Source organism: Limanda limanda, chromosome 6 (genome assembly GCF_963576545.1).
Source record: "Limanda limanda chromosome 6, fLimLim1.1, whole genome shotgun sequence".
Taxonomy (NCBI): Eukaryota; Metazoa; Chordata; class Actinopteri; order Pleuronectiformes; family Pleuronectidae; genus Limanda; species Limanda limanda.
In genome coordinates, this window is record NC_083641.1 from 10,212,134 (window position 1) to 10,449,427 (window position 237,294).

The window sequence follows — 237,294 nt, forward strand, 5'->3', positions numbered from 1 at the left end:
CATTATCTCCTGACTCTTAAGGGCAGTAAATGAACACATTTATGTTTCTACTTTGTGTTGTTCTTGTGGTTTCTTTACTCTAAAGTAAAAGTACTCGTTATTTTCTGTAAGCCTTTTAATTGTAAAAATGCAGTTTTCAGTTCATAACTAAACCTAATTCTGTCTTAGAAAACAGCACTGTGATCAATATTCTGCTGCTGCATTTAAAACTACTCTTTAATGTAAGTAAAAAACTTTACTGTTCTAGTTGTTTAGTACCTACTTGGGTACTTACCTCTGAAGTACAAGTATTCATTATTTTTCCATATGTTTATTTTATGTAAACCTGCAGTTTTCGGTTCATGTTGTCCTCTACATTAGCTAAAGCTGATGCTAACTAAGAAACCACAACTGCAGTATATCCTCCCTATCATGAACTTTGAAATGTCCTGAGTTAAAAACTGCACTTAAATAATCAACTGACTGTAATAAGTAGTGACGCGTTATTTTCATTTCTGATCCATTTCCAGTTTATATTGCAGTTGTCATCTACAGTAACTGCAATTTGATAGAACAGCTCTGTGATACATGCTCTTGTTTCTGTATTACAGAGTGTTGATCACTTATACGATTATTGTGGTGAATGTGGTTTGTGATGCTGTCACATTATACATAGGTGATCCTATTAAGTTGATGTTATGCTGATAATACACATATTAAAGTAAATCGTGTAAATGGTGCAGTGGTTCTTTAATAATTTATTTGTCTTTGACATTTGTATTTGCTGTGACAGTAAACATCTTGTTTGGTGTCGTAGCATTGATTTTTTTTCCAAGTAAAATGAACAAAATAAAAAAGTTAAAGATGAATGTGATAAAGTATCTGATGAAATATACCTTTTTGGAAGTAGTAGTATTAATATTAATATATTGTGAAATCTACATTATTATGTAATGAATATCTCATGACAGCCCTGGTAGTAGAGTTTTTTGGAACAAATGCTAAATAGTTAAATTAATTAAATAATCAAAATAGAATTGTCCAAAAGTAATAACTCAGGTATCTAATGCTATTTATTATTTACTGCCCCTATCTTTTAAAAAAAGTGATGATTGAGAACCCCGTGTTTGTAAATAAATAACACACTCTATAGATAATTTTAGACTAGATAAGGATAATAACACTCTGCTGCCGAATAAACAATCCCCCATCAGATTATTCGTATGAAAAGAGAAATAAATGTGACACTGTGGAAAATATCAGATACTAAATATTATTATAACTTTGTATCGGCCAGTATCAGAGAAGCCTTATTCTGAGAGAACAAATAATTATTTTCTTTAGCCCCATGTGTACCACCCAAAAAGAGAAATGTGAGAGATGTGACTCTCTGGCAATTCTCCCCATCGTGATGCCATAATATTTGAAGGGGAGTAGACACTGTTGGGGGTGATGGGATGAAGAGAATACTGAAGATCCGGATGTGATGTCGAGTGGACCTTGATGAGCTCTACCTAGGTGCTGGATGTGAAGTCTGGAGGAGGGTCACAGCAGTTCACACTGAAATGACAACTGGCAGCAGTTTGCCAAGATGGACTGCAATCACTTGAATGAATGAGTCTTACAAGCGCTTTTGGTATTTCAGGGTCAAACAGTGATGCAGCCAAATCCAATACAATTGAAGTACATAGCAAGTTCCTGCAGCAGTAAGTATCGAGATACTTGCAAGTCCTCACGATATGAGACCAGCAAGGAGAAGGATGACAGCAGACATTTAGGCTAAAAACATGGTGTAAATGACACTGTTTCAGGCTTTAGGACCTTTGGATGACAACACAGGAGCAGAGTGGAGGCAGTTTTATGTTAATATTCTGTTGTTTTTTTTACATTTGAAGTCGTGGTCACCAGTTTCTTCGTATAGTGGTGAGCAGATAATGAGTGAATTTACATTTTTCAGTGAACTATTCCTTTAACCTGTATTAGTTCCACCAGGAGGATAAGACTGGTGTTTTTTTTATTATTATTAACATTTTTGTTCACACATAGATAAAGAACAGATACAAACATCCTGACACACCACAGGTTAAAGTAAAATTAATACAGTTACTTGCTTGGAGTACACTGCATCAATCAGTACTTCATAACAGTGATTCATTGCTCTGCCTCTAGGGTTTATCTATTCTATTTATAATTGAAATAAAACAGAGCCTTAGATTAAAAGTCTCTTATTGATGAATTATTGTATACGTTTCCATGGCCCTTGTAAATCACTGTCTAGGTAATGAATAAGCATGGTGTGATGTAAGAGCTTGTTTACTTTTAGGGACGCGCTCAACCGACTCCTAATGATGTGGTTCCAAAATAAGAGCATTGTCTGTCACAGCCTGTGCATTCTAACTGTTAAATTACTGAGCCACGGCAGATATTAATCCAGACTGTTGGAAGTTATGGGACGATCAGCACATCACTGCCAGCCAGTAATACAGAAGGTAGCATTACATTCTTAAAACAGAGGACAATTGTTTTATTAACTATAGACCAATATGCATCAAATTAACAGCTTCCTGTTTCAACTGAGAATCTGTCTGAAATCAAGGACCCATTGTTAGAGAAATTAAAAAGAACTTTGATGAACATCATTACAATACTAAGTGAATGTATGCCATCAGAGAACAGAAAGTCAGGCAGGTGTAACAACTGTCACTGAGGGGGGTGGGCCTCAGTGAACGTGTTTGACCTTCAGTCCGGAGATGGATAATTTCTTCTTATGTGTACTTTCCACTAAAAGATATTTGAAAGATGCATCTTTGTGGTGTGGTCCATGCTAGTGAAAAAACTATACTATAATAAAAAACGATTGTAAGGATTATTATAAAGGCACTATGCCAATAATGCATATACTGTATTTATCACTAACATCTCATATTTATTAGGTTGGGATCCTGTCAAATGATACGAATCGCAAGGCAGCACAATGGAAATGAGGTGCTTGAATCTGTCTTTCACAGAGATTAGCAATACCATGACCTGCTCATTAACATGTTTGCTGTCTGGAAATAGCGACGTCTGCATAAAAGAGAAGAAACTAATGAAATATACATGAGTTGAGGTGGTGGCCTTTTGGGGGTTCCGGCAGAAATGTTGAATGTTTTCCACTGTGTGATATGTGAGCTAGTGTCTCGTCTGTGAGTTTTTCTTCTCAGAAATCTGCATATACTTCCTGCCACTGATGTGTCTCCCTTGCTGCTTTGACTCAGCATACATCGGTTTGACAGTGTTGCATCAGCAGCCCTCTGTCAGCACAGCCTGTTGGGTCTGAGTCATCCTTCCACTGCACCTCTGGCTACTTAAAACCCATTGAATGCCTGTGGGCACACTGAGCCTTTCGCAGCCAAGGTGCTCCACATCCCTCCAGTGGTTGTCCAGCCTCGCAGCTGACCCCACTGAGAGATGACTCACCATGTCAGTGCAGGAGAAAGTGTCCAACACAGACAGGGTTTCATCTCCTCAACACACTTGTTGTCATTTACACACCTTTTCCTCACAGCAGAGAAGCTATTCATCACTCTGTATGTGAAAGGCAAGTCATGTAGAGGCATTACTCATCACACTGAGGTTTGTCATCCAACTCAACATTAACACATGCGGTCTAGTCACATAATCAAGTAACTAAAAAGCTTATTTAGTTATGTATACAATATTTACTTCCACTGAACTTCACATTAGAGCACCACCATCTCTATTCACAAACCAACAATGCCTTGCTTTAGGTTTGAACCATATTTAATTTCTAAGAAACGGTTTCACGAACACTAAATGCTGCACTAGAGCACGAGCATTTCAGAAGAAAACAAACGCTTCATTAGTGACACATCCGGCCTCTTCCTGCCTCAAATCCCCTTCTGTTTATCTTGTTAGCAAAGTGTTAGCAAACCCCAGTGAAAGCAGCCTCTGAACACACAGAGAGACGTAGCCTACAACTGAAAAAGTTTATAATAAAAGCTGAAAACAAAAACAGCCACAATGATTACCCCTTGCCAGCCATGATATGCTCCATAACAATGTGAGCCAAAGCAAAACTGTGCTGTTGAAATGAAACAGTTACCAATATTATGCACGTTTTGCTCCCTTCAGTGAGTCACAGAGCAAACAGTCATGTATTATCATTTACCCATCAAGTTATTTATGCATTAAGGAGAAGAGAAGCATGTTTCAGGGCAAGCTGGAGTCCTTAAGCATCTTGTGGGGTTTCTCCCCCTTGAAAAGACCAATATTTTTCTCTGTCTGAACCATTCGAGCTGGAGAATGTGTTTTGCTTGTAGAAGTTCTGAAAAAAGGTTTCACCTGAACGCTTTATTGTGGGGAGGGTCATTGTCTTACAGGGAGAGACTCACATGCACTAACATCAACACGCTGCTGGACCGACAAACAAAACAAAGAACAGAGAAGCTTGGATCATAACGCACACAAAGGAGTGTGACTTTATTCTTTGCTCAGGATGCTGTTAGTCCAGAATATCTTCCCTTATAAAAGAAAGTTACCACTATATCATATATAAAAAACCTTTGACACCAACAAAGAACAACATTTGCTTCCAGTGAGATTAGATGCACAGTGCTTATAAAAATCATCTTATGCATAATATGATTTACATTTAATTTTATATAGAAACAATTCAATTAATTATAGCTGATAGTGGAACAGATACTAGATTTTAATAATGTCAGATCAAACGTTAAATACCATTCCGTGATAAAAGAAAATGTCAGCATCAGTCAACATTTTTACACTAAGCAAATACAAACCTTTATGGTGAGGCATTGTTGCCGTCTGCCTTGTTGGTAGTGGGACCAGTCAAATGAGTCAGAACAGGTTAAGACACTGCTAGATACCAAATGGCAGGTTTGAAATTACTTTGCAAAGCAAATTGGCTTTGCAAACTGCACATTGATTTTCCTAAAAAAAAGTTCCACAAAGTTCTTCCTTTGTCAATATAACGGCATTCAATATTTAATTCATGGCACAATTAAATAGCTATGTATTTATATTATTAGTAGTATTATTATTCGCTGTTATCACTTTTATTTGCATCATTAACAGTCTGACAGTAAACAACAGGTGCACAGCTGTTTCTGTTTTCCTCTATTTCTCCTGTCAAGTTTGATGGAAGCAGGTGGACCCAAAAAAAAAATGCAGAAACAAAAATATAACCAAGTGTTCTTTAATTAAGGTAAGGTTCTTACAAAAAGGGGCAACATCCAAAAACAGAAAAACACAGTGATCAAAATTACTCAAAAGCTCCAATGGGCTAAACAGATAAACAAGTAAAAAGACCAGAAATCACTAGAAATCACAAGAGAGGGATGATGGAGGAGAACTGACTGCAGGGTGGAGGGCGGCCATGTTGACATCAGGAAGCACAGGGTGTTATAGACAGAGGGGAGGCCATAGATTTATATATAAAGACTAGATGTCTCGTCCGCGTTGCCGGCCAACGGAGCCGGTCGCACCACATGGCCGCCATCTTGCCAGAGGTTGCTCGCTCACCCATAACATTGTGTTGGTAGTGGTAAATAAATATAACTTGCTCAATTTTCAACCGATTTTGCAACGGTCTGGTTTGTTATAAACGTCAGAGATGTAGTTATGACACTGCATAAATTATTAAATATTTTTAGAAAATAACATAATTATTCATAAGTATGCAGTGTCATATCTACATCTCTGACATTTATAACAACCCAGACCGTTTCAAAATCGGTTGAAAATTGAGCAATTGCTCAATTGCTCAATTGCTCGTCGGAAACGTCGCAGTAGCTCGGCGGCTACTGCAGCTTCGCTCGGCGGTAACGTCGCAGTCCCTGCAACAACAACAGCTCCCTGAGTCCATGGCCCAGAGAGTGCATCAAGAGGTCCAGCTGTACAGAAGTCTGCCCTCCATCCGCTCTACGAATAACGCCACCCTTTGGTGGTGGGACCAGAGACACACTTTACCCCTGCTGTCAGGTCTAGCTGAGTCCTATCTGTGTGTTCAGGCATCCTCCACCCCATCTGAGAGAGTGTTCTCCACGGCTGGAGACACAATTAGTCCTGAGAGATCCTGTATCCTTCCGGAGAAAGCAGACATGCTTATTTTTCTGCACAAGAATTGTTGATTTTGTTGATTACAATTGCTGGTGCAGACTTGATGGTATTTGCCACTGCTAGTTTAATTTTTGGCAGCTCAGTTTTCATATACCCTTTTTAAAAAAGGAAGGAGCATTGTAGTTTCTAGTAACATGTTTAAATTAAACAGAGTAAGTTTTATTTAAGTTATATAAGTTTTATTTTATCGTAATTTCTACAGAAGAATGTCAGGTTTATCTTTAGTTCAAGAGGAATACGTGAATGTTTTTGGTTATTTAAAAAATGTAAATGTTTATGTATACATACTGTATATGGTGTGCATCATTATAGAAAATTATATAAAAGAAAATTAATGTAAATAAACCTGTTTGTGCTCTTTTTTCCCCCCCTTGCCCAAAAAGAATAATAATAAGAGAATCGATAAGGAATCGAATCGATAAGCAGGAATCGATAAGGAATCGGAATCGTTAAAATCTTATCAATACTCATCCCTAGTTGTAAGCAAAGAATATAAGACCATTATTTTCTGTCTTTGAGGACAGGAAGCAGCAGAATAGTAACTGGGGCTTCAGGGGTTCACTGTCTCTTTGTGTCTTTCTCTCTGCTTAACCCCCCACCCGCAATGCTACTTATATATGGCTTAATTTCCTTTCTATTGTAGATTCTGTCACAGTGTCAGTCACACAGACTCCATCTAGCTGAAAGAGAGAAAGAGGAAACTGAGATTTAAAAAAAGACAGATAGACAGAATATACTTATTAAAATGTTTAGGAGAGTATTACTTTACTGCATCTGAGCTGATTTTGAAGATGATGTACAAATATGATGACGGCTCCAATAAAACGGCTTGAAGCTATTTCACAGACAGGGGTGTCTCAAAGAAGCTGCACTCTGAAATCAGGTGGTACATCAGTAAATGAAAAACCTTCTTTTTCACAGCATCGGCCTGAAAGCAGACGTTAACTTAGTGCACGGTTAAATTTCAGTTCATCATTCAATGCATATCAGTGAGATTAATGCTGAGACAATGAACTGAGTGGACACCCGATAAATTGAAGATGTTTAATTAGTGAGAAAACTCATGTGTGAAATATTTAGCAATTCAGGCTGCTCATGGCAGGAAACATTTCTGAACACAGTCTTAATGATCATCTACATACCATCATCATCTTTTGCAATCAGACATGGGTAAATCACCCTGTTGTGTAAAAACCAAATCCATTCACATGTGTTCATTTACCTGACACTGAATCACGAGCTGCTACTGAAGCAGTGGACCAGTTGGTTTGTTCATCCATGCAATAGATATTCATAATTGGCTCTGGAGGCCTCTCATCGGATCATATCTTCTTCTTCAGGAACAATGAAGACTTTGGTCACATGCAATTTACACTGTACATTGATGCTCCCCAGAGGATTTACCTGTCCAGTTTGCACCATCTAAGTTTTCATATTGTCCGTACCATTTACAAATTGTTAGTTTTATAATACAAGATACAGCTTAAACAGGTGCATCTTTAGATTTTCAACTGCTGAGCAGCATTGCTCTAACAATGGAAACATTACTAAGTCAGTCCACAACAAAAATATCCATGGAATGACGAGATGGAGCATTATCATTACTGAAAGTAGCCATCAGAATATGGTATACTGTTGGTATAAATGGATGAACATGCTCAATATCAAAACTTTCCCCACACCACAACCAGCAGCAGCCATCTAGACTGATACAAGGCAGGTTGGGTCCATGGATTCCTGCTGTTGGGACCAGATTATGATCCTAACAGATGCAAAACCATAAATTAATCATACATCAAAACCTGTCGTGTTCCATTTTTTGGTGACCTTTGAAGAATCTCATATTCCATCTATTCTTTATCTTTAAACAAACCAGACTTAACTCACTTTGTTATTTTTCAATATTTAAAACAAACCACAATTTATCCCAAACCTTAAAATGATTGTTCTTGAATGTTCATGTTGACTGTAAATGTTTAGTATCATTGTCATTTTTCATGGTGGGCATACTTCCTTTTTGGTTGGTAAAAGACATAATCCAAACGGCAATGTGTTTTCTGCAGAAAGATTTGTTGAATATGAATGCAATTTTCAAGAAATACAGCAGCATAATCTTGCAGTCAGACTGGTATAAACTTTCCAAGCACGTTTTTGCTGAGAACATGAATATTGTTTATTTTTTAAGCACCACTGCAGGTAAAGCTATGGACACACATAAGTCACAAATCAAAATACATCTGCATATTATGGAAAAACAGATTCTGCTGGAAGCTTGGGGATTGTTGTTGTGAGCTACTTCATGCAAGTCATACCAGCTTGACGTGCCAGCAAGTTACCACAGGTGACCCAAGAGTTAACTCTATTGAATGTTTGCCACATCTCTACTGTGGAACAGTTTATTCTCCACCAGAGAAGGATTTATATGGATTTGGATGGTGTGTCATGGCTTCCCCCAATTCAGGTTTTCGATTGATCGATGGGATCACACTAAAATAAAACACACCGTTAGCTCTGTCTGGCACTTTATTATTATGGAGGGTAGGGAATGCTTCATCCAGAGGAATCTGGAAAGGCTTTTGCCCAACATCAGAATTTCGGCACAAAAGTTTTCTTGTTCACTCCTTTTTCAGGCAGCCAGAAGTGTGAGTGTATTTTTACAGGATTCAGAACAAATAGCATATTGACAGATATATCCATCCCCTTCAGATCAGAATAGAGCAGCTTTACTGTTTGTGATGTGAAGTGGAGCTAGTCAGTTCTCTTGCCTCCTAACTGTAGCCTCACAATACGGCTCTTCTGCACCATGGGCTTATTCATCTTAATAAGCAATGGTGTCTTTGCTGCTTATATACGCAGTCAGGCTGAATGCATTTCCCTTCGGAACCAATGATAGATAGCCCCAGCAGCTCCTCGTGAAGTTACGGTGGCAGGGCAGGCCTCTCTGCCAGGATAGGGGAACCACATCTTATCTAATCATGGTTGTATTTCTGACCATTTGCCATTTAGGTATAAAAAGTAAATGCATTGTTATCAAGATAGTAAAACTTCACTTCCTGCTGTACGGCCCAGCCATGCTCCTGCTCAGTGAAGAGGGGTCGCCAAATGTCCCTCTCAATCTGCTCCACAGCCATGGGTGACCCGCACAGTTCAGACACTATTTGGTCATGTTCACATCGAGTGAAAATTGTCTCTGTGTTGCTGTTGTTTTTTTTGCTCATGAAATGCTGATATGCTGTTTGTGATCTGTGAGGCTAAATAATGGATGAAGGGGGAAGTTTATTTTTCTCACTGCAAGAAATAATTTGATATCATGTCATGTTTGAATGAGAAAATAGCACGTGCATCTTCCAACGAGAGCGCGGGCCATTTCTTACACCCAGCACAAAGCAACGTGTGTGTTTTTATTAGATCAATACAGTGCATTGGTCTTAGAGGTGTGGTCCGGATCTTTGTTGTTGTAGAGCTGTCTTTAGGAAGTGGGATGTGATTGTGCTTTTAAACAGTAAAAAGATAATGATATGCACATACATGGACAAGTGAACAACACACTTGCAATCTACTTGTTCCACACAGGGATAACGTGTTTCCTCTGCGGAGAAATTATCTATCTTAGTACATAGTAATTTGGCCTTTATAATAGAAATCCACCCAAGTGCAGGAGATGGCAAGTGCAGGAGATGGCAAGTTGCCTCCAAGACACACCTGTTGTGAACAGCACACTATGTTTGAGCCATGTGCCTGGTACAACCTTTTTTCCTCTGTGAAACTACCAAAAGTGGATTCTGACACCTTCTAAATATACTTACACCATGTGCTTTCGATCATATTCATAGATAATTGAAAGTGAGCCCAGGCCAGAGAAGGGCAAAGCCTCAATTCATGCTGCCCTGGTTTAATTCATTTTTACCGAAAAAATGAAAAAGGAACAAATGAGAAGACAGTGCCTCCATCCACAGGACCCAAGGGTCGCTGATTGGTTTAAACAGATGTAAAAGATGCAATGGGCTTCGGGGTCACCTGAGGCTGATTGTGGACCAACGTGTTTGACACCTCTCTCCACTTCCATCATCAAAACACCTGGAGAATTAGTGCTGAGAAGCATTGAGGCTGTTCTGGTGGGTCATGGTGACTCAGCACTTTACTTGTCTTGGGTGTAAGAAAAAACGTTGGTTGTGTGTAGTGTACAAGTGTGTTACATATCTTGTGTAGACAGAAGTACTGATTAAAAGAGGAGCTTTAATGGTCCATCAGACAATTGACACTGAAAACCATGGCAAGCCACACAGGTCTTCAGTGAGGCTTTAGTGCGCACTCCAAACAAAACAAAACTGTTGTTGAGGTCCACCATCAATATTTGATCTTTAGGAGTCGTGGTGAAGCACATTTAACAGCTTGCCAGATAGTTTTGTCAAAGTCAAGTATCTAGTAACACACCTCATAAAGGTTTGTTGTGTTATAAATATGCAATAGATCAAATTTGAATTGTTGGGCTTGCAGATACTTAGATGACACCACAGGAACAGTATGGAGACACTCTCAGTTGTTTTCTTACGTTACGTCTGAAGTGCGGGTCGCCGGTTATTTCAATTGAATGGGATTCGGGTGAAAAAAGTTGACCCCTAAGACTCCTAAAGTATTTTGTGTACACAAACATTTCACTCAGCCCTCCATTGGCAAAGTGGTGAGTAGATGAGTGAATTTTCATTTTTGCAGAGGTTTTTTAAATATGAGGTGTAAAAGTGGTCTTCATAATAACACAACCCACTCACATCCCTTTTTAAACATGAATTTCAAATCACTATGATCAGAATATCTTTTGTGGTTCATTCACTCAGTAAAGTCAAGCTGTCATAACTGTGACGGCTTGGCTGAGCCGCAGTTGGCAGAGAGGACAAAGAGACAAAGAACACCTCAACTGAGTGAATCACATTCAGCCCCCAGCTGAATTTATTGTGAAGGAAATTAATATTGACTGCTGCAGTTTCTCTCTGTATAATCTGAGAGGCTTCTGTGAGAATTACAGGGAAAGCAAAGACTGCACAACCCTGAAAAGAGAACCATGAAATTCAGGACTGACTTCCCTTCCATCCATAGAATCAACATTGATATCAAAAATACACTGGTATCCAGACCAGGGCAGCACAGTGCTGTGGTGGTGTGCACTGGTTTGTCGAGTTTTCTCCAGCTTCCTCCCACACTCGAGATATTCAGCTCTAGGTCTAGTACAGACATGGGCAAAGTACGGCCCGCGGGCCATATACGGCCCGTTGGGCTTTTTAATCCGGCCTGCCGAAATATTATTATTATTATTATTTGAAACCATCAATTTAGTAGCACTTAAATGGCACGTACTTATAGCACTTTGTAGTTTTGCTTTATTCAGGAAGAAATCATACTTTCTTGATTCTTGTTGTTCTGGGTTTGAACCCTCTGGGTTGAATGCACTTACTGTGTCGCATTGGATAAAAGAGTTAGCTAAATTAAATTTGCCCCGGAGTGTGGTGTATAGGGCTTGAAAAGGTACATGATCTCCCACTTTTTCCCTTTGCCCTGTGAGCCCTTCTGTAAAATGAGAGGATCAAGGAAACGAAAAGTGGACAATGAGTGCTGAGTGTTTAACACGGAGTCCACAACAAAATACTTTTTCACTGATGTACAATCGAAGGCTGTATGCCTGATATGCCGAGAAAGTCGCAGTTTTCATTGAGTACAACATCAGCCGTCACTTTGCTACGAAGCATGCTAACTATGCTAGCAAGCAGTCAACGCAAGAACGGGTGGCTGCAGCTCAGAGGTTGGCGACTAATTTACAGACTCAGCAAAAAAAAAATTCACAGACAAACTGCAATTAAAGAGTCATCTACCAAGGCATGTTTTTTGGGGGGCATTCGAAATAGCAAAGGCTAGCAAGCCTTTCTCTGAAGGCAGGTTTTTGTTAAATGGCCTTGCAAATAAGTGCTTTTCTACTTGGTAAAGGCCAAATCCTTTCATATAATGATTTTTCCATGTCATTTATATTAGTTCACAAAAACACTCCATCCATCTGTTCCTGGCCCGGCCCCTCTGTCAAATTTTAGAACCCAATGTGGCCCGCGAGTCAAAAAGTTTGCCCACCCCTGGTCTAGAATGTCGGGGGACACATGACACATGGAGCTTCTCTTTCCTCTTATCCCTCTTTATCACATTAGTGTCTGATCAATACAGATCATTGAATTGACTTCTTGCAGGGAGTCCTTGTGCTTTATAGTTTGCAGATCTATGGCCTCAGCTGCGGCCACATCATAGATCATGATGTTGGATCGTGAATCAGAGATCGCGTTGGTGGATTGTGATCGTGGTGGCAGCTGATCATTGTTCAGCAAATTGTTCAGATGTTGAACAATTTACTCACAACATTCAATAGATGAGTCAACACACGTTTACACTTGAAGATAAAACGGTTCCTGATTCCTGCTGTAAGTTAACAGGTGTTTTTTTTATCAATGACCTCGGAAAAGTGCAATCAATGGTGTTTACTATAGAACTCTGTGCAGTAGTTTAAGTTTTCCTAACTATGTTGTTTGTCAGCCTAAAGCTAACAAAGTCTTAACTGAAGCAGTGATGAATCACAACATTCATTGATTTTTCTGATTTGAAACTGTTTGTAAAAGCACTGACAAATGTTCCAATCATAAAATGTTTTTTGTAATTGACTTTCCAAACAACATCATCTTTCATTTCGTTTTGAGGACTTGTTCCAAACATTTAATTTAACAATGTTTGGAGGATTTGTCAACTTACAAAAGTTCTGCAATCAATCTTTTTTATAATACAGTATTAAATGTTGGTTTTGAAATGGATGTTGTGCCTAAAATAGCTTAGTATTACAATTATGCTTGAGGGTTTGCTGGGGTCTGTGCTGATGTGTTGTTCAGCTGCGGCTAAAGTTGAGCCAGTTTTTACTCAACTTGTTTCAGAGGAGTCTGGTGCACTGGCTCCCCTGCACTTTCAACACTGTGATCTCGATATAATGGATGAGAGTGTTTGTCTGAAAAGTAAAGAGAAAGTACAACTGTCAACTAAATGTAATGAAGAAAAAAAATGATATTTCCCTCTGAGTTTAGTGGGAGGATGTCTGTCTGACAGAGTAGCTGCTCGAGGCACATATGCTGCCTCCAGTTGTTGATGCCCATTTCCTGTTGAGTGGAACACCATTTGTTATTGACTTACTGCAGTGAGGTTAAGTAAACAAACACTGTTGTTGTTTTTTGATTCTCATGAACTTGGAAAATTAGTGTCTGAACTTTTACCCACCTCAGCAAGTCAGAAGACGCAGCCGGCAAACACTTAACAACCAGCTACGTTTCTTTTTATATTCTTGTTTGAGGATTCTTTTCGCCCACTCTACCCTGCAGATCGCTTCACAGAAATATTTCCTGCACCATGAAAATAAATGTTGTCGTTGACATGCTAACATGAAGATGCTAAGCAGGTATACACCAGGTTTTGAGCCAGTCAGTCAGATTGATATTGATATATTTCACATGATAAGAGAAAACTCTGACCTGATGGTGACACTAGAGAAAAATTCAGAGGATCAACAAAGATGGCAGTATTTATCACCTGGAGACGATCAATGTCTCTAGAAAATCACTGAAGTACCAGTTTCAAAATAGTTTAAATTCTCTGCTTGAAAAATAAAGGAAAATGAAGTGTGTACTGCAGAAGGTATAACAACTGGCCAACACATTTCCTAAAGCAAAATTGAATATATTGATTGATGAATAAATTAATATGTGAATATATGAATAAATTCATATATGAGTACATTCATAAATAAAACACTTCCATGCAAATATATAAAACTAAGCTAAAAACAATAAAGAAAGCATTACAACAATAACAAAAAACACATGTAAATAGAGGAAGTGAATAAATGCAGGTGTCAATGCACACACACAATCACACACACACACTTGCATATGGTTAACATGGATGTGTACAGACCAACAATGTGCTGTAGGCCAGATAGGCAAAGCTTATGAGGTTTATGAGGCACTGCAGAGCTTAGAAAAATTAGCGTTTAGTTGGCAGTGGCAGTGATTCAAAGCACAGACAGACAGTAGGAAGGAAACATGTTATAATGCACAATGTTAGCGCCTGTGGACAATTCAGGGAAAATCTATTGCGGCAACTGAAGTTTGGCAATTCTCCGCACTCTGACTCGACAACAATATGAAAAACACCTCAACAATCCACTAAGGTTGTATTTCACTGATTTTAAAAATCTGATTCCACATCAGTCACATGTATGTGTAGACTTTGATCATCATTAGCCATGTTAAGTTGATAGAACAACGCCTAAATACTAAGCTTTACTGGGAAATGTTTTCAGTGTCACAGGTGACATGAGACCTAAGGCCATGCTGCTAGCGCTGGAGGAATTGATGAAAATGTACATGATAGTTTAGTTGTCATGTCTTTTTCATAAGAGAGGCCTTGGTTCATACTTGGTTTTAACAAATGGTCCAATCACAAATCAAATGTTCTGAGTTTGTCAGTTCACACCTCGCCTTCCAATACGTCCGGATGTGTCTGTTCTTTTTTCTTTTTTGGGTGTATTTTGGCCATTATCAGAGAGAGAGATAGTGAAGAAGGGAGAGAGCGTGGGGGGATGACATGCAGCAAATGTTTCAGCGGGCCAGGAGTTCGATCAGAGACTTACTGCTCGTGTGAAATGTTACCACGTGGTTCATATCCTAAGCATTCTGCTCCCGGGTAACCCTCACCTCATTCAGCCAGTCTATGATAGATGGGTCTGTATGGATCAGTGTGTGTGTGTTTGTGTGTGTCTGTGTTTTTGTGCATGCGTGTGTGAGAGAGAGTGACAAAGGAAAAGAGAGCAATCGAATGCAATGTGTGCAGCTCTACAATGAAATAAGATTTAACTTTCGAAAAAGTAGAAAAAACCACAGACAATCAATATGTGGTGGACAATGCTGAGATAGTGGTGGTGGCACACTAATAAATCAACAAATGGGAAACACTGAGAAGTCAAAAGTAAAGTAAAAATACTTCAATATAAAACTATTGCAGGTAAGAGGACGTGTGGCATGCTTGGCCCCGGCGGTTAGGAGACATTTGATGGAAAATTTGGAACTGAATAATTTTCTGTATTAGCAGTGGAATCGTTATTCAATAAAACATTATTGTTGTGAGTTATTGTTTTATTCATTATTTGATTCATTGTCTATGTCAATTTCGAGTAGTAGTAGTTTTGCACTTATTGGTATTTGTATATTTAAGTTAAATATATTTTAAACAGTTAATACATTACATTTCAGCTTCTAGATTGTCTTAGCAATACAAATATCAATGGTCTTATCATCCACTGTCACTTTGTGCTTTTTAAAATACATCAAAGAATTATATTAACCTTATATATGCTGTTATAGGCTGTTAATAGTTTTTTCTTTGGGAAAGATTATCTTTACTCTTGTTGAGGGTTAAGGACAGAGGATGTCACATCATGTAAAAGCACTATGAAACAAATTATGATTTGTGAATATGGGCTATACGAATCAAATTGGATTGATTGAAAAAAGGTTCTGTTAGGTTTCATTTTAAAAGTTTTGCTGCTCACCTGAGATGGGACCATACGAGACACATGTTGATGTCAGGTCTTAACACGGCCTGAGACTTTGTCTGTCTATCACCTCAAGAGGTAGAGAAGCTGTCTCACCATCCCCCAAAAAAGACTATAATCTAAGAAGTGCTACACTATCCAAAGAATGACTTGGTTTTACTGGAATCAGAACGTCGAAATTCAGATTACAAAAATTCCTATAAGATTTATCAAGCAAATGATCCATAAAAAGGGTTTAACTACACCAGTGAGCAGTCTGAGCTTTTATCTACAAACATCTTCCTGAAGCAAAGGTATCCGTGTCCCCTCTCAGCGAGCCCACATCTCTCTGACAAGCGAAGAGCAGCCTTTAAACCAGGCAACAATAGGGCCACAGAGGGAGAATGAAGCAACTAATCCTCCAGCAATTCCTGTGCAGAGGAGAGCAGTTAAACAGAGCCATTAACACAGCAGGGGCCTAGTGTGGAGACTGCTCCTCAGGTCAGAGCAGTCTCTCTGCCATGGCCACTGGAGCCACACATTATCATTGCCACGTGACACTGGCCTCTGCCTGCTAACTCTCTCCCTGAACTGAATCAGTGGGGGGACGAGTTGTTCATTATTCATGAGGCTTCGGTTATTCATTAAATGTTCCTGAGCATACTCTTGTCCTGTTGGTATGGCCAGTCATCATGAATATTTACACGAGGTGCTTGATATTTAAAGAATGTATGACTCAGAATACATTGCCAGCAGTAAATGCCAGGTAAATAGCAACGGAGTAGCACTCGGGTCTTTGGGAGCGCTGCCTGTTTTTCCCTGACCTTTTTCTCAAACGAAGCTGCTGTCCTTGATTTTCTGCCTAACAATCTATTCAGGCAGCTGCATCACACAGAAAGCTGATTGTCAGCAAGAGTGACATGAACATATGACAAATATCTATAACTTCAAATCAATGCAGTGATATTTAAACATTACTGAGCAACTCACTCTGGTGGAAGAAATGAAAATGTTTGCATCAGCAGCAGTAATAGACACACACAGCACTCTGTCAACTAAGTCAATGCACTATCTGTAATAAACAAACAAGTTGTCTACAATAACGATTCCCAGGAGAAAAGGCACCAAAGTACAGAGCAGTTTTTAAAAAATCTCAAAACAATCTGTCCACACAAGAATTTTGGCTCTGTATAGGTTTTAATCCCTGTCTTTACTATCACAACTGAGAATACATAGCACGTGACCACTCATGTACACTGGGCATGTGCCTGCCGGTGTAAACAGGAAGGCATGCATGTCCTGCTGGAAATGGGAATTTTTGCAGATTGCTTGAATAATAGCTTGTATCCTATGTAAACAGTTGTATTGTTGTAAAATGCAGAATTTAACTGCACAACAACTGTTGACAAAGACAACAGGGTCAGTAACGCTTGTAATTTATTATTCTATTAATATTAGGTTCTACAATGGTAGCTAGGCTAGCAATGGTTGTATTCTTCAGGAACAGGGTTTACATGGGTCATGACTTTGGACTCTTAGATAAAGGCTTTTTGGTGTTTGTTGGACACCTTTTCTTTGTGACATTTTGCTTGTGTTTGGTTTACTGACTATTACCTGTGTTTCCTTGTGTTTGGTTTTGTGTTCAGTTGTTTTCCCCCTGAGTTCTGGCTTTGTCAGCTTCCCTCGTCTATATAAGTCTGTGTGCTTCCCTTTGTCTCTGTCAGTTCCTTGTTGTTCATTCGTCTTTCACACATCTTTACCTCGTGAGATTTTTTTGTTGTTCCTCGTATTCCTTCGGATCCTGCCACCTTCCTCCCTTTTGCAATCTTTTCTGGTTCCTGTTTTTTTTTTTTTTGCGATTTTTGGGACCTTGTTTTTTGTAAGTACCCTTTGTTTAATTAAATAAAACTTTTTAATAATTGACTCTGCTTCTGCATTGTTTTGGTCCACCCACACACCCCAACTTGAACAGACTTGATCGGAGCCTGACAAATCAGCAACGGCTACACCGGGACCTAAAAGACCCAATCAGCAAGCTGCTATGTCTATTCCATTGTTTGCCATCATCTCCGTTTCTGCCGTTCTATTCTTGAATGCAGCCCTGGAGTTTTCAAACTAAAATGTTGTCAACAGCGCTTCCAAACTCCACCACTGTAGCGCCTCAGAGGACACAACGCATATCTATAGCAGAGTTGACGCATTTATTAAACGACATTGAGTTTGTGGGGATGTAGCAAAAGTACAGCAAGTTTGTTAGGTCCACTTAGTTTAAATCCTATTAGATATTTTTCCAGATTTGTATCTAATACAGCCGGATAAATAAAATAAATACCACTCATAATGAATACAGTTGAACAAAATAATAAGATCATTAATTGTAACACCCTAAACTTTTATCAATAACATTTAGTTTAGCAATAATATGACTGACGTGATGAAACGGTTTAATGACAAATGAGTGAAATGTTTTGGATGAAGAAATATAGGCAACAAACAATATGACATCATTTTGTCATTTGTGCAAATGGGTTTACTCTCACAGCCACAATCAGTTAATGCAAACAAAACGCGCTGTTCTGTAAACGTACAATAACAATAAATCACAAATACAGAGAAAGTGATCAGTCACCATGACTGTTATGACAGTGAGATGACCAGCTGGTCCCGTCGCTGTGCGGGCGGAGAAGTGATTAAATTAGCACTGCTGTGTGAACAGCAGTCCATGTTTGTCAGGCTGCTGCAGAAATAAAGTCTCAGTCCTTCACACTGGGCATTATGTTGTGAAGCTGCTCAGATGTTGGATAGAATGCAGGCAGAAGGTGATCACAAGCAGCAGATGTCAACCTGAACAATGCGACACTCCCGCTCCCACGGTTTTTCACAGAAAATGGAGTGGGAGCACGCCTTTGTTGCCGAAACACAGCAGTGTGTTTGAGTGCTTTTTAAAATGTTGTTTGTACCACTAATCCTCAACTGGAGATATTGAATTAATTAGTACAGTTATTAGCAGGTTATAAAAGAGGCATATAATACACAAAAAATAGATTAATAACATATATACAAAACAAATGATTGGTTGAAAACATATTATGTTATTGTAGGAGTCGAGGGAATCATGTAAGCCCGAGATCTTCTAGCTTTTGCGTGCCTCGCGGCCAGCGTTTATTTGCACAAACAAATCAAAACACAGCGACATCCGGGTGCCACACAAACATCCGCTTTTAACCACCCCCAGTGCACTCGTTACCTTGGTAACCCCACAGTAAGTGTTCAACCCCCATTAGTGTAACGTCTTTGGTGAATTATGTGTTATCACCTGTCCCCTACATACGTCCCCTCAGAATTCACAAACAAAGTTAATACGTTGGGGCTCGAATCACCCGACCTGCACGGTTCCTTAAAACGTCAGGCGGGGATGTAGTCTGGGGCTTAACTGGAGGCACACTAAGGGCTGTGCGGTGGCCCGGGGGATGAGCAGGAGGGCGCCCCCGCCGTGGGGGCTTAGCTACCTCAGTAGGTTGAGTTAGATCCAAGTGGGCAGGTTTCAGCCGGTCCACAGATACATGTTCTGGTTTACCACCAATGTCCACGATAAACGTTTTAGGGCCGGCCTCAATGACCCTAAATGGACCATCATAGGGACGTTGAAAGGGCCCACGATGAGCATCCTGACGAATGAACACAAATCCCGCAGAATGAAGTTTGACAGGGATATGAGAATGAGGGATGTTGTGTTGCGATGTGGGAACTGGTGCGAAAACCTTGGCATTGTCCAGGAGCGTAGCTCGTTGTTGTGCTGCAGACCAAGAAACTGTAGTATCAGGGACAGAATCCCCAGGGACTCTCAACGGTTGGCCATAAACCAACTCGGCAGATGAAGCTTGTAGGTCTTCCTTAGGGGCGGTCCTAAGCCCCAACATGACCCATGGAAGCCTGTCGACCAAGTTACCGTCCTTGAGGCTGGCACGTAGAGCAGCTTTCATAGAACGGTGGAATCGCTCGCACAGCCCGTTAGCCTGTGGATGGTATGCCGTGGTGCGGTGAAGTTTAGTCCCCAGGTTCTCTGCCACCGAGTTCCAGAGTCCAGGTGTAAACTGCGGGCCCCGGTCAGACGAAATGTCAGATGGGACGCCGAACCGAGCAACCCAGGTGATGATAAATGCCCGAGCCACATCAGCCGCTGCTGTTGACACTAACGGCACAGCTTCCGGCCAACGTGTAGTTCTGTCAACCATGGTGAGAAGGTGTGTGAACCCCTGAGAGGTGGGCAGGGGCCCAACCAGGTCCAGGTTAACATGGTCAAACCTTCTTTCGGGCACTAAGAAATGTGCCAGGGGGGCCTTAGTGTGGCGGTGGACTTTAGAGCGTTGGCACACCACACATGTTTCAGCCCACTTCCGCACATCCTTTTTAAGTCCATGCAAGACAAATTTTGCTGCTACAAACTTCTGTGAAGGTCTTTTTCCTGGGTGTGACAGGCCATGGACAGCGTCGAAAACCTGTCGTCTCCAACCTGTGGGAACGACTGGTTGTGTCTGACCTGTGGAAACATCACATAGGAGAGTAGTGCCAGCAGCACCAAAAGCAACATCCTCTAACCTCAGTCCTGTCTCAGCCATCCTCAGTGCCTGAACATCTGGATCCGAAATTTGATCTGCTGCCATGCAATCATAGTCCACACCCAGCTGGACGGCTCCAGTGATCGCTCGGGAGAGGCAGTCAGCCACCGGGTTGTGCTTGCCTGCCACAAGTTGTATATCTGTTGTAAACTCTGATATGAAGGAAAGCTTGCGCTGCTGGCGAGCAGACCACGGCTCTGCCACTTTAACCATGGCAAATTCAAAGGCTTGTGGTCCACGTACGCTGTGAAACTTCGGCCCTCTAGCAGGAAACGAAAGTATCGGACGGCAAGATAGAGGCCTAGCAGCTCCCTATCGAATGTACTGTATATCCGCTTATTGGGGCGCAGTTGCCTGCTGAAAAAGGCGAGCGGCGGCCAGGCCCCCTTGACCCACTGCTCATGCACCGCTCCAACTGCATAGTCCGAAGCATCGCTCGTGATGGATATCGGTACATTGGGTGCGGGGTGTGCCAACATCGTCGCCTTAGCCAAAGCTGCCTTAGCATCCTCAAACGCTTTATGCCTTTCCTCCGTCCAAATCACTGCGTGCCTGGCCGCTTTACCCTTCAGGGCCTCATAAAGGGGTTGCATTAGCTGTGCTGCATGCAGAATAAAGCGGTGGTAAAAGTTCACCATGCCCAAAAACTCCTGCAGAGACTTCACTGAGAGTGGGCGTGGGAAATTCGCCACAGCTTCCACCTTTGAAGGGAGAGGAACTGCACCGTCCTTAGTAATGCGTTGTCCCAGGAAGTCGATAGTCCTCAGCCCAAACTGACACTTGGCTGGGTTTATAATCAGGCCATGTTGACAGAGTCGCTCAAACAGTGTCAAAAGGTGAGACGTGTGAGTATATCATCCAGATAAACAAATAAAAAAGGAAGGTCCCTCAGTACTGTATCCATCAGTCGCTGGAAAGTCTGAGCTGCATTTTTAAGACCGAACGGCATCCGAAGGAATTCGAAGAGGCCAAATGGTGTGATAACCGCTGTCTTGGCTACATCCAGTGGGTGCACCGGCACCTGGTGATAGCCACGGACTAAGTCCACCTTGGAAAATATGACTTTATCCGCCAAACGGGCAGAAAAGTCCTGGATGTGCGGGACAGGATAACGATCGGGTGTTGTTGAGTCATTAGCCGGCGGTAATCGCCGCACAGGCGCCAGCCACCACCTTTCTTTGCCACAATTTGCAGTGGCGAAGACCAAGGGCTACTGGAACGACGAATAATCCCCAGGCGCTCCATGTTCTCAAACTCAGCTTTAGCAATAACCAGCTTTACCGGGTCTAGGCGCCGGCTACGGGCATGAACGGGCGGGCCTGCTGTAGACATATGATGTTCCACGCCATGTTTGGTGCTGTTGGATGAGAACGTGGGCTTTGTTAAGCTTGGAAACTGTATCAGGAGGCGGTGGAACTCATCCGTGGCTGGTATAATGCTGGACAGCCCCACAAAGTCTGATACTCCGATTGAGCAGATATAAGAACTAAAAGTCACTGCATCAATTAAGCGGTGGCCCTTGATATCTACTAACAGCCCATAAGCGCACAGGAAATCTGCCCCTAGCAGGGGAACAGTAACTTTGCTGTTATAAAGTCCCAGCTGAACTGTTGGTCCCCAAAACACAGCTCCACGTACCTTATCCCATAGGTGCGGATCGGGGTGCCGTTGGCAGGTTGCAGCGGGGGGCCGTGCCTGTCGCTCAGCATTAGTCGGCAGCTGCTGCAGGAAAAGCTCCTTGAACAGAAGCTCCGGCTTGTGGTTTCCCAGGAGAGACAGCATCTTGTCCATTAACTCCAAAGCTCTGAGTCACCGAGGCCGGTAAGTGACAGCAGTCGGCGGGCGCGCTCGGAGTCGGAGAGCTCGAAAGCCGTCAACAGGTGATCCTTCAGCGCACCATATTTATCGTGCTCTGGAGGATGTAGTGGTATCAGCTGTAATGTCTCTCAGGGCGAACTGCGCCTCCGTCTGAGCAAACCAGGCCGCCGGTTGCGATTCCCAAAACTCCGGGAGCTTAAGTCTGACTGCGTTTATCGCCATGTCCGTCTCTGGATACGTACAGAGTAGTCAGGGTCACCAATGTAGGAGTCGAGGGAATCATGTAAGCCTGAGATCTTCTAGCTTTTGCGTGCCTCGCGGCCAGCGTTTATTTGCACAAACAAATCAAAACACAGCAACATCCGGGTGCCACACAAACATCCGCTTTTAACCACCCCAGTGCATTCGTTACCTTGGTAACCCCACAGTAAGTGTACAACCCCCATTAGTGTAACGTCTTTGGTGAATTATGTGTTATCACCTGTCCCCTACATTATGATCATTTTGGGACAAATATGGATGTGGGCTTGCGGATACTTGGATGACAACATATGAGCAGAATGTAGGCATGTTATGTTTTTTTCTGTTGTTTTATTACGTCTGAAGCCTTGTTCACCAGTTACTTTGATTTGGCTGTTACAAAGTTTACCCTGAGACTCCAGAAGTGTTTTGTAGACTCGAACACTTCACTCACCCCTCCATCCATCGGCTTAGTGGTGAGTAGATACTGAGTGAGTTTTAATTCTAGGTTAACTATCCCTATAACTTTGATCAGAACTATAATTGCATAGAAGCAGAGCTTCATATTTTTACCCCACTTTCATTAGAATAGCATTAGGAAGAGATCTTTTCATGGCCAGTATGGTCAAAAGAAACAATGGCAGCACCAGTTACCACTTATGCAGTGTTGTATATAAAATGCACTGATGTGGTGTGAGTACTGTCTCTGAGAAGGCCTCTTCCTGCAGGAGCCAGATGGGAGAATCAGCTTATCTGGTCTGGCTGTAGCCAGCCCATCTATATCACCTCTTGCTTCGGCATTTATTTTCCCGGTATTCTGAAGTATATACCTACATTTCTTTTCTTTAAATTTCTTGAAATAAACTTGTCATGGAGTTATTTCCCATGCACTTCATCTAGTATTGCAAATTAGAACACCAATCAGCTATATAGCTAGTATTGTATGTCCTGGGTGTGAAGCTGTTTATAATCCTGTCAGCAAGTGTCAAAAATACCTGCCAATCAAGGCTTAAATCAACACATATGAAAGTGCTGTGTTACAAAAATACAGTATTCTAACTGGAACGGCACTCAGTGGAGTGTATACCTGAGCCAAGGCTAACGCCCAATCTCGCAATGTTAATTCCTGGATCTGTACCAAAATTTAATGAGTTCTTTCCTCATCCATGCTGCATCCTTCCACCAAGTTTTGTGATAATCCATCCAGTAGATTTTGCATAATCCTGATGATTTACAAATTCAAATAACCTCCAATGCTTTGTGAATCACTGGTCAATGGTGCAGGTTCCCTGAATTAATCTTAGGCTATGCAAAACCTAATCAGTGTTACCTGGTGAATAAATTAGGTTCAGAGACTAAGAAATCACTCACCTCAAAGTTCTTGTGATATTTTATTAGCTTTGGCACTTTAATATTGAGATATACTTAATTGGAATTTGATCTAAATTGTGTGATACGCAAGTGTCTAATCAACAAAAAAAAATTCAAAAGAAATCTTGCAGATTACAATTGAAAATCCTCCCCACACCACAAAGATCAGCCTGAGCATGTGTCCTTGTTTAATATTCAAGTTGTCAAAGTCACTCTATCACAGGGACATGAGGACATTTTACGCTACAGAAATATCCTTTTTTTCTCACTGCTTCCAGGATCCCTGATGTCAGGGACAGTGGCAGTGGAAATGCCCTGACGCTGCATTTTCTCCCCTGCTGCACAGCAGAGGGGTGTTTTTGAAATGGAGAGGCACAGTGTTCAGTACATTACACTCACAGCTGAGGGACGTGGGGTGCTGGGGCCTCAGCGGCACGCCCACACCATGTGCCCAGAGAGAATTAACCTTCACTACCAGCAGATGGTGATTTCAGTGTCCCAGATCATAAACAGCTAAAACGATGTCTCATTCTGTCTTTTATGTGGAACTGTGGATAGTCTAACGTCAGACTTGTTTCTGCAAAAGAGATTTTTAATATAAATCAACAAAAGTGTCCAACATTACAGTTTTTACGGGTTTTTCTTTCTCAGGGACGACAGATCAAAGGCACAAGATCAATTTTGCAAACATAGTCTTATGAAAAGTCTCAGTTAAGACATAATGTTCAGAAATAGTGTTATTTGCAAATAGATTGTTATTTAACCTGTTTTGGGCAGAATATGTGCAAAACCACCAAAGACTGGAGGACCTATGTTTTCTCCATTGAAAAAACTGAGTGATGTCCATAGTGAGATTATGTTGGAATATCAACATCCCTTTAATACGTTAGCTGAATGTTAAGCATATATATTTGGACCATGATATAAAAAAAGCAGTCAGTTCACAACTGCTACACTCAAAACTTAAGTTCTCGATTCATTAATTATTTAGGGATCTTTCATTTGCTTCTTTCAATCCTCTAATGGCTCTTGAGTTGTATAATAAATTTGTATTTTGACTACTTTGAAGTTTAGGGCAGATATCAGCGCACTATTAGTGCAGTCCAACATCTCGACAATGGCTTTATTCTGCCTGATTAGCCCATAGGGTGAGTCAAATCAAATCAGTGCCCACAATACTCTCAACCTTATAATTTTTGATGTATTTTGTAGAATGAAATATCAGCTATCTTTTTCACAAAGGGAACATATCAAATACCATGCTTGTGTTTTGTTCGACCTCAGGTAAGGGTATCTGATAAAACCTTTCTTGAGGAGTTTCACTGTTACTTACTGCCATCATAATTCCACCCCTGCCATGTTTAGTACAATATAAGACAGGCCTCAACCAGCTGATGTGAAATATACATGTACATGTATGCATAGTATCCATTTGCTGCACAGAAAAAATTAGACCAATCTATCTAATTCAGAAGAACACATTAAACATAGTATTAAGTAATATTGAGTTTAATTTGTTCAGTAGCTCCAGCAGGTTTGAGCCACAGCTGCCCTAAAATGCTAATTATTTTCATTTATATATCTCTTATAGTATCTTGAATTTCCTTAATATATCTTGACAAAGATCTAATTGAAAATTGAAAAGATGCTTTACAAATAATATCACGGTTCGACTCTACCATCTTTCTCTGTGTTCTCCTTTGTTCTTCATTCCTTGTTGGCTGTTTGTGCCCCAAAACGTGTTGATCTTCACACTGAGGTGGAATAACTGGAAAACAGTGGCTCTCTGAAAGTATTTAAAACATAAGCGAATCTAAACCACTATGTCATCTTTTGGAAAGTGGTTAGCAGATAGAGGCATATGCAGTTTCAACTTAATGCACTGAAACATGCAACATTACTGATATTTGCATGGAGATAATGTTGGGTGGTATAATGTCGCAGGATGGAGACTGTGGGGAGGTTCACACTTTGTGTGTGTGCGACACGGTGGCCCAGCGGGGTGTTTGACCATCTGACCCTCTGCAGGTCTGTCCTGCCTCACCATCCATCTGCTCAGCCTGCTGTCGAGAACAGAGGCCATTACCCACACGGTATGTAGTCTACCCGCCATCCATCTAACATAACATACTGCAGGTGTGGTTACAACCTCTTTCATCAAAGGCAGCTATAATGTGCGGTCAGGTGGTTGAGAAGCAGTGAGCTGCACATGCTGTATCTAGGACCTTTTGCCCCATTAGGGTCATTTAGAGTTCATCTTGTAGACCTGTGCTTATTTATTCATTTATGTATTCATATGGTCCCCAGTCAGTAATATACACATTTTTTCCAATCCCTCCAATGATAAATGGGACATACTATTTACATACACTTTACATGCAGCTATTTGTTTTGAATAATATCAGTGGACTGAAGAATGTGACTGTTAGAGGGGTCACTCCTTTTGGCAGCTTCATAGTTTCTCTATCTGGCCCACAACTCTACTGTCTTGGTCCACTCTCACTCTCACTGCTCTTCTGGCCTGGGTCTTGGCTGCAGCAGCAACCCAGCAAAAGAGCCGAAAAAAACAACCCCCACTGTGCAACACCTGTTCAGCACTTAACCCTGTTAGCAATAAGGGGGTGAAAGTAGCAGGTAAACAGTCAGATATTTTCCACAAGTTACATATATTTTATCAGTTATATTTATGTTTAAAATATTGTATACAACCTTTAGAATTATTTGGTGGTTTCTGTCCCATTGTTTGACTAAAAACACATCAATGATAACCAATGATAGCTATGCTCCTGATGTGTTTCTAAGGAGAGAATCAGGCCTAAAATAAGTCTTATTCATATATGGTCCATTACATGTAAACCAATCTATGTCCTTCTCTCAAGGTTAAAACAGAACTTAAAAAGGGTCTACATTTGAAATATGCTCATATTTATTCAGCAGGTCACTCAAGCAGGAGCTCCTTACTGCCACAGAGTACTTTGCATGCTTCTGCCTTCTTTTAAAGTGAATACAATTAATGTTGGGAATTCAGGAGAGGCAATAAAGTCCATGAATGGAGGGGGCAGCATGTTAGAATGTGAAGGAAGGTCATTAGTCATCCACCAACAGCAATATTCTTATAGAGCTTGTTCTCAATTGCTCCTGTTTATTCAGCCTGATGATCCCCACGGCCCTTTTTTCTGCTGTGATCTCAGCAGCCACCTGATAATCTCCATTAGTGCCTCAACCTTTAGGAATGCTAACATTTTAGGTATTAAAACAACAACATGGCTATTTTGGTGTTGGCCAGAGATGATTTAGCCCTCATTTCATTACTTCACAGTTAAGGAGCATGCAATCTTCCGAGCTTTATAAAAGTAGCCCAGTTGCAGCTGTTGATGACTAGTTTGACTTCAATGACTTGATTAACTTGATTTGATTTCAAATTGATTTGATTTCAAATTGATTTGATGTCAAATTTTGGCCACAAACATTCACAAACCTCCCACTTGGTTTGCACCATGTCAGGTTCAGCTTGTCCAGAAAAGGTAACCTTGGATTTGTCCACTGTAAATATGCTCATAAAATCATCCCTGTCCATAGGCACCGATATTATTTAATCAATTATCATTCACACTAAAATAACAGGACAACTATAACATCAAGACTTACATGCAAATAAATGAAAGTATTACCTCTTGCAGACGTACCAAGCAGGTGGTCAGGTCAGGTTGTTGATCTGGAAGAGATGCTGCCTTACCTCTGTGTTCTTCTGTTGAAGAGGTCAATGGGGATGAGCAATCGCCGCGCTGATCGATTGCAAATGAGAACTCTTCAGACTGAGGCTCCAGCTGTCCTCAGAATTAGAGGAGAAAGAAAAAATCAATGAATGAATGCTTTGAATCTTTCAACACGCATGAGAGAAAAACTCCTGTGCCTGGAAATAATCTGTTTTGGTCAAATTAAAAGACAAGAACATTTTGTTTAACATGTATGCAGAGTGCATATAGTAAAAAAAAACTCTTGAAATGTAAATTATCTCGTGATGCACTAGAATACATTTTTTAAGAGAATGGGTATTTTTTGCAGCAAACAATTAAATTTGTCAAATAAAGCACAGGAAATTGTTCTAATATGTGTTGCTTTGTTTCAAGTGGCACAGTAAACCATAACAGTGAATCAGCATGCAACATACCACGACCCTGAAACTGACGCAGTAGAACAGAATTCAGACATTTTTTTTTTATTATTATTATACTTGTGCAAAGCCTGTTCTCAACCTGCCTGTTTGGAATGGATTGTTCTTTTGACTTGTGTCGATGCTCTGGAGCTACTTCAGAATGGTTCCTAGTCGTTAGTGAGTCCTCCTCAAAAAGTTCTTCAATATACTGTAACTTTTATTGTTTGTGTGGTGGACGTTGTGTGCAGAGCTTTTTATAAACAGTCTTTGGTGCAGAGTAAAGTTTACTTTGTGTTCATCCTACCTGGATTATCTACTATGAAGATTTTATTGTCAGTGTTTTTCATAAAATGAAAATTACATTTAATTTATTACTTTTCATGTATGTGGTTTATATTTAAATTTGAATGAATGACTGGTATTTTTTCATACATTGCATGTCAATGCAGAGGTTTGTGAACTGAAACCATAGTCAGACCTAAATTCAGACCCAAAACCTGACAATCCAATCAGCTGTACATAATCTTTACAGAAAATGTTAGCATGCTAACAGGCTAATCTTTGATGTTAATCATGGTAAACATTGTATACTTGTGTTTGCATTAAGCTAAAAGTAATGCTGTGCTTAGTAATAGCCATACAGCTCTTATTATACACTGTGCTTATTGGTTATACTGGCACATTACTAATATTATGATTATTATTATTACCTCTGATAATTCATGGCTCTTACTGGGAAAAAAAGTGGCATATTATGATTGGAAAAATAATCAAATTCACAGATCACACGGATGTAAACTGGAATGTCAAAGTGATCAGAGGATTCAATACACATAATCTAAGGATGTATCCACTTAATTTTGAAGGCTACACAAACTCAATGTGAATAAAAAGTTGAACATATACATCAATCAGTTTGTTAACATGATTTTTTTTAATTCATTTTTAACTTAATGAGGACAAAGGTCATAAAAACAACTGTGTGTTTCACTTGCACTGACCCTATGGACTTTGTGGCTATTCAACGTTATGTAAGTGAGTAAAAGTTTAACTATGGAGAGAGGACAACAACAGCACTGCTGGAATAGACTTTTATACAACAGCTGTGCAATTTATAAGAGCTACTCATAAAACAGTTTCTTCTTGTTTTCTGTTGGGAACACTCACTCAGTCCTTGTCACACACACAACTAGAACCTTGGGGCTGCTTTAAACAAAGAACGTAAAATATTGATGATTTGTTTTCCCTCTCAGTTGTCGACACTTAAATAAAATACCAACTGATACAAAAAGCTTTTCAGCTCTTGCTCTCCCCTCCTTTCAGCTTGAGACTGGCTTGTTCTGCTCCATCTCCTTAGTCTTGTTAGTTTAGGAAAATTTGCTAAAAATGCTGTATAATATTTAACTGATAATATTAACATTTTGATAAATATTTCTTCATCATTGACAACATATTAAACATAAATATCTTCTCCTGCTTATTCTTCCATATATTATTATTATTGTCAATAATAATAATACACATGTCAATTTATTTGATACACTAGCTATATATAGTTAAAGTTTCCGTTTTATAACTTTATACCAATAAATGTTTTTAAGGGACTGTATGTAGACTTTTGCTATTGCTACATTAGCTGTCGTGTCCAGTCTTTCCTAGAGAAGTATAGAGCTGCTCAGAAAGCAATAAATTATAATCTCTCCCTTTTCAAACACAGTGGCTAAAGCACCAGTGCCCGTCACCACCAAGAAACCACATTCAGCACTAGAGAAAACTGACATAAAGCACCCGTAACTTCAAATAGATTATTTGATTCTTCCTTTTTAGATTTACTACATTTATATTTGATGACAGACTAAAACACACTCAAGTCAATTCCACTGCTTAAGAACTATAGTCTGACTTATATACAGCCCAGTCAACAAGAGGAACATGTGCAGAGGTTGAATTAATAAATAGTGAAATTCAACTTTAGTTTAATTTTGTAAAATTTTGAAAAGGGTTATTATGTGCCCTGTTCATAAGCTGTCAGGCACTGGTTTGATGTCATGCTCTCACAGACTCCATTCTCCTCTCAGCCTGACTCCCATCCACACCTGAACAATGTCCCAGTCCTTATCATGACCTCAGTTTCCCCTCAAACACACTGGATAAACCTGCTGGTGAGGCCCACAAACTGCGCCCCTGGCAGGCCACACTCAGGGCACAATATTCCATATTTGTTCAGTTCCTCCTCCATTCAGAAATGGGAGGGGACAGTCGGAGCAGGACAGGGGGACGTGTGTGTGTTTGTGAGTGTGTAGTCAGAGCTAAAGAAAGACCAAGATGTCGACCACAGCTGAGTATGACTGCATAGTGATCGGGGCCGGGGTCCAGGGCTCGTTCACGGCCTATCAACTGGCTCAACACAACCAGAGGACTCTTCTGCTGGAGCAGGTGTGTCTCTCACTAAACTTCCTACTGTCACGTTTCTTAGGATGCACCAGTCAGTGTCAGTGAATGCAGATGGACATTGGCGGCTGTTCAGACAGTGCATGTGGCATTAGTTTGTGATGAGAAAGTATCATGATTCAAACATTCATTTGTCACCGAATATTAATAATAATTTTTTTTTTTTTTTTAACATTTTATTATTGTAGCTCCTTTAACACATTCCCTAAGTCAAAAACTGGAAAAAGCTAATAAAAGCAAATAAGTAGAAACATAAAATATTCTATTATATAATAATAACTATTAAGTTGACCACTTTTCCTTCCAGGGAAAGTCTCTCCCACCCTCGACCTGACTATTACCTTTGAACACTCGTGTTCGTGCTCCAGGCCCCGGTCAACTCAGGCCAAGACTATGTAACTCCCTCCTGGCACGTTGAAACTTTACACTCCAGCACGTTCATTCATCTGCCAATCAGCTTGTTGCTCCCTCACTGCGAGCTGAAAAAAATCACGACTGTTTGCTGTCCTGGATCCTAAATGGTGGAATGAGCTCCCCAATGACATCAGGACAGCAGAAAGTCTACACATCTTCCACCGCAAACTAAAAACACATCTCTTCCCACTATACCTTGAATTAAAGTTAAAAACTAACAATTTAGTAGCACTTAAATGGCACTTACTGATAGCACTATGTAGTTTGGCTTTCTTGAAGAAATGTTACTTTTCTTGATTCTTGTTGTTCTGGGTTTGTACCCTCATGGTTGAATGCACTTATTGTGAGTCACTTTGGATAAAAGCATCAGCTAAATTAAATGTTATGTAAACTAGTGCTGTCAGTTTAACGCGTTATTAACGGTGTTAACGCAAACCCATTTTAACGCCGTCAATTTTTTTAACGCGAGATTAACGCAGAGCTGCAGCTTCAGTATCTGTGTTCCCCTCCAGTCTGACCTGCTCTCGCTTTTTGTTTTAATATTTCGCCAACTAAAATATATATTTTTAGACACGGAACTTCTTTGTGGTTTAGTAACTTTTATTATCCTCTATACAAACATGTGCACTTCTCTCTCTTACGCCGTCACTCACACACATCAACAACACTTCACTTCCTCATTGAGCCCCGATCCCCAAACAACCCCATCCTATTGGTCCAAACAGTCACATGTCCCACCCCGACCTCTTCACTGACCCTCAGGATATCAGAACGCTCCTTCAACACAGTGTTTTACTGAACATACGTCCAAACCGAACATAAACATAAACCCAGTCCGTTACACTATTAGGCTGCAGCTATATGTTTTTATTTATTTCAAAATAGGGTACTTCTTATTTCATACATTTTCCACAATTATGGGGAGGACTCAAATAGCCCTACAAAGTTCTGTGTTTAATTTATTTCAAAGTAGGCCGACACTTGCCTGTGTATTTTGTTTGTTTGTTATTTCGTTGCTTGTCTGTTTGAGTAGCTGGCTGAAAGCAAAGCAGTAGTATGCTTACCTTTTATTGGTAACCTAACTGTTACGGTTGTTTCTGAAATAAGAAGCCTGACTGCTATGTTCACAGCAAACTTGAAAAAAATAAATATATTAAGCCATGGTTTAACTGCACTATAGACTGAGTCCTTGTTTACCTGAAATGTGCACTTTATAATTTATTTTGTACCGCCCTGTTTGGCAATGTTGTTTTTCAATTAAATAAAACATTTGCATAAAGCAAGCCAATCCACTTTTCCATGTTGATAAGAGCATTAAAACGAAAGTACAATTATGGAAAAAAAATAAATGAAGGTACATTTAGAATAGATAAAAATTTGCGATTAATTGCAAGTTAACTATGACATAAATGCGATTAATCGCGATTAAATATTTTAATCGTTTGACAGCACTAATGTAAACCAATAATTACTATTATTATTAACATTATTATTATTATTATTATTATTACTTTAAATGTTAGTGGAACTCATTTATTGTAAAGCAACACTTCTGCAAAACTGTTTTTGAATTAAAAAAAATTAGAAATGACTACAGAGTCGCCAAAGATGCTGTCCACCCAGTATTAGGACCATTTAACATCATTTAAAAATTAAATGAAGCAGAGAAGAGTCCTATAATTACTTGTGTGTGTGTGTGTGTGTGTTAGAGAGAGCTATCTTGGAAAATATTTTTGTTCACCTTGACCTTTGACCAGTCAGCACCAAAACTGTATCATCTGCAGTAAAATGCTAGTTTGAGTGAAAATCCATCCAATGCTTTTTTGCGTACACACACACATAATAATATACATTGTTATTCTATTACATATGCCATAAACAACATATTTTTGGCCATTGGTGTCTTTCCCAAATTAAAGTTGCTTGTTTCGACGTTGCGTTCATCTTCTCCAGTTCGTGCTGCCCCACACCAGAGGGAGCTCCCATGGCCAGACCCGCATCATCCGCAAGGCCTACGATCAGGACTTCTACACCCACATGATGGAGGAGTGCTACGAGCTGTGGGCTCAGCTGGAGCGGGAGGCAGGCGTCAAACTGTACAGGTAAGCAGTCAGCAGAAACACAAGACACAAAAACCCATTAAATAGAACATAACAAAAGCTTCGGCGGAACGCGGAGATTTGTCACATTCAAGGTGCTATGTAAGCACAAGAGCTGCAACTCAATCCACGGGAGCCGTAAATGCACGACTTTCTCATTACCTCCAGCGTCACTGAATTACCCCTTGACAGCTCCCATGCCTCTGAATGTAGGGCAGGGGCTTTTTCATCTCACTGCACCTCTGGTTCTCATTCGGGGAGCAGGGAGGTGTTTGTGTGTTTACAAAGATGACAGTGGCATCAAACTGTGGCCATGCTTCCAGCAGCAATGTAAGTTCCCTGGTCTTATTACCTCTGAGCAGCCGTATGTGTTCTCAGCGCCAGCTAAATAACATGGACTCATTATTCATGGCTCAGGGTAACTGTCCATGATACTAAGTCATGCCCACATTATGCTCCCTAGAAAAACAGTGCACCTCCCTGTCCCCCTGCACCCATCCACCGCTCATGACTGATGGGTCCACATCTTAAAAGCCACCTGTGCCCTTGGGCTGGCAAAAAAAAAAATGTCTGCATCACAATGAGAAATGTCTGGGCTGGTGTGAGTAATGCCTCCCACTTCTATTGCTGCCTCTGGGACAGATGGAGCCATCGAAACAGCCCCAGAGTGCAGCTAAAATCTACCCAGCAGCCATTTTTATCATCTCCACATACGTGACAACCTCTGGTGACAGCCAATCCTCTGCTTTAATAGGCCAGACTCATTGAGGAATAATATTTACAATCCCACACATGCCTGCCTTGCTTTTGCTCCCTCTGTCACACACTCTCAAATACACACAAGCACAAAGGCACGAGACACGGTCGTAAAATACACTAATGGATGGCTGAAGCCTTTAGTCTGGCGTGTCTGTGCCTTATGGCTACAGACAGATGTCGGAGCAGCCCTCAGGAAACACTGCTGGCAAAGCTCAAGTCGGTCATCTATCAAGCATTACTGAATTAGACCCTTTGTTTCACAACCTCTTAGTCTGAGAGATGCTGTGATCTGCTGTTTTACTGTTCACCGGACATTTGATGTGCAGTCAAATGCCACCATGAGGATTATTATAAAGGTTAATTCCCTTAATTACAACTGGGCTCTTAGTTATGCATCATATAAGGGCCATTGTAGGTTAAATAAAAATGCACACCACAGTGGGGTGAGAAGAAGGAAGATAGTTGAATGTCCTGAGATTATTAATTCGTAAAGCTGAGAGAAAAAACTCTTCCATTCAAATTACAAACTTGTCAAAGGGCTAAACTTTTATTTCCTCATTCCTGAGTCTGATAGCAAAGTAAACTTGTATATGATCAACCACTATAATGATATATATTTTTTTAATATATACATTTGTGACATTAGCCCCTTTATCTTGCAACTTTTTTTAGTTTATAATATCAGAGAATATCAAAGTAATTTCTCATAAATGAATGACTTTTATGTCAAAAAAGCTGTCGCAGTATGACTCCCTTCCCCGGGCTCAATAGTAAATGCTAAAGAGATGTCAGGCTAAGACACACAAGCGCTCACAGGAGAATTAGATGTCAACAACGTAGGTTTTCCATTGAAACCCAACAACACAAACAAAACAGACCAACATGTCTGCAGCCACGTAGCTTTTAGCTTTCAGTCTGAACACCCAGTAACTTCCAGGTTAGTGAAAGTCATGGAAGAGAAAAGTAAGTACTTTTAAGTTTACATCAGTTTCTGTGTTATACGTTGCAGACTGACTTTCTGTGTCTGGCCTGCGGTACTTACTGATTTTGCTTAATGACTGAGGTTAACAGTTATTACCCAATCTTCTTAATAACATCATTCAAAACATCGTCATTCTTCAGCCCCACTACCAGTGTTGAGCCATTTATAAACTCTTGCAGATGCACTAGCGTCATCAAATCAGCATCTTCCCAGGTGCCTTCACTTTCAGGCTTCCTTTTCTTTTTCCCCGGGGGCTTTTTCTGTGCAGGTGAAAGGCTGCGTAAAGCCATTAGCCTTCATGAAAGGCAGTCGTGAAGAGAAGCATTGTAGAATCCAACAGAGAGAGTGGACATAGCTTAACCATCTTTGCTTCCAGTTGACCAAGGGAGTACATAGGAGGGTTGACCTAACTGACAGGATAACTAAAGTGACAGTAAAGCATATGTCCTTCATACACTGAGACCTGAACATATTATATAATATAATAACTCTTTCTCTGAACATTCCGCTGGTGTGTCGGAGCAGAAGGCTTTTGTTTGTTTGTGTTGTATTGCACCAGCACCTCACTGTCCTTTGTCTCATTTAATATGATTTCCCAAGGATCTATAGGAAGGCAGAGGGGGGTTTGTGAGGCAGAACCTTGGTGTCGACATCCTTGAGTCAATCCGCCCAGCTCCATGAAGGCAATACTAACCCACAGCTCTATTCAAGACTCTGCTTCATTTTGATTCCATTTTCAGTGTGAACATGAAACAGACAAAGGATGAATAACCAGAAAACTAATTTGCGTCTCTGTGCTGAAATATGTTAAACTCAAGGTTCCTTATTAGCCTTTAAAAGAGCTTTCTACTTGATAATGGCAGATGACTGATGAATGTTCTTAATCAGGTTTTATCCAGTGTCACCACCTGACCTTTTACAAGACATATACTTAAAATTCCATTAAAGCTATATGTATAAAATGATATATCAGTAATTACATGATGACACATGAGCTTTTTATTGTACTCTGAATATGAGATATGGTTGAAAACTCCGAAAGAGCTAGCAAGTGACCTTTGAGTTGTAAATAATTGTCAAGTATACTGTTGACAAAGTCAGAATGAAGCCAATACCTTTCTTCAAATCATTACCAAACTCGCCCCCCCCCCCCAGGCTGAACATGTGCCCTGGATACATCTTTCACAAGCTTTGTCCTCATCTACACTGATTTTTAGACAAACAGGACTCCTGGTGATGGGACCAGAGAGCAGTGTGAATTACCAGCAATATAAGAGCACCCTGCAGAAAAACAAGGTTCCTATGGTGACCCTGACCCCTGACAACTTCAGCCAGCACATCCCCCAAATCCACCTGGCTGAGGGAGATGGAGCGGTGGTGGACGTCACTGCTGGAGTTCTCTTCGCTGACCGTGCACTCAGAACTGTTCAGGTACAGCACTGATGTCGTTGATATAGCATTGGGTGGGTCAGCTCCAGCAGCTGGTGCCATGAGTATAGGCTTGATGTTTAATGGGGGGGACAGACACTGAAATGCTCCATGTTTCATATCTCTATCATGTTTTAGGTGTATTTCAATCAAACATACAAGGATGTTGGTTTCTGGGTTTGCGGCAGAAAGCCTGTGTTTCTCCTATCATGATAAACCTGAACTGAACTGTAGATTTTCCATTTTTTTTCCTAATAGCAAAATAATCCCTTTCAGAGCATGTGGAAGTAATGAAAGATAAAAAGACGCAAAACATTTTCTGATTTCATGTACCAGCACGACATAGAAACTTGGAACTTAGAAACTTAGAAACTTGGCTGAGAAATACCCAGACGTGGATAATTGTTTATATTTCATGCCCATTACTTGAATCTAATAATAGCTCATACCGGGAGTATCTTCAGCAATACATTCACATTACTGTATCCTGTCAGCACTGACTGAAAAAGCACTGGAGGAGAACAGAGTTATCTGTGGCTGCCAGGTCAAGCACAAAACACTTCTTTGTTGTTTCAGCGAGGTGCCACATTCAATCGACTGGACAGATGCTCCTGTGCCTTTTTTGTGCAGCAGCTGTCAATTATAAATTAAAGCTTGTTGTGATAGACATGTATAAGATTAGTAGATCGTTGCTTTGTGCTCTTTCATGCCATGGCTTGTTAATCACCCCTTGCCTTTAATATTATGTCTTAATGAAAGTCACAATTGATCTGCCTTGTTCCATTATCTCAGGGTTTCTTAATGTCTCCTGTCCGTCTGTTTTCATGGCTCCAGAAGGGACACAGTCAGTGGTCGGAGGCATTATGATTTTGGGTTGCCTGTGCATCAGTACATCCTGTTGCTATGAACATGAAATCTCAAAACTGGGTTGGGTGAATTTTATAAAAATTTGGAACAAATATTCACTTGGACTCGAGGATGAGATGATTCGATTTTGGTAGTTGAAAGTCAAGGTCACTAGGGTCTCACAAAATATGTTTACGTTTTACTTGACTATGAAATCTTCAGATCAGCTTGAGGGAATCCTTCCACATTTGGCACAAACATGCACTTGGACAACAAGAGGAACTTATTGAATGTCAGTGGTTAAATGTAAATGTCGTGGTGACCTTATATGAATCTGGAAAAAAATATATATGTAAAGGGACCCTGCACTGGTTAATGGAGGCATACAACCGTAGTGTGTATTTCTGGGAAAACACTGCACCATTGACTACAGACCACAGTTTGTCAGTCAGTGGTGCAGTATCACTTCAGGGTCAATGTGTAGCATCTGAGTTTAGCTTGTTAGCATGCTAACATTTACATCTCATTGCCAAGTCATGTCGTTTTGGTCAATCGTTGTCATTACCGTGTAATGGACCAATGGAAATGTTGTCCTGGAGATGGCGCTAGATAAAGGGCCAAGTGAGAGAATTTAAGATTTTTTTTTTACTTTTAATCTGACTTCAATTATTTGAACACTGCATTGTCACATGTCACAATCTTATTTTCTATTCATCATTGCTGTCTCCAATAACAAAACAGGGTAAAACAGCATCTTGTACAAGTTGTTTTCATCTGCCCAAGACAAATACGCACAAGCATGTTTTACTCATATCACTGATATTATCTGACAGTCAATTGATGTTTGTTGTTCTTGTTTGTAGCTGTCAGCGTGTAAAAGTGCTTATTGCAGTTTTAACAATGAAATGTCTCACTCTGGAGCAGATTACAGTACATTGTGATTGTAAAAATATAATTGGACCTACAAAAAAAACTGTTGGCAGGGTAATTTGCACTTCTAAGAATAAACATTTTTAACTTTAGGAAAAAGTGCCATTGTAAACAAGTTTAGACAAAATTATTCCACCTACTGTCGTTCTTCTATGATTTTAGGATGCAATTGTATTGGGAAATAGACACAGTATACTGAACATATATTCCTCTTGTTATGTTGTGTAAATGTACAACTCAGTCGGAAGTCATATTGGTTTAACATTGTTTTTTAGTATTTGAACAAATGCATCCAGCGAGCACTTTATTAGGTACACAGTTGTAATACATGGTAGTTCCCCTCTTTGCCTTAGTTCTTCATGTCGTTGATTCCACAAGATGTTGTAAAATATTCTCTGAGATTCGGCTCCATGTTGACATGACTGCATCACATCATCACTGCAGAGTGGTCAGATGCAAATTGAGGCAGCCAAGCTCCTGTTATACCACATCACAAAGGGTTTTAATTTTCTTCTGCCAACAAGGTGTTTCCATCCAGATATCTGCTGCTCACTGGAAGTTTCTTTTAGTTTTTGATTCCATTTTGAGGAAAAAAACTAGAGGCTGTTTGGTGTTGGATGTTTGACATGAACCGTAACCCAGGCTTTTGACCTTTATCTGTAAGATTTACAGTCCTGCCCATGATCATGAGATTAAAAAAAAGGGGATTTGAGTAGTGTGGAGTATCGAATCTCTATTGGCACAGCATTCAAGAGGGTGGGGGTGGCCACTCTAGATCTGTCTCCAAAGGTTCACAGTCTGGTGTTTGGGATCGGGTAATCATTTACTCTGATACATTTTTAGGTGTCTATTTATTTTGTCCTAAATTATTATATTTTAATTTTGTAATTTAATTCTTTAGAAAATAGTGTGATTATGAATTGATTATGCATCCATCAATACCAGTGTATTTGAAGGATTTAATAACAAATAGGTTACTAATGTATAGCATTGGAGCATTTTCATGCTCACATCACAACACATGTTCTGTCCGTGTCTTTTCCCAGGGGCAGTTTCAGAAGTTGGGAGGGATCATAAGAGATAAAGAGAAGGTAACAGACATCGAGCCTGGGCCTGTTGTCACCGTGTCAACCACTGCTGGTGTTTATCGAGCCAAGAGTGTGGCGATCACCGCTGGACCCTGGTCTAATAGACTGCTGGCCCACACTGGCTTACAGCTGCCACTAGAGGTACTCACATTCTTCAAGTGTTTAATATGCAACACTTTAAACACAATACATATGAACTGATACCCAGAACTAGGTTTTATATCTACATCTTTATAATACAGTCTAATTTTACAACATCTACAAAATGTGGGTTTTCAAGTGGACGCATGATCCATAACTCCACCTAAATAGTTAATTATTATATTAAACCTACATGTTCTGGTCAAATGCCATTTTTATCCTAAGTAGCTTGGGAGTGACACAAGCTGTATACTGCTACAACAGCAAAGGAAAACTATCCCAGATTCATCAGCAACAGCTTCCCTCTCTGCTAATTGCTAAAAAGGTTTTATTCCAATTCTTCATTTGTTATTAAGCATAGACAAACAGGATGAGCATGATGCATAAAACTGCAAACACAAAGACAGAAGGGAGTATATACAGTCTGCACTCTTTTAACCTTACCGTCATATCTAGTTCAAGGCAGGACCGGAAACAATAATTCAGGTTGAGAATTTGACTCCATCCCAGGTGACACTGTTCATATTAGCCACCAAATGACTTATTTCGTTAGCCAGCCATATCTGTGGATGTTACATTTACCAGACTAGTAATAAATTCAGTCACCATGTTTATCTTGGAGGAAAAATGTTCTGATTACAACATACCAAGATGCAGCACTGGCCAACAAGCAGTTTATAATCTGAACACTGACTTTCCAAGTTTCAATATACGGTTTGCTCAGTAGGGATAAGCCAATCATAGAACATTCTCATGTCCAAGGTGAGATGCACAAACAATTAGCCAGATTCTTTAAAAAGATAATCAAAATCATTGGAATTCTGGGTTCAGAGCAGCTAGACACCTGAAGCTTTCAGCATTTACTTTTATATTTACCACGAAAACAAATCTGACGATGTTTAGTATGGACATCTGGCTTTATAAAGGTAAAAGGCACTTCCCCAAGTGACAATGGCACTAATGACATTATCGAAGCTCACACACCAGCTTGACAAGTTTTGCACGAGTCAACACGAAACCCTCAACTGAGGATCCTCTCATGCATTGACAAAAAACAATGTGCAGGTAATCACGAATCCAAACGTATTAAGCTCTTATTCTGTATGTGCAATATGAAATCTCCTATGCATCAATAAACTTACAAAAAACTAATTATAAAAAAAAGTTATTATTATTATAAATGTCCATTAATGTTTGGGAGTAAAGTCAGAACATTTGGATTCAGCCACAGTCAGCAAGGCAATTTTTATCCATCTTGCAGTTTGCCACATATTCTGAGAAGAGAAAGTGATGGGAAAACAAGCAGACAGCTGTTAGAGTGGAGAGCCGGAGCTGATATTGGAATTGCATTATTCAGGCTCGCAGCAAGCTGGGGGGGTCTGGGGAATGCCGTGCCTGAGTGAACTGGTAGAAAAGCGCAGGCTGCGAGTTCATTGGCTCGCCAGAGTGTTACTGTCAGAATTTGTATGGTCCCTGGGAATGAGTGCACGGCCGACTAGTTCATTACACTGAAAGCTCCTGAACAATGTGTCCTTATTATTGCCACCTTCAGATGGACGTCATTTGTATAACCATGCTTACATTTCATTAAAAGCTAATTCCCACCTTACTGCCGCAGAGCTGCTTTTGTAATCACACCTTTTATTGGTGAGAAAACAAGAAACCGATGAGGCGGATGCAGTGTAGGCGGTGATTTGCATGATTGTATTTAAAGGTTTAACCAGTGTGGAGTTTTAGTGCCGTTACCAAACTGCTTATTTTGTCCCATTATATATTCATTCATGGTTAACTAGTCAAGTGTTGATTAGTTTGTACAACAAGTGATTAATGACTCTGGGGGATGCTCATGCTGTATATATCCCAATCAGTTAGTATAATAATACCATTTACTAATTATAAACTTCAACCCTATGATGATGAATGATTGCTAATCCAAATAAATAGTCTCTTATTGTTCATGCAATAAATTACGTTATTTTCTTTGTAACTTTATATGTTTACACACACACAGACAGACAGGGAGCCTGAGGAATCATTTTGTATGAACATCCTAATGTCTGATCTCACTACCAGTGTCACCATCAGGTCAATAATTCCAAGCATCTGCAAAACTCATGAGCACATTTCCTATCTATGGTTGTATTTTGGCCTGTGACCTTTCCTGTTCTGCACAAACACAAAAACCTTACAAAAGGAATAATAGAGTGCCACGACACATAAATGCTGCTCAGAGGACGAAGTCTGTGTATTCAGGACACTTCTTCAGGACAGAGGTAAATAGAGGGTGTTCTATTCTAATGCACGAGTCGTGTGTTTAATTGCCTCACCTCACAAGGACATCAGAGTCAATCAAATCAAGTGGGTCTCTTCAAAATATTTGTACGAAAAAGTTTTTTCTTTGACTGTGTTTCCATGCTGTACTGTGGTGGAGGAAAAGAGGATATGTGCAACTAAAATATAGTAAATGAGAAAATTTAAACTAAAGCTGCTAAAATCTTATTTAATTGTAGATAAAGTTAGTCTGACATTTTTACACAAAATAGGGACCGTTCAATTTGTCTCATATTTCAAATACTGGATGTACATTAGGGAGACATTTTAAAGAGCAATATGAGAGGGAGGGATTACAGCAAAGCAAATACTGTAAAAATAAAAATTTGAACTCACCCTTTAAACATACAAGTAACGGACTAATAAAATGTCATTTGAATCGGTTTTGTTATGTTCATATATCAACAATGTTGGTAACATACACTGAAAAACAAGTTATATGCAATATTCATATCAATATAATGGGATACACTATAGCCTGTCATAACATCAGTCATTATGTCTGCAGTAACAACCAGGTGTTAGTAATGGTCTCTCCTGCTTTCTTTTCTATAGGTGACGAAGATGAATGTGTGCTACTGGAAAGAGAAGGTTCCTGGATCCCATGGCGTGGAGCAGCGTTTCCCCTGCTTCCTGGTGACTGAGTCTGAGGGGGCCACAGCCCACATCTATGGCCTCCCCTCCAACGAGTACCCAGGCCTGATGAAGGTAAGAGGAACTCTGGGTTACTCTGCCTACAGACACCTCAGGTCACTTCAGCGTGTTCATTTTAAGTAGACTGCAACATTGAATATTTATTTTTCATGTGATTTAATCTGTTAGTTTTTCTGGTCTATCTATGGTGTCATTACTCAGTATTAGTATCGAAACCAGTGCTGTGTGAGCACTGAGCCAAACACAGCTTTGTATTAAATGAAGGGACATGCACCCACTGCATCCAATGATGGGACTTATTATAGAGTAACAAAGCATATTCTTTCTTATAAATAACCATTGATCTTGATTTTACACACATTTTTCTATGTGTACACATTCTTTTATACATTAAATATCTGTAAATCACCAAAGTGACACTAGTGCACTCCAAAGAGACCTGAATTATTTTCAGTGTTTAGTCATTGTTAACTTTTGGCAGCAGTAGAAATCTCTTTTCAACTCTGCTACCATGTTTTCTCATTCTTCTCCACGGAGCTGTTTAAACTCCGTTGAGCTTGGTTTATCAGGGTTTTGGTGAGCGAGCATTCTCTGTTCATTTAAGTTGTGATTGGCTTGAGACTGACTCTGACTGTGACTCTGCAGGACTTAAACATTGTTGTTTTGCAGCCATGGCTTGAGGCTCGGGGCTGATTGTCTTGCTGTGGAACAAATTGTCTCTAAAGTAGCAGGTTTCCTGTAGACTGCAGTGATCTGTGTTTTTTATTCGCAATATATTCAGATCACTTCAAGGACGGTCTTTTTTACTGTTGACCAGTAAATACACAAACATGACACCTCACAGGGATGAATGTTTCACTGCACTATATATTGCACATCTTCTCTCCGCTAATTCCAGAAATCTCTGTTTGTCTGTATGTGGTTCACACATCTACAGAATTATTAATCTTTCGTAATTTGTGGTTTGGACACAGATATGTTTAATATTAACAACCTTTAAATGAACAAGACCAGTGCTTTGTAGCAGCAGTGGGACACGTCGCCAGTGACACTTCCCTCGCCACTGCTCAATTTGTACGAGTCACTTTGACAGTTTTAAAAAGAAACCTGCAACCAGGATTTTGTACCTGCCATTTTGATAGTTCATTGTCAGACATATATAACGCTCACAGCTGTAATCCTAACCTGCTGCGATAAAGCCCAGAGGGATTCGTGCATAGCTTGGTTGAGGTGTTGTTGCCGTTAACAATGCTGCCACATAGGTACAGTTGCTCCCCACTCCAAAACTCAAACACAGCTGCAGAGTCAACTGTAGAGTGGGATATGTCCACCCCAACATCAGATTAGTTACAAGAGCTGTGCTTGGTTCGATGACACATGTCTATTTGGGGCATCATGGGTAACCAGCAGGAGCTCACAGCCTAATAGCAGACCTCATGCACAGAAGTGAGGGGCACAGATGGTGATGCCACGTCCTATTATTCACTGTGAGACACAGATACTGTATGCCCAGTGTTGGGACCATTTAACATAATTTGAAAGAAAACGAAGCAGAGAAGAATACTGTAATTACTCACTGTGTGTGTGTGTGTGTGTGTGTGTGTGTGTGTGTGTGTGTGTGTGTGTGTGTGTGTGTGTGTGTGTGTGTGTGTGTGTGTGTGTGTGTGTGTGTGTGTGTGTGTGTGTGTGTGTGTGTGTGTGTGTGTGTGTGTGTGTGTGTGTGTGTAAACTGGAGATCTTTTCATGCCTCAGCCCCCCTGCTGTGCCTCTAGTCTCTGGGTCTGACTGCATGCAGTATGTCAGACCATCCAGAGCACATAAAAGCAACTGTGAGGGTTTGGAGTGTGTGTAACTCCTCACCCTCAGTTACCTTTGAAGCTGGTAACAGGGACTGAGGTAAATAATGCAGTCATGTGAAGATATCATTTTGTGCCTTGTTTCTAACTTTACCGTACACAAAACTTCACCTGACCAATTTCTGAAATATCCCCAAATTTTCCAAGATATGTTCGCGAAAAATAGAGAAAATTAACAATTAATATTGATCAGAAAATGTGTTTTCCTCGTAAGATGTCATGAAGAAGTCACAAAGAAGACAGAAAACGGAATAATTTCCCTCTGACTCCTACATGACTACAGACGAGACTTAAAGCTTTTATTGATCCTCCTCTCTGCTCTGTCACTGCACCTGCTGCTTAGAACAGGAATAGCTTTGCTGTGGACATGCTCTCTTAAATTATGGTGGTGGTGGCAGTGAAAATCAAGGCTTACACAAAGACCATTGTGTAGATACGTTTTTTTTTAAAGCAAATAAAGGCATGCAAAAGCAGGGAGCTATAGAAATTCTGCAAATGTCAATAAACAGCACACACCTACAACACATTTCTTATAAATAATATAGATTATGTCATCCTTTGTCTAGATATGTTACCATGTTGGCAGCAGAACAGACCCAGACCAGACGCACAAGCAGACGGACAGGTCTGATATTGACATCCTCCAGCGCTACATTGCCCGCAGTCTCCCTGGCCTGTTCCCTGAACCTGCAGTGGTGGAGAGCTGCATGTATACGGTGAGTAGCAACACGGGATTCCACAGTGTTCGCTCCTCCTGATCCATCAGAGTGTTTGAGCTTCAGAAGGTTAATGAATGTGTCGTCATCAAGGAATGCACAACAGCACTTATTTAATGATATGTAGATAGTTAGTGTGAGTGAGGGTTAAAGGTATCCTGTTTATTCAAAGACATCTTATAGTAAGTAATTTGTATAACGTTCAAGATTCAAGATTTTTGAAAATAAAAATGTATATTTAAAGTGTGATAGGTAGTTTGCTGTAGACTTAGCAACTAGTGTTTGTAAAAAGAACACAAGTGCACCTACTTTGTCCTCATGATTTATTCAACCTTTTCATATCTCGGTAATGTTTACAACTGGATTTCTTGGCTCGTCTCACCAAACTATTTTTGGGTCTTCTCTCTCTGTATGCAAGAATGTGAAAGTGCTTTCTCATTAGCTGTCATCTCTCTGACTTCCAACTCAACATTGGTCAAATACTGCAATAGAGGAGAAGAGACACAGTATTATGACACAAATATGTGGTGAATTTAGATAATCGTCTGACACTAAGTGTTATAAAACTCAGGCCAGAGCAACTTGCAGAGCCAGACTTGTTGTGTCTCTCATGAAACCGCCTGTAACAAGATTGCAACAACAGAATTAATGAGTAAGAGTTTATTACTGAGCAGCTCATTCATATAAAACTAGTTCAGAGCCTGTTCTCAACATGCCTGTGGGTCTTGTCCTGTGTTGATGCTCTGGAGCTACTACAGAATTATCACCTGTCATTAGTGACTCCTCCAGTTGTAGAGCTTTTAATAAATTGTCTGTGGTGCAGAGTGACATTAGAAAACGTTTTGTTCATCCCACCTGGTTTATCTGCAATTTAGATTTTATAGTAATAAAAAATTATAAAATGAAACTGAATTGCTTTATTACTGTTCACGTGTGTGGCGTATAATGATATAAGTTTGATTGATCTACTGAAAAGGTGACTCTTTTTTTTCAAGCATCACATGTCAGCAGAGAAGTCCGAAAAAATCTTCAGACACAAGTTTACAACTTTTCAAAATCAATAAAAGCTCTGTAATTCAGCCTGATGCAAAGCATAAAAGCAACAAAACAAACATTGTACTTTTACTATGAAGACAACTTGCTTAAAAGGAAGTAACTCTATGAATGTTGTTGCCATGACTGAGATCAGAACCTGTGGACTCCTGTGAGGGACTGGGTCAGTCCTTTGTGGTGAAACTATACTTAAATTAATAGAATCATCAACATTATTTTGACCTGGATTTGACCCAATTGCTCATAGATGCTGTAGCATATCAGAGGACGTTTATACACATAGACACATTTGACTCACCTATTAATTACATTTGTATTAATGTTGATGAACATGTTGCGTTTCCAAATCACGACAAAATAGAATCATGTGTGTGTGTGTGTGTGGATTGTGCAGCCGCGCTCCCTTCCAGCAACACAGCGAGCTGCTCACATACTGAGGCTGGGGGAAAACATAATTTCTGTGACCTTGTCCAATGGCAGTGAAAATCCTGACAGTCACGCTCTTTTCTCTCTTAACAGCGAGTGTGGTGTTCCATCCCCAGTGATTGTTAAGACAGGACAGGGAGTTAAATGACACGTGTCTCTGAAGTTCTAATAAAATGTTGCGTTCTGTCAGAGGTCATTATGTATTCTACGACAGACTTTTTCATGCCGTTAAACACATTTTACACATCACCCACAGAGACACAAAGACAGATAGAGCTCCAAAGGCCACATGGCCATATGGAGAGAGGGAGCGTGTGTCCTTGTCAAACAGTTCCAAGGACATTCTGCTTAGTCACTATTGATGTCTCCATATAGCGGAATGAAGAAGCAGGAAAAAGAAGGCTGTGGTACTCTGAAATAAATATGCTGCATTGCTATTACTGAACAGATGCATCAACACAGGCATATTCTGTGAGATCCTGAACAGTTTGTACTTCTCAAAGCTGGATCTGAGTGTATCAGTTTCTCCTTGACACTGTGGGTGCTGTCATTTGAATCTGTGGCTGTTATTGCTGACTCTTCATGTTCTGTTGTTTTTGCAGATGACGCCTGATAGTGATTTTGTGCTGGACTGTCACCCCACCTACAGTAACATTGTGATTGGAGCAGGATTCTCAGGTACAACAGAACACAATCAGACAAGGTGTTTGTGTGTGTGTATGTGTTTTATTAGAGCCATGCTGTCATATAAACTAAGACCACTACACCCAAGCTTTACTTTGATCCAGTGGTACTTTGCTCTAAATTCTAACATGTTAACATTGCCATGTTTACCATGTTCACCAATAGTTTAAATGTAGTCGTTGGGCCTTTGCTGATTAGCACGTAACACACATGGAGCTGAGGCTGATGGACATTATATTGTTTTCTACGCACTTGGTTTTAAACCAAAGTATTGGATCAATTCAAGTTTGATGTATGGGATACATGTGAAAGCAGAGGAATGGTCTGTATTTGATTGCTTGCATGACCACGTGCACATGTTTGGAGCTGGAGTCATTTGCTCTGTTAAAGGGATAGTTCAACCAAAAATGAAAATTCACTCATTATCTCCTCACCACAATGCAAAGGAAGGCTGGGTGATGTGTTTGAGTCCACATACAACTTTTGGAGTTTCAGGGGTAAACAGAGTTGCAGCCAAATCCAATTCAATTGAAGTAGGTAGCGATACTCACATGTTCCTGTGAGAAAAATCAGCAGGGGGAGGTTCTCTGCACAGTTTGTCCACAACAGCAACAAATCCTCTGCATTACTCAAGCGAGAGGTGCAGCAGCCGGGTGAAGCAGGCAGAGGCAGGAAGTGACGTATTAACTCTGCTACCGAGATCAGGTGATCATCTTTACAGAACCCCGGAGTAGACTGTTGACTATGCTTTACATTTGTTATTTAGAGGAATAGCTGCATGTCATCAGAATAGCAGTGATATGGAATGTTGTATTTTGTAAAAACAAATCCTTCTCATGTACAATGAGAATCACAAAGGACCTTAAATTGAGCCTTGTGGTACACCGAGTGAAACATTAAAAGAAAGAGGAGGAAATGATCATTTAACTTAAATGGATCTAAATGGAAAATGTAAATCAGTCAGGAGCTTTGCCCTGAACGCCTGCAACTCTTTTGAGATGCATTATGAGATGTCAACCACATCAAATAAAAAGTCCAAAAATATAATTGGAAGTAGACTGTACTAGTAATAGATCATTTGTTATCCTGAACAAAGCGAACACAGTACTACTGTGGCAGCCCATGAAAACATAATGGTTAAAAGTTGTGAGAGGACAACTTTCTCCAGCACATTTTATATGAGTGATAGTTTTGATAAAGGCTGGAAGTTTTAGAGTTCAGTTGGGTCTAAGTTTGGCTTTATGATTAATGGTTGAATTTCGGTTTGCTGAAAGTGGGTGGGACATAGCTGCCCTGTAGAGACGAGTTTATCATAGATAAAGTAATGGAGCCAACTCAAATATTGGTTTGAGAAACTACAAAAGCAGCACTTGGGAATGTGGAAAATTACAGTTTCTCAAACAAGGAAGGGAGATTCTAAATAACTTCAGATTGCAGTGAGGTCTTTATTTAGTTATAGGGTTTGATATGTGAAATCCAATGTTACTTTTCTTGACAGGACTAAAGGAAATTATAGAGTTTTCACAAGGTCCTGGACAGCGAAGGGTAGTTGAATTCAGTAATGTGTTTCCTGTATCAAATAAATCCGTGAGTCTGTAAATGCTTTTGAAGTAATCTTAAAAGTACAAACTTGGAGCTTTGTCAACAGGTTGTTATTTGGACAGGCAATTTCTACGATTCTACGAGTCTCTGGAAGGCTAAGGTGCTGTGGTTGTATGGGTGTGGGTCTGTGAGTGTGAGTAAAACTGTGTGAAATATGCATCTTCTCTTAAATTTAGAACATTATCATGAAATGATACATAGAAATACAAAATGGGTTGTTAAAGGAAATAAAGCGAAACAGATGGATTCATTGATGGAGTTCCATGTCCTGAACTAATCCTTCATGTTAGTGATACTGGCACATCTGAGGTGGAAACATTGATTTGAACTGCACATTTCTCATCCCCCATAAACAACTTGACTGTAACGGAGTTTGGCTGCTGAACAAAACCTTTGTTTGGTTCTATGTTTGTAGACAGCTCAGTGTCCCAGTGGCCACTAGCTGACTCTAACAGTTACTGTAGCAAGTCGCTTCCGTTCTCACTCATTCCTCTCACATAATTATTCTCTATGACATTTAACATTTTCCAGACTTCAGTCTTTCTGAGCTCATCATCTGTGACAGCCTGACTCTTGGCTGTTTGACAGATATTATCCCTGGTTCATTCCTGCAGTAAATGTAGAGGGAGACACAAAGAACTTGTTTCCACTACTCATGACTTTACAGAACATTCCCCATCAGCCCTCAGAAGAACTCCTGCATGTTGAACAGAGCTAACTAAAAACAGTGCTGATTAACCATAGACTGAATCAATAACACCTATTGGCCCAGCAACATAATGGATCTACAAAAAATTCATAATGTAACACTAGATCAGTGTTCACATAACAGTTTCTGTTTAGGCAACTGACAAGTAATTGTGTTGTTCCTAAGAGTAGGACAACCCTAGTTATTTTACAATTAACTTTCAGAAAATAAGATTGTTTTATGTGTCACTACCTAATCCCGTCTTTTGGAATTGTGTTTTTTCCCTATTGATTTTGATTAGGGTTTGAGCAAAAATACTGAGGTGCTGCCGCTGTTTTACAACCAATGATCTGTCTGTATCTGTTGTCTGTTGCTGCCCGATCTTCAAATTGCTTTTAAATTGTTTCATATTGTTTGCTTTATCTTGTGAAGCATTGTGTGACTGTTTTGGAAGGTTCTATATAAATTAAGTTCATTTTTATAAAGGTAAGAAGAACCATGGGTGGTCATACAAGATCTATAATCCGATTGTTTCGTCCACTCTCGCTCTGCTCTTCTTCACTCTCGCCGAACAGATCCAGGGAGATGGTTGAGCTGAGGTTTGACCTTGTTTCCTTATCTTAAAGGGGGCTAGAGAGAACAGAAGATGAGTACAGATGGTGTTAAACACTGAGCAGCTGTTCTGTGCCCAGACCAAAAGAGGAAAGAGTCAGAAAAACAAATCAAGACCAGTTACCTATAACAGTCAGACATTTAAAAGTGCCATCTTTTTGCAAGGTGTTGCCTGGGACTCAAAAGTGCTGAATAGTTTTCTTATTACAGGTTCTTGATATGTGGATCAGGTTATCTGAATTGACAGCGGTGGGTAATTTGAAGCTCCTCTGGGGAAAAAAGACCTGGTGGAGCATCCAGCCGTCATTAGCACAGGTATGCTGAGCAGGATGGGGTGAGCTGGGGTAGGGAGGTGTAGCCCAGGCTCCTTGGAGAAATGAATCTGAGTGGAACTAATAGTCAAAGGGCTTGGGCTCAGGGGGCATCATTTAGTGATGCACTGTTGATCTTGCTTAAGGCTATTAAATCTACAAAAACAGGTTCACTGATAGCTTCCATGACCCAGGCTGAATGTGGGGGGAGAAGTTTCTTCTTTCCCAGAATAAAAGTCAAAAAAGTGCAGGCGGCAACTTTTTCACATGGATGAAAATAGATAGATGTTCTAGCTCAGTAATCAGGAGAAGACTTAAGCCTCTGTGCACCTTAGGAAGCGGCGAGAAAATAAACACACAGAATATTAAAACGAAGATTTAACTTCTCTGTCAGCGGCTCCAGCAGGAAATGTTGTTTGTTCCAATGGGAAGAAGAACATTGTGTTTTTATAATTTAAGAAACAAGGCCAAAATTAGGTCTTTTATCTCACGTACAGACCTGGAAAAATCATTCATGATCTTATTGCCTCTCGCCTCGAACACTGTAACTCCCTCTTTGGTGGTCTTCCTCAGAAATCAATCCAGCGTCAGTTAGTTTTGACTTGTCTTCAATTATTTCATCCACCCACATTAAGAACAATTCTCAAACACGCGTTTTAAAACAGACAGAATCTGCTAAGGAAGTGGCGTTCCAACAACCAAGAGGATTTTCACTTACCTGGAAAGGCAGTTCAAGAATGTACAAGAAAACCCTCGGAAATGCCAGAAGCTCCTATCATTCATGATTAATAGAGGAAAATGAGAACAACCCCAGGTTCCTCTTCAGCAATGAAGCCAGGCTGACAGAGTCACAGCTCTACTGATGCATCTATTCCTCTTACTCTGAGGAGCATTGATTTCATGAACTTCTGTACAAATAAATTATAACTATCGGGGGGGAAATAGCACAGATATATTGTCCAGTACAAAAACCTTGGAACCAACTGCAGCACTAGATTTATATTTAGACCATTTTCCTTCAAAATATCTTACGGAGCCTACTCTTCTTCTCAACCGTCAACTTGTCTTTCTAAGGTCTCGACCTTCCATGTAAGATATAATAATGTATATAAGATGATGTATATTGTAATTTGGTGTTCTACTATACAATCCAATTGAATTTAACTGCAATAGATGTCACATTTAGCAGAGCACATCAACAAAATAACAATATTTACAACATTGATAAGTGAGTTGTATCAATGTTTAAAGTAGTTATACTCAAGAGAATGTCTGACAGAGATGAAGAGAGCAGTAATGACAGTTGTAATGACAGGTATTGCTAATCTCATATTGTTTATCTGAGCAATTTAGTCGTAATCAGGATCCACGATCAGCTGCCACATATGATGCTCAGAATATATGGTATTAGAATACAATAGAATAGAAAGCCTTCATTGTATACAATATATAACACATTTCATACACATTGTATACAATATACGTATGACCTACATGATTATTTCACAATCCTCAGTTCACCATAGTTGCTAAGATAGGTGGTGAAATAGGCAGCTATCATTTTTTGTTTTGACAGTTTTGATTAGAGTTTGAATGTTCATGAGTCTGGAGGTTTGAGGTTTGAGAGACCTGTAGCACCTTCCTGAGGGCAGCAGCTCAAACAAATAGTGGCCTGGGTAAGAGCGGTCCTTGACAATACTTTGGACTCTAAAGAGTTAGCGGGCATTTACAATGTCTTGGAGTGAGATAAGGGGACAATCAATGTTTTTTGTGCTGTATTTTTTCTTTGTCAGCTGCAGTCATACCACGCTGCGAGGCAGTATGTCAAGATTCCCTCTATTGTGGGCTGGTAAAAGACCACCAGCAGCTTTTCAGGAGGGCCTATTGTGAATATGAAAATATCAAAATCTCAACCAGACAACGAGCAGAAAAAGACCTTGTACACCAAGCACGTGCTGATGAGCGTCAGCAGCAGCCACATGAATCTGCAACACTTGTTCCTCCTCATGCAGGTAGAGCAGGGAGCCAAGTGGCCCAGGTCACAGAGGAGTGTGTGTGAGGAGCTGTGGACCTGTGTGTATGTGTGAAAAGCTCCAGGGTTACAGGTACATGTCTGTGCATGTGGGTCAGAGGATCCAGATCACACGTTATATTGGACAGGAGAGAGAAAAAAACATAATCTGTATAGAGAATCAGGATGTTAACTAAAACGGGCTAGAATTAAACATTTATTATCATTATTATTTTCAGCGTGGAAAGTTGGTACTAACTGCAGCAAGAAGGTTCTGTGTTGAAATCTGCTGGCGGACCAGGCTCTTTGTGTGTAGTGTTCTCCCTGTGTCAAGTGGGTGTTCTCCAGCCCTTTTTAGGCAGCCCTCCCCTGAAAGGGAAGATAAATCCAGGTGGCAGAAAACAGTGATCCAGTGTTTCCACCATGTATATAAAAGAGGTTTCCACTGGGGACCTGACAGCTGCTGGTAACTTAATACAAAGGATAACCATAAACAGGAGGAGGGTGTTTGGTTGAGTCAGCTGCCACAAGGATCCACCATCTATGATCCACCGTCATAATCTATACACTATATTTATATAGCACTTCACAAAAACAAGTTTCATATTTATTCACAGACCTAAAACGGGTGGATGATGGATGGATGGAACAAACAGACAATGTGAGCAATTGGAAAATCAATATAAACCATGAAACTGAATATTTTATTTCCAAGGAATACAAATCACACACTTTGATCTGGGCATAGGGGAATGACTGAAGTTTAGAATCCTTGATTAATGAGTATGTAATATTCCTGAGTGGCTCATGAAACAAGGTCTTACAAATGAAAAACTATTTTTTATTTGATGACAAGTGGCCGTGGTATAATACCCTCCAAATTTGTACTTTTCATTATTGAGTCCAGTGAGGCAAACCTTAGCCCCCACATCATCCATAGAAATCCTGGGATGTACAATGTACATCACTGTTCATTCTGCCATGAACAGGACTTTCAAAGTCATCAGTTTGCTTTACTGTTCACACCACACAGCTTATTGTCTCGTGATCAGGAGTCACTGTTATCACAGTGCTATCACAGAGCGGCAGAATATCCACAGGGCCTAGTTGAACACACCAAGCCTTCCAAATATTCTAGGGACATAGATCCTTAACTTTTAATTAGTTCTTGTCCATTGTTAAAGACGGAATTACCTTCAGTGTGTCCTGGTACTTTTCAATCTCGTCACCCCCTCATGTCCTATACTTAATTATGTCTGAAATTAGTAATTTGCTCACTATTCTGTACTTGCAGTGGAGCAGGTGAACAGAAGTAGAAGTGTTGAAACCCATCATACGAATTAATTGCATACTAATGATTTAGCTGTTTCTGGGTTCTGTTTTCACACCCAATGAAACAGGAGCAACGTGAAGCCATTTTGTTCAGCGGAGGGGGCTGTGTCGCCATAGTGATTTGAACTGGTCACACTAGGACATCATTCTGGATCATGTCAAAGATGGATGAGGCTGACAAGAGAGAATGATCATGCTGAGAAAATTCTAAGATAATTTTTTGCCTATGGAGGATAGGCAGTGGGCCTCACTGATGCTTGGAATTATAGACCTGGGTCCGGTGTGACAGGCACACGACCAGTGTTGGGAGTAACGCGTTACTGTAATTCCACTACTTTAACGGTAACAAGCATGTAACTAAGTATTTTTTTAAATCAAGTAAGCAGCTACAATTACTGAAATTTAAATGAGTTTGATCCCCCGAAAGATGGTCGAGACTTAAACTGATGTTCTGGTCGTTTATTTGATCCGTCCTTGTAAGAAATTGTGCTTCTTCGGAGGGTCGCTAAAAACATAAACCTTTTCCGTAGCGCCGTTGTCGTCATCACAGGATGTCTGCGACTCTACCGGACCCGTTTCAAAATAAAATCATGTAACATTTTCACAATAAAATAACAGAAAGACACTTCTGGCAACATAAACAATAACACAAGTTGGGTTAGATAGGCCTACTGTAGCTGCTTCTGATCTGACGTCGCAGGACCTTGGTGGCTCAATGATACTGTAACAGCCCCTGGCTGGCAAAGCATGACAAGAGCTTCAAACTGATGCGAGGGGTGTTAAACGAGGATGAACCGTCCGTAAGATAGGGAAACCGTTCAGCTGGCGTCCTGTCGTATCCTGTACGGCAGGTGTTTATGTCTCAGGCTCGGACCGGAAGGGAGAAGTTATTAGAGTTATTAGTGAGAGCCTAGTAACTAATTACTTTTGATATACAGTAACTGGTGAAGTAATTCAATTACCTTTAAAAGAAGTAACTGTAACTAATTACTAATTTTCAGTAACTTGCCCAACACTGCACACGACACACAGTAGAACAGGGCCCTAGCCGTTCTTTCTATTTCTACGGCCTTTTTCCTTGGAGGTCAGGCCAATAAAGTCTGCAGAAACAGCACAGCATCTCATAGCAAAATAGAGTTCAGTGCATGAAAGCAGCTATAGTGTGTTTTAACCACCTGTAATTATCTCTACCAGATTTGTGTTCAGCAAAGTCATCAGCTCTGTGAAGCTACAGTTGGGCGGTGCAGTGTACTTGTGTCATCAGGCTCCGAATGATGCTGCTGTTTACCTAGTGTGTGAAAGATGTTGACTAGTTTAGTGTTAGCAAACTAACTAACACAAAGGACAGCTGAGGGCTGTGCAACTGTGGATAGTTTTGTGAATTTAGAAATAAGAAAACTATTAGATTAGAGAGATGTTAATTTGACTTCACTTAATGAAAGATGAACAAAAAAAATTTGCAATTCTTCCATGACTGTCTGCATGGGTCTCCCTCCATTTGTCTAAATAATTTAATTGGTGGTAGCCCTGCAGTGCTGGCAATAAAAGTAATTCACTGGTAAATAAATACATCTAAATGTCATGGTTTGTTTAGTGGATTGGTTTCTGATGTGTGTTAAATATTATCTGAACTGTTTGTTCTCATTCTCCAGCTTCTCAGCAGCGGTAGCAAAGGAGCTCAGAGCCACACTGGAGAAGTTCACAGGGCTTATCCATAATACAGAAAAAAAGTGTGCTGCCTTCCTCCCCCTCCTTCACAATGTGCATTTGTCATCAAAGCCCAACACAAGTGCTTTATAGCAAGTGCTGGGGGGTTGCCATGGCTACAAAGTCACCCTGTGGGTTCGGCCATCTATTGAGGTTTTCCATTCTCCTTCTCTGGCGAGATGAAAATTCACGTGGCCAAACTGTCAGAGCCAAGCTTTTATGACTTCAAAGCCAGACAGGATCCAGGGGAGCTCAGAGACCTTTGTCAGATGGCAACGAGCTGCATTCCTCAAGCCCCGTTGACATTCACATTTCTCCTCTCAGACCTTAACAACAGGGAAAGTCAGGCTGCTGCATTTTGAAAATAGATGCTTTCTCATCTCAGTCCCTGGGCTTGAGCACATGGACCCATTATGCAGAGAAAGGACAAATCATCCTTATTTAGATTTTGGTCCCGGTTCACTAAAGTGAATAGATGCTCAGTGACAGGCATTGCAACAGCGTTTCTTTTCTTTAATGCATTCATTCATGTGGGGCTTGTATCCATCGACTCAGACCTAGGCCCACAGATATACACTATTTATAGGCTGCCTACGAGGTGCAGGGCAAAGTCCTGCTTACATTAATACAATCTTTAATCTGACATGGTTGGATGACCTGTGTACTGTACACACTTTGCCCATCATCATGACTTCTCTTTTCCAGGTCATGGCTTCAAGTTTGGACCAATCATTGGCAAGCTCCTGTGTGAACTCAGCATGGGAAAGGTGTCCTCCTATGACCTTTCACCTTTCCGAATCCGACGCTTCCAAGGAAAGAGCAAATCAGCTTTATAGAGTTGTTGCCGGAGCATCAACAAGTCATCGTGTCTCGTATAATTCTAACTGAGATTGTCGTGGTAATTTTACACTGCAATGTTAGTTTAATCACACAGTGGATTCACACTGATTTATATTTTATGGCTGATCAGTTTGTGTATTATATATGTAGAAACACAAATATTGGTGTCTATCTTCACACAACTTATTGCACATTGACTAACTGATTAATTAAAAGTGCAATTTCAGTAGCACCTTCTCTCGGATTTGCGGTGGAATCTGATTCCTCATGAAGTGGAAACCTATTCTAACTGGCTGCATAAGGAGCTGCAGAGCTTACATATCAAGTGTAGACTCATCACCACTATTGTTTTAACACTATGCAGTTTCTGTGAGATGCTTGGTGCATATGATGCCATAATATTATATACAGCTCCCATTAAACAGACTTGCTTTTGAATGGATGACATAAGAAATAATGTCTGGAAGAAGTGTTGTTGTTCTCCGAAACAACAAGAATGTTGTTTAATTTACCAGCAATAAACTAACACACAATTTTAACTGGAAGATTGTGAAAAATGTGCCTTGCAATTGTAAAATTACCCATTTGAGACATATGGATGGTAATAAAAAAGCTATATTCTTATTGTCCTGTATGATTTTATGCGTTCGTAAATTACCCTCGCACTTCTCAGCATTCACCACTTAGCCAACTGAGGAGATGGTTAAAAAGACATAAGCCCTCGAGCCATTAGTCTATGAATCAGAGGTGGCCTCTTGCCGGGATCTATTCCTCCATGAACTGGTAAACATTTAAATCACTGATCAGTCGGCCTATTACAATGGATGCCAAGCAGGGCCATCAGCAGGAATGGGAAAATTATGCAGCGGAATGCCTGAGATCAGTGAACCATTTTGCTCCTTTGCCTCAAAGTGACTTCAGATGGATTGGAAAGAACCATTATGCAAATTGCAAGAATTAGAAACACATTAAACATGCAAATGCGAATATTCAACCACCAATAATCATCATGCAGGGCCAACTAAAACGCCTAACTCCCAAAATGTGTCGGACACGTGATTAGAAGTCGGTCTTTTAGCTCAGGTTCATTGTTGATAATAAAGCCAACTTACAAGAAGAGGAATCCATTTTTTTTTATCGAAGTAAGTTTATACAGGAAGTTTAACCGCTACACTTAACCACAACCATCCAGCAGTTGGGAGCAAGTGCACAAGGGATCTTACCAATCTTTCTGTAGGGATTTAAACCGGCAACCTTTTAGTCCCAAAACCACGTCTTCTTACCTCCCTTCTCATAAAGACACTAGTTCGGAGTTCATGCTGTACATCAGCAGCCTTTAAGAGGGGATACTGTTGTACAGAACTAAGTCTGACTGAGAATGATTCCTTTGGAACGATGAACCAGTGTGTTCAGGTTTGAAACCTTCAGATTGAAGAAAATAGCACATTAAGGCCGTATTGATCATGTGCTGTTAATGGTGCTCAGTGTCTGTTGAAAATAAAAACTGGTGTTTGTAAAGTTCTGGGATGGTAATAGTGCGTTTACACCTTCACTTCCCTCCACATTGCTAAAACAAATAAAAATAACTAATATACGGCTTTAAATAGCTGACAGACATATTTTTTAACAGAATACAAAATATATCCATCAATCAATCAAAATGTATTTGTACGGCCCATATTCTCAAATAACAAATCCATTAACTGGGCATCAAGGTGGACTAAAATAAAACTATTGTCACGGGTTGTTGAGGGAGAGATGGACCCAGGATGCAGAGGTTATAAAGAAAGGGTATTTAATATAACAAAAGGCTTTAAACAAGACACAAACAAAACATAAAATACTAACACTGAAGGGAAACAAGAACATGAGGATCATAACCCAAGTGACAGGGGGCACAGAGAACACAGAGGATCCAGGACGGGAAAGCTGGGCGAGACAGCAGACAAGACAAACCATATATGACTATGTGTAAACACGAGTACAACCCAACAAGGGACAAAGGGAAACACAGAGGCTTAAATACACAGAGGGAAGGCAGGGCAATTACACAGGTGAAACTCATGAGGACTGAGGAAGATAATCACCGACAGGAAGTGAAGACAGAAACAACACACAAAGAACACGAGACTACAAAATGAAATAAAGAGAGTGAAATAAAAAAACTAAAATGACAGAACATCACAATAATTGCTAAAAAAATTCAACTTTTAATGTAGAAACTTCAGAGACAGGTGAGGGATCACAAAGGTCACAAATGGCATCTGTAAGATTATGGTCCAAGACAGTTAACTCATTTGTTTTGAAGACATGATCTTTAGGTGACCTGGCGTTGATCAAGTGGATGGGAAGAAACAACAAAGAAGACATTTTTTTATTCCAAAGTGTGACACATGGTCTAATTTATCCAGCATTATTTATCATATGCTATCAAACATAAAGGACCAAGTCGTGGGAAAGATTCTGGTTTATTGCTTCAAACTACTTCAGACCAAGGGAAGAAAAATAGAAAATGACAGATATTTGTTAATTTTTACTTAAAATTTGAATTTGTGTAGACTTGGTAATTGTATGAAATGCATAATAAGCCAAACATCCATTAATGTCTGGTAGAAACAGTATCAGTGGGAAACGTCTCTGAAAGTAACCATGAGAGCCGAGCTGTGAGGAAGCCACGTGGAGCAGAGACGAGCTGCTGCAGCTGCCCTCACAAACCTTTCCTCCATCAAACCCTTTGAATATCAGAGTCGAAGAAAGGAGGACAAAGCAGAGGTACCACTGTTGAGGGATTTCCCAGAGGGGGGGGCAACAGTTTGAGACATCTCTCAAATCACTACAGTGACAGGGGAAAGATGAAAAAAGATAACAGACAAAGACAGCACAGGTATTTTCCACATAACCAAGCGTAAAGCACGGTGTCACGTCTGTTCTCTCGCTGTTCTGCAGGAAATGTGCCTCTGCCGACACGAGCTCAGAGACCATAAGTGACATCTTCCCAGAATGCAAACAGAGTGGATGCAGTGATGAATGTTTACATGGCCAGAGTGAACCTGGAGTGGGGAACGATACCCAGAGGAGAAGAGGCAGCAGAGAGAGGCTCACAGACACCAACAGGTGGGACACTGGGACTGTACGGAGCAATGCATGTGTAAATATATTCTTCTATGGTGACCTGCTAAAATCACCAGGCTCCTGTTTGGAGTTTGCGTGTTCTCTCCACGTCTGCGTGGCTTTTCTCTGGGTACTCTGGAGACTTCTGGTCAAGTTCAGTTGAGACTATTTGGCTCCAACCCCCCACCACCATAGAAGGATGAGAGGTATAGATAGTTAGTCATTATTAAGACATATCTTCCAAGTGAATTACTTTCAATTCTGCATTTTTATTATTTCATGACTGGGGGACATTGAGGGTTTAAGCTTCACAATCTTAAGTAAAAGCTTAATAAAGCATTTCTCTATTAATATCTAAGTAACTCAGCGTAAAATTAAAACAAAACTTTTTCACATGCCTTCAGGTTTCACCCAAAAACAATTGTCTATATAAAACTACACAAACAGTGAGATCATCAAACACACACGACTACATGGTCCGTTTTGAGTTCTGTGGGTAGGACGTTCCCTTGAACAGATATCTCTCCACAGACACACTCAGAGTTACTGAACCAGGGACCAGAGGCCTCAGTATGTAGCAGAGAATGGAAATCCTATCCGTCCTGGTGAGTGTGGATGAGCAGGACAGGAATGTCACAGTTGCTGACGGTGCAGTGAAAGGCCGCGAACAGCACACCAGCCTGGCACCTGTCTGAGAAACATTATTGTCCTTCATTAGCCTTTTTCACCAAATACCAGCCAGAGCAGCTGCAGACGTGAGCAGGAGCAGTAATCACCCTCAGCGTCTGGGAAAGGATCAAACTCACAGGTTCTAAGTGTCTTTTCTTCTCCTGAGCCACTGATGAGAACAACAACGGATGTTCCAGGTTCTGTCGGTTGCCAGGCGAGTTCATGTCTGTCACTGAACAGCTGAACCAGCTCAGGGTCAATTACAGTCTTTTCATTCAATAGAACATGGAGTCAGGAAATCTTTAGGTCATAGAGTAACGTTCAAATTTATCATCGAACATAGGACATAGCATTGGTATTGCTACTGGTCAGTCTGAAGGTAAACATGCACAACACATTTGAATAAACAAATGAAATGTATGTATTAGATAAAATATGACACAGTATTTATGTGCTGAGGTATAATGTTAAAGCTGCACTGTTGAGGGATTTCCCAGAGGGGGGGGGCAACAGTTTGAGACATCTCTTCCAATGTCAATGTTTTTAAATTATCAATGGAGTGAAAGAAATCCCTCAAACTGATGAATCAACAGATCACTGCTTTGCAGTTCAGATTGACATACAAAGTCATCACCATGCATGTCCAGATGAAGATATGAGGGAAATTTAACCTCTGCTTTTAACCCATCTGGTGCAGGACACACAGAGCAGTGGGCAGCCGTGTACGGCGCCCGGGGAGCAGATGTTAGGGGAGTAAGGTGTCCCTTGCTCAGGGGCACTAGACAGGGTAGGGAGAATCCTCTTGGATTTTTGGACAGATCAATCCAGGTTCGTCTTTTTGTTGTTTCTCCGTGGAGTCGAACCAGAGACGAACCAGAGACCTTTTCTGCCCATAGTCCAAGTTTCTACCACTAGTCCACCGCCTCTCCAAAGGAAATATGTCCAGTACGGGGATCGAACCCGCGAGGATCGAACCCGCGTTATTAGCACCACGTTCTAACCAGCTGAGCTAACCGGACTGGTAGTTGTTTATGTTCCTGCCTCCACCTGTGCATTTCATATAAACCTTGTCTCCTCCACTTTCCCGTTCAGAACAACGAAACTGCAGCTTTATTTTCTGCTCAAACACAGACATAAGTTTTGTTGAGTTAATCATTTCATTTTTGGTCATTAAACAAACCACAAATTTGCTTCAAAAGCACCATTTCAAAACCAGACTGTCCATCTTTTAAATCGTTGTTTTGAGACATTATTGTGGCTGAGAGCCACAGGCAGGTTAGGAGAGTCATAAAGCACAGAGAGAGAGAATAAAACAATTCACCTCACGATGGAATGGGATTTGATGATGCCAAAAATAATACCAACCTCAGCTAGTTTAGATGATTAAGCTGCTTTTTGTGGTCCCTGAGCTCCTGGGACCCAAAGGCAGTGGCTGAATTTGCCCAACTGCTACCAAAACTCATTCTCTTTCATATGGTTTCAAAATTAACAAAGAATTTGGAATATTAATTGTATTCTTTGGAACTGACCGCAGTACTCTACTTAAATTTTTATTTAATAAACTGAAACATGGAATAACAGATTCCAAACTGACCAACATCTCCTTATGCAGAAACCAAGGATGAAGCATTGGTGCAATAGGCTATCCAGTTATGTTAAAGCCATGTTTATAGTATGGTATAGCTTTAAACAGCAGGAAATACTGCTCCTATAAGCACAACTATCCCCATGTGGACACAAAGCTGTGAATCTGCACACTGCTGAGCGACTGCATGTGTGGAGAAAGCCTGGCAGTGTGATGTGGGGAGCTGCTGGTGACCTTCAGAGGGCAGAGCTGTAGCTCACAGGCCTTTTCCAAACACTCCTACACAACCCCAGAGATGAGCCCTGACATGAGGTCAGTCTGCAGCAGCCCCCCCGGCTTTGCTTCACCTGTCCTCTCGATCAGCAGCACGCACCCCTGGGCTATGTGCACACACCAATGCTACCGAGTGTCAGCTGCCCACGACCTGTGCACGGCACATCTACCACCGTGCACGAGGAGCAACACTGGTGCCGGGCGCTTGAAGAAAAGAGACTTGTCAACCAGAAGTAGCACAGGAGATGTTGACATGACACCGAATGACAAGACAGAGAGCAAACATCATGAAAAATGAAAGACAGCTTTGAGTTTTTTTGTTCTGGTCTTTGCAAACAGGAGAGGAACATCCTTCCAAACACACGGAACACTGTGCCCCGTTTACAGTCACACAATGAGGAAACCTTTTCTGTCCATGAGTTGTACCATTTCTACTCATCCTTTTAAATACTGCCCTACAGCTGAGCTTCCACAGAAATCTTTGAATCCGTGCTTCTTAGTAGAAACTCTGACCAAATCTTTGATGGAGGTAGAAGAGCAGCTCTGAATTGTTTGAATTCTACTCAGCTACACCGACTGAACATGCTCTGTGTTGGCAGCCATGTTGTCTTACAAAGAATCGGTTCACCCAAATGACACAACCTACAATTAAAAACAAACACACAGTAGAAGTCAGATGTTTAAAGGTCCAGTTGTTCAGGATTTAAGAACCCCCCGGAATCCCCCAGCAACAACTGGAAAGTGTGGCCAGGGAGAGAGACGTCTGGGGTGGGCAATTTGTAGGAACTGCCCTTTAATATATCTCCTGTACCGTCTTAAATCAAGGTTGTCAGGTTTGACATTTACAGTTACATGTAAGCTCCATGGTTACAGTATATAACTCATGTCATAGGTTAGAACGGGGGAAGTACTTAAAAGATAGTTACTATGGCAACCTGTAACCACTACATTAACCTTATATATTAAAGCACCTTACTTTAATTTGACTGGAAGTTTGACATCACCTGTAGCTGACATGTTTAATGCTGTGAAACCAACCCTCAGTAACATGTTACGGAAATTTAGCGCTGATTTCGGTTGATGTTAATCTTTATCATCCATATGTCTCCACCTGTAAAATGTTTGCTGGGAACAGGAAGCAAATTAAAAACCCATCACAACCTTCTATATGGTTGCGTGTCTTCCTTGGCGTTGATATTGCTGCGTGAGCAATATCCTCCTTCAGCGCATTATTAATGGCCTTTCTTTTTCTAGATGCTTGTGGGTAGAGAATGATCTCCGTAGTTACACTTGTGCAGATATCATTCTACCTAAATCATTATCTAATAAACCTGGATTTAAATAAATTAAATATGAAAAGTTATTTCTATCCAGAAATAATGCGAATTACACCATGAGATAACAGGTACACAAGATAATGAACTCATTAACTCAAGAAAACAGCTGAGCTGAGAGTGTCAGCAACAACTAAAAAGATTTTCTTTTGACCAGTTATAAATAAACAAATCCAGTTGTATTTAGCCTCTAGGAAACTGTGACAGACCTTTGTTTGAGAAATCTGCAGATTAATTGATAATCTGACAAGCGAAGGTCATTCCTGACGTTGGAAGCAGCATTCGAGGAAAACATTGTCAGCACAGGATCGATTTAGTGAAACTTTTGATTACATGAACATCAGCAAAGAGAGCTGTCATTTAATTACAGACGTTAGGAAAATAATTGAATCTGCAGTGAGACAAATCCATGAAATAAATAATAAAAAATACTTTTTGCTAAAGACATGCTTCAGTCACAGTGAGAGGAGGAACAGCAGGAACCCTCCAGTTCCTGATGGGGAAGCAGATGGTTTGGGCTCCAGGTCCAATGCTCCCTGCCTCAGCCTGGCCCTGCCACAGGCAGTGACCTCAGGCCTCCACGTCGGCCTGTTTTCCCACAGTCTCCTCCCTCGTGTTGAAAAAGAACCACTATCAAGTGGTTTGCCCTCCGAAGCAGATGACAGTTCAGAGAGGCTGTCAGCCGTTTGCTTGACACGGGGTCAGAGGCAATGACTGCAAGTCAGCCAAAAAACAAGATGGACTGTCAGCCGCAGAGCCCGGGGGGAATAGAGAGAAACAGCAGCCACATTTGGAAGGGTAATGAGCTCAGCGGTGAGGCAGCCAGGAGGAAACACTGAAGGCTCGGCATGTTTTTACAACATCTTCTTGTCACTGTCTCTCTCTGGGGAAAAGGTGTGCCCGCCCCCCCACCGTCTGTCTGTCCTCGCCTCTGCCTCTCTGCCTGCAGAGATGTGCTACAGCGGCTAAAAGGCTAATTTCCATCCTTCAGCTCATGAATACTGTATGGCCACAAGTAGTTCTGATTAAGAGGGTACAAGGGCCTCAGACAATAATCTGCAATCTCTCACCAGGCGGAGGGGGAGCTGGAGGGAGACAGGGCCGGTGGAGGAAGAGGAATAATTTATGCTTCATTTTTAAACTAATTCAAACAGAGAGAGGCAGAGGCTGTTTAAGGGAGGGCAGTTTCGCATTTCAGTGTAATATAAGGGAGAAGCACCTGAGAGAATTGCCTGAAATTGCCATTTCCTCATCCTGTAAGTGCTGAGGCAGCGCAGCAGCTTTTTGACATGGTGAGGCACCGGGGGGGGGGGGGGGGGGGGGGTGTGTGTGGGGGGGGGGGCAGCCGGAGGAGCAGCTGCAGCCGCCGGCCGTTTGGGGACATTCCTCTGTAGAAGAGCCAGAATTCACCATGGCCTAGCAGCTCCACAGATGATCTGACCTCCCCTCTGGTTGCCTCCTGCTGGCTCCTGCTTGTCAGTGAGACTGCACCGCAGGCTGGGAGCAAACAGATAAAGGGCAAAATGCATTTGACCCGTGAAGAGAAAACTGCATGAGACCGACCTCCCAGTCTCTGTGCATTCTCCCACAGATGAAATGTCAGAGGCGAGGATTCCTGCCTTATTGGCGCTAAATGTATTCCATATATCTAGAAGTGCTAATGAAGAGCGACTTTTCAATTCATTACCACCAACCGCTGCCTTTTGATCAACTCACTTCAAATGGAGGCCTTGTATTTTTTACCTTATTTATGAATTTTGTAATTCTACCGTTTCTCCGTCCTGCTGCAGCTCCTGCTCATGACCAGGCAGTGTGGTGCAGTACTCCAAAGAAGCCCAGTGTGAAAGGAGGATCTATTTTTTGTGATAAAAAATACCGGCCATGTTTAAACCAAGCTCCAGTTCGTGAAATTTATCAAATCCCACACTGTCTTCAAAAATAACCCATTTCTCTTCCAATTTCCAACTAAATATATATTTTTGGGGAGCGTCAGTTGGGGATTACTCGTCCCTCTGTGGTGATTTCTTAAATCACTGTGCTAGTTGTGTGAAAGCTGAACTGAGATTTCTTGGCACTGGGGACCGAGGAACTGGTAACAGTGGTGAAGCCGTCGCTGGTCCTGTTCTGTATTGATTCTGGTGACGTTTCATCACACATGAATTAGAGGGAGTTTGACCTTCTGACCTCAGTGAAGTTAGAAATCCTGCTCACAGTCCTGGTTGCACACAATCATTGTTTACTATCTTATGTGCATATATATGCTACTGCCCATTGTGATATGCCAGTGCTGTTCACTCATCTTATTGTTGTAGAAAATAATGTGTGATTCCTCTTCTTCTACAATCCCCAGTGCCTTAAGAGACCATCGTTGTGTTATTGTAAAAGCATACAATTGTCATTTTACTCTTCAGTTTACACTCAATATTGAAAATGTGGATATTTTTCTTTTTCACATTATTTTTCAAAATCAAAAGCTTAGATTTCTCAGTCACTCTTTGGCAGCAGTTGCAGCTTGAAGTCGTCTCGGTTGAGTTTCTACAAGCTTTTCAAAGACTGTCTTTATGTTATAGTTATTACATTTTTTTACTTTATTTATATAGAATTTATTTAGAAATTAATGAGCTTTGTTAAGAACGAGAAGCTCAGCTCCTGTTGCAGCAGGATATGAAATATAAGTCTGACCAGGTGCTCTCTGGCTCACTGGACTGTGTGTGTGTGTGTGTGTGTGTGTGTGGTTTGCAGTGTTTCTTCTGGCTGCTGTGGTTCTTTTCCTACACGTGTCAGTCTTGTGATAGAGAGTCCTTGGTTATACCACCCCCCTCATCTGGTGCGTGCTGGGATAGGCTCTTTGTCCTGCAGTTGGCTGTACGGATGAACCTTTTGACAACAACATGTGTGCAGCACTGACTTAAAAAAAACATTTATTGTGGGGATATTGCAGTCGTGAACCATGTTTCCCTGATCACAGCGAGAGAGCATGGAGGTCTGTTGGAGAACTGACTGGACTCTGCTGTGGTTTGTCAAATGTGACAATTCAATTACATTTGAAGGAAAAGTAAAGACAGTGCTCTGGTGCTGAAGCAGACTGAATCCACACAGCTGTAAATATACTAAACAACTCAAAGTCAAATGATCGTGGTACAAATGTTTCTGATGGTAAGACTGTTCTTTGGATGCACATAAACATCTGATTAATCCACATGAGGGACTTTATCTGCTCATCTGAAGTTGATGGGAATGAAATGCACAGCACAGCCCTCACATGTATCAAAATATTAGATTGAATATTGATCAGAAAAAGATTACATCTTAGTTCCCACTCCGTCATCCTTCAAGGACACTTAGAGCACTTGAAATTAAAGTCGACGTGCACAAGCCAACACACACACACTCCATTCATCTCCATGACTTTAGAGGACATTACAATGACTGACATTGATTCCCCTAAGAACTTTGACTACTATGGCTTTATATCTGTATATATATATATATATGTATATGTGTATATATATATAAACATATATACACACATCTAATCATAAATACCTTATCTATCCATCCTGTTATCTCATCTTATTACAAAGTGTTTAACCAGGTCAATATCAACATTAAACTCTATTGCCTACAGACTATCATTTCTATGGAAAGCCATGTCATTGCAGTTTATTTTAATGTAACCTGTACATTATTATCATTGACAGTAGAAAACTTGTCTGGACCAATGTGATCTCTGTTTATTTCTGTTGCTGCTATTATACAGTCACTTGGTTTGTTGTACATTTAAGTCTACATTTAAATATGTTGCCTCTGATGAAGCTGTTGCCCCGTTCACCTTGTGTAACCTTCTAATATGTATAACCACTGCTACACAATGATCATCCCTACATGGGGAACACATCAGGCAGTCTTTGTCTTGGCTGCTGCTGCTGTGGGTGACGCACGCTGGCACGAGTCAGACATGTTTCCTCTGTGTCTTGCTGGTGTTGCCACCATGGTCACATAAATATTTTATTTACAACAGACAAGCTCAGACATTCTCTAACCTCATACCGTAGCCTCACACAGATTATCCTGCACAGATACTGTACTAGACAAGAATTTAAAAAAGGCCTGGCACTGGATAACAAACAGAATGCTGTTATTGATCTGCAGAATCATCCGATATCAAGCCTCTCGTCTGGTGATGAGAATATGTTAGAATTCAAATCTACTTTGACCATTGGGTTTCCATTTTTATGCTTCATTCTTACACTCCACTATATGTATATGTTCCTACTTACTTTTTGGATCAAACTTTTACACAGTAGATGATTTAATATGCTTTTAAAATACAACAAACAAACCAGAGGTTTTAAACCTTTTTGGGTTCTGACATCTCACAAGCAGCAGTGTGTCGCCGGGTCACATTTCAAGTCACTGACTTACAGCTACATCAAAGACTGATGTTTTTCCTCTAAACTTCTTACATGGTTACATTCAGTGGAGGAGGAAGTACTCAAACTCTTTACTTCAAGTACAAACAAATGTATTTAAGTGAAAGTACCAAATTAAGTAAGCGTTGCCTAAAGTATACTCAAAGTATTAGAAGTTAAAGTACTGGCCGAGGGTATCCTCTTCCCTAATACAACGGAATACTGTATCATTATGGCAGTCTTGGCCTCTGCACAGTCAATTTGAAGCATCTCTTCACCACCAGTGATTCTGATGCTGCAGGAGGCGGGGTCTGATGTTATCTGCTCGCTCTGATTGGATGAAACAATATAATCATGTCACACAATGCATTGTAAATGTAGTGGAGTAAAAAGCACAGATATTTGCTGACATAGATGAGTAAAAGTGAAAAGTACCGGGAAAAGAATCTACTGCATGAAGTCAAGTACAGATAGAGGAACATGTATAGTGTACAGTAATGAGGTAAATGTACTTTGCTTCATCCCACCACAGATTTTGTGCATCAGTAATTTTACCATTTATCATCCAGTATCCTTGTATATGAAAAACCACTCGAGCCAGCTCCACCTGCAGCCATAACACACACTGATGTGTCTGTGTTAACTATAAGGAGGTCATATATAATAACACGTCGCACAAACCTTTACTGTAGTACTGTAACTACATTTTAGTGCTGATGGTTATCAGCCTTTACTTAACTAGGACCTTTACTTATAATAGAGTACTTTCTTTACATTGCTGCACTGGTGCTTTTACATAAAGGATCAGAGTACTTCATTCCCCTTAAAATTATTAACTTCTGACTACAAAGTTTTTTATGCCAGTCCATTTAGTGTTTGAAAAACGTCAATCTGGACGGGAGTGCTGAGCGGACTGACAGATCGGTAAGACGACTTAAATCTGCAGTGAAAAGAGCTCAGAGAACTTTCTTCAGTAGAAGCTTCGAGAGCAATGTGCTTTTACAGGACACAGAATTTATCATCATAGGAGTTAATCCCAGAGTCTGTTTGTTAAAGGACTTTTACGTTAGCTTGAGAAATGAAATCCTGCATTTATCACTCTATCACTTATCTTGTGCTTCTGTTTTTTTATTCTTTGTACCGCAATATTTTTAATTTTATTCTATTGTATTGTATTTTATTGTATTCAAATATACCGGCTGCTATGACAACTTAATTTCCCTTCGGGGATGAATAAAGTACTCTATCTGACGCTTTGAATCATCTCCATGCTCAAAGCAGATGAGAACATTACAAGGAGGCGTCAGACATCATGTGTGTGTGTAATGTCAGAGATGTTAAGCGAAGAAACAACAGTCAAACACAGCGACTCACAAAAATCCAGTCTAAAACAATCACCATCATTTATTTACAATATATTAAACTGTAATGCAAAATTTATACCAAGTGGTCAATTTGTTCAATAATGAAAATAAACATGAAGTATTTTCGAAGCTAGCATGAATCATACACATACTTATATATAAATACTGTGTGCAGCCATCCACATCATGTCTGCTCTTGAGTTATTTTTCCTGTTCAAGCCAGACACTATCAGGGTCAATCAAAAACAAACACATTTGCACACTTGTTGACTGCATAGAGAATAAAGATGAAGAACCAATTTCTCCCACAATGAAGAACTTCCACTTTTTTTTTTCTCCAGCCCCCAAATGCCAAGTCATGCTCTTCTGGACTTGAAATGGTTTTCAGAAAAAATCTTAATGCTACTGAGTAGATCCCCAACAGCTGACCAAAGAGTGCTTTACGTAAGCTAATGTGAAAATGCAGGATCTTTTTTTCTGGCCATTTAGAGGCATCACTGTTTTTTTTTTACAGGCCTCAAAGATGATGACAGGGTTTTCACAGTATTTGTTATACAGGCTGCAGTTCTGTCCAGTTGATGAAGTGACCGTTAAAGAACCCGACGAGGCTTTAAAGGAGGCTGGTGATATTCTCGTTTTTTCTTATTATCATCAAATCCCATGAAAAGACATTTATTTCAATCAGCCCATCTGATTCCATGATTCACTTTCAACTTTGACATTTAAATTTGTACCAATCTGACCGACGGCAAATCATGCGGGGAAGTTTTCAGGGACATTGGCCCGGGTGATCTGTTCATTATTCAAAATTAGTTGGAAATTAAAATGAAATGTTCTATATTGTCAGTGTATTAGCGCAGCAGGACGTGATTTACACCGTCACCCTACCTGTAAACAGGGGAATGTTCGTTTGGTTACATATTCAGACTGAATGTGGCAACAATCTGCCTAAGAAGTAACGTGTGGTTCAACAACACAGATTAATCATGGAGAGGTAAGCAACTTTAATTTGTAAGGATCTTTGTCATATTAGCTGTGTTGCATCCAGCAGCATACACTGCAGTTTAGTTTACAGACATAAAGTTTGAACAACCAATTCATATACACTAATAACCAGGCTGGCTGAGCTGTTATTATTGGCCAATGACTGCATGTAAACATGACACGTGACTAATTCCTCCCACTGTTTTGAAAATGAAGGCATATTATGTCGGATATGGGCGATGCCATGTCGCGCTGATGACATCATCATTAAGCCATGGTAACAAAGTCCCACTGATACACCCCCAAACCTATCACAAATCAATCTTACTTGTTAATCATGATGTCTACTCCAGTTTTCATAACATCCAATAACTAATTAAAACCCAAAACCTGAAAAATTATGGTTTATTATATGTGCTGCAACCTGCAGGGGGCTTCACTTCTGAATCGCTGTCATGTTGTCCATCTTTATATACAGTCGTTGTGGAGCACTAGCAAGTTCCCAGTACCCCTCTCCCCCTAAAAAAAACCCTACACTGTTAGGTGGGATTGTGAGGAGTCCCAAACCAGAATCCTGAGAAAAGTGGTTGAAAGCTCAGAAGAAAAAAAAGGATAGCTTCTTACACATACTATCCCCTAAGGTTGAAAAAACACATGACTGGTTATAGTCTTTCCATGTGATTTGTTAAGAATAATAAAATGAGAGAATAACGCAGCTTGTTCTTTTATCATGCTGGCTGAGGATTCCATACGCTCGGGGGGGTTGTATTAAACCGACAAGTGATTAGTGCCCAAGGTTAAATAAATTCCCTTTGGAGAAGTAAAGCACATCAAACTTAAAACACAGACAGCGTGTGAACGACAAGCACAAGGACAAAGTCTCTTCCACTAATTCTGGCAAGTGTGTAGTCAAATCAAGTCACAATAAAACGAAACGAGGCATTTCACAGAGGTAAGCTCAAAACCCGTGGAAATTACTTGCTTGACAGCGGTCCTCTGCAAAACAAATCTGTCAAAACATCAATTACAAAAGATTCAACAGGAGGGAAACGAATCTCTGCCACGCTTCTGTGACGGAGCGGTAAGTGAGGCAATCCTCTTCCCCTGTGAGGAAGAGGTTATTTGCCAGCAAAAGGCAGAAAACTTTTCAGGCAAACCAAAAACAAGCAGAAGATAATGAGAGCATCTTCAGTGTACAGTGCAGCAGCTCGTGAAACGCCACAGCTGCAGAGAAGCCAGCTGTAGAGGAGCCCACTTAAGTCAAATGGCACTTATCCCAAAAAGGAAAGAAGAAGAAGAAGAAAAAGCTGGAACTTTTCCCAGACTTCGGCATCAAGTGGAAATACAAAAAAACAATGTGCACACATACTTGGAACAAAGGCTTTTTGGCAATACATTGTACAGTGGCAATCTATATTGTTGTAGTGTACTATATTTAAAGAAGAGAGGAAGAGTGACAGAGACAAAGAGAGGGAGAGAAAGAAGCTATTATCAATGCAACCTCAAGTTCTTTGGGTCAGTAACAACCGTGACTGGAGTTCAACAGGATGGCTGCTCAAACCAAGCAACTGCTGCTTGCATGCAGCCAGCAGAGTGGAGCCACTAATACCAGAGCTGCAGTGTGTGCAGTGAGGTGAGACCGATGAACGAGGAGTCAGAACGACGGTGAGGTTTGTCAGGCCCGGACCAAACCCCGAGAGGATTTGCCTCAGCTGACCGAGGGTTATGAACATCTACAGCGTTTCAGCGTCCGTGCTCTCTTGCAAGGTTGTGAGTGTTTGGGTTATGTGGTTGCGACCATCTGATCAACACTGTGGTCGACTGCGCATGCAAGACAAAGTGTGACAGTGGAATGAGGGTGCGTTTTCTACGGTGGGTGATGACAGTGAGGACTACGATGTGGTCTCATCAGGCCTCCCCTCGCTGTCATCGTCTTTTATTTGGCTGCCGTATCTGGATCGGGAGTGGTTAGAGCCATGGGCTGTCCCGCCCTCTTCTTTTTCTTCTTCTTCCTCCTCTTCATCAGATCTACTGAAGTAGTAGCGTCTTCGACCGGGGGGGCTGGAGCAAGAAAGAACAAAGAGACACTGATGTTACCGAAACACTCCAGCCCAAAATAAAAATTGGGAAGAGAGCTCAGTGCAACTCAGTGTAATAAACACACACACACAAGTGAAAATCAGCACTTTGACCACACATGCTTTTAAAAATGCATAAAAACATATGTGACAAGACAGGACTTCATTATTTTTCATCAAATAACTACCCAGTAGTAAAATGGCAACATCAGGCAGGTGTAACATACAAAATACAAAACGGTTAGATTGTGTTTGAATGACACTCCTGTATTAACTTGTATTGTTGCTGCAGCTCATCTTTCATCCACTACTGGCAGCAATAAACACGCTGAGTAAATATATGATATATGGTACTATATCGGGACTGATAAAGAAATGTTGTATGTTGTGTTGTATGCATCGCTTCCATTCCATTGGGGACTACTTGCAGTATCTCTGCAAGTAGTTATATTTGCTGGTGTTTGTTATACTATAAACGATACTGTGAGGTTACCTTGTGTCATCTTACTAAATCTCAGTAACCTCATGCAATGTTAAATGCAAAACCATTCAGTTATATGATTACTAAGATGTTAGATCTATATCACTTAAATAAGAAATACAAAGGACTGTGACAGTTTCCCTTCTTAAATTTTACAGTTGTCAAATGAATAAGCTGAAAGAATAAGAAAAACATACAGAATAACTTAATAAACAAATGTCATTACCCATCAAAGAGTCAATGTGTTTAAATACACAAAACTGTGGGTTAATTACTCAAAGTTGTGTATCTTGGATGAATGTGCTTCTAGGTGTTAATCAATGCTCGGGGCCTAATTATGCCTGAAGTAATAGGGCAGGGAAGAAACAATTTTTATGGCCTTTCTTAATTGACTGTTATTTTTACCTTCTGTGGGCATTAATCAACGTGACATCTTGGGAGTAATTCTGGGCACATCCACGTGGAGTGCACCCAATAGCCTCAACAGTATTAAATAACAGTCAGAAACAGAGACTGTGGTCATTGTTTGGCTTGAAACTAACAACAAGTAGTAGTCAGCATTAGAAATTGAGAGCATGCCAAACAACACACAAAGTTGAGAACTGTGAGAGCTGATCTCATTCAGGATAATGATTGATAATGGTGACAAAGTCTTTGATTAGATCACACCATGCGTCAAAGCACTCTTAGGTCGGGATCAGGCAAGCACCTACTGCCTGCCTCAGTCACTGTCCGGCCGGTATAGGTACTTCATCATCAGGCTGTCCACCTTCTTCTTCCTCTTCTTATCAACCTTTGTGTTAAGTGGCGGATCCTCGTTCTGTGGCCCATCCTCTCCTTCTCTTTCTGGGCTGGAAGCCTTCCGAGCTGGGGCCCTCTTCACACTACTCGAGCTTCGGTAGGATATGGTTGAGGCTCCGGAGCTTGAATCTGAAGCAGAGTCTGATTCAGAATCTGAGGATGTAGAGGACGAAGATGATGAAGATTTATCCTGCTTCTTGGACTTTTTCTTGGACTTCTTGGACTTCTTGGACCCTCTCTTGGAGCTGCTCCTATGATGACGGCCGTCTCCTGAGCTGTCGGACTCTGAGCTGTTGCTTCTCTTCTTTTTCTTACTCTTGCCTTTGCTCTTGCTGCCACGGTGACTGCTGCAGCTGCTGGCACTGCGGGACGGTCTCATGCAGTCCACAGCAGATGCAGAGCGTCTAAGACTGCTGGCAGCGCGAGAAGTCTCTCCATTCCTGACGCTCTTTCTGTCATCTTCATCATTCTTTGACTGTTCCCGTTCACCCTCTGAGTCTTCCAAGCTGGTGCGCTTGAATTTGATAGGCTTAAAACTCAGCACCTCATTGATAGCTTTCTCTAGGTCGGGATCGAGGTAATTGCGATGACTGACTGTTTTGATTTCTAAATTATCAACTGGATCATTATTAGAAGTTGATGATCTGTTTTGTGGCGGTGGCATGGAGATACTGCGCCCGGTGGACGAAACAGGACTGTACGCTGACTTCTCAGTAAAGGCAACACTCCGACTGTCGTCAATATCAACATCAAACTCACTCAAGCGGCAGCTTCGTGCCAGTGACATGCGAGAATCAGCTCTGCTAACACTTCCGGGGCTGCGACCCCCAGACCGTCTGCTAAAGCAAGGGCTAGTGGGACTGCTGCCATTCACTGAGTAACCACCTCTGCCCCCATCTACGCGAGACGTGCTTCGACCGCGTCCAAGTGGGCTTGACAGACCTAAACTGATGGTAGATTTGGCATCATTCTCTGGGCTTAACCCAAGATGTGTAGAAGCCCGATTTGATGCAGGGAATGAAATGGTTGATTCCTTGTCAAAGTCACCCCAACGACTGTCCATGCCTTTCCTGGCTCGGCTGTTGGCTTCTGAATAGGCCTGGGAGATGACTGATTCTCTGCCATTCATGTCATCCCCTACCTGGGACCTCCTCCTGGAGATAACTGAGTAGGTGTCATCTTGAAGATCCAAGGTTTTGGGTTTGGCCTTCGAGAAGGACGGTGAATCTTCTGGGTCAGCATTCTCCTTGAGGGCACTGAAGAGGGCACTTTCTTTGCCTCCGATTGAATCCAGGTTGGATCGTTTTCTGTAGCTAAGGGAACTTATCACGGACAATGGCCTGCTCGGTGTTACATCTTTGCCCTCCTTATTCATGTCTTTCCATTCCTTACCCTCTTTCCACTCTTTCCCTTCTTTTGCGTCTAAATTTACAGCATATCTAGAAAGAAACAACAATGGAAAGGAGGAAGGAATGAAGAAAATGGGAGAGAAAATGGGGAGACATAGGGTCAAGTGGAGGTGAGTTGAGGAAGAAAAATAGAGATGATTGAAATCATAAAGACAGAATAGCGAGAAGAAATGTAAAAGCTGAATATAGAGTATAGAAAAGCTAATTTTGAGAAAAATTACTATGGACTAACATGGGTTTTTCCTGCAATGCAATGTAAAGACAGAAACCAAAATAATCGTACGACCCACATAGGACAAAAAATAAATCAATATTTTGAATGGCATGTTGGCAGAAATTAGTTTTAGTTCCTAAATTTGAATGTTTTTGCTTGAATCTAATGAAACATTAACCTTAGAACATTTGATGAAGGACTTGAATTTAATAAACTGCCTATTTATTTTCTGCTAGATTAAGATTGATTAAAATGTCCCTAAACCCCACTTGTAGCACTTGAAAGAAGAGAAGAAGAAATAATATTCTGCTGCTTGAAAGCTAGAGCTATTCCACAGAGACTGACAAAGAGGATTAAAAGTGTTTGAAAATAAGAAAGAGTAAGTCCTACTTGTTACAGTTATTTCTATTGTGAATGCCGGACTGATAGGGTCGAGGTTTAAGGGAAGTTAAATTTTACCATTGTGTTCTAGTAAAAACAGAGGTCAGGTGCTTACATATGAAGAGAAGGAGAACTTTTATCAATACCGTGTATGTAATGTCACACTGATCGTTAATAATGTATTCTTGTGAGCACTGCAGAACACTTCAATAACAACATTTTGTTAAATTTGGTTGAACAACATTCCCATATGAAAACTAAAGTAACACATTAAACTTGATGAATATTTAAATTGCTTTTTAGTCCCTTTTGTTGGCCTGTTCTTTGTTAAATGACTGAGAGAAGTTGGCAAGAGTTCAAATGTACTTGTGCTCTTACTCCTGAGCAATTAAAGTCATGTGAATCTGAAACTTACTACTACAAGGGGCAGTGTTGGCTAGCTCAATGAAATCACTCAGTGTATGCCTACGGGGATCTGCTGCTAAGAGACATTTAAAAAGTTTTTAAAGTTGGAAGTGGCTCAGCTGAGGGAAGGAAGTTAAATCTTCTGGTAAGGAGACAAATCTGGGGCAATTCAAGCTGTCAGCTTGCAGACACATCCATTAATCTCTGCGAGTGTCTCAGGTAGACGTTGCCAGCTGGCCATTGGGCATGTTGATAAATCTACCACTGAGGTGTTGTGTTTTTTAGAAACAAACCTTCTCTGGGATGGTGACAATAAAATACAAAGCACTTTGGAAAAAAACAGCAATTCCCTCATTTCAGCTAGGGATGCACGGATCCGCTTTTTTTACCTCCGATACCGATATCTGAGGTTTAGTATCGGCCGATACCGATCCGATACCGATACTAATTAAACAGTCGGATTCCCCTGGTCCGCACCAGTTCTAAGTCACCCGCGGGCGAGTTCACCAACTTTGCAGCTCCGCCGGTTCCGTTCAAACTGAGCAGGGCGGGAGATCCGGACCGGGACCCGTCCGGCACCGGGCCGCCGGAGGGACCGGGAGCCGGACCGGGGTTCACAGCCGCCCCGGGGAAGCTAGCGGCGGCGGCGGGCGGAGTGGGCAAAGTTCCGGCTCCCGGTCCGGGCCCCGGTCCCGGGGCAGCAGCACAAGCAGCCGGCAGCCCGGCTCCGGGGAGCCCCGCGGCCCCGGTGGAGGCGGCTCGGCTCGCACCGGGGCGGCGGGGAGAGGCGCCGGACACTGTCGGCTCCGCACGTTGCTTGCGTATGACGTCACTCACAGCGCACAGCATAGAATTACACTGAATAGATCAGCCGATATGGATCGGCCCATTGTCACCGATACCCGATCTAGAAATTTCTTCAATATCGGTACCGATACCGATACAAATATCGGATCGGTGCATCCCTAATTTCAGCCAAGTAACCCGCTCACATTGCTCTATTTCCTCTGGGCCAGACCATGTAAACCACTTCATCCAAAGTTCTAAACCATTCAAATGTCTGGGTAGACTGCTCACTATCAGCTGCTGAAATGATGCTGATAGCAGCTGCCTGTGTACTGACCTGGAGCTCTTGAGACTGCCATCATCTGAGAGGTTCTTGGCAGAACCTTTGCTTTTGGACAACCAGGACTTCACCCCATCAACACGATCCTCCACCTCGGAGTCGGAGTCTGAATCCCCTGGACTGGTAAGCAGTTAAAGAAAGAAAAACAAGTCAGAGAAAGCAAAGGGCAGACAAGATGAGAAAGGAGGTTATCAACGACCAAAAGCCAGACATGGTTATTCAGGAAGGAGAGAACAAGGTATATAAAATGTTAGTGTTATAGGAGAATCGTTCCTGCACATTTCTGTCTGTAAATCTATTGCTGTGGGGTCAGAAAAAGCAGACCAGGCATGACGTGTTAGTCGTTGAGCCATTTATTCTGGATAAAAAACAGCACATGCAGTCAGCTCACCCAAACATGCCCACAACAGGCTGTATAGATATTAACACCCACTTCTATGTTTTTACCACCTGGCCCTTTAAAGTTTTTGGCCATCACTAGCCTGTTATGTATGATGAACATTTTACACACCACATTTACTGATCTGGGAGTGAAGCAACTCTGCTTTGATATCTGAACTATGCAAGTAGAGAGGAAAGTGAATATGAATTATGGTTCAGCCTAGGTAACAACCTCACCTCCAAAATAGTGCTGTGACGATTTGGTTAAACTGAAATTATGCTACACATCTGAATTATGAATAATGCAGGCACCATGTTTTGACAAGGAGGAAGACTCGAATAATAAAAGATAATGTTACAGCAGCACTACCTCAGTTAATAAGTGGTTGTAAATCTATCAGAGCAACAAATTCACTTAGAGAAAGTGCAGTTGTCGCGCACTGAATATTGTAAAATAGTTTTTATGATGTGGGACTTTGGCATGTGAAAGGTGTGTCCTGATAACTGTGTGTATCAGAGGGATACTGGAATTTAAAAAATAGACAATGTCTGTCATTGTGTATTAGAGTAACATGCCTGCATAGATCTGATAAAGGTTAGATGTACATATCTCTGTTGTGAAACTAGGTGAGACAATGTTCATGTTCTTGTGTTCCTAGCTCTATGAAATAAACTACAGCCAATGATAAGATGGCATGGACAGTGAAAACAACACATCTGCGTAATTGCACAGCTACACATACACACACACACACTCATTTGTACTTCTATCTTAGTAAGGAAAATAATGCATTCACTAGCCCCTAACCATTCAAACTACATGCCTAACACTAACCCAAACCTAATTCTAACCCTTAAACCAAGTCTTAACCCCCCAAACTGTCCATTAAAGGTGGGTCACAAAGTGAGGACCAGCCAAAATGTCCTCAGTTTCCCAAAATGTCCTCACAAAGAATTCTGTACAAGAGCACATGCACGCACACACATACATACACCCTCCACACACACAAACATATAGCAACAACATGCAAACACTCATAATTTCAGCTCTTGACAGAATGATTTGGTACACAGCTGGGCACTGCACAATTCTTCCTCTCAATTATCCTTACACGTTCAAAAGCCACTGCAAGCCACAGAGTAAAACAGAGGGCTTGTCATCAAATTTGACACGGATGAAAAGAGCGCAACTCTCATTAAGTGCCGTCGGAGCCCAGTGCTTGTGTGGCGCTGTGAAATTAAGTTGTTACAGCTTAATAGTCCTACTGAGACATCATAGGGGTGGCTCAACATCTCTGTTTTCATCTGCATCTGTTTCAGAAAGCCTTCCATATTGTCGAGGAAGAGAGAGGGAAAAGCGGTCTTTTCTTGCAAAGGTCAAAATGGTGCAGTACCACCGATAATTAAAATCATTAGCAGTCAGAGACAAATCCCCCCAGATTTCAAAGGAGAGATTCCAAACAATGGCTTGCCCAGCAAGATCCAAATTCAAAGCCTGCTGGCGTTTATGGAATACAATTACCTTGGGTGGTAATGCTAGAGTGCATTCACGCCAAAGACGAGGGCAGAGGATGGGGCCAAGGAGGAGAGCAATGGATTCTTAAGCTATAATTAACTTTGCAGAAAAGACCTCGGCTATTAGACAATCTGGGGATTTGCTGCTGTCTACTGTTATGATAACAGTGCAGCCAAGTGTCCCTGTCACTGCAGATTTGTCAGAAAATAGGCTGAACTTCAGCCATAAGGATTGGATGCTCAAATGTCAGGTCTCAGATCTAAAATCCAGACATGGCTCCTTATCTGACCCTTTTCAGGGCAAAGTGGTGTAAGATCTGTGTGTTGTTTCAGTGAGTCATCTTGTTTTCCCTGATATTTGTTTTAAATAAAATATTGTGCCTTATGCCTTTAGAAAAGCAGAATGCATGCACTTTTGTGTTCTTCACCTTGTAACCAAAGTAACGCCTCTGAGTTTCCTGAAACCAACAAGAGGACTTTACAGTACTAAATAAATTACTGTTTAGCTTGTAAAAATAGATACTTCTGACAGGTTTAGTTTTATCATATTGCAGAAATACTGCAGTCATGAGTGAGTAAATGTTGCAGCTGAAAAACTGTATTTACTCTCTAAGCCTTAACAGATTCAGCGTACAGTGACACCAATCTGGTCTATGGCCAAGACCACAATGGTGGGCTCTATCATGTAATTGAGCACCTTCATACATGGTGTCATCTAAAATGTGTATCCTCGGCCAAGATACCATTAGCTAAGCCCTGCTGAAAGCCTTGGGGAAGCAAACAAACACAGGGCGGAGGAGACATTAATTGTCTGTGACTTTCTGCCGCAATTGGTTGTACATCTCTGTTACACACTATTACATTCATCATTAGCGTCTATGGATCGCCTGCTCTGTTGTACTTGGCTTCATTCCTCTGTGTCTCTCTGGGTCTTAGAGACACCACTGTTTATGCCTCCGATATATGAAACTGTCGGCCTAGTGAGGTCCCTGTGGCTTTGGAGCACAGACATATGCATCCTTTCCAAAACAATCAGGGGAGCACAGTGTCACATGCTTTGGTTACATTGTTTATCAGTGCTGCAAAACTCCCGCTGCAGTGACCGGTTAAGTCAGCACAATATGAATTGCACATATTAAAATAATAATTTATTTGCCAAACCAGATACCAAAGAGGACAAAGGGATTTTCAGATGTTGTATTACAGTCCGGGGGATTTTCTGCTGCTCTCTCTTACTGCAGATTGTTTCTAAATGTGGAGGATCTGAGTTGGTTGTTTAAAAATACAGTCTTGCATTGAAGTTTTAAATCATTTCCTTCTGATCAGGTTGTCTCCTTTGATTGGAGAATCTTCAAGGATGCCCAACTGGTAGAAGACCCTTAAGGTAGAGACAGAGCCTACTGGAAAGATTACATATCACATCTGGAAAGTCTGAGGATCCCCCAGGAGGAACAGGAAAACAGTACTGCTGTCACTGTCACTGAACCTGTCCTCGATAAGCAGACAAAAATGAAATGGATGGATGGATGCAAAATACGGAGGAGGTAGAGAGAGAGAAAGACATATTCCTTCATTCTACAAGCCTCTGAGTGGGCAGGTTGAGCAAAAGTTTGATTGACAGCTAAGCCAGCAGTAGCATGAGAGAAAAAGTAACCCTGGTAACTATGATTTAAAAGCAATGCTTTATTGGCACAGATATTAGGACCACGACAGTTTGCATGGCCAAAAACAAGGAGGACTAGAGTTTAGGTGAAAGATTTTTACAAGGTAAGCTGATTAAATATAAGTGAGATGTTGGATTTAGGTTTTTTGTTTAAATATATCTATTTTCTCAACACCATGATGGAAACAAGAGTTCTCACTTCAAGATATGATTCTCTGAGTTGGTATATTTCGTAGATACAGGATTTAACTCAAATACAGCTCTCTTGTTTGATACTCACCTGAGGATTACCCTGTTTACGTCAATTAATATCTCTGTAATCATAATTAGTTGCTTGTAAAAAAAAAAAGGAATATAAAAGTTAATACTTTACCTGAAATCAGCATTACTACAAGTGACTCAGCTACAGGTAACTTTATTTTGTTAAGTGTTTAAGTGTGCCTTATATATTTCAGATTTACACCATCAGGAAACGAAACACAGACTGGAGCCAGAGGTCAACCCTTCATGTGCTACTTGCCTGGTGAGCGAGACAGCTCTTTGTTAGACATTGAGGATTCTGCATTATTGAGTGACTGCGAGTCAAAGCTAGATGTGGAACACACCCTCCTTTCCTGCTGTCAGGAGGGCAGTCACCCCGAGCCCCTGTCACATCAAGCCCTAGAGCAGGGCAATGAAAAATTAACAGTGCCCAGGGAGTGAGAGGCTGACAGGTTGGGTGCTGTTCAAACACAACAACAGCAGAGTCCGACATGACACCCTCGGCAAGGCAGCACACACAGCTGGATAAGCCCCTTGGCGACATAATGGAGAACTGCGAGGAAGACCTCCAACCTGCTTCGGTGAGTGGTTAACCGTACAGTGAATCTGAGGGAGTGTGGCTTCATGCTGGGGCTTAAGAAACATATTGTCAGTGGCTTTCATGCATCTCAGCATGTGAGGGCATGCAGTGAAGAGTGCAGTAAACTGGGGTTATGGGGGAATCTCCGTGCACTGTTGATGATGCATTATTCTATAGTCTTCACACATTGTGTAATCCTTAGATATACAGTATCTCTGCCTCTTCTTTGAGACATTTCTTCCTATTTGATCTGTTGAACATATTGGACCTGAAACTGAGCCATCATTCTTTGATTCTGAGGGCCTGATAATAGTTTAGAGTTATCAGAGGAATCAGAGAAATCCAGAAACAACAAAAGCGGCAGGGGAAGCCAGATGTATTCCAAATATCTTTTTCATCTTTTAAGTCAGGGGGAATTTCTCCTTGAAATATCAGCTCTTCTGTCTTTTCTATGGTGTGACAGCCAGATGTGATGGACTTACTGGACTGAAACTAAACCCAGAGAAAAGCTGCGGGTTTTCTCTCTCCACTATCAACTTCTCGACTAAATGTTCAAAGACTGTAGAAAGCTGCATCATTTCCAGTGATGAAAGGAATCATCAGGAGTTCAAGTTCCTCACTTTTTGTTCTTCCTTTTCTGATACTTTGTCACCATGTCTTGCAAACTGGTCGTAGTGGTGATGGGTGGAGGGAGAGAAAACAAAAGAAAACAGAAAACAAAAGACAAAACAAAAGGAAACCATGAAGTAAGAATCAGGTGAAAAACAAAAACGTCAAGGATGCTTAGAAATATCTGAATAACAATGGATGTAATGGCAGACGCTGTGATGACGGGGTTGTACTTCTCCTTGCCAAACTAACCGTATTGTGCACCTCATATATTGACTCAGCATGCCATCTGATCGTAATCTTGTGCCGCGCATACGGAGCAGAGAAAAACACCTTACAGACAACAACGCTCACTCTTTGTGGGACCATTGTGAGGCTCAGACAGTGATTACATTTTCTTATAAGAGGCCTTGGGAAAGGATAGGACTTTTTACTGTGAATAATACAGTCAGACTCAGACATTTGCTTGGATAACTCCTGACTATTTGAGGTGACACACACATTGAGTCTATCTTTGTTGAGCAGAGAGCCCAAGTCAGCACATCGGTTTGCCAAGCAAAGCACAGATTTCTTGACAAACAACCGATGGCTTCTGAGAAAACTCTACGGCTACAGCGTGGGTTGAGAACAGGCTGAGGTTTTGCTCCCTGTGCAGACATGATGAAAGCAGGCAACCTCACTGTGACGGCACGACTCCAGGAACTCAGTGTGCCTGGCTGCTGATCACCAGGCTCTGTTCTACGCACCGACATAAGACCGATGTCAACATTCTCATCTCGCTCTTCTCATCTCACTCTCAGAAACTAAAAGAAATAACACGACATATGTAACTATTTCACCCGGGCAACCTGTGATGGCTGAATTAGGAAGAGTTACAATGGATTGTCTTTACAGATAAGAGTGAGTGCACAAGATAAAGTCAGGTCATATGACATACAACAAATTCATCAATTTATGGTTTACAAACATGTTAACATTGTTGCGGTCACTTTTAAACCAAGATCGAATCACATGAAAAGTAGGGCAGTCATACATCCTAACAGAAACAGTTGATGACACATATACAGTAAAGGTAAGAACAATATCCTATGAATATCCAGACTAAAATATTCAGGTGAGTATGAATTCATTCTTGACCTGGGGAGCACCAATTTTAAGTTAGTTCAAATCGTCCAAACCTAGAAGATTACTTTTTGTACCTGTTAATGAGGTCTTCATTGTCTTCACTCTCCATCTCATCCTCAATGGCGGCCTGGAGGTCACCAATCCTTTTGAAGGCCAGCTTGAGGTCAGCCTGCAGGCTCTGATTAGCAGCTTCTAGGCTCTCAATGTCCATTTCCTGTTAATGAGACAAACACAGGAGGAACTTTTCACTTTTACAAAAGGTAACACAGTTCAATGGTGCTGATTTACTGTTGATGGATACCACAGAGGCCATTCTTAAAACGCTGGGTTTATCTGAGAGTACTGCTCGCTCATTGATCAAACTGTGAGCAAGTTGTCTCATTACTGGCATCAGATCGTTACCAGCTCATGTTTCTTGCGGCTAGCCTCGGCTTCCTTTTTGGCCAGTTCGCCCATCTCCTCTTTGGTGTCGCGGATCTGTCTCTGCATACGTTTGTTCTGTTCCTTCTCTCGATTCTCGCTGCTGCTGCGTTGATCTCGTTCCTCCATCAGCTTCTCCATGTTCTCCTTGAGACGAGTCACAAGGCTCTGCAAGACAATAAAGAGAGGATTTAACGACTGTTACCATATACCCTCACTGAGTAAGAGGGTTAACTAAATGAGCAACTTTAAATCATTTCCTCAACAAGAATGACTAATATTGTGATTTTATCAACCTAATATTTTTTATTTAGATTCTTGAGTGGCTGTTGCTCAGGAGGTAGATGGTCTGTCCCATTAATGGAAAGTTGGTGGCCCGACTCCTCCAGTCGGTATGTCACTGAACTCCAAATTGTGAATTTGATTCACGTATGATAGAGAAGTGCTATATATAGAAACATTGTATAATTTGTGTGTAAATGGACTTGAATAGAAAGACTCGAAAAAAGTGCTGTATTATTGCATTTACCACTATAGTGATAATAGAGTGATATTGACTACCTGTCAGAGTAACTGATTTAGCCAATCTACCTTGCACCTAGCTACTATTCTGGTCAGAAGTCACAGGTTAATATCTTCAAACAAGTGGGGTAAGTGTATGACAAGACAGGGTGAGCCTGCACTCTCTGATGCACAGAACAGGGAGGAACACTAAAACCTTCTGAGGTTTTTTCACTTGCTCGTCTGCATCACAACAGAAAGGAATCGTGTCAAAGATTTTGAAAAATTTCCTCTGAAATTCATGTCCTATATCACATCATTTCTGTAGATCTATCAGCTACAAAGTCATGCTTCCAAACTCCTCTCCTACCACATCACAAAAATTATACAGGATTCATATGTTCATGAAACCAGTCTGAGTATTTAACTTAGTGGCTTGGAGCATTATCCTGCATATATAAGCCACGATTTGATACATTCCACATATATATTTAAATTTATGAATAATTACATGAAATACCTAATAAAATGCTAAATATGTAGTATTTTACTTATATGAAAAGACTTAGAGACATTTGGACAGCCACAATGATATGTGATACGCAGGAAAATAAGATGGCAGGAATATAACTAATGGTTAAGTATGTCCAAAGAAAATCAAACTAAGAAGAAGCTACAGCAGATTCCAGACATAGAGACTGATTTACATCTGTTTGGGACAAGATCTGCCCGAAGGCTCCCAAGAGCAGACAAGCAGTTTCTGTATAAAATAAATTTGGTGTTAATGTTTCCACTGAAGGATAATTATGGATTATTACAAATTGGATCTTAATTATTCGGTTTTCGCCATTATTTCTATTGGTTATTACAACACTGCACTTTTGGTTGGGTTGCTGAAACCCCATGGGCTCTATCCCGTGATTGTCAGATGAAAATAGAAATACATGAATACTGTCTATACAGTGAACAACATTGCAATCATGCATATTAACTGGGTTGATTTAACATGTTTCCCACCATGGAATAAGGCTGCAACCACAGGTCACTAAATGTTAACATCAGCATGTTAACATGATTACAATGACAAGCTGATTATCATCTTTGGACATGTTCAGACTGTTTTTAGCCCTGCATGAAAACAATTATTTGTCATCTTTTATTTCTGTTTTATACCACGATAGGAAAGCAAGCAGAGAGAGCTCTACAAAAACATTACATGCAAGGTTTTCCAGCAAATAGGGTCAACCATTTCTTTGCTGAGGTCTACCAAAAATGTGGGCAGGAACACTACTTGCTCTAAAGTCTTGTCCCAAGCATGACAAAACAATTTTGCATAAAGCAATATCTTGAATATTATGGTGCTCAAAAATCTGCATCAAAAAATCAAAAGCTCAAACTCCAATATGAAGCAGATAAAAATCCATACATTCCAAGTAAACCCATAAATAATATGAACAATAAACTGCTGTAGTTCAGTGAGAATGGTCATGAGTGTACCACAGAACCCAGTCAGAAGACAGAAGTTAACTATTGATGAGCTTATTTGTATCAATAATGCAATAACGTGCTGCAGCAGACTTTCTTCACCTACGTGTTATTCTTCAGCAGTGTTAAAACAGATGACTCCTGCATGAGGCTTAAATCTGCAGGGAATGTGTACTCGGTTTTCGCATCAATGCCAGCAGCACACTTTCCCAGTGAGTTGGCTCCTGCATTAGCCACCCTGTACACATTTCACATACTGAGGGGGTGTTTTAAGTCTGCCTCCTCAAAGCTTTATTGATTGAGCACTGCTACCTCTAGCTTTGATAAGTTACACTATTCAGGCAACCTGAAATATTCACTCACTGCTGTTTTATTGCTGTGGAAAAACCACGAAAAACAAAACAAAAGGGAGAATGAGTCTAACCCTGGCGTTCCAAACTCTTAACAATTCAGCACAAACTAGAAATCTAACAATATTTAAAAAAACATGCATTCAATAGATAAATATATTCTGTTGGGGTTGGAGACTGAGGAGGAGAAGAAACATGTATTGGTTAGCACATTGCATAGCAAGTGATTACTAAACTGAACCTGCAACATGTAATACAGGGTAATTTAGCAGTGGGCGAGAGAGGATCAGGCAAAATCTGGAAGTAATTTAAAAATTACAGAATAACAAATAGTATTGCCAAATGAAAGTTAGACAAGATGCTAGAGGAAACAGTAAAGCAGAAATGGTTACACTTTTTAAGTTTACCCTGACTTTCTCCTGTTTCCCGAGCCAGTCTCTGACCTTGGCGGCACATTTTTACCTTGTACCACCAATCTGTCATGTCCTCCACATCCTCTCCAACACACCTACCAAGACCAGCACTTCTTGACACCTGTTTTTATAACTCACCTCCAGGCGTTTGACCTGGGTCTTCTCAAACTCCAGCTTGGTCTCAAGCTCACGGATCTTGGCCTCTTGCCGGCTGACGAGGGATTTCTCCACCATGGACTGCTCCTGGAACTCTAGCTGGCTTTGCAGAGCTTGCAGCTACGACACACAAATACACATGTTGATATTTGTTAGTCTTTATATGTTATGAATCATAGCTGTGGATCACAATGACCTTTTCTGATGACAGCTAAATTTCTCCAACTAAGTCTCAACAAAACTGGGATTTTAATAATTGATCCAAAAGAAGACGTGTAGAATATACTCACTCTGCTCATCACAAAATTATTTTTTACGAGTACATTTAAAGCAATCACTACAGGAGCTGATGTTCTGAGAGGTAAATACACTTTAACCCCTGCTGTATTTGCTTGAATTAGAAATCTCTATAGCCTCTTGGGGCATACAAGAAAAAGGAGAATTTAAAGTAGTTTGAATATTTGGTGCTTTGAATCTTTGGATCAGCCAAATGAGATACAACTTGTCAATTAGTGTGTTTTAAATTGGGTAGGTGCATTTTTATCTCCGCCAGGAGGTTATGTTTTCATCAAAGTAACCAAGTTTTGGTTTGTTAGTTTGTTGGTTCATTTTGTTAGCAGATCTAATTTGGTAGTGGAATGGGATCTGGGCCCCAGAGGAAACAATTAAACTTAGATGTGGATTAAGGGGCGGATCCCGTTCCACTTCCAGTCTTTTTGCAAAGCCAACCACATCTCAACTCCACCACTGTACTTAGCAAGCATCTTCTTGTGTCCTCATTAAATAAATAAGGCACAGCATATAAACTCAGTTTAAGGTTTTATATTCTTCAAAGAAAGGTATAATTTAAAGTTTGATTGGTATTGATTATATCAGAACAGGCATTAGAAGTATTAAAATGGTAACCCATCCTTGTGGTGGGTTCAGATAATTTACTTGGAAAAACTGTGATATTACCATTTCAAAATAATACGACAGGTTGTTATCTCTTTAGCTTTAGAGACTTTGAATGATTGTCCCTTCTTCTTTGGAGGTAAGTGCTCTGAAACTCTAAGGTCTCAGATGGTATTGTGGGCATGGGTCATTCTAAGACAAAATATCCCTTGGGCACTCCCTCTCCCCTTGGCTGGGTTTGATTTATCAAATACAGCTGAGTCTGACCGTGAAATATACTCATTCAGCAGCAGCCATTAAAAGGATGACAGAACTAGCATGTTCAGCTTCATGGCTTGTCTGAGTCGGGAAACCAAGTTTGCCATCTTTGTCTCATATTTTTAGTGACTGCTCTGCTTGAATGACACATCAATTACATCAAGGGTTTGTATTTTTTTTTCATAGGAAAAGGAAAAGGGCTGAGGCAGTGCTGCACATTCATGCAAGTTTGTAATGAGGCTCTTCGGTGGAACCTGCAACAAGGAAACTCAAAAAGATATCAGGGTGCAACATTAAACTTCCCGATTTAAGCTCTGCAGGCAATAACAATTGATGTGCATTCATGGGCTGAGCTCAATGTTTCACGTCTACATCTTTAACCTTAGCAACCGAAGGTCAAATCGAAACCAGATCATTTTCATACTTTGATTTAATTTATTTTACCATATGGGACTGACAGACCTTCATGGGTGTCACTGGTGCTGCTCGTGGTCATGGCAACAACATTCATAACTTCACCTCCTCTTTAGTAATTTGTCTTCATAGTAAAAGCCACAAAGTTAGTTTTGTTGCAGCAAGGCTTCACATTGACCTGAATCACATAAGTTTTATTTTGATGAGTTATGAACTTGGGTGTGAAGATTGTGTTGATTGCATAGCAGACCTATGAAATAGCTGACATGCAGTACATAAGACACATTAACGGTGGTTTTGTTTTTAGAACATAGGACTAGATGGTGACTATCCGTTGTACGTTTGAAGGTCTACTGCACAATTTAAGTTACCAACTAACAGTAGATGTTAAGCAGGAGTTAGCTGCCGCTAGCTGATGTGAGGGGAGCAGTATGGAGACATTTTCTGTTTTGTTTTTTCATTTGACGCAGTGCTTTGCCATTTACTTCAATTGTGAACGATCCCTTTAACACAGGACAAGAGAACAGTCGATTCCAAACAGGCAGGTCTAGAATGGGAACTGCACTAGTTAAAAAAGAATCTGCAGAAAATCCATACAAAATCTCAACTTCTCCAGAGCCTCATATTTATGAGACTAAAACAGAGAAAGTAGTCCTTTCTCTCCATGTCACTATCACCTTTATGTAAGAGCAAAACGCTGGCACCTACCTTCTCCTGAACCTCCTGCTTCTCCTTGAGGGCCTCCTCCAACTGGGCCTGTAGATCACTGATCTGAGCCAGGTTTTGGGCTGACTGTAGTCAAGAAACAACACAGAGGGAAAAAAAAGATAAGTCAGGAAACAGCATGAGACTGTAAGTGGACATCAAACATTGTTTTCTCTTTTATTCTATCTGATGGTGGAGGGTAATGAGAATTTCACTTTTACAGTATTCCATCAGTTATGCAGTAGGCAGACTATGCACACAGCTTAAATCTTGAAAACATCCATCAAAACTAAACTATAAAACATACAAAGTAGATCCAGTAAAACACAGTGACATCACAATAGCATTACCTAGACAAATAAATCAGCTGGAAAGAGTTTTTCAGTCTGGTGAAAGCAAATCAATAAATCTCATTTCAATGTGACCTGTGTGAAATATTTGAGACAAGTGCTTTTTTTCACAGTAGATGAAGCACGCTGCTACAGCCGGTCCCAGCGGGAATTCAGCTGCTTCAATTTAGACAGAAAGGATGGATTCATTTGGAGCCAGTGCGGGAGATCACTCATCATATCACTCATCAGCCATCAGGGAGGGAAAGAAAGCACTTTTACTGCACTTTAATTTCCACTTGCTGCTCATGTGCGCTTTCAGCTACATTAATACTAATGGGAGGAGGGCAGACACTCGGAACTCACCGAATACCATCGCCTTGCACAAGTGGAGCTCATTGGGCAGGGATGGGAGGTGTTCAAACAAATCAAAGTGAAGGTTGATCCTGGGATTTTTACTTATATAAATTAACCTTGGATTGCTTAAGTCTTGGGATAGAGCATGCAGGCTAGACTGTGTGTGTGTGGGTGTTGTGCATCTTGACTGGGTAAATGTTTTATTTCGCATGAAAAACCATACAACAGCCAGACAGGGTCACCTATCTGTTATATGACAGATGATTATGTTTGAGGGACTAATCTCACTCTTGGCACAAAGAGTGACGCACTTGTCTTTGCTATTTTCAGACTGACACAGTTATCAAAAGCCTGGTCTAAAATCAGTGGCACAGTATTTTACTGTTACTTTAAGATAGCATTATTGAGATAGTAATATGTGTGGGTTAACAGTTTAATGGCTTGTCACACACACAGAGGACATGCTTGTGTGCAAGGGGCAATGTTTCCTTTTTAGAGAAATATTTTTTAGAATGAGCCCTTGTCATTTAAATAGTTTATATTAACATTGGGAGCGGGTCCTCTCTACGGAGGCCGCAATGTTTTTTACAGTAGACCAAACTGGACAAACTGGACAAAGGTGTTGAGTTTTTATGACAACTGAAGGTTACCACAGGCTCTCTTTAAAGTTTGAAAGGGGAGGATCAGGTGAGGCGTACTCAGCTGCAACATGCTACTTCACCACTATATGTCACTAAATTCTACACACTAAACCTTTAAGTGTTAATCACTGTTATGGTGGTCAGGGCAAATTAATGAATTCTCTTCCTAGCAGTTATAAACCAGTGCGTCACCGAACCATTATCTGGACTGCAAGTGAAAGTGCAAAAATATGATTCAGAGTGTAGACCCTGTTCATGCAAAGATAAAGTAGTAGTTTTAACAGTCAGGGCTCCACCCACATGCCTATATCAAATACATCCAGTTCTGTTGCTGCTCTTTGGTTGAATTTAATTAAATGTTCTCTCCTCCATCTGTGAAATGGAGAGTCTGCACAAATCAGTTTAGAGATGGAACAAAAGAGGCTGTCACGTTAGAAAAAATAGTGAGAAAAGGTTACATTTAAAAAGCTTTTTATAATCATCAAAGGTAATTTCTCTATTTCCATTTAGTATAATGAATTAAGTAAAATTATAAATGACTCATTAAAAGAATAAATCTTGGAAAGGAAATGGAAGTTTCACTAAGAAATTGTAATTTTGAGCTTTTAAATTATTACAGTAGCTCAGTGTATATGAAAGTGACTGAGAGGAGAAAAGCAGACCTGTGAAACAGCAGCCTTGTGTTTCTTCATCAGCTCGTTCAGGTCCTCCTGGTCCTCCTCCATCCTGGACTGTACGTCGTTCTTCTCCCTCTGAACACGACTCATCTGCTCCTCCAGCTGAGCAACGCAGAGCAAAACAAAAAAGGCGAGTAAACAGACAGACCAAGCTGTGATGTCACCATGCAGACATAGCATTTTGCCCTATTAGTTGACTATTTTTGTGATAAAGAGCAATTATGATAGAATAGGAGGAATTGTTTTTTGTTTGTAAAATAAAATGTAGATTGTAACCAAAAAACATGTTTCACAATCTTTGTTATACATGTATGTCTATGATTGTGCATAATAACATCTGATTATTATGAGTTAATAAGTTTAAGCAGAACACAACACTATAAAGAAGGTAGTTCAAATAAAATGTGTTAAGATGTGTGCATTATTCACAACTCAGTGCACTATTTGCAGTCCGGCATCTACCTGTCAGCTAGAGAAACAAACAATATAATTTATCAGAGTCAACCAGAATAGAAAAGATGACCTTCTTGTCACAAGCTCTAACTCTCAAAAACTAAAAACTAACTGTGCTGCAAGTGACTGTGATTTAGAATGATGCATGACCAGAATTTAGAGTCATAGCTGATATAGTTAGTCTACATGTGGTAGCAAACTCACTGATGAACAGCACATAAATACAATTAAATAAATTACCTATAAAGCTTGTTTTTTGGGTTCATAATTGTTATTTGGGGGACTACTTTAAAAGCTTTAGAGGCTTCAATGTTCAGAAAACACTTTAGTTTTTTCGAACTCTTCCTTCGAAGCAGCTGGAACTCTCTGCTCAAATGCTGAGATTCAGCTCATGCCCCCGTTACTACAAAGCCCAGTTTGCTCTGATTTGCCAGCAGGTACAGTTTCTTGTAACAAGTCAACTGCTTCCATCCAATTCAAAAGTGTCACGAAGCCGGATACAGGCTGGTAGACGCACATTGATAAACAATAATGGCTAATAGCGGCAGCAAGAGGAGCCGGTGGTCCTGAAAAAGTACTGCAAGACTGGAGCAGGATGTTTCAGATTGGTAAGTAACATGGTTATTGTGTAATTTATCCGCATGACATTTCCGCAGACGGCATATGACTGTGTTTTGGAGGTGGAAAATATCTGCTGCAAAGAAAAACGAAAGGAAAACGCTAATTATATAATATCACTCCACTGCTCCGATGCTATATTCATTTAAATGGGAGGCAGCCGTGATGATTAGAAAAATGGCACCTCTACACAATTTTGCAGAATTTACTGCGTCAAAGACAAAACTACACAGAAAGTGTTAGCAATGTTTGTCTCCTGGCTGGCTCATGTGCGTCTGAAGGTATATTCTCATTTTTAAACAGATGGAAAAGTGATACATGAAAATTATCAACACATTTGTGTGGCTATCTATACATTTTCCTTGCATCACCTCCATTAATACACTCAGTGATAAAATTGAGAGAGAAACCATCATAAAGTATGATCCCCTTTTCTACTGTTGAAAAAAAACATCTAACATCTGAATTTTGTCTGCAGTTGGAATGGATTTAATCGACATTCAATCCCGGGTCATCTGACCAATAGACACATGTTTTTAAGTGGCTATACAATCGGCACTAATGGACATGAGAAACCAGGGTGAAAGCGCAAACACGCTATAGGAAAAAAAAAGAGAGGTAAACTCCTAGAGTGGCAATGAAAAAGAAGAAGATCGTTACTTCCTGGGTTAACCTGGGTTTTAATAACCTGCATGAACCTGCAGGTTTTGGTATAAAAGAGCTATTAGTAAGATGCTGGGACACCGTGTGCTGCGAGACTGAGCTCAACCTTCGAAAGATATTCCCTCATGTGGTCTTTTAATGACGGTCGTAAGAGAGCTGTCCAACACATAGGACCAAACTCTCCCGTAGGTGATTATCTGGGTTAACATCATCTGACTGTAAGGGCCATAGCGTATGTGTTACATCACTTCCATATTCGGTAAACCTTTTAATTTACCCCTCATGCCGCATGACTGGGGGCAGTGCCATCCTTTTTCTCCTCTCATTTTAGTTTTTTCGCTTTAATTCCTCAGCCGTTTCTAGTTGTATAATGTGACTAAATGGTCACAGTTTGAAAGGAAGATTTAAGTTTGTGGGTGTGCAACTCCATGCAGAGGAAAGGGTTTTCTCTCAGAAGAGCCCTTATTAGCTCTTCAACAATCACAGGGCCCAACAGAGGTTACTTAGGGTCCCAGTCATAACCCAGATCCAATTAGAGGCTAAGAACTAGCAGTGACTGCCTCTTACCTTCAGCTGAGGGGAGGGACTGTGCTAGAGTAATTCTATTTCAGTAATGACGGGGATAATATATAAAAGAGAGAAGGAGGGAGGCTGGTGGTGCAGGGCAATGGATTAATAAATGATGAGTAATGTGACTGTGTGAAATGGCTAATGAACCTATTTGCAGACAGTTGATGATAAGACGAGAGGAGTCTGGGACAGGCAGAGCTCACACTTTGGCATCCATCCCATTAAGAACAAGTCCAAACAAGATGTAGAAAAAAACAAAATCACAGAATCAAAGGACTTCTTGATTATATGAATTTGGATAACATAAGGTAAATAAGTTATTTTGCATTTATTTGTATTAATACCACCCACTGCTGTGGCATTTACTTCAGTGACTAAAAATATCCGTGCAAGATCTGGGGCAGATTCATTTATACATCTCACTTTCCTTTTTTAAATCCACCCATAGCCTCAACGAGTGCTGATAAAAGCTATGAACCCAGCTCCAGCTTTGTGCGGTGGGTAAAGATATTGTGATGGATGCTTGGAAAAAACACACACATAAAAAAATGTTCCAGTCGGCAGCATCAAACTGTCATTTAACACATTTAACAATAGGCTGTCAGTGCAATCTGAGTTTTCCTCTCAGACTGCTGTGGCTCTCAGTGGAAAATGAAGCTTTCAAAAACATGCAAGACAATTTTCTCAAAACACTGCAATTATTCCAGGAGAATGGTGGAAGAACGCCAAAGATTGTTGACAATCTGAAAGAAATGCTATTTGCGTGATATTGTCTTTGCTGACGTGGCCAGTGGTGAATCATACAAAGAAAATCCTCAGTTTATGCAATAACTATTTCTATCATCAAGTCTAACAGCCGTTTACTTTCCAAGCAGCGTGATGTGTGGCCCAGAGGGTCATCCTCAAAGACATCATCTTAAAACAAACAGCTGGTGACACCTTCTTCTTATCTCTACTGGAGGTTTATTCTACATAAGGGACCTCACGTTCTGTGAAAACAATTTAATTGCATTTCCTTTTCAGAGTCTGTTCTTTTTTCTATAGTGAATTACTTGTCAAAACCTCTCCCTACACAACCTGATATAAAAACAAAATGATGATGATAGATAGATAGATAGATAGATAGATAGATAGATAGATAGATAGATAGATAGATAGATAGATAGATAGATAGATAGATAGATAGATAGATAGATAGATAGATAGATAGATAGATAGATAGATAGATAGATAGATAGATAGATAGATAGATAGATAGATAGATAGAAGGATAGATAGTCAAACACAAGAGCACTAGAATAATAAAAGGTCAAAATAGGTCAAGAGTAAGTACAGTGAGACGAAAGTCTCAGCTGTCACTTTAAAGTATGTACAAAGTATGTACTAATTGAGATATTGATAATACAGTATTTTAAGTACAAGGCAATTTAAAGAAACAAGTAACTGAGTATTAAAACCAAATATAAATATAGAGATTAGGTCATTCATGGCCTATATCCCTTTTAGGTCAGCTTGGTTTTGCAACAAACATCTGATACTTGAGAATTGTCATTGTATCCTAGTTGTGAAGCCTCAAGTTCCTTTGGGGTGTCGGGGACGGTGTTACATGCTGCTGCAAAGCTGTCGGTAAATTAGTCATGAAAGATGAAGCTAATTAAAAGTGATGAGCTGTGCTGTCCCTCTACAAACCATCTTAGCTATTAATATCATAGACTTCATCACAAACAAACATTTTCCTCATGATCGTTCACTTGAAAGATAAAGTGCTTTGAGCTGCCTGTCAGTCATTGGCACTAGTAATACCAACACGTCTAGGGACAAACATTTTATATATTTAAATTTTTTTCGCAACTAACCAGTCCCACAGCATTGGAACTTCATTTGAATGTCACTACGGGCAGCTCAACCAGACGAAAACTTTGTTCTCAGCAATATTTCTCATAATTTCTGGTATAGTCAATGTTTTCTCTGCAACTTTTCTTGAAAGAAATAAATTAACGGATCGTTCAGAAGCTCGGGTGAGTGACCTGTCTGTAATATTTCTGTTTAACTCGTCCTCACAGCCACAACGTTACGATACCTCTTCACACATCATTTTTGCCAGACAGCAGACAAATCAGTGCCCTTTAAGATAATATGTAACAGACACAATTTGCTCAGTGAGCCTCTAAATGGTAGATGATCAGTAGAGGGAGTCTCACTGAGGTCGTTGCAACTGTTGGGGACACTAGGCTTCATATACTTCCAATTGAACCAATCAGTAGCACCACCTGTGGTACTGAGTGTGGCTGGTACAGAAAATGACGGTGTATAGAGTAAGGGTCAGTTCGGGGAAGTGTTTGGGAGAGTGGCTGTGTGAGAAGGTGATGGGTCATCTCATGCCAAGGCTGAGGGTCAAGGTCAGGGTTAGGAAATGGCATTGAGAGCCAGGGAATGTCTTTCTAGGTGGTTCTCTCTCCTCCTCTTGTTCCCACTCCACTGTGTCTTGTGGGTCAGTGCTCTCTGTCCACTTCTGCTTTCAGCCAGTGAAACATTCTATCAAACAAGCTGAGACAAGTGTGGATTCCCCAGAGCAGTGTTTCTTTGATTTTTATGATAAACTAGGGTCGACGTAGTGGTCTCAGTTTCAAGCCTTTCATCCTGACAGATGGTCACTCTACCAACATTACCGATTCTGTCTTTAAAGGTGTGCTAGTATAGGTAGAGACAACATTCTCCACACCTCTTGGTGATTATTATGGAAGATAAGGGTTGTTTGTTTTCTCCTTGCCACTGGGGAGGATGTATTCTAAACACAGGCAGTCTGGGTTTTCATTGCCCCTTTTGATGTTGTTTCATTAATATAAACTCTACTAATGGTTAACTTTCTTGAGATAATGTAAGCGCACTGTCATCTCTTCAAGACAAGCTGGACAAATTGTAGTGACTGACAACCGATTTTCAAACTTTCCCTACTTATCCTAAAATAAGCATTGAACCATGAATTGCCCACATAAAGCTCCTGGAACAGCTGCATGTGAATGTTGTGCAGTTTCCTGAAACACTATATTCGAACATACAGCTTATGAGCCCAAATTTGAGCCACATTAAGTGCCCTCCATCTGTAGCCAATATATTTTAAAGGGATGTATAGATCTGTGGGTTTTCTTCACAACTAAATAATAATACTGAAGACAGATGATTGAGTGGTTGCCTTTAAATAGTAAAGAAACACATTTTGCAACACAAGGGGAGAAAATTTCTGATGCAATGTCGTTCTCTGGCTACTACTACCGAGTTTTCTTACAGGTGAAATACATAAGCTAACTGACTGTAATAATCGATATATATATATATATATATATATATAAATTACAGTTATTAAGAACTGCTTAAACATGTACTTTCTACAAACAGTACAGGAGAAAACAGACACACACACACATTTTCATAGCAAATCCTCAAAAAGGGTATCAACAGAAATGTGTGAAGAGAGAGAGAGAGTGTGATAGAGAAACTTGTAGACAACATGCACTTCCATTAAAAAGTAGTAACACAGGTAAGTTTGAGCTAAAGCCAACAAGTCCTCAGTGCGTTCTTTAACTTTACATTTTTAGCCGTAAGAAATAGAAAATGTACAACACTGCACTTTCTCCAGGAACTGCAATTGTCTACTTCAGTATGTACATATAGTACTTCCACTGTAAGCTTTTTTAACAGAGTATGTAAGCTCTCTTATAACATTTTACCAACATTACCATAAACCACACTGTAATGTAAGAACAATTTTTGCATATTTTTTGTACATAATTGCACAGTGTTGACTTTATGCAACATGTCATATATGAAGCAATCAGCACATTGAAAGGGGTCCTGATTCGGAGGCGAGTCAGAGAGAAATATTAAAAAGTCGGACGGATTTTTCAAGCAGACTCATGGAGCTAATGTGAATTTGTTGGGTGTAAAATGCAGCGGGAGAGAAAGGGGTTGCGGCAGACTAAAATAAAACGTCTAAGTAAAACGAAAATAATATTTCATTTAAATATTAAATAATTACTTCATTACTTGAATACACTTTAAACAGTTTTATCTATGAAAAAAAGTAAACTTGACACTAAATATGGTTTTGCTTTCACCTGTGACCACTTGTATGTCGGTTTGTATGGTTTGTTGTATGTGAGCAATATTATGCAAAAATCTATCACCCGATTAGCATGAACTTTGGTGGAGGATACAACAGGGAGGAGAGAAAACACAGAGATTTCACCTCAGTGATACAGAGAGTATGATTGAGGGTAAATGAATAGCAGGAAAAGAAGGAGTTAAGAAGGAAAAAGGCTGTTTGACCAACACGTGGAAGCAGATTGCCATGGGAACAGAGCATGAAGTAAAAAAAGTCAAAAGGACAGAAAATGTAAAGGTCAAAACAGGCAAGGAGACAACGAGATAAGAAGAATAGAAAGAGAAAAGTAAAAGCTACAGATGTAAAGAAAAAATATGTAGAGAATAAAATGTTACATATTTGCAGGGAAATAAGAAAGATACCCCAACCCCCCACCTCACCCTCTCCCAGAAAAAGAAGAACAGTGGGAGTAAGAGGATGAGCTGTGAGGGAACAGATGTGTCCTCTAACCCTTTATCTCCGGCTGAAGGCGCCGCTTTGACATATCTACTGCCGCCCTCCTGCCACCACAGATGGCAGAGCCTTATAAAAGCCTTAAAAAACCCAACCTACGTGAACACCACTGATGATCATTTCCAAAAGCCATGACAGCTTTAGCTTCTTCCTCCTATTTAACAACGACATGCAGTAAACTTAACCATAAACTTGATCAAAGCTGCTATCCTAGGGTGAGTCACACAAGGCGGTCAAAAATGAGAGGTTGAAAAGCAGAGCGCTGTACTGACCGCCTGCTTCATTTTGGAGATGTCCTCCATCTGGACGTGTAGGTCTTCAATCTCCACCTCCATGGACTTACGAGCTTTAACTGCGGACGCACAGGTGAACTCAGACTCCTCCAGCTGGAATGGACAGAGAAATCGAGGAAAGTTAATCTTTACGGCAAATGTACATTTTGAAGTTAGTTATTCAGGCAGTTAAATTATATATTCTGGTCACAATTTATGTTATCAAAGAAAGCACAGTTATCCTGTCCACTGGCCAATTTCAAACTGTGAGGTCTCCTTTTGGAGGTAAGGGAGAGTTTGATGTAATTTCATAGGTTGGTCAAGTTTGAATATATAGACCTAACACTAGTCTTGAAAACCTACCGTTTGCTTTTGAACAGATTTTAAGCAAAATAAGAACATGTTAAAATGACATTTAAAAGAAAATGAAATACTAAATTAAAATAATACAATTAAATGAAAAAAATACATAAAAACAGAGAAGACAAAAGGTGATAAAAAGTATAAAACCGCAAGAGTGTGGGTGAAGGCTGTAGTAAAGAGAAATGTCTTTCAAAGACGTTTACTGAACTAGCTTCACCCGTATTTCTGTTTGGAGCGTGGCTTAAAAAAGCTGCATCTCCAAATTTTCTTTCAGCTTTTGTTAGGAACCTCTAATAGCCTTGCTGTAGATGCTATCAGGGGTCTAGAGGGGACGTAGTTAACTAGAGTCATCTATGTAACTTGGTCCTATAGCCAATTCAGAGCTTTGTATATAGGGAGGAGAACCTTAAATTCAGTCCTGTGTAACAGGCAACCAGTGCAGAGCAGTTAGAACTGATGTCTTCTCTTGGCGTAAACTCAGATCAGAGTCTAAGATAACACCTAAACTTGTCACTTCTGATTTAGTAGGTGTTCGATAAGATATGATAAGATAAGAAGTCCTTATTGGTCCCACAATGGGAAAAATTGCAGTATTACAGCAGCAAGAGTCAAAGAGACAATAGCAAGTAATAAGTAGCGTGCAGTAATTAAGTGTAAGGAATATAAACAGTACATAGAAATATAGAAACATGTAAATGTTATAAACTAGTATATATATTTCTTTGGCTTCAGCAGCTCCTTTACTTCCCTTATCTATATCCTCTCTGCTTTTCTGAAATCAGGACTTAAATCTCTTTTTACTCTTTAATGCCATTTTCAAAATCCCCAACATCGTTGTTGTCGTGTTATAAAGAATCACAAGTTAAAAGTTTGGGTACTAATGATCTCGATCCATTTTTTACCATATTCAATAGACTGTTTTTATTGTATTTTAAATCACTGACTCTGGAAGTCAGCTCAAATTCATAGAATTGCAGTCAAGTCAAGTTTGGAGTTGTAATTTAAAAAGAAATCTTGAGCATGTGACCGACCGCGGTTGTGATAGATTGCACATAAAATGGTATTGTCATGGCCGTACCTGATTCTTGAGCTGGGCGATCTCCCTCTTGCTTGGTGCATTGTTCTTTATGTGGTCCAACATGATCTGGGCATCAGCCAGAAGAGCCTTGGTTCTTTTCAGGTCCTTCCTCAAACGCTTCTCAGTCTCTATGTCTCCACTTCTCACCTGGAAAAGAGGTACAGCTGAGCTTCAACAACTCCACTGATAAAATGTGAATAGGACATGGACTCATTTAACCATTCAAAAGCATACATATATTGTATATATAGTGTATACCTTTCAGTTAGTTTTACTGTATAGATGGAAGGCTAATATACCACCTCTGCATAAACTATTAATTTAAAGCTATGCACTCATAGATGATATACCTGCACCGTATGCAGTCCCGACATTCAGAAATTGCTCTGTTGTTAAAATGCTTTGGCATCAAACGTTTACCTTTAATTAGAGAGATTCAGGCTAGCACGATGATAATGCCACACTCTAAAATGAGTGTGAGACCTGATGAGCACAGTGTATGAATTTTTGTGGGAATATGTGAGGTGGAGCTTTAAATATTAATGCTGCAGAAGACTATGTGGAAAAATACCAATCTGTTACTCTCACTATCCAACTCCTTTGATGTGCTGGGAAAACACAGGAAATCCTATTGGAAGATAAATGTCACTGTTTTCATATAATTCAAATTTAACCTTAATAACTGACTTTAACTGGGATTTCTTCATCCAGAGGGAGGCGGCTGCTACTGCAGGACATACCACTATTGTCTCTTTCCAATTTGATCTAGGATACTGTTCTGGTTCCAAACATAGACTGTGTGTAAAGATTTAACAGGACTGGGATCCATCACAATGTGTTTAGTGTAGTTACCTTGTCCTTTGCGGATAGAAGCTTTGACTCCAGCTCTCTCTTCTCTTTCAGCACCTTTTGCTTCTCATCGTACTCTTCCTCAAGCTGGACCTCCATTTGCTTCAGCTAAACACACACACACAAGCATACAAAACACATGCACACAGAAATGAGTAACCTTATCTGTCTTTTATCTGATCACACACAAGAACATACATAGTACACACTAAACAGCTGACCTATGACAATGATCAATCATAACTATTACTGTCACATGAAGAGGAAAAGTATCTAGCAGATTTGTGAGATATTGAAAACAAATATCTTATTGTTTCTAAAAATGTATCTGTTCTAACACTGTCCAGTCTACGGAAGCTGGTGTTTGCATTTACCCCCAATTATTTATACAGAAGAAATTAAACAGAGATCAGTAATAAATATATAAATCCCTGTGTAAATGTCACTGGTAGACAGCATGTCGAGATGTCCAATATTCCCAGCTTGCGTCAGTATAGGAACAACCTAATTATATGTGGTCTAATGAGGGCTGGATTGTGGAAGCCAGTGATGAGTTTTCAGCACAAAGCAAATCAATACAAAACAGCACTAATGACAGAAACAATAACAAAGCTACAGAGGCCAACAAGCAAAGAGGCAAAAACTGTGAATACTGGTGACGCTGTATAAGTGAAGAAAAACCATATTCATGTAAAAGAACAGAGAGTGGGAGCAGCAGTGTGTTGATTATGATATGATCATGCTGTAGTATTGATGGAAGTAGGGGTATGGAAAAGTATGTTTTACTGAATTTATCTCCCTCCGTCTGTTTCTCTCTCTCTGCACAGCAACAGAGATTATACAGAGTATTAAGTGTATCAAAATCTGAAATAAACTTTACCTTCTTGTTGCATGACTGTCTGATCTCCTCCACCTCATCGTCTTTGCTCTCAATATCCTTGGAATGGGTCTGGCGCAAGCGCTCCATCTCCATCTCCAGACGCAGCTTGGCCTTTTAAAGAAAAACAGATATTAAATGCTGTGCGATGACTAATGGGTGGAAAGAACAACCAGGGTTGAACAGACCTTTTCAGAAAGTCTCTACATTTGCCAAATTACATTCTCATTTCTTGCAAACGAAGTGTCAGAATTAACATCAGCCAAAAAAAGGAACACTTCTACTGAAAACTGCTCTGAGACAATCCAATAAGGGTAGGCAACCTCACTTCTGCTGTTTGGAATAAGAGCTGATGTCGGACTTAAGTTCCACCTTTCTGAGGCTGGACTTGTTCCTGTGTGTGACCATTTCTGTAACCAACAATCAGGCGTTCAAATCCGCTTCACGCTCAGTTGAATGGGGGTGGAAAGGAGCCAGGGTTTGAACTCCCTGTTTTTTGAAAATATGCCCGACACATCTCTGACAAACTACATTTAGTTTCTCTACCCTACCTCTCCCATTGGCGAGCTGTGGATGATCCTGCTCTGCATGCAGTCAGTAGGATATCGATTGATGTTTGTAGCTCCTCTGATATCAGAGACAGTCAGGGGCCAATATAATTAACTCCCAATGGCTGCTATGTGTAAGTCTCTATGAAGATATCTGGTATCTTTGATTGCGTCAAAGACAGTAGCATGCAGAGCCCGGTCCATCCCTCCTGAGACACGGTGCCGCTCTTCAAGTGTCTTTTCTGGTGAATATCTGTCAACAAATTCTGGTACTTTCTAACATCTCACCCACTGAATGCTTAAAAGATTCCTTCAGCATTCACATAATTGATTATAAGAGTGAAACGATGAAAATCAACCTCATTACTGTGGAGAGAGGTTGAAAAGGATGTACTTAGCTTATCTTAGCACAAAGACCAGTAGCAAGTGGAAACAGATAGCCCGGTTATTTCTAAAGTCAAAAGATACACCGACAAACACCTGCAATGCTCTCTAACTAACAGGTCTCATCTTGTTTTTGAATCATTACACAAACAGAAATGACAAAGACAAATCATGTTTTCATTCCTGTTTGTAAAACAGGAGGATACATGGTAACTATGGAGCTTTTTAATAGCTTTTCTGAACTTTGGACGAAGACAGACTAGATGTTATTTCCTGCATCCAGACTTAACACCGAGCAAGGCTAAACATATCCTGACACCGGCTGCTCTCTAGCCGTACAAAGTGTTAGCTGGGATGCAGGCAGGGGCATAAACACCTATAACTGTGAATGTCTATCTGAGTCGATATTATTGTTTATGTCTTCCTGTCGGTATCAGTTGCATGTTAGCAAAAATAGAAGAAATAATAGTAATAGTTATAATAAATCAAAATATAGAAAACTAGAATTACCGCAGTGAGGTTTAATGTGTCCGCAGGGGGTATATAAGTATACGTATACATAACGTATACGTTAGGGTACATATGTATATGTATAATATCATTATAAGTGTTGACAATAAGTGAGGTAAATCATAAAAAATGCGACAGATATTTTTTCCAGTCCTCCTGTCATTAGTGCTATAAATCTTCTCATTTTACGCTAACAAAGATTAAAAATGCAAAGCAAATTTCCTCAATATATTAAAAATATTAGTCAAAGCCTGTATATGTATTAATGTAACCTATCAGTATTAATAGCATCCAACTATCTAACTTCATGGGATCAATATTAGTGTTGTGAATTTGTCAAGTGGACAAACCTGGGTTTTAACTGTAAAAAAGTTTTTGTCAGTTGTTGAAAGTTGTAAAGTGCAGTAAATACAACTTTAACTTGAACAGGTAAACAAGTAAAATATTCATTAGTACAGTGATTTAATACTTGAATCTCCAGCAGTAAGGGACATTTTATTACTGCCTGACAGAAAACTGCACTGGCTGTGTGTTGAAAACGCTGTCGTCATAATTAAGATGTCATTTTGGGGTAAACTAGTTTTTCACAATAAGGTAGAGTTAGAAGACAAGAGCCGTAGACTCTGCATCAACATGTCATCACCTTTTTTAAGCGATACTACTCAAGTTTCCATTCTCCTGAGGGAAATATCTGTCTCTTTAGCTACTGAGTGCCCCCCTCTCAGCTCTGAAGCTGAAAACAGCTGCATTCAATGGCTAAATATGACATTATGAAAGAGGTGAGATCAGATGAGACAAGAATTAACTTTTTATGAGTCATTTGATCAATTATTATTATAAAAATATAGTTGAAACCACTGTAAAGCTGCAATAATCAATGTGTTTTATAATAACATGAATCAAATGCCAAGATCACAAGTGTTGCACATAGTGGACAAACCATCAGACGCTCTATGGTGCATTTTAGCTTCTTCGAGCCGATTGTTTTGATTTGATTTTCTCATATTAGAAGCTGATAAAGACCCAACAAAGCTAGAGGGGTGTGTAAATAAGCAACTTTGATCAACAAATACAGCTTTTCTGTGATCAAAGCACAGTGCTTTGTCTGTACCTGTTCTAACATCTGGATGGAGCCGGCCTGCTCATCTAGCTCCTCCTCCTGGTCCTTCACCTTGGCCTCCAAGTCACGAAGCTGCTTCTTTACCTAAATAATAAATATATAAATAATAATAAATACATATAATTAGTAGATTGGGTTCAGCCCCCCCACAACCCTCAAATGATAAGCGGTGTATCTAATGGATGGATGGATACAGTAGTAATACGACTATAACACAAAGGATCATCATGAAAACAAAGAAAAAAAGAAGAAGAAAGGAAGAAGACCTTGGACAGTGATGCCTCATCTTTGGATTCCTGGGAATTGAGGTCCTGCAGCTCGGCCTCCAGCTGGTCCAGTTTCAGGTTGACTGCACACACCTCCAGGTCCTTGTCCTGCAGGACAGATGGTTACAGTTGGAGCAGATATACACAACAGTATATGTGAGCAAATATTTATTCAGCCCAGCAGGTAGCCACACTCACACATAAACAGACACATACACACACACACAAGTTTGCAGGTTTACCATCAGTAGCTTGTATTCTTATTTTATTGTCGTGTATTTTTAGGTTTCCAAGCAATAGAGGTACTGGGAACCTCTTGGTATTGTTCTGTCACCTCAGCTGAATTAACTGGATTGTTATATTTCTCTTAGAGGTAAAGTTCCTTTCCCGTTGATTTTTGTGGATTATTCTGCATCTTTTGAGCAAATTAAGGTCTGTGATTTTCCATTTAGAAAATAGTCCGAAACCATTTTGAACAGGTTTCAAATTGAATTCCCTCTTCACAAAATTTCACACATCAAAAGCCTCCACTCTCCTCAGATGACAGGGGATCTTGATCAATTTCAGGGTCAGAGGAGCGAGGGAGGGAGTAATAAGCAGAGCGGAAAGCACCCTGCGACGACAAGGTCATCGGATGGAAGTCAGCCCAGGAACCTCAGTGTGTGTGCACCCGACTGTTCCTTTCTAATGCTGTGACCCAAGCATTTCATCGTTGTGCACATGATAAATAAAGTCTTGAATCTTCTCATGTCTGTTGTGAACTTTGACGCTTGAGCTTTTAATCACATATTTCAAAACAATGTGCTTGTTAACAGCTTCCATCTTCTCACACATAAGAGCTTGCTTCTTCTCTTCACACATTGAAGCAAAATTCTACAATTAGTAAATGTCCAATCTGTAGCGCGCATTAAAACATGATCCCAGTGTAACAAAAAGAAACAACTATCCAATATTAAAAATCTTTTTAGAGCTGTAAAAATAAAAATGTATAATTTGTGGCTTACTGGATTCAGAACATTATTATAAGATGAGCATCTGAATGAGAGAGCAACGTTATAGTTTCTAGTCAGAGCGACTATAAAGTGTGTTCACACCTTATAGGATGTAAAAATACAGGCATTATTTCTGGACCCCTGAGTGTTAAAAATCTAGTTGTGGTATCACATGAGGTTTCACCAGGCATGAAAATAGACAGAGGAAAATCCCTACCTCAAAATATCTAAGTTTCTTTATCTTAGTTTGGTTACACAAGCCAGACACACACAGGCACAGACACAGACCTCCAGTTGCTGTCGGAGGCTGAACGCGTCTCCTGCCAACAAGTCTTTTTCTCGGGCCAGTTTCTCCCTCAGGGTCTTCTCCCTCTGCACCTCCTCCTGGGCTCCACTCAGCTCGCTGTCAAACCTGCACACAAACAGATATCCATGGTCCCTGGCTGCGCTGAATAACGCTGTCTAAACACGCTAATGATAAACAACTAATGCCAATCTGAAAAGAGATGATTTGAGAAAGAGAATTCAAAAGTGAGAAAAAGCTGTGTGTCAACATAGCACATTAGCCAACATACAGCAACGTGCAGCTAAAGAGCATGTCCCTTGACAAACACGCACGCACACACACAGTTGAGCAGTACAACAAATGACCTCCAGTCTTGTCTTTACCATTATTGTTACTATAGCAACACAGCTGGACCCCGCTCAGTACGTGGGAATACATCTAACAAAGCATTACAATTGTGTGCAGTCACATATGATTGTGTGTGTGCACTGACTTTCTCTGCTTCTTCTCCAGGTCGTGGTTGCGGCTCTGCTGGCCCTCCAGGTGCAGTTTGGTGTCCTGCAGTTCAGACGTCAGTCGCTGGGTCTTTTTCTTCAGCTGCTGGACGTTTCGCTGGGACTCCTCGTTGTCAGCCTGCATGTCGCTGATCTGCACAATCGCACAGACGCACACAAAAATAAATGAAGGGGATCTTGGAGCTGTGAAAGTCTGAACACAGTCAGGCCAATAAATGTAATAAGATGTTGATGAAAATACATGATTTCTACATCAGATAAAAAGAAAAAGTGGCATTGTTGTCAGTAGTTTGGAGTTGTGATAGGATGATTGAATAATACATTTAAAATAGAAGTTGTGTATCAGTGTATCCACACACCCTCCTCTCCAGCTGCCGCTTGTTCTGCTGCTCCACCTCCAGCTTGTCGTCAAACTCCTGCTGCAGTCGCTTCTTGGTGAACTCAATCTCTCTGATGGCTCGCTCATACTTCAACCTCCATTCTCCTCCTGTCACATCAGCATGTTCACAGTCTGCTTTAGCTTCCTTTGGTTCATATCTCAATATGATTGATTGCAATAATCAAGCATTTTCAACACAGAACATTTTTTTGTAAAAATATTTCGGTAAGAGATGATGATCGATTCGTACTAATCTGAGTTGTAACTTACTCTAAAGTCTACATTATACGATATCAGCATAATTTGCTGCTTAGTCAGTACAAAGGAAGGGAGAAGTAGATCTTCAGAATTATGGCTCAGGATATGTACCCAGGGTGCAATTTGTGAAAAATAAACGTTTCTAAAGTGATTTATACATCAAAATAACTCACAATCCACAGTGGGCCTATGTTAACTACAAATCCTATTATTTCTTGCTGCTTTTAAAGTGCCATTTAACAAAAAAATAAACATTATATTCAAAATAACAGTTAGGCACTGAATCTGCAGGAATATTTAAATACATTTATAATAAACTAATCAACAGAGAGGATATATAGACCAGAGAAAGGATGTGTGTGTCTGACCTGTGTCATCATCATCCATCTCTCCGTTGAGTTCAGAAGCCCTGATGAGTCGAGCCTCCATCACCTCCATCTCCATCGACTCCATCTGTTTCGTCATGCTGTCAAACTTGGTCTGATGGAAGAGAAGAAGAAGCGGTTTCAATTACAATGTCAACACATTTGTTTATAACAAGAAATGTTCAAGTTTTCATGCTTTGGACCCCAAACAGATACACATTCATCCTAATCTGGACCAGAGTAATTCAAAGGGGAGCACAGAGGAAATCAGGGCTAATGGGGAAAACTAAGATTTCAGTCAGTCCCATCATGAATGATTATTGTGGCCTAGAGCAGTTACAGGTCTTAGTCTGATGACAGGGACTTGTAAAAGTTCTTCTAAGTTTGATTTGAAAGAAACAGTTGAACACTAGTAATAATATAATTACAAGTCAACTATAAAAAATTGTTATGATAGTCAAGTCATTTAGGCAAGTTTAGGAAAGGTTAAACAATTGTATTGCATATCAGGCCTTCAAAGGGCTTGAATTTTTAAACATTTGAATTGTATGTTCTTTGCTCAGTCTCTGAAGTCCCACTTACCTTTTGCAGACTCCCTTGTGTTGTATTTTACACTGATTAAATTTAAATGTTTGCCCATTACTCTACACTCAAGCCATGATGACAAATTGTTATAAATCAAAAACTCACATCTCACATTCACAAACATGTCCAGACCCTGAAACTTTGTCTCAGGGTCTACTTTTTTCCTTGTGCACTCAGGGTCCTTTAAATATCATTTGGCAAACTCCAAGCAGGCTACGATAAACTCTAGACTCAAACGTGGCTTCTCTCAAACAACTCTGCCATAAAGGCCTGATTGATGGAGTACTGCTGAGATAGTTATCCTTCCAGCAGATTCTCACTCCTCTGAAGAAATCTTCTTAAGCTCTGTTAAGAGTGACTGTTGGGTTCACTTCCGTCAGTGAAGAGGATGGCTGATCTTTTTTCTTTCTTTTTTTGAGCTTTTCTTTGCAAGTTTGTCCTTAAAACAAAATAAATCTCACAATATTAGGCCTTGGTTGGCCTGAAGGGGTAGATAGCTTGCCAGCTTTATCCACCCTGAGTTGATCCAAGTTCAGTTTGTCAGTGAGTAACCTCCTAACGTTTTCTTGAGATCTTTTTATCATTAGTAGATTCCTTGACGCAATCACTGGTGATATTACTTTGGCTTGAAGAGCAGTCAAGACAGTTGAATGTACCTGCAGTCAAAATGTGACAGGTTTGAATCGTTTCCATCTCAGACTTGACTCTTGATTTAAATTCCATATGTTATCCCTATTTTGTGAGAGGTTTTATAAACATCAAAGTCTTTTTTGAGTCTTCTAGAAACTTTTCTTTAAATAAAGGACTTATTTTGTCATTTCACACTAGTTTTGTTAAAGTCCTATGCTGATCCAATAACCATGTTCTGCTATGTTTTTGAACATGCAGACAGGGCAGCTGGCAGCTGTAGACCTGTGGTGCAAAACGATGATGATCCAAACACCATACACTGTGATGGCCACATCCAATGTGGTATCAAAGACACAACAACCTATGTCCCAGCATTAATAGGAATGCAAATAAACAAAACACAGGTCCATTTCAGTTCAGAATGTCCATCTGTGTTAAATACCCAGATGGCCCTGTTGTGCCTCTCTCTTAGACAAACAGAGGAAAAGGACTAATCGATCACTCAATTCTATAAGACAGGCCACTGGCAGGCTGCCCAAGCGTATGACTATTCAAGCAGTCAGTGGAAGAATCTATTCCAATGCCCTCAAAATGAAAAAAGTGAAAAAATCATGTCAAAGATGTCAAATAGGGAACTAAATGGAACAAGAGAGTATGGGGAGGATAGTGGTGGAGAAATGGCCTGACAATATGATTCCAAAATTACAGCTGAGACAAGAATGCCATGTAAAACAGGGAAAAGATTGGAAACAGGCTATGTCCATGTATTCATTTTTTGTTAGATTGTGTATGATTTTGTTCATACTCATCTCATCACTAAATTTACATGTCAGGTATAAACCCCATTGGAAGAGTGAATGGTTGCTGTAATCATTTATCTTCTACATAATGGTTTTGAAGTGACCCCTTAATAGAGTGACTACATTGTAAAAGATGGGGGGAACCAACTTGTCCATACATTGTTTAAGTTCAGCTGACGCTTATGAAAGCTTCATCAGTTGTACAAATTATGTGGACATCTTTCTTTTGGCAGCTGTATGTAATTTTATTGTGGGTCTATTTTCATCCAGCTCCTGCTATCTCACAATCAGCACGGAAACACAAGCCAGGAAAAGCATGAAGGGGAAAATAATTCAATATCTCCATGACCGTTATGTCCTTTTGCTTCCTCTCATATTAGAAATGAACTGCTTTTGCTTCCTGCCATGATGGCAGCTGTATTAATATCTTCTAATTGTTTTGGGTCCTCTGACACCTTGACTGACGCTGCCAAAGTTTGTCTGTCTTTGTCTGTTGACAAAAAATGCAATGCGAGCACTGCACCTCACAATAACACACACTTCTTAGGAATGAAAACATACAAGTCCTTTGGTTGAAGTTTCAATATGTTTAATAATATTAACCTAATTTGGTGACAGGATTACAAAGTTTGCTTTTAGTAGGGCACTTTAAATGGAGCCGCATTTATTCCCCATAAATATTGGGGGAAAAAATTATATCAGTTCGGAAAAAAGCAGTAATTACAGAGTTCACATATTATATTGTTTATGTTGTTTAAAACTGTAACAGAGGTGTGGCCAGTTTCGGTCATATCTGTACAGGTTCTGTTATCAAACTCAAGTCCTCTGTCTTAATGCCCGATACAGTCAAGCTAACACATCACACCAGTTTGGCAACTTGAGTGTTGATTTCCTTCTGAGGGTCTGTGGATGTGATTGCAAGGAAAACTAGATTGAAATGCCCCTTGGCAAAACTGAAACTCCACCATGCACCAGGCGAGGTGTGTGTGTGTGTGTGTGTGTGTGTGTGTGTGTGTGCGTGTGTGTGTGTGTGTGTGTGTGTGTGTGTGTGTGTGTGTGTGTGTGTGTGTGTTGCGTCTCTACCTGCAGGTCCTTCGTGTCCCTCTCCAGACGCAGTCTCTCAGAAGTTTCAGTCTCCAGCAGCTGGGAGGCAGACTCCCCGGTGTTCCGCTCATCAGCCAGCTCTGACGACATCTCTGTGATCTGATGCAACACACACACACACGCACAAATGCAGAAAGTACATTTTATTAGTATAGATTTGAAAATGTTATATTTATTTTCATTTGTTTGTAGCAAATGTTGCTTGTACATGGTCCCTTTTAAAGACATTAAATAAAATTAAATAATGACATATTTCTATTCAATGCATTTTTTGGGGAATCTTTACTTTACTCTCAGAATTCAAACATTATTCTCGGGCATGAGATAAATGATCTTTTGTCTACACTTCTGTGTGCTCCTGTGTTTACCCGGCTCTCAAGGCGGTCACTGTTGAGTCTCAGCTCATTCCTCTCTTTCTCCACCTTCTCCAGCTTCTGCTTCAGCTGCTGGATCTCTTCCTGAGGGTGAACACACACAAACAGTACAGCCCGGCATGCATGTTTGTCAGGGCACAGCAGATAAAGTGAGCCAATCAACACATAAGGTAATTGTATACATAAGGGTATTGTAGAGGTGTACTTATGGGTGTTGCCTATCTTACCGTTACCTCTGAAATCTCTCTCACATATGTGTGTGTGTGCATTGATTTGTTTTACAACCTTCGTGGCCCACTATACTTGTAGGGACCAAAATGGGTGGGCATTGTGATTGTTAAAGGTAGGGTAAGGAGAAAGGAAATATATAATGTCAATGATGTGTTGCGTGTGTGTTTGTGTGTGTGTGAATACGTACGTCTTTCCCGCGGATCTGTTCCTCAGTGAGCTGCACCTCTATCAGAGGTCTGACGGTAGTGAAGAGCTTCCACCAAGGCCAGAATTTCACACCACGATTCTTCTTTATGTTCTTCTGGATGCAGCGGATGGCCAAATACTGGATCTGTCAACACAAACACAGACACATGCACCAAAATATTAGGCAGAGGAAGAACACAGAATTGAAAACTGGGTGAGTGACTGTTATTAAACCAACATAGCTAGTTTATCCAAGTGATGATGTGTCTATAGAAGTGATATTAATGATAGTGATATCAGACACTGACGGAATATTTGTTATTTGACTTCGCCTCAAATGAGAAAATGTGATTCAGGTCAATAAGTAAACTAAATTAATATTGAAAAAGAAAGTGTCATAGTGACATATTGTGAAACGAGATTTGTAATGTCCTTTGAGAAGTGTCTGAAGTATTGTGCCTTCATCCATCTCACAAATTTAGGGTGGATACACAAGCTCCACAACACAAATGAACAGTCTTTCTTTCAAAGCTCTTAGTTTCCAGCTCCCTCTCCACCACGTCAGCATGGTGCACAGCCTGCACTGCACAGACGACAATAAGACACTGAGCCACAGCTGTTTGCCGTGAAAGAAGGGAATTATCCCAATGTGGTGTAACGGCAGTAAATTGGCTGGGACTAATGAGAAATGTTTTGCAGCAATCTTTAATATTCTCCATTAGTCAAGTCACTGTGAGCATGTCCAAAGAATGCACCTTAACCTTCATGTCTTTTTAATGAAAAAGAATGTACAATTTCTACAGTGTTGTATAGTGAGGTCCAGGGTATGAGCGCTCCACAGATGTGCAGGTGTAGACTCATACAATTATTGTATATCCTCCCTGTTATAAACCATGAATCCACAAGCAAAAGTAATACCAAATGGGTATTCTGCAGGGACATAAACAAGGAAGCATAACTTTAGATGGCCAGACTGTTGAAGTCCAGATGACAGACTGTGGTGGGACTTTTTCTTTAAACCCATTAGTGGAGCGTAATGGTGTCCTTAAATCACCACCAAGAAAGGCATAAGGACAAGTGAAAGCAGCTTCTCAGACCACAATGTATTGGCTGACTTTGTACATGGCAGAGAAATTAATTATTTAATACAGGTTTTTTTCAAACCACTGTTCCCGACTCTGATAAGTAAGTGGAGGTAAGTGGATTTATTGTAGACACCTTTTTACATTTACATTTTGAATATCTTTGCTTGTTATATTTATAAGCGAGTTGACAGCCCGACCTCACTGTTTGTCCAGGTCTATATGCTGCTCCACCAAAATAAGAGCAAATATCATGTCTCAATTTACTTAAAAATGAGTGACGCCCAATAACATGAACAAAGAGAGGATGCCTCAGCATTCACCAGCTCTTTATGATCAAACAGGAATCAAATTCATCAGTTGTATCCTTCACTTTTGCATCTATGCACTTGAGGTTTGAATGATGGTTGTTTGTCAGACAGGCTGTTCATGTTTCAAGCACAAATCAAACTATCAATGATACGCTGGCAGCATGTAGAACAGGTATTAAGAGACATTTTCTCTAACTGCAGGTAATCTGGAAAGCCATTCATAACACACAACAGGGACAGATTGCGCTCTACAGTAAAGCCTAGCATGACTGGGAAATCCTGATTGTAGAAATCAGCAACAGTTCAACAGGATTTTTTTTCCCCCAAAAAAACTTGTATCTGAAAGAGTTCCGTGTCCGTTTCCAGGTTTAGTTGATTAGGAATGACACGGTTATCAGAGCTGGATAAGGACGGGAGAAGGTCTGTGCCACAGCAGTGTGGCAGGGCTTAAGGACCAATCAGGAGCCTTGAAGAGCAGCTGCTTCTGGCCCATTTCACTCTAATTGTCATCCGAACACTTAAAAAATGTTCATGTTTGATTCCCACCCTCGTCCTGCCCGGACAAAAACATTCTCCCTTCAAGTTACCACTCAGCAAAACATGGCAACTCAAGAAAGACTTTAATCTAATTTTAGGTTGGTTCAGTCTCATTTTCCCCCCTTGCTAAATAATCTTGTCAAAAAGCAGTTGTAATTATAATATTCAACTATTTTTCAGCGACATCTAACAAAAGAAGAGTTTTGTCCGGCTGTCATAGGTTTGGAGGCCAGTTGTACAATGAGGTGAGATAGAAATAGTACTACATATATTCTCAGCAGGACAGTCCGAAACCTATTTCTGCTGCTCCTTAAGAAAAATGACGTATGTTTTGTACATCCAGCACCTGGTGTCTGGCACACCATCCTGAAAGATTATTGCCATTCTCTCAGTGAGTGTATTTACATTCCTGAAAAATCCAGGTTATTCAGGTAATTGGGGAACATGTTGCTATGCAGTGTGGTAACCTGGTTACTGGTTTCTGTCTTAGGGAAACTAGTTAATTAGACTCAATGTTGAATGGCTTTCGGTGGAATCCCCAATGCTCCTCCACTCTCAACTGTTCCCCCATGAGAACAAAGAGAGAGAGAGAGAGAGAGGAGAGAGAGACTGCAGGGCCTCAAAGCAGCCGGCAGATCTCTTTCTATTTTTCTATTCCCGCATGGCGAGGCACAGTCTCTCTTTCTCCGAGCTTTACTTCCTTTCTCCACTTTTTTCATTCTCCTTATCATTTATTTCCTGGAGTGCTTTGAGCACTGCTCCCCCTGGCAGGAGGGGGGGGGGGGACTTGGAAAGGAACGGGGGTGGTTCCCTAGAGCAGGCAAAAAGACTAGATGGAGGAACAAACTAATTGAATTTGTGTTGTGGTGATAAAAAGATGGCCCAAGCTTATTTAAAACAACCTCTCTATATGGACGTGTATTTCCACAAAAGTAAGAGTCAGCACAAAACAAATTAAAACTTTAATCTTTAAGTCCAGTAACTGTTTAACAAATTAAAGATGGAATCTTTAAGTCCAGTTACTGTTTATAAAAATGGACCACACATCTTTACTTCCACAGTATAAATTTAAGCCAAATCCCCGACCTATGAGCTTTATCTTGCACTGGTCATTTCAGAGCCTTCGCAATAGTGATCGTGGAGCCAGAGCATTGCATTCCAACAAATACATCTACCAAACCTATTAATCATCATCAAGGTGCTTTCAGAAATTGTGTGTCCGGAAAATTCACCTCAACCGGGTGGCATGACGACTTTCTAACACACACTGCATGCAAAAAGAAAACAAATATCTTAGAATGTAAAAAGATATGCCATACATTGCTGAAGCGGATGCCAAATTGGAAACAATGAGATTCGAAAGCTTTGTTGATAAGGGCCAATACCTAGGTTAGGTTAGGTTAGGTTAGGTTAGGTTAGGTTAGGTTAGGTTAGGTTAGGTTAGGTTAGGTTAGGTTAGTTTATTGGTCTCCACCAGGGAGAAATTTGTCGTGAAGACAGGGAACATGTTGCATACATAAAAACACATACAGTACAAAAAGAACATCAAGTTAAAAGTCTGGTGGAGTAAACAGACCACTGGACAATCCTGCACATGCAGCAAGCCGACGTGAACGCATTCACATGCTTCCACACCGCTACTCTAACTGTAATCATAAATATACATTCATATCAGCATCACATAACCTCAAGCATACATTAATCCGTTCACTCACATACAGTATGTCCATAGTTTGACTCATAATACATTCATTTCCATATACACATAGCCTATGTTCGTATACATATACAGAAACATTGCAATCATTTCCTGCTGTTGAGAAGTTTGGTTGATACAGGCACAAAGGAATGTTTGTATCGATTGTGCCTGCACAAGGGAAGCCTATATCTCCTTCCAGAGTTCAGGAGAGTATATTCACTATTCAGCACATGAGAACTATCTGTTAAAATGGCATTTGCCTGTCTGATCGTCGCCTGCTCAAAAAGGTCCTGTGGATTTAGGGGGGGTGTTATTCCCATAATCTTGCCAGCAGTTTTGACAAGGCTTGAGATTTCAGCTCTAGATTTAACAGATAGGTTACCAAACCAGCTGGTGATACCATAGCGGAGTATTGACTCAATTGCTGCTCTATAAAAAATTAGCATAATATTTTTGCAAACTCCAAATACTCTGAGCCTACGTAGGAAATGGAGACGTTGGTGAATTTTGGCACAGACATTGGCCACCTGTGTGCCCCATCTCAAATCGCTGTCAACATGGACACCAAGGTACCTTGGTGTCCATGTCCACACCAACAATACCTGTGTTGATGTGCTTTAAACAAAAACATCAGATTTCAACAGAAGGATTTTTTTATTATGTCCCATCTCCTGCATGCTCCACCAAGGCGCCACTCTTCACCTGAACACTTCAGACATTATCCTGTTGTTGTGAACGCATCTGACGTTGATTAGCTCTGGAGAATTGCTGCTTTCGTCATATTTAAAAAGAAAAGTTCATGTCTGAAAACAGCTTTAGTTCAATCCAGAGCTCATCTGCGAACTTGTAGGGAGTGGGGTTTATAACCTATACTGCAGGTAGTAAGCATTTGGGTTTCCCTTTTGGAAGCTATCATATCATCCATCTTTATATACCAACGTTTTATAAATCCAAATGTGACAAACCCTCACCCTATCAACAACAGGGTAGATTCATAAAGATCAACTTTGAAGAAGAAGTCCTGATTTGGCAAATAGTCAAGAAAGTGCAATTATCAGCTGATGTTTTGGTAGAGCATTTCAGAATATAAATTTCCAGACATTACAGACAATATCTGGCATACAGAAATATTAGGATGAACGTATATTTATTGGTCAAATGAAAAAACATGATGAGATACACAGGGACATTTCTTGAATGCAGATATACTAAGATGGCTCTATTCTTACGGTATGTCTGCACTAGACAACCAATGCTACACTGGATTGGACATTTCCAATAAAACACACTGGGGAATTCAGAGGACACTGATATTTGATCTAAGTGATGTCTAATTTGTCCCACCACAGTTCCAAACATTGCTCAATCACACAAATTGTATCTAAAATGCCAGGACTGACCAAACGCTACAGGGGCGTGATGGACAATTGGTGTCATTAGCTTACGGTAAGTAAACGCCCATAATATCCATGCCAGTTCCCTCCATAGCTTTGTGTATTTACCAGAAACACATACAGTACATCTACCAAATCAGTTAACACACTGTCATCCATTTCACAGGGTCTTTAAATAACCCATGTGATGTTAAAGTGATGTCATCTTGCTTTTCTCAAATAAGTTAACAGATGAGACATATTGTTCTAACAACCTTAGCTACTAGTTGCTTTCAGTGGTAACAGAGAAATAAACCAAATTCCAAGTGACATCAATTACAAGAGATTACTATTTACCCCAAGAGATGAGGCTCAGACGGAGTCCTGCAGGGGAAACCTAGTAGTTAACTGTAACACAAATGCCCTTGAAAAGTAATTTTAGTTGGCAGGCCTGAGCCCAGTGTGGCAAGAAAGAACTAAGTGAAATGATAATGAGAGCAGGACAGGGACCTAAAGCGTATGCATGTGTGCAAGCACGCACACACACACTCACAAGGACTCTGTCCTGAATGAACCGAGTATTCACGACAGAAAACTTCCGCAAGTGACATCAAAACTTCTGTAAAGTTACACACACAAAGAAAGTCAACAGATCCCCACTGGCATCTTTAAGAGGCAGTCAGTGCACGGCAGCTGTGTTTTCCACTTGTCAGGTTCACTCTGGTGAAAACCCACAAGCACACACAAACACACAGGCACAGAGGCACACAAACAGAGTGTGTAGAAAGAAAAAAATTGCAAAGTCGTCTACAAGGGTAACTTGTAAAGCATCCAAAAAGCTCATTTGGCTACAATGTAAATGCCTCTCTTTGGGGTTTGAAATCATTTTCATTTCACTGTGAACCATCCAATAAAGCTTAAATACCACGATGGTCTTTAGTAAACACATCAACAATGACAAAAAGCATGTGCCCACCACCAGGGATCAGTGAAGGTAGGCCCACATCCTGCATCACAAAGTGCTAACCTTGATTTTAAATCAGAACCCAGTGAGGGATTACGTCCTTGTCGTTGCACTAGTGACTCCTGCTGGTCAGTCCAGATGGCTGTGCAAAACAGAATGGGACTCTTAAAGGGATAGTTCACAGAAAAATTAAAATTCACTCATTATCCACTCAGAACTATGCAGAGGGAGCTGGTTTCAAGTCAAATATGAATGTCATGCCTTGCAGGCACTTGGATGACACCACACCAGCTGTGTGGAGGCATGTTGTGTTTTGGACTCCATGAGTGTTTTGTTGAGTCAAACACTTCACCTACCCCTCCATTGGCATAGTGGTGAGTGGATAATGATTGAATTAAGTTTTTCGGTGAACTTTCCCGTTAAGCACATCTATGCTCAATGTTAGATAGGTAGTCAGTAACGGACTGAACCTTTGGTCGGTACTCTCTCTTGTCCTTCATTTCGACCATAATTGTGTACATCTTCTGAAAGCCTAGGGATACAGTTTAAACAGATGAAACAGGGCAGTACCACCAGAATTTGCCGGGGGCAGTGTAGTCAATCAGTCAAGCAAGACGACCGCAGGCCACGACAGAGACATTTTCGCAATGGAGAAGAGACTTTGTGAGTTGGTCACAAACTACAGGGACGAAATCCAGAGGTACTTGATCAAAACCTCCTCCACTATTCCCATGTTGGATGTTGTCAGAAACTGTCGACTCTGCGCTACGTAGATGCGTTGCTGAACAAAAATGCCAATGTGTGACGAATAGGCAGTAGGGATGGGGGAAAAAATCGATTCAGCTATCGCGATTCTTGTGAATGACGATTTTAAATCGATATGCTGCCTCCCAAATTTTTTTTTTTTTTTTAAAACATATTTATTGGTTTATACGGGGGGGGGGGGGTATATTGGGGGAGCAACATCACCCCAGAGCATGTTGACCAGCTCTTGTTTTTGCACAAGAATCTAAACATACCCAAGCACTAGCTTTGCATCGGCTACATGCAAACAGCAATAGCCTACTTCTTGTTTATTTCAAAGTTTATATTTTAAGTAAACTTTTATTCATTCTATTTAATTTACCTTTTATTTATTGTTTAAAAGTAGCCTAAGTGGCATACATTTCTTAATCTGTCAGTTTGTGTGCAGTTGACAGGGGCTATACAATAATAGGGCACATTTTTATTTATTTTCTCTATTGGCTGCCCGGCAGTCATTAAGTTAATGTTAATATTTGAAATAAAACTGGTAAAGCTGTAAGTGAATTTGACTGTGTTGTATTTGAAGGAATGATTCAACATTTTTCCATGGTCCAGTATTTAAAAAAAAAAAAAATAACCAAAAGAAATCCCAGGAAATCGTAATATCGAATCCCAATACTTACAGAATCGCAATACCCACAGAAATCGCAATACATATCGTATTGCCACCTAAGTATCGTGATAGTATCGTATCGGGAGGTCCCTGCCGATTCCCGTCCCTAATAGGCAGTGATGGTTACATCATTTGAAAAGGATGCATCTCTTTTAGAACGTTAAGGTAGCATAATTGAGCCTTTAAAATATAGCATGAACTTGATGCATGCTAGGCCTTAGGAATCAGAAGAGATGTTGACTAGTCATTGTCAAAGCTTGGAAATGACCCCAGCAAAAGTAGCCAGATCGTGTAATTAAATGTCCCCTCTGTAGATTTCATCTAAATAGAATGTTGTTGCAAATGCTTTCTTGTCACACTTTGGGTCAAATTAACCAAACTTGTCGCATAAGCAAAAGGTTGTGTGCCCTAATAAGTCCCTGGTTTTTGGCAGACAGTTTGAAAACCCTTTTTGGAGCCAGCTGTCCTGCACACACAGCATGTTTAAGATCTATCTACCCACAGATTTTCAGAAATGTTCAGGTCGGGGGGGGGGGGGGGGGGGGGGACTGGACAGCTCCAGCTTGTATTCCATATTGTAGTTAGTATTGTATATATTGCAATTAGGTCATGGTGGATTCTGCGGTATTCCCTTATATAATTGTCCAGCCCTTTTTCAGTTTCACTTTCTTTGCTGACTGCAGGGCATTTTGAATCCAGAATCCATTCTTCCTGCTGTTCAATGTTTTCCTGTGCCAAACACATTTTTACTTTCATCAAATGTTGCTTCATTTACACCCTGATTGGCATTAATATCTTAACACACCTTGGGTAATGTTGGCCTAAGAACTCAATCTTAACTTCATCAGATGTTGACAATTGCGATGAGGTAAAGTTTCTTTCTGATGATTCTTCCATTGAGAACAAAGTGCACCACCACACCTGTGTCAGATCCACCCTCCTGCAGGTCCTTAGCTACATTTTTGGGTGATTTCCACATTTGCTTTGACCTCTACAGTTCCCCTTGACATTTCAGACAGAGGGAAATTTCAAGCTGGAAGAGCTTTCATGTCTTTTTATAGCCACCCCCTACTTTTTAGGAATCAATTGGTCTATCAGTCAGTTGCCTGGAGGTGTCTCGTGTTGCAGTGTGTTTCCACGAGGTATGAATTATCAGCTCTGGAATTTTTGTCAGCTGACAAATTTTAATGACTGTTCCTGACCTGCCCCACACATCCAAATGTGTCACTTAAGGCTGTATGAGTTAATTAAGTTCTTAATGAGCAAAAGGGGCAAACTCTTGCATATGCAAAATCTCTTTTCAGATTTCCCCCCTAAGTTCATGGAATAAAAGTTAATTAACAGTTGAAAAATGGTAATATTTCAGTGTATGCCTGCTGCAGGAGTATTATTTTTTCTTTGAATACTTAGTATGAAATTTGCCAAGGGGTGCGCAAGTGTTTGCACACAACTGCACAGATGCAGTAAAGAAGACACAGGGTGGTGAACTGCCTCTCGAGAGAAGCAGCAGACTGGCAGCTCTCCGTCCATTCATTCAGGCCTGCTGTGGCAGATTGACAGCTGATCACTGGGGAGCTGAGATCTGAAGCTCAGATTTTATGTGATTCTAAAGCAGGTAGGAGAACCTGGGGGCAGGTGGAGGTGACAAGGAAATGAGGAAGTAGCAGAAGTTCATCTCAGAGGAAATCTTTTTACTACTGCCAGCTTTGTGCTCTCTTAGGATTTATCTGGTATTTTCCTAAGGCCATTCATAGATAAGTATTCCCTAACAGTTAATTAAGAACATTAAGTCCAAATGCCACAACAGCTGCAACTCTGTCTTATTACAGCATTACAGAGATATCATGGGACAATGAATACTGTTAATTACCTTATCTATGTAGTGGGGATAGCCAATAAGGGCTGTTTTAATGTTTTGAATAGTTTATGAGGCAGCATCACAAATTAGACACAAAAGTTACACAAAAAATGACAAACACAGTCTTGAATAGACATTGCTTTAGTGAACACAAGTTTTATAAAGCCCATTGTTGTTTTTTGTGTAGATTGAGGTTGTGTTCAGTACTGTGTGTCTGTGTATCTGATGTTTCCCACAATATTCATACATGTACCACCACATAACACACTTTTCCTAATGATTGAAATTGGTTCGATTGTCATAAAAGTATTTTTAATATGCAGGAACAGTGAGGTTGCTATAATATACAAGGAAAGACAGAAACCGAAATACCCTTCAGATGAGTTGATGGGATCCTACCCACTGAGTGCTACAGTCTTACCTTCCTCTTCTTGAAGGCCTGTCTGGCCAAGTATCCCCTGCAGGCAGCCTGGAACAGAGAGATGTTCCTCCTGGTCTTAACGTCCCGCTGCTCCTCCAGCTTGGATAGAATCCCTGCTCTGAAGAAGACCTGCAGGAGAAGAAGACAGGTTCAGATAACATGCAACTGAAAAACACTTGTCAGTAAGGTAAAACATCTTCTGTTTAGCTAAACAAAGACCTAACTGTACCATGCATCACATCTTGAGGACTTATGTCAAACTTGCTAGGGTTTAGGAGGATTTTAAACCTGCCTGAAATCCTTGAAAGAGTAAATATTTTAAAACATCTCCAAAGCTCCATGCCAAAATGATCAGGTTATACAACTTCCATTTTTGGTGTTGTCAATTTAAAAATCATGCTTAACCTGGAATTGTTGTGGATCAGCTTCATATCCTGCGCCGCATGCTCATACAATGACTCCCACACAAGTCAACTTTTTCTCTTAAAACTACTTTCCACCTCACCATCTATGCTGCCAATTTCCCACATCTCTAAAATGTCCTCAGCATGGCTCAGAGTTTCAGCACAGGTGGGCGCAAGTTGGTTTTTATAAATCACAACTTTTGTGTGGGTTGGTGTCAAGCACCTCTTTCAGGCCCTGTTTTGTGAGGCAGCTTTATATTTAAGTCCCGTCTAAAAGGTTTTGCTGTCTTTCATCTCCTTTGCTGATGATTTGGGCAGCAGTGCTAGTTCCTGAATACCAATGAGGAACAATTTCATGTGGAGATGGGCTGACACCGAGCCCCCTGTAAAAACCTACGTCATTATACCTCCAACCCCTTCTACATAATTTGTGTCTGGAGACAGACACCTCAGCTCCTCAGCCCCTGAATTAGCTGGCAGCTCTAGATTCATTAAGCAGAGTTTGTGGATGCTTTGTCCTTCAGAGGATGTGAGTGTTCCTTACTCTGACTCTTAATTTTTAACTGGCAGAGCGAAGGAGGAAGTATGACTTGGAATACGGCCTGGAACTAAGATTGTTTAAGTTTAAATGTCATGTGGACCTTGTGACTTCACCTCTATACAAAAATTATTTATTGTTCAGTAACTATTTACCTAGCCTGTAAGTGTTTTGAGAACCAGACTTTCACTTAGACCTTCCAAATATTAGGTATTTCAAATGCACAAACTGGAAATTAAGTGGGATCAGTCAGATCACGTAGTTGTTTGAGGCTATACTAGGCTCAGAGCTGAATTTACCAGTTCTGAATCTATTTATCAAACAGTTCAAAATAAGGTGTGCAAACCTCAACAAAACCCCACCATGTTGTTGAAAAAAGGGTTTTGCTGGTCAGGGAGTCCACCAGTGTTATTGTTTTTAGAGGTACTTCTGCCATAGCCTTGGTGGCTAACATTAAAGGGCGTTTGGTAAATCAGTTAAGTGGTCCACTAACAATGCTGTTGTTAAAAACACTGGATGAAGAAGAACACAACATCAGGAAGTGAAGTGAGCCTGGCTCTGCTCTGAGCATTTCTACTATTAATGTTTTTCCAGAGAGGAAGCTGATGCTGCCATGTTGGAACTGCAAAATAAAGCAATTACTGTTCATGATTTGTTGAATTAGTCTAAACCTTGAAAAGTTTGAATGAGAAGCAATCTTGAACCTCATCCACTCCATGTTTTATCACATTTATGTCCAGGACAACAGGAATTCACTAGGTAATGAAAAAGGACAGGGTAGCTTTTTTTTTTTTTACCTGTAGGAAAAAGGAAAATTTCAAATGATACCCTGGCCTAGTAATGATGCGTAAGATGTTCTGTTGAATAAAATGTATAATGACTAAGCTATAAACAGTACACTTATATCTATTATTTCCCTTTCTCAACCAGTATGATTCCACCAGCAGAAATACATTCTCATCCCATGGGAAATACTGCCATGGGCAGATGATGTCAAGCTGGCCTGGGAGGAGAGGACACATCTGAGCTGAACTGCTGTGCTCCTTGGAGACTCATTTGTCATTGCAGGGACGGTTTAAATGATTCCAGGCAGAGAGCCACATACAAGTTGGCAGCGAAGCACAGGGACATTTTGGCAGAGAGAGGTGGTGCACATTTCATATGTTATGGGTGACACTTTAATGTTGGCTGATAATCACCCCGACAATAAAACAAAGGTATAACAACAACAGAAAGGGTTGGTTGTTCCAATGTCATGTATTCAGCTCGAGGTTTTCCGAAAAATGTAACTGCTGCTTCAACATGCAGTTTCTGAGCTCATTGCCACACCTGTTGTAGTTATACCTTGAGTCCAAGCTAGATACTAAGATTAAGGAGTACAACAAATAAAGCTTTGTTTGCACTATGAAACAACAGAATTTGCCTCTTGTAATCTTTTCTTTTCTGGAAAATGCATGGGATGGGTTTGAGGCAGCAAGAGATTTGATCGGAGCTAAGGTTTCACTGTGTCTGAAATTGACAGTTCCTCCTTGATCCCTATTTGCAGTGAAAAGTAAATTGAGTACAAATGGGAATTTTAGCCAACAGGTGTGCACAAATCATTGTAAAGATCATCCACAGTGTTGCACTATTCTTGAAAGAGAAGTTATTGTTGGTCTGTTAACACAACATAAGACAATACACATCAAACATCACCAATAACAGCAGAGAACGAGAAAGTTCTGACTTGAAACTTAATCTGAGCTTGGGAAAGCAGCGGACCTATTTTAGTGTGCCACACCAGCACATAGACAAGGTTAAACTCCCTACGTGCCAGGAAAACTTCTCATAATGACAGCTTAAGGCGCAGTGTTCTATATTCCACAGACATTCACAGATCTAATTAACACAGCCATCAGCCTGTCTTTTTCCAGGTGATTAGCTGAGGTTTTCTTCCTTGATCTCAATAGTTGGAGTTTGGCAGTGTCTGTCTGCTGCTTGGCAGGGGTCGCAGACACAGAGAGCCACAAAGATCAGCCCCTGCCCATAAATTGAGAAAGATCAAAAAGAAATCGCACCAGGACCACTGAAGGTGAGGAGGGAAGTGTGAAGAGTTGTCACTGCGTAGGAACAAAACAACATTGATTTCTTGACACCCGCAACGCCTTCTGCTTGAAAGGTAGCTGAAAGGAACATTTTTTAATTATCTGTGGAACTGAGAGTGTCACTGAGTGAAAAGACAACGGGGCTTGAAGGCGTGACGTTCCTTGAAGGGAACAGGGAAAAGACGCGACAGCCAAAGACTCTCTCCTCAGGATGAGCTGCCAAAGCTGACATGATGTGAAGTTTGGAGCGTTTTATGTCAGTTTTCAGAGTTTCCTGCAATGAACTGGCGACTGTCTCAGAGTCATAACATCAGAACAACAAGTTGTGTTTTCTGTGTTTTAACATTGAGTAGGAATCAGTACATCACTGCTACAAAAATGTGTCATACTCACCACTGCGGCTGTCTTTTGTTATTATCCATTGTCAGTTTGTAATCCAGTATTAACTCACTGCTTCCTGCTCTGCCTACAAATTAAAGGCTTACCCCACCACGAACGTGAGATGTTGTTTTCTTTAAGCCACTGGAAGGCATTCAATTATATGTTGTATTTATTCACTTATTGTTTCATAACTGCTTTGCTGTTAATTGAGCGTAGTTAATCTACTATCAAATTAACTGAATCATTTCACATTAAAAGGCTGCAAGGAAAGAAAGAATCTTAACATGGAACATAAATATAAACAAAGCAAGCACGATTGGAATAAATCCTCTAATCTCTGCCTGTTTGATCTCAAGGCTGCGGTCTGTAGTGGAGGTTGGTGAAGGTGTGGTCATGATTTGATTTACGATATTGTGGTAACAGCCCTTGTGTGTATAACAGTGTGATGCATGTGTTGTGTATGTGACTCCACTCACCCTGCTCAGCCCCATGTGGTAGCTGCTCTTCTCAAGCTCCAAGGACTCCAGCAACTCCTGCACTGCCTGGAAACCAGCAAAACAAACATTCAGTCGACAGATAAACAAAAACAAGCCCGGTTTGTTCTGGGCCCTCGGACTTCTGCATGATCACATAGCCTGGTTGCCCAAAGGACGATAGCTTGGTGCCATAGCAACAAATACCATTCTCGATGAGCACCAGCTAACACACACACACACACACACACACACACTTTCCCTCGAACCGCCTCGAGGAAGCTGGAAGCACAAAACAAGTCATACAGAGAAGCTTCTCAGGTCCCTTCTCTCTTAGGATTCGCCCGATGTGTCAACCAAACCTTTAGAAGACAAATCGCACACTGCTCAGTCGTGCAGTGGAACTCTGAGCTTTTCGAGGCTGATACTGGCATTAGTGACGGAGAATTTCAATATCTGGTAGTCAGTGACAATATTTATATTATTTGCCAAAAAGAGGGAAAAGATGAATCCTCAAATCCCTTAGTTACTTTATTCCACATGAGGAAAGTGTTGAATTTCTAATTTTGCAGCAGTAGCAAGTCTGAAATGTGAAGTTTGTCTTACGGCCATGAGATATTCAAATTTGAATAGTTGGTGACACAAAGCAAATGTGTTTATCTATTTCAGGTCCATTCATATTAATGAGCACCGACCACTGAAGTCTAAGCTGTTGTTGTCTTCTGTATCACAACTAGTTTGTAAACGCACCTTTATTAAGAAATTTAGTATACTCCATCTGCTTAAAAAGTCAGTAACTTTATAGAAAGTAGTATTAGGGCCACTTAAAGGAAAAACAAACTTTAAGTGGAGAGAATAAAGCAATAACATTATGAGAATAAAGTTGTAATATTATGAGAAAAAAAGTCAGTTTAATGACAAATAATCATGAAAAAAACATGTTTAGGACATAAGAAGCACTTTCCACTCTCTGGATCCTTCTCTCCCTTTCATTTCCGATGATGTAATATTAAGACTTAAATCCTTTATTTGCATGATTTAATTACTATATTTTAATAAATGCATGACTTGATTCCCCTCTAATTGGCCCTAATAATATATTGTAGATTACAAAAATGGGCTATGGAGTTTGAATAAATGTATTCTACAAAAGGCAATCTCTAATTGCTTTATTGGAGATGAAGGATTCTATGGTTAAAAGTCGGAATATCTTGGTCACTGGTTTTAATTGCCTCCTGTAAATTGGTTGTGACAAATCTCCGAAAAGCTGGGGGTCATATTGAGATATCTCTTTAATCTGGCTGCTGATATCAGGGCTACATCACGCTGTATTAAGAGGAACTGACACAACTGGGTTGTTCGCAACAGAAATACTGAGAAAGAAAATAGGTCACAGCACAGACACTTAACAAGTAACAGTGGGTAAATCATAGTGTACATAATGAAATGAATAACTGGAACATAATGTTAATGTTTATCAGGAACAACTGCACCTTTCAAAATATGTGTTGTCAAATGGCTTATGTTGTCTTTACACTTCCTCTTTTTCTGAAGATCAATTCTTTCAAATTGTTCCTCCAATTACACCCCCTCTCGTCTTTTCTTTCTTTACTTTCTTTCTTTGCCACCAATTGGCCGTGAACTTGTTTTCACTTATCTGCCTAATTAATCCACTTTCATCACCTCTGTTGACAGTCCGTAGATAGTCCTTTCATATTCCACATTAAATTGACATACACAAATAGGCAGCCAATCAGATTTGTCTTTACAGGAAAAAAAACATTCTCTATATTTATGAGGAGAAATTCTTGCACAGCCTTAATGTGGAGATGCTTTGCCTGTACCAGCCCCCACCTCCCACTCATAAGAGCTAATCGCGCCCTCTGTGCAAAGCTGCTATATACTGCCTGAACAGAATGTGGAGAAGACATTAATCACATGCTCGGGGATGTTCCTAAACTGTTCTGATGCATGTACAAAAGGAATGGGAAGATAATGAGACAAGGAAGTACGTGGCAAGAGACGAGAGAGTGTGTGGGGGGGGTGGAGAGAGAGAGATAGAGAGAGAGCAGGAAAGAAAGAGCTCTTCTCGGTGCTGGTAATTAATCAGTACAGTAGCCGTATGCTGCCAGCCTGCACAATCATAATTAATTACACACAAGAGCGCACTTGGAGCAGGATGAGGACGGTGGAGAGAGGAGAGCAGGAGGAGAGGTGAAATGAAGTGATTCTGTTCACACCGAGGGATTCCAACGTGGGGGACTAAAAGTGATATACTGAATATCCAGATGTTATAGCTTCAATATTTAACCAATTATTACCCCCATCAAGCTTATTTTGTAAGCAAGAGTACACCGAAACAACTGGTGGAAATATGTGGTTAGGGCCAGGATTGTTTTTGTTGCTTTCTTGAACATTGCGACATTGGGTGTCTTTCAACATTTTCTTTGGGAATAATTAATAGATCTAGATGAAAGAAAATCAATCAAATTTGGGGAACTGATGTCTTTGAGTGCTGCTTGATTCAATTTAATGGGACTGGAAGAGGTTTGTGCTCCACTCTATTTTTGATAAGTAAATATTTTATTTTAGGAGGCACTTACACCTGCAGAAATTTGGAGTGATCAACACTGGCACAGCAAAGGGAACCGTATTCTGACCTTACTCCCCACAATGCAGTTCAGTTGCATGCCTTTATCCGACCCTGCCTGCATGCTTTCTGTTTGTCACTCAGGTTTTCCTTTTAAATATTTTTTTTAGATTGAGACTCTGATGATGTCATCAGGGTCGTTCTTCACAGAACCCCTCGACAGCCATAGATAACATCATTTAATTTAATTCAACTGAAATTATAAATTTAGTTCCATATCCATAGATTCATCATTAACCTCAACAATACAACTGTCATAAGTGAAGCTCATTATGTTTCAAACACTTAATGAGTTATTAAAAAAAAATTGTATTCATGACTCCAGCATGTTAAAGGAATAGGCCCAGTCTATGACACAATATTTAATGATTATTCAAAACTGCCATTAACAAATTACAGATAACCATTGAGAAATATTCTGTTTTCCTCAAACTGTGTGGACAAATTATTTGTTTTCAAACAGCTTTGTTTCAGAAAGCGTTTCTATATAAGGATTTGAATGAGGCTTTAAGGATATCTTATCCATCTCTAACCCTTTGAGATTGAAGCATCTCACCCCTTTAGTCCGCTGTTTGTAACAAACAGTAAAGATCCTGTACTAGTACCTGCTCATTTAAAAAATAAACATTTGACTTCTTTCAGGCTCTGACCAGCGTGACCGAACATGCTCACAGGAGAGCAACAAAATAAAAAAAGTCACATAACTCGAAGCAGCTCAGTCGATGTCCTACAAAGCCACACAATGTTGTGGGAAATGGATTTTCCTCCGGAGAAACTGGTCTAATGTGTGGCTGCGCTTCCCAAGCTTGTTAGCAAAGAAAAGGTGGCCAGGGATGAACTTTTCTCTGCAACACATTCTCCGAGAAGTTTTGCTGTAGCACTCATCTCAAACTTTTCATTACATGTACTAGCTGGGGGGGAGAATATGAAGCAATACTTTCTATGCCTTTGAAGCTAAGTTCAATATACACAGTGTTGATAATTCACATCTGCTGGGCAAACACATCTACTGTAGTGCAGTCAGGAGAGGCAGACTCACTGTTACAGAGACTGAGGTGCTGTAGGTCATGATGTGCACCATGTACAATTGTATTTGGTTTTAAACCCGTCTGAATGTAACTTCAATCACAAGAAACAGAAAACTATCTCCAAATTATTCCAAAAACACATCAATTATACTGATCTTTTATCGACAAGGAAACCCCGTAAAAACTTCTCCCAGCCAGTGCTTTAAAGAGGACCTCAACAGATCTGTACTTGTTTTAAAATACAATTCACTGTAATCTATTTTTGCTGAAAGGGCAAAAGTGTGTGAACCCATAGGAATGACCTGGTTTTCTGGTTTGCATTAATTGGTCATAAAATGTGATAAATAAACATTTAAAGTGCTGGTGGAAAAAGTAAATGACCACATGACTGATCGAACCTCCTTTTGCATTAAAATGAACTTGAAACTAGCACTTATTTTTGCTGTGGATCAGACCTGCAACACATTCAGGAGAAATTCTGAAATGTTCCGTCTGCTGGGAATGTTTAACTGAGCTGTTTCCAGTCCAAAGCATCTTGTTTGGGTTAATGTCTGAGCTCTGACTGGACCACCTTGACATGTGCATTTTATTGTATGAGGTTATTCCGTGGTAAATTTACTTTCATGTTTAGGGTCATAGCCTTGTAAGATAACTTGAGTAAGTTAGGAATTCATGGTGGCTCCATCACTGTTGTGGTACTCAACTCCCGATTTCAGGACGACTCGTGACTCAACATGGATTTTTGTTCTTCGTAATATGCTGTAATAATGCGGCAAAAGATATTGACTGTTGCATCAACACTGTGACATTATAACATTTTATGCAAAGGCTGGAATGTGTGTTCACTATGGTTTTTTCCATCTCTATTAAGTAATCTCCATTACTTTAAGAGTTTGGTCTTTCAGTGTGAAAGCAGGACTTAATCATTTCACGTTTAGACTGTGTAATGCTTTCACTCAAAACCCTGTGGTCACGCTCAAATAGGCTCTGCATGTGCTTAGATTTGCTCAGCGAGAGCTTGCACTCAATGTTTTGTTGATTGGACAGATTTCCTGCGCTCCGGCCTCAGCTCTCCTCCTCCAGCTTACGCTGCTTCTCTGTGCGCATGTCAAAACGTCTGCTCTCGCATTTTTCTCCACTGCTCTTTCGATTGCTGTTTGAGTGCGAGTGATTGGTATTGAGTGAAAGAATTACAAAAAAGTTCTGCTGAAAGACCATGCTCTTACATAAAGAGAGGGAAATACCCCATAGTTCACCAGCTTGCAAGCAGATTCACTTTCACACCGTCACTAACAGTTAATGCTATGATGACAAAAGACGCGGCCTATGCTTCAACCAATTTCACAATAAATGTAAGCATGACGACTCTGAATCTGGAAGTGGGAAACTCACTCAGACTCTTCCTTGAAAACTCAGACTTGAACACTGGGGAAGCTAAACTTAACTCGGACTCTATCTTTAGTGCCTTGACTACAACTCTGGGCTACATCATGATGCCGTCTCTTTTGTACTCAACTTGAACAGTGCTGTGTTTTCATGTTTGCATGCAGTGCCATCAGTGCTGTGTTTTCTTCCTGAACAATTTAACCTTAGTTTCAACAATCCACAAAACATTTCCCATATGAGCTCTGTTTAGTTTCAAGGTGATCTTTGACAAACCTCACTTTGTGATGTTACTTTGGTCGGGCAGCGATAAGGGCTCCTTGCTGTTCAACAATTTGAATATGAACAGTGGTGTTAAATGGCTCCAGTGATTTGTCAGCTGTAACTCTACACTGTAAACTACCATGCAAACTTTGTAGGGAGCTTTAGTTGATACGTTTCATATTCATCATGCGCTGGCATCAGGGAGGTGCAGCAGGACAATGACACCACACATAGCGCCTGTTATAAAGAACTATCTTCACAGGTAGTTCAGGAAACACAAAGAGTCCTGCAACAGATGGTCTGGGCCCCACACAGCCCTGATCTGATCATGGAGTCAGTCTAGGATTGAATGAAGACTAAGAAGCTACAAAGGCAACAACAACAAAATGCATGCCCAAGACTACATCTGAGATTTAGAGTTTTGAAGCCCCACCAAATACTGTTTTTACTGCACTTTGTACGAAGTTAAGATACATTAGGAAACTTTTCATGGAAAAGCAGCCTCATTTAATTTTTCCTGCTTAAATATTTGCCTAGTAAAGGTCATAATAGGGTAAGGGATGAGGATCATGTTTTTATATTTGTTTTATTGTCAATAGTTCTCATATATAAAGTACAAGTTAATCTCATTTGATTGACAGCTGAGGCAGGACCTCAATACTGTTGCTCCACTCCCTACTACACAGGCTCTGCCCCAAACCAAATCACCAGCACAAGATGGCAGCACCTGTACCCAGGATTCACTTTTTTTGGGTTCACTTTTGTACAGTGGCAAGTGAAGACATGCTGTCCATCTTTATACACAGTCTATGATCCTGCTGCTAAAAAAAACCCTCAGTTAAGCACCAAATTAATTTTGAGTACAATGTCTACAGTGGAAAACAAAGGGCTTTATGCCAAGGGCCATAGATTATGTATGGCCCTTGGCATAAAGCCCTTTGAGGTTGAGGGACCGCACATTGATTTTTAAGATCTAACTGTGCGGAACCCCTCAGAGAGCAGTTTCCATCACAGCAGTCACTGTCCAGCCACAGACAACAGCACTCGTAAGTATCAGGTTAAACCTTCCAAACACTCACCCTCTTCTCATCTGTGACAATGTAGTTGCGGCCGTGCCTCTTGGTCAGATGTGGTGCCAGGACATCAAAGCGCCTGCGGAACTCAGAGAACACCATGTGGTCTGGGTATCCTAGAGACAGTCATGGAGCAGAAGAGAGATTAGAGCATAAAAAGAAGAACAAGAAATACCAAGGTTAGAAGAGAGTCACCTGTGTGGCAAAGGTCAACTTTTATTTTCAGAAGAAAAACTGCCCAAATTTAAAAGTTACTTCAACAGACTTAGGAGCAAAGAGGCAAAGTGAGGAAGGTTTGACAGGTTGAAATGTTGGAGGTCACAAGGGTTTCTCAAGCTTTAAGAGAGGTACGAACAGTCACAAAGCCGATGGGAAGAGATTTTTATTGAGGGACAAAGCATTAAAGGACCTAAATAACCTTTGAATGAAGACAGAAAATAATTGGATAGCAAGCTGTTAAGGTTATTGGGGCACTGTCACATTTTGTATCTCTGGAAATTAATTTCATCACTGGCTTAACAATCATTAGGGCATGAAAAGAAGAAAGTGTAGGTTCATACTGACATCATCAGACAGACAGATTAATCATGGAAAAGTTTGAAAGCAGGTTTAACTTGGGGGTACTGGAACATTTGAAATAGTAACTTTTGTATCTGACAGATTAGCTAAGATCAAGAAATACATTGGAAAAGGCTAGCTGATTAAGAGGAGTAAATAATGATTCATTCAATAGTCATGGTCAGAGGAAGCAAAGAAGCGGATAATTTGTTCAAAAATTATTTGGGTTGAAGCATTGGTTAATCTTGGGCATTACTGTGTAAATAAAATGATTACACAACACTCATGTGGTGACTAGTTGCTTTTATCAAAGATTCATTTTTAGAATATAAAGAGGTGCATCCGATCTTTGATAGCAGAAGTTAACACTTCAAATTGTTAAGGTTTTCAGGACTCAATATGAAATGACTATGGTCAGACACTGTTGATATGGCAAACAGGCAGCAGATCAGACTGAATAAAATAGGAACAAGTATTGACCCTTGTGGAACACCCCATGTTCCAAGATTCACAGAGCAGTACTCTTCAGAAAATAATCACAATTGTAACAGAGACCATCCTTATATAATTTACAATAAAGAGATAAAGTTGTCCTCCTTACCTTGCCTATAGATGCGCAGTGCATCCAGCAGCTTTGACCCTCGGAGCTGAGCTCTCAGGAGGCCGACATCCAGAGTCATAAGGCCCGAGTCAGGGCTCTCACCGTGTGTCACCCGAGGCTCACCTCCTCCTCCCACTGCCTCTGCTTTGGGCAGCAGGCAGTGGACAAAGTGAACCCTGGAGCGACGAACCATGTCAATCAGAGCGTCCTAAAAACAGAAAGGACATTACTGTGACATCAGCGTCTGCTTGTTGTCAGTAAGTGAAACTACTGATTAGCTCTCAAGTCATTTTTAAGATGGGTAGAGAAGTAAGCTGGGAATTACATGATGCCAACAAGCTCTAAGTGAGGAAAATGTCAAGCTATGTTGTTTGTACAGGTCCACACCTTTGTGACAGGAGTTGTGTTCAGAATACATGCACAGAAAAGATACACTAGTGTGTGTGTGTGTGTGTGTGTGTGTGTGTGTGTGTGTGTGTGTGTGTGTGTGTGTGTGTGTGTGTGTGTGTGTGTGTGTGTGTGTGTGTGTGTGTGTGTGTGTGTGTGTGTGGATTATGGGTGCACAGGGGCTTTAAAAATCGCAACTAAGGTGCCCTTAGTGGAGCACAAAATCTCTTTAAATGCTTTAACTTTATTAATATAGCGTATTATGCTTTAACTATGTGGATGCCTTTATGAAACAATGACATGGATGTGTATTGAATGCATTGACATTATTTTGATAAAACAGAAAAGGAGGCAATACTTGAATCTTTTTTTAAAAGAAAATCTCAAAACCTCCTCACAGATGATTTGTCAGGTGCTGAAACTGTGAACTAGGTTGGGTTTCAAGGCAGCAATAATAAGATAAGAAGCCTGAGAACTGGATGATGAAAAAACCGTTTCATCTGCTTACCACTTGGAGCTTGACCTGGATACACAGGCTCTTCTTCTTGACGGCGGCCACACCTGTGGTGAAGGTTTTCCTCATGCTGGTGGCCCGTCGCAGGGCGAGCTGAGAGCTGCCTTCCAGACCAGCTATGGAGCCCGACAGCACGGTGGCCCCGCTGGCCCGGCCCATAAACAGCCCACTGATATTCTTTCTGTGGTGGCAGGAGGATGAATAGTCTTTATACCCACAGCTGCACTCATTTTCATACCCATCTGACATTACCATGCTGGTAGTGACCATGAGAAGATAGGAAATTGACAACAATTGCTTGTTCTTAACCTGACTGTTTGGAATAATTTGTAATGATAATATGAAAAAAAAAAATCTGCAGCTTGAGTGTCTCAAAGATGATTTCTGAGATACCCACAGAAATCAGACAAATAACATCAGATGACCAGTTGCTTGGTGAAATTTGAGGAATCAGGCAATGAATCTGTAAAATGAATGAATTCTACATACAAATTACACACATGGAATCTAGTTTGATAGTAATGGGTACTTGTGGTAATTTTCTCTTTTAGTCCATTTTCTAAACCTGCCTGGACTGTTCTCTTGTCTAGTGTTAATGCTCTGGAGCTATTAGCGAATTATTCCTTGTTACCAGTGAGTCCTCTATATTTATTCTATTATTATTTAACGTAGCATGTGTCCCAATAGCACCAAACTCTTCACTGTCCTTCCCTGGGACATTAAAAATACACAATACAATTGTAAAGTTTGCGTTTATAGACTCAAAAACAGACAATTGTGGAAGTACTAACTAGATAAGGCTATAATCAAACTATATTTGAAAGTAACTGACAATTGAGAAGAAAACCTTTTCCTTCATCATCCCAACAACAGCAGCAGCCTGGACTGTTGATTCAAAGCAAGTTTGGCTCCATGGATTCATGCCAGTGACTCAAGATTTAGACTCTACCATCTGCAGCCTCAGCAACAAATCCAGATTAATCGGACCAGATGTTTGTTTTTCAGTCCTAAAGTGTCCAGTGTCAGTGAGTCACGGCAGCCCCACATTTCTGTTGTTAGCTGACAGGAGTTAAACCTGATGTGGTCTCTGCTGTTGTAGACCATCCACCTCAAGGTTGGACGTGTTGTTCATTCTAAGCTATGCTTTTGAACCGCTCCTGATTTATCACTAAGCTTTTCAGTCCACAGGAAATTTCATTACTCTCGCTTGTCAGTTTGTGTGATTTCCACCCTCATATTTTGTAATGAAGGTTGATAGGATGACAGGGATTCGATGTTGAAGGCGTGGCCCAGGAAAGTCAACTGGTGCAGACAAAAAGTTTAGTTTTTCTCTTTAAGTTAAGATCAGCCAAGTCAAAACAAACAAAAAGCGACACCACAGTACTGGAAACAGTTTGACACACCACTGTTTACTTATCACCACAAACACGGCTCTAATAAACTGAGAGTTCTGTGTGTAAGACTGTGTTGCACATACTTCTGGGAGTCCTGCAGCAGTGTGGCAGCGTTTTGGGCAGCAGGGTTGTGCTTGGCATGGCTCAACCAACCCTGAGCATTGTATTCCACCCAGTTCGTCCCGTGGCTGTGACCAAGCAGAAAGAGGTGGGGCTTCTCTCCTCGCAACAGCAGACTAGCTCCTGCAGCACACAGAGAAGATTTTTGTAAAACTCCCTCCAGTGACATCAGGAACAGTGCTGTTTGTTATTCCTGCAACTCTCCAGTAAACCGCTGATGATGGGCTGAGCGCTCACCTTTGTTTTCTCCCTGTGCAGAGCCGTAGTAGCTGAACAGTCTCTCTAGCATCGTTTCCTCTGAACCTCCAGGCTGAACAGCCTCCTCCTCCATCAGCCACAGAAGTCCCCGAGCCTCGTCCTTCCTGGCCAGGGTGCGGACCTGTGATGGATGTGGACAGCCCCTTATGTCACCAATTTATTCTTTTACAATCACTTTGACCTTGATGGAACAGGTTTATTCAAAACATAAATAACATGCACCTTTCACATTGGGCACATACAGTAAGAGCCTGACCAGCTATAGCTTGACATCTTTCCAGACTCATGTAGCCCTGACGTTTTAGAGCTGATCAGGCTGATACAGGTTATTCTGGTCCTAGCATTAGTTTTTGGTATATGCAATTTTCACTCAAAGCTATAATACCTAATTTTGTCAGAGGAGACATTTTAAACACTAACTTTCTGCATGATAAAGTCCCCTGACAGCATGTTAGGGAGGTTTTCTACTCACGACATGATGCCTACATCTGAAGTGAGTAATTGTTGTAGGTGTCTGGAGAAGTCAGTCAGTCAAAGCTGCAGAAAATTCAAACTCTTGATAATTGTAACTGTGGACAAAACCCTATCAGGATCTGACAAATATTAACAGATCTGATTAGTTATTCCCCAAAGTCAAATCTTTCTGATGTGACCAAGAGAAACTCCAGGTTTTCCAAAACATTTTCTGCGTCGAAGGTGGTTATGATGTTGTGTGGTGATAACTAACAGTTTGTCGCATTAGATAACTTCTGAGTGAGTGTCTTCCTTTGATTAAATGGATGAATTATGGATGTGGTGACTTTTTCTATCGTGTGGACAAGGGCGTCACTGATGAATTGTAATCCATGTTGATGAGAGAATCAAGACAAGAACTTGATGGAAATATTGGATCTTTGTAAGGCTATAAAGGACATATAGAACTCAGCAGGGGAACCATCAGGTCCTGGGGATTTGTTGTAGGCGTTAGGTTGAGAGCATCGGAGAGATATTCCTGTGTTAGCGGTGAGTCTATATTGGCTTGTTAGTCGCTGAGCTGTGGTAAATCAATACTGCTGAGAAAAGAGTTGATGTCTTCCTCACTTGGGTAATTTTCTGGCATAGAACCATTGGAAAATTTGTATTTATCTCTTCAGGTGAGTGTGTGGGTGTCCCTGCTGAGTTCTCATGATTGAGATTGTTGCTCTTTTTTTTGTAAATACCAGATGTATTGTTGTAGTGGAAGTTCCTTATTGGATATGGAATTGATTTCATTATTTCTGATTTCATGTGGTTGAAATTTATATTTTCCTCTTCTTTCTTTTTGTTTACGAAGGATGATATAATCTTTTCTCTTTTTACAGTTTTTCCGAGCTGGTGATGACTGTGGGGAGTCATTTGTTTCCAGGACGGATGCCCACTTGCTTCTATTGGAAGTGCCCAAATCTGGGCTCTTGAAAATAGATGTGTTGAAGCGCCATCTGGTGACACTGTGGGTTTATACATGCTAAATCTACTCCGTGTGCTACAGGGCCATGATCGCTAACAGTGGAACGCTGAATAGAAAATACTCGGTATAATGTAATTTCTGTGAGGAAGTCATCAACGCATGAATAGGAATGGTGCTCCAGGGAGAGGAGTGAACACATTCTGTGCAGAAACCTCTTTCTTGTCTCCCTTTTTTATCTTATGAAAACATGTTTACCTTATTCACTTTATTTAACACCAGGCAGACTTAAATAAATGGACAAAAACTGGCATATAACGAACCACAGCCAAGGATTCTAACTTTCTAGCGTCAGTAACTTTCCTCGTTATGCCTCTAACATTGTTATTCTCACAACAAGTCACCACATCAGAGCTGAGTGAGTCGACACACTCACACAGGCTCACAGTAATTGGCCAGAGCTGAAATATTTGCAGTAAGCAGCCATCAACAGCGGTGCATTGATATTTCAACACTTCTTTCTTTACTGATCGATGAAATAGTCATTTCATGAGCAACTATTCTACTGGAAGAGTGCAAAATAAAGATTTTGCAGAAAGGCATACTGTCTCATGAATTATCCTGGAAGAATGCCCGCCATGTTTTTTTTCTTACTACTTTCAATAAGTGCTTCCAAATCAGCACCTGAAGTTAATACGACACAAGTTCCCCACTTCTCTTTTGTTGGATGCCTAGTAGCCGAAATCAATGTTTGACTGGGGTAAAGTTATTTTCAACTGAATTTGAAATGGCTGATTTGGTTCTAGTATATTATTTAGATCAGGTCTAATTATCTTCATGTTTAATTCAAACCTGGACTCAGGTCTCCATTTCTACCCTAGCCAAATACGTTGCCGTTTCACCCCGGTCCTTTTATTTGTTAGCTGGCAAGGTTAGGCCAAAACTACTGGACAGATTACAACAAAACCAGGTTGAGGGAGGCAGTATAGGTCATGTTAAGAACCCATTCCTTTCTTAAACACTGAGATACGGTGTGTTTGGACATGTTCAATATTTATCCAGGGAATAATTCATGGATCTGAATGAGAGATATAATTAAGATCCATATGAAGGGGACCGATATCTACAAATTACATTGGGTGTATCTTGGTTGTACTGTTGGGAGTGTTGTGACTATGGCAGAGGTATGCTCTCTACTGAGTGCTATTCTAATTGAAATTATAGTCAGGCAGGTTTTTAGTGGCTTTGATTTCAACAGCTCTAAACTTTAGGATACATGATCATTATGAATACGTCATCTGGCAGATAAACACTTTTTTTCACAAAAGACTATATTCAGCTCTGTATATTATTTGATAGCTTCAAATGAGTATGAGTCATGGAGGATTGATCCAGAAGATCTGCTCCAGAAGATACATCCTGCTCATTTATTCTCCATAAAAACTTCAGCGCAGTTAGTCTTATAACCAAGTGGATTAAACATTGCTTGATATATGACAACACTTCCTGTAAAAACTCAATCTGATCCCTGAAAAATGTGGAGGTCTTTAGCAAAGAGTAAATGTAATAATCTTGCAATAAAACCAGCAAACTGATAAATGATCTGTGGATGGTTGGAAACAGCCCTTCGGCGAGCCCTGACAATGTCTCATAAACTGCAGATTAATGCAACAACTGCTGCTCTTCTTGTCAACACAAATATCTGAATCTTGCTCCGTGGCTTCCTCTGCTGTGATTTGTTCAGTGTGATACTTCAAACCGAGTGCTTGGCCGAGATCCGACTGTCTAAATAAAGAGGAGGGACCTCTGCAAACAGGCACCGTTTGATTAGATTGAAAGTTAGCTGACTAACTGTGTCTTTCAGTCAAGAAGAGATGTGCTGCTGAAACTGGCCGTCACTATGTCATTTTTAAATATTTCCAGAGTTTATTCTCAATAAGCTTGTTTATAAGTTAGATCAGTATCATTTAATATCAAGCAAATTATAGTGTGATTGCTTGTTCAAGGATATTTTTTTTTGTTCCTTTTCTTTCACAACATTTTTGGTTAATCCTTTGCAAACAAGGTCTCCACAACTAAATCAAAATATGAGGCCTTTGAGTGAGCACTATCTGATCTGTCGCTTCTATCAACAGAAATGCCTTCTGAAACTTTTAAGAGTCATCCATGTGAACATTTCTGGAACTGGAAGCACTATCCTTAGGGAATATTTAGATTCACAAAAACTATTATTACTACTTTTGATTAGGTTTAGGGAATCTAATTAGTGCCAAACACAAAGTAAAGCTGAAAATGACCCTGATTGGTAGATTATTAGTCTTGATAATAGATCCAAGTTAAAGAAAAATGAAAGTTAGATTTCATGATGGAACTACGTTAAAGGTTGAGGGATCAGAAAACTTATTTAACTTTCTACTAATTTCCTGAGGAAAAAAATGGTAATTATAAATAAAGCATACGTTGATGCCACATGGTGACTACAATATACATCAATGCTGCACATTTTCTGCAAAGGCCTGGTGCCACACACGTGTACTTCTAATAACTGGCATGCCTGGGCTTTGCTGTAAGAAGCTGATGAGCAGAGAGCTGAGAGACCTTTTCAAGCCAACCAGAATGAAACAAACTCAAACTCAATTCCAATTAATACTGATGGAGGCGGAGGAAACCCAAAAAGAATTGGAGCAAATTACCCAAAAAAATGAGCCTGAATCACGAAGGGAAAAACTAAGTGGATGGAGGGAACGGGCCTGGAACAGCATGGTAATCAATGTCTGCTTTGTCTCTAAGGGTAAAGATTTAATTTGACAAAATGTTATGGGTTGTAAACAACCAATATGTGTCTAATAAATAAGAATAACACTTCAGCTGGGACAAGCAAGAGAAAGTAATGCAAATTAGATCATCACTTTAGAGAATTTAGGGCTTGTTAAAAAGCTTATTTACTTACTTCAATTCAACTGATTTAAAATGAAAATGTTTTGTCATGCATGAAGCCTATGGTTAGATTATCCCAAACCATTTTGAAATTGACCAAAGTAACAATGACCATTGAAAGTCTCTACTTATTTTTAATCAATTTTAGTTCTTCCTTTAGGTTTAAAATTAGAATTGAGTTCAACAATGTGTTCAAGATTATTTAAATATTATCATACATCATGAGATTTCAATTTGATGAAACTCTTTCTTTCCAATATTGACAATTACTGCCTTTCAAATGACTATGTTTTTGATGTGGGTTGTTTGTGTGTTTGTTGGCAAAGCATATGAAATATTTCATTCAAAATTGGAACACTTGCCATTGCCATTTGACAGTGTCAGATAATTAGAGTACTTGACATCTCCCAAAAATAACCTTTCTTCCTGATAGACAGTCTCCTCCAATATGCAACTACGTATGGGCTCTGTATAACACGTCTCTTTTCTGACATCAACTTTCATATCTTGTTTTAATCAATAATACTTTGTTGACAACAGCTTAGGCCAAACTGATTGATCAGGGTGTGGATTGTACATGGATATATGGTACATAAAAGATAGAAACCTGAATCGGATGAAATAACAGTAAGTCTGTTGCCAGGGAAAGTTAAGTTACTGTGTTTAAAATTAAACACTGCTCATTCTTTACCAATACATCTTAACTAAATGCAACTTACCTCTGCCCAATGCATCAGTGTCATCCCAAGTCAAATGAGCACGAAGCAGAGGTTTTCTTTCCCGGCTTTCAGATCAGATGGCTGTAGTGCTCAGTGATACCAGCTTTGCTAGATTAGCCCTAAGCTACAGTTATTTGCTCTTGCCAGGGGTGATGAATGGGGCTATTTGCTGGCTCTGTCATATTTTGTAGAGCACGTTTACACTACGACCTGATTTGCATAAATATGTCTCTGACTAAGATTAAAATTCGGGCTCAAACTAACGACCCTTGAATCTGACCGGGAGCAGCCTAAGCGTTTTACCAGACACAAACACAAAGTTAAGATGTGCTGTTGTGACGACCACTCGTTTCACATGAGGGGCTCCAGGTAGGAGCAGAACACAACAGCATCACATGCACAGATGCATGGAACATAGACAGTGCAGATGAGGTTTTCTCGTGCTTACCAGAGCTTGGGATGAGGCTTGGTCAATAGCTGCTACGGACCGTGAGGTACTGCACTCTATGTCATCTAAAGCAAGTTCTATGTTTTCCTAGATGCAGGAGGGGATAAAGGCTCAGGTTAGTGATCTACAGCAAATTAACCAGCAGAAGATGATTCAATCAATAAATCACAAGTAGAGCTATTAACTGCAATTATGGTATTAGCCATTACTAGATTGTAGATTGGGTTGTGTAAGGGTTTTGTAATTAGTGCAATGTTTCTATAATATTTCTCATTCGATTATGTATACAAGTATAATTGAGTTAATTTGTCTTTGAATAATATGATTCAATTATGGTAAGAAAAGTATAGAGGATGGAGGTTTCTGAGACCAACCTCTGAAAGTGAAAGCGTTTCTGTGTATATTGTATATATGCAGGCCACGCTGCTTTACTGTTTATATAAACATAATCTGTGTTTACACATTTTCCCTATGGTTATATTATTCATAACTGTCTCTGAACTTTCAGCTTCCAGGTAAAACAGTGGAGGTGAATAGAATGCCGCATAATAATACCTTGATGTGAACAGTTTTAATTGGAACGGCTTTCAACATTAGCAGTGGTCTTTTTGTTGTTTTTGAGGCCAAATGAATTTCCATTAGCATCCACTTTGATGGAGGTGGGCATACTCAACCTGACCAAGTAAACCGGATTATCTGTGTAAGGTGATTAAAAAACTTGTTATTTTAATGAAATAAGCATTAAAGAAGTAAGGCTATGTTTAATTAAGTGGATTTTCTATCAACACAGACAATCTGAGAAAATAAAAAAACTAATGTTTTAATGTGTGTATGTTCTCTCTGGGCCACTGGTTAATACTGTGCTCTGTCTGCCACGCAGCACCTCCTTGTATCTCTCTAGCTCCTGGACGAAGGTGCGTTCGTGGAACAGGGTCTGCAGCCTCTCCTGGGTGTAGTTATGACAGAGCTCCTCGAATGTGGCGCCTCGCTGCTGTTGAGCCAGACGCGGATTCTGGAAACCCGGAGTGTCCACGATCAGCAGCGAGCACAGAGAGTGCTGGCTGGACTTCAGAGCTCTGAGGGACAGAAATGGATCATGATGTAGCTTTGACACTGGAAAGCAGCAGATTGTCTGTTTAGAACCCAAAGCTATAAAATTTGTATGTACAACAGAGACTAAATCAGTTTCTGGCTTAACAAATCCTCATTATGAATATTTTTTTAAAGAAAATCAATATATGACAGGTAGACAGAATAAAAGAACGGTTGTGTGCATGGTACCAGCTTATAAAAAAACTCCTAACACCTTTTATGAGTTTTTTATGCTAATGGCAGAATTGTTTTTAAGCAAAGAAATTGTAGCAATTTCTCGACCATATCAGAGGTTCTGTAATTTCTTTTAATTTAACCATGTTAGTTTCATTGTCTGTCTGTTTTTTATATTTGTGAGTGATTCACTTGTATTTGGGCACTGACTATGTTATCAGTTTAAATTTATAATAATGTTTGGTATAAATTCCTATAGGGTGTGTAAACTGTAAAGATCAATATCCAAATGCAGTTGTTTGCAAAGGTTTTTATTTGGGTGATTTTTAAGGTGAACAGAGGAAAAGAAAAAAAAGTCCCTGCAGTCATTAAAAACCATGAGCCATACATAATGTTAAGTGAGGTTGTGTAGCAGCCAGTGGCACTAGAAGCATTACACTAATGTAAAGTGTGGAAAGTATAGAAAGATTAATGTGAAACCCTCGCGATTAGATCTGACATCTGTGAGTAACACCGTGTGTGCAGGGTTTTCTAAAAGAGCTGCTGCAGAGGCTGTCGAGACAAAGGCGCAGTAAAACGAAATGAACTAGAAAGAAGTGAAGCAGCACATTGATTTCACAGCCTCCGATGTAACACTGCCACAACTAATTGTTGCAAAACAAATGCACCTGAACAAAAGGTACTCCTGAAAGAAACAACTAAACAACACTATGAATCTGCAGACTGTGTATGGGTGCCACAGTAGAAGAGCAGAACTGTGCATACTGTTAACTGAGAAGAGAAATATTCTTATTTCATTTGTTTTGCAACACTATAAATGTGGCTTGAAATTGCTGTGACTAATGGATGGAGCACAAATAAAGGTGGGAGTAAAGTAATGTGAGCAAAAATTTTAAATGTGATTTAACTTTTTAAAAAAGGGATGAAAGAAACAAAGAGAGGCAGTAAATGGAGTTCAGTGTAAACATTGACAGGATATGATGTGTCATGTGAAGTGTGGCAGTGGAATTAGTTGATATGCACAAAAGTAGAGGAGGTGTCCATTTAGCTTCAGAGCCATTTGAAAGCTGGAGCTAAACAATCATCAAGTTTGAGTTGCAAGCATTTCAGAGAGTATTCAGACCCTTTACACAGCTGTTGTAAATGTAATTTTAAATGGATAAAATCTCAATTTTGCCCATCAATCTGCACTAAGTAAGCCATAATGGCAAAGTGAAGTACATAGCAGGGAGTTGAAGTGAGCGCTGGGAAAAGTTGGAGTGTTAAGGAAAAAAAAAAAGAGGTAAGAATGAAAGTGGACAAAAAGGAGGAGAGAAAAAAAGAGGGAAAGAACAGAGGGTTGAAGCTAAAACTGAAAAGAAAGTGAAGAAGAGAAAAAGAAAATGAAGAGAGTAGTAAGTAGTTATAAATAAGACTTGGGGTCTGAAGCTTTCTCATATCTAATAACTATATTGTGAATACTTCTTCTGCTTCCTATAAAATTCAAAGAAAAATTAAGTCAAATATTCAGAGTATAATATTGTGAGATCTAACCTGTTTATGAGGGAGATGACAAGAGTGAAGAGCTCAGAGTAGAGTCCTGACGCCAGGGCCTCCAAACACTCCAGAGCTGTGACCTTAGAGCCTGAGAGACAGAGGGGGGGAAGAGACGCGTTTTAAGAAGCTGTATTCTGCTTTGAAACTGATCTCACTATGATCAGACTCATTTGAAACAAACTAGTGATCAGACACTGTAAACCAGCCCTCCTGGTTACATGTCAACTCTTTTCAAACAAAACACAGGAAAACGTTTAACAGTGAAAGCATTTCAAAAATAAGAAGTAAACATGAAAAACAACCACTATTCAAATTGTGTTTAGAGCACAGAACAGTTGAAATACGGTCAAGTATCAAAAGTTGGCTTAAAATGTATGGTCCCATTATGGATATTTTACAGATTTAAATAAGAATATTAGACAATATATTCCACAACTATCAATTAGGTATTTTTCTAAAGTATAGCAAATATCATGTCCACCATATAAGGGCGGAGGGAAGGTTTCGCTGACCACTTATTTTTTTTAGTGAACAGCCGACCTCAGTGTGCACATGATCGAACACGTGAGATTAAAGACGCCACAGTTGGCTTTGTTGGGTTTGTACCTGAGCTGTCGCCTTGGCCGCTCTCGTCCGGTGCTCCTCTGAAGGACGTGGAATGCTGCAGCCCTTTGGCCTGGTGCTTAAAGATCGAAGAGGAGAGCTCCTCCAAAGTGCAGCCCAGCAGGTAGGCTGCTTTCTGAGCCCATTCATGACGGGCAAACTGCCTACGTCCCGCTAAAGAGAGAGTAAAAAAAACATGTATTAAATAAAAGACAATATGTATCAAGGACCTGAGGAGGAGAGATAATGCAGATGACAGGAAGAAGGTGGAGGATGAATGGTGAAAAAAAGGTTCATGCTTAAACAGAGATCCATGCTCTAAGAAAATGTGTGTGTGGTTTCTGTCAAGCTGCACGGTGCTTTTGCTTTTTCTGAGCTACGGCTAACACAAACTGAAAATACACTGTAAAAGTACAAATAGAGTATCGACCACAGTTTTAGCCTTTAATCCAGATAAGAATTTCTCATGGCAGGTCTGTGCAGTGTGTATCCAAAAGAGATGTTTTCTCTCGGCTGCTGACAGGAGCTGAAGGCAGGAAGCTGTGAGGTGTGTGTGAAAACTGACAGATTCTCTTCTTCAGGTAAGTTTTGTCTTCTGTAGAACAGTTACACTCACTGAGCACTTTATCAGGAATTGAATAATACAATCAGTCAATCATATGGCCACAGAGCAGGTAATGAAGTCATGCAGATGCAGATCAGAAAGACAATATGACCTCAGTGACTTTGACTGTGACATGGTTGTTGGTGTCAGATAGACTGGTTTGGGTAAATGTATCCGTTTCTACTTGTTTTATGGATTCTTCCAGCAGGATAATGCTCAATGTCGCAAAGTTAAAGTTTCAAACTGGTTTCATGAACGTGACAGTGAGTTCAGTGAACTTCAGTGAGCTCCTCAGTCACCAGATGTGAATCCAGTAGAACCTTGGTGATGTGGTAGAACAGGAGATTGACGGCATGAATGTGGAACTGACAAATCTCCAGAGATGATGTGATGCATGTCAACATGCAACAGAATCTAAGTGGAAACTTTCAAACATCTTTTTGGAATAAATAACTGAGGCTGTTTGAGAGCAAAGACTGGAGCTACCCAGTATTAATATGGTGTTCCTAATAATGTGCTCAGTGAGTGCATTTCGTTTTCTGACAGGCCTGGGGCCTCATTTATAACCGTTGCGTACGCACAAAACGGGCCTGAAACGTGCGTACGCCACTTCTCACGCCAACGTTGGGATTTATAAAAACAAACTTGACGGTAAAATGTGCGTATTTCTACACTGACTTAGACCCACCCTTACGACCGTTTTGGGGAGACGGGAAAACGGCGACACAGACGTGAGGTGGTGAACTGCAGCAGATTATTGATCCAATTCATAATTTACATTAAAACCAACAGTTTTTCTCACGCGACGTATCTGCTCCACACCAGCCTTTTAATTAAAAAAATATAAAACAACTTTAAGCAAATAAGGTTCAGATTCGATTTAACAGCCGAGTTACGGTGCCGAGTCATTAATAGGTTTTAATAATATCTTCTAACACTGTGCGTGTATCATCAGAACGCTGCAGTGAACGGGACTGAGCCAGAGAGCGCACAGAGCACAGAGCACAGAGCGCACTGGAGATAACTTATAAGAAATTAAGAAACTAATCTGTTAATAATATCCCAGAAGAGGTGAGGATCCACTGATATGAGGGAATCGGTCCGATGCTCTAAATAAATAAAAACTGCCGTGACACCGGTGCGGGGTTCTGCTAGATGTGTGCATGCGAATGGAAGGACGAGGAGGAAGCGAGGCTTCAGTGATCTCTGATCTCACACATTGTGTTATCCACAGCAGCAGCGGCAGAGTATCAGTGTATTTTCTTTATTAGTGACATCACTGCTGTCCCATAAAGTCGCTCTTCACCTCCACTTCACTAACAGACACCTCGATGTCAGTGTCAGAGAGTTTCACTTCCTCTTCACGTCGCTTGATGCGGTGACTCCGTCAGGACTCACGGTGGAAACCCATTGGTCAGCAGCATCATTTAATATTCACGCCGTGCTTTGCGTTGACCATTTATGGTGGAAAGTGGGCGTGTGGAGGGCGGATTTGGAGGCAGATCCACGTACGAACGTTTCCAAGTGGACTGTGATTTTTAAAGCGAACATTACGTTCAGGTGTACGTGCGCACAGTTTTATAAATCGGAATTATCTTTTGCGTACGCCATTTCCGGATTTCGTACATACGTACACTTTTAGTATGAATCCTACGCACTCTTCTATAAATGAGGCCAATGATTTTGTGAGTTTATATTTAAAATCTCTTCATTCAAAAAAAATCATATCTCAGTAAATCGCTCAGCCCTGGACGGTACTGATCCGGGAACGTAACAGTTAAAACTGTATACCAATACATAAATACATACATTTCATTATTTTAAGGAGAACACAAGTAACTAACACTGCGTGCTCTATTATTCTAACATTATATTATGTAAGGACATGTTGCAGTAAGCACGGAATTGATTAACCTTTATCATGTCCATCATAATCATGAGCCCCAGGGTTCCTTCAGGTTATATTTATAACATTAAACACATACTGTACTTTGCGTGTTAATCGTTAAACTCTTTGTTGTGAAGCTCCTCTAAGAAAGTTCTTTCACTCCCTGTTGTTGCTGATTGAGCTCTGCTGTGCATTTAAATATTAAAGCTTCCTAAAACATACTTGCAGCCATTAAAGAGCAATGTATGTTTGCTGTGTAGACAGTTGAAAATCAAATAACATACACGTATAATGGTGTTTTCTGAGATTTGAGGTGGAAAGTGCACTGAAAGCCGAACTAACTATTCAGATTTAGACGGCCAATCACTGCTGATCATATCCTGCCTCTGTCTGTGTTTACCTTTATAAGGAGAGCATCTCCATTTCGTCTGGAGGCAATTCAAAGCCCATGTATTTGAGTGAAACTGGCAGATATAAGTTCTATGGTAGTACGTCCAAAACACTAACCAGAAGTGAAAATTAAGAAGTTTTACATTACTTTTTTGCTTTTAAGAATGTGTTGCATGGTGACATGTGTGCGAGAGGAATCAGAGAGAGGCGTGTGAAGGGACAGCAAAGTTCTGATCCCTGTGATTTTCAGCTCACTAACACAGAAAGCGGTGAGAAACGAAGAACTGTCTTGAGGCAAACAGTGAGGAGGTGAAGAGGGGTGGGGGGGCAAGAACAATAACTACGCTAATGACTTAAAGGTCCAGTGTGTAAGATTTAGGTGAAAAGGGATCTATTGACAGAGATTTTATATAACATAATCCTAGTGAGGTTTTCACAAGTGTGTTTCATCTAAATTATACAAATTGGTGTTTTAATTACCCTAGAATTGGCCCTTTATTGAAACACTTTATATTTACATTATGGGGGGAGGTTCTCTTTCCTGTTTGATAGAGGAGGGCGAGGGGAAGGGTGTTCAGCAGCAACATGCAACTCCACCACTTAGTCACAAAATTGTACACACTGAACCTTTAAGGCCTGGAAAGACATTAAGACAGAAACAACTAACAAGAGAGGCTCTGAAGTAAAGTCTTGAGATGAAAAACTATCAACGACATGTGTTATTTTTTCTTTTACCTTCATCTCCGTCTGTGTTTGATAGGGCACAGCATGCAAACATGCAAGTAAAGAGAGGGGGTTAGACATAACATCATTTATGAATTCATCAATTCAAAGGTACAGGAATGCATAAACATTAGTATTAAACAACACTGACCAAAAACCACCCACCATGCTTTGGAAAAGTGAGCTGAGAGGTTAGACATGTCAGTACCAGTGGATGTTAAAAGATACTCTGTGGACTGGCACGTGTCCTTGAAGCATTTCCCCCCCCCAAAAAAGACGATTAACTCAACTGAAAGCACATTCTCATATGTGCAGGAACAGCCAGTGCAGACTCAGGAGATTCCAAAATATCAGACACCATTTTAATATTCAAGATACAAGATGGTTTGTTTTTGTTACTGTTACCATGTTAACACAGGGGGGAAATCTCCATATCTGATCTTGGACAAGTTGTTTATTCCAGTTGGAAAGGTAAAAACCCGTGGAGAATATCGATAAAATCTATCAATTAGCTAGTTTCATGTTGTGGATTCCTGAAGTGGTGTATTGTTCAGGTGGGCCACCACACTTTACCTAACATTAGGAAAATAAATATACGGTAATGAAATATTCATTTTACTGGGGAGAGGAGTGAACAGCCCACACACCCGTCATACAGCACATGCCATCTTACTTATGTGTGTGGTAGGTAAGGCCATCAGCTACTAACTGATGTGACTGTGTGACCAGATGAATCAGGATCTCAGTGGCTCAACACCTCAGTTAAACAATTTCCTTGACCGGTTGAGGCAGATACGTCAGCTGCTATTTCCAGCATCCAGAATAAAGCTTTGACAAATGTTAAAGAAGCGCATGATACCAAGGACAAGGTAAGGACACAAGTTGTATTCTATCACAATTTTAAGGATTTCTTTGTCTGTGTCAAAAAATGTCACTGTCAATGACAGTCACGTAGACAGGAATCGCATTAACACATAAAGATCTGTGTCTGTAAGTGTTGCTAGAGTGACATTCTAAGAAGTCTTTGATAGATAAATCCTTCACTGGACAAATAAAACCACAACTATCATCATGGTTCATTACCACTAGAGGGAGAAAATATGTTTTAATTTGTCGTTTTATGTTGCAAAAACAAAATCTGTTTAAACAGCATTTTATAATCCTTTTGTCCTGGATGGTGTTGCAGTCAACATGTCCACAGAGTGTGTATTCAAATATCAAGACTGACACCTAGTGGCAGTCAGTAGAGTAAACTCCGCTGCTCTGTGATATGGAGTTGGGTTTTATATCTATACAGTTTGTGGAAATTTGATGTTGAGTAATGAGTTAAAGTTCGTAAAACATGGTTGGCAACACTGAAAAATAAGCTGTTGGTTAAACCAGATAAACCAGGTGCTCAGACAAGGTGGAAATAATTTGTGTTCTCCGCCTTAATATAGCAGAGGAAAATGTGCCAAGTCGAATTTTCAATCCCTGATAGTCTTAAGAGGAGCACCTGAAGGCAACGTTTACTGTTGATTCCATTGTTCTATGCAGGTTGTATCTTGTCCAGTAGGTGTGAAGTGTAAACTGGTTGTTGGTGACACAGTCAAAGTGACTTCTGTATTGATGACATTTGCTTTTCCATTTGTCTTCCATAAAAAGACACCATCACCCTGGGTCATTTAGTGAAACTAGATGTGATACAGTAAATGAGAACATAATCGTCAAGTTACACTGACCCTACTGACCAGTTCAGTCGATGAGCTTTTCCACTGCTTTTGGGATTTCATGGAGGAAGACGTGTATTTTGTTAAAGATATGAATTACTTTAGATCATCTATAAATCATCTAAATATCTGTAAAATAATGTTTGAGTTTCTTTCTGGAAATGTCTGACCCAATTTCGTGGTCTCTTTTTTTTCACATTCTAAAATCCCTCTACACCTCTGTTTACACCTATGTGTTGTACAAGCAAACACATGCACCATTTTATTGTCTATGTTCTCATCATGTGCCAACCAGTGCATTAAAGTCATCACACGATAGTCCAGAAATGGAGGTATTGTCATATGGGAGCTCCTACCTTTAGTGGCTCCTGCAGCTCCCAAGTGGTAAATGGCCCCTAGGATGAGCCACAGGGCTTTCTGCTCGTCACCAGAGATGCCCAGTACTTTCATGGCCGCCTGCAGCTTTGTGAACTGCTGCGAGGCTCGCTGCTTGTCCTCAGGCTGAGGAAGATCACATCAGATCACATAACATCAGATCTATCTGTCAGTCAGTCAATCCGTCTGTCATTCAGTCAGTCAATCCATCCATCCATCCATCCAATGCACGGTAGGGGCTGACCAATATACAGTCCAGTGTTACAGTAGCTGATAACAGATATATTGGTATCATTGACTATGTCAGGAAAAATTTTTTGAAGTACAGAATTAGAGAATAGGGTCACTATTCTGTAATTTCTCAGTAAAATGTATCATTCAACTGTAAAATGTTCTATTATTTATGGGGTAAATGACTCCCAGCTCAAACATTAATATAGGCATTGGTTGGGTTATAACACAGGGCTCAGAAAAATACAAAATTTAATTTAATTTCAGTGAAACTGTCTCTTGTTACCTTAGACTGTGGTATGATCCCAAAAACACTGTTCTCAGCCAGATGGTTAAAGTGCAGCTCCGTTCTGATGAGAGGTAAAATCATGGGATCAGGTAGAATGTCAACAAAAGAGTCGGTAAAATGCTGACTATCAGAGAATATAAAGACGAAACAAAAACATGATTTCTTCTTCAAACATAATGATAAATGAACCATAAGAAGAGAAAACCAACAATCAGATGACCTGTATCAACATTCTTATACTCTGATTTTTTAGACTTGATGGTGAAAAAAAGGTCATACTGACCAGCCGAGTAAAATGAAACAGCACAGAGTACCGGTACTTTACAGCCATGTCTGTCCCTGTTTACTATCTAGTGCACTGCATTTATATTCTGCTTTTAAATATGTTAACAACAAGAGTTAATGGTGTCTCTTCCTTTCACTTACCACACAGGATAATAATGACTGAAAAGTCCCACATCTCAGTTCAATATCTGACGCTACTCATTACAGTAAACTGTGTGATTATTAAAAAAGTTAACTGACGGGTGAGAGTGTAATCTCAGACACAGCCAATGATCAAATACATCTCGGAAAAAAATCCCTCAAAATACCAGATTGGTTGTGACACTCAACCCAAGCTACAGTAATCTCACTGCCATTTTTTCTGTAATTGATAAATTATCAATTAGTCACCTGAGGCTGCTGTCAGCTCCGGCCAACATGTAGTAAAAGATGTTGAAGGTGGACTCTCCCTCAGGTCGTCTGCTCACCCTCAGTTTCTCCAGCAGCATCGTCTAAAACAGGAGGAGACAACAGGAGTCACATAGTGCTGCTGTGGATATACTCAGTAATGTGTGTGGTAGTGTAAGAGGATCTCAGTGTCAAGACTTTGGATTGTTTGTAAAGACTTTGGATTGTTTGAGTTTATTGAAGCTATGGATATACAGTAAGTGTTGTATGTGTGGAGTGAAGTGACTGAAGGAAGAAGTGTGAGTGTTTGTTTAACCTGGATGGAGGCAGAGGCCACCTGCCCAGCCTGGTCGAAGTCAAGGGACACAACATGGGAGAAGTGGCTGGCATTAGTGTTCATAGACGTGGAGCTGTTGCCAAAAGCCTCCAGGATGGTGTAGACTGCCTGCCACTTTTCAGCTGCGTTACAAAATAAAATAAATATATAAATAACACTTTGGAAGAGTTGCAGTGTCTCTGTAGAATCAACACTAAACTGTTACACATGTAACAGCGGTATCGCTTCATCAGCGGCTGCTGACACAGTATGCAGCATCATCAACCTCGCTGCCGCTATATTGCAAACACCAAACATCTAAACGCTTTCATGATCATCCCAAAAGACGTCAAACATGTTAATCAATTCTTCACTACCATAAAAAATAAAAGTTAGTCTTTACTGTGTAAAACACATGTACACTTTTAGTGCAGACAGTGATTTATGTGAAGTGGCTCCTGCAACACTGCTATATCCCTGTTGCTTTTATTAGCACTCTGTCTTACTGTGGGTGCAGGTGGAAATTAACTGCTGTGCTTGAAGCAGTTGTTGGACTTGTTTCTACAACATCTTGTTCGAACACAGGTTCAGTATCATCTAAAAAGTGCTTATTCCATCTGAGATTTAGTGGCTGAAACTCAGCCAAAAACTGTAAACAGTATGAATTAAATACTGATGTCTTCATTGTTGTCAGTGGGGTTTGTTATTGTCTCAGCCTAAATCTCACCAACACATTAACCGCTTGTCTTTAGCACTGACACTGAAACTGAAGAGAGGGATGCATTAAAGAATGATTCCTGTTTGTTTGAACTTAGGCCATGTTTTCATAGTTATAGAAGTACCTCCTCTTTCAACCTCGGATGTATAGATATGCACTGTTACTTTTCCAGTGCAATGAGGATTTATTATTGCCATTATTAGTTTTACCTGCAAATTTGAAATGCATACGTACTTTTCAATGAAAGTTTAAAAAACTAAGAGCATGTTATATTCAGAGATTAGACATTTAACATCAGTCCCCATTGCCAAATGCAGCATATACAGCACAACGTTATTAAAATTCAGGTAATCTGCATTATGTGCAGTCGCAGACTCACCAGAGAAGATTTTTCCCGTGCTGCCAGCGATGGAGACCAGATATTGCAGCAGGTGCTGACAGTTGGTGGTCTTGCCACTGCCAGATTTGCCCAGCAGCACGATCGACTGATCCTGCCGAGTAGTGAGCAGGTTGCGGTAGGCAGACTGAGCCACAGAGTAGATGTGAGGAGCCGAGTCATCGCGCCGGCAGCCTTTGAACATGTGCATCACCTTATGAGGGAGGAACAAAGGTGGAGGAGGAAGAGAAGGACATTAATATAAACAAAAATTATTTCTTGGACATTTTGTGGACTGTTGCAGTTGCCCTTTAAGATAACATAAAGCATATAGCATTTCAGACAATGACTGACAAACTAAACAAGACAACAAAACAATCATGAGGATACCTAAGCTATTGAAAAATGTATATTTCATATCTCTATCTGCTTTCTGAGAAGGTTAAGTTTAGTAAATGTTGGCAATTCTGTCAGCTCTTCAGAAAACCATCAGGTTTAGGGGGTTGTTTCAAACAATGCTTAGGTTTTAGAATGTGTCTGTGATTCTGCATCTTGGGTCCTAATAGATTAAACAAATTTAGAAATGTATTGAATTTTTCGATATCTCTTCTACCCAAGACTATGTTCAACATCACAGCGAGATTATTTCGGCTGTAGCAGTTATTTTTCTTGGGAACCCAAATAGGATTAATTCAGAGTTAAATCATGGGCATAAAAACAGGATGAAGCAGTAGGCTCAAGCGATCAGTCTTAGACTTACCTTCTCAGAGTACATGGAGGGTGTGCTGAGGGGGTTGATGACCACCATGTTGGTTCCGGCGTAGGTGTGAATCAGATTTCCTCCATAGCGCTGCCTCAGACAGTGCATCACACTGGATTCATTCAGATAGAGCAGGGAAGCCAGGTCCTCTGATCGGTCAAACGATGGAGGGTTGGCCTGCAAATGAAGGGGGAGAGAGATGTATTGCAATGTTGGCATAGATGGTAACCAGATACAGAATGTTTAACCTGATCAGGGGAAACCCTTGGACTTATAGTGTAAACAGGTGTTTGTCATAACTTTTAAGGTCAAGTAGTGCTGTGAAATTATTCAGGGCCATAACTATGTCTGGGTTCAAGCACTTTAGGGTCAAGCAGGTTGAGTACCACTAGGAAAACACCCCTCCTCCACCCACACTAAAGGCTCCAGTATGCTTCTCCGACTTCGTGGCGACTCTGCAACTACTTAATCAGAATGATGCTTCATATATTCATTTAACTGGTAGTGTAACCACTGATGTTATTGTTTATTAATATAAAATTAGAAAAAGATAGATCAGGCTTTGAGTTCACATTAGTTATAATAGGAATACAATATGTAAAATGTTGATATGGGTCTGCACAAGAGATCTCCAAAAGAAGAGCAGCATTTTGCACGCCTGAAACTTTTATCTTATGGGTATAAATAAAGGCTCCTCCCTCTCGCCTGTCTCCCCTTTTCTTTCCTCAGTAAAATCATGATGATGACATCTGATTCATTCTTTAAAATATCATTCATGAAACACTGCTGATAATAAAGTTTATAAAGTATTTGGAAAATGTGACACTACAAAAAGCAGACAGTTGTTTCGGGTCATGAACAGTTGTCATCAAATTCAAGTTCAAATGATCCACTCAATCTGAACAGATTCATCCTGGTGCACCTTCTTTGACCGTTCGCAGTCATCTCCCACTCACCTTTTCGATGTCGTCTTCGTCCACATCCAGTAGTGTCCCATCGTGCTCCAGTTTGATTTTCACCTTGCCCTCTGGCAGGGAACCATCCTCTGTCTTAACCACAGTGGCTGTGTGGAGAAAAGACAGGAAACACTGACATATGTTAGCCTAGTGACATGCTTTGCTTCTGTACTCTTAGCAGGGTAAGAAAAGGGCATATATTCAGTTATTCAATTATTTATAAAACAATGGCTTCCTTTTCATCCAGTGGGATTTTGTAAAAAAAACTGTATACAGGAAAGTGCACATCTTTGCAAAGCATCACTTCATAAACTCCACATAAGAGGTGGAATTCTATACATCTACAACAGTCAGGCATGTATCAAAGGCCAATTTGTAGTAGAACGGCTTAAAGTGTCCATAAGCCCCGGAATTAAATTTGCACTTGAACTGGCATCATTTACACCATGTTTTTAGTCTAAATGTCCTTCGATATCCTCCTCTGGAAGTGCGTTTGCACATGAATCTCAGCAGACATTTAGGCCTAAAACAAGGTTTAAATGACCTAGTTTCGAGTCGGATTTGAATGTTGGGCTTACGGACACTTTGATTACACCACAGGAGCTGTTCGGAGGAATTTTCAATTTTTTTCATGTTGTTTATTGACATTCGAAGAATCCGTCAACATTTACTTTTACATTACATATTACATAACATTTAGCTGGCGCTTTTATCCAAAGCGACTTACTATTGGACTTACATCTGTTAATTACTGAAACTCCAAAAGTGTTTAGTAGTGAGTCGATCATGAATGCATCTTCATTTTTGGGTGAACTATCCCTATTAGAATGTAAGATAAGGTCAAATGAAGTGAGATAATGTCTACAAGGGGAAAAGGTGTGGTGTTGTGGTGGATGAATAGTTCAACACAGGATTTTCATGGAGGAAATCAGACTTTAATCCCTGTGTGAAATCTAAAGTTGATATCAACATAGTTAAGTTTACCTTAAAAATTAGTTGGTTTGGGTTCAAAGTGACCCCCTCTCACGATTACCAGATCTTATCATGACATCTTTTCGGTAAGAATGTTAAATTGAAAGTACTAGTCTGCAGGGGGAGTTTTTATTTGCTTTTTTTTTAAATGACCATCAAATTTTTTATTTCCTACAGTGGCACGATGAAGATGGAGATGACACTATACAAATAAAAGGTTGAGTCTCATCTCACCCAGGGTGAACCCATCTTTGTGGACAAGCCAGACTTTATCTGATCCATACCAGGCCTGCTCTGCTGCGATCTGCTCCTCTGTCTTCACCTGGTGGACAGAAAGGACAGAGAGAAAATTAGTGGAAGAAAGTTATTTCTGTCAAATTCACGGCACTCAGTCACATCAGGACTTTTGGAAAATCGCAAACTTTTCCATTTTATATTATAAACCAGCACATGCTGAAAGGTCATGAAGGGAAAGCTTGTCAAGTGTGAAAACCAGAAACACGTCAATGTAACAAGCTTCAGGGGTGTGTGAAAGGGGTTTAACCATAAACGTATAAGGATGGACGACATGACAGCTCCCCAAAAGTGAAGCCAAATCATCTTGATCACCTCCTGGCATCTGGTCGCCTCTGCTATGTTAGCAGATGGGACATGAACCAAACAAATAAGTCAAGGTACATGTCAAATACATGTTTCCCAAAGATGGTTTCTGTAATTTCAGATAGACGTAGATGTATGTTTAAGTGTTTCGGTGACTATCGATTGGTCAAGCATGTGAATCAGCTGGACCTCAATTAAGCACTTCTACACCACGATCAGTACTGCAGACTCTGCAGTAAAAAAAAACTCAGGATGGTGCCATCCGTGTCTGGGATATTTGGGCTTCATTTTTGCACAGTGGGAGGTAGTGAAGACACATCGTCCACCTTTATATACAGTTAATGGGTTTAAAAGCAAACCTGGTGAACAAACGAAAAACAAGAAAACTAGAAGAAATGCAATACAAATGCATATAATAAATAGGATAAGATAAAATAAAATTAGGATATTTTTTCATGTAAACCAAGGACCAAATTAGGTCTTATCTATTGATGAATACTTGCAGTACATTTCTCAAAGATTAGGGAAAAGTAAACGTGTCACACACACACACACACACAACTTCACAAGCAGAGGGAGAGAGCACAACACAGCACAACACTCCAAAGTGAATACTGGTGAATGTGGGGCGAGCTGTTGGTGAATCACACTCAGGCACAGTGCAGGCCAGACCTGGGGTTGCTGTGCTGCAGCATGAGATGCCTGAAGAAGGGCCACAGGATCCTCTTCCACTGAACCCTGTTGATTTGGCCAGCATGAGGAGGTCAAAGGTCACAGTTATATATGAACAACATGCACACACACAGACCAATATATAAGATATTATGAAAAACTCTACATTGTGTCGCTGCATATGACAAAGGGTGGTTATACTTTTGGGAGGGAAATCCAGTTCAAACTACAAGCATGAGGCAAATCTCATCTCATCGTAGAACTGCTTTAAAAGATGTACAGTGTCATTGCTAAAATGCAAAAACAGATATAACAGTACAAGAATCTGTCAGCCTAATGTGTCACAAAATAAGTATTAACATCAGATTCACAAGTTACAAACTGCAGCTCACAACAACAACACTACAAGGAATGATCCGTCAAGACGCTTTTGAATAATTCACACTTTTGAGAAAGCTTTCAGCTACCCTTAACATGAATGAGTTCATGTTCCGGTTTCAAACCAGGAAAAAAGTTACAGGGTTTCTGGGCCTTACACTACAACAAGTAACACAAGTACAAATTCCAGCCATGGGCACCGGAGTTTGGCATGGGGGCTGCTGTACCTGGAGGGAACCCTGAGGCTGCAGTGCGGCAGGAGCTGGGGCTTGGACAGAGGACGAAACATTGACTGCTGCTGGCTCCAGCTTAGCCACAAAGCAGCCACAGAAGCGATGGCAGCCAGCAAATGCAGAGTGAGTAAGGTGTGGAGAGAGGGAAAGAGAGCGAGGGGGAGGCACAGGACAAGGTCAGCATGGAAATTTGCATGATTGCATGAGTGCATGGCTACAAAAGCATGGTTATGAGACCGAGCAACGGAAAAGTGAAAATTGCTTTAAAATAAGTAACTATGAAGGGGTAGAATGCAAAAAAGTTATAAGAAACACAACTTGCTTTCAAGTTGAAGGCCAGAGCCTTAATATCAAACACATACAGGTAAATATTAAACCAGGTGGACTAAAATTTCATTTGCTTGGTAGAGGGCGTTCAGGTTGTGGTGATAAGTGATGTTAGGCATAAGGCTTGTAACCCAGTCAGAATTTCACAGGCTTATCTGATCTATTTAGTCAGTTCAGGCCAACATTTGGACTACAGAAGTAAAAGTCCTGTTCACGTGTTTGGTTATTCCTGACAGCGGACTCAACCCCTGGTTTAATCTTCAATACAAAATAGAAACAGAGCTTCTTTGACAGCCAAGTCAAATGTGTTACAAGCCCCTGGGTATAAAAATGAATGAGATCAACAGTGATTTTAGAAAGCTCAACTACACATAATAAAAGCCGTAAATACATTCAGCTGTTAATATGCGTCACTTTCATACACAGCCTAATATAAACTTTGAATGAACTCAGACTCTGTGGGGCGTTCCTGTGTTCATAATTGAAACAGCATGGTTCTGAATTCAACTGAGCTCCGATTCACGTAACTGACTGGTTTCTTTCCCTCCTTTCATTCTGTGTATAAAAACATTCAGGTATCAGACAAGTTTAGGATGAGCGGACAGTTGCTTCCGCCAAAAAACACATCACCTGTTGCAAATTAATGTTCATCTAATGAGCAACTTGATGGTGAGACAGGTTTGTGTGTAAGCTACAGCTTCTCTCATAAAACCAAAGCTGATCACTTGAGGTAATTTATAATTGTTGTTTAGTTTTCTGCATTGCCATCACCAGATTGACTGAAGTGCAACAGCATGTCATGGTTGTCAGTTGTTTATACGTCAGCATGCAAATTTGCCTTATCATCCCTAGTCTAACCCCTTAGGTCCTAAAGGTGCTTTTTGTCAATACGCAGCTCATGAAACAATAGTGTTGAATCTAGACCTTCAATAGCATGTGGAAATCAGTGTGAGATTTGTTTTTAATGTGTCACACAGAGTATATTTAATCAACATTTAAATAAATAAAAGTATTTAATTTAACTCTTGTCAAGCATTGGTTGATACTCAAACTTAAAAGACTCAGAAGAGACCAATAAACATGACTGGAAAATCCATGGTGTGGGTATCAAATTTTCCAATCAGCCAAAATAAAGAGTCCAAAATGTTTTGCTGGGAAACTGATTCAACTGTGACAGCAGCTAGAGCCAGCAGGTAAGTTAAAAAAACAGGTAAGTATAACATGTGTGGGAAACACATAATCAGAGTTTCACTAATAAGGGCTCAAGCTTTGAAGCCAGGACACCAGCAGAGAGGATACAATTTCACACCGTCATGAGTCACAACCGACAGACCAACAGTTGCCTCAGTCAGGATGGCAACAGACACCCTAGTTCTCTCTGCTATGTGCCTCTATAAGCATACACCAACAAGCAATAAGCACGAGTTGTTGACATGACAGAAAAAGACACACATGAACCAGAGAGAGCACATCAACAACATGCAGATGGGCAGCAGGGGGATTTACAGGGGCATTGAAGATCCTCATCAGGCGTCTCTGAGCCTCCTCGGTGGGACTGAGCCGTGTCTCCTACGAGTCAAAGCAGCAAGCAACACATTGAAACTAAGTCTACTGGTACAGAAGAAGCAAAGCCTATTACAACACATATTTACAAAATATATGAATATTTGATGAATTCCTATTACACAGCTAACACCTTGTCAGCCACATAAGTTTAAACTTGTGTATTACAAGTAACCAAGTCTGCACACAGACAAACAAACACTTTTGTCATCTTCATGACAGCAGCAGTTTGAATTAATATGGAATCCAAGTGAAAACACTGTTAAGCAAATAAATGCGCAACCGAGCTTCAAACAGCATGCGCACACAACATAATCGATATATTCCACACACTATATGACACCATTGTCTGGTTAAGAGTGAAATATTAAATCAAGCCAAGCAAGAGAGAAGAAAACACACAGAGCCAGTATAAATTTCACTGAGTTAAAATCAATGTAATATTCTTAGGCCAATCCCCCGGGGCAAACCCAGATCACTGCAACTCTAGTGTTCATGGCAGTAAGTGAAACATAGAGCACATCTAAAATTAAATATCTCTCCTGCAACAGAATAAGAAATTACATATTTCTTAGGGATTTGGAATCTAAAACCTCTTTCATTTCAAATTCAACACAGTCATCTGAGAATCTAACAGTGGATTCTCTGTTCTGGAGTAGACTAATACCTAGTGGTCTTTGCAAAGTTTTTTCTGTATCCATGTTCACAATCTGTAAAGTTCCTGGAGAGAAGGGCCATGTGCCTGTTCTTGGCTTTAGCTTTGAAACCACAAAAATCTCTGTAAACTCATACAAATAAACAAAAAACCTCTGTGAAAAACTTTTGTGTTTAGCTCAAAATCAAACAACCACAACAAGACCAAAAGTTTAAAGCCCCAGTGGGTAAAACTGAGATCCCAACCCAATCTCTATTTACCATTTAGACCATTACCTAAGTCATATTTTTTCTTAATTTGACTAATTGTTGACCTACAATTGAACATAATAATACACGGTAATGGCTACACAGTCTCTTGCACATTATCACTGGGCATGGCTTATCAACTTTCAACACACAAAACTCATTGATGCTAAAACCCTTTCTTGTTCTTTACCAAAGTGCTGGGAAAATGAACAGATGGACAGCAATTGAAGCGACTGACATCACCATCCTTGGTCCCTGCCAGAGCCAGTGGCTCAAAAGAAAATACTCTCAGTTAACTTTGCCCTGATTATTGTTAAAGTGATTAATATTTCATGTTAGTCCATGCTCCACAGCTTGCGTACAGTGGCTATCAAGTGACTCTAGAACCGCAGCACACTGAGGTTACACACGTGTGGGGTCTGTAAACAAACAGCACAGTGCTCTTTTACTTCAAACATGCATTTCAAATGGCCATGCAATTTCCACATGAACGTCTGAAATGTTGACCAGACATGCGAAGTATGGACACTGTACTGTACCTCTAGTTGACTGACAGCAGGTTGCTGAATGGGAGTGACTCTTGGAGGGGGAGATAGTGGGACAGTATTGGAACAGGGAGGAGAAGGATTCACGCGCGATGCAAGTTGAGAGGGTTTCGGGGCTGGGATAAAGCGTGATGAAGGAGAAAGGGAGGTGGCTTTTTGGACGACTGAATTGGTAGGTGGAGGAGGATTTTTAGTGGTTGATTTAGATTCAGGTGTGACGCTAGGGGGTGGAGACGAGGGTAAAGACTTGGAAGATGGGGTCAAGCCAGCAGCTGGTGAGAGAGATGGTTTGGAATGAGGCAATATGGAAGATGCTGCAGCTGAGCCCATAGAAGCCAGGCTGGTTTGGTTTACAGCGACCACAGGAGATTTCACCCTCTGTGTAACTGGACCAGAGCTTGTGAGTTTGTGATTGACTTCCTGTTGCTTCATTGTAGTTCCATCCTCCTTGTGGTCTTCCCTTTTTTCTTCTTGCTCAACTTGTTCTACCTTCTTCTCACTTTTCCTCTCCAACTCAATTTTTTCTGGTCGTTCATCATTGCGTACTCGTGGGCGAGGCTCCCTTGTTCTCCCTCTGACCATGAGGTTCGTCAGACCTCGAGAGATGTCCTCCTTTTCCTCCATTTTGATAACATCATGCTTAAAAGAGAACTTTGACATCATGGGGGCCTTAGACGCTGCAGCTGGTGCTGCTTTCACTGGCTCAGCAGCGGGCTTAGTGGCCTGCAGAGATTTATCTGATGGTTGTGTTGGCCGAGGGGTCTCATCCTCCTCTGTGGGCAGGACCTTCCTCACAACACGACGAACAACCTTTACTACTTTCTTGCGTGTCAGACCTTGGTCATCTGTTGCATCCATCTGGTTAGTGCTGGTTCCTGGATGTTTAATGTTACTGTTGGCTGAACCATTGACAACACTTTTGCCCATTATTCCATTTTGTTCACGCTCACTGTTCATAGCTGGTTCTGTGTTTAGAGAAGCTTGCGGTGTTTCAAGGCTCCTAAACTGCTCTCCCGTCCTTAATGGTGACTCAAGGCGTTCTGGCACTTTAACAGGTGTCCTGTATGTAGGGGGGGAGGGACTCCTGAATCGGCCAACTGACTCCGTAGGGGAAAATGGTGGGGGACTTTTTACCCCGAATAACCCCCTTCCAGGGTCTAGGGCTGGCACTGATTTGGCCCGGGTGGGCAGCCCATCACTGTCTGGCTACTCATAGAGAGCAAAAAGAGGAAGTATAAGGACATGAGAAATGAATGACAATCCAAGCATCGTGTCTATATGCAAAAAATAACAAAAGTGAAGTAATTGTGTCTAACTTTGATGCACCTCTAGACAATAGACTGCCAGTTATCTTTATCAATAAATTCCTTTCAGGAAAACCTTTCAGGGTATGCTGATAACAGAATGTCAAGTATATGACTGCAAATGTGACATACAACATTCTTACACGCACACACAATACCTATGGTTACCATACCCCTCCATCACCGAGTGAGGAGGCTACAGTCATGTCTTAATTCAGACTGGGGGTATAACCTTTTGTTTTCCCTGTTTTTTTGTTTGACCAGGAAATATAAGTACCCTAATGAAAACTCTAAATGATCATAGTTACTTACACTTGTACTTTCTGGTGTGTTCTCGTCTTTGATCTAAACGTGTTGATGAAAAAAGAACCTAGATCAAACCTTTGATATTGTATAAAGCTGTTGTCCATCACACAACCGTGCAAGCCTCAAAACATGCAACTTTCCGTGTAAATCTGTTCTGTTAGACACAAACGATTCCAATAACCAAAAATGGATGCACTCACTGCATTTGAAATGCATTGGAAAAGTATCAAGTAAAAGTGCTTAGGCGGTTTAAAATAACAACAATAAAGTCATAATAAACCATGCAAGCGTGGAAGCAGCTGGTGAATCTGGAGGTCGCCTAACATAAAACCTAATGGGTCATAATATGCTGATGGACAGAGATGACCTATGACAACAACCTTCTACTGAGCTAAGGGGCTGTTTGTGCAGGCTATTTAATTTTTGCAGCTTAATATTACTGCATAAATTCAATTGATACCTGCTGTGATGTCCTTTTTAATTATTACTAGTCGTATTATTTCTGATTGTTATCCCTCTTTTAAAATCAATTCTAGTAAGGGTACAGCAAGGTGGATTCTGTATTAATAATTCATAGTCAAACAGGCGGAAAAATTCCCCTATGTAGAGGTACTTCAAGTCTTAACATCTTGCTGTGGTATAGAGGTACTGATATTATTGAAAATCAATCATTAATCAGGGTTAGTAGCACTACTGTGACCTGGATGCAATTTTCCATTAGTCGTTCCACCTCTAGTATTTACTCTTAATATAAACTTGACAGTAAGAAGGCATCAAATTCTTGAGTGTGATACACACAAAGATCACACATGTTAGGACCCAGTGTAAAACGCTGTCAAACCATGCAGGGTAAAAAGTGCTTTATGAAATGTCCAAATGAGACTTCCCTTTTTCTCCCAGAAGGAAAAGCGAGATGAGAATGCCATTTTGGCTGATCTGCTGTCATGGGCTGTGATTGATGAGATGACAGCACAAGGAGGGAAGCTAGGAGAGGAAGAGTGGCGAGAATAGAGGGACAAATGAATTAGGACTTTCAGATGAGCATAGAACAACTCTATGTAGACCGAGCCACAGGATGGTGGCAAAGCAGTGAATCTAGGATCTAGAAAAAGCAGAGGATGAACAGGAGATTTGGATAGTATGGGTTTAGCAAAATGAAAACACAGACTGAAAAAGCAACTAAAGCTCAAATCAAAACCTTGCAAAAAGAATTCAAAGATTATGATCTCACCGCACGCAACAGTGAGCAACACTCTTGCAAACCTTTTTGAATGTTTAACAACAAAACATTCAAACTAGTGAGATTGATCTTGACTGTTATTTTTTGAAGCAAGATCATAATGTCAAATGCACATCATCATCATGATCCCATGACTAAAATGTACGGAATTAATGTCAACTGTTTATAGAGAAAATGTCATGATCATAATCTGCTACTCATTCATTTCTCTTTATCTTCATTATTAAATCATGCTAATGGTCAACTTGCATTAAACCTCAACTCAGCCTTGGCACAATGTGACCCACACAAAATGAAGCTGATGACAGCTTCCCTTGTCACTCCAATTGAAAAGTGCAAACACATCCTTTGAACTGGAGAGGCAGCCAGTGTTTCAGGTTCAGAAGCTTTATTTGGTTAAAGCTATAACTGTTACATGCTTTCAACTAAACAAGCACTTTACAAATTTGATTCCATGTGATTGATGTGAACAGTCCAAGTGTTCTCTGAATATGAATATTGGCATTGTTCATGTGGATAATACCAGTAGTGTTACAAACACAACAAAGTTGTTGCAGCAGCTCATAAAGCAACAAACATAACAATTCCCCAAAGTTAACACTCAGTTATGGACCAGCCAGTAGGCCACAGGAACACTGAAGCTCACCTCCTGGTAATACAGGATATAGGCTACATGTACAAAGCTGATTAATATCACAGACTCTTACTAACAACAATAACAAATTTCACTGAATTGATTTTGCTACATACAGAGTTCTCCTGTCCTATAAAAAACACAAGATGATGATGACTTCAGTTAATGTTGTTGAGATGAGAAGAACTAGGGACATTAAAGATACATATTGGCAGGAAAGGTGACGATTCAGAATTGGTCAACTGATGCCTCCCATACACAATGATTATAAATGAGGCCACAAGCCTGACCTAGGCTTCATCATTGGTCACTGAATTAGCACACTGACTAACAGGATTATTTTTGGATTAGATAGTGGTACCATAGGGCTGTGGGCCACATTACTCCTTCAGAGAGAGAGGCCAGCAAGGCAACTATAAGCAACATAGACTGGTGCTGTGGTCACACATCACAGAGATCTAGTTTGAAATGCTAAACTGTACAAAGAAGCTAAAAAAGCGTGCTTGACTTAGTTATTCTTATAAGTTTTAATTTATTCAACTCAAATTAACCACAGACATAAACAGTAGCGCAAAATGCTAAAGCCACTTACAGGAAGGCCAAAAATCTGACTGCCCAAGATTTAAATTGACTGTCAACATCCCAAAAGGAATCGCTTTTGATTCCTGGTATCAAAAAGTATTCTTGAGTGTGCTGTAAATCTGTTATATCAGTAACCTGTAACTCAAAAACTCCCATGACTCACCGATATAAAGATAATCAAATGGTATAACTTCAGTGTGAATTGGCATGTAAGAAATGTTAAAATGTCACATATTTGCAAAAGAAATTCATTGCTTGGATCCTAATTTATGGAGACTGACATAAAAACTTAAATAACAACTATGATCGGGTCTTGACTGTTTACTCAGAAGGCTCAGAAGTGATCTCAGAAAAAAGAGATATGTTTCATTTGTATCTGGAATTATTAGGGGAGGGGGGTTGTTGTCATCACATAAAGTGAGTCAAACTTTAGTTTTTAATTCCATGTGAATATGTAAAGTGTAGATGTGGAGGTGTACTCCTACATCACATAAGCTTCCAGGTGTTAAGTGGCACAACAGGCTTTAAATAATGTAAATTACAGACTTTGTTGAATTGTATTTTTCTGAATAATAATAGGAACAAAAGCAATATGTCTAAAATATTGGAAAAAATATTAAGATATTTTCTGCTATTGATGTGTCAACATATGACAGATGTTTGAATAATTCCATAAGCAATTTAACTGATCATAAATCATACATTTCATTGATGGAAATTTGTAGAATCATACAATTTGGTCCATAAAGTCCATATATAATAATACTGAGTAATTGCCTGGTAACAGATGTAAATAAAGAGAGTCTAAAATCCTACATTTCAATGTCATACTAACAAACACAACAACAAACAACTTTAATGCAGTGACACAACATGAAAGAGTGAAAGTGCCACAGTTCAAACACAGGTGAGCTCCCACTGCATGAATCCAAAACCACTTCATTAAACCAACAACATTTACATTCCACTCAAATGGACTTCTAAAGAGGGTAATTGTCTCAACAGCACAAAAGCTCCAATTGTAAAATGTGATTTTCAGTTGGAAAATTTCTCAAGCTGCCCCCGTCTCCTTAGCCAACTCTATTCTAAAAATAGTGCCACGGGCTGTGGAGCCTCGAGGCCCCTTGGTTGTCTGAAATGTTCCACTAAAGACCCTAATTTTCACAAAAAGTTTCAATCGTACTACCTGTAATTGAGGTAATTCCACAACTCCTGTATCCCCCAGACGTCACCAATCAAATTAGAAACTATCCAAGTCGAGGAGACCTGAGCAAGCGGCTCGAGACACAAAGAGCAGAGTGAACCGGCAGAGCTGAGCAGAGTGGGAGGCCTCTTATGGGCCGGCTATTCCTGACAGGGGACAGACAAGAGATGTGGGGACAGCTGTTGTGATATGCGCGTGGGTAAAAATAGGAGCCTCTGCAGTCTGTCCAGTACAGGTCTGCTGTCAGCTCCCCCCGTCACCTCCGCACTCCAAGAAGCAGCCGCAAAGTAAAACACATGCTCCTGCAGTTGCTGTCTTTTCAGCTGCCTCAAAGTGTGCACGTGTGTGAGTGTATGCGTGTGTGTGTGTAAGCAAACGCAGCTATGGGCGTGTAAATGTAATTGGGAACATACTGTGTTAAACAGATGATCTTGTAGGTCATCAGGACTAATAAATAGGGCTTTGAAGCTGACATTATGATACATTCAGGTACCCGATGTGCTAATGTGACAGAGCTCTCACATACTGTTTGTTTTGCTACAGAGCTGATGCTACGTTTGGGTCAACTCCAGTGAATGACTTGTTTGAATCAGTAAAATGACAAAAGTAAGACCAAACAGTAGAGGTACTGTGATAAAAAGTCATTGGAGAGTTGCGCATGAAGATAATTTGCCCCCGACTACGGCAAATAAGGTGAAGACTAATTTACCTGTTTATACAAGACTTTATTTGTGAATACATGAATATGAAAGCTGCAGGAAAACAACACAAAGTGGAATTTCGCTACGTAGAGTGGCTACAGCTAATGTTTTTGTCAACAGAATATTGGCTGTTTGGATAAATAAATAGTGAATGTACCTGTTAGCAAGCAAATGTTCTACCGCCATGCTAACATTGATGACAGTTTAAATTTGACATACTATGGTTTAGGGCTGAATAACATTGAATTCATCTTGGTTGCCAATAGTACCGCAAATTTAAAACATCATTGCAACAATCCGCATTATCTGGCTGCACTATTACAGTTTCTGAAGATGCTCCACAGCTTATGTCAAAAGACGCATCAAACTTTCACTGTTCAAAAACAAAAAGAGATTCCAGAAGCTCATTATTATTTTATCATAAAAATAAAAAAATTATGATTACAAATATAAGTTATTGCCAATTTTGAGCTTAGCTTGTTCAAGGAGATTTGCAGAAACAAGAGTTTTGAATAACATACCTTTACACTTTGTCCAATCATTGCTCTGCAGTTTAAACCCACGTTACAGTATTGAGCTGCAGCTCAAATCCTCTCTGCTCTCCCTAACCGCTGTTTAAGTAAGTAAACAGGACTATAACTGTCTATATATTAACCTTTGTGTGTGTTTTGAGCAGCATTGTCTTCCTGTGTGAAACTACTGTGCAGCGGAGGAGGAAGGAGGCAGCACAAAGAAAAGCAGAAGCAAAGTTTGAACATGTGCCGGAAGTTTAACACAAACGTGTTAAATGAATGAGAAACGTCTCAACGTTCTCTTTCTCCTGATGCTGCCTCTCAAACCAAATCACTCCTGATAAGTAATTTCTTTTAAAGTTCAATGAACATTTTTAAGTCAAGTATATTCTCTCATTTCTCTCATGGTGAATAGATTGATTACAGATAAGAGCTAAAAAGTAATTTAACTGAAAAACTATTGAATTTTTAAAAAACAGCAGAACTAGCTGAAATCTTTTGTCAGGTTAATTGTTGCAAAGATAAACCATCACAAGTTAAATCCGAGGAGGATGCAACTAAATATATATACATCCTTATGTTTTTATGAAGTTGAGACTTATTAATTGAATTGATTTTTAAGGCTTTTCACTGTGCCCACTGAAAGTAAACTCATTCTGTTCATGTGAATAATATTTAAAATTATGCTAAGCTTAAGGATCTGACTCAATCAAACACAAGAGACACAAGCCTCTAAAATCTATTCACACTGAACTTTTCCCAAATGTCTCCAGGAAAAGAAAATTATTTTTATGGAGCTGCACAATGCTGAGAACAAGGGGCTGCACCTGGGGACTGTGTCAAACAGACACATCCAAAGATAAACGTTTAAAAAAATGCAAAAACCAAACTTCATGTAGTGTACAGCAAACCAAGACATAACAAGAACAGGCCCCGTAGATATCACACGGATAGAAAAGCTTTTCACCTGCAATAATTCAACTGAGTCCAGGCTGGGCTTTATGCATCTAAAAATCGACTTCCTCTCTCAGCATTGGCGGGGAACATTAACATACTCGGATTAGTAATATGAGTAACACCCTATCCCCACATTAGAATATCAGCAGATCAGCCAGCTGGTGATCTGATGCAGCTCTGTTTCCACCACGTCTGCTCTCCAACCTCTAGGTGGAGCCAGAGGACCAGGAAAACCTGGACATGCTTTTGAAGCCACACAAAGCCCCCATTATTTCCCAGCGGCTGCCATGGTTTTCTAAGGAGAGAATGCATATAGGTGACAGAGGTAAAGTGCAAACAAAGTGTGCTATGAAATGAATGGAGTGTGGGAGGAGTGTGTGTGTGTGTTAGGGGGGGGTACTAGTGTTATGTATGGTAAGGAAGCGTGTCACGTGTACGAGCAAATACCCTAATAGCATTATCTCCAAGTCATTCAACAACACAAAGGCTACATAAACATAGGTTATTAGAGTAAACGCTGCTGTAAACGATAAAGCATTCAAGGTGTAAAGGGCAAAGATGGGTTGCATGTTCAGCCTCTCCCTATCCTCAAGAAGAAATGAGTCAGCAGGATACAGACAGAAAGGGACTGTGTTCATTCAATCTGGGAGAGAAAAAGAAAAATCTACAAATTTCATCGTAAACGGCGAAATTAACCAAAAAAATTCCTCTAATATCTTGTTTTGTGCAATGCACATGTGCAGAACGTGACTCTGTGCTGCTAATGGGGTAGTGAAAAGTGATTATTGAGCTTAACTATCCAGTAGACCAGTGATGACAGAGGCCTGAAGCCTGTGTAATAATAATAGAAGCACGAGTTACAGGCTACACACTACCATCATAACGAATAAACAGTAGGGTCAACCTGAGGAAGCATCAGCTGAATTGATGAGGAAAATAGATATTAAAAATAACTTATTATCAATTTTTTGAGAGACATGAAGAGTTTGTCCTGTGTGTAGCCTGTGTGTGATGTATGTACGTAATATAGTGACATTAGTTACTCACAATAGTCATGACTCATGAGTAGGGTTGCAAAGGGGTGGAAAGTTTCCGGTAAATTTCCGGAAACTTTCCGGAAACTTTCCATGGGAACTTTAGCTCGGGAATTTTGGGAATTTTGAAAAAAAAAAAAAAAAAATACGCAAATTAAACGCTGAGCAATAGAAACATCATTCAAAACTCTATTTTAAAGATGTATGGAATACAGCACACGCTGCACGTTGAATTTCAACCCTCCACTGTGCATTCTTCCATCACATGCACAGATAACTCCCAGCATCCTTCAATCTACAGCAGGGCTATTGAGGCCTGCTGTAGTGTGCAGGACTAGTCAGGTAAGTTTCAATGATATTACTGGGGAAAACATATTAGCATGCTGATTGAGGATTGTTCATCTGTTCATCTAGCCTATTTCCATTCATTTATCGATCAATTGTAAAATATGTTTACAGACGAATCCAATTGTTTGGCTAACTATTTATATCTCTGGCATTGCATTAGTGTTTTTTTACAAACTTTTTTCTCATCTAATTCTACAGAACAATGCCACGTGCACTATCTCATGTGTGGAGACATTTCACCCCATCCAATGTAGAAGGAAAGGCTGTGAACATTTGCAAATACTCTGCAAAGACCCATGTTAAGAATGACACAACGATGCAGAAGCATATAGTCAAGTGCCCAAAGTTTCCTCAGGGCTCAAATCAGCCTATGACAAAACAAAATGTTTATATTTATGTCTGTATATGACAAGGTAAATACAGTTAGTATAAATTACCCACAACATTTCCAGTTTATTCCTGTTAATTCCCGTTAATTCCCGTTAATTCCCGTATATTCCCGTATATTCCCGTATATTCCCGTATATTCCCGTTAATTCCCGTATATTCCCGTTAATTCCAGTGGAAAGTTTCCAACTTTGAATATTCCCGTAATTTTGCAACCCTACTCATGAGTGTTATTGACGCCTCTTAACCATTGACAAAACTACAGAATGGGCAACGTGCACAGCGGTGCATCCCAGGTTAAGGTCTGTAAACACGTTGTTTTGGACAACACAGAGTTTCACCTATGGGTTTAAATTCTGAAAACCTATAAAATTTCTGGTAACAGGAAACTATATTAATGTGAGTCAGTGCACTTCATCACTGATTCACCTGCAGGTTAATATCTCTCGGTACTTTACCTAGATTTGTTAAACCTTCCCAAAAGCGTACCTGCTTTTTCCATTTCTAAAACACTTACAATGTTTTCACTTGTTTATTTTGGCCGCCTTTATTTTCTTTTTTTGTTTATTAAATTAGCAATTCCAAGAGTAAAATACACACCATTTATTTTATAAATTCCTAAAACAGAGAAAACGAAACGCACATGTTTATTCCTTGTGTGTAATGAATTTAAGAAAATGTCCACACCCTGAACCTCATTTTACTACAAGCTTTATCACTGGCAGAGACAGTCAGTGGCTCTCCACTGTAGCTTCACTTCCTACTGCCAATATGTGACTTATTACATGAGTGTGTTTCTTTAAATCCTGTCCAGCACAGAGTCTTTGTTTACAGATAAACTGTTCCACAACAGGCCAAAGACCCATAGACACTGATTTTCTTCAATTGCATGTGATATTCCACCAATGCACAAAGAGGAATGTACTCTAATGTTCTCTCTCTGATGTCAACAGATGGTGACAATGTCAGTGCCAAATCACCCTAGAAGGCACACAAAACACAAACACACCAATTCAATCCATCAGTCCATGATTTAATTTCCTCTTCCATGCTGTCAGGACTGAATGTTTGTGAAGGACGCAGTGAACTGTCACAGTAAGAGACACACCCCCACCCTCACTCTATATTATTGTTTCTCAAGGGTTTTGATCGGGACATCAGTGCAGCTCAACAAACACAAACTCATTTAAGCTCAGCAGGAGAATTAAATGAGCACTTCCTTGTGACACACACCCCACTCCCTGACGTAAGGCCCATTTGCAACATGAATACCTGAAATGCCATAGCATTAAATATTATTCATCATCAACACCAGCGGCTGTTTACGAGTCTAAGCAGCCCATGCCTCACTTCCGACTCAAGTCAAACCTGACACACCCATGCACCAGGAGGGACGGCAGTGATGTTGCGCTTGCAGTCACCACACCCAGTAGGCTGGTGATCAAACAAATGCCTCCAAAAATATCTGTTCCTAAAGCCACAGCATGTTGGTTTTACATGTACGAATCTATGTACCACAAAGGAGAAAGATTGACAAAGTAAATCCTTTAGATTCGTAAATGTGAGTATGATTTTTTTCAGATAGCAGCTTCATTCTGCCTCCAGTCTTTGTCCTGAACTAGACTAAACAGGACTGTACTGGATACTCTCAGATGAAACTGATACAGGCCTGCTCAGCTTTCTGTGTAAGCGGAGAGGGTGGTTGCTCACCTCCGTATGGTTATGGGAGATCAACAGTGGGGTAACTCTAATAAAATCTGTTACTCAACAATTCTATTTGTACAAAATATGAGCATTCAAAAGAACATCTAATATAACTTAACCTCTGATGTAGTTCATACAGGGCTGAAGGAGAAGGCTGTTAGATGAATTGCATCAGACAAAGCTAGTATGGAGGAAGGACAGGCAGAGTGTGTGTGGCCCTCTCTCAGATGTCGTTTCTTAACTGCATTTAATTCAACTTTTCTCAGACAACTTCATGATCTTAACAGTGACTGAACCAGTGAGTCAGCACAACTGCAATTCAGCTTTGCCTGGTTAGCAGGTAACATTAGCATTAATGAGCTTTCCGCACTACTAGCTGAAACAAATGAGAGAGGCTATGCTCTATGTGTGTCTTAGTCTGAGCTCTTTCGTGTCTCAGTTGTGTTGTAGGTCAAACAAAGTGTATGATGTCTTTGTCAGAAAGATAACTTCACTCACACACACACACGTCTGCGATCCCTGGGAGGTGTGGGCTCCACAAGCTCATATGATGGCTCTAAACCCTAGCTGTTTCTGTTAACACTCCAAACATGCAGCAGAGTTTAAGATATCACTGATAAAACAAACAAACAGGGTCTTAAAGACTGAGGCAGAGCTAAAGAAAGCCGCTTAACAGACAGGCTTGTTGGGACACCACAACACAGATCTCAGTGCAGCAACACTGAGATCTGTCCAGGAATGAAGGTGAATGAAGGGTGGTGGCGCTCATGAATGTCCAGGACAGTTATGTGAATTTAACAATGTACATCTGTTTATTCAGTCGTGTACATGTCAGAGCAACAGCGGTCAGTCAACTTGGGGGAAGGTTTGATTAGAAAATTCCTCACAACTGTGAAGACCCTCCAAGGGGTCATAAGAGTAATCTGAGGGGGACGGGGGTCATATTAGGAAAACATTTTCATACTCTCTTCTCATCTAAGGGCTGAACAATGTAACAATCAGTAGTTTTGAAAGGAAAGTTACTCTATTTTGAATAAAAAAAGTATGCAATTGTTCAAAACAGTTGCATACTTTTTTTATTCAAAAAAAAAAGTTATATGAGGACAATTGTAGGAGCTCAAGATTATAGACCTGTTCACATTTGAAGATAATTCCACATGAAGTTATTCAATAAGGCGACAGAGAGGCGACAAATATGTTCCCACAGCATCTAGATCCACTCGACAAGAACAATAAAGACGACAGAAGATGTGATCTTACAACATGCTCCAGACTGAACATCTATCAGCCTGACTGCAGTAATCCCTGTGGAGTGCTTGGGCAGAACAAATCATGGACGATGCTTTCGACACGACTGCGAAGAATGCAGTTTCTCTGACCCCACATGCCAGGCCAAAGGGCGAGGCAGATTGAACAGTGACGGGTTCAAAAACCAAACAAAGATAATGAGATCTCTAGTCATTGACTTAAACCCCTCATGAGAGGGGCTGAAAGTAAGTGTGACAGGATTGACTGTATTGGTGATTAATGCGTGACAGTAGCCAACCAGGTACAGTTTCTTAAAGCCATGAACTTTAGACGCTTCTGGTGTAAGTAAAAAGTCAGCCCACCATCCAGTGTTCCAGTGGATACTTACACGCTTTCAAACTATTACTTAGCTTTAATGACACTGGAGTGTTCTACATGCCTTTGCTGCTGTTCAATCACTTCAGAGATGTGTTTGAATGGGGAAATATTTTTCACAATAACAGGCTCTGGAGAAGCTTCCTCAAGGCTGAGAAAAGAGCTCTGATTATGTCAGTCTGGGCTGACAAAGGACGCTATTGAAGTGTGTAGTAAAAGGGCTAGGTTCCACTTGACTCATACTTGGGTTGAAAAAACAGCATATCTTGGCATCCCTCCCTGTTAGTTCCAGTGCAAAACTTAATTGTTGGAGTAGAAATATATGAGCTAAAGGTTTAACCAAACTCTCCAACCTCAAATCGATCATTTTACCATCTTAGGTCCATCAGATTTTATAGAAGAATTCATGACTTAGCCTTAACTGTACTGACTTGGAGCCACCCATTTGGACAGCTGTGGACAATGCAGATGTCCACTTAGAGGAGTGAATGGGCAATTATAACGCAGAGGTCAAACAGACTAACAATTGGGGCGTGTACACACAATTTAACAGTCTCTCCTGAAGCCTAGCTGATGATGATTTATATAGCTTGGACTCTAGCAGACCTTTGCATACTCAGACATGCAGAAACACTAGCTTAAATAAATATGCTAACATGTTGGTGTTTAGTAGGTGATTTTGTGTGATGTTCACCACTTAGTTTAATGTTTATGGCTGTGTCCGATACCATTATGTAGTGCTGTCCAGTTGTTTGGTGAAAAATGTCACACCCTATATAGTGAGTCATTGTTCCCGACAACACAACGTGAAAAAGTAGTTTGCGACCAATGGTCAATCACAGAGCAATATATATCATCATGCATTGCGCTCATGGCAGAGACACAAGAGGAGAGGGCAGCAGGGACAGCCCGACCTGTCATACAAATGTGGATATGTGACAGTATTTTTCCTGGACCAGATTAGTGGAGTGACAAACAGACATACCATCTATCAATACAATGCTGACAGTCCCACTTACTGTCCTAAAGCAAAAGGAAAACATACTGTAAAGGTTACACCATGCAAGAACATACTGTGCACTGTTCAGTGCTTTGTAGACAGAGTAAACAACCATGTGACGTTTCAAATATGGGATACTAGGGTTTGTGTTGTTCCAGTTATAATACCCATGTTGAAAAAAATGCATTTCAAGTTGTGAGTGATTGAACATTAACTGCGTTCTTTCACTTGAACTCATTCAGGATGGTATTTTGCAATGAGGGTTAATTAATTCATCTGTTAATTATTCCAAAGCCATCGGTTACAGTTATGTACACACCCACACACAGCAGTGATGCGATACTGTTTTAATAAAAGAGCCTAGTGTGCATTCTGTTCTCTCTAGCTGTCAGAAGCCCCAGGGCTTAGGTCAGCTGGGTTGATAGTAGATACAACTCTGAGCCATTCACTGTCCTGTTTGCCAGAATGGAAACTGAAAAATCGATATGCCAAGTGGTGCTGGACATGTGCTTGAGTGTGGCCTTCAAGCCGAGTGCATACTGTGCAACTGTGCTGAGTACAGGGGGTCGAAACCCCTAGGGGGTCCGCGGAGGTACTGCAGGGGTGGCGCAAAATTTTTGGTTGATAAGACCATTTTTTTCAAAAATTATAATTTTTTTTTTTCACGAATTTAAATGTCTTTCAATACACATTAACATGCATCCAACATTTTGTGAGGCTGATTTGACCCTCTGCCTGACAACTTCCATCCATCCAAGATTAGATAAGTTGTGTGCTACCCATCAGGGTCCGACATCTCACTAATGTGGGAGTATGTGTGCCATCCACAGACAGCTTGAGGATTCACTGTCTCTTCTACATGTATGTTTAAAATAAAAACATGAATCTGTGAATTACTTTAATAGCTCAGTGTTGTATGCAAGAAGTACAGTTGGTATGGAAAGTATTGAGACCCCTTTAAATATTTCACTTTGTTTCATTGCAGCAATTTGCAAAAATCAAAAAAGTTTATTTCTCATTAATGAACACTCAGCACCCCATCTTGACAGAAAAAAACAGAAATGTAGACACTTTTGCAAATTTATTAAAAAAGAAAAACTGAAATATCACATGATCATAAGTATTCAGACCCTTTGCTGTGACACTCATATTTTACTCACATGCTGTCCATTTCTTCTGATCCTCCTTGAGATGGTTCTACTCCTTCATTGGAGTCCAGCTGTGTTTAATTAAACTGATTGGACTTGATTAGGAAGGGCACACACCTGTCTATATAAGACCTTACAGCTCACAGTGCATGTCAGAGCAAATGAGAATCATGAGGTCGAAGGAACTGCCCAAGGCGCCAAGACCAAGATTGAACTTGTTGGCGTTAATTCTAAGCGGTACGTGTGGAGAAAAACAGGCACTGCTCATCACCTGCACAATACATCCCAACAGTGAAGCATGGTGGTGGCAGCATCATGCTTTGGGGGTGTTTTTCAGCTGCAGGGACAGGACGACTAGCTGCAATTGAAGGAAAGATGAATGCGGCCAAGTACAGAGATATCCTGGAAGAAAACCTCTTCCAGAGTGCTCTGGACCTCAGACTGGGCCGAAGGTTCACCTTCCAACAAGGCAATGACCCTAAGCACACAGCTAAAATAATAAAGGAGTGGTTCGGAACAACTCTGTGACCATTCTTGACTGGCCCAGCCAGAGCCCTGACCTAAACTCTATTGAGCATCTCAGAAGAGACCTGAAAATGGCTGTGAACCAACGTCCACCAACGCAGCTATACCCCTTATTTCATATTTATTATGTAGACTGTGGCAGTTGCCCAATTTGTTCTGCCTCCGTTTCATAAGAATCTGAACTTTTCTTACACTTCTAATGATACCATATAAGATAATAAGTTAGTGTTTTGAACTGTAGCTTCACGATAAACTGTTTCTCTCTTACACATCAACCCCTCTGTCAGTCGGACTGGACATGGCAGGCAGACAGACCTTGTCATAAAATCGTATATCCCCACAACAGCCATGAAGTCGCTGTGTGTACTTTGTGTATGTTCAGTGGACCATGACACAAATTAAACCTTATAAACAGTTCTGTCTACTTAAGCCCTCAGCACAGAGGACAGCTTGTTTACTGGTTTTTATTCAGAAATAGCAACATGTTCACATGACGCTGGGTCAAGATTCTTATTGTCAGTTAACAGTAAAACTGTTAATGATGAACATACCAACTGCTGAGTAATTAAATCACACAATGATATGCGTCAACATGTCCAGAAAAATAAACTTGACTTATAAAAGAGACATCGTCCGCTCTTGGCAGAATATCTGAGTCTCCAAACCTCTGGCACCAAAGTGCTGGGCTTTCCTGCACCACGCCACTGCATTTACTAACAGAGTCCCATATGTCAAACATGATCAAAACCAGAATAAGACTCAGAAGTGGATTAGTTGGAGAATAACGACTTTCCAATGGCCACCCCTACCTCCTTAAGTGTAGACTGAATGCACATGCTCGTCCACTGCAATTTCCTCCTCAATTCAGCTCCGGGCGTAAACAGTGAGAACTTCTTCCCTAAAGTTCAGAGGGGAGGAGTGCACATGGTAGTTCCTGTACCCTCTACACTGATTGGTTGTGGAGCGGTCATGCAGAAAGGGTTTGGCATATCCTGGACACAGCAAATGGAAGAACTTCACAACATACAGACAGACGGTCATGGTTTGGTATAGAACATACACTGGTCTGGGTTGCTGTACTAAGAGCTTATTTCTAGCATAAACAATGTTTGGTAAAGGGTCAGATGCTCTCTTGCCTTCCATCATCAGTATTTAATGTGAGAAACTGCACCCACTGAAACCGCCACTGATCTACTCCCTGCTTTATTTGTATTTGTGATGTTTGCAAGCTCACAGTAGGCCTGTAATTATCACAGAGGAAAGAGTAACTGCCTGTGTCCCAAAGGAATTCCATAAAGTCAAAGAAGGCAGACAGAGTTTTCTTTATCTGCCAATGTGTGAAAATGCTGGTCTGTCCAAAGATAAGTTTAACAACCGGCCCTGTCCACACTAATGCAGATATTTGTCTAAACAAACTTCTTCGTCTGCATACCCTTTGTGTATAGATGTGTACATGTAGGATTGAGCGTTTGGGAAATCAAAGCTTACTTAACGCATGCCCTGTTTATTGAGAATGCACCGGAAACAACAAATATGATGGCTTCTCTACATTTTGTCAGCACTGCTGGGTCTTGCAGCTAAATTTTGCATTACTGCACCACATTAACTACATTCCCAGGGGTCTGCCTTGCCCAATATTCCTTTGACCACAGTGTCCTTCTGGTATTTGGCAGATAATTTATGTAGATTAGTGTAGAAACCTACAGACATTCTTGCTTGAGTTTTAGGAGTTCTTTTTGTGTTTTTGTTTGGATGGAGATATTTTGTAAAATTATGGTCAAGAAAAAAAAATATTTACAGTGGTGTAGACAAGGTCTGTATGACTTTGAAAGATATGATCGGACAAATTCACTTTCCTCATAATGAGTTTTAATTGATGGTGCTGCATATAAGACAAAAACAAAGAACAGTCAGGTACTATGGAAACAGCCAGGTTCTTCTATTGAGGCAGCGGATTTAAACTGTACTGCTAAGTCATTGTACTCTGTGTGGAAGGGGAGGGTTTGCTGACAGAGCAGTTTTCAGTCAGCAGTAGCCGCCAGCACAGAGAGTCTGAACAAGCTGTGGCATCCGAGCAAGACAGAGAAATTCGGACATATTGTGTTTTAAATAATCTAAACATTAAAGTCCCTAAAACCTTTTACAGCTGTGTGTTTACCCAAAGAAAATCCTCTAATGAAATATGAATTTTAAATGTTTTATAACTCATCTCTTACTACTCATAAGACGGAGCAAAGACTCTGTTAAACCAAGTGCCTCTCCTTCTTCATTTAACCATACCCCCCAGAACCAGTTAATCCCTGTCCCTGGAAGGCATGATAATTAGCTTCCAGTAAGAGGGCCAGCTCTTTCTAATTCACTGTAACATGTGGTAGAAGACCGTGATCTAGCTACTTGGTTCTGTGCAGTTGTATAAGGGTAATTCAGCAGTGAAAAACTAGCAAAGAGGATTAAGAGCCTATCAGTGTAGGGTTAACCTTCTTGTTTGGTAAATCAGTGGCAGCACATGCACATAATCCTCTGACAGGCACATACGACTGACGGGTCACTAATTAGTCCGACACAATGTCTCACCAATCATAGGGATTAATTGTGAATAGTCATGCACTTATCTGAACATCTAATGAAGATGTAATCACAATGTGCTTTGCTATGCATCCCACGGTTTTCCCTTAGAATTTATTTTTGCAACAGGGACGAGCCGACGGACTGTGATCCAGTCAGCGTTTTTTACTGTGCAAAATGTATGATTTAATTCTGTTTAAGTCTATCCAAAGCTCATGACCATTGGTGATGGTTGGTATATAGAAAGATTGGTAAATTGAAAGCTTTGACTTTGGGCTCATGGCTTAATGTCCCACTATCATTTCAGATTTTGTGTGGCTGTGTGAAAGAGATTAAAGTGAGATATTTGTAGACATCTGCTCTAGGTTTCATGAAGTGTTCTGACTAACTTAGGAACTTGTTTCTGCATAGATGAAATTCCAACTATCTATTGTGTGTTGTGTGTGTGTCACCAGTGATGTGTCTCTCATTTTTTACAACTCGTCATGCAGCATTCTTGTCTCTTACCTCGTCCAGACATAACTGCTCTATGAACTCTCACACACTTAGGGTTACAGGAAGCACTGAGGAATGAGAGGAGCCTAAAAGAGTCTTTTCGGTTCAGCCGCAACGCACCAGCATTAAAACCAGTACTTCTCATTTATAATGCAAATATGCTAAACCAAAACAAAGGCAAGACACACTGATCAATTCTGTAGTAGTATTCTACTGTAAACCGAATCATGAATATCACAGTTCATGATTTAAGACATTTATGGCCAGATTTTGCGCAGAAAAGTATGTTTTTATTTGAAGTATGTGGTTATGTAAATAATCATGGCATACAGAAATAGCTCGCTCAGCCTGATGCCCAGGGGATGTGAATAAAGACAAAGAATCCAGAGGTTATATCACTGAAATCACAACCACTACATAAGAGATTATGCAGGATCATGATGCGGTTTCACCAACAGATAAAGACATTTTATGCTCTTCAGACAAGTGTGGCTATTTCCATAAAGTATAGTGTGAGTAGTGAGGGGGTTTGCTGACAAGAAATTCTGCTGGACTGATTGTACGGACTGCTGCTGTTTATGATTATGGGAATTACCTCCATGATGCAACACCTGTGCATCCATGTGAAGTTTGAAAACTGAAATATTTCCTTATTGAGTGTTTAGACCCATGATTCATTACTGTGTAGAAGCCGCCTCTGAAGCAGTTTAAGTGTGTAGTATATAATCTACAAACTTTGCACTAATGAAATACTGCAGTAGAAGCCATTCCTCCTAACAAATCCTCTCAAGCTCCATTAGATTGTATATGAAATCTCTGTGAATGTCACATTTAGGTCTCTCCGGAGATGCTCTATCTATGGGTTTAAAGTCTGGGCTTAGGCTGAACTACTCAACAGTCAGAGACTTGTCTTGCAGCCCCTCCAGGGTTTTCTTGGCCGTTTGCTGCAGGTGATTGTCAATCCAAAAGGTTAAACATCGCCCCTCCAGCCATGTGAACTCGAGAAAACGTTTTCTTCAAGGACCTCTCTGTATTTGATTGGATTTATTCTTACTTCAATTTTAACCAGTCTCCCTGCCACAATTAAAAAACTCTTGCATGATGTAACTTGCCACCATCATGGGTCACGGAAGGGATTGTGTTAGCCAGCAGATGAGCGATGCCTTGTGTTCACCAAACATAACTGAGTTCATTTTTTTCATCAGACCAGATGATCTTTTTTCCTATTGTTCTCAAAGACCTATATTTGATCCATTTAAAATTCAATCTACAACAGGAGATCAAGAGTCGTAATACTTTAAGGCCATTGTATAGGAACCAACAACTTCTTAGAAAACAAAGCTTTATCAACCACATTCACAGACATCAAGTTCTCTCTCCCCCTCCATTAGCCCTCAGCCTCAGAACTTCATTCCTCTTCCTCCATAAGAGAATCCCAGGGGGAGAGGGTCAGGAAGTGGTCTATTTGTTCCAAAGCAGATTCCACAAATACCAAAGTGAGACCTAAAGGGAGAGGCCTACTTCCCGCTGTTCCCAGTCAGCCTGTTAAGACAAGTGAAGATGGCTTATTACTATTTTAACCTCTCTCTCTCACACTCTAGCCTCTATAATTTCCCTCCAAGCCTCTTCAATCTAGATTCAAGTGTCAGAGAGTTTAAAGATGTGTTAAAGTTTACGAATCCAGCAGATTTACAAGCTAATAAGTTTGCTTAAGCGTTTGCACACCGTTTATCATCTTAGCAAGCAGAGTTGTTCGGAGAGTGGTGTGCAGAATAGATCAAAATATCATGTAAAGCTATGGCCCACAAGGAGCTTAAGATATGCATACAGTACATAATCCAACTTTTTATGGAATTCCCATCCTATTACATCTTAATTCACCATTTCCATGTCCAACAAGTTTACTGGGCTTGAACATATTTTGTCCATACTACCCTCACCATTGCATTCACCTAGCTGGGCCTTCCATTGAATATCCAGGTATACCACTGACATACAGCCACATGGTTAGATGTCTGAGGAAATTGTTTCTCTATGGGAATCAGAAGACGTCTAAACAAAATAGGAAGCAAGATGAAATTGCCTCTTGAGTGGGTCAAAATAATGATAATTTATCTGTACATTACCAGGTACTATTGAAGGTACACCAGTGGGGATAGACGAGTATCTTTCCTATTTTGATTCAACTGCATGTTCTTTCATTTTGAGAGCATAATTTCTTCATTTCCTGTTCAGATTTTCCTTCAAAACCCTGCTCTCTATCTCAGATCATCCCTGATCACGTGCAAGTTTGCTCAATACTGTTGGTCTGCACTCAGATACTGTGGCTGCACAAATGTGCAGGGCTGTAGACTTTGTCCTTCTCCTTGACATAGGCTACTTCTGGCACTCTTCAAATTTCTTATCTTGGATCTGTAGACTCTCTCTGACTGCTTCCAATGCTTACGTAGGTGATAAAAGAAGTTAATGATGATAAATGTGTTGTGGGAGCCAGTCTGCAGGATACTTTAAAAATTACAATTTTTCTGACTGTGGTCATTTCAGGACAATGCTACTCTTCCATTTGGGGGAGCACGCAGGCCTATGAAGATGGTTGATTTTTGTGACTAGGCAGTGGACGTGTGGCAGGGACAGAGGGCAGTTGTAAAGCATAGGTATGCCTGCTGGACATTCACAGCTAAAGCATTAAGAGTGTTATGATGACTTCTGCCCAAGTGGGTTAAAACTTTATGGATGTTTCTATGGTTAACCAATAGATGCAATGGAATTTCTGATGGTAAGTCCATCTAAGACTGACTGGTCAATATGTGAGAGAGAGAGAGAGCAAGGCACTGCAATAACACTGCAAACAGCTCTACGATGATGCAACGGTGCAAAACACTGAGAAATCTACATTATTGACTATGGGAAGCTGCCACAGTCTATGTAATGAATGAAATACACTATATATTATGTTTTTCTAGTAGGACACAAGTAATTATCACTTTAAAGAGACACAAGGTTTATTTGATTCTTCTCATATTGAAGTACTCCTATCATTTCACTCAGTAAATACTCAGATTAATCAACACAAACTAATTGTTAAGAAATTGTCCAGATCAGTGAAATAAGTTGACTTGAACTGGCCTTAAAAAACATGAGCAAGTGATTGTCTTATTTGTTGGAACAGGGTGGACATGTCTCCTGCTTTCCTAACACTTCTCAACTGTGCTGTTTTTAGAACATCCTGCCCTGTATTGGTCATCGCTACAAGAGTGGCTGCATCCTGTCTGTCTGCTTCAAAATCTTGATTGAGTCTTAATGTGTTGTTGTTGTTTGCGTGAAGGACGCTAGGCACCATCTTTAGATGGACTGACACATTGCTAAATCATTTCAACTGCTTCAGTTTGCTGGGATCAGCCACAACACTGTTCCACTATGTTGTTTTATTAAAACGTGTGAGGTACAATGACACCATCCTCACAAAGTAAGAGCTTTGATATGGGTTTAAGCTCTGAGAAATAGTGATGGGCATTTTTTGTATTTTCTTGAACAATCTAACATCTAATAATCAAGAAAATTATCAGCTAATCATTGCATCATAAAAACCATTAGCTGTACCCCATGATTGGAATGAGCTACTTCTTAAATCATAATTTTGACTGTCACAGCAATGTTACTCTGGGAACCATCTACAATGAAACTACAGGGAAGGAAGTGATGTTGCATATGTTGAATCAAAATAGATATATAGATCCTAAAGTGGTGTTTTTAGCAGTAACAGGTGACTTTCAGACAGACACTGCTAGCAACACTACTTCATTAAAGTTGTCACCAACGTCTATTTCATGTTTTTGTTGCTTTAATAACTCCTAACAGAATGATTCATCCATCAGGCTGATAGCCTTTACGGCAAGAGTCTCATTGAATCTAGATCAAGTAGCACATGATAACTGATGTGTGTCAGATACATGTTTAAGCAACATTTTGGTAAATGTAATTTACAGAGAATGTAGAGGAGCTTGTGTTGGAAGTTATGTGACTTGGCAGAAACAGTGTCCTGTTTAAACCTTTTGTCAGGACTGAATAATGGCCTTTCTGTAGGCTCGCCTTTATTTGAACCAGCAGTCAAGCTGGTGACATCTGTTAAAGTGGACAAACAGACACAGACAGGCCTGCTGTTTAACACACACACAAATCAAGTGCAGAGATAGGCTCATGATGTTTAAGTATGGGAGGTGTGTGCGTGTGGTCAAGGTACTACACACATGTGAACCGTAAATCTCTTCGCACACATTATGTGGGCTGACCTTCCTTGTGAGGACAAAATGGAAGTTCCCATAATGCAAATTATTCCATTTTAGGGGGTAGGAAGTGAAGTAAGTAAGCGGAAGTTATGGATAATTGAATTTCATGCTACATCTCAATTTGTGTAATTCTATACTCACACATGCTACTTTAATTGTATAAGGAAGGAGAAAGTACCCTATACTGATGTTGCATTCAAAACAGTCAAACGTAGATTTTAAATGATGGACACTTATCAGTCTCAGCGATAACCATCTTGACTTCGCAGTGGAAGGAGAGGGACCACTTGCGTTTTTTCAAACAATGTGAGAATAAGTCACCATCAGTACAGATGATGTGTCCTCCTTGCTCTGCATTGATTGCATAATTCAAAGTAAAATGTTGGTTTTTACTAAATGCACGTTCATTTGAGAAAAAGCATCCTGTGGAAATCCACACACTATGCCACTGAGTATATCGTGTACACTGTGTATACTACATGTGCGTGTACTCACAGACTGTCTGATTTGAGAAACAGCATTAGTCTCCAGGAAATGAATGCAAGTCAATGTAATGTCTACATGCAAGCGTGTTTGCTTGTGTCCCATACACATAAACAATGCTCTGGTCTGCACTTCCTGTTCCCTCAATGGAAATCATAAGAGCAGCTTGTCACATGAGACAAGTAGAGTGGGAGTTTTCCAACAAACAGCCACTGTGGAGCATGAGCTTCTACAGCCGTTTGCTGCTTCTGTCTCACGTCAGGAAGAGGACAACATGGGCTACATAGTCACTCCCTGCCTCCCAGAGCAGATGAATTCAATTGTGGTGGAAAGGGAGGAGGGAGGGGGGGGGGTGGGGGGGGTTAGAGCTCCTTTCAGTCCGACTGTGTCACAAGGACCCTTGAACCAAAGCCAATGGAGGACACAAAGAAAGCCCTCTGACGCTGCCAAACAGGCCATGATCAAGACATTGAGCCTACTGGAGGACACTAAGCTACTCCATATGCAGGACATCTGCAAACTGAACACAGATTTGACTGACTTACTAAATTACTCTGCTTTTTATCAAATAAATTCAGTGACGTCTCAAACCAAAAGCCAAAGATAGGCATTGAATGATATGAAACGCGACAGCAGTATATCCTCAAAGAGAATACGATTAATAAACATATTGTTTATTAACTATAGAGAAGTTAGCAAAAAATCTACACAGATTTTCACATTAAGGGCCTACCAGAGAAGCATGTGATATGTCCATTAAGGAATGTTAGCTTTTAATCGACAGTAGCTCTTAATCAAGCAGCAACTTGACAGAATGAAAACAGCTGTTTGTTGTGCTGATAGAGTAAATGCTGTGCAAATATAAATGCTCTACTGCTATACCTGCCAGATGCAAATCAGTTAAACACATTTGTGTTGAGCCAAAACACTTAAAATAAGTTAAATGTAGAATTAACAACACAAGCATGACATCTAAGCCACATGATGTGGGCTAAACATGCTTTATGGATAGAGGTTGTTGGATTATACACAAATAATGAATTCATCCATTCATCATCTCAACCCACTAATATCCTACAGAAAGAGGCTCGTACATACTGAAAATATCTTACCACTGAGTCACCTGTATAACCTGAATGTCTTTATACTGGGGCAGGAAATCCACTTAGAGATTCCCCGGCAGAGGCCAGAACCTAGGACTTTCCTGCTGTGGGGTAACAATGATGCTACTTCCTGTATCTATATCCATTTTTATAGAGCTTGGGTGCCAACTCCTCTGTAAACCACTAGCTAATAAAAAACACTGAATAAACCCAAATATTGTAAGTGCAAAGAAATAAATATGTAAATTTTTCAATTTCCACATGAAACAAAACGCAATGGAAAAAATAATGGAAAAAGTTGGTTCAAAAGAAAATAAAACACAGTACAATGGAAACTGAAACAGTAAATGAACACTGTTTGAAAGAGACAGGGCTTTTTAGTGTAAAAGAAAATGTGTGTGGGTGATTCACAGCAGTGCACCATTGTTGATCACTGCAAAAAATAGAAGAATAGGATACTGAGCTCTTTACCAGTGTCCTAAAATAAGCTCTAAAATCTCACTCTTACACCAGCAAGCACCATGAACTCCCAAATCCTGAACAGACATATTAGATATATAGAAAACAGTGTAAAACAGTAGTAAAAGATTAGTCTTAAAAAAGCACAATTTTAACATATGTTAACATATGCCAAGAGTCAAGGCAATAATCCAAACTCATTAAAGTAACCATGGCACCCCTCAAGCGTCAGCTCCCACACCATGACCCAACGATTACAAATGATGCCCCAGTAATAACTCGTCAACAGAGCAGGACCACAACACTGAGAAAAGGGGAAAGTGTTGTTCATCTGCTGCAGTCAATGTGCCTGTCAAGAAAGAAACTCTCACACTGGGATCTTAAAAAATGCAAGAAAAACACTGGAAGATAATAACCTGACAACCGAGATGGGAAAACTGTTCAACACTGTAGTGAGTGGACGAGATGCTTACATGTCTGGCCTCCCTGCGAAGCCCCTCGGTGTTCCTCAACCAGCAGCGGCTCAGCTCACTCAGCTCCAGGATTGGCTGCACCTTCAGCCTCACCGTGTCCCCGGACTGACGGATCATCTCCACTATCTCGTCTCGGCTCTTGCTCTCCACGTTCTTTCCATTTATCTCCACCAGCCTGTCCCCAGGCACCAACCCCAGAGCCAGATCCTTGGTGCCGGCGCCAGGCTCGGCAAAATGGACAACACGCCTGTACACTCCTCCATCAAGGCTGCGGTCCAGCATAGTAGTGCGACGCAGAGAAAATCCAAAGTCGCCCGTGTTGCGGCGTTGGAGCTCCAGCTCACGTGTTTCTGGCGCACTGGGTGCGACCACAGCCGGCAGCTGCAGCTGTGCAGGGAAGGTCTTGTCGACCACCTCAGGGATGCTCACTTTTTGGGTGACTGGTGGTTCAGGCTGCTGCTTGATGCTGTGCTTGCGGAGCATGCTGAAAACTTTGCTCTCCACATGCGGAGATGGGGCAGCAGAGTTCTGGCCCGAAGGGGTGGAGCTCTCTGAAGGGCTCTCCTCTTTGCTCTTCTGGGAAAAGGAGAAGCGCTTCATCATTTGACCCATCTGCGAGGAGTTCTGCCTGGCAAGTGAACCGAAGTGAGCGACACGCTCGTGCACTGAGCCGCGGTGTCCGTCCTGTCCTCCACCCTCACCCTTCAGGTCGTCAGTGGAGCTGGCTGCGCTGAGCTGGTCATCCAGAACCATGCTGCTTCGGTTGCTCAGGCCGTCCGATTCAATGTCAGTGAGGGTGAGCTCATGGCTGCTGGCCACTTTGATAGGAATGGGGTTGGAGATCTCCAGTTTGTTCTTGGACTCACGCTTAGCCTCCCTCTTCAGGTTGAAGAAACCACGCCTCATGCTCATCTCTTCCAGGCTGCGCAGCTCTGCTGGAGACATCCTCTCCTTTTTATCTTTCTTCTCCTTCCTACTCCCTTCCCTCTCCTTATCCTTTTTCATTAGATTAAACATGGTGAAAAATCAAACGCTGCGTTTCCGTCTCGCGTGGCTCTATTTTCCCTTCAGAGCTGGAGGTCCGATTCACCAGGCAGGTGGTTTGGTTGTGACCAACAGGGACAAATCCCCTGGGGAAAGAGACAAGGAGAGAAAACTGGGTTAAACTAGTTATGATGACCACTCAAAGCACTTTACAGTTACATTTTGCCATTCACACACACATTCACACAGATTATCTATGTGCAGCACTGTCTCCATCACTCACACACTACCAGTACCGCCATCAGGAGCAATTTGCGGCTCAGTATCTTGCCCAAGAACACTTCGGCACTGGGAATGACATTATTTGGTTTATTATTTTCTAACATTAACATTTTAATCAGTTACTAATTACTCAGCTGGAACAGTCAGATATTTTCTATAGGCTGTATTCTTGTTTTCCTTGTTCTTAGTTGTTTGGATCTGGAAACCCTGACAAGCAACAGTTTGTTACTTTAATGAAACCATCAGAGACACCGGGCATGTTTCTCTCCCATGAGGACCACACTGTGCTTCCAGCCATGTCATTCAGCTGTAATGAGTGTTTAACTTGTCATGAGTCTGAGCTGCTCACTCACTGATGAACAGACACAGAAAAGAAGGGTGCTATACTTAATAACACAACGACATCAACACAGATCATGAGAACAGAGTGAAACACGTTGTTTGAGCATCTTTGCACCACTGTACTAGTGCCCTCTGGTCACAATTCCACCATATCCGCCGAGTAACTAAAGGTTTTTTCTCCACCCTTACACATCTTGTTCCCCGTTGCACAACTGTCTCGTACAGTTTAACTCTATTTGCACAGAGTCGTTGTGTATATTGTGCTAGTTTCTTGTCGCGTATGGTTAATTGTATGTCTATCTGTGTAAGTACACATACATACGTGTACACATACATGGCAAATAAACCTGATTCCGATCCGGTAGATGAAACAAAACGACTGTGTTGACTCAGTCATCCATGTAAGTTCAAACAAATCAGGTGCTGGCCGGCGGAGAGTGTACAAAACAAGTGGAAACATCATGAAGTTTCCTAGAAGCCCAGCTGCAGTCTGCAGGGCCGTGGTGACAGCACAGCTTTGTGTCAACACGAGCCCCCTGTCTGCCAACAACCCCGGCGAGGACACGTTCAAACAGCTTCCACGCAGCTCCTGGAAGCTCCTGGAACCTCCTGGAAGCTCCTGGAAGCTCCTCACAGGTTAAACCCACACTCACACCTGGCAGCACCGGTCCAGACGCAGCAGCCCCGCATCCAGCCTCAAATCAGGGGACAAAAAGCATGACAGGGCTGGAGGGTGTAGCTGTTCGGCTACGTTAGCTAGCCGAACAGCTACTGTTTGCTGTGTGTGGGGGGGTGACGCGACCCACCGCTCAGAACTCATATTTACCTTTGTTATCCCGCTGCGAGTGGAAGAAACGAGCTCCACAAGCACACGCCGGCGTCAGCAGAGAGGTTTTCTGCTGAACTTCCCAGTGAGCAGCAGTGCAGCTAGCTAACTAGCCTAATTGGCTCCAGTCACAGCCTCAGTGCTTTGCCCTCATTCTTTCTGGTGGAACAAACCCTGGAAGGCGTCAGGTATCCAGAGGAAAACCAGCCCGCGTGTCCCAGGCCTCCTCTCTCCAGACAGAACGTGTCCTGTGGCTCTACAGCAGGAGGACAATACTCACTGTTCTGCGGGACAGCAAATGGAGCACCGCTGGTTAATGGGCGCAGCTCTGGGAACAGAAGCCGCAGACTGGATGAGAGCTGCTGCTCCACGTCCTGCTGCCGAGGCCGCTCAACCGGCGACCCCTGCTGGACACACCGCGGAGGCACAGCCTGCCTGCCTCCCGCGACTGGGAGGGTGACCTGGGGGCAACTGTGCGCTCGCATGTCTATCTATAGTTAGGAGGGCCAGTGTTGGTTCAATACCATGATTGTGAGGACATTTTGGCTGGGCCTCACAAAATAAATTGTTTTTTTGAGGGTTGAGACGTATTAGAGTTAGTATCAGAATAAGGTCATGGTAAGGGTTAGGGTTAGTTGTGATGGTTAAGGTTAGGGTAGATTATGTGCTTGTTGTGTGTGTGTGGCCGCGGCGCTTCCCGGTTCTTCCCGTCATTACGCTGCCCGTGCGAACATGGGCGAGGAAATGAGGCGGACCGCTTTTCGCGGCGCTTCTACCTCCGGTGCGTCCCGGGGTTAGAGGATGATGGTGTGACGTTAATATATTGTTTTACATTGCATGTGTCACGTCATGATAATTCAGTCTCTTGTGCTGCCGTCTCGGCATTTTCACCCTCGGCCACCTCCTATGTCGACTGTACCAGGAGCCGCCCCTGGGCTAGGGAATGCATTATGTCAAGTTACCCTCACAACTATAGAGAGACATGCGCGCTTCTTAATAGAAGAAAATACAATAAAAATGTGACACAAAGAGGTGGGTTCATATAATACATATATACATACATACATAAACAGATACATACATAGTTATTCATGAGAATAAGACAGACAGACAAGACAAAATATTTTTGGTTAGTTTAACTCTGACTACATAGAAGATTTCTAGCATAAAATCTGTTTACATTGAATTCCATTTAGTCATCTTTTCTCTTGTACTTGTATTAATATGAATTGCTTAGGTTTTTCTTCAGTAATAAATTGCATTTTATACATGGCCCAGTCTTTGTCTGGCTGTCAATGGACATCAGAATGTTGTATTTGTAGTTGTTCCTCTAGGTGGAATTGAAAACTGTTGTTGATTCATCAATTCTCCAGAGAAGTGTTCAGCATCCCAGTTACAAATCTTCATCTTCAAGGTGTAGAAATTGTGGTGCCTTACTTTATCTTAATTCTACTCCAAAAGCAAATGGTGCAGTTTTGAGGCAGTTATTTCTTTCTTGTTTGCTGATAAACATAGTCAATAGCAAAGGAGCTTGTTAAACTTTAACCTCTTGAAAGAGAATTATCTCATATTGAAAAGTAAACTGCTTTCCTTCAGGCTGCGGTACATTTGCTGGCTTCGTAAGTCAACAGACAGATATATACATATTTCTTATACTGTTGTTAAAGTGTAAAATATTGGTATTTGCTGATTGTGCCTATACCCTTTTTAAAATTGACTTAACTAGTCGTTGCTTTACCTTTTATCATGTTACAGGAACAAAGACAAATTATCACAACATAACACCTGCTTTTATATTTAACTTTAATTTCTTTAGTTTCACAAAGCATGAATGATTAAACAGTTAAGACACAACAGTGGGTTAATATTTTCTCTTCATCCTTCACATTTCCAGTCACAGGCCCACTTCCTTAGCTGCATTCAGCCTGATTCCAGTAATCGATGGAACAACTGGGGGAATTTTTGTGTGTTGCAATGTTGCTGCTTTTGGTGCAGATACTTTTTCTCAACTTCCTGCCTCGGTGACAGCTCTCCTACATCGCAGAGTAAGACAATGGACAAACCCCAGACTATTGAAGTATGACTCAAACTGTTGGTGAACTGCTTTTAGTCTTTTTACACTTGATGGAAATATTCAGTGTATGATTATTTATATTATAAAGATACAGAGGGTAAACACGCCATTATGCAATAAATTCAGAGATAATGAAGTCAGTGATAAATGCAATAACTTGAGGTTTTGTGGTGGTAGATGTGGAGATGCCAGCCAGAGATCTACACCGTCACCGAGGTCAGACTGATGTCCCCGTCGATGCCCAGAGAGGAAATTTTGGACGCAGGCACATGGTGGTTGTAGGTGTGTGCCTGGACACCGTCCACCAGGATCCTGAAGCACTGATTCTCACAGCAGATGGTCAACTGAAAGAAAAAAGGGCATTTTGCAAACACATGTGGGGGCAAAACAAATTTCTATGCACAATGTTTTGTAGAGAAGAAGGACTAGACCCGGTTGAGTGATAAAGATACAACAAGGTGATATGGAAGAAGATTTGGGCCTATTATCAGGGACACTGTATCTCCACCTCCTGGTCAGAGTGAGCAGCCTTACCGTGAAAGTCTTTCCCCGTTGGAAGGGCATCTCTCCACCACGCTCCTCCGTGCCCCAGTTCTCCCCCTGCTTGGTGTTTCGAACCACAACGTTCTCATTGAAACGTGGATTGTAATGCAGAGCTATGCCGAAGTTATAGTTGAGATCCACAGCGAACCTGAGAGGACACAGAGGAAGGGCCAACATGAGACATTATTGCTCATGATGCTCCCTATAGACGTCAACTGCCTGCTGAACAAGACATCTATAGCTTGGCACATGAATTAGAACACACTCACTCCTAAATGCCTAACTGCAATGTGGACTATTTCATTCTCATTTCTTTCTTTCGAGTATTTTGTCAGTGCATGTTTGCACCATCTTTTACTTGTTTACATGAATTTACATGATCTAGTTCGAAGCAAATTACATTTAAATCAGTTCAAATATCTATATTAATATTTATTATAGATATTAGTCTGCTTTATATTGTGTTTATTTTCCAGGGTTTAATTATATTATCCATATTCTCAACAACTCTGGGTGTGAAGGTTTTTGGTTTAGAAAAGTGATACAGGTGATAATGGAGTCGAACCTTGTGGCTCCGAAGGGAGGGGTCCCCTGGATGGTGATGGACCTGCCAGGGTTGAATTTGATGGCGCTCCTGTATGGAACAGTCTGTACAGAGATGGAATCAGAATTAATAATTCATTCATTTTTTATCACAATGTCTTGGAACACAAATAAAAAGAAGTTCTACATATAGTAGCTTCTGTACGTAAAGCTGGAAGTAAGGGATACATGTGTTTTTCTTTTTCTTGCAATTTATATGAAATGACCCTTTAACTTGGATCAAAATTTTGTGGGTGTCCTTAATGTCTGTGAAACTCCAACTGCACCGGGTCTGATACTCACAGGCATCGCAGGAGGAAAGGCTGGCTGTGGGGGGAATCCAGGCTGAGCTGGAAATGCTGGATATGAAGGGAATCCAGGCTGAGTTGGAAATGCTGGAAATGAAGAGAAGGCAGGCTGAGGTGGAAACACCTGACATGTAGGGAAAGCAACCTGAACAGGAAAGGCTACGTGTCCTGGGAACTACACAAAAAAAGAAAACCACTTAAATCCCATTCACTATTCATTGAAAGTACATGAAACACAGAGACTGCCTCAGTGTCTTAATGTTACTAGCATCCTCACCACAGAGTTCTGGAAGGCGATGGAGGATACAGTCACTTTCCCGCCTACTGAGATGGTGTCCACTGGATAAAATGGAATACGATGCCTGTAGTCACTAAAGTGCCTGCCGTTGATCATCAGCTGTAAAATAACATATTTAAAATTCAACTTTTTCTCATTTACATACATTGTAGAAAAAAACATTACCATGCAGATAATCTTTTCAAAATAACAACCTGAAAAATATGTTTTAAATGCCAGTTTAATGACTCTATATGGTGGTTCCATAAGTGTTCCTGGTACCATAACACCTTAGGCCGAATTATGGCAGGGGGTGGTGTCATGATCCTGCCCCTGTCTGAAGCCTGTGATTTGTTATGGACTTTGGATTTTACTTCCTCGTGGATCTTCTGTTAGTGTTGTTGTGTTTATGGACTTTAGCCTTGCTGTCTTCCTTGCGTTTGGTTTCTGATTTTTTTTCCCTATTTGAATTTTGAGTTTATTACGTGCTGTTTTATTTTGTACTTAGCTCATGTTTCAGAGCATTTCCTGACATTGTCTATTTTCCCGCTCTCCGTTGTTTTTATTTCAAAAATAAGCATATAATCATAAAAATTTCATATAAAATCACCACATAAAAAGTGGTGTCAGGTATTTTTGAGAGGTGGACATAGGCAGGTAACTTTAAATTCTAACATTTGGAGATGATTGTAAAATGATGTAAATTGTTAGAAAGTGATGCAACATTTTCACAGACTTGTTCCGACTGGCATTCATGCAAAACCTGCGGTCTAGGCATCGGATCAGAATGTTTTCTGAGCATGTCCATTCCAACCGGTCGGCCCAGAACCAACTGGAGATTATACATCTCAAGGCCTGGGAACGCCCGAATACCTCAGCTTGTATTATTGATAAGAGTGATGTTTGAACTACTTTGCTTATATTGCTGACATCAAGACCCCAACTGCAGAAAATTGATGGATGGTTGAAATTATTAGACAGCACTGTCGCCTCATAAAAAGAAGGTTACCGATCGAATCCCAGTTCAAATGGGGTTTTTCTGTGTGGAGTTTGCGTGTTCTCATTATGTCTGCATGGGTTTTCTCCGGCTTGTCCCACAGTCCTTAGACATGTAGACAGGGTTAGCTTGATTGGAAAATCTAAATTGACCGTATATGTGTGAATGTGACACTGAATGGTTGTTTGTTGGCCCTTGGTGATACGCTGGCAATCTGTCCAGGGGAATGTCATTGGATTGGCTCCAGCTCTCCCAACGACCCTCACAAGTATCAACTCATCAGATAATGGATGGATGACAATAACTTCTGTACCAAATAAATTTTCTTGTACAGGCAAAGAAAATAAAAGCTGAATTGATCTTCTGTGCTCTCACAAAGACACACAGATATAACTTTAAAGACATGAGGGTTTAAATATAATGTAGTAACTCGAATTACATTTCTAGAATTGTAAACATTTGCCGGAACAATACTCCGACAAAATGGAGTAGATCATCTTCAGACAGCCAACAATTTTGTCTCGACAGACCTGGTAGGAATCACGGCCGACTGTGATGAGCAGGCAGAAGGCAGAGCCAGCAGGGAGCATGGAGTTGCTCTTCCTCTCTTCAGAGCCCCAGCTGCCATGTTGGAGAGTGTTGCTAACCACACAAGAGTCACCATCATACCGGGGGTTAAAATGGAGAGCAATGTCCGCTCCGGGGCTGGAGCCACACTGTAAATTCACATGGAACCTAAAGATAAAGAGAGGTAAATCATTTATTCATGTGAAAAGTCATTTAAAAGTGTGTAAGAGCCTGACATCATTTATGAGTCTTGCCATAATATAGCTTTGTAGCTTTTTTTTCCCTTGAGAAATCTGGAGTGAAATTGAAGCTACAGAAAATTTAAGCTACGGAAAGATATATAAAAACATAAACTAAACATCAATTCCATAAAATGAATGAATAACAATTATCATAATAACCTGACCATAATAATAATCGGCAGGTTCATTGGGGAGTTTTGAATACAAATGATGCTATGGATCAATGTAATGATGAGCTAAGCTGTTATTTGAACTACATAGTGTCAACACAAAAATCTGAGGTTGATTTCATTCATTAGCAATTTACCGAACTTAATAATGATCCATTTATTCCGTCCATTAACTACACAATTTATCCTGTAAGGGTCCCGGGATCTAATCCCAGCTCACATAGGGTGAGAGGCGGGCAAACATACAGAGACAATCTATATGGTTGGGGTTGTGGGAGTACGCTCGAGTGCCCAGAGGGAACATGCAAACATGGCTGAACTGGGATTCGAATCAAGAACCTTCTTGCTGTGAGTTGACTGTGCCAGTCCCTGCAAGAGCCTCTTGGTAAGATCAGAAAACCAAAATAATATGAATAAACACATAGGCCTATAGACATATATTTCTATTTCTGTGTCATTCCAATGCATATGGCTCCTCCCTTCTTGGAATTACTTGATGCATCTAATTTACAAACACAAAAATATCATTTTTTGAAAATTAAATAAAGAGAGGACATTAATTAATTTTATAAAAAGACTTTTTATAGTCAAGCTGAAATGAAAAAAAGAGCAGCCTGACCTGCCAGATCCAGGCGGGACTCGTCCACTGATGGTGATCATCTTCCCCTCCTGCAGACCCCCATGGATTAATCCAGTAAAGGGGATACTCTAGAAAGAGCAGGATGCAACATGTTAATAGCTGCTTTTCATTATAACTGCAAACATGAATTGCGCATGAAGCAAGTGCATCTAGGATGTGTTCAAATACACTTTTGTTTATTTAACAGCAGAACACAGGCCACCGCACCTGATACTTGATTCAGACATCAGGTGAGCTTGCTCCTAGGTTTTTATTGGCAAATTTCTGCTGCATCAAGAAAGTTGTATATTGATGATGCACGGACTCTGGATATTTAACTCACAAACGCACACAAACTTGCTGTATGCCAAAGCAGCATCATACAATATTCAGCTATGGACAGTTGAGACCATAAAATGCAGTTTGATTCTATATAGCAAGTTAAATATTGTTATTTATAATTTGTTATTTTACTGGCAACAAGAAATTTACTGCTCGGGTTGACCACATCCAGCTGAAATTTGGTCAGAAGACGTGGTAGACAATAGGTTATGAATGTTGTTTGGTTTAGGTCAGTTGTCACCAGCCTTTTCAAGCCCAAGATCACTTTTTAATTCCATACATTCATAACATTTCATTTAGGTGACGGTTTTATCCAAAGCGAACTCACAATAAGTGCATTCCACCATGAGGGAACAAACCCACAACAACAAGAATCAAGAAAGTACAAGTTCTTCAAGAAAGCCAAACTACAAAGTGCTATAGGTAAGTGACATTTAAGTTAATTGTTAGTTTAAACTTTTATTCAAGGTAAAAATGTGTAATAATCAATTTACATATTTTTGTTTACCATGGAGCTGCTGGACAGGTCAGTTCCTGTACGGATTTCTAGGAAATGAAAGCTACAGCAGTTTTATTACACCAGTTAATGAATGACCAGTCATGTGCCTGACAGAGAGGGAAGCTATAAGAAATATAACTGCGTTTAACTGTGGCTATTAACAGTGTGTGTGTGTGTGTGTGTGTGTGTGTGTGTGTGTGTGTGTGTGTGTGTGTGTGTGTGTGTGTGTGTGTGTGTGTGTGTGTGTGTGTGTGTGTGTGTGTGTGTGTGTGTGTGTGTGTGTGTGTGTGTGTGTGTGTGTGTGTGTGGTCATGGCATTGTGGCATTTGAAGTTCCTCCATTTACGTGGAAGTTGACAAGAAAGAAACAGGAGGTGTCCTGATCGATTGAAACAGGCCAAAAATCAGACAATTGTTAGTTTAAACTTTTATTCAAGGTATAGTCGGAAGAGGTGTGTTTTTATTTTTCGGCGGAAGATGTATAGACTTCCTGTCCTGATGTCATTGGGGAGCTCATTCCACCATTCAGGAGCAAGAACAGCAAACAGTCACTTTTTGTTGATATCTTCCAAAAAAAACGGAGGGTCATACTTATTATTTTTTGCAATTTTCGTTAAAGAAATAAATACACAATAAATATACACAAAGAAGGGCAGTCAGTGAGACGGGTTGGTGACCACTCGTTTAGGTGATATCGTTTCTACAATTTATCACATTTTCAGGGTGCTAGACATGCTGGAAAAGTCCCGAAACTCATCACACACATCGGTAATTGCAAACATTTACTTCCTGTATGGGTCTTGCATATGGTCGTGGCAAAATGGCTCGATAGCGCCCCCTACACAGTTTCACCAACAGCAGTATGTATAGCCAATATACTGCAGTACAATAACTTTAAACTTGACCTCCAGACAGTCAGGTGAAATATCTGTTTCACCTATTAGGGATTTTTTTAAATTTATAAATAATCAATTGGAGCAAGTTTTGAATAGTGAGTCTACTTTCACTTTCAAATATTTTCCAAATTCTTCTCTAAAAAATCATTCAAAACTTCACATACAGACAGTGGGTGTCAGCATGAACAAGGGTGAGGCGAACATTATTTGTCACCTATTAAGGATGTTTTTAAAGATCATATTTAATAGGAGCAAGTTATGAGTGCCACAATGAAACGGATTTGACCTTAAAATGTCTTTCAAAAATAAATATAATCTTACATTTAATTTGACTTATGAATGTGTTCAGTGGAAATCAAAAAGGCTGTACCTATTTTATCAAACGTCCATAATAAGGGACATTATAGTTTGAGAACATGGCCACTGGTCACATTAGAGAGGGCACGGTTCAACAGTGTTCAGCACTGAGCTCAGCAGCCTTCATTAAACATCAACATGAACCCTGGTCCTTCAGTCCAGTCTCCCTCTGGTTTCACTGTTGTTCAGAATCTGTTTGCAATTCACTTATTCTGCTCGTGTGATTATTCGTGTCCTGAAACAAGTAAATCGAACGTAGCCACACATTTGACTGACTCACAAAAAATGTGCTCCTTGGTTTCTCTCCTGTTCTGGGAGGATGCCACACATTGTCAAAATCCCCAGCCGAGTTCGGCTGGACTGTTACTGCCGCCTACTCCGTCGAACGGTAATCACATTGTCTTATCTTTGTATTTAAGAAGAATGCATTAAAAAAAAAATGTCTGGATCACTTACTGGGTTACAAAAAGGTTGCTGGTTGAAAGCCATGGTCCTGAGCTGCGCAGGTTTGTTGAAGTCTGCTGCGAAAAAATGGAGATTTTTTCTTTACTGCAGGTCAGAGTTTTAGTTAGGTTTCGATTCCCCTTCAGTAGGAAGTCTGTATCAACGTGTGTGTGTGTGTGTGTGTGTGTGTGTGTGTGTGTGTGTGTGTGTGTGTGTGTGTGTGTGTGTGTGTGTGTGTGTGTGTGTGCGCATGTGTGTGTGTGCGTGTGTGTGTGTGTGTGCATGTGTGTGTGTGTGTGTGTGTGTGTGTGTGTGCGTGTGTGTGTGTGCGTGTGTGTGTGTTTGCGTGTGTGTGTGTGTGTGCGTACAATCTAACAGTGCAGTTACTTAGTATACAGAACACTCCTTTGGCAGCTGCTTATGTGCTGTTCATCCTCCAGGATCCTTTGCCACATGCCACACTTTAGTTAATGCAGTTATCTCACTTTATTTGCATTTCAGATAACCAGCAACATAGTGCTGGGTAATGTTTATCCCAAGACAAGCAATACATTACAATTCCGCAACATTAACATCCATCCATTCGTCCATCCATTTATCTCCTCTATTAACCATATATGTATTATTGTTGCAGGCCATTTTTGTAATTATGCCAATTAAATATGTAATACTCAATTTACATATTTTTGTTTACCATGGAGCTGCTGGACAGGTCAGTTCCTGTACGGATTTCTAGGAAATGAAAGCTACAGCAGTTTTATTACACCAGTTAATGAATGACCAGTCATGTGCCTGACAGAGAGGGAAGCTATATGAAATATAACTGTGTTTAACTGTGGCTATTAACAGTGTGTGTGTGTGTGTGTGTGTGTGTGTGTGTGTGTGTGTGTGTGTGTGTGTGTGTGTGTGTGTGTGTGTGTGTGTGTGTGTGTGTGTGTGTGTGTGTGTGTGTGTGTGTGTGTGTGGTCATGGCATTGTGGCATTTGAAGTTCCTCCATTTACGTGGAAGTTGACTCAAGAAAGAAACAGGAGGTGTCCTGATCAATTGAAACAGGCCAAAAATCAGACAATGGAATACAGCAAAACTCATGATTGGGATTGGTTTTAAGGTACTTCTGTGTGAAATGCTTCCTATTTGAGCACCTCCTGTAACCTTTCTGCTTCCATCAGTGAAATCATGATCCCACATATTGTGAGTCAAATATCACGAGACCAGGACACTGGTCTTCCCTGCTGTGAAATTAAGTTTTGTAATCCTAACAGCGTTAAACATATAACCATAAGAATCATTGGCCCAGCCTTTGAATCGTACATTTTTTCAAGCTAGTCACTGAATCATTTTTAACAGCCCTATATATTTTGTTTTAGTCTTCAGTCTGAATTAGAAGGCAGGGAGGTTATATGTGTTGAAAAACTGAGTTTTTAAATCAGATGCTAGCTCACAGCAAAGAATGGTATCAGTGGTTCAGGCAGTATAGGCCTCTGGTAGCTGGCTGCAGTAAAGGTCATTAATCCTTCCACCATGTTTGTGGGTGGGACTAAGTCCAAATTGTAATACACATCAAATACGTTTTACAGTTTCTGTCATTTAGGATAATTCATCTCTTCTGTTTGGCATTCTTTTCAAGTTGAGAATGTTAATGTAATCTTTCCTTCTTTTTTTTCACATTTTGACATGTAACCTCTTAAATGCCCATTTTCGGGTCATGTCTTTGGTTTCGATTTCAATTGGACTGGGTCAGTCTTTGATGTACAAATGATTTTAAGAACTTGCTCTTATGGTGTGCTGTTGCATTCATGAGGACTGCACATGCAGGTCTTATTATGATGAGTTGCGATAATTTCAGAAATATGAAAGTACAAAAAAGCCGCACAGAGATTCTTTGGAGAACAGTTTTAATGTTTACAGCAGTTCAGAACAGAAACCTCAACAAATCCTGTACAAAAATTCTCCCACCCCACCCCGAGAAAAAACAAACACCAATCAACTGTCAACAGTTTACAGTGTCTAAAATCATATAAATATGAAAGAAGTACCAATAACAAATCAAACATCAGCACTGTATATTAAATACAACCTCTAGCTCTTTATATACATATATGCATTCGGTTAATGCTTGATTATGTTATGACTGGCTTCCACTGCATTTGAGAAGCCCAAAAACATTCAGACACAATCAGTGAGTGTACTGTGTAACCAAACACTTAGTTCACTTGAGTGATACAGACACACACAAGAAATACACACACACATACACAAACCTGTGGCAATATCACACGTCTCTTTTGTACTTTAACAAAAACTATTATTTTCAGCATTTTGCTGCTGTTCGGCTTCGAATGAGGACTGAACAAATACAACAGTTTCATCTGCAGCTCTAAATAAATCTCATAGTGGGCGGTGTTACTCTGACCCACTGAATCGTTAAGTGTGCTAATGCGATAACATCTGAAAAGCTGTTCGGTTCAGCGGTAGACGGTGTTCAGGACATAAAGATGAAGACGTTTCTAAACCACATCCTCTCGAGATCACATCATGTCAGTTTGAACGTCTCCATTATGTGCTCTCTTATCTGTATACCTAGTCTATATAACACAAGCAAGAGCCCTTGTGCAGAAAACCTCTTTCCTCTTTGTTCAATAAATGTCTCGTAGTATTTTTCAGATTTTGACTCTGATACCAAGTTGATTTGTTTTCTTTTGCGAGGAAATTTAGTGAAAATGAAAACATCATCCCTTTATCTTCTTACATCACAAAACTTTCTTGCGAGGGAAGTCATTGCAGCAGAACATGTAATTTTTCTAGTTTTAATGAATCAGTATCTGCAAAGAAAATATGTAATAACAACATGAAAAATATATTTTCTCAATGTGAAAGGATCTTGTTAAAACCATAGACTGTATATATAATGGTTAAAACATGGAATCGAGCCAAACGTTTTTGTCATGGTGGCAATATGCAGTCAGCCACAGTGAGAGACTAGAGTTGTAACCGCCAGTATTTTTCAGTATTTGTTTTGCATGTATAAATACAGCAGCTCATTTAGATGTGGTAACTGATGCTCATGGTCTGTACCTGACTAAGACAAGTAAAGTAAACTTCTCAATTCTTTTGTCCAATGTCAACTTCTGCTGACATCTATCTGTATGTAACATGATCAACTATGTACGTATATGAATGACACATTTACTCATTTTTGTATTTTAACTCTAGAAATGACAAATAAAATGTACCAGTTTTTGTTGTATGTAACTTGTTGAATAAAAATAATTTTCCTAACCTTTGTTTTTTAAATAACTCTTTACACCATCTCTCGTCCTCAGTTTCGATTGATCTATATAACCTCTTCAGGAAATCAGCTGTTTGACAACAGTCCCTGGATCAGCACATTCTCGCTCCTATATCTCAACTGATTGTTCTGGCTTCATGGTGACTTTGGTGTGTGTCAATTGAGGCTCGTCAAATGATGACTTGATCTGTGGCTAATGTATATAAAACTTGACAACTTAGTGTATCCAAAATTAGCCAAGACAATGTGGGCAGAATAAATATAAAATGAATCAAAAAATCCTAATAATTTAGTCAGTATTTGCTCAAATCCAGTGTGAGTTTTAAAGGGCACCATTGCCTCTCAGCTGCTGTATTTGTACATGTATGGACAGTGTGCATGCAGGCCCTGATGGCAGTGATCTCTCAGACAGTGATGACGATCCCACGACCTTCACCAGGAGATGAACGGAGTGAAGAGACAGAAATCAGGAGTGTTGGAAAACAAGCGAGCGAATAGACAGACAGGCGTAGACGGAGAAGGAAAAGCAGGTTCCAAGTGAGACCGCGGAGATCAGGCACAGCAGGAGCAGGCAGGTGGATGAGTCGGCCCCCAAGAGGAAATGAAAGAGGGGAGAAATAAGGAGAAGTGATTCTCAGAAACATAAGAAAGAGAGCTACTTCGTGACTGTGAGAAACACAAGTACAGTGTCTGTTAAAAAATAGAGAAAGGACATGTAGAGAGCAGCAACTAAAATGCCACCTGGGATATAAAAAATATGACAATTTCCCCAAAATACAAAACAGCAGTCAGATTAGAGACGATCTTTTATAGTACTTGATACTCAGCAGGATAGCTTCATAATATTCACATTTCTTTACAAAATCTTATTTACAACATTTCCATTTGATTTGTCACGTATTGGTACTTTTACCAGAACCCACCTCTGTCTTCATGCTTTCGTTTTTAAGCGTTCATGACAGGAAAATCTGGATTTTAATAATAGATGTATTACTAAACAAAATGATGTAGACTCCCATTTTCAATGTGGGTGCCTTCAGTGTTATAGGCAGGTAAACCCTGGATCAGGAATACACATTCTTTCTATGATTCATACTCATTTGTCTTCCAGAAGTGTCCGGGGTGAGACAGTCTGCGGTTCAGTTTGGGGAGTTTCTCCAGCATGTCTGTCAGCAAGGTGAAGGTGGGCCTGTCTTCTGCCTCAGGGGACCAGCAGGCGGACAGGATCTCCTGTTGGGGGGGAATACAGAGGATTAATACGTGAAACAGTATGAACCAGGATGCTTTAAACATAGGCCATTTACTCGCAATCAAGTCAGCAGCGACTGCATCATGTTAGCAGACCCACCGTGACCTCCTTGCCCAGGTTGGCTTCTGCCAGCACCTTCTTCATGCCCTCATTGCTGCCCACCAGCCAGATTTTAGCCTCCACAGGTTGGTTGGTGATTGGCCAGTCTCCGGCCTGCAGCTCGTACCAGATTGTGCTGAACAACACACAACGTAAAGTCAGATCGGGAAATTTGGCGACTGTGAAACCACCTCATGAACCAGATTCTCCTTCACTGGATGCTACATCCAATTTAGGAGACACAGGGAAATATAGCTTTCGGAAAATGTGAACATCCACTGAGGTGATACAAGTTGTAGAACATGAAGCTGAACTGGTGAAGTCACACATTCAAATGACTGATGGAACAGCTTTTTGTCCTTGATTCAAATTAATGGAAGGGAACTAAAGGTCATTAAGTCAAATCTTTGTGAATAAACTATATTTTCCCCACATTCAACATAAAGTGTAAGTTAAGTTTCACCCTAAGCCCGCTGTTTAAGTGTTATGAATGACAGTCAGTACCCAAATGCATAAACATCTGCAGCTTTGGAGAAAGGCAGCTGGTCCTCCTCCACCTCTGGGCTCATCTGCCGAACAATCTCTGGAGCCAGGTAGTAGATCCAGCCCCGGGGTATCCTCAACACGTTCTTCCTTCTAAACACACGTGAACACACACTCAGTACACAGAAGTTATGAAGATAGCAACTGATCCAGATGTATTTGTAGTATTCCTTTGCTTGACTCCTACCTGCCTTCCTGTACCACGCCAGACATCCCGAACAGGCCGAAGTCTGTGATGACAACCTTGTTGGTGTCGTAGAAGACATTCTTAGACTTCAGGTCCTTGTGGATGATGCCTTTAGCATGAAGATAACCCATCCCCTGTAGAAGAGAGGGATTTCCTTAACACAACATATTTCTTATGAGGATGATGAGTCGTTTCTTAGTAGGAAAGAGCTCTATTGCTATCACATAGTTTTCACAGTCTTTCAAACCCTTTTAAGTGGCCCCCATATCTATTGCAATTTGCAGGAATCTCAGAAGATCAGATTGTTCACTTTGTTAAATGAGGAATATGGAGCATCTCATTATACTTAAGTATAAGTTGAGCTAATAACAACATACTTAATCATTTGACTTATCAGCGCCACATTATCATAGTATCAGAGAGAAAATAGAAAGTGAAAGACACTGTGTCTATTCCAAAGAAAGAAGGAAATGGCCTCATTGTGGGGGTGTAAATGTTTGGTTGTGGTCGACTGCAAGAAACATTGAGATTGGTTCAAGGTTTTGGATCCAAAAGGAAAGGGTTCACCTTGCTGCGTATCTCCCTTCTTTTTAATTTACTCTCATACTATTTAAATAATCTAATAAAATATCTACCGCTGTACGGAACAAAAATTACAACATCCTTTTTTTTTATCATTATAACCAATAACAAACATTTGACCCGACTGGATTCTTGATATTGATATTTAAGGGGTTGATGAGAAAAAGAACATGATGACCTACAAAGTGCTCTTTAAAATATACATATACTTTACTGACTGTTTAAGAAGCTTTTTACCACAATGCCCTGTTTCCATTCCTAAACAGGTCAGTAGTAACTCAAAGGAGAAAGAACAGGAGCCATTGAATTCTAAACAACCTCATTTATCTCTTTGCATCTACGTCTTGTTATCAGACAACATACTGTGAATGCCTTTGTGATACATCTCTACACTAAAAAACATCGAACGGTATCTGGCTTTAATGCACTGTTGAGGTAAAAAGATGAACTTTGACTTGAAGTCCCATAATGCACCACAAGCAGGCCAGAGCAGGCTGCTGATTACGACCTGAGTTGGAACACCTGCGAATGGAAGGTCACTCTCAGCAAACAGAGAGAGAGGAAGGAGAGAGGATTCTATAATAAATAATAAACAAGTAGCATATAGCATACAGGCAGCATGCATATAAGTCTGTTTTTTTTTGTTTAAGTGTACTTAGTTGTTTTTTCAATTTATATTGATTTTTGAATACTGTGCATCATTCATTTACGTACACTGTAAAAAACATTTACTTGATTCATTGGATTGAAGTTGTTTGAAATCTTTGCATATTTGTATATCTTTTTGTTCTTTTTGTGTTTTGAAGGTCTTCAACCTGATGAACCAACCAGCAAACAACTAACAAATAGCCATTGCAAGTTGGGCAAGAGTTGAAGAAAAAAACTATGAACTTGACATGCATATTGTTGTGTAATATTGAGTTTTTTCAAAGGATCACGTGAGAAATGGTTGATTTAATCCATCCCACACAGTCTGACAGCAGCTGGAGTGTTGCTCACCTTCACGATCTCCTGTGCAATCTGTCTGGTTTTATTGATGTCCAGCATGTGACCTCTTTCCCTCACAACAGAGTAAAGAGTGAAACCTTTACAGAAACTGCAGACAGAGCACATGGAGGAGCCCTGTCAGTCAAACTGAGTTCAATACTCCAAATCACACATAATAACATAAAAACATCCCGTGGCACAAACATCCGTGTGTGACAGGAACTGTACTGGGAGAAACAGCAGAGTGGATTTCTATTTGATTTCTAATCTGATGGGTCATGCGACTGCACCTGGTGATGATGGCGAGATGGGGCGGAGCCATGCAGGCGCCCATGAACAGGACCACATTCTCGTGCCGGGTCTGCCTGTAGTTCATCACCTCTTTCTTGAAGAGCTTCAGGTGATCCTGGTTGTTTCCGTCAACCTCCAGGAGGCGAATGGCCACCTCACCGTGCCAGCGACCCTTGTGCACCTTCCCCCAGCGACCCTGTTCAGTCACATAAGTTCAAATGTGTCAGCTGTGTTGGACCCAGATGTTGATAATGTGTACCATCTCCATCTTTACCTTCCCAATAAGCTCTCCCAGCTGCAGCTGCTCATATGGGATGTCCCACTCCTGCAGGTAGATGCTGTTCTGGCTGATATTACGAGAGAATCCGCCCCTCCGACGGCCAGCGGTCCGACGACATATGGCAGACGGCAGGTCCTCGAGTCCGTCCTCATCCCCCTCCTCATTGGGATAGTTGTTATTACTGCTGCACCGGTCAGCTTCTTCCTCATCCTCAGCCTCCTCCTCCTGAGACACATGGCAGAATTAGGGGAATGAACAGACTTTTAGGTCAATATCATTATGGGTTGACTATCAGTGAAATGAACGTCTTCAGAGCCTGTAGTAGCAATTAGTCCTCAAACTTATGCAGGGAATAAAAAGTTGATTGTCTAGACAGGCCTCACGTTGTGTGTAGTTTTTTTCTCCATTTCTCCAGCAAACGAACAAACAGAAAGTAATGGTGTCGACTGTCTCTCTTGCCCTGGTAAAAAACCATGAACCCCTTCCGGTGCCTGGCTGCCTATGCCCACCTTCCCATGTAAATATATAACCACCTGGTGCCCAGGCCTAATCTAACGTGTCAAAACAAAACCAAAAACTAAAAACTACAGAAAACAGTAAATAGCTCAAACAGAGGCAAAGATTATATTCAATCCTGTGTGTCTTCGTTTTTCTTCTTCTATTGTTTAATGCTAACTCAACTTCCTGCAACCGGTCCGAAATGTCTGAACTATCAAAACAAATAAGTTTAGTGCAATTGAACTGAACCATGGTTCAGTTGGATCCTGACTGAGACCACTTGAGCTTGTCCAGAGTGCTCCGACAGGACAGTCAGTGGCACATAAAGAATTGTCAAACAAAGCAGCCAAGCAAATAATGTTTTTCACATCTTTTTGTTGACACTCACCCTTTCCTGTTCTGTAGCTGGTCGCTGTGTCTCAGTGACGCCCCCCTGAGTCACTCTGAAAGAAGATCAGAAGAATTAGCAGCTGACAAAATCATTATATTTGCAGTAGGATACTTACACTGTAATACTCCTGTGATATCGTATATTAAATACCTGGGTCAAATATTTACAGTGTAGGTAAAAAATAAATGAATCCCAGGCTAATGACGTAAGAGAATTATTGGGATCAGGGGTTATCAAATCTGGAGCAACTATAATTTTTTTGCTATTTAGAATTATAAAATGTTGATTTGCATAAAGCAAGTTTTACTGTGATGCAAAAAAGTTTTTGTTTTGTGTGTTTGCCAAATGATGTTGGCCTAATTTGCAAATCCAAGGTTTTTTCACCAGCACTGTGAATGTTTAATGAGTATGATCCGTAAAGACGTGATAATTGTAACTGTGTTTCATTATCTTCAGCACATTGTTTCGCATCTGAACCAAGATGAAGATCAGATCATATTTTTTAATAATCAATTAACACAGAAAATATAATATAAAAACGACATATTATCCTGTATGTGTGTAGACTGAATACACAAGCGACTGAACAATAATAGATATTTGATATTGATTCTGTTATTCAAAAATTACAACAAAAAATGTCAGACTAACAAGTTAATAATAATTCTTAAATTTTGTATTTTAGTATGGTGTCTTAGAGACAGGCCATTTCACAGGGTAAAAACTAACCTTTTAGTGCCATCTAGTGGACAGACTGTAATGAATATCTAAATGACCTCTGACCTATGGTTGACATTTCTCTGCTAAAATGTCATGATACTAATCGGGCGAGATATGGAAAACACATATCAGTGATAAGCTAACAGCTGATGGTGTGGCACATGTAATATTTAGTGGATGGAAGTGTTCTAGTGTTTTGAGTATCTGTATCAGTGTCTCTTACCCAGACTCATGGCAGCTGCCGGAAACAGCTGTATGTGTGGAAGCAGGAACATCTGTTGGAAAATACACAGAGCTTCAGAATACCGCACTAATATAAGCATAATGCTCATATTCATAAATGCTGCGGATTGTCAATACTTTACTGTTTTACTTTGTCAATTAATTTAAATCCAAGGATACAGCTTACTAGTGTGGACACCAATGAGCAAATTACATATTCAGTTCGTTTTTGAAGTCAAAATAAAAATCAAGGGCATGGCTGAGAGAATTAACGAGGTTCATGTGTCCCGATTATGTTGGTTAAACTGAAAAGTCCAAAGGTCCGAACCTCATACCTCTTTGTTTTCAGCTCACATTTTTACATATGCTGTGTCAGTTTCTACATGAAACTTATCCTAAATTTGCGTGTCTAACTTTGTATGTGTCTTTTTTTAACAAAGAGCATACGCACCCCAGCACAAAACCAAATATGCAGGCTACTTTAATGGCAACATTTTAAACATTTAATGCAAACTTAAAACATAATAAACCTGTACAATTGACAGTTAATTACGTCCGCCTGGCTAAAGGCAATCATTATGGTTTTACAGAGGATATAATGGTCGGTTTCAGAAGTGTTGGTTCATCTTTATGGTTATTCTATAGGCTGATAAATTGTACTGCGCTATAAAGTGTGATGTTTGAATCTTCCAGTTTAACCTGTTCAAGACTTACAGACAGGGTAAACCCGCTGCTCTGAACAGTGAACCATGCTGCCAGGACACGAGGCCTCAGTGTACCGGAGTGACACCAGTGACACGGCCACCACGCTCACCTGGGAAGTTGAAGCGGTTGTCACAGGAGCCCCTCGGTGAGGCGTTGGCTGGAGGGGTGGTGCTGACACTCGGGGGGTTACTCTGCTGTAAATGTGCTGGGGAGGAAGGTGTGGAGGAGGTGGCTGACGAGGGGTTACTGCTTGAATCCACCTGGTTTATATTGGGGGCTGGCTCCTGTGAAAGCACACACACCACACACAGTTTGTTTTCAATGCACTCACCTTATCTCTGCTCTATATTTCTAATCTTTACCTGAACAAGCATCTTATGGCAAGAGCAGATTTAAAAGCATGTAAATGTAGTAAAAACTCTTCTTACCCTTTTGGTTAATGCCTTTGGTAAAGTGCCCCACTGCAGTGGGATCTCCGCTATGAGATCGATGCGATTATTGATATCTGATGGCACCGATTCTGCCCTGCGCATCCTTGGCACTGAAAGTCAGATTAAAGCATTAACGTGATTTTACATCAGCAAATGTGTTGAATGTGTTCAATAATGTCAAATAGTCACTCAAAAGCATAACGCATAAAAATCATGACTTGTTACAGACAATGATTAGTCCACAGACACGACTGACTAACTTGAGATGTTATGGTAAAACACAGCAACACAACACAACTGAATCAAAAATGGAAGAAAACGATAAAGTGACAAAAGAAAAAAAAGATGATGTTGCTTGTTGCTTACATGTGAGAAATGATATCCGACAAGAGGGAGCCTCTTTGGTGCATTTGTTGTGGCACTTTAACCTGTGAACACATGGATGATGACGTGCACTGATGACACCGTAACATGCAGTATTATGATCACACATGGTGTGTGTGTGTGTGTGTGGGGGGGGGGGGTCATATCTAAGGTCTCTTACTTGCAGTGCTTGCACTTGACACCAAACATCATATTCTTCTGACACACTTGGCACGTCTGGGAGAGCCAAGACTTGGTTGAAAACCTAAAAAGGACAGAAGACCAATGAAAACCAATCGTAAAGACACCGTCCTCTAACCTGTGATGAGGATTTATACACATGACAAAGAAAAGTTAAGGAGTAAAACCTGAACCCTTGTGTTTTGGGCCTTATAATTCTGCCCCTGAGGCTATTGTGAATGACTGATCAAATAAATGATTTAACATACAATGCTAATGATTTGGTGAGTAGTGACCAGTGTTGGTCAAGTTACTTCTAAAAAGTAATTAGTTACAGTTACAAATTACTTCTCCCAAAAAGTAATTGAGTTAGTAACTCAGTTACAACATTGTTAGAGTAATTAGTTACTCAGCAAAGTAACTGGCGTTATTTTTCATGTTTTATAACGCTGTTACGTTCTGTAACATCTTTAACGTCAAAGATGTTTATATTAACTGATTGAAGAATAAAAACACTATATACAGTATTTTAGAACATTTGGTATTTATTTGAACTCAATAGATTGCAGCCTGCCATATGATGCATAGAATTAAAACATATAAAAATAAATATTGAAAATAAAATTCAAGTGCAAATGTAAACTTGGGTAAAAAGAAACAAAGGAAAATCTGGCCATTAAGTAGTGCCATTATCTGTACTTGTATACCATTGCACAATAAACATAACACTATCCAACTCTTAAATATTCAGTAGAGTAACAAAATTAAATATTGAAAATAAAATAATATTCACACACTTTGCATTCAAGTACAGAACCAAATACCCAAAAAAGTAAACTTGGGTAAAAAAGAAACAATCGAAAATTTGACCTTTAAGTAGTGCAATTCTCTGAACCTGTATATTATTGCACAATAAACAGAACACTATCCAACTCTCAATGTAGCTTAACATGTTGTTCATTCTCAGTGAAAATGATCAATGCATTAATCTATCTATACTGAAATACTCCTCTCATCTAACAATTAAACCAGTGGTTGTAACGTAGGAGGAGAAGCTTTTCAAATCTTTTGTCCGACAGCCTGTTCCTCTTCGGAGAGAAAACAAGTTTGCCCAGGCTGAACAGTCTCTCAACAGGTGCACTAGATGGAGTAGCAGCATTGTAACGTAGTGAAATTTTCTTGATGAGAGAAAATCCACACAGAGAGTTTAAGTTTTGTTCTGAAGATCTAATATAGTCTGCCACCTGGTTTTCTGCTGAAGAGGTGTCCTCATCCTCCTCAAAAGCAAAGAAATCGCTCTCTTTGGCTGAATCTGTGTGATGTGAAGATGTGCTGCTGGTACCTGGCTGTGGTTCTTCAATTTTACGGCAATCTGCCAGCAAACTTGCCTTAGCCTTATCCTTTAACTCCTGTGACCGCAGCCAGCGAAGTTTGAATTTCCCTGGCTCGTCGCCATTGTCGCTGTCTTGAGCTGTAGTCAGAGCGTGCAGTGAGACAGCGTGAGCAGGGCATCCGCGCGCCCACCCAGCCAATCATCATCGCGTTTGCAACGGTGTCGTCATCCCCATGCCCTGCTCTCTCCACGCAGCTGGGGTGTAATATGACACCGCACGCTTCATTCAACCAAATTGTAGTAACGCGCCACTTTACATTATCAATAACGATAACGGCGTTGTAACGATGACAAAAGTAATTAATTAGATTACTCCGTTACTGAAAAAGAACTCCGTTAGTAACGCCGTTATACTTAAACGCCGTTACTCCCAACACTGGTAGTGACTGACTGGAATTAGCTTGATTTGTCTGATTCCAGCATTTATTCATTGCTACAGTAACAGAACAATACTTTTTTGTATTTTTTTAATGTCTTATCTAGTGAAATCAGTGCCAATTCCTCGCGTTTGATTTCTTGCCTGGTTAATTTTTTGGAGTTGGCGAGACTAATTGTTTTTTATAATTTGTCCGTCTTTCAATCTTATTCTTGTTAACATTATATCTTAAGAATGCCTTGAGGGAAAGTCTACAAATTTGGTACAAATATTAAGTTTGACTCAAAGATAAACTATTTAGATTTTGGTGGTCACTAGGAGCTCACAGAGTGATTTCTTTCCCTTGTGAACTGAACTGAAAATTTCTGGAACACTTCCATGGAGTTATTTCATATAAGATACACTTGTTCACTTGGACACATAGATGAAGTGACTAGAACTTCAAATGCTTGACCAGTTATTCTGGTCATTTGGACACAAAGATGAGCTGCTTACATTTCAGTGGTCAGTGGTGAACTCATATGAGTCTGGAAATAAAAATGTATGCAGGCTGAATCTGAAGACCACTTTAAAATCTGACCCTCAGTTTAGTAGTGAAGCTGTGAGAAGATGTTAACATCTGTAATCATTACATGGCCTTATCAATAAGCAATTGCCACATTCACAATATCAACTTAAATGGTAATGATAATTTCCACAGGCCAAAACAATAAATTAGAGGTCCAGTGTGTAAGATTTAGGTGAAAGAAATCTATAAGCAGAAATTGAATATAAATATATTATAATATTTTCTTTACGCTAGAATGGGGGTTTGTAAAAAATGCTGGCCTCAAAATGCAACCAAATCCTTTTCATTACACAGCTATGTCACACAGCTGGATGCAGAAGCAAGATTCATATTAAAACCTTCACAGTCTGGTAAAATAAACATTGGGTTAGACCGAGCGCTCTGCAATGTTCACATTCCTGCGTTCTAACAACACGGATGCCCGTACTCCGCAGAGGTTCATACCAGAGGGCTCAGAGCGAGGGCTCAGCGAGTCACGCTGTCTGCCCGGCGTCCACTGTCGCAGGGAGTTCACAGGAAACAGCAGCAACGATAGCAGAACATTCCAAAACAGTTTGTGGGCCTGTTTGTTTGTACAACCATCCAAGAGACAGCTAATTAGTCCCTGTGGGTTCATCTCAAACCCATCACAGAGACTATTGAAGAAAAATGGCTGTTTTACATAAAAAATGTCATAGTAAGTCCTCCTCAACCTGTTCAGTCTCCCGACCTCGTGAAGAAGATCTGTGAAGTCTGGGAAGTCGACCATAAGCGGACAGGAAGAAATTATGGTGACTTTTGTCCAGACCTTAGAAATAATCTTAACTCAGTAGGTTGAGATGAAACAACCCAGACTCACTCTTTAATGGTTGCATCCAGTCCTGAGGTTGATGGCAATACTTTCTCATTGCAATTATTTCTATCTTGCTAACCAGCTTTGTTTACTCTCACGATTAAACAATATTATATCATTACATCATGTGTAATATTTCACACCACGGACTGTATATAAAGATTGATGATAAGACCACTCCTCAAAAGTGAAGCCAAAGCCTTTTGTTCGCCATCTGGTGGCTGGCTGCAGTATAGGACATGGACCAAATTAAAAGGTCATAGATGGTTTCTACAGTAACTATCCCTTTCTTTAATCCGGACAAGGCAGGCTGTTGTGGTGATGCTGAGGTGATGGTGACTGACCTGTGTGTTACGGCCAGGCCAATGTCTCTCCTCATTGTCTGAGGGGAACTTCTGTGCATGGTCACATCTGTGAGGAGCAGAAAAACACAACAGCGAACATGTGAAAATGCAACAGAATCACAGAATTATCCAGCACCAGACTCTTAACTCACTGTCCAGCAGGTTGGGGACGGCTGGCATCATGTATGGGGCTGAGGCGGGGACAGGGCCGGGGGTCCGGGCAGACAGCAGCGGCGAGCGCAGCACCGAATCCTCAGGACTGTTCCCAGAGCCGTTGATGTGCAGGGCAGCCAGCACTTTGTTCCTCTTACAGGTCCTGCAGAGACAGAGAGCAACTTAATGCAGGTTCTCAGATACTGCAGTCCACTTTTTCTCTGTGACACAAGTGAACTTTGCAATGCAAACCACTGACAAAGAACGGACATGTCAGTAGTAAAATGTGAACATTGGTGTAATACTTAGTAAGATTGGTCTTCCTTCAGTTAATAGCCACTTACTGACATCTATCCATCTATTATCTACACTTCTTAACCTTTAAGGGACACAGGAGGAGCTGTAGCCAATCCCAGCTGACATTGGGTGAGAGGTGGGCTACACCCGGTCACCAGTGCATCGCAGGGCCAACGTATAGAGAAAATCAGCCATTCACTCTCATATTCACACCAACAGTAACTTTAGAGTCACCTAACCCCAGTCTACATGTGTCTTGCAGTGGGAGGAAGCCAGAGAAAACCCATGTTACATGGAAATCTGCCTGTTCTACTAGAAGATATCTGTCATAAAGACATGACTGTAGTATTAATAGTAGAAAAACCCACTTGTGTGAGGCAGGTTCCTCGATGCGATTGGCCAGCTGCGACTCTTGACTCTTGCCTTTCAGTGTCATGATTGGGAAGAGCTGCAGCAGCTTCCGGGAAGGAAGCGGTGACGTGTGGGAGGCCCTGGCTGTGCGCGTCTTTGACGTTTGGGTGGCCGGAGGGGTGCTTGGGTCCAGGGTGAAGACATCGGGCGTTTCGTCAGGTGACACGTATGGTCTCTGATTGTCTGAACAAGGTGCCACTGATATGGAGATGGAGTGGCCGCGGGGACCAGTAGGTTGCGGGACGGGCTTGCTAACCGGAGAGAAGACCTCACTGTCCTGTTGGGGCTCAGATCTGCAGGAGTCAGACCTTTGGTCGCATCCTGGAGTCAAAGAGGGACGGCCACAAATAAGCAGGAAAAAAGTGGAACAAAAATGTTTAATCTTTGTCAAATTGTGAATTCAAATATATCTGCAATAATTCCATTTTAAAATTGAATCCAGTTTACAGCTCAAGCTCGTTCACTGCAACTGTTGTACTGTGTTTCAGTACTTACTTGACAAGTGATTTAAAACAACATTATACACTCTACAGTATAATATCTATTGCATACTAAAAGACCTTATGAAATCTGGGTCTTCCACTGCATTGGGAGAAATCAGTGAGATCCCCCACTCACTCAGAAACCTTGCTGCAGGTATTTAAAAGCTGCTGGGCAGAGAAGACTGTTGTTTATGAAATTCTTACTTTTGAGCTACAAACCACCTGCTGTCATCCATTTAGATTGGAAGTGTGAGTTTCGCTAAAGTATCACCTTGTCTGACAAAAGGAGGCGGGATAAACCGCTCTCTATAGCTTTATTTCTGGAGATGTATGAATCAAACGGGTTTATCAGCACAGTCTGGATCACTTTGTGTGAATTACATGCATTAAACAATAATCTAGGCCAGTGTTCTCTGCACACCTGTTTCATCGGCACTCTTCAGACAGGAGAGGGCAGCAGTGAGGCGAGAACGATCCTCCGAGTTGGAGCCCAGGCGTCTCATTGTGTCCTGCAGCTCAGAGCTGGACATCTGCAGCAAACCGTCCAACGAGAGCTTCCGTGCTGCAGCCTGCACGAGGACAAGGAGGACATGCATCCATCACCATCATATGTATTCAAGTTGTAACAAACTGAGGAACCATGGGGTCAAGGTCACACAAAAAGGAAACACAGCATTTTCCAGTGTTTGTTATAGTCTAGCAAACTGCCACAGAATCTATCACTGCAGCCTCATGGATCATCATAGAAGTGGATTCAGGATTCTGACACTAAAATGTAAGAGGCTTCTCCCGAGTTACACTCCTTTCTCCTTCTATGCTGAAAGACACAAACTCACAGAGCAGAAAATAAGACCCAATCCCTGCAGTAGGTGTGAGCTCTATACACTATACATGTCTGACACACAGTATGGATCTTGTGCATGCAGCAACAACAACACCTGCTTTTCATGAGACCCAGACTGAAGAGACCATCCGCACAGTGTGGGCTGTGAGTGAGCCCCTAGTAGATCAGCATGGAAGCTGTCAATTAGCTCACATCATAACAAGTTATTGTAGCTTCCAGCTTTAAAACCACCACATGCATAATATGTTCCACAACCATGCAGAGTAAAGCACCACACAACAATGCTTGGAAGACAACAACATTGAATGACAGGGTTTATTAGTGATTCAGAAAGATCTTATTGCTACTAATCTCTGTATTGTGAGTAAAGCGTTGGTCAGACAACTCAGTGACTGTAGACAGAATGTAGACATCAATAACCTTACTCAGTGAGCATCAATCCATGAGTTGCATGCAGCTGTAAGAACCAAGTATGTATCAATTAGTTTAGTATTTAGTATAGTGTCCTATAGCTTGTTCTCTCTCCCATCCCTCTCGATGCAGGTATCTCTGACTCCAGAGCTGCAGGATCCAGGTCTGTCACTACCTGACTATTATTATCATTAGTAATAATAGTAATGATTAGTATTTTAGGGCAGGTTTATGTCACATGTTATTTTTTGGCATTTGTGTATGTTTATTGATAGTACACACACACACACACACACACAGTCACACAGACCGAGAGAGAGGTATGACAAGGATGTTGTGGTACATTAGACGATAACACTGGTACGGATGTGCTTCAAACAAAAACACCTGATTTCTGCATCATTTTCACGTCATATCCTGCGCCCTGCATTCTCCACCAAGAGTTTCCTGTAGTTAACGTGTATCACCCAGATAATCTCCTGCTCTGCTTCGTATATGAAAGGCAAACTCTGGAAAGATGTTGGATACTTGGGTGTGGGCATCAGATCAGTTCATGTCTGAAAATGTCTTTACTGTGCCAGAGTGCTGTCACCACACAAGACCAAGATGTTATTTTATAAAGTTGACTAACATCATAGATAATCAACAAATTAAGACACTTTTCTGATTCCTAATTTGATCCCCTTCATCTGATGCTGTCTGAGATACGAACAAGCACAAATCCTGACCCTGTATCTACACCTGTGTTGACCAACTATTCAGCAAGTTGCTCACTGACCATCCACTCAGACTAAGTAGAACTGTCCAATTGGGCTGGAAGAAGACGTGGCCCTGTCCTACTTCTGGCTGGCCTGCTAATGGCTAATATGAGCCAGGCTAGTATGCTAACCAGTGCTGTGAAGCTGACAGGGCTGAGGGGAGAGTCACTCAGGCCCACAGCTTGTTGCAGCTACTGGAGCTAAGTTAATGTGAAACGCTGAAGCAGAGTTAATCAGTTATCTGTTGTTGAGAACGCATTATTATTGTTCAAAAAAATTAAGTTTAATTAACATTATGAATGTTAATGAATTAATTTTGCCAAGCATTTGCCTGCTCTACAAACCTGCTTCCACTAAGGTCAAGAATTCTCTTTAGGAATCAGCTGATGACAATTCAGATCTTGTGGTCTCAACTGACTGAGGATTAAAAAATGCAGCCAGATGAGGCGGCGCAAAGTTATGAGAGGTTTCAAATGTCAGTTTTTGACATTTCCACTTAATGGCCATCACGAAATTGACATTATGGAGAACAAAGGGCTAAACTTTCAGTTAAAACTGTAAAAAGGCAAAAGCCATGACTGTGAAGGAGCTGACGGAGGGTTTATCTGAGGCAGGAGCGGTGGTGCATTGTTGCAGCGTTGATCCAAAGGAAACTTTACCTCTGACCTCTTCACAAAACGCCTCAAGTTTGCAAAGAAACATCTGCATGTCTCAGAATTATTTTGGAAACAAGTGCCCAGGACAGATCAAGGAAAAAACTAACTTTTTGACCACACTTACTAAAGGTGTGTTTGGAGAAAGAAGAAGCAATAAGAGCTAAATTAGTGCACACACATTTGCACAAATCACAATTATCCTTTTCTTCTTTTTACTTTATAAAATAGGAAGTCAATTTAAAGTTTTTTTGCTGTATGCCATGTTTTCATTCATACATTTAAAACAAGACATAACGGGTCTAAAATATGGTGCAGGTGAGAATTGAGATGTAAAACTATTTCTTTGTATGTCACAGGACAAGCTTCAACAGATATGTGAGAGGAGAAGGGAGGACATTCTAACATCTGACTTATCTGACACAGAAAAAAAAGTATTTGAACCTTTTGGATTTATCTGTTTGGAATAGAAGTAGATTTAAGAAACACAGCCCCGATTTAGATTTTATTTAGTAAAGAAAAAACATCTTTGACTTCTGACTTGATCCGAGACTGATTCCCAGAATTGGCTGGCAAACTGTGAAGACAAGTTTACTCTTCACCGCTTCTAATTTACTGGAATGTGTTTTCTCAACCTTCTGCGTCTGGTGTGTGTGTGTGTGTGTGTTTAATGAAAAGAATAGGGAAACAAATTGGCTGAATGGCTTTATATCCTGGCAACTGGCTGCTTCCTACATTGTGTCCAGTGTCCATGGTAAGTGACAGGGACAGACTGGGATATGTGAATGATGGGATTTATCTGGGAGACAATGTTGTCTCTGAATTTGAGGTTTTCCCCAATTAAATCAACATATATAGCCTAAATATTCAGATACTATAAATGTTTGCTCACACACATACATATAGATATATATAGTCAACAAAACATTATCCCATGTTTTGGTTTGAATTTGATTGAATTTTTAATTTTAGTTATTTATTTATTTAATTAATTGAATAACTTTTTGCTAAATGTTTACTCACAACAGACACTCTTACTGATAGGCGGGGGCTGCAAAGGAAAATGACACCCTCTGCCAGACAGTATATAAAGATGGTTGGCATGATGGCTCCCCAACTGTGAAGCCGAGGCCTCTTGATCACCTGGAGGCCGGCTGCAGTACAAGTCACTAACTAAATCAAATTATATTTGTCTCAAAGATTGACAGCTGAGATTGTTGCGATCACATTGACTTCCATCACCAAAATCGAATCAAACCATTCAGTTGAAGTAAATTAAATTCCCTCAAGGTGTTCATGAGAAATCATGTTCCTGAGAATGGGTCAGATTGAAAAACAGTTAACATAAAGCCTTGGACAAGGGTTCTCATTGACTTTGACTGTTGTGTTTAAGGCAACCAACGAATGCTGCGTAGTGAACCTGTGGCTGCTCTAAAGGTGCTAACATTAAGTTGTTGAAATTCACTGTTGTGCCATAAGACAAGTAAAATATTCCGTACATTGGTCTGTTGACTGACACACTATAATCGTTTCAAACATGTTTATTGGGAAACCAATCACATAACAGAAAAATTAACAGTTGACAGTTATGTTTCCTTTGTTTTTTACAGAAGGTGAAAAAGTAATCCCTGACAAAAAAGACTAATGACAAAAAAGAACAATAAGAAACAAGCAATGCCCTGCATCACTGACACACTATAATAACAGGATAATTATTACTTTTAGTTTGTGCATTTTTGAGGAGGGAACTAGAAGGACACCTGGAGAATGCATACCTTCACCAAAGGCTAACCCTTAATCTCACCATGTAAAGAAAATGTATTGGGTTCTTCCCTGGGTCATGCCACACCCCTCAATAACATCTTCTGGATATCGGTTCATAATCTAGCTGACAGACAGGACAATGGAAACATAACCTCCATGGTGGAGGTAATTATTTATCCATTAAGGCTTGTCTGGATTAACATTTTAAAATCAGGTGCATCAATACAAGTGTACAGAGGAGATAGATGTTCTATGCACTTCCAAAATCTATTGAGTGGTTTCGCTCCTTAGGTCAAGAGGTAGATGGATGAGTGTAAACTATCAGCCCCTTTGTGCTAGAGCTAAATACTACATCCACTCTAAACCAGCATTTCCAGCAAAGTGTTTCCTCCACATTCATAAGAGGGTTTCACATTCACACTCTACAAGCTAGCATTTGTTCATAATAAATGTTTTAGATCTTGAGTGTTGTAGAAACACATTTAGAGTCTGTGCAGCAGCAATCAGGTAGCAAGGTCCTGCTGATCCAGACACTCGACCAATCGTGAGTCAGTGTCTGGTGTCAATCCTGACATTTCACGCTGTTTTTGGGCATCGAATAACTATTTAAAACCAAACTTTTACAATTACTTAAAGTGACAGACACCGTCCTTGAGAAAAAATATATACGACTTGTACTCTGATTTTGGTCCATATCCTGTCTGCAAATGTTGGGAAGGTGCAGTTTATGACCTGTACTGCAGCCAGCCACTAGGGGCATTTGAGAAAACGTGGCTTCACTATTAGGGAGCTGTCATGTTGTCCATCTTTATGTACAACCTGCATTCTAACCCATTAGAACTCAGTAGTCATTACTATATTATAATATGAGTAATCATTCAATACAGTAATTATGTCCTACATTATACTCAGTAGGCTAATTAGTGCATTATTACAGGGGTACTCAGCAATTAGCGGAGAGACAGAAGAAGAGTAGAAGAGACTAAATGAAAAACAATACTTTTTACTCCAGACATTTTCCTTTCACAAATACCAGGCACAGTGAAACTACTATAAAGTATAAGTATTGCATTCATAAAATTCACCTGCATGTGTGGATGACTGTACAGATAACTACATGTAATAATGTAATAATGACTTCTGACTGGTTAGGTGACTGTGTTGACAGGAGCTGCGGAGGGTGTGAAACCATAGCAACATGTGTGCATGCATGTAGTGCATGTACACATATATTGTTGACCGACCGGCTGCTGACCAGAAGTTCCAACTTCACAGCAGCTCCATGAACATGGGCCTGACACTAGCTGGGTGCTTCAAAATAAAAGCACAGTGGTTCCAATTACATTCATTTCATTATAACAGCACTTTATTTAACTATCAGGACTTATGTATTGGCCTGAGAAGTGTATCATCCCAGCCCAGAGTCAACATGTTCCATCAAGTCCAGATGAGTGGAAACTCATTTGAACAGCTTCTTATTGATACACAGTAAATGTGTTTGTATTTTCTTGATGCAATGATGGTTTCCAGTTAACTCTGCCTCTTTAGAAAATAAAAAAATAAAAAGGTAAAAAACTGTGTTCACACATTGTAAAGTTGATGCATACCAATACCTGGGAAGTGCCTGGGCACGCCTGAGCTGCCTGTGCTGAAAGTGGACTAAAGCCCAAAAATGAAATGAAGGAAAGAGGGAGAAGCTTCGACAGCAAGTTAGGACACTGACTGCAAAATAAATGCAGGAGAAGACTTCTTTTTACACCATGAAGGTAAGTCCCACTGAAAACAGCCTCAACCAAAACACTGAACCCTCCTTTGACACTAATGAGTGGTTTCTAACACAAATAGAAAGAAACACACAGTAAAGCACACACAATGAATGAGAGGGCTAGAGTCCACATTAACAGGCATGGAGGTTTTGGATATACTGTACGTCTCCACCTCACATGCAAATACAAATCTGTCCTGAAGCTCACAACTGGCAACACTGATACACACGACACAAACAGCTGAACAAACACACACACACACACACACGCACATATATGGTAAGTGCCTGAGACAGCAGCAATGAGGAAGTGAAGGAAACACCTTTCCTGACGCTCTGATCACACGCTACACACTCTCAGCTGGCAGACAGACACAGTACACAGAGGTTTGGGATTGTACGTTACCATGTGGTTGACAGTATCTACTAGACACTGAGGACCCTGCTCTCATAACTCAGGCTCCGTCACAGAATAATCCATGAGCGCAGCAAGCTGCAGGGAAACACACTGACAGAAGCCAACATATCTTCCCAGTGCCATTATCACACTCCCTGTTTGGTTTCCTCCCTCCCTCTTTCTTTCTTATCCCCTCCCCTCTCCCTCGCTCCCTCTCTCTCTCTCAGCAGGTCTTTCAAGATAGTGATTCAAGTCAGACTTCCTGACATGTCAATGCTGGGCTTCAGGCGGCCAGTGGCGACCGACCGTGGGGCGCCATGCTCCCTCTGGGAACGAGCGGGTTCATTTACTTTGGAATCTTATTTTAGTTACATCTTGGGTTTAACAGCTGGGTGTGAGGTTTGTTTAGTGAGCTGCTCTCTAAATGTCTGTGGGAACTGATAGTGAGTGCCTCTCCCTTTGATTTGTTTTTAGTTGAGTATTATGTACGATATACTTTGGAATGAGTCAGGTTGTCTGTGGGACCCTGGATCTTCTGTTTGACAGTAAAAGCTGATATGTAAGATCGACAAGCCTGGGACAACATTGTTTTAGGGAAAGACTGAAGAAATGGATTTCCACAGCAGGTGCACAGTGTCTGATCAGTCTCACCCTAAACTGAACAGAGAGGCAACTGCACCATGTATCCTACGTTTTCGTCCCTCTGTTATATAAATATGAATTAATCAGTTTAAAGGTTCACTGTGTAGAATTTAGTGAAATCTAGTGGTGAAATTGCATGTTGCAGCTGAATAGCCCTCACCTCATCCTCCCCTTTCAAACATGAGAGAGAACATGTCGCAGCCTTCAGTTGTCATAAAAACATGGCGGCCTCCATAGAGAGGAACTGTTTCCAATGGAAATGTAAAGTATTAAATATAAAGGGCCCATTCTAGGGTAAAGAAAAACAACAATTCACACAATTGTCTGATGCGAAGTTACAGAAACGTTGTGTTCATCCTATCTGGCAGCATTTCATAGTCAATGTTTTTTATCAGATAATACTGAATTTACTGTATTACTGTACACATGTGTGGCTAAATATAAATTTTAATGATTTAATGAACCCGTTTTTTTTTTTTCATACATTGCAGTTCGGCTTTTTCAGAGGTCTGTTATGCAACCAACACAATCCTCAGACTTAAGTTCACAACCTTTCAGCTGGATATAAAGCATTACCGCAACAAAATGAACATTGTGCTTTTACTTTGCAGACAACTTGCCAAAGAAGTCGCAAATGTATGAATGTTCCTGCCCAGGTGGAGATGAGAACCAGTGAATGTCTGTGTCCAATATGGTGACCGTTAGCACACTGCCCCACCCCCACTGACTCCTAGAATGCTGGTCGTCTGCTTATTCAATTTGTATTAATGTTGAATGTATCACATCTCCAAATCACACTAAAGTTGCCCCCCCCCCCCAACACACACACACACAGAGAGTGATGTGAAATAAGAAGGTAGATATTGCGAGTTATGAAATACATTATTATTCATTGCTGCCGATATACACCCTCAATATAAAGCAGCTAAAGACAAATACATTTGATAATTTGTTTTTTTCAGACAGTTTTTTAAGCAAGGCTTTATTATTCCTTTTGAGTTAAGTTCAGTGAGAGATGTTCAGGGTTGCAGCAACATAAACATAATAGTTTGTGTTCATTTGCTTGAATATTTTATTCAAAATATTTATAGTCTTTTAGAACAGGTGGCCATTGCTTTTCTGGCAATCGACCATTTGATTATTTACGATTGTTCCCATGGGTTGTTCACTGCTTTAGTTAGATCCAAAAAGGGGAACTTGTATCTTAAAGCAGTAAAACTAAGGAATATGACGTAAGTACGATTTTCCATTTCTTCATATTGTAGTGAAACAAGTTGCTGAGTCAGCACAGATATAGGGATGTGTTGCTGAGATATATGGAAACTTTTTGGATGCATGAGCTTCAGTGGAGACTCAAATAGTGAAGTTTCTTTCGTCATTTCTTGAACACATCCGCATAAGTTGAGGGTTAAGTTTGCTGCTCTTATTTCGTTTAAACATAGATTTGAGCACTGATTCCTCTGTTTTATCATATGAATGTGGGCTGCAACATACAACAACTTGTTTATTAATGCATTGTTTAGACGATAAATTGCCATAGAACAATGAAAAGTGCCCCTACCGATTTTCCACGAGCCAGAGGTGACATTATCAGATTTCGTGTTTTGTTTGGATTACCATTCAAACACACTGTGCTGCACCTGACACACAATTTCCCTCATGCAGTTCATCAAAACACTGCATGATCTTATTACATGCCATTATGCAGAGGAACAGCCTGCAGCCACCATCATAACCGTCAATCACACGTTATTAAGAACTGCTGATGTCACGTTAATATTGTGCGAACATGTCTGATCCCAGCTCCGTCCCTTAGGGCATTGCTCACCTCTCCCACAGTAATGCATGACAGGCAGACACATGCAAACTAGGGATATGCAAATATGAATTTTATGAAAATAAAAATCAACAACCAATTCACTGCTTCCTAATCTCCTGAATCCGTATTCATATTGTATGGATGAGATAAAAAGAAGTAACTGGGTAATGCTAATTTGAAAGTTCATTGTCACATCGAACAGAATATACACGTTAAAATGACCCTGCTTTTGACCTCTAGTTGCAACAAAGTCCATTACACCTTACAAATCTAAAGGGTTTAGACAACAGCATACTGCTTACATACTCTCTGCTCCCTGACAAATGTTGAATAGCTTAGATAGAAGATAGAATCTAGAAAAGACTAATTTTCAATATATTTCCTGATAAGTTGACGAGGACCAAAAGATTTCCATCACTAGGTCCCAACACAAGCAGTGCAAATACGAAACGTACCCACACGATGCATTTAACTGAGCTGAGAAGTCACACACATTTATAGCTGCTAACAAATAGAGCCTACGCAGATGTGGTCAACGAAAGCTGACAGCACCCTGTGTCACCTATTATAATCTTCTTCTGCTCAGTGACCAAACATTCCTGCAGCCTGACTCAGGGTGAAGAGCGGCCACAGTCCACAGAATAACCACTCGTATGGGTCAGGGCTGCAGAGTGTGAGCAGACTCCGACCTGAACCAGTGAAACTAACACCGGTGACACATGAACAATGCCGTGGTTGGTTTTATTCATCAACTGAGCACAAATTAGGAAAGGTTATATTACAGTGTTGACATGACAAACCAGCTTTACTTGAAACGGGGGGAACTGCATTCTGTTGAGTTGAGGAGTTGTTGTGCGAAAAACACGGCAGCAGAGCAGCAGCAGCTGCATAAGTGGTCTACAGAGATCTGATGTATAATGATTGTATCACATGTTTTGCCAGCGTTCAGAGCCTGAAACACACTGTGTTGAGCTTAAAACATAAGAAAATATGACTTGAAGTGGAAAAACACACTTTGTCGTTTTTCTCTTATAGTTTAATTCATGAAAAATGATTCGCACCCTATCCCAGCTTGGTCTGGTACGAGCTCTAACTTACGGTGGCTATTTTTCGTGGTAGCAAATGGTAGCTTTCAATGCTATGTGACTAATATGACCACTGTGCATATGGCCCAGCACACAATCACTGTAAGGAAACTAGTCAAATGGAAGACATAAGACTTATAGCATAAAAATACGCTTTTGGTCGCATTTGTTTGCTTGTAGCGTAAGTAAAGCATGAGCCAGCGTGTAGACAGGTGGATTGTTTCAAACAGAAGCATATCTGTTCTATCAGACATGACAACTGAAGCCATAATTAAATTAAATATTAACCTTAACCCTTTAAACCCAGTGTCCATTTCAATGGACGGCATTGGACACTACAGTAACTTCCTGTCGGGACGTTACGACACAGGCCAGCGTGGCCGGGGCCAGCTGGTTAGCATGCTAACTTGGAAGTGAAGTAACATTGGTGCTGCTTTGCACAGCTGAAGGCAGGAGGTTGAAGTGGTTGAAGTTTGATGCTGACCTCAACATTTCTGCTAGATAGCTGAGTAAACAGCTGATACCAACGGTTAAAAGACGCTAAAACCTAACATACAGCGACTTTAAGCTCCATTCGGTTCAAATATGAACCAATAAATCATTGGTGGACTGTTTTTTTGGGACCAAGGACAATTCTACCCTCATAATTTATCTGAGTATTAGCATTTTATGCTTCTTTTTAGCACTCCTGCTATATTCTACAGCATTTACTATCCGATGCCTTGACAATAATTCAGTTAATACAGATTTTACATACAAGAGCTTCAGTGATTTTGTAAATTATGATACACTATTATTAATTTTTACCACATAACAGTATATAATGTAGCTATTATTTGTTCCACCTCTACCAAATCCAACATTAAAAAGCGGCTTATACACAAACACATTAATGATGATCCAATATAGAGTATAACACTGTAAAAGGACTGCCTTTTATTTAAGGTACAAGTATGACCTCAAGATCTTTTATAATAATCAAGTGTTTTTTTTGGGACACTTATTCAAAAAAACCTGAAAACCTCTTTCACCAGTAATTAAGAATACATTTTTTTGGAGATCATATAGTAAATGGCTAAAACTCTAAATGTTTCTTACAACAGTTTCCTCCTCTCATCTATTTAATAATTTGCGACACTGCAAATTAAGAATCATTACTAAACATGTTAGATTTAGCCAGAGGGAAGATTTCACTCCGTCTGTTGTCCTTGGCCAGATGTTCCATAGGCAGCGGCACTAAAACAACCTGCATGCAACGGAGTATGAGATCGTAGAACACAACTAACTCTCAAAGTTGAATGTAAGGTTTACTTGTGGTCCTACCTCAGTGTCCTACATGTGATCCTGTGAGGTTTGGTAAAGTCCAGCTGCTCCCATGAGGGCTGACGGTCAGCCCGAGTGTCTCCTGCACTCTGCTGCTCTGAGCCTCTGAGCCCACCTGTTGCTTCCTCCTCAAAACTGTGTCAGGGAAAAAAACTGAGTCACCCTGAGGCACAGCTCCAACCCTGCCTCCGGGGTTTGTGTGCACTATTGTTTACAAGGAGCTATCAAGTCTGCCGAGCTCTGTGTGGATCACACAACATTAGTGTGTGTGTGTGTGTGTCTGTGTGTGTTGGTATGTGCAGAGGCTGGTTTGGGTGTGTATAAATAGCACACTGGGGAGGGACAGAGGATTGCAGTGCAGCTGACTCAACACATTCTAGTTTGGGTGAGTGCTCATCGTGCAGGGCAGTCGGGCTGGTGCTTTTCAAAACATTGCAGGACTCTGTCCAGCCAACACACTGCAGCGCATAATCACCAGACCTCGTTACAACAGGGAAAGAATTCACTGAATTCAAACTTATCCAAGGTGATGATCAACAAGCTGCGTGATGTTTTTTCTCTGCACAGGAAAGAAGCTTCCAATAGTACAAGATGGCACCAAGACATTAAAAAGGTCAAAACTTCTGGTTAACAGTGACTGTAGAGCTGGAGCAAGGGTTATATTAACACTGTAAAATACTGTCAACGATGTCAGACTGTATACTAATAGATGGAAGTTATGAGTGGGCAGCAGTGAAACATCTGGATGAACAAAATCAAGTCTTAAAAGTTTTTTCTTTGTTACGATCATGTTATAGATAGATAGATAGATAGATAGATAGATAGATAGATAGATAGATAGATAGATAGATAGATAGATAGATAGATAGATAGATAGATAGATAGATAGATAGATAGATAGATAGATAGATAGATAGATAGATAGATAGATAGATAGATAGATAGATAGATAGATAGATAGATAGATAGATAGATAGATAGATAGATAGATAGATAGATTACTTTATTACTACAGTGTGAAACAGTGGAGGACAACTAAAGCTGCTATGATTAGTCCATTAACTGGCTGGTCAATTGAAAAAACTGCTTTGCAACTTCTTTAATAATCAATGAATTACTTTAGTCATTATTCAAGCAGAAATTACAAATATTCTTTGGCTCAAATTCATGAATAAATATGACCAAGAATCTGCCTTCATTGTCATACATAATGTGAGTATCTTCATGGTTTGTCAGACAAAACAAGCTGATTGAAGACATTCATACTGAAGGCATAATTTCACAGTATTTTGTAATAAGTTACAGTCTGAACGATTCATCTAATAAATCGAGCAAATAATCAACAGATTAAGTGAAAAGGAAAAAAACTTCCAGATGCAGCATGAGCCCAATTTTCTTACTTCCAGTCCCTGTATGCTTAGAATCTAAATCTTCCCATGTTTTTACCTGCATGCTTGATGCTAAGTAAAAAATAGAACACACTAGAGAGAACCCTTTCAGAAGCCGGCAGCTCTTACACAACAGATGACGTCTCAACTCCTTTGTTCAGACAAAAAGTCAAAGACATTCCAACAATATTTTCAGACTTCTCTTTTTTTCTTTTAAGTTTTCTGAGTCCGATAATGAAAACGTTTGAGAACGTTGGCATCAGTCAAGGGAGAAGTAACTGGAACCAGGACCACACAAATTCAAAAATCTGTTAAAATAAGATGGGACTGCTGATCTATCGCAAGGAAGAAGATTCTAAAACTACAAATTGTAAGAGTAAAGACAAAACGTATCTGATTTATCCAGTTCAAGCTACATGGATTTTTTTTAATTTTCTTTTAGAGGGTTGACACTCCCCAGCTTGTGATATGACGGATTAAGCTTATCACACTGATGCATATGCATCTTTAATGTTACATTAGATCAAGTTACTGCAGCGTCTGTTGATATTTATAAACCTCATCTATATCATGACTGAGTCTAAAAATGTTTCTGTTCAAATCCCATGTTTTCATATTTTTCAACCTTTGATATTGTTTCATTTTTTATTTGGAATGCAATGTTCATTATCTAGACACTTATTGTTCCTGGCCTTGTCAAACATTGGAAGACAAACATGTCTCCTGTCTCCAAATGCCATTAAAATGATTTCCCAAAGGGTACTAGAATTGGAAAAAGTGTTATATTCCTAAAAGAGATATTGAGGATATGAAAAACCCACTTTTTTTGTGCACCCATATATCAATTATTATTTTTATTCTTTAAATCAAATCTTTGTATGAAGTCTTTGCCAGTGTTTGAGGTCTCTGCCACCAATGCTCACTTAGACATAAACAAAACAAAGCCTGATATTTGGTTACTGAGGCTCCAAAGTGGCAGTGCCATTCTGTTTTTGCTTTATACAAAAATAGTCACAGATTTGAGTAATATTTTAACTGTTAATTTCAGAAATATATATTTGTTTGCCTTGGTGTCTCCGTGGTTACTGAATCACTGTGTGATAGGAAACAAAGGACGAACATGTTTTACAACAATCGGCATTTGAGATGGGAAATAAGTCTGCCTGCCCTGGACATTAAAAATCAGAGATCCATTTTGATAGAACCTCTGGTATGAGGAGTAGTACGTATTTTCCTAAATGGCCCCGTTAAGATCCAGTGGAAGTATCTTAATGTGTTTCCACATGTTTTTTTACAGTGAGCAGGTTATAACGCTATATTTGGAGTGATGTTCATGTTGAAACGTGTTCACCCAGTGAAGTCATCCGCATCTGTCCTCACATGTTATAAAGAAAACACCAAGCAAGTACCAGGTTCAGCTCTGCTGTTCAGCTTAGAATACATTTCACCAAATGTCCTTTTGAGCATGTAATTGCTACATTGAACATCATTTTCAATAAAGTTATTTGAATACTTTATTAAATATACTCTAATCAGTGTTTGAGGAGCTGCGACCCACAGAGGTAGATATAGTAAGGGAGTAGAATTCATCAGCTCTCACACTTTGACATCAGTGCACTTATTACAAAGTCAGTTAAATTAAGGTGTCACCTCTGACTCTCTTCAAACTTTCAACACATCAGAACTTTTTCCACCTCGCATTTCAGTCACAGAACCTGCGTTTACCTGACCCCTGTTAACAGGTTCTCCTCAGGTCTTACACTCTTCAGATTTTAGTATCTACAACTTGCTGCTGCTAGAATACGTACAGGAGCAAGAAAACCGTAGTAACTGTGTTGTCCCAGGTTCATCCATTAGAGAGGACAGACTGCTACACTCATCAACTGCAAGCCTCTCCATGGGTCAACACCTTTCAATAAATGTACAGAGCTCCTACTCCACGGCTGCTTCAAAAAATAGATTCATATTGAGCACGTGGAGACACAGTACCTCTATGAACTGTGGTGAGAGATCCGGGTCTCCAGTCTCAGGTATCGAGTCAGAGCTTCAGGTCTCTCCCGTTCTGGTACCCTCTGCTTCCACAGCAAGCTGTGTCCACATGCACTCGGTCAGCTTCACCTCTAGGGGACGCCATCACACCACACACTTCTTACTGAGGTGTAGTGGAAGGTTCATCAACCAACAGGTGTTTGACAGACACTTCTTTTTAGATTGTTACATACTAATCATATTCTCCAACATTTCATGTACTACATATTTATCTGTGGGTTTTTAAAAGAAAGCTTAAACGCTTTAAAACATGTAATTTTATTAATTTGTGTATGTCTTTTTAAGTCGTCCTTATTGCTCAGGTCTTAATCTATGAGACTGGTCTAGTTGAATGAGTTAATTAATTGAGCTGAGCTTTTTGTTATATCAACTAAAAATGGGACAAATTTTTTAAACTTTATAGACTAACACTGCTTATAAGATTATGAAGAGACCTTCACTTTAAGTTTAGCTAGAATTATATGCAATTTATATGCAATTAAATGCAAGCTAAAGAGCTCTTTCTGTGCACTCCATTTTTGGCATATAGAGTGTCTATGTGTATTAAAACTGCAAGTTTCTAATCTTGTGGAAAAACTGTGATGGAAAGTAATCTGCCTGCAACCAAATGATCGGTCCCTTGTGTCTGAGTGGCCTGATGGACAGCCCCATGGATGAAAACTGGAGGGTGTTAGTTTGCACTGAACAACAACTGGACCCATACGACAGTGATGAGCCGGCATTTCAGCGTGTATCTCTGTCGGGGATCTCGCTCGGCTCGGTTACATGATGACTGCAACTACATTACATGTGCCACAGGGTTCACATGTTGTTTAGAGTGTAAACAGCATCACATTTCTGATACAGCGGCGCTCAGGTCTCCTTCTCTCATCCCCCGACACAATGACTAGGTAAGTACGGGTTGGGATAGCTGATTAAATACACACAGATAAGCGGGTATCACTCACACACACACTCATGAACACACACACATACACTACACTTTTCAGTGGGTAATCTCATCTGTCATGTCTTTAGTGTTTGATCCCTAGACAAAAGCAGAGATATTGTTGGATAGCACATAGTTGCCTCACAGTCAGAAGGTTCCTGGTTTGGTCAGGTTCTGTCTGGAATGTGCATGTTCTCCCTGTGTCTGTGTGGGTTCTCTCCAAATACTCTTGCTTCCTCCCACAGTCCACAGACATTCAAATTGGGTTGAGGTTGAATGGAGATTCCAAATTGACCTTAGTGTGAATTTGAATGGTTGAATGTCTCTATATGTTGGCCCCGCGAAACACTGTGCTCTCCTTCACTGTCAGCTGGGATTATTTTAGCTGAAGCAAAAGTCTCTTGTCCAACAGTTGGACAAGAGATATTCCATTTATTATCACATAGGACAAAGAAATGCAGCAAATCCCCCACATTATGAAGCTGAAACGACGAAATATTCGGCGACACCCCCGTCAGATTAGGTGTCAAATTATTTTCTTTTCCACTTCAAAGTCACATTTTGTGCCAGTCCATCTAATACATGTGGACATACTGCTTTTTTTTTCACAAGCGAATTGGGGAATGTATACTGTACAAGGGCCTGCTTCTCTGCAAAATAATTTCTACAGATTAAAAGAGTAAAAACAAAAGCGACTTGAAAAAGGTCAGAAAAAAAATGACAGAGGAAAGAGGGGAGGGGGTGAGAGAAAACAACAGCAGGCAGTTGGGGAAACCACACGGGGCTTTCCTAACTGTCATGAAGACTTTGCATACACTGCCAATGTTTCTGATTCATTAAGGGAAAGAGCAGAAGGTCAGTGATTGCACAGAGCTGGGAACTCAGCAAGCAAAGACGCATAAAGCTGCAATAGGTGTGGAAATGTCTTGTTTCTGCGATGCATCGCGATACAGGCGTGGACGACTCTGCAACGATGCAGAGACAGAACATAATCGACTCATGTTTTCTGCTACCTTCATTGTTTTAGCGATGTCCTGCCGTTGCATAATTAGAACTAGCGCTGCTTCAGGATCAGACAGACACTCATTAAAAGTCCGGTCTGTGTCAGAGTCTCTGTCGGAGTCTGTTTCCTCCTCACTCCCGCTGACCTGCGCTCACTTTACACCATCCCTGATTATACATACAGGACTGATGTTTACTTTGTGTTTGTTTGAGTCGCTGGACTGAGTCACAACTTAACTACAGCATTGGTCGGTAAAAAAACACAGCCAACTTCACTAGATCATTTGGATAATTAGATTTCTTTGTATTGCTGCACATTGGACTGAGACACAGACACATGAGGTGCTGATCTCTGTCACAACAAAGTTTTCATTTTGAGAAGTTGTGAACTTGGAGCTGAAGATTGTGTTGATTGCTTAAGTGACTTTGAAATTGCCAACATGATATGTATGAAAAAATAACAGCAGTTCAGTAAATCTTATCAAACTTATATATAAACCACACACATGAAGGTTTCCTTTTATGAAAAGCAATGACTTTAAAATATTCATTACAGATAAACCAGGTAGGATGAACACAAAGTTTTCTAACTTCAATTTGCACCATAGACTGTTAATTATCAAAATAAAAAAGCTCTGCACACAGCGTCCATATGCATACAGAAATCAGGAAAACAAAAGGATCATTTTTAAACCTCAAAACCACACATGAATGGTACACACATCCATTTCCCCCAGTACATTAACATACTTCTCGTCTTCTCCTCCCACTCTTTCACGTCATCTAATGTTTTTGCCAAACAAGACATGCTCAGAATGCGTGGGAGGGAACCACAGCTAGATTCTGTCTCTCGCCACAGATGTACCCAGCAACCCATCTGTGCTCCTCTAAACCCCCGAGAGAGTAGGCAGCTACAGCCACTCCTCAGCCATACACACAAACAAGCACACACACACACACACACAGACACAAGCACAGACACACACATGCACGTCTCTCTATAGTTGTGAGGACACTCATTAAAATTAAGTACTCTCAGTCCCTTACCCTAACCTTAACCATCACAACTAAATGCCTAACCCTAACCAGAACCTAATTGTAACTTGACCCCTCTTAACCCTAGTCTTAACCCTCAATCAGCCCTTTCAAAATGTGAGGACCGGCCAAAAAGTCCTCACTTTCCAAAAATGTCCTCACTCTGTAGGGTCTATGCCTAAAATGGTCCTCACAAATGTATGACTACAGGAACCCACACAGTTCTATGATGTTACTGCTACATGACCTTTTGGACAACATAAAACCTGAAAACCACTCGGATACTCACAAACAGGTTTATGCAGCTATCCTTATTAGGACTTCCATTTATTGTGACAACCTAACCAAAACCTTGTACTTAAACTTAGCCATGACCAATCCATGCCTAACCCTGACCACATCTGACTCATATAACTTAACAAGGACCTCAGAAATTAGGACTGGGCTTCAGTCCCCATGTAGTCTACTGGTCAGTGTTTATGCTGGAAAATGTCCTAAAGAGCTAACAAAAACAAGAACACACACACACACACAATCAGACCGAAAATCTGTCAAAAAGGAAAACCTGCCAATCTGACAGATCTATGATGTCACTGCTACAAGACATAAAAAACGAAAACACAATCACCACTCTGATTCTCACTGAACCATCAAACCAGACCAATCCAGTGGGAGGGTTTAAACAGTGTGTGAACTTCAGAAAAGAGTAGAGTGATTCATCTTACTGCTTAGCAACTTAACAACGACAAGAATCATGGAAAAATATATGACGTGTATTTGGTCACTGTCTATAAACAGTGATGAGTGTCACTTACACAGCTTGTCATTCTGATAAGGATAGAAGTTGTTCGGCCTGCCAGAGCATGTCCCCTGTAAAACTGTATAGTCCTAAACCATTTTCACATTTATGTTATGCTAATTACGTTTTAATCAGAGAGTTGTTCCAGGTGGACTGCTGGCTAACAAAGTGCACGTCTGTGAGTGCTGAGTCTGTGGTCTGCACCCAGGTTCCTGTCTGGTTATGGCAACACCAGAACTTTGGTTAGGCTTACGATTGTGTTTGCAGTTCAAAGTATTTAAAATGCTGCTTCACACATTGTGTTTCAAGTCACTACAAACTTGTATTAACCATTCCATTCTTTCACCAAGGCTATCCAAGTGCTGTGAGAGGATACACGCAACCATCAAAAGTTGGAGTCGTGAATCAATAGATTAGTTTTGATTTACAGTTCTGTTGGTCTGATCTGGTGTAGGAGCTTAAACTGGTTTGATTATATGTGAATCGGCTGAAGCGACATTCATGAATCTGAAAAACTAGCCTACATCAGCAACCTGTGTAGACAGCGTCACGCTGCTGAATCCAGGTGTGTTTGGGCTGCTGCACAGGGGTGGACTCTACAGTGCTCTATAAAACACCTGACTGGATGTGGAAGCCCCACCTAACATAATTTGCATGCATCACCTGTCCTCTGTGAAAGATATTAATTTGTCTTCACAGCAGCAAAACCCATAGCCTGCCTGCCCCTGGCCCAATACCAGTTTGCATGCCATCCCTCAGCTCTTTTTCTCCAGTGAACCCAATGATATGATTACAAAACATGAAGCCATCTACTTTCCCACCAGACTACTGAAGGAGACTTCGCTTAATCTTGCTCTTTTCATTCTAGCACTTATAAATAGTTCCTTGACCCCTCCACTCTCCATAATAACAGACCTGTTTCCAAACTCTCTTTCTTATCAGGTTCATATCAATATAGAAGGAACTGTGTCAGAGACATAACAATGTTTTAAACACATAGCAAGTAGAGTGTGAAAAATAAATTTGACACTAGGCTACGATACGTTTCCTGTCCAGCTGTGTTTCATTTAAATTTAGGCCATGCAAAGAAGACTTAGATTGAGGTGGAGTTGTTTAAGCTTAGCTTGAAATAGACAAAAAATGGTGAATCACCTTGAACACTGATTGGCACACTGTGGATAACAATGACAAGAAACCCTTTATGACTGCAAAGCAAGACAAGAACTCTTTCCAGGATGTAGGTGATCGCACATGGTATCTTGTCAATAATCAAGACTTCACGACATTCACTTCAGGTTTCACCAAAAGATGTGAACTGTCATAAACAGAAAGGCCCGGCTGCAGTTCACATCAACACAAGAAGAGACACTGGTAGAGTTCTGGAACAAAGTGCTATGGACAACTGAGCAGCAGCTCATGAGTCATGACCAAAAGCCAAATTCTGGTTCTGCTATGACTCCAACATGTATGGTTGCCAGTGGATATGGTAAACTTGCATTGAAATTTGTTTTACTGACAAATATACAAGAATGAATGAAAGAAGTCCAGGAGCCCTCTGTGAGCCAAGATTTAGCCAAATGCATCAAGTCATTGGATAATAATCTATCATTCAGTAGGACAATGATTCTCATAATACGGCTGAAAGCTTGTCAAGGTAAGAAGGGGGAATAATATTCCTTACAATCACCAGATCTCGGTCCAACTGACTGACCTGCATTTTATTTTGTGAAGACCAAACTGAAGTCAGGGACCCGTTAGCAAGCAAGAGCTGAAGAAGGCTGCACCAGGGGAGATACACAGTATTGATGTCTATGGGTCAAAGACATCAGAGTGTCTATTTGTGTCAACAGCACTTGACCTCCCACATAGTAAGTTCCTTCCACCAATGAGGTCATGTTTTCCCCCCGTCCATTTCTTTGTAGGTTGGTTTGTAAGCACGGTGATACAAAAACAGCTGAAGGGATTCCTACAAAACGTGGTTGAAAGATGCGGTTTAACATTGCGAGAAACATTTTTGCTTTTCACACTGTGAATTGTTCATAGATCTTGATTGAGTCAAACACCTACATTACGGGAACTGATAGTGAGAAATTTGGTGCAGCTTGCTTGAATTTAAGGAAACTGTTTGGCCTTGGTGAAGATAAGTGCTGTGAGCCATTCCAGTTTGTGCTTTTTCTGCTGTGTCAAAATGTGCTCTGTAAAAAGTCCTTGTTTAATGAATCCTAACCATTTTTAGGGTTACCAGCACCACATGGAAACTTACTTGAATAACAACGATCGAAAAAATCTAACTTATATCATAGTTTGAGCAAAAAGTACAGTGAACCTTCCTATCAAGGTCACAGAATGTGATGGGTGTCAGAGGTGCTGGTGTTGTACCAGTAACGTGCGGATCTCCTGCTGGCTGTGCTGGTTGGTTGTGGTGCACCTGGTCCTGTGGGCCTGACGCCCAGCCTCCTCCTCCCGGCTCAGCGGTGCTGTGGCCCGGCCTGTGTCTGTCTCCTCCGGCCGCTCGTCTCTCCACTCCTCCACGGCGCTTCCTCTGAAACCATGCATGGTCTGTGTCAGCGTGTTTCCGTGTTTCTGCCTCCATCGTCAAGCTGCTGCTGCTTCACCAAGTCACCTGACATGACAAGGCCCCAGCACAAGTTTCCTGTTGTGACCTTCAAATTAAACCAAGACATTGGTAAAGGAAGTCGGTTTGTTTAAATACAGCACAGATTATTTCAAAAGGGCACCTCGGAAGAAACAAGGAAAGACAAGAAGAAAGAAAGAAAAGAGAGAGAAACTCAACATCTTCTGTCTTAACCCTCAACAACAATAATATAATATAAGGGAAAACATGATATGACTTAACCTAATTAAGAACAATAGTGAGAAAGTTAAAACAATAGAATTCTGAATTGAATCTCTACAATCTAGATGGGTAAAAGTACTTTATTGAGCCCAAATTAGGAAATTATTGAAATATCTGACTTTCTTACCGGAAGTTCACATTCAGAGTTTTTGAATAATAGAAAACTTCTGAGGTTTAAGTCAGAATTCCATTAAATTTTCCAAAACGTTTTTTCACATGGCCCTCATCATCTACCCTATTCCAGAGCCATGCAGATATTGTACTGAATAATAATTTATTTTCAGTTCTCCAGTGGGCCCTGTCTCAGCTTGGGGGCCCTGCTTTGTCCACCTTGCTGCAACGCCCCTGCTGAATGGTTTAGATCCAACTCAAAGAGGAGATGTTTCACAGAGGACTGATAAATAAAAGAGGTAGAGAATTATAATAATAATGCTCAACTGACCTGACAGATTACTTTAAATTACAGTGTGTTACTGAGTTAGTTTAATATGCTTACATTTGTATTGCATGCCGTTTTTCAGCGTGTTTTTCAACTGACAAAGAAAAGGCTTCTGTTGATTTCAAATTGTGTCATTAAACAACAGGTACTAGTCTTATAGAAAAGCTTTTCAAGGTTCCATTGGAAGGTTTGCCTTGTCTTTGAGATACATTAGAGTACACTGCCATCTGCTGTCGGAGGTTAGTCAGTGAAGAACCAGATGAAGAACCAGTGAACCAGCAGTTAAACCCTCACACTGCTGAAGTGCCAGTGAGCTGCACAGTTAAGATTTAATGTCAGCCATCTGCTGTGGTGGGGCCGAGCCTGACTTCCTGAATGCAGTGCGTCATGCTGTTATCTTCAGTCTGTTACCCTGTACCTGATGATGCACTTTGCCAAGTGAAGTGGAGCAGAAAGCACAGACAGTGGGTGTTGGAGGTATGATGTCAGAGGGTCACCTGGTACAAAACATACGTCGTAAGAGGTTTGTGCAGTCAGGACGCGTCACACAATAAGAGCCAGTAGCTGCTTTGATTCACTCCCACCTGAACTTGTTCAACGGTTCAATTAATCAATAAATATCAAGAGTTAATGACAAATATTGGTGGGCGGGGTTGTGCTGTATCCATCGGGGCCATATTCCCAAATGTACTTTCAGTAGTTCAAGATAATTTGATTGAACATAACTTTATTCAGAATTGTGGAGTATGTGTATATAATATGAACTATGATCCATCTTGTGAAATTCTAGACGTCCTATTACACAACCTTAGTGAAAGACATTGCTGATGTGATGTCAGAGTTCAGCATCATTTGTCTTCTTGCTGAGGACACACAAGGTCATATCCATGTATTACGTTTTCTGGGAACCAAGCACGGACAGATGAAACAGGTCTTGCAGAGGGGTAAAAAAATACATAAATCTGAAAGTTTTATTGGATTAGGCTAAAAGTGATTTGTGGCTTGTTTTGGTTTTTCAAGAAATCAAATAATAGTCTGTAGCAAATCCCAAATTAAAAAGAGTAAATCCTTCTGTTGTATATAGACAGCTGTTGCTGTAGCTTAAAAAAAATAATAAAAAAAATAAAAATAAAGGAGGTGCGCAGTTGACTTCTGCGCAGAAGGTGCGCAGTCCACTTATGCGCACATTAAAATAAAATACTAAATTATACTAAATTAAATTACTTTAATTTAATTTAAAAAATTTACATACATTTAAAAAAAGCCAATTCATTCAAAAAAAATATAAGAATAATAATCCTTGTAATTTCAATAGGCCTCACTGTCTGGCATCGCCTGTCAGCGCTCGGGCCATAACTACAATGATTAAAACTACCACAAGATGGGGTTAAAACATAAATGGAAATTTTATAGTGTTAACTGAAAAAATCCCACATTGACCCTCAGTGACAGCCTAAAAGATTATGTCTCTCAATATATTGACTCAGGACATTTATCATACTTTATGTTAGAGAATAAGTTAAAATAAGAGGCAGATTGATCAGAGGCAGAAGGAAAAAATACTGACCCATGAATCAATGACATGTGGATGAGAGCATACTGAACCCGGTGAAAGTGCACTGGATGTTTGTAGCAAAATAATGATAATAACTTTATACCTGTGTAAATGATCTGATGAGCTCTGCAACATGAAGGATATATTTCATTGTGGAAAAGGAGGAATGTGGGGGCGAGGCTTACAGTTATTTTTAATGTAGCTCGATAGATAGATAGATAGATAGATAGATAGATAGATAGATAGATAGATAGATAGATAGATAGATAGATAGATAGATAGATAGATAGATAGATAGATAGATAGATAGATAGATAGATAGATAGATAGATAGATAGATAGATAGATAGATAGATAGATAGATAGATAGATAGATAGATAGATAGATAGATAGATAGATAGATAGATAGATAGATAGATAGATAGATAGATAAACTAAAATGTGGAATCACTCTGTCTGACGACACCGGACACTTTCAACACCAACCTGTTTAGACATGAATCTTTATCTGTGGTTGTTTTCCCACTGTTCTTAAAGGAGAAGTCCCATCTTTTATTATTGCACTTTCACTTTACATGTTTGCACGTTAGCTGAACAGGTCCAGTTTATTCAGGCTACTTCAACATGATAGCAGTGTTTTCTCTTCTAAATAATCATATTTATATTAGTTATGGTTATCAGCTTAATCCTGATAAGCACCTAGTGACGTGTTAGCCCTGCACTTGTTCTAGATATTTCTGCTTTGCTGCTCCCTGTAGGCTATTCTGCATGGTATGCACACACATACACTCACACACACGCGCACGCACACGCACACACACGCACACACACAGACACACAAACACACACACACACCCACACACACACACCCACACCCACACACACACACACACACACACACACACACACACACACCCCACACACACACAACACAATAAGATCAAACGACAGTTGACTATAAAATGACTAATTCTGTAAGTCAGAGACAGAACTAACTTCGGCGTTTGTCACGAGGTTAAAGCCTTACGACATTTTGATGCACAACACTTTGCTGTGTGCAGCCTGACACGTAATCCATTCCCCGCTGCAGCAGAGGGTTTCACTTCCAAAACTCAGATGCCCTCTGAGCCATCTGGAAAAAATGAATGGTCTGCCACATGTTACATGTTGAAATTTCTGGAATTTGTTGCTTAAAAAACGATTAAGACCAAACAAAATAAGTGGAATCTACAGTAAATGAAGGAATGAAGCCTGCTGTTTTGTTCTGCCTGCTGACTGCCCCACCCTTCTGTCCTTGAGAGCCCATAACACAGCAATTACTCACTTCCTGTGTTGTTGGAAATTCTTCTTCACAAGGAACTTGAATTGAAATGGAATTTCATAAACACACATTGAGAGGGAACAGACAAATTATGAGACAAGGGAGTCTCTGGGCACAGACCTATTGTAAACCTTTAAATATTATTAAATATTTTTTGGGAAGATTAAACTTTTTTTCTTCACCCTGGACATGAAAAGAAAAATCCTTACCACTGTTATGCACAGACACAATATACTACAGGACACTTCACCACTGTATATGTGAAAATCATATGAATAAATATTAGAATCCCATTCTTAATATATAACTGAAATTATATTCCTGTTTGACTGCCAGAGCCTACATATTGTGTCTGTAAACCACATGTTTGGTTTTCATAGTCAATCTAAATAGAATCTGAATAGATTGAAGAATTAATTTGATTGGATAAAGAAACCCTCCTATCTCTGCATTGTCATCATTTTCTTGCACAAAGACAATCACATGACCTCATTTGTTACAGTATAAATCAGTTTTATTCTCCATCAAAATAAGCCAGACAGCAGCCGATTACACAAAAGCCTCAGACTTTCAATAACAACCCAGAGTAGCTTCTCTACTAAATATTTGAATAAGCCTCAAAACAAACGTCACTGGGTGGAGAGAGCACACGAACATCAGTTTCCTCCATTATGCTCCATCCACACCACATCCCTTGAGTTATTTTAGTCTGCATGTTGCAATAAACATGTTTATTCCTCATCTTGTCCTTTGCTTGGACGAATTTACAACAGATATAACAGATGTATGAACAACACCTGGATCTTATATTATTTTTTGTTATGTTATAAGTGTGTGTGTGTGTGTGTGTGTGTGTGTGTGTGTGTGTGAGAGAGAGAGAGAGATAATGTGGTGGTTTCCCTCTGCAGGTTCCTGGCACATCCACAGTTGATCACCACCAATCATCTTACTGTAGTATATGGACTCTGGTCTTCAATCCAGTCCAATCATCGCCAGATCATACAGGCCGACTACACGGTAGTATCTTCCAATATTGGCTCAAGTTTTGCTATCATCTTTGTGCTCTGTCAGCTTGCTTCATTAAACTGTTATATACTGTCAGTCATTGTCTGAG

The 237,294-nt window shown here is 40.4% G+C and overlaps 4 protein-coding genes across 4 annotated transcripts; 1 reads left to right on the forward strand and 3 right to left on the reverse strand.

The window, feature by feature from the left end:
* Positions 1–30,214: 30,214 nt before the first annotated feature.
* Positions 30,215–56,516, forward strand: pipox (pipecolic acid oxidase). The gene is made up of 8 exons (XM_061072434.1): positions 30,215–30,367; positions 32,750–32,898; positions 35,854–36,067; positions 38,887–39,069; positions 41,956–42,108; positions 44,477–44,626; positions 46,708–46,783; positions 55,758–56,516. Exons 1-8 carry the CDS (start codon positions 30,257–30,259, stop codon positions 55,886–55,888), a joined length of 1,167 nt encoding a protein of 388 aa, XP_060928417.1. The 5' UTR covers positions 30,215–30,256; the 3' UTR covers positions 55,889–56,516.
* A 12,146-nt stretch (positions 56,517–68,662) lies between these two features.
* Positions 68,663–186,869, reverse strand: myo18ab (myosin XVIIIA b). Its single transcript, XM_061072925.1, has 43 exons — positions 186,556–186,869; positions 184,122–185,251; positions 154,062–154,149; positions 152,856–152,962; positions 151,900–152,076; positions 151,143–151,353; positions 150,046–150,188; positions 149,733–149,833; positions 149,055–149,118; positions 148,519–148,663; positions 146,466–146,477; positions 142,852–143,022; positions 142,243–142,333; positions 140,327–140,519; positions 139,444–139,530; positions 133,896–134,037; positions 133,622–133,781; positions 132,139–132,325; positions 131,244–131,451; positions 130,091–130,200; positions 123,690–123,755; positions 119,807–119,935; positions 110,146–110,289; positions 109,722–109,811; positions 109,333–109,452; positions 106,238–106,349; positions 105,592–105,719; positions 105,211–105,365; positions 104,720–104,843; positions 103,440–103,547; positions 103,165–103,257; positions 100,615–100,725; positions 99,738–99,842; positions 98,886–99,032; positions 97,445–97,558; positions 90,239–90,355; positions 88,253–88,336; positions 85,961–86,098; positions 83,056–83,241; positions 82,728–82,867; positions 81,540–81,584; positions 76,517–76,639; positions 68,663–71,685 (listed from the first exon to the last, which is right to left on the reverse strand). The coding sequence occupies exons 2-43, from the start codon at positions 185,136–185,138 to the stop codon at positions 71,517–71,519; spliced, it is 6,162 nt and encodes a 2,053-aa protein (XP_060928908.1). The 5' UTR covers positions 185,139–185,251; positions 186,556–186,869; the 3' UTR covers positions 68,663–71,516.
* Positions 186,870–188,341: 1,472 nt separating this feature from the next.
* Positions 188,342–195,621, reverse strand: LOC133003432 (galectin-9-like). Its single transcript, XM_061073167.1, has 8 exons — positions 195,484–195,621; positions 192,935–193,023; positions 191,867–192,071; positions 190,340–190,459; positions 190,058–190,237; positions 189,738–189,820; positions 189,164–189,320; positions 188,342–188,973 (listed from the first exon to the last, which is right to left on the reverse strand). Exons 1-8 carry the CDS (start codon positions 195,514–195,516, stop codon positions 188,830–188,832), a joined length of 1,011 nt encoding a protein of 336 aa, XP_060929150.1. The 5' UTR covers positions 195,517–195,621; the 3' UTR covers positions 188,342–188,829.
* Positions 195,622–199,127: 3,506 nt separating this feature from the next.
* LOC133003522 (kinase suppressor of Ras 1-like) lies at positions 199,128–210,246 on the reverse strand. The gene is made up of 15 exons (XM_061073277.1): positions 210,155–210,246; positions 210,003–210,069; positions 206,491–206,574; positions 206,313–206,374; positions 205,944–206,056; positions 205,625–205,799; positions 204,812–204,863; positions 203,866–203,920; positions 202,974–203,204; positions 202,699–202,895; positions 202,421–202,517; positions 200,840–200,973; positions 200,614–200,745; positions 200,110–200,245; positions 199,128–199,991 (listed from the first exon to the last, which is right to left on the reverse strand). The coding sequence occupies exons 1-15, from the start codon at positions 210,183–210,185 to the stop codon at positions 199,845–199,847; spliced, it is 1,713 nt and encodes a 570-aa protein (XP_060929260.1). The 5' UTR covers positions 210,186–210,246; the 3' UTR covers positions 199,128–199,844.
* Positions 210,247–237,294: the final 27,048 nt, after the last annotated feature.

Excerpts from the sequence above, each read along its gene's own strand:
- pipox (XM_061072434.1), top strand. The coding sequence starts at position 30,257 with ATGTCGACCACAGCTGAGTATGACTGCATAGTGATCGGGGCCGGGGTC. Across the intron at positions 39,070-41,955 it reads GCTTACAGCTGCCACTAGAG|GTGACGAAGATGAATGTGTG; the intron begins GTACTCACATTC and ends TCTTTTCTATAG. Across the intron at positions 46,784-55,757 it reads GATTGGAGCAGGATTCTCAG|GTCATGGCTTCAAGTTTGGA; the intron begins GTACAACAGAAC and ends TCTCTTTTCCAG.
- myo18ab (XM_061072925.1), bottom strand. The coding sequence starts at position 185,138 with ATGTTTAATCTAATGAAAAAGGATAAGGAGAGGGAAGGGAGTAGGAAG. Across the intron at positions 151,354-151,899 it reads CCTCCATGTACTCTGAGAAG|GTGATGCACATGTTCAAAGG; the intron begins GTAAGTCTAAGA and ends CTCCCTCATAAG. Across the intron at positions 110,290-119,806 it reads AGGCCTTCAAGAAGAGGAAG|ATCCAGTATTTGGCCATCCG; the intron begins GTAAGACTGTAG and ends TTGTGTTGACAG.
- LOC133003432 (XM_061073167.1), bottom strand. The coding sequence starts at position 195,516 with ATGGCTTTCAACCAGCAACCTTTTTGTAACCCA. Across the intron at positions 192,072-192,934 it reads GTCCCGCCTGGATCTGGCAG|GTTCCATGTGAATTTACAGT; the intron begins GTCAGGCTGCTC and ends CTTTATCTTTAG. Across the intron at positions 189,321-189,737 it reads CCTCCCTTCGGAGCCACAAG|GTTCGCTGTGGATCTCAACT; the intron begins GTTCGACTCCAT and ends GTGTCCTCTCAG.
- LOC133003522 (XM_061073277.1), bottom strand. The coding sequence starts at position 210,185 with ATGATGCCAGCCGTCCCCAACCTGCTGGACA. Across the intron at positions 206,057-206,312 it reads TCGGATATCATTTCTCACAT|TGCCAAGGATGCGCAGGGCA; the intron begins GTAAGCAACAAG and ends TCTGACTTTCAG. Across the intron at positions 205,800-205,943 it reads CAAAGGCATTAACCAAAAGG|GAGCCAGCCCCCAATATAAA; the intron begins GTAAGAAGAGTT and ends GTGCTTTCACAG.